This window comes from Tursiops truncatus, chromosome 18, assembly GCF_011762595.2.
Source record: "Tursiops truncatus isolate mTurTru1 chromosome 18, mTurTru1.mat.Y, whole genome shotgun sequence".
Taxonomy (NCBI): domain Eukaryota; kingdom Metazoa; phylum Chordata; class Mammalia; order Artiodactyla; family Delphinidae; genus Tursiops; species Tursiops truncatus.
The window spans coordinates 48,520,885-48,775,181 of record NC_047051.1 but is presented as its reverse complement, the minus strand read 5'-3'; the positions used below and the strand labels follow the sequence as shown (position 1 = coordinate 48,775,181).

The following is a 254,297-nucleotide window of genomic DNA, read 5'->3' as shown; positions in this document are numbered from 1 at the left end:
TCAGGAATTATACAGTTTCATTTCCATCATATTCTTTTGGACAAAGTAGTCGCAGTCCCATCTAGATTCAAGGGATCCCCACATCCTGATGGGAGGTGTATCTAAGAATCTGTAGTCATCTTTAAAACCATAACAACATAAACCTGTGGGTCTATTTATGGACTCTTTTATTCCATCCTATTGGCCTATTTGTCTACCCTTACATCAATAATAATGTTTGATTATAATAATTTAAGGTAAATCATGAAATCAAGTAGTCTAAGTTCTTTATCTTTCAAATTGTTTCGGCTATTCTAAGTCCTTGGCATTTCCATATAAATCAGCTTGTCAGTTTCTATTTTTTAAAAACTGCTTGGATTTCAATTGTCATTGTCTGAATCTATAGAACAATTTGGAAAGAAATGATTTCTTAACAATATTAAATCTTGCGATCCATAAATGGTATATTTCACCATGAATTTAGGTCTTTTATTCCTTTTTGCAATCTTTTTTGGTGTTTTGTATAGAGGTCTTACACTTCTTCCGTTAAATTTATTCCTATGTATTTTATATTTTTTGATGCTATTGACAATAGAATTGACCTTTAATTTCATTTTCCAATTATTTCTTGCTTGTATATAGAGATGCAATTGTCTTTGTATATTGATCTTGAATCCTACAACCTTTCTAAATTCACTTACTAGTTCTAATACATCCAGTACAATTTTGAAAAGAAGTTTTAAGAGTGAACTTCCTTCCCCTGTTCCAAAATTTAAAGATCAAATTTAAAATTTTTGCTAATTATTTCATTCTTGTTTTTCTGCCTCAGTCTCACTCTTGCTTCTTCTGGGAACTCCAGTTACACATAAGTTAGACCGATTAATGTTGCCTCACAGATCTCTGAGACTGTTCCTTCTCTCAGGCTCTTTTCCTGTTATTCAATTTGGATAGTTTACTGATATTTTCTTCTAAAGTGTTCAATCTTCTGTTAAGCTAGTCCAGTGAATTTTTCATTTCCTTTTTTTTTTTTCAGTTCTAATGCTTCTTTTGCTTCTTGTTTTATAATTCCAATTTCTCTACTGAAATTATCCATCTGTTCATCACTAAGTATGACAATATTTTCCTTTAAGTTACTGAATATATTTATAATAGCTGTTCAAGTTCTTTCCTGCTAATTCCAATATCTCTGCCATCTCTGGGTCTGCTTCCAATGATCATTTTTTTTCTACAGGTATAAGGCACACTTTCCTACTTCCTTCTCTAAGGCCAGAGTAGCCCAACATCTGAGATGTGGCCTTTATGGGGTTTCAATTGAACACTTGAAGTTTCAGCAAGACCTCTCTACTTTGGTTGGTCAGAATTCTAATGCTCCCTTGAACTCTGTGATCTCAAAAATCTCAGGTCAGCTCACAGCTCCCTAAGTAACTGCTTGCTGTCAAGCCTTGCCGTGTCTCTCCCTGTACATGCCGATTAGTATTTGGCCAACGATTCGAGGGGACCCCTAGGCAGATTTCTGAAGCTTATTTTCTGACCAGCTGCCTTCTTTCAGATATCCATTCCTACAAATCCAGCCTCAGCAGCCCCAAACTCTGGCTACTCCATTCAGTGAGACTGTCATACTTTGCTAGGGTTTCAAATTCCTGTGCCATGGTCTCAAAGTGCCTTCAGTCAAAAATCTGGGGTAATCATAAGGATCATGTGTTTTCCTTTTCTAGGGATTACAGTCCATTGCTGCCTGTCGTCCATCATCTGAAAACAGCTGTTCCATATATATTTGCCTAGCTTTATAGTTGTTTACGTTGCTAGAGCCAGTCAAGTACCAATTACCATCATGGCTGGAAGGTCAATTGAAATTTTATTATCTAAGATTGCCTGGAAACATCAGTGGCTGGCTGAGATTTTATCCTAGTTACAGGAGTGAAATGTCCACAATGTTTGAGATAATGAGATAAAATTGTTTTCTACTTGCACCCTATAGTGTTCAACTAATTCAATATACCAGTTATGTTACCACTTCAAGTATATATATAAAATAAGAAATAGAGTATGTTTGTGGAGCACTGATACAGCACTTTAATTAGGGAATGGAGGAAATGGCAAGCCATGAAACATCGATTATAAAGGAGCAAATCTGGAATGGTTCAGGGTAGGGGAAGACCCGAGTTTGGACTCAGTCCCAACTCTATTCCTTATTAGCATTATTGAGCAAGTCATTTAACCTAAAGTTAAAAGTCAATGTTCCCTATAGCTGGATTGTAATACTGGCCCCTCCATTTAGTCATGAGTAGCAGATGTGAAAGTGTTTGCAAACTCTCCATAAGTGCTAGTTTTCATTGATAGAAACTTGATTTATGAGCTCTATGAGGTAGAAAAACAAAAGCTGTATCCTACAATGTTGATATAGATTCTATTCCCAAATCTGTCTTCTCTCAGCATATATAATAATACTAGCAGTCTCCCTTTGTTCAGAGCCTACTACATGCCTATAACTGTTTTGGAGATTTTAGCTTATTTATTTTTTCCAATAAACTTGAATGACAGGGATTAACATCTTGATTTTACAAATCAGGGTACTAAGACTAAGCAAAGTTAAGAAACTTGCTCAAGGTCAAATGGAAGTCAAGAAATCAAGCTCAGACTGTTGTGTCTCCAAAGCCTAAGTTTTTGCCATTACACCACTGTGACCATGGACAATCATGATTTCTCTAGGCCTCAGAACTCTCCTCCGTGAAATGAGGATTTTGAGCCACATGGTAAGTATTACTATCCCTTCTCATCTAAACATGCAAAATTGCAACATGATTTTCTAATCTTATTAAACCTGAGGCATAAAGAGGCCTAATCTAATTCTAAGTCCATATACATAGAAATGTTGAATTCTACAAGTATATTTGGTCTGATTTTCATACTCAGATTCTGATCTGCTATCAATAAAGACTGCAACCTGAACAAAGATTTTCTTATCTTATTCTAATCAATCACACAGGATTTGGTGCTCAACTTTTTTCTCCTCTATGCTGGTCATATACACAGTGCATTTCTAGCTGTCTCATCTGTCATTGCTTGTCACAGAGAAGATGTATCCTTGGTAAGTATATTTGAAGAAGAGTCCCCCAATTTATTCTGACATGCCCTCTGTCCACTGTTAATCTGAAAAATATCATTGTGCATTTGTTTGTGCACAGCTCAAGTCATATTGCAGACATATATTATTCTACCCTATGCTCATTAGTACTAAGTATCATTTTATCTCTTTGTTTTTATATCTATACACTTCATGTCAATAATGTTACTAGTTTGCAGAGCTGGCCTGAGAAGGGAGGAAAGGGCAAATATTCATCTCGATGTCTGCTTTGACAAGACTTGAAATGGGTGGGAGGAAGAACACACTTCTACCTCGCATGCAGAAATAAGAGAGGCCAGCCTTTGAGACAACAAGAGGTCATTCCACAAGCATCAGTGGACAGAGGGCACATTTAAACAAGCACATCAAAACACCCATCAAAGAGACATTTACCCCCCCTTGCTGACAATCACCAAAGTCAGTGACAGTTGGTTCTGTTGGATCTGCACTGTTCATGTGAAAGATATTGAAGAAAAAAAAGCATTGAGCAGTAAGGCCAGTGAAATTGAGTTCAGGGAGAGGATGGAGTTGTTTCCAAATATTTCTGCTATATGTAGGGAGATGAAAAAGCACTGTCTCCTCACAGAACACATTCCCATTCTCCTGGCATAATCTGGAGACCCAGTGGGGTCCTAACCAACCAGGTTCTTCTGGTCCAAACAGTCCCCGATATTCTCTACCTTTATTCTCCAAAGATGATGAGAAACTGACCAGCAGTGAGGCACTATCTTGGCTCTCACCTCCAAAGCAGTAATTTCTTTCTTTGAATATCAGCCACACAGGTCACTCATAAATCATCTGGTTGAAATGCAGGCTTTTAAGGTGCTCTGCCTCCTAGAGAAATTCAGTCAATCTCTAGATCCAAGTTGACCTCCTTTTCAATCTCCCTCTTTTTCAATCTCTTGAATTTAAAATTAATGCAGCATCAGTGTTTACTGCATGATTAAAGATTCCAAACCCTGAAATGTAATAGTGTGTAAAATGTTAGCAGGGCAAAAGATCAAGGACGTGTATAAGACAATTTGACACAGGCACAGGCCAAGTCAAAAGGCCACGTCACAAAATACATTGCAACTAGCAAGGGCATGAAAGAACAGCAGGGCCATGCTTTATAAATACATTAGCAGTGTGGGCAAAGTATAGAAGCCTCAATTATTGTGGTGGGAAGGGAAATAGAACAAGAGACAGCAGCAAAATGATGGAGTTATTAAGCATTGTCACCATCATAAGGTATATATCAAATGCCTGGAAAGTATTAGTTTAACTTCAGTTTTGAAAAAAAAAAAAAAAAAAAAAAGACTCCAATGATCAGAAGCCTAGTTTTTACTATACTTGAAAGAAAAAGAAAAGTCATCCTGATTAGAAAGTAATTTATCAACTGCTTACTGGACATTTCTAAATGTCTCAGTCACTGAAACTCTACATACACACACACAAAAAAATCATCACATTTCCATCAAAAATTATTCTTCTCCTGGAATCTGGAACAAAATGGTGGTGCAGGAATATCCTGAGGCTACCTCCTCCCACGGACACACCAAGTTACAACTGCTTACAGAACAGCTATATTTGAGAGTGACTTATAGACTAGCAGAAAGGATTTTCCATAACAAAAGATATAAAGAAGGAGTAACAACAAAAGGGCATCTAGTCTGGACCCCCACCCCCAGCAAGGTGACCCAAAAGTGGGAGGAAAATCACAACTGCAGAGTTCTCCTAAAGGAGCCAGGAATCTGATTCCCACATCGAGCTCCCCAGCCTGGGGGTGCTGCACAGGGAAGACGAGCCCAATGTCTGGCTTTGAAAACCCGAAGGGTTAAAATCCAATTAAAAAATGGGCAGAGGACCTGAATATACATTTTCCAAAGAAGACGTACAGATGACCAACAGACACATGAAAAGATGCTCCAATATCAATAAGCCTCAGGGAAATGCAAATCAAAAACACAATGAGACATCACCTCACACCTTTCAGATGGCCATCATCAAAAGACAACAAAAGTGTTGGTGAGGATGTAAAGAAAGGGGACCCCTTCTTGCACTGTTGGTGGGATAGTAAATTGGTGCAGCCACTATGGAAAACAGTATAAAGTTTCCTCAAAAAATTAAAACTAGAACTATTATACAATCCAGAAATTCCATACCTGGGTAAATACCTGAAGAAAACAAAAATGCTAATTCAAAAAGATATATGAACCCATATGTTCATTGCAGCATTATTTGCAATAGCCAAGATATGGAAGCAGCCTAAGTGTCCAAGGATAGATTAATGGATAAAGAAGATGTGGTAAATATATGCAAAGGAATATTACTCAGTCTTTAAAAAGAATGAAAGCTTGCCAACAACATGGATGGATTTAGAAATTATTATGCTAAGTGAAATAAGTCAGACAGAGAAAGACAATTACAGTATGATTTCACTTATACGTGGAATCTAAAAACCAAAACAAACAAAACAGAAACAGGGTTAGAGATACAGAGAACAAACTGGTGGCTGCCAGAGGAGAAGGGGGTGGGGAAATGAACAAAATAGGTGAAGGGGATTAAGAGGTACAAACTTTCGTTCATGCAATAAATAAGTCATGGAGATGTAATGTACAGGATAGGGGATAGTGTCACCAATATTGTAATAGCAACTGTATGGTGACAGATGGTTTCTAACTTATTGTGGAGATCATTTGGTAATGTATAGAAATATCAAACCACTATGTTGTACACCTGAAACCAACATCGTAGGTCAACTAAATGGCAATAAAAAAACTATGCCTCTTCCAAATATTTGCTGTCACTGCCAATGGCACTACCATTTATTTTCCCAAATCTTCAAGCCTTGAAACTTTTAGGTTATCTTTGACTCACCTCCCTCCCATCTTTAATGCTTATCGTCACCAACTTTGTTTTATTTCCTTCAAAGCATCTCTTTACCTATTCCTTTCCTTTTATCTATTCACTGCTTTCTTTTGATCTTTCAACTCACAATTTAATTCTTCCATTGTCTGTACTTGTGTCTCAGGGTCCACTCATTTTATACACCACATTTATTGTGGCCGTTCTTTTCCAAAAGTACAAAAGTTCCCTCCTTTCTATCTCATCAATTCTTCACCCACCAGCATAGTTCAACACAAGATATGAAATCTTTTTTTTTTTTTTTTTTTTCGCGGTACATGGGCCTCTTACTGCTGTGGCCTCTCCCATTGCGGAGCACAGGCTCCAGACGCGCAGGCTCAGAGGCCATGGCTCATGGGCCCAGCTGCTCCGTGGCACGTGGGATCTTCCCGGACCGGGGCACGAACCCATGTCCCCTGCATCGGCTGGCAGACTCTCAACCACTGCGCCACCAGGGAAGCCCAAGTTATGAAATCTTATGTGACGTGATTTGCAACCTCTCAGAATTTACAATCCTCTTTACCATCAAAGGCCTGCTATTTTTTTCAAGGACCCAAGCAGACACAAATGCTGACTACGAGCTTTGCTTTGACCTAGACTCAGGGAGCCTGTGCTTTAGCTCCTGGTTCTGGCATCTAAGGTCTGGTTATCATTAGGCGCTTGGACACCTTTGAGTTCTGGTATTGAAAGTAATAGGAGAGAACAGGCAGAAAATCCAGTAGCAGCACTGATACTTCAAGGAGAAGTGAGCTTGAGCCATTGGGCATGCTCTTCTTACAGAATAAATAACAGTGGCTTATATAACCAAAAGTCCACGTTCTCAGTGGCTTAACTCAACAAAAGTTCATTTCTCTCTCATGCCACAGTCCAACGTAAGTCAGTGAGGCAGGGTGAAGAGTGGAGGGCGAGAAGCAGTGAATAATAGGGGGACCCAGGCTTCCAGACTCCTTTATTCTTAAAGTACATTTACTTTAAAGTGACTTCTGGGGCTTCCCTTGTGGCTCAGTGGTTAAGAATCTGTCTGCCAATGCAGGGGACATGGGTTTGAGCCCTGGTTCAGGAAGATCCCACACAACGCAGAGCAACTAAGCCCGTGCGCCACAACTACTGAGCCTGTGCTCTAGAGCCCGTGGGCCACAACTACTGAGCCCGCGTGCCACAACTACTGAAGCCCGAGCACCTAGAGCCCGTGCTCCACAACAAGAGACGCCACCACAATGAGAAGCCCGTGCACCACAACGAAGAGTAGCCCCCGCTCGCCACAACTAGAGAAAGCCCGTGCACAGCAACAAAGACACAATGCAGCCAAAAATAAACAAATAAATAAATTTATTTTTTAAAATTTTTTAAAAATAAAGTGACTTCTGAGGATACAGCAGTACAGAAAGAAGAGATGAGGGTCATGCATAGAGCTTTTTATGAGTCAGGCAGGGAAGTGACAGGCTTCACTTTACCCATATTTCATTAGGCAGAACTTGGTCAAATGGCCCCAGAGTCACCGCTAAGGATCTGGGAAATGGAGTTCAGCTATGTGCCTGGGAAAGAGAGGAAAAACATAGATATTGAAGATGTGCAATTTCTACCCATCATCCAAGAGTCCATTCATTAAGGGCTGCCTAGAACCTAGATTTGCTGTCAAATCCATATTAACTTGTTCCCGCTTAAATCAATAATTCCTGTCAGGGACCAATCCTTTGAACCATTTTTATTGATTTTATTTGATCACATGTGTTACATTAGTCCATCTTCTGGATTTTGCCACCCGTTTGGTTTTAACTACTTTAGCTTTAGATCAATACAATGCAATGACCAGCAGGTTCTCATCCTGCCTCACACTGTAGAATACTAGACCCAGACACCGGTGGCTGATTCCCACTTCTCAAAAGGATAACAGTGATCTCAGTTAGTCCAACATTTATACTATAATTACCCACATATAGAGTTTAATAGAACAAACTTCTCAATCCATGAGACCTGGGTTCAAATCCTGCAGGGCTCTGTTACTAACTATGTGACCTCACTGGGGTATTAACCTCCCTAAGCCTCAGTTTCCTTATCTGTAAAATGGAGATAATAACATCTACTTTCAGAGTTGTTGTGAGGACTAACTAAATGAAGTATTTGTTAGACACTTAGCACAAAATTGTCACATTGTGACAATGAGGAGGTCATCTGAACATTGTCAAATTGTTGACGAATTCTTAATAACACCAAGGAAAGAATCAGTAATATTATTTTAGACAGTAGCAAGAGGCTGATGGGGGAGATATATGGAAATTAGGTAACAATCTAGAAAGATTCTGTTACAAATCACATATGTGAATCTACTCTGTTGAGAAGAAAAAAATAATTGCTTTCATGGAGCAAATAAATATATAGCACAATGTTAGGTACTATAGATACCGTGATGGCTCTGTAACATGTCAGTTTGGCTGGGCTGAATTACATTTTCTAGAATTCCATTTCTTGTGTCTTTCTGATTAGACCACAGGAAGATTCCGGGAGACGTAGAGAGCAGAGGGAAGCAGCTGCCTATTTGTAGCTCACACCCATTGTTGCTGATCTGCTGAGATACCCCAGGGGCATAGAGCAGTAGCTGGACTGCCTTTCCCTATCCTCCTGCAGCTTCTTTAACACCTGAGCCAGTGACTCCTGGGCCAGGTGCGTGTGTTTAGCTCCCTGATGAAGTGCCTTGGCTTCTGCAGGATACCCTTGTCAGCAAGGCCAGTGGCAAAAAAAAACAAAAAAAAAAAATGGATAGTTTTATTTAGTCCATCCCCATGGTGTTCCAGGTCATGTTTGTGGGTTCCAGCCAACTCTTGATCTCCCCACTCCACATCCATCTTCCCCTCCTGACCAGATGCAAATACTATATATATATTATATCTATATAATATATATATGTAATTCTGTGCTTAAACCCTGACTGATACAGGTACCATGATTTTTTAAAAGTCAGACAAGTACAGAGCAAGAGGTTATTTTAGATAGGGTAGTCAGGTAAGTCTCTTTGAGAAGGTACCATTTGATCAGAAACCTGAATGAGGTAGCAAATGAGTCCTGAGAATATCTAAAGGGAAATTATTCCAGCAGAGGGAATATCCAGGGCCCAGGGCCTTTGCACTTGCTAACTCTCTCCAGGCCCTGGGAAGAGTTAGATGAAATAGGAAATCTGCACAGGGGTTTGGACTATGTGGTATTGGTAGAAGTGATAAGAAGTGTGTAGATTCGATACATATTTTGAATGTGAAGCTGATGGGAATTGTTGATGAAATGGTTGTGAGTGTGAAGAAAAAGAAAAATCAAGAATGAGTCTTGATGTTTTCCATTGAGGAAACATATGCTAAGCCTAGGAGGCTCTAAAAATAGGGCATTCACTATCCTCAAGGATTAACAGTCTGTGCCTTCTGCACAGAAACCATACTCGGCATCTCCTCCTTCTTCAAACACTCTTCCCAGCTCCTCATCTGAGTAACTGCGAGTCTCCCATCTTCGCTCAGTTGTGTGCTCCACAGGAGCAGGGATTAGCCTTCTTCGTCTTTTTTTTTTTGTCCCAGTCCATCTAGTGCAGTGATTTGTGGAGAATAGGGTTTATTTAAATTTCTTTGTGTTGACTCTTCTTGAAAAAGATTTGAAATATGCAATCAGTCATAAGCTTCCCTAATTCCTTCAAATCACATCACAATGTGGCTTTAAGGCTTCTTTATTACAAAGCCAAGATGTGGATTTGTTTGCATGTGCTGATTTTTTTTTTTTTGGCAAATTTCAGTAATTTCATTATTTCAATAACATACCAGGAATCAAAGATTACAGAAAAGGAAATCCTTTTATTCCTGCCATTTACTTCACAAAAGAATTAGAATGTCCTTTAACAAAGAACATTTATATATTAGACAGATTTTAAGCAACTAAATTCTAATCGAGCCAACCAAAGCCAATTCAATATCTTACACATGCTGGATATTAATTAACACAGTTAATTAAAGCAATTTAAAATCTCTCCTTTCCTGATTCCATTAGCATTGGCTTTTTCAACTAATAAAGAACCTTTCTTAAGTATTATGAATTGCCATGGAAATCACAAACTGCAGGGGCATTTATGAAAGAGAAATAATTTATTCATTCATTACTAAAATTCACTGACCATAAATTTGTCACTGAAATAAAACTGTGGCATTTATGCCCAGATGCACTCATAAATAACTAAATAATTAAACCCATAGCCTCAGAACAAAAGCCACACAATGGGCACAATGAAACTCAAATAAGTATCTCACAGGACAAAAATAGAACAAAAATTATGCTAATCTGCATGTGATCCTGTCAGAGATTTTGCACCAGCAGTTTACAGAAATTCTACTTCACTTTCCATAACTTACTTCCTACTCACTGTCCCTTAAGAGTGATAAAGTATTTGGAGCACCCCAAGGCAGATATTATCCCTGTCAACACTGTATGGGTCGTGGCAATGAGGACTGTGGTCTTCCAGCTCCCAAAGCACATCTCCCAACTTCTCATTTTACCAGCGTGGCCTAAGCCTCCTCCACTGGGCATGAAGCCAGGGGAAAGGAAGAGGGAGAGAGGAGAACCAGCATGTACTGAGCATCTAGTATTCAGTAACAACTGCCCAACGCCTGTTCCAAATACATTCACCTATGTAGCCCCACGATAATTGTCTCCTCCATTTTCAAACAATAAAAGTGATAGTGAAGGTTTAATTAGATTGCCCTGGCCACCCAGGACAAGATGCTTTGTACCCAACTCTTTCTGACTCTGAAGCCTATATTTTGCCACCTGAACTGGGTATAAGGATAGCTCTTCATGTCTGTGATGTGTACCCATGCTCTGAGGCATCCTACACAGTCAGCCCTACTGAGGTCTGCAGCTCTGCATTGGATCCACCCTGGATTGACCAGCCTGCTCCGATGACAGCAGCAACCTTTTGCATCAAGCTATGTTCTCAGCAATTTCTTCTTGTCTTTGGAGAGCAAATCAATGTATTGAAAGCAGCCCAGAGACTTCTGACAAATCAGAAGCATGTTGACTAGAGGATATTACACACACATACTGTGTTCTTTAATGTTGTACAAAAATATGGGGAAAGGGCAACCCAAATCAGTGGAGGAGCCCTTGGATGATGAGTTAGATATGAGAAGAGTGAGTAAATCTCAAAGGAAATAGCAATTTCTGCCCCTTCCTACTCTACTAGTTTTTTACAAAAATAACTGGGCTTGGGTCCACAGAACTTCAATTTCTTATTCTTGCTTTCCCAGTTACTCGCTGAGTTACTTTGCCCAAGACTTTTACCTCACAGAGCCTCTGTTTCCTCTTTTGCAAAATGGCGTCTAGAGTCAACTTTGAACAGTTGCTAGAGGCTCAAAAGAGATTGTGCGTATCTGAAAAGAAGTCAACAGGGTAAATGTAGCCCACGTATATGTTTCATTTGAATAGCAGAGCAGTTTTCTTTAAATGTGACTTTGAACTTGAGGGTAATGCATCTCCCAGTTGGCCACAGTCCCCACCACAACCTACTGTCTTATACCAGGCAGCACCACACATTGACGCTATCTGCCTGGCCCCTGAGGCATTTAAGTTTGCATCTTATATGTTTATATGTCTTCTGTGAACTCTCAGGAATCATATGAATATTGTAAATATTATGTGTTTCTTTGAAGACAAGAAATCATACCTCAATACCTTCATGATGTGATAATATACAACAGAATGCCAGGCAGATATTGAACTCTAAATAGAAGCATCTGCAAATGAAATCATATTGGTGGTGTCTTGATAGAAGTTGTGGCGTTCTTTATAGAGGATCCATCCTCAAAAACTCACTTATACTGCAAAACACTGGTTTCCAGGGCCCAATATACTAATTAGCCTTCCTTTGTCTTTCCAGAGAACACTCGGATTCTTTTCAAGAAAGAATCTTAATGTGTGGCTTAGATTGAAAACCTGTATTTGTATTCTGCAGCAATGGTTCAGGTCGTGGACGTTTTACAGGAAAAGCAAATAAGTACATCAACAGTACGGAAATTGTTTACCCCAGGGCCCATATGCTACCTTGCGCTCATTACAGTACTTAATATTGCCATGATTAGTGTTTCTCCCTTGTGAATTCAAGGAATAAGAGGTATTGTGAATGTATGAAAAGTTATTATGTATTCATCTAAAAAACTTCCAAAGAATCTTTATACTGCACTGAGTATTAGGCATTGCAATGCCCTGGGAGGTTCAGCCAGACCCTGAAGCATGACTGCATGAAGCTAGCTCCCGGGAAGGGAAAATAACAAGAATAGCCATTTCAGCCCCACTGTTCCCAACTTTCTCTTGCTGGCTGGGCGCCTTTATTTCTATCTACTAGTGAAGGAATAAAATATACGTAAGAAAATTGTATGTTCTAGACCTCTTACCACTAATTTACGTAAATGGAAAAAACCCACAAGTTCACATCCGTACTACTTTCTTATCCATAATTGGACAGTTTTCTCCAGTGGCTTAAATAATACCCTTCAGCCAAAGCTTTCAGATTGTTCCTTCGTATTAACTTTATTCCTCTAGGTCCCCTGTGAGCTGGGTTAATAACAGGAGCATTGGAGTCTTTATGTTGCATATAAAAAGGGAGTCAAAATGATTAACCCCAAGTCCCAACCCAGCGCTAGAATCTGGACGCTCTCCCTTAGTTCTTTTTTTCTAGTCCCACACCATATTGTTGAGACACAGGCTAAAATTGCCAAGGATCACAGTCAGCAAGATGGGTACCACCAGATGTGAACGGTGGTCAACACAGACAGAAGTAGGAAAGAATACATTTCAGGCAAAAGTCTTTCAAGACAGTGTATCTGAGGGAGAGTTTAAACCATGCACTGTTCTTGTTTTCACTCGATAAATTAGTGATCCCAAATATGTGGACCGTGGATCACCTAGAGATTTGGAGAGCTAATACAAAGAGGGGTGGAAGAATCTATATTTTCAAGTGTATGTCCTCAAACATTGTCTGTAGATGACATACATTTCTTGCACATATAGCTGCTACTTTTTTTAAATCTTATATAGTTTATATGTGCTGCTCTCATTTATGAAATACCACGTATATGAAAAGCTATTTATTGTGGTCTTGTAATTATGAATCACCACAATTACTATAAGATAAATTTACAAATAATATTGTGCTGAGTGTATCGGGGAAAAAATGAGCTTGGGGCATTTAAGAAGTTGGGGTCCACTATCCTCAATGATATGCTCAAGTCTATCATAAAATGCAATTAGATCCAAGGAACCCAGTTTCTTTTTGAATAATGAACACCTTGAAGCAAACTTTTCACCATTTTTAACCTTTCTACATTTATTATTTCCATTTATACCTTTATGTGCCCAATCTTTAAAAGTTTTGTTTCCCAAGAAATAGCCACCAATTTGGTCTTTGCGTGGAGGACATATGCTTTTTATTAGAATTTTTTAATTAAAAGTCTCTTTCCCCATTCATTATTTAGTTTAGAGACACCTGATTGAGAATTGCAGCTTTGAATTCTTTAATTTATTTTGAGTTTATTTTTATAGTGATCACAGAGTTTCCAACAATGGTTTTTCTGCTTTGGAGTTCCTGATAAACATAATGTGTATCTAATCACCATATTTATTTTTATCACTTTCTGACAATGAAGAACATTCTGTATCACTTAGTTTAGAAACAGGACTATATCCAGTGAGATGGCCCTTTGTTTCGGAACGGGCTCCAAGCCAGATAAGTATGATCGATTCTTCTGCAGAAAGGGTTTTCTTTCCCAGAGTTTATTGAAGTAATCCCCAAGCAAACTTATAGGCATGATGTTGATTTCAGTATAGACTTCCCACTGACCAATCTATTGACTCAAAAACTGCTTCCCTACATTAGAAAACCTGAGAAAAGGGCAACTGTCATTAAGGGAATTGTACTAGTCTTTTTCTATCATTGGGAAGTCTATGAGAGACTAAAAGTTTAGGGAGAGAAGAAATCATAACTCTCTCAACCTAGAAGAAAACAAAACAAAAAAAACCCTGAGGCTGATTGTGGGATTAGCAAAACTCTACCTGCAACAGCCACGTACTAGGCAGAGATGCACAACCGATGCCATTGAGATGGTTTACATAGATCATCATTTTTATTATAATCATTATTATTTTACATATAATGAAACCAAGGCTTAAAATATCACATTTTCATTGGGCTTAATTATAGACTAAAAGTCATATTTCAAATGCATTATATGCGCACACACACACACACACACACACACACACACACGGATGGCATAAATCCTTCTGAATGCCCTATCCACATATCACTTTGCTCAGATAATTGACCTTCGTAACCAGAGAAAGAGTTCTGGATCTCAATCAGGAAATAAGGGAGGCGTCTCAAGAAAAAATAAATAACAATAATGGAATGTTCCCTCCAATAAGTTATTGATCAAACTGATTATCAGAAATTACCTGGGGAATTTCTATTTTATGAATGTAGCCCCGTGGCTAAAAGTTCAACAGGCCTTAAGCAAAACCTGGGATCTGTATATTTTTTACCTCACAAAGTAACTCCAGTAATCAGCCAGGTTTGGGTACCACTTACCTGACCTTCTGTCTCGCGATGCCACGTAAAATTTCATCACCCCCTAGTATTTCCCTGAACACCCACCAGAGTCGCCGATGGTGACAGCCAATCCCAACCTTCTCTGCCGCCTGAAGTCCGGGCAAGAGCTAATTTTACCACTTCCTCCTTGTTTGCCTGCAATCAGAGAAACGGTAAAGCCCATGTTTAGGCTCACCATATCTAATACTTAATTGACACCACCTACCTACATGAGTTGTTTATAATTATCATCTGTTCTGAGGGTCGCTGCCTGGGCCAGTCCAGGTGTTCAATATTTTCAATGTTAACACCAATACTAACAAATGAGTAAGGGACTTGGGGCCATTTTGAGTGATGGGATTGCTATTCTGCAGCAACTGTAACAGATGCAAAGAAACAAAAGAAAGGGTAAGGGAGCCTTTGCTTTCCCCCTCTTGACTGCACCCAAGGCGGTCCCCACGGTGACCCAGCAGCAGTGCTGGAAGCCTAGTGACGATCAGCTGGGAACTCTCTCTCAATTGACAGAGATGTGGCCTCTTGTTGAGTCATTTTAGTTCAAGGTGATACATAGTTCTTGTTGTTTGGTTTGTTTTTGTTTTAGAGACTAGTGTCAAAATAGTAATTTTTGTTCAGCTGAGGTGCCCACTTCTTTCAGAGATCTAGATAAAATCAGCATTCTCACCATGATGCCTGAATCTTGTCAAGCTACTTTGCCTCTTCCCAGGGTTTCTGCAAGAACTCTGGTCTCAAACGTTTCATGAATTTTAGTAGAGTTTACTCAAGATGTTCGGGGTCACAGGGAGAGTCACACTGTGGAATAGAGACTTCCACCAGCTACCCTGTTCCGCTTTCATCATTCTTGCCATCATCGTTCCTGTCCGCCCTCTCACAACTCGGCTCTGAAGGCCAAACGGGACCAAAGTCTGGATATGAGGCAGATAGAGCAGTGGTTAAAGGCGTGACCTTCGGAGTCAGATTGCCTGGATTCAAATCCTGCCCCGGTCAGCACTCTGCCTCTGGACAAGACTACTGACAATGAGAGATGTCATTTGTTAACCAGGAATGATAATGGTGGCTACCTCACTGGGTTTTTCAGTAAATGATACCAGACCACGGCTTAAAGCACAAAACACAGACTTGGGAACATTATAGGTGCTCATAAATATCCCCCAGCGGGCATACTGATGATCCCCTGAGCTACTGAAATGATGCACCCTAATCCCTGCCTCATAAATGAGGATAAGGGATGGAATCCAGCTCAGTATTAATTACTATTAACACTCAGTTAAATCCTGAGAGAAATCAAATTCCAGCGATTTCAAGGAACTTACAGTGCGGTTAGAAATATACTACCAACTCATGAACGGGGAGATCTGAGAAGCAACGTACAAGGTGACAAAATTAACAAAATGGAAACTGAAAGCTAAGCAAAGCCATGTTCAGGGTGGAGTAGTGATACTCAAGGAAAGCATTTGGAAGCAGACATTCTGAAATTGATGTTAAAATGAAAACACACACACACACACACAAAACCCCGACAGCGAGCAAGTAAGAGAGAAGGTATCTGAAATGCTGGGTGGTTTTAGGAAACATACATTGATTTGCATAGTTGGAAGTAGCAGGTCCTAAGCTAAGGTGAGAGAGGAAGGCCAGAAGGAGGACATTGATGGCTGATGCAAGACTGTGTAATGAATCCTTCAGCATTTGCCTCTATAGGATCCCAACAGAGAGCGTACAGAGCCACAAGCTGTCACCTCCTGTTGGGCACCACAAGGAGAGAGGACAGGAGGGGAGCTGGAGAAGGAAGGCCTCCAGGGATCAGGCTGTGTGGGAATGTGGAGTGTGGGCCTCAGAGCTCTGTGGGACCGATGGAAACAGAACAGGTGAATCCATGATGTTCCAGCAATAATGTCATGATTTAACCTTTTCTATACCAGCGATTTCTGTGGTTTTATGAAATCAGAGTCACTCATTCAAAGAGAGAAATATTGAATATTTCCATGACATCACTGTGCCTCTGGATGACTGCAGGGCTGGATGGATCAGGCCACGTGCACACACTCATGCAGCTGTGGAAGGAGGTTAACTGTGGGAATAAAAGCAGGGTCTGGCTGAGGGGAAATCAGACCTACATCTGAATCCTAGCTTTGCCAGTTGCTGGCTGCTTGACCTTGGGCAAGCCACCTAACCTTGCTGAGATTTAGGGTCCTTCTGGGTAAAGCATGAATAATGCCCACCTTGCACAGTTTGTTGTGTGGATTACAGGTAACATGTACAACACAGCACCTTGCACACAGCAAGCACTCAATAAATGCTAGCCATTACTGCAACGTACAATACAGGCAACTAAACCCAAACAACATGGAAGGTGTAACTACAGTTGAGAGTCCTCAAACACCCTATCATAAAATCCGTATATTATTGTACCAATTTTTTTAAACTCCTACAAATTTATTTGTATTATAACTTTTCATTGTATACTCCTGCGTGTGAGAGATATGCAAGAACTTCACGGGTTGTATTTGCCTGCCCCCTCGTGGTAAGATAAGCCCACTTCAGGTATGAGGCAAAATACCTCATTTTATTCTTTACCTAGAAACCAGAGGCTGCAGAGGTAAAGCGACCTCCCCAAGGTCACTAAGTACTAAAAGGCAGAATTGGAATCCAGGTCTCGTCACTCCTCTCCATGTTTTTTTCTATCCACCGCAGGGCTGGAGAGGGCTGAGGGAAGTTTAAGCTGGACGTTTAATGAATACAACATAGTGGTCTCCCTTCGCTTCACCTCTCTTAGTCAATAAGGCTATTTTCCTTTGCTAATGAAGGGGTTTAAGTTGCCAGGCCCTCCGGCCACCTGGCTAACCTTCCATGGAGTCAGGCACGATTGTTGTTAAAAAAAAAAAAAAAAAAGGAAGCCTGCAGTGCTTCAGGTGGGGCTGGACTCCCAGGGGCAGAAGCAGCCAAGTCAAAGCATATTAAGAAAATTCTGGGCTTCCCTGGTGGCGCAGTGGTTGAGAGTCCGCCTGCCGATACAGGGCACACGGGTTCGTGCCCCGGTCCGGGAGGATCCCACATGCTGCGTGAACGCCTGGGCCCGAGAGCCATGGCCGCTGGGCCTGCGCGTCCGGAGCCTGTGCTCCACAACGGGAGAGGCCACAGCAGTGAGAGGCCCGCGTACCGCAAAAAAAAAAAAAAAAAAAATTAAACGCCGCATAGTTCGGGGCCGCCCTCTCACCTTCTGAGATGGCCCACACTCTGTCTGTGAAGTGTGTATCTCTCTCAATAAATCTACTTCTTACCTATCACTTTGCCTCTCGCTGAATAACTTCTGCGCTGAGACGTAAAGAACCTGAGCTTCAGTAAGTCCTGGCACCAGGTATGTGATTTTTACAGAGTGAAGTAAGTCAGAAAGAGAAAAACAAATACCATATGCTAACACATATATATGGAATCTAAAAAAAAAACAAAAAATGGTACTGATGAACCTAGTTGCAGGCAGGAATAAAGAGGCAGACATAGAAAATGGACTTGAGGGCATGGGGTGGGAGGGCGAAGCTGGGGCGAAGTGAGAGTAGCATCGACATATATGCACTACTGAATGTAAAGCAGATAGCTGGTGGGAAGCAGCCGCATAGCACAGGGAGATCTGCTCGGTGCTTTGTGACCACCTAGAGGGGCGGGATAGGGAGGGTGGGAGGGAGGCTCAAGAGGGAGGGGATATGGGGACATGTGTATGCATGTGGCTGATTTGCTTTGTTGTGCAACAGAAACTAACACAGTATTGTGAAGCAATTGTACCCCAATAAAGATCTATTAAAAAAAAAAGAGACAGTGGATTCAAGTCCCAACCTGAGTTGTGCGGTTTCAGTCTTCAATCTACGCCTAGTTTGAGACCAATAACTGGGGGGAAAGAAACTATATTTGAGAACCACATGTCAAAATTTTCAAAAGTCAGAGAATTTTGCACATAATAGAGCTTCAAATAAATGCAGGTTGTTACCATTTTCACATCACACTGGACTATCAGTATAAAATATACAACTTTTTAAGAAATGCTTCTAAGTCATTATGGTTCTGAGGTGAGGGAAGCACTTCACCTCTCTGAGCTCACTTTATTCATCTGAAAACATATTTTACAGGTTAACAATGAGCGTTCATGGCATGATATCTAGATGTTCAATAAATGTTACTTGAATCTAAAATGGAAACAGCTAACCCTCAATTTTCTTCCTGCCATTGTCCACCCCCAAACCATAAAATACACAGAGCAGGAACCAGAAAAGGAACTCAAGTCAGTCCACTCAACAGTTTGGTTAGAAGGTTTGGTTGAGACACAAGATCACGACTCTGGATTTACAGGTGGATAAACAGCCTTCAGTAAGCCTGGCCCCATTAACATGACAAGGAGTCATGGCTATATTTAGAAAAATATCTGCCTTTTCTTGTGACATTTAGGAAAGAGAATTTGCTGATTTTTAGGGCTTCCAAACTGTGTTCTATGAAACAATAAGATTTTGGAGGGTTCCCAGGGCTCTGGAAGGGAGGGGTAGTAATATAGGGCAAAGAGGTGGGCTTCTGTGTCCCCCATCTGTGGTTCAACCTGAAAAGCTGCATTTTATAAGATTTTATTTGGAAGGCAAAGCTTCTGCTTTAAGACAACTTAAAAAATATGACCAGGCTAGACCATGGCCCTCATAAGGCCTGGTGGCAGGTCCCATCCTGATTAGTCGGGCCTTCTGACATGTTCCAGAAGTGGCACCATGAATGCCAATGATTGGTCTAATCAGTGAGGACTGATGAGGCAAAGGGAAGAGCTTGAGGAGAATTCTCCCGGAGAAATCAGTCAAGCAGCTGACATGCGCTATATTACTTTGTGCCAACCAATGACTAACGCCCAAAATTAATTCAGCTGATGCTCATAACAACTGTGACTTTTGGTGCCAAAGATTGCACCCTTAACCTCTGTGCTGTACTGTTTAACCATACAAATAGATCGTGTGAATAACTGAAACTGTAAAGAAAGACCATCAGCTCTAGTGTTGTCAGGAGTGTCACATTGGTAAATGAGGGATCATAGGCCACTACAGGATGGAACATTTAGTCTGAATACATTTCCCTATATTTCCTACTGAGGAAGCCCTAACTGTGAAAAGGCTATCGTGCTGTCCCTACAGCAGGCCACTGCAAGGGAGAAGTTCTCCTGGAAGATTGTTTTAGCCTAAAACTTCACATGCGGGCTTCCCTGGTGGCACAGTGGTTGAGAGTCCGCCTGCCGATGCAGGGGACGCGGGTTCGTGCCCCGATCCGGGAGGATCCCACATGCCGCGGAGCAGCTGGGCCCATGAGCCATGGCCGCTGAGCCTGTGCAAAACTTCACATGAAATCAGCATAATTTATAGATGGGATTTACATATTTTAAAAAATATTTCAAAATTAAAATGACTAGTAACTTATCAGTGAAACTACCAAACCCACCTCCCCTTCACTCTTCACCACCAGACATCCAATAAAGTCACCATCCCAGACTCTGCCGTGTTCATCCCATGGTCTCATGTCACCCCTGTTTGGGGAAATACAACTGCCCAAGATGGGAAATCTGTCTGCCATGGCTTATTGGGTATGTTTTGGAACTCTGTTATATTAAGGTATTCTCCCAAACAAATCCCACACTGCTGGACCTCCTTTCCCTTCAATGAACTAAGGGTAGGGCAGAGATATCTTCGCATTCTAGGAGAGGTGGGTTTTCCATGGAGTTTATGAAGCTTAAGGTTCAGGGCCCTTACTTGTACAGTAATGTGTCAATGTATTCATAAGATTTGTAAAGCTTGCAAAAGAAAAATCGTTCAACCCCAATCAGTTAAGGCCTCTGTCTCCTTTCCAGTCCTAATTTCCCTCTGATACATCTCCCCTCTTGTCAGAGGGCAGTGGTGTGGCCGTGGGCATTTGGGATCTGGCTAAGGGGAGGTAGATCGAAGGGCATGTGATCTGTGTGAGGTGTATCCCTGCGGCTTGCAGTCACTTCTGTGCGTGGTAGTTGCTGTGGTTCACGAAGGGCTTCCAGGAAATGCCCGGCCCTCTCCACGCTGACCCACCCTCCAGTGTCGGGGTGTGAAGACGGGAGGGCAAAAGTCAAACGAGATATGAATGTGGTTCCACAGCAACCAGTTTTTAAAGTATTCATAGTGGAAATGAACAAAACCAGAATTTTCTCTGTGGAAAATTCTTCCAAATCTTAAAGTTCATATTCCAAAGAAATTTTTGAGATTTTTTCAACTCTGAGAATCTTGAAAATTTACATGGCATAACCAAAAAGAACCAAAAAGAAATTTATAAACTGTCAATAATATTCTGCTCAACGATGTTAAAGGAAAGACTAAATTATCTATTATCTCTATAAAAATATATTATACCTCCAGAGTCGTATGAAGAAGTAATCAAAGAGTATGTAGCCAAAACTACAGGAAAAAACTATTTCATAGGTGTGTCGGGCAGTTAATGATGTCTTTACTGGACTTTGATGCTTACACAATTTGTCAACTTTTACAATTTTGTCATTTCTTGGGATTTTTATTCACATATTCACTTTTGTATCTAATTTTATATTCTCTCTTAAAGCGGGTGGCTAATTTTCATAAGCTTCAGACCCCATCAGTCTGCATCTGCCCCGATTGTCTCAGTGCCTTATGACCCAATTTCCTCAGAGCATTTATATGCCCTTTCCTCTGGAATAGTCTTACCCTAGAACGTTGCCTGTTTCACTCCCTCACTTCATTCATGTCTTAGCTGCTCGAGCTGCTATAACAGAATAACATAGGCTGGTGACTTCTAGTCAACAGAAACTTATTGTTCACAGTTCTAGAAGCTGAGAAATCCAAGATCAAGGTGCTAGTAGATTTGGTGTCTGGGGAGGACCCACTTCCTGGTTCTTACATGGCCGTCTTTTCACTGTGTCCTCACATGGTAGAAAAGACAAGGGATCTCTACGGAGTCTCTTTTATAAGGGCATTAATTCCATTCGTGGGGGGCTCCCCTCTCATGACATAATTACCTCCCAAAGGCCCCATCTCCAAATACCATGACGTCGGGCATTAGGATTTAACATAATGAATTTGGGGGAGACAGGAACAATCTATGGTAATTCAGGTGCTTCCTCAGACGTCACCACACTCAGGAATCCTTTCCTGGCCACCCTATCTAAAATAGAATCCCCTTCATTTCCCATCTCTCTCTATCACTTTACACCACTTATTTCACAGCACTTACCACCTGCCACATTTGTGTGTAGGATAATATACCACCTGCCACATTTGTGTGTATGATAATATAAGCGCCACAAGAGGGCTGACATGTGTCTCGTTCACGGCTTTATCTGCATTGTTGATATCAGTGCTGTGGATGAAAAATGTCACCTGCCATATCAATAAACAAAGGATGTTGTGGCCATCAAGCAAGCAGCCACTGCAGTCACCACCAATTGTGCACCCGGAGGGGATTCTGGATGGAGAAAAGCAGGCTACTGGCCCTAGTAGTTAGGGTGCATATCAAAGGGATGATTTCAGTGAGCCCAGACTCTTGCATCTTCCCATCCAGAGAAAAGCACTAAATTCATTAACTTAAGATGTCTGGTTTTCCTTCAATTAACAGTAATCTTGTTTTATTTTTTCTTTTTTTGGTCATGCTGCACGTCTTGCAGGATCTCAGTTCCCTGACCAGGGATTGAACCCAGGCCACCATGGCAGTGAAAGCCCAGAATCCTAACGTCTAGGCCACCAGGGAGCTCACAATCTTCTGATGTTCTGACTACTTGGTTTTTGTGGTAACACTTCTGTAACTCTGGCTCCTCCCTTACCTCTTCAGAGAAATCCCTCAGAGCTATCTGAGAGGCTGCCATCCAGGGTTAAGTCCTCAATTTTGTCCACCAAATAAAACAATTCTCACCTTTTAGGTCATATATTGCTTTTCAGTAAACAATGCCTAGCTCATAGTGGGCAATCAAAACGTATTTGTGGGTTGAATGACTAAAAATTGTGTGTGTGTGTGGATATAAAGACAGAGATATATGCCCAAATCCATTAAAGAGTTCATCTGCCTGATGGGAAATCTTTGGGCTCAATTAACATTGTAAAAATCCAATTCAAAGGAGGAAGAGGAATCCTCATCTTTCTGTGGGCCCCATGCCTTTGCCCAGTTGTGTCAGTTGCTTTTTTTTTTTTTTCCATTTTAACAGGTGATAATCTACCTTCACCCTTCTCAGAGAAGCTCCAGGTGAAAAATCTTAAAACAATAAGAGAATTATTTTAAAAACTGGTAATTTTTAAAGGCAAGACCCAAATGTCTTGGCAGTCACTCGCCTCTCCCACAAAGAGAGTCAGTAATCGTTGCAACGAAATCCCCCAGGCAGATTGTAGGTGGCTCATTAGCTGAGGAAACGTGGAGATGCCTGAGACAGGACAGCTTCTCTAAGCGGGCAGCGCAATCCGGGACAGTCTCCAGGCCGCCGGTTAGTGAGCTGAAGCGTTCCTAAATCTACTCCCGCGCAGAAAAAAAAGCCCTAAAATAGGGTGTAATCATCTGATAGAGAAATAAGGACCTAGATTCTCCACACGGCAACAGCCCGGATTTTCTCCTTATGAAGCAATGATCGTTTAAATTTCCTGTTAATCCTTCAGCCGCTCTCCTGTTGGACTTAGCATTGGGGTGTGCCCAGACTGCTAATACTGGACTGATCGGTGATTTAAAAACTAATCAGAAAGTTATCAAACATGAAGGGAAAAGGAAAAAAACAAAACAAAAAAACCTGGTGGATTTTTTTTCCCCATCTTGTGCCAACACTGCCACCTATTGTTAAAAATACATAAAAGGAACGCTGCAAGCAAATCCTTCCAAAGAAATGGGGAATTAGGAGCATAGTTGCACTCTCAGCTGTTATTTATTGTTGATTTTCTAAAATTGTGTCAACCCTGTATCATCTCAAAGCCGAAATCGAGTTTTTAGAAGATTGATTATTTATTCTTTCTTCCAACATGCAGCGTTTGCCATTCAGCTGAAGAGCTAACGTGCATTATCTGTTTCTATTGGCAAAAGCCACTTTCCTAAGGGCATTACGTGAATTGACTTGGGACTGTTCTTGGCCACAAGAAGCTCATGAGATATAGATTATTAGTAATACTCATATTAACTTTGTTTTACACATAACTGAGGTACGGAGAGGGAAAGTAAGTCACTCAAGGTTACACCTCTGGTAAGCAGGGAGCCACAGACCCTGTGACTCAGTACTGTTGTTTTAACCATCACAGCGTCCTGCCCCACATTCTAAGTGCTAATTGCCATGAAGGTGATACAAAATATTTAGAACACTTGGATCCAACCATCAACAAGTTGGGGGACAAGTAAATACAGCTCTTAATGGAAAAATGCAAAATCAGGATGAGACCGAGCGCTTTATTTGATCACTAAAGGCTTTTCACATGGCGATTTGTGTCTCTGAAAGTTCAAGTTTCTACCCCATGTGTATTATAACCAAACAATAGAGTGAGTCCCACCGCTAATGCTCCAATTCTCCAACAGATGTGTGTTTTAGTGCAATTCCCTTCACCTGGAGTAATTTTAAAAATACATTTAATGTAAAATAGATAGCTAGTGGGAAGCAGCCACATAGCACAGGGAGATCGTGCTTTGTGACCACCTACAGGGGTGGGATAGGGAGGGTGGGAGGGAGATGCAAGAGGGAGGAGATATGGGGATGTATGTGTATGTATAGCTGATTCACTTTGTTATACAGCAGAAACTAACACAGCATTGTAAAGCAGTTACACTCCAATAAAGATGTTTAAAAAAAAAAGATTTAAGATGGGAAAATCCCAAACAGGACAAGACCTAAGTTCCAGTTCTGGTCTGAGATACTTTACTTCTTTTGGTTTTAGTTGCCAGAACTGTAAACATGTTTATTTTATTTTATTTATTTTTAAATAAATTTAGCTAGTTTTGGCTGCGTTGGGTCTTCGTTGCTGCACAAAAATAAAGCCTTTCCTCCCTCAAAATGTTTATTTTTCTAGATATTTTTATGAACACAATATGACTGAATATTCTGATCTTACAAAATATCTTGATTGGTGATACAAAGATTGGAAGAGTTTGTCGTGGACTAATGTACAGGCATCCTTGGTGTGCATGGCTGGCACAAAGGGACAGGTGGAAGGAGTTTGACCTTGGCTGGTTTACTGAGTCACACTAAGCAGCTACTCATTGCTCAATGGCATCTACCATTTAGGCAGACATTTTGTTAAAGATGAGCTTGGGGCTTCCCTGGTGGCGCAGTGGTTGAGAATCTGCCTGCCAGTGCAGGGGACACGCGTTCGAGTCCTAGTCTAGGAGGATCCCACGTGCCGCGGAGCAACTAGGCTCGTGCGCCACAGCTACTGAGCCTGTGCGTCTGGAGCCTGTGCTCCGCAATGAGAGGCCGCGACAGAGTGGCCCCTGCTCACTGCAACTAGAGAAAGCCCTCGCACAGAAACAAAGACCCAACACATAGGGGAAAAAAAAAAAATATATATATATATATATATATATATATATATATATATATTTTTTTTTTTTTTTTTTGGCGGTACTCGGGCCTCTCACTGTTGTGGCCCCTCCCGCTGCGGAGCACAGGCTCCGGACGCGCAGGCTCAGCGGCCATGGCCTACGGGCCCAGCCACAGCAAAAAAAAAAAAAAAAAAGATGAGCTAGTTAATTTCCATCCCACTACTTCCACTCACTGAGTCCTCTGCCTTTTGTGTATAATTAAACAAATTGGTTCAAATTCTGCTAAAAATATATCACTTGAAAATACTGTTAAACATTTTAGTTTCTGATGAGAAATGTGTGTAATATTTAGGGTTTTTTTGCAACAAAACCATATAATAATGGAAACTTTTTACACATTTAATTTTCAAACTGTTCTCTCATAGCATATGTTTCTTTCAAAAGGGGTTATGCATTGTATTTGTTTTTATCACCTTTATTGTACAAGAAGATTATTAAGCTTGTTTTTGTATTTTAAGTATCTACTAGGAAAACTACAGGCAGCCACCTTGGGAAAAGGTCAACAAATTTGAAAACCCCTTTTTTTTTTTTTTTGCAAAGGAAAATCTGCAGAATATCTTCAACCACTGCCAAAGTAATGAAAACAAAGCCATCAAACGTTGTTGCCATCAAGTGTAGCAAAAAAATATTTGCATGGTCATTCCCTATCTCATTACAAAATGTTATTTTATTCTAGTAAAGATCTTGTTCTGTTTTTTTTTTTTTTTTTTAACAAGTCTTTAATTAAAAAGCTCAACAAGGGGCTTCCCTGGTGGTGCAGTGGTTGAGAGTCCGCCTGCCGATGCAGGGGACACGGGTTCGTGCCCCGGTCCGGGAAGATCCCACAAGCCGCGGAGCGGCTGGGCCCGTGAGCCATGGCCGCTGGGCCTGCGCATCCGGAGCCTGTGCTCTGCAACGGAAGAGGCCACAACAGTGAGAGGACCGCGTACAGCAAAAAAAAAAAAAAAAGCTCAACAAAAATATATAATCAAGCATTTTACATAATGCATCCATTCTTAATATCTGCAGGTAAGATAAATAACAGAAGGCAAAAACAGATATACTAATTGTATTGCTTCTCTTTGGCAAGTCACCAATATTATCCCCTGCAGAAACATAGGATATGTGTAAAAAATAAACAAAAAGCAAAAATACCCACTACAGTCATAAAATAATTGTCCCTTAGTAGAAACAACAAAATATTTAGCAATAATGCAGTAGACAGATTTTTCAAATTGACTAAAATTTATTATAATACTTTATTTATACCATAGGGGTGAAAGTAGCCAGCTGCTTTCCAAAATTAAGGCCCACAAGCAGTAGTTAGGAAAAAAAAAAAAAAAGACACCCTTTTTTCCTGGTTGCATCCTGGCTATTTTTCATTTAATAATGTCACATTCAAATTCTACCTCTCAGCTGCCACTCCTAAGGAAAACAAAATCCTTCCCTAGACAAAAGCTGTTTTACTTGAAGGTCAGTTGCCTGACCACCCCCCAACCAAATACACATTTTGTTATGAGGCATTCAGCTTTCTTAAGTCAGTATTTACCATCTAACTCAGTGTCCCAGAATGAAAACATTCCTTCCACTTTACAGCAAAGATACATATTGTGGCTCTACCGAAGCAATGTATACATGTTGGAACTAAAAATTAGAAAAGCAAAAGGGTCCATTCAACACACAGCAGCTTATATCGAAATATATACATGTATGTATATGGTCTCACAGTTACATTTTAGAAAAATATTTACATTTGATATGTTCAGAAATATTTCTCCTAAGGTCTATAAATAATATTTTAAAAGCTCAACTGATGAAAATGCAATACAAGAATGTATCAAATTAAATAAATCTCCTAAACCTTGAAGTCAGTAAAGCTTGAGGTTTGTGTAAAGTGTGTTGTCAGTCCCTAATACTAGGGAAGACAGCATCCTCTAAACACGGTAGGAGAGGAACTCTAAAACTTTGGAAGGAATCGGCAGCCCCTGGACTTCTTGGGTGGGCATCACTCTTCGGATTGATATGCGACATAAATGTTGAAGGCTAGGGACTTGCCTTGGAGTGGCCCCAAAATACACACTTCCATCATGTGTCCCAGCAGCTAAAACACTGCGATCAGTAGAAAAGGCACAGCAAAGACCATTGCTCAAAGGTGTAACTTGTACTGGATAATCCTCATCAATTCTCCAGAACCTCACCATTTTATCAACAGCAAGGCTTGCAACATGCAGTCCATCATGACTAAACGAGACAGATCGTACCCATCGGTCATTTGCTCCTCCAGCAAATATTGGAGTGGGTGGGGAAAACAGGTGCCCAGATTCCATCAGAATGTCTCCAGTGTGGATGACAGTGTGGATCCCCGATATAAACTCGAGTATCGTAAGAGGCCATAGCCAGTAATGCTCCATCAGGAGAAAGGTCACAAGCTACAACATCATGGTGATATCCTTCTAGTTTCCGTATCATGGTATATTTATCCATATTCCAAAGGAAAACTGCCTTACTGGCTCCCACTGAACACAGCATAGAAGAGTCAGGAGAGAATGCACAGCTGTACACCCAGTTCTGATGGCCCCTCAATACTTTCATCATGTTTCCGTCATCTTTCAGGTCCCACACTCTCAGAGTTTTGTCTCTTGAAGCTGACACCAGGATCAAGCTCCCATCTGGAGCAAAAGTTAAATCTCTGACCACTTCAGTATGACCTACCAAGTTAAGGAGGAGTTTTCCTGTATATACATCCCATATTTTGATACACCCATTGTTTAACCCTGTGGCAAGGAGTAGCTGATCTTGTCCAAATCTGAATCGATGCCATTCTATGTTTACACAGCGACTGTTTTTCTGGAACTGAAGATCCAAAAGCAAGACTCCAGACTATATCGCCACAGTCTATAATATGTTCACGAGGCTTATTTTTTTGACCACCATCACTGTTTTGTCCTGACAATCTTAAACTGCTTGAATTGGTGATATTCTTCGTGCCATGCAAGAGAAAGTTCTTAAGGCAAAAGCAACAGTCCAATTTTCACGACCACATTTCTTGTCAAAAGGAGCTGCAGGAGCTAAGAGTTCACCTGTAGTACGTGATCTCACGACCTCTTACTCGTTGACCATCGGGGGAAAGCTGGCCATCTATGGGGCACCGTCTGATTCCGGGGGCGCGATGCGGCGTGACGCGGGCTGGGTCCCTCCCGGTCCGGGACGGAGGGGAGGGGCGGGGTGGTCGCGGCGTTTTCTGCTGACCGCCCCGGGAAAGCTCCGGGAGGCCTAGGACGAAACTACGGAGTCAAACACAGACAATAGATGCTGTTCCCTTCCTCGCGCCTACGGACCAAGACGCTTCCCTCCACACAACCGACTGCAGACGAGACACTGGAGCAAGATCTTGTTTTTAAAGAGTAGAAAAGTGGTTGCCCAGGGCTGTGGGTGGAGGAAATAGGGAGATGTTGGTAAAAGGGTATAAATTTTCAATTATAAGATGAGTAAGGTCTGAGGATCTAATGTATAATATAGTGACTATAGTTGATAACACTGTATTGTATAGTTGAGATTTGCTAAGAGAGTAGAACTTAAATGTTCTCGCCAAATAAAAAGGATAACTGTGTGAGGTGATGGAGGTGTTAATTGACTCCATGGGGGAAATCCTTTCACAATGTACATGTGTATCAAATCAGCCCGTTGTATACTTTAAATATCTGGCAATTTTATGCGTCAATTATACCTCAATAAAGCTGAAAAAAAATCGTTTTTTATAAAATGAACCACATTTGCTAATTTCTGACTACAGTTTGAGACTAAAACTTGCAATAAATGATGCAGTAAAAATAATATAGTAATATTATAGAGACTCTGTAACTATATTCTGGAATCTCTTTTTTATTCCAAAATAGTCATTCCATCAATGGGTAAATGTACCCAGTTTTACCATAAATTGTTTTTAAATTTATTTATTTTTATTTATTTATTTTTGGCTGCATTGTGTCTTCCTTACTGCACGCGGGCTTTCTCTAGTTGCCGCGAGTAGGGACTACTCTTTGTTGCGGTGCACCGGGTCTAGGCACTCGGGCTTCAGTAGCTGTGGCTCGTGGGCTCTAGAGCGCAGGCTCAGTAGTTGTGGCGTACGGGCTTAGTTGCTCCACGGCACGTGGGATCTTCCCAGACCAGGGCTCGAACCCGTGTCCCCTGCATTGGCAGGCGGATTCTTAACCACTGTGCCACCAGGGAAGTCCCTTGTTTTTAATCAAGAAGTAACTTACTGTTGAGTATCAGTCTCCTAAAACATTTTAATGGCTCATAAATAGTTCTTTTTGTATTTCATCATTGAAACAATTTAGCAAATACCATAAGCTGAGATACGATGGAGACACCTGTATTATGGAGCAAACGTCTCACACCGAATTATTTGTTCTCATTCTTGTTTCTTCTCTACTTCGGTGATGTTTTCTGTGCCTCTTCCAGCAATATTTGCTGACAAAGGAATATACTTGTGTCAGTTTCCATGTTATTTCCAGTATTTTATTTCAGCCATTTTAACCTCAGTAAGAAGAGCAAGGGGATTTGCCGTTATATGCATCTGCTATTATGTAAGCTCAAAAGATGCTTGTAAACATTTATTACTGTATGTAGTATGTCAAGGAGAGATTAAATCTTACTTGACTTCAAGCATCACTGGAAAAATTGTAGATGTTCTTCTTCGTGTTCCTCATGTTTCTAAAAATCTTGCTTGCAAAGTGATGACATAAATAAATTGTAATATATCACAACATGCCAAATGAAGAAACCATTGCGGGGTGGGGTGCTCATTCAGTCCTCAGGACATCTACGTACTACACTATGCGTTCTGCACTACACGTGACTAACACAGCCATAACGACAAGCGTGTCTGTGCCAACCCTTCTATGAAATACCAGAAATGCTTAAAATGTTTCTTTTCAAATATAAAAACACATACAAATACATTTTCTAATATGTTCTTCATACAGCACAATGGATCATCTTGCCCATCATTGTAGGGACTGCTCCCAAAGAAATGAGGCAAAACGGGCAACGCAGAGGTCACTGGAACCACCACTATCCCACTGAAAATTAAGCCTACTGAGTCGACAAATGTCATTTTATTACACCTTTTAGTGATGAGCACACATTTATACATATTATTTGAGAAAAAACTTTAACATTTTTAGTCAGAGTCATCCTAATGATCTCTTTTTAAATAGTGGCAAAAGGGGAGAATACTAACTCCTGGTTTTAGTTGGTAAATATCAAAGTGACTGTGGTATGCCAAATAATGTTCCCATCCTAATCCCTGGAAGCTGTATGTTTCCTTATGTGAAAGAGGGACTTTGCAGATTTGATTCAGGATCTAGGGGCAGAGAGGACCTTTGGTTGACAGAGCAGACCTGTTGACCCAAAGAGATGACCTGCCTGAGATGAAGGGATGAGGGCTGAAGCTGAACACTGGGTGACCTGTGCTGCATGGTCCTTCAAGCCATGGATCAGGTGGGAAAGTTGACACCCCAGTGGATGCCATCGTGAAGGGCTAACCAGGTAGAAAGACCAGACAGGATGCTAGGTGCTGCAGTGATCACTGGCATAGCAACGAGGTGCATAGAACAAGGTGCTTCCACAGGTCCACCACGGGGCCATGACTCTGTCACCATGCAAACCAAGCCAAGGTCAGATAACAACTGTGGGGCAGAAGAGGGGTTAGGGAATATCCTGATTTGATTGGACTTAAATCTGAAAAAGCTGGAGAGAAGAAATGGGCAAGATTAGATTTGAGTTTTCTTGCCTTCAGGTGGAATGGGGCTCTAAGTATATATTCATTTTGACTATAAAATTGTTTGTAAATAATTTTAATTATAAAAATGTTAATTTTCATAGCTGAATTCATAGTTATTTTATAGTATGAAAATACCACACTTGTACCGTGTCCCTAATACACCTGGCACACAATGAATACTCAATAAAGACTTGTTAAGGTGAACTCAGGTCATGGGAGAGGCTCTTTCTTGGCTTCTCTCTGCACTTCCATTGGCCTCCTCTTCAGCTGTGAGCTATATTCCTGACCCTAGAACTTAAATGTATTCAGAAAGAAGGCAACATGGATATCCTAAACCTCACTATACATCCGAACTTGAAACTGACACAAAGTCAGTATTTTACGACTAAGGGCTCCCAGGAAGCTAGTCTGATTTGGAGGTAGAAATGGATTTAAGAACACAGAGGACTTGCAAGCTTGACCCAGGAGCTCTCTTGGCCATCTGTGACGGATGTTTTCCTGCTGCCGTAGAACAGGTTGAAAGGGCAAATGAGCTTCTGACAAATGTAAGAAGAACTCTCTATTTAGCCTGAAATGGCAACAGGCAGACCAACGCTTCCCATGCAGGTCTGTGACAATGAATTCATTACAGATCTAATAAAGCACTTTAGCTATCAAAAATACAAAAAAAAAAAAATTTAAGTAACAGCACGTAGCACACAAAAATATGTAAGTTAAAAGCCTGGATGTAACCTAGAAAGCACTGCTCCATCCTTTTCCTGATTCTAATAGGTCTCTCCTAGGGAATTTTCAATAAATCCTATTTTCCCCAATCTAATTTTAACAGCAAGGAGTTTTGATAATCTTTCACAGGATTGTGTTATAAAACTGGTGTTGAAAAATACTCTCCATGACGAGCTTTGAGGATCTTTACAGTGTAAGCATTAAAGAGCTTCACACAGAATCGTCAAACAGAATCATCAAGAGAATTACTGGGTCACCTAAATGTATTAAACGATCTCATGGGATTACAGTACCTAAAACCCACAATCTTAAGTTTCAAATTTAATCATAAGAAGATGAGCATTGAACCCACCACTCCCTTTCATGAATTTTTACAGAAAAAACCTGAAAAAGTATGAGACTATTTTTCACACTTTATATTCATAAAGTAGTCACAAGTATTTACAAATTATCCAGGTTACCAATTTTTCACCTCATCACCACCATGATCTCTTCATGATTGCTTGAACAGAACAAATTTTCTCAAGTACTCTCTCACATGATCCTTGGTGGGTACGACAGAGGAAATATTCTTGTCCTCTCCCCTGTGCTCTCTATGTCGTTCCTTAAGAAACTCGCCAACTTACAAGGTTCTAATTTTGAAAGACAGGATCTCACATCATATTGATACAAGTATGCAATTTTTAAGAGAATTCATAAAGGCTAACTATGGTAAATGTTGTGGTTAACCCCCAACATTTACTCCACCAAACTCCCATCAGTCAGCATCACTAGGCATCACTAGGTGATTCTCACTTAAGGGGGCCCCCTGGTTCAAAACTGGGCAAATAAGCCAAGCCTGGCCTATGAGAAGACAGAAGTTTGGCCAATGGCTTCTGGAAAAGGTCCCTTATACGCTGAAGAGCAATGAGGGCTCAGCATCTCTTCCAGTGAATATGAAAAAAGAAGCATGGAGCCTGTCTGCCATCTTGCAACCGTGGTAATAAGCAGCCTTAGGAGCGGCCAGCGTTGTGATGGCCAAACAGCCTGAGATGAATGATAGGGGCCTTTGATGACACTATTAAACTGCTGGATGAACTGACCTTCTCGACTTTCTCTCAGGTGAGGAAATAAACTTATATCTAAATCAATTTGAGCTTGCAAATGAACCAACTCTAATGGATGTCATTTCTTTCTAGTTAAACCCAAACCCCTATTTCCAGCTACCTTCACCTACTTCTTCTCTATGTATGTCAACCCTGTAGTACTGTGGCATGTCCAAAACAGAACTCATTTCCTTTTTCAACAATATCAGTCTCTACACTACCCAGGCTTGGGGTCCTACAGTTATTCTTTTGCTTCTCTTTAGGTCGTGTCATGTCTTTGAGTCATGATCTCTCATCCATTGACTTATTCCTTTTTGCGGTCTCACCACCCTACGTCAGATCTTCACCACTCCATGGAGACATGATCCCACATAGTGTAACTAGGGATCTCCTCATTCCTCTGCGAAAGAGGCCCAAGTGTGTATGCTTTTGATCGAATACAACGTAAGGGAGGCACCTCTGGGGATTTGATCCCAACTCAGAAATGGTATTTTGTTCCTTCTGCATGCTCTATCTGCTAAGATTATGTCTGCTCTTAAAGATGTAGTTCAAATATCAACTTGGCTGTGAAGTTGCTTCACAACTGAGTAAATGTAAATGGAAATGTCTCATGGATTCTCACACACTGGATTTCTCTCATAGCCCTGGTCTTTACTACCAGGCACTAGAATCCTTTGGGTATGTGCCTTTCCCCTCCATGAGAATAAGGATTGCTTTGTATTCATCAAATATTCCCTCCATGTTTTATAACATTAATCTGAAAATGGCTTTTTTCCTGTCCTGTACACATGGATTTTAAACACATACTAGGGTTTTTAAATGCCATTTTTAACGTCTTTATTGGAGTATAATTGCTTCACAATATTGCATTAGTTTCTGCTGTATAACAAAGTGATTCAGCTATATGTATACATATATCCCCATATCCTCTCCCTTTTGCGTCTCCCTCCCACCCTCCCTATCCCACCCCTCTAGGTGGTCACAGATCACCAAGCTGATCTCCCTGTGTTACGCGGCTGCTTCCCACTAGCTGTCTATTTTACATTTGGTAGTGTATATATGTCCATGCCACTCTCTCACTTCGTCCCAGCTTACCCTTCCCCCTCCCCGTGTCCTCAAGTCCATTCTCTACATCTGTATCTTTATTCCTGTCCTGCTCCTAGGTTCATTAGAACCGCTTTTTTTTTAGATTCCATATATATGTGTTAGCAGACGGTATTTGTTTTTCTCTTTCTGACTTACTTCACTCTGTATGACAGACTCTAGGTCCATCCACCTCACTACAAACAGTTCAAATTCTTTTTATGCCATTTTTACTGGTATAAACTGGGACTTGCATTAGCATACCTTAACAACTCTTCCAGATTGCAAGGACTGATGTTAGAGCAGTAAATAAAATGAGCAAACTCCCAGCCCTGGCATATACACTATTAGAGATGTCTCTCAACTAACAATCAGGCAGTAGTTTTTATTCCAGGCCTATTCCTTGGAACCCAGCTAGTTTCTTTCTTTCTTTCTTTCTTTCTTTTTTTTTTGCTACTTCTCACACCGTGATAGAAATGAAAATTAAGTATTGAATAAAATGCCTAGATTACATTCTTGAATAGAACAAATTTAATTTTCACGCTACTTTCCTTTCTGAATCTAGCACTGCAGAGGCTCTGGGTTTTAATGGCTACAGGGGATAAAAGCATCCTCTTCCCTCCTCTACCAGTCATGCCTACCCATAAAATAAAAACTTTTGATTTCTCAAAAATATTGAAGAAATCATCCCTTCCTTCTACTCCTCTCACTCACTCACTCCTCCCCACTACCTCTTTGGGACAGACTGGATGTTAGAATTAGCCACTCACAAATGGCCTGGCCCTTCAATCCTTTATTGGCCTTGTCTTATGAAGCTGCCTGTCCACAGGCCATGTGCCGTCTTCTCCCCCCATGTCGTTCTCCCACAAACACAGAGGACAGAGAGCTCTTCTCTTGGCTACTCAATTGCTAAGCTCAATTCAAGTAGGAGGAAGCAGGAAGTGTGCCAGCAGAAATGACGGTGATATTTTTTGATCCCTGCCTCTTATAAAGATTCCCAATGGACCCAGCACTCTGATTATTCCTCCCCATACACACACAGATAATTCTCATGTGTAAACAAAACAAATGAAAGGCTAGAGAATACACATGTACCTACGGCCTCTTTAAGTCAAGATTATAAAGGGTAACTTTAAAGAATATTTACGAAATTTTAAAACGTAGAACTTTCTTATGTCTTAATATGGCATCTAGGACTTCCCTGGTGGCACAGTGGTTAAGAATCCGCCTGCCAATGCAGGGGACACGGGTTCGAGCCCTGGTCCAGGATGATCCCATGTGCTGCGGAGCAACTAAGCCCATGCGCCACAGCTACTGAACCTGTGCTCCAGAGCCCGCGAGCCACAACTACTGAGCCGGCGTGCCACAACTACTGAAGCCGGTGCGCCTAGAGCCCGTGCTCCGCAACGAGAAGCCACCATAATGAGAAACACGCACACCACAAAGAAGAGTAGCCCCCGCTCACCATAACTAGAGAAAGCCTGTGCGCAGCGATGAAGACCCAATGCAGCCAAAAATTAATTAATTAAAAAAATATATGGCCCCTAGACGGCAGTTTCTGACTTGGCCTCTCCCTGCTTCCCACAAAGCACACATGGAGACATTGAAAGTGATGAAAAGCCTTAACACTGAGATCTACCACTGGCAATGCTAGACTCCGGGGGTGGGAGGGTACAGAATTTCAATCAACTACCATGAAACTCAACTGTGAATCATAATTTAAGGACCAAAGCTTGTCTGTAGCTTGAAGTAAGGCAGAGCGACCAAGTCCGGGGCCTCAGCCGAGAGACCCAAAGTTTGCGTCTCAGAACACGGCAGAACAGAACCCAGCTGGCTGTCTCTGCCTCTGGAAGCAGCCAGTGCACTCCAACCCCAGTACCTCTGTTTCCAGGACATTCTGAGAGTCCCCCAAAACTACAGGGCAAGTGGTGAAGGGGAAGCAGCACACGTGTCAAGGGAACTCACTCACAGCACACTGGGAAGTGCAGCTCTGATTCCTAACATATCATGGGCGCGGGGCGGGCGGTACGGACAGAACGTGGCCTGGAGATGGCTTTCCAAGCTCTCCCTCAGTTCATCTCACTGGGTAAATAGACAACACATCAGGACATTCAGAGGTTGCTAGGCACTGGAAATTGGGCTGGGTGCTGTGTACGTGAAAGACCGCCCAACTGAACATCTGAGGTGGTCAATCCACGAACACCAAAATGTACATGATCTCCAGTCATCGACTGGGTTCTCATCTTACTGCATCACTGGGTAGCCTTTGACACAGCAGGTCCCTTCCGCCTTGAAATATGCTATTGACTTGATTTCCAGAACACCAGTGTGTGGGTTCTTCTCCTGCCTCTGCATCTCTGATCTCCAATGCTGGAGGACCCCAGGAATTGGTCCTTCTGAGATATTCTTTGCTCTAATTACAGTCAGAATCCAGGTGATATCCTCTTGATTCTCAGCTTAAATTCCATCCATATACTGATGACCCTACACTTACATCCCCAGCCTGGACTTCTGCCTTGAACTCCAGATTTGCACAGCCAGCTGCCCACTCGACACTGTCATTTAGTTTATCTAATACTGTTCAGACCTTACCATGTTTAAAATCCAAACCCTGATCTCCCTGCCCCACCAACCCCAACTGGGCTCCACCTACCACCTTATCCATTTTAGAAAGTGGTGGCTCCATGTTCAGCTCCTTAAGACAACACTTGAGACTTGGACTCTTCCCTTCCTCTTATGCTACATCCAACCCATCCCCAAAATCTGTCACTTCATCTTCGAGATACATATGCACACTGTGTAATCTGTCACCTTCCTCATCACCTCCCCTGCTCCCGCCCTGCTGAAGAGAACATCTTTCACCTGGACAATTTCAATAGATTACGAACTCGCCTCCCTGCTTTTACCTTTACTCTTCTGCAACCTATTGTTTATGTGGTGGTCTGCAGTCATTTTAAAACATAAGTCAGTTCATTTCACTCCTCAGCTCAACCCTCCAATGTCTCTGTCCTGCTCAGCAGACCTGCGTCTTCCTGCCCACACCTCCTTGCTCACATCACTCTCACTTGATCCGTCCTAACCACATGGTCGCTTTCTGAGCACACCATATATTCTCCTGCCTCAGGACACTTGAACTTGCTATTCTCTATATCCGGAATGCATTCCCCTCAGATATCTGTAAGGTCTGCTCCCTCAATCCTTCAGGCTTTGGCTCAAATATCAGAGAGGATGTCTCTACAACCCATATAAAAAGGCACCACGGAACTTTCACTTCCAACACTCATGGAGCCTCCTCGCCCTGCTCATTTGTGCTTCAACACCCTTATCTCCACATGCATGTTACATTTTATTGCGTTTATCACTGTCTCCCCCAACTGGAAATCTAAGCCCAGTAAGAGACAAGACTTTGTATTTCTTCATTGCACTATCTACAGTGCCTAAAACTATGCCTGGCGCATACCGCTTGAATAAAGAATGTTGAATGACTGAATCTTTCCTTGTTCCTAAATGAAGTTACAAATTCTCATGGGCATATACAAAGGTGCTATAACACCGGTGTCTCAGAAGAAAATCTCTGAAAGCTGTCCTAACAACTTGTACTAACAAAATTATTATCACTTAACAAGATAATATGAGAGATGAGGAAAAAAGTCATAAGAATGTACAGAGAAGAAGAAAAACAGTATACAAGGCTTAAGATGAAAAGACACAGGATTTAGATGAAAAGGAGTACTGATCAGTAAAGATGTCGGATGAGAAAACTAAAACTGTGAGGTAAGAAATAAAGCTTGTACTAGAGGTAGGAACAAGCAGAATTAACAAGACAGAAATTGAAGCAGTGGTTTATTTATTGATTTATTCAGCTACTGCATACTGAGGGCTACTATATGTCAGGCAGAGAACAAGGCAACGGAAATTCCTGTGTGGTGCTAGTGGGAGTCTAAGTTGGTAGCATCTTTCTGGAAACCACTGTGGCAATATGCATCGTGACAGCCTTAAGATGCATAACCTCTGAGCCAATAATCTCATGTCTATGAAAATAATATAAAGAAATAGATATGATCATGGAGAGTCCATCACAGACTTTATACTAGAAATATATGCATACATATAGTATATATAACCATGTTATATATATCACAGGGAGCTCAGCTCGGTGCCCTGTGGTGACCTAGATGGGGGGGGGGAGGGGGGAGGGAGGTCCAAGAGGGAGGGTATACAGGTATACATATAGCTGACTCTCTTCACTGTACAGCAGAAACTAACACAACATTGTAAAGCAATTTTACTCCAATAAAAGATCAAAATAATGGGGAAAAAATAAAAGTAACTTATATCACTTTAAAGAGAATAAAATCTATTTGTTTAAAAAAAGTGTTAAATATTAGAAACAATCGAGATGCACGCAGTAGAGGAACTATCAGGTAAGTATTAACAGCACCAAACAATGGAGCATTATGCAACCATTAATAAAAATATATAGAAATGGTTTTAAGAACATGGAAAACTCACAAGCCAATGTTAACTAGGAACACAGGATAAATAACTGTGTACGGATTGAGCTTAAACACAGAGCTCTTGTCTTTGAAGTTTGGAATTGAGAATTATATTCCTCACGCTTTAGGTACTTGATAAATTTTCATCAAAAAACACACATTACTCTAATAATCAGAAATAAAGAATACTAAACAAAAATAAAAACTGGAACTAAATTTTTTATGTTCTCCCACATTACAGCTTCTTATATACTTCTAACCTATCCCAGTACAGTTCTCATATCCTAGAATTAACCACTCCAGTTTCCTTATTATAAAGGATTCAAGCAAGCTTATATTTTTGCTCAAAACATGCTAAAGTCTTGCGTTCTTGCACTCTCGCTCCAGATTTCTAAAACATTATAGATTTTTTTTTATCCTATAGATTTTCTAAACTTATCACTGAGGAAGTAAAAGAATATGTAAAGATTCTATGCACATCATCCAATAATTCACCATTCACTTCACCTCTCACCATAAAAACGTATTGCATTCAAAAACAACTTTCCATCAAAAATAAAGTTTCTTGTTAAAATTTTTCAGGAAAAATGATATCAAGATTGCAGTCATAGTTTCATAGGTATATACACATGTCAAAACCTGTCACTGTACAGTTTAAATATGTGCATTTTATTGTATGTCAATTTATTACTCAGTAAATATGCTAAATAAAACATAGTATCAAGAAAAGCCACACACTGAAACAAAATTAAAAGGCTTGAAAGGTAGACAAACACAGACACACACAGAAGAAAAAGAACCACTCTTTAAATGCATCAGCAAGTTTATTTACAAATGCAGTTGAACAGAAAGGCTCACTAGTTTCTGGAGAAAACTTCTGGCATACAAACCATGATGATTTTCCATGAATGAAAAGAAGCAATTTCTACTGGGAATTGCTTAGTGACAATTCTGGTGAAGAAAATAGAGCTCCCCTAATCAAGCAAATAAAATGTCATATAAGCTAAAAAAAAATTTAATAATATTACATAAATGAAAAGAAGGATACAGAAAGCAAATTTGGGGGTGGATTTTAGTGAAATTTTCCGTATTGTTCTGCATTAATTTAGAATACATTATAATAAACAGAGCAAATGCAATTACATATTTATATTAACTATTTCAAATAATGTTTCCAAAACTTAAAAAAAAAAACAATAAAATAACCCTCCTCAAAACACCATTAGAAAGTCAAACTAGATCATTATCAGCATCAAAAAAATATTTTGAAGTTCTTATTTTTCCCCTGTGCTTTTATAATGCTGAATTCAAAAAGGAAATACTGCACTTTTCCCCACACATAATTACCTTCTTATAAATAAACAACAAAAATACAGGTTCTACCAAGACTATAATGCTCTGATGTAATCTAAAGAGGCCAGAAAAAGTATTATTCTTTTTAAAAAAGAGAGCAAAAGGACATACAACGTGTATTTATAGATCTATACCAGCAGCAACCACCTCTTCTTCTATCTGCAACAGTGCTTTCGTGTGGAGGCTTACATCACATGGCGGTTGGCCGTCCAGCTGATCAGGCAAGAGAGAAGAAAGAAAAGCGCTTAGATTCAGAAACACTCGAATATCGCCACCTGGGATACATAGCAGGAATCGTTCAGAGAATGACCCCATGAGGTAGAAAGAGTTACCCTGTTACTCACTTAGGATAAAGCTGGGCAAATCACACCTCTGGGTTCTACAAGTCTTTCTTTGCAAAAAAAATGGAGTAAAAATTAACTGCTGATATAGAAACAAGTTACACTCAACTCTCTATTATTTGTACTGGAGGAGAGAAAAGGCATGGGCAATTTTTCCATGATGAGTCCAAAAATCAATTATATTTGGCTTTGGAATTTTGACTAAAGAGAGAAAAGCTCACACACATACACACACTCCCTCCCCATTCCATGCCCAGCCTTGACACTCTCCCACCTCAGTGCTGGCATCCAGGAAAGGTCTGGACCAACGGGGTGAGAAGGCTCAAAACACGGTGACAGATAAGAGAGAGTTGACTGGGCTGAAGCCATTTCCAAAGCACTCTTCACATAAAGGCCATATAAATACCTCAGAGCTCAAAAGCATATGGTTTGGCTGATACCACTTGTAACAAACACCCTTTCACAATAAGGAAGAAACACATGTTACCAGCATCAAGGCTCAAAATATAAAAAGGAGGAATGGTTGTCTTTATGTAGCTATAAACGATATGCAATCTACTTACGCTACCCTATGTTTATAACACACTTACAGGCAAAAACAGGCTTAGACACAGAATAGCATGTGAAGTTTTCGAAAAACGCAATTTTTCCAAAAATGACACTGAAACACTATGTCATCAGAATTAATGCTTAAATTATTGTATAATTTGATAGCATATGATTATAGAGTAACAAAGCATACGCTGACTATTCTTTATTACCTTTTTAAACCACAGTTTTTAAAGTTGGTCATATTCTAAATCACATAATCAGACCCCATTAGTAAATAATAGAAATCAGCTAAAATGATGAGAGTTTCTTAGCCAAGAAACTGATGAGAGTCTATACAGAAGATTCATTTTGACTGTTGGTCTTGGTTGGTTTTTATGCTTGAGTCATCAGAAGTTTCTCCAGACTCAGCAGACTGCACAGCACACCGTCCTGACTCCTGGCACGCATCCCTCTCTGGTTCCTTGGTCCCACACCCACCCTTGTGTGGCTGGAATCCTGAGCACTGACCCACTGACCCGCTCACCGGACCCTCTTTGAAGGGGATACTCTGAGATTCCTGAAGCCTGGAGCTCTGGGGCAGGGAGCTTGAAGGGGAGCTGGTGGCAGGTTCAGGGAAATGCATGGGAACCCGTGGTCTCCGTAAAAGACAAGAAATTTTCTCCCTGATTTGCTCTCTTACATTTGAATCTGAGATAGCAGTCGTTGCAATACAGTTGGTTGTTTCGGATTCTGACTTCGGCTCCTGAGGAAGAGCCTCCGAGGTCACGATCACAGGCCACACACTGGGAGACAAACAAAAAAAAGCAAAAACAGGAAACGTCCACACTTAGCTCAAGAAAGCTTGGGGCACTCCCAGAAAAAAAAAAAAAAAAAAAAAAATTTGAGCAAAATGCAGCTTCTAAGCTCTTAGATACATTTCAGCAAAGGAAGAAAAAAAAAAAAAGGCCCAAAGATAATTAGATGAAAAGGAAACCTGCCAGATGAGACATTAAAGAATTCATAAAGCCAATTTTAAGAGCCAAGATATCATTCTAAATATACCAAAAGAACAGAAATGATTCGTTGATTGGTTTAAAGAAATTGCATCTTCCTTTCTCCCAGCGGAATGGAGAGGATAAAGCACCACAGGAAGGAACGGGTGAAGGGCACCAAGACTGGGTGTCTGGCTCTCTGCCCTGGGGTGGGTCACCACAGGCATTCCCCCCAGCACCAATTCGGTGAGGTTCACTCACAGTGCTTTCCCTTCAAGGCCGGGTATTTTGGTTCCATGTGCTCAAACACTAATAATTTTGACTCATTCTGCTATGCCTAGGAACAACCCAAGCCAGAGATAGACAAGCTTAAACAAGCTGAGCTCTAAAGGACTCCAGGATCAACCACCGGAATCTCTCTCTCTGGCCCAACGCAAGTTCAAGAATCAAACAGATGTGTCTCTAAAGACATACTGCAAACTAAGGGAGTCATAGAGCCCTACTTCTTTCTTATGTGCAAGAGCCCCTGAGGTACAAGCAGACTGTGCAACTGTAAAAATACATTATTTTTCCTTTCATACTCTCCCTATTCAAAGCTAGGGTTTGGACACTGTTATAATTCATGTCCCCATGCTGTTAATAACCGTGGCAGCATGTCAGAGAAAGCATTTACGCACGGTAAATTTTACTTATAGAATCTTAGATTGGAAATAGGAAGTGCATAGTGCTTCCGGCTTTAAGTTTTGAAGCCAGGTTCAAGGTTTGAGAACCTAGTAGCAGTAGCAGGCCATTTGTGATTCAAAGTGCAGCACAGACCAACAGAGGCAGCACCTAGCTTGTTAGTGGCAGGTCCACACCCAGCGCTGCAAGAAGCCATGCTCTCTCCAAGCAAAGCAATGCGGGCCTGTAGGCTGTCTGGCTCAGTCTCACCTTAAAACAATGCAAATGATAACAAAGACCCAGGGACTCGATGATCATGGCGGCTCCTTTGCCCAGAATGTTATGACAATAGGAGCACATGCGCTTCCCACTGACCGACCTAGACGTAGAACGAGAATGGAAGGGTGGCTTTCATCCGAGTAGCTCAAAGCTCTTATCTAAAAATCACACTCTGGTATTAACGTGAATCATAGTTTACGAAACTCTTTATTTTATAAACCTGTGGCAGGAAAACGTTCACCAGCCAACCAAAGTATGCCTTGATTATACTGTACCTTGATGGACCTCCACGACGGCTCTGGAACCCTTGACACCTAGTCACATACACGAAGGATTTCCGTGTAATCAGTCCATGCTGCACTTCGCGGTGCTATCACCCTCAGACCGCATCTGTACTCGGCAACAGTCCCCCCTCCTCTAATGCAGCCGACATCATCTTGCCAGGTAAACCCTCCAAGGCACAGCTCTAATCATGCCTCTGCTCATCGAACACCGAAAGGGCAGCCCCGCTTCGGAGAGGTGTTGCAAGTCTATTCAACCTACCGCCTCAACCTTATTTTCTCAACCTCTTTCTCATTCACCCGATATTCTAGGTCAACAGAAGTATCAGTGCTTTCCTGACTGTACCTCTGGTTTACAGGGCTGCCTCTGCGGAGAATGACATGAAAACTGCCTGACAGCTACCATTTAGATAGGTAAGGCAAGTTTCTACTTTGCTTTATTTACAAGGCTTATCTCTTCTCCCAGGCCGAAAGGTGAAGGCTACTTCTTATCTTTGCATCCCACTGGACTGGCACAGCACTTCAGTGACATTGGAAAGGGCATAGCTGTTGAGTGCCTCACGTTAGAGCACCACGTGCTCTAGTTAGAGACCTTTTCAGGGCAGAGAAGTCCACAGCCCCGTCTCCTTTCTGCTTTCCGAGGGCAGGGTTCTCAGTAAGGAAACAGGTACTCTCTCCTCTGGCTTCTCCCCGACTCTGCAGTCCCTATCTTCCCTCCAAATTTACCAAAAATCCTCATCTCTTCTTCTCTTAATTTAAGCTCCCTGATACACATTTTATAAATCCTGGCACAAGCAACATTTTTAGCTAGATAAAAATATCTTCTCCGAATGAAATCCTTTAGTTGATAGCTTAAAAAAAAATCCCAATATTAATCATTGTGTTTCTACTTTTCAGTATTTCAATAGTGATGAAAAGTAGCATAGGCCAGTAGCACTCCCTTCAGGTCTCAACAGAAACACTGCTGTATGTGGCTTTGTGAAGCATCAGTGATCTGTGGAGAAGCTACACAGATATAGCACCCCAACACAGGCTGATAATCTGAGCTTTGACCCATACCAAAAGGCAAGTGCCAAGACCCACCATTATAACTCTCACACAGTTCCCGCAGCATATGACCTGCAGAATTCAGTTGATGTAGTCTGAGTAAGATGTTGGAAAACCAGATAAGAGACAAGCAGTGGTCTTGGAAATCAAAAACCCAAAATGCCATATCTAACTTAAGGATTTTTTAAGCCAGCTTGTTCAAAGTTCCACAGACGATGGGTCTGGGTTATAATGCTTTCCTTTCATACTCAGTTCCTATAAAATGATTTTATATTACAGTCTCATCAAAACAGTCAAACATTTTACAATACTGCTTTTACTCATCAATTTGTCATGCATTCTTGAGCTACTGTATATTTTTATGATTCCAGAGTGAGAACTGTTCAGGTCCGTCTGCATCTAAGACACTGACCACAGGCCCAAGTAAACGAGGCAGTGGCAGTGAAGTCAACATTTTAAAGGCCTCCAATGGCTTCATAAGACATCCATAAATGCCCTTGGGTTGGCATGGAAAGATAGCAAGGAACTGATTTGGGAAAGGAACACTGAAACTGACACACTCAAAAAGGCTTGTTTTTCTTTTTTCATTGGAAATCTTGGACAAGATTTTGGGAAATTTTTAATGAAAAACAACCCCTTGAGACGAAGGGAAGAAGAGGGAAAACCCAAAGGGCCTCACCTGTTGCGTGGCTGGCAGCCGGGCTGCGGAACCGCAGGGGAATGGCTGCGCAGTATGGGGGACGGGGTGGTGGTCTTCCCAGAACCCGCTGAGGGAGGGGGTACGCCGGAGGAGGGGTTCCGCATGTAGGCACGGTTCGAAGTGGACAGCAGCTGAGGTGGGGGGCGACTGAAGTCTTGGACAGAGGAAGTGGCATAGACTCCTGAAGGCTGGTTGAGCCAACGGGACTGTCGCCAAGAACTGGCTCTCGGGGAATCCAGGTTATCTAGAGATTCACCTCTGAAACACGGAAAGGGTTCATCCAAGTTATAGAACACATTCAACTAGAAATCCACTTAACACCATTACAGTCATTAAAATATCCATGTATTTTATAAGCAGGTATGAATCTAACAAGGCCAGTTACATATAAAATTACCTTTAACAGCTAAAGTTCCTTTTCATCAAAGGCATCATGATGTTTCATATTCAATTAACCTTCATTTATTTTTTTTAATTTTTTAAATTTTTATTGGAGTAGAGTTGCTTTACAATGTTGTGTTAGTTTCTACTGTACAGCAATGTGAATCAGCTATACGTATGCATATATCCCCTCTTTTTTGGATTTCCTTCCCATTTTGGTCACTACAGAGCAAGCGTTCCCTGTGCTATACAGTAGGTTCTCATTAGTTATCTATTTTATACACAGTATCAATTGTGTTTATATGTCAGTCTCAGTCTCCCAATTCATTCCACATCCCCTTCCCCTTTGGTATCCATACGTTTGTTCTCTATGTCTGTGTCTCTATTTCTGCTTTGTAAATAAGATCGTTATGTACTTGACATTAATTCTGACCTACAAAGATTGACTCCAAATTATGAGGGTTTTTTCCTACCTGGTCAATTTTGTTGTTATGACTTTTAAAACTTTCTCTCTTATCCCAAGTTTGAAATATGTATTTTTTTCAAATTATAAAAGTATTATATCATCATGATGAGAAAGACCCAAGCAATCCAGCAGGGTATATACACTTTTACTTACAATTTACCTGCCCTAATCCCCAGAGGTAACCACTGTTGACTGTGTATCCTTCTAGACTCTTTCCTCACACATGCAAGTATATATTTACATACATATACAAATTTACATATGTACGGATAACCATGTCTATATACATATGTAATGTGTTCATATGTTTAACATGCTTAAACAAATGGGATTATTCTACAACTCATATTCTTCATAACTTGCTTTATTGCATGTAATATGCATTTTCTTAGAACTATCTTCATGTCAGTTCAGGTGATAGAAGGTACTTTGGTGGCCCCCAGTGGATCATCGTCCTGGTATCCACATCCTTGTGTGGTCCCCTCCCACTGATTCTGGGCTTAGCCATGCGAGATGTTGGTCAATGGGACATTAGCAGACATGAGACAAATGGAGGTTTGATAAGCACTTGCACATCAGGGCTTATACCTCTTGCAAGGTTTCCTCTTTAAATCCAGGTGCCAGGTTATGAGGCAACCCAAGCAGCTATGTGGGGAGGCCTATTTGGAGAACAGCAGCTCCCAACCAATAGCTCCAGCTGAGCTCTCAGTGGAGTATCAGAGGTCAGCAAGTTATAGCCCACTGCCAGCATACGAAAAATGCATGCGCTAAGGGTATTTTATCTTTTCAAACAGTCATTAAAAAAAACAACAAAAAATACATGACGCAGACTTGGGTGGCCTACCAAGCCTAAATTATTTACAATCCGGTCCTGAGTGCAAAACAAATTGCCAACCGCAGCTCTAAATGACTACAGCTGCCAAGTGCCCCAACCAATACATGCAAAGACCTGCCCGGCCAACGCTCAGAATTTTGAGAGTAGTGATTGTTATTTTAACCCACTCACTGTTGAGGTGGCATATTATAGAGTGATGTCTCTTTCACTCTTTAATAGTTGTATAGTATTCTACTTATCAGGGTGCCACTATTTATTTAATGAGCACCAAGTACACTCTTATTTGTACATATTCTGATTATTTCTCTTTTTTGCTACTGCCAATACTATCTTTGCATACTTATCCAAATATACCCAGAAGATAAAGTGTCAGAAACTCAAGTGCTCACGGGGTATACGCAAAAACTTTTGCTTAATAAACACTGAAAACACTGCCCACCCGGTTGGGAACAAGAATTCCTGTTTCCTTATACAATTGTCAATACTAGATTTAATCAATACTAGATTCAATCAATACTAGATTTAAGTTAATTTAATCAATACTAGATTTAATCAACCTTTTAACTCTACAAATCCCACCAGCGAGGCATACCACTGTTGTTTTAGGAGAAGTGTTGATCTGTCATATGCTTACTGACTTTGTTTCTTTTTCTATGAACTATCTGCTCATATCACTTGTCTATGTTTCTATAAAGTTGTCAGGGTTTATTTACTGATTTTCAAGAGTTACTTTTACATTGAGGTAATTAGCCCTTGGTCTGTAATGTGTTGTCAGTAATTTTCCTCGGTTGGTCAGCTGTGGAAATACTAAATAGAAGTAGCTTCAGTATTCACTTACCCAGGATACATCTGTTTAGTTCATCCTCTCATCTCCAATTAATTGATATCTCTGTATTTTCCTTTAAGTTACAAAAATTAGGTGTCCACACTTTGTGAACACTACTTTCATGATTCCAATCTAACCACTGTCTCATTATAAACAGAGGTTTAATTTTTTTTTTTTTTTTGTGGTTCAGCGTCATCCACGGAAGCACTAAGAGCACATCAATTATTTAAGTACCTGAATCACACATCAGAGCTCCACAGGCAGCCTGGCAACCTATTAGCCGTGTGGTTTTGTCCAAGTGCATTGCTTGCTCTAGTCACAGCTTCTTCGTACGGAAAAGCAGAATTACTACCCCTGCCTCAAGACATTCCTTCCAGATTAAGTGAGATGATGTAGACAAAGCACCTGGCACGTGTCTGGCACTAATCAGTGCTCTGTGACAAGTGCCCAATGACATCTGCTCTCCTTCTCTTTCCCCCACTAAATCTTACATAAGAAAAGAAATGATGACATCTCTCCTGTCCAAAGCAGCCAGCACGTCTAGAAATTAAATATCTGCACCTCAGTACAGAAGGAGAAATAATTCCGAAGATGTCTCTCACCTTCTCATAATCCCAGGCAGACAAATAGGCTCTTTATTGACACTGGAACTGCGCTGTCGGATCCAGCTGTTGTCATCATAAAGGGACGTTCTCTTCCTCATTTCTTGAAGGATTTGCTGTCTCTCCAACTCCGCTCCTGATGGGACTTGTTCCTTCTTGGAGCTTTTCTGCGATGAGCTACTGCTCCCAGTTCGGTCTAAATATCTATTGCTTCCTAAATTAAAAACATCAAAAGCTCTGGGATTAGCACATTAAAAAAAGGCATAGTGGATAAATCTTCAAATACAGTGGAGCAAAAAAAAAAAAAAAAGTGACACTGGGCACATATGCTCACATTATCAATTCTCAATGAGACTGCTGCCTCAGAACATAAAGGAACAGTCTCCTGTCCCTAGAAATTCCAATTCCACACCCAGAGGCATTCCAGAGGGCTGCCTAAAAAGGAGACAACCAGCCTTGATTTCAGCAGTATTACATTACAAACTGCTCATCTAGAAAGTTTCTCTTCCACTATTTCCTTCCTTCCTAAATTAAAATCAATCAAGCACCTGCTCACTGAATGCTTGCTGTGACAACTCTGCAAGGGAACAGGGCAGTCTGTTCTTTCCAAAAACGTACACTCCCCCTGCGGAGAGAGCGAAGACAGAAACGCATGCATCTCCAGCTAACATGGCTCGAGTCTTCACGGTATAAGTCACAGAATAAGTCATGACCAAATCATAGGAATGAGAGCATATTCAATGACCGAAATGGCTTTTGTGAAATTGAAAACTAGCCAAGTAATCCAAATGATAAGCAAGGAATGTTATCAGACTTGTATCTCCTGTAAAGGAACTGACAGAACGATAATTTGGATGAGTGACAATTAAGTCAGGTTTTATCCTGAAGGCGTTGTCTCCTTGGATTTGCTGATTAATTCCTGATATGGGTAAAACATCCCTAACTTTGATGTATCCTCCCCATCTCAATTTGGATTAGAAAATTTCATCTAAGGATTTATTTTCTTTTGCTCTCCAGATTCACTGCTATTGTCTTTCTTTCAAAATTCATTCTGCCTTAGTTTATCTTCCAGTAAGCAATGAACAAGGCCACCAAAGGTTTCTTATACACGCCTATGTTTACATTGGTGTATGCACACAGCTTATCAATTTGGTCAGATTTGGAATAAAATGTTTTCTATTTTAAAGATGCCTTACTGGCATAGCCAAGTTTTTCAATAAAATATTTAATAACTCTACCATGTGCTATACAAGAGCTTACAGTTAGTAAAGGGCAGAAAACATACATAGAAGAATAGCCAGATTAATAACACTAGTCACAAATATTAACAAAACTATTTCTGAGAGTCACACTTGTTATTACTAACAGGTCCCGTGTTTACATTCAAGAGAGAATATGATCACTGCAGGTTAAAAATGTTTCATGGCAGATTCAAGTACTTAAACTTTAATTTTAACGGTGCTTAGGGGCAAATTCAGGGGAGAAGAAACTGGAAATCCAAACAGGTGAGAGCAGAGGAACTAGATCAGAAAGCATCTGATAAGTTGGAAAATGAGAGAGAGAACAATTTGGTTATAGTTAAGGGCCCCTAATGGGGAAAACAGCAAAATACGCTGGAAAGTTAAACTAGGACCAGACTATGGAAGGTCCTCTGTGTTAAGGGGAAAGGGGTGATTACAGAACCTATTAGAAACTGTAAATTCTACAAGCTTTAACCAGAGCTGCCATCAGACCATTGGGGCCTGCAGATGTTGTTTTGTTCACAGAGGGCTGTAAATTTTTTTTCATGGCTCACAGGCCCAGCCGCTCCGCGGCATGTGGGATCTTCCCGGACCGGGGCACGAACCCGCGTCCCCTGCATCGGCAGGTAGACTCTCAACGACTGCGCCACCAGGGAAGCCCCATTTTGAATTTTTTGAATCTTGTCATCTAAATGTCCAATCTCAGGTTTATATGCAATTTCGGGTTTATATACAATTTCCCTGGTACTCTGCAGAAAACTTTTCTGTCCCAATTCTTTGGAGGCAAGATGAAATTCACTATACAAAATCGTATCAGCATCACTTTGCAAAATTTCCACAGATTTCCTTAGCTATTTATAATCATTTTAATCTTGCAGTACTCCCTCCATCATAAAATAAAGCCAAATTAAGCACAAGATAATTTTGTTCTTATACACAAATGGGAAGGGGTGCTAAAAATCTGTTGTATTTTAAATACGTAATCTTAATCAACCTGAAATACCTTGACCTTAAAAATACTGATCATAGGGTGTAATAGCATAACTAAGCAATTGCGCGGAAGAATTCTGAAAAAAATTCACATTTACCATTTTTGTTTGTGGGGTAATCATCCAGTTCAGTAGTGGATCTGGATTTATTCCTAAAACACAGAACAGATTACATACATCTCATTAAGAACATCCTTTTCATATTTATGAAGTAAGAACCCCCAAAAGATTACTTTTTAAAGCAGCTGATTTATTTCCCATGTCTGTTGAGAGCCATATGTATTTTCATATGAAGGCATTTTTCATGTTGCACAAACTAGCAGAAAACAAGACATCTCTAAAGAGAAAAGAGCTTGATGCTAGGAACAGAAGCATGTGAAAATCCTCTCCAAGTTGATGTCAGTTAAAGCCTATGATTTTCTGACCAGCTTGAATACTTTGACTCTCTTCTCTTCCAGACATCAATCTTCCCAGGCTGTACAAAGCATCTGTCATCAGATCACCTAACAGCAGACTGTCAGCACTTCCTTCACGCTGCCCGAGGGTCAGGAAGTCATCTTTGGGGGCATTAGGGTCCTACTCTGAAACAGCAACTCACCAAATGTTATCCTAGCATTCCAAAGAGGTACTGGAGCACACTGGCATAGGCAACTTCTGAAAAGGCCTAAACCTTGGGGCCATATACCAATCCATGCTCATCTCTTTCTCACTCTCCTAGGCACAATAACTTCAAATACTAGTAATAATAATGAATAATGATATATTATACAATAATAATATACATTGTCATACATAGGTATATGCAGACGTTTATAATAATCAATACAACATATAATTATGTGTAACACACACTATATCACAACTGTTGGCAACATCCATGAATGGTTTCATTTGTATTAAGGTAGAAGAAAATATTTTTAATGCATGATGTCTAGCTACGCTCCTTAATGCCTCTAGGGCGTGCTTTATCACAACTACCTACGAGCGTTTCATACTTTCCAGGATTCCTTAAGTTTCCTTTCCCTAAAATCTACTTATTTTCTCAAGGTAATGAACCACATACATCAAGCTTATTTCTATATATATAAATAAATCACAGCTTTAAAAAAGAGAGAGACACATTTTAATGATCTAAAGTTACCCAGAAACATTCACTATAAATAAGGTTATCCATCACTAGAATTTTTTGTCTAGCTTAATGTCAGCCCATTAGTACCTTTATGTATGTTGTTTTTCTTTTCCCTATCTACTCTGAGCCCTATTTAGTCATCCTGATTGCCTATAGAGATGAGCCCTTCCTTATTTCTAAGGTGAACTTCCTAAAGGAGAAATTTTAGCTGTGAAAACACAGATTAATGGTCATACACTGGATATATATATAGACAGACTTTTCAGAAGTCCTTAGTGATTTCAAGAGTGCAAAGCATTTTTTAAATTCTTTTAAAATATTAAATTTAATGTTTTAGGAAATATATAACTTTTCAGGTATCTGAAATCCTATCTTCATTCCCTGAAACTGACTAGTAGTTCTAATCAAACTAAGAGGAAGGCTACAATTCTCATTTCAGATGTCCGCATGGAACTTTTGGTAAGCTTATGCCATTGCTTATAACTTCTTTAAAATAAAGCTTCAGGTAGATCGCAAAAATGAACACAAGTCTTATTCTGTGTCCATTACCCTTGCATTGTGGCTCCTCCCACAAAGAGAGAGGGTTTTTCTCCTCTCCGTGAACTCGCGCTGGCCTTGTGACTTTAGATAACAGAATGTGGCAGAAGCAATGGTGCACCAGGTCAGACCTTAGACTGCAAGGTGCCTCGCACGCTTTCTCTCTTTAATTCTCTCTCTTTTCTCTGTCCAGCCACCATGTACAGAAGACTGCACTGGCTTGCTGGATGTTGAAAGACACATGGCTTAGTTGTTCTCACTGTCCCTGCTGACGGCCAGTCAACTCCCCAAAGCAGAACTGCTTAGTAAACTGGTGGTAGATGCACTAGGGACCCAATCAATTAAAAGAACCACCAACTGAGTTTAGTCTAAAATGCTGACCCACGAAATCGTAAGTCAAGTCATTAAGTTTAGGGGCAGTTGGTTACACGGCAAAAGCCAGTTGATACAAACATCAACCAGCAGGATATCTTTGTCTCCCACAAAAGAGCAGGCGCTAAAGCAGTCCTACGAAACATCTAGGCAAGACCTCAAATATTCTTCAGAGGCCAATTACTCCAACCAAATTACAATTAAAGTGCTACACACCTGTCACTAGGAAGCAAACCTGAAGATTCTTCTTCTCTCTTTGGTATGTCATAGGAATCAACCGGCCTAAAAGATGGAAAAAGAGTTCATGCTCAAAGTATTAGACTTTAATGCCTGCCCAGAGTTTAAGAAATGGATATCAAAGTAATGTTATTCCAGCCTCTTTATGAGAATGGTCTCTGAGTTGAAAACTAAACATACAGAAGTATTTCAATCCATCCCTACGGAAAACAGACCTACTACCGCCAACAGACACTTGCAATTCATTCATTCCACAAACATACACTGAGTGCCGGCTATGTTCTGGTACTATTCCAGGGCTGGGCTACCGAAGCCATCAAAACAAACTTACTGGCCTCATAATACATTTTAGTGGGATGGGGCAGGTTAACAGACAAGCAAATAAATGCATCATGTAAAGCAGGCGAGTGCACACTAGAGAGAAAGGGTCGGGGGAAGAGACGTGTTTCTGATGAGGTATGCTGCAAAGTCTGAGAAGGTGACATTGGAGCAGAGACTTAAAGAAAATGAGTAAGCCACACAAACACGTGAGGGAAGTTTTCTCCAGGTACAGGGACTAGAAAATGCAAAAGTCCCGGGGCAGAGTCAGTCGGACATTTTCATGGAAGGAAAAGGAGGCCAGTGTGACTGTAAGCGACCAAGTGAGGGGAAGAGTGGTTGGAAGCCGGGTGGACAAGGCGGCCGAGATGCAATTCATTCAAGCCATCGGGGCCACGGCGAGGACTCTGGGTGATGTTGTAACGTGACAGGGAGCCATGTGGGAACTTTGAGGAGGGAAGTTAGGTGACAGGATCACTGACAGTGAAAAAGGTTCACCTCTGCTTGTGTGGCCCTGCGTGGAGGACGGATAGCAGGGAGCAGGGGGACCAGTTAGCTGTATCCATTCCCCACTTCAGAGGCACCCAAGTCAGATCAACTGAAAAAGCACATGCGCCCTTCGGCCGTGGGGACAGACCTTCTGTACTGGTATATTTGGATAGAAGTTTCCCTCTCTCTCTCCGCCTGGCGCTTCTGCTCGTCTGCCTCTGCCTCTGCCTCTGCCTCTGCCTGGCGCCGCTTCTGCTCCTGGTCTTTCTCTTGCTGCTGCTGCTGCCTCGTTTCCTCCTCTGCTGGGGTTCCTTCGCTGTCAGGTGCCTTGGACTCTTCGCCCCGGGTGGCCACAGCAGGCTCCCGTGTGGTCAGAGAAATGCTGTTTGAGTTTAGGACCATTAGCTCCTACGCGACCAGGGAGAAAAGAAACCCATCTGAATCTGTGCATTTCTGTACTATGCACAGATACGTCTATATTCAGTTTTAAATGATACTTATTGTAGTTGGCCCAGAATTCCACTTGAAATAACGTTAAAAGTTTTATCACTAACAAAAATCACACATGGGTGGTGGAGCTGTAACACAGAAGAGGAAGATGCACTTCGAGCCTAGCGATAGGATTATTTAGTGATACAGTAGAGAAGCTAGGAGAAAGGCTGAAACGTCACAGTGAAATTGACAAACCAGAGCTGGTATGTTCAGAGAACTACACAGTGAATGTGTGACAAAAGCCAGGTGAAACGGGGCAGCTTCCAGCTTACAGCGAATTTCACCAACAAGGTAGAGAAGTTAGAAGAGGGCGTGGGCCAACACTACCTCATTCAAGTACTTGGAATTCTCTCTCTCAGCCTCCTGCTTAGCCCTCTGCCACTCTTCCCTTAGCTTCTCCTGTTCACGTTGATATTTTTCCTACAAGATGAGATGGCATATTAATTAGTTAATAGGTTAATGATGTTAATCTCTCATTTGCGTTTTGCCAGTTCTACCCTCGACCTCCATCTTTAAAGACAGAGATATTGGTTTAACCAATCAGATTTGCACCCCTAAAGTAGATCATAGCTTATACTGAGCTAAAATACAGACTTGGGAAAGGGCAGACATTCAGAATTGAACCCATATCCACTCTTTACTGTGGCTGTAATTCATCGACGCCCCTAGCTAACTGGAAGGGCGCTGAATTACGGCGCAATGGACCAAGCACACAGTTTATGCAGGTGGAGGTCCTGACAAATCTCTACACCTCTCATGCATAGGAAAATCCATAAAACGATGGTGCCATATACTCTAAAAATATACAAAGGGTCTAATAAATAATTTTAAAAGGAGGACTCTGGAAATTTTCAAAATGGAAAAGTATTTCATAAAAAATGTGCTACAGGGGCTTCCCTGGTGGCGCAGTGGTTAAGAATACGCCTGCCAATGCAGGGGACACGGGTTCGAGCTCTGGTCCGGGAAGATCCCACATGCCACGGAGTGACTAAGCCCCTGCGCCACAACTACTGAGCCTGCGCTCTAGAGCCCGCAAGCCACAACTACTGAGCCCACATGCCACAAATACTGAAGCCCGCACGCCTAGACCCCGTGCTCTGCAACAAGAGAAGCCACCGCAACGAGAAGCCCGCACACTGCGACAAAGAAGTGGCCCCCGCTCGCCGCAACTAGAGAAAGCCCGTGCGCAGCAACGAAGACCCATCGCAGCCATAAATAAATTTATTTATTTTTTAAAAATGTGCTACATATCAAAAGATTTGTTAATTATGAGGTTATTGGCTTTTAATTTTTTTTAAGTTGCTTCTTAATGTAGGTTGACACTGAGCAGGAAAAGCTGTTAAAGCAAACTGTGTTCCTGCTGACCCACACTACCCTGCTTTACCTGCAGCAGGCGGTCCTGCTCTTTCTGCCACCTCTCCTGCCGCTTCCGCTCCCCTTCCTGATCCCACGTCCAGCGACTCGGGGCACTGATGGTCGGGACTGGAAGCTGCCGAGTTACAAGAGAAAAGGTGCAAAGCAGAATATGTTACTTCATTAAGTCATCTACTGAAGTACTTTTTTTTTTTTTTTTTTTTTTTTTTTGCGGTACGCGGGCCTCTCACTGTTGTGGCCTCTCCCGCTGCGGAGCACAGGCTCTGGACGCGCAGGCTCAGCAGCCATGGCTCACGGGCCCAGCCGCTCCATGGCATGTGGGATCATCCCGGACCGGGGCACGAACCCGTGTCCCCTGCATCGGCAGGTGAACTCTCAACCACTGCGCCACCAGGGAAGCCCTACCGAAGTACTTTTGCATACATAAATTATTCATATCACCCTTGGCCTACGCTGTACTAAAGGAGGGTGGGCTTTATATATCAAAATAGGTCTCTTACACAATGAACTTATCTACGAAACAGAAACAGAGACTCACAAACATGGAGAACAGACTCGTGGTTGCCAAGGGGGAAAGGGGCAAGGGGCAGGGGAGGGTTGTATTGGGAGTTTGGGATGAGCAGATGAAAACTATTTTATATAGAATGGATAAACAACAAGGTCCCATTGTATAGCACAGGGAACTACTGATATATCCAATATCCTGTTATAAACCATAATGGAAAAAATATGAAAAACAATATGTGTGTGTGTATATATATATATATATATATAAAACTGAATCACTTTGTTGTACACCAGAAACTAACACAACATTGTAAATCAACTATACTTCAATTAAAAAAAAAATAGGTCTCTTTAGCTTGGAAAGATACTCCTGGATAAACTCTCATGCAGCTTAAAATAACGGTAAGCGATGCTACTGTGTGCTAATTCAGTCCCACCCAGGCCTCCTTGTTTATTCCAAAACCAAATGAATACTACTTACATCAGGCACCACAGAATCGGAACTTCCTATATTACAGCACGTGGGCAAGGAAAGAAAAAGAAAACAATATAAATCTTCATTTCTATGAAATAATTCCTTTCAGAAAGTTGTATCACTAACTGTCTCTATGCCAATATACTAAGTGACATCAGTTTTTTCAAACAACAGTACATTTCTCTCTTTAGTTCCGTTTGTTACTCATCTTCCAAATTCAAAGTCAGTAAAAAGAAGAGAAACAGTGGATGCCGAAGTTTCATCTTATCTCTAGGTGCTAGAGCTGAGATACTGGTGTACTTATTTCTAAGGGTTCAGGGTTCTTTTATTAATAAAGTGGATAGTATTCTCATAACTTGGCCTAATAGAAGAAAAATTGAATTTCAAATATTACAACATCTACCAAACCCAATTTTTTTACTTGCTGCTATTCAATTACATTGTGACAGGTGTAAGTCACATTTTTCAGGCCTTACTGCTAAGGAGCTACTTTTCTGAAATAAGCCACCAACAAACATATTCAAGAAACATTTCCCTTTCCACTCCTATTATTTGAAACACAAAATATTCAGACTTCATGTATAACCCTATGGGCAGAACGTTATTCTTTTTATTCTTATGGGGCCTACATAATTGTGTGTGCCTGTATGTAGTACGATGATTATAAACATGTAAGCAAATTTCATAAAAAACACTACCGTGCTGTATTTTTAAATTTTCCTGAAACCTCAGCTGTCAAATAAATTATTCACTTACACAATCAAATTTTTAAGAAAACTGCTTTGAGATTTAAGAAAATATTCTTCCCTAAAATAGTCTGTTGAAGAAAAGTGCGTGAAAATGGAGAAAGAAAAGGAATTGCTTTATTTTAGCCAATTTGAGCTAGGCGTATCACACAGTTTCAATTAAATTACCATAGAATAACAAGAGTTGAACAAAAATTATCAAAAACACAAAGGACACTGACACAAATGGACCCTTGTACATGCAGAGCTGGTAAGCTACTTCTATTTACGGTCAAAAAGAAATCTTAATTCACCAACAAAGACTACGAATAGATTAACACAAAATACACAAATCCAGTAAGTACCATGTTATAAGGCAAGTTTGGAAATATTTTTGATAATCTTAAAAGTAAGAAATAATAACATTTTAGACACCAACAGCACACCCCCTACTGACTGTGCCATTGCATCTCAAATGTTGGATATTACTTTTAAGCTCTTGACCGCAAAGCACAGAGTTCAAACTGCATTCATGAGACAGAGCATTAGACAAACGTGAAAGGGGAGGAAATGCCACATGCACGGCACATTGTAACGCAGCACTGCCCGACTACACCAACAAAGAGAATCTCAAAATGTACTTGTTTACAGATGTGACCAAATTTACAGAGCGGTCCTATTAACACTCCAAAGCCATCATCCCAATAGCAATCAACAACTCTGTTCTTTATTCAGAGCATTTTCCAAAACCCAAAATTTGACTCTAAAAGTTGGCCAATTGTATGTTGGTGTAATCTAATATTATGCAATTTGTAGGAAGCAGTAAGGCATAAATGAAATTCCTCATTTCTTACTGTCACCCAGTGGCAAGTAGTGTGTGTTTAAACAGCATCTCAATGTTTTTAATTAAAAAAAAAACAAAAACTTCAGAGGTATACAAAGGACACACAAAGACCCATTACCACAGAGGTAGACCCATGAACTGTAAGAAAAGCCTGATGACCCTAGGGAAAGAATGGAAATGGGTTATGTTGCTTGGTCATAATGATGGCCAAATAGAAGAGGCTCAGTGCCCAGCACCACAGACTATCAGGAAAAGAGTGGAGAGTGGGAACAATTCCATGAAAGTACATGAATTGTTAGCTTGGCAGTTTACCTTGTTCAAAAAATTGTGATCGCCTTTTTAAGTTTTTCAAAGAAATAGGTTCAGAGGCTAGTTGAAAAATACAAACACAAAAAAAAACACATCAATACCATGTCATTCATTTTACTCTCTCACCACTGGAAAACTAAATGATACTTGATACATCTTTCCATTCTGTAGCAATATTATTTTTAAAATGATAAAACTGATTGCCATAGAAGATAGGGATTATTTCAATGCACAAAGACACACATAGTTTTAGTAGTCTATACTACATTCAAATTAGTAAAAGGAACTAATATTTTGATTAATACATTTTAGCAGGTAGCATCACAGTTTCAAAGTAGCTGAAGTAACATCTTCCGTGCTAGATTACACCCCTTTAGGGAAGTGGAAATTAAAATGTTTTTGCTTAGGTTAATCAATTCAAAATCTTTTCTAGTACAGGAAGAATTGTTTGTAACTAAGATTTTTCATAGTACTAGTAAGTAAAAAAGGAACTAAAAATAATGGGGAGGAGGACAAGAAAATAAATATCCAGAGAACAATTCTAAAAAAAACCCAAATGCTAAAATTAAAATATTCTTCTGACTAGACTATTTTGCCCTAGTTTCCAAGATCTTATAGCCCCTAACTTTACATAAAGCAAATAGAGTTCAATCAGATAAAAAAGAAAATATTCTGACTTCTACAGATCTGTCACAAGATTATGGCAAATGATTATTATACTTCAGTTTATTCATAAAATGTAAATGTAATTATTATTTGACACTAGTTGATATTTACTTATCTAAACAAAACCCTCAAATGACAGGGCCTGTGTATCGCCCCATAGTCACTAACAAGTGCTCTGCTGAGACACAGACAGAACGGGACCCGCACATCTTAGATTAAAATATCATAAAGAGAAAAGCAGTCAAAGAATGCAATATCAAACAATTAAAATATAGTCACATAATTATCAGAAATTAGATACATAAATAATCAATAAAGGAAGGGAAATTTATAAATTTGGTTTGATTTTGACGTAAGGTATTATGAACTGACAAATGCAGATTCAAAACCACCAAACCACTGAGAAAACCCAGATCTGTGCCCGGCAGTCTAGTTTCATGCTAAGAGAAGCTTCATCCTCTTTGGGTTTCTTCCCCTGTCTATGTGGACCAGATCTTTCTTATTTATTTTGTGTGCCTAAGCTATAGCACACAGCATGTGGCAGCTCGATTATTTGTAGATAGACAGCAGAAGGAAGGGAGTGATGACTCCATAATGCAAAATTTCCCTAGATGCTATGTCTGCTTTTTCATTACAGATGGGCACTTCTGCTAACAACTGTTACTGCCACTGGCATTTCCTTATTACTAGCTGCTTCCAGGCTTGTCCCTTTCACAACATAAAAGGGAGAAAGGAAACCTCGTATTTAACTAAGATTCCCTTTGCCAGCACACCATAGCGAGAAGGCTGATGGCCTCGGGAAAACCAGTCTTTCTTATTTGGATTAGACACACAGGCACTCAAAGCTCCTGGACAGGCTGCCAAAGCTTTGTTTGCAGTTCCTGGACTATTCAACACTGGAACTGAATGCCCTTCCACCTGGCTGCAATTGGATCTATGCGCTAACCTCTGAGTTTCAACTTGCAGTAGATCAGTTTTGCTTTCACTCACAGATATTAATTTTTATAGTAGCAGAACTTGAGTGCAATGACTTCTCCTATATTATAAATGTAAGCTATTATGGTAATGTTTACCTTTTGATTCAAAAGTATTGCTTTCATCACGAATTCCATTAATTTCCTTTGATTCAGTATTCTAGAAAGGATAAAAATGCCAGTTAACAACATTCTCTCCAGTTGGACTTCAAGCTTAAATAATGCATTTCTCATTAGTGAAAATATCTTCTAATGACATGAATTTTTCACAGTATTAATATATTCTTTACAGCCTTTCACATATAATAGAAACATAATTTTTTCATTGTTCTTCAATATTTGTGGAAGAATTAATGACCAACTGTAAGCATGAATAGCTTTAAGTTCAATCAGTCATTAATTTTCCAAGAAACATGATGGGCCAAATAATCATTGGTCCATTCGGTTTATATTCATGAGTAAGCAACACAGTCATATAGGATTCTCTAACATTTAAACTTTTCTTATACAAGGTAGCAGGATCTCCTTATTACATGAAAGGGAGCATCTTGGGATAACAGCCATTATATCTAGGGAGTCAATATAAACACATTTATTTGCAAATTTAAATTTAACTATTACTTTGATAATTAGAAATTTTCTACATTATAATTATTTTAAATCAATTAATGTAACTGTGTATCTCTTAACCACATATGTAAATCTACCCATCACATTCATCCACACAAGGACTAAAACTGCTTCATGAGGTTTTAAAACTGCACACAATTACTATATCTATTTTACCAGTAAAGACTAAGGAAAGCATAGAAAAGTTATAGTGTATAATTTTACATAATTAACTACTTCACATTCACAAAGATCTGAGAGAGGGGTATAATGATGAAGGATTGGTAAGAAACACCTGCAGGGACTTTCCTGGTGGTCCAGTGGTTAAGAATCCACCTTCTAGTGCAGGGGATGTGGGTTCGATCCCTGGTCAGGTTACTAAGATCCCACAGGCCACGGGGCAACTGAGCCTGCCCATCACAACTACAGAACCCACGCGCTGCAACAAAGAGCCCACCCGCTGCAACTAAGACCTGACACAGCCATAAATAAATAAATAATAAATAAATAAATAAATGTATGTTTAAAAAAAAAAACCCTACAAAACATCACTATGGGGTCTTTTGATTTTTTTCATTATATAACTATTACTCTAAATTATTAATGAGTAGTGCCTTATGATTTTCAAAAATATATTTTATTCTCATTACTATAAATTACCTTATTCAATTATCTGTTTTTAAAACAGCATCAAAATTGTTCAAAGAAAGCAGATTCTTTCCCCCCACAAACACACTTCCTATAGTTGCTCTGCTCTACCCAAATACTCCCACTTCTCGAAATACTTACAGAATTCTGAAGGCTTTCTGAGAAATCAGCTGTTATTGATAGATTTGAAGATTTGTCTGAGCTGTAAATTCCAGAAGTTGCATCAATCCACTTTGTTTCAGGTGAACCTATAATTTTGGTAGCCATACTGGTGAGATTGAGGGTTTTATGCCGTGTAAATGGCAGGGAAGGCTGGTCTTTGCCCCAGTCTGATTGGTACACGAAGATCAATAAATGAGTACACGTAAATGTTGAAGTTGAAAGAACGAAGTACTGAATGTACATATACAAAATACACACACAGAAGACAAACAAGTCAGATAGTGTGTGAAAGAAATGAAGAGTTTAGGCCTTTTACCAACAGATCACCTTCCAAAAACAGAGGGTTAGAGCATGTTAATAGTGAAAAGACTGGCAAATTTGCTGAATCTTTCTGTAAACCAGGACTGGGTATTATATTTTGATATCATAAGTTGGTAGGTCTGGAAGGCTTAACGCCCTTCCCCATCTAACCTCAACAATTAAGCAACACAATAATGAAATGTACATCGAAAGTTCTTCATGAATGAACAACTGGGATATTGACCTACTGTGCTCTCTCTTATACCAGTTACAGTCATGATGCTGTAGAGGAAGTGAAACCATGGTGTAATTCTTAATATTCAACATCATCATATGACTTCCAAATGCAGATATAATTACAAGAGCCTTCAGCTGATGTGTGCATTCAAAGCCAGTCCAGCATATAAATCAGTCAATAAATAATGCAGAATTCAGTAAATTTGCTAGTGAAAAGCTTTCAGACAGAACATCCAAAGAAGCATCATTCAAGACTTGTCTCGACATAACCACAAAACATCTTTAAGCCAAAAAATAAAAAAGTGAAACGAAGAGAGAAGAAAACGTTATTGAAGCGAGCTGTTATAACCACTTGCCAAAGACCAGTTCCCAATTTAGAAAGCCAAACACGGTGGTATAACCAACTCACCAGACTTTCCATAGCGCCTGATATCCATTACTAGGTTTCCAGTTTCCTGAGCATTAGCCATGGTTTCCTCCCACTCTTTTGTGTCCTTATGTGAAAACTTAGTGTTGTTGATAGCAATAATTTCATCATCTACCTGTAGCTGAGAAAATTCTGCTGGGCTACCTAAATAAAGCAAAATAAATTAAACTACCAATAAAAAATAAAAACATGTCCTACTAGTCACTGCTTATTTAAATTAAGAGAAAAAATGACTTCTTAATCTCACCGAATCACTTCTCATATTCTTTTCAGGTGCAGGTGAGTCACAAAATTTCTTAAAGTTATCAAATATTTGAGTAGCTACAACATTACAAAGCAACCAAAGGCATTTTTTAATCCTATAGAATGTATCTTCCTTAACGTTTAAAGGGAAATGATAAACCCATCTGTTCAATAAAATTTCTTTATTAACCCCCTAGGAAGAAAATTTTAAATTATTTTTAAATTAAAAATGTGAAATATATATTCCGCTTTAGCTGAGCTTCCAAAGCCAGATGCACTCTAGAATGGAGAAAAAAACAGAGCCGCTTAAAATGGCTTAAAATTACTACTTACCGTTATCTAATTAAAGCAGCCTTGAAGTTTCAAAGAAAGAACCAAAGTTCACATGCATTTTTATATAGCTAAAATATGTAAATGAGGAACTCCTCATAAATACAATAGCTTTCGTTTTCATTTTAGGTCTTGTAATATTTTGCTAAGAGTTTCTGGGCTTGATTTGGTGGAGGAGGGGCAGTGCTTTTGTAAAAGTCCCAAAGCATCCTCAGGAGTCCTTGGGCAACAGATACATTAGGACGCTCCGAACATATTGATTATACAGCACCTATGTATCCATCACAAACACAAATGATCAGGGAAAGTTCTTTCTGGCTCTTCAATTTAGCGTTGTTTGTTAGTATTTCCAAATATTAAGCCTAAAGTTTTGATAATTGAAGTCTGTAAAAGTCACAAAATTACGACCCTTCAAAACTAAAATTAACGAGGCAAGATCAAACAATATGTAATTTGTAACTCCAACTATCAGTCTCTGGGAAGAGGATGCGCCTCTTCACTTTACTGCTGCATTTTTCACATGTGTTTTCTCTTCCTCTATCAAATAAACTAATTTCTCTGGGGGCTTTTTGAACAGCACAGGACAACAAAGGAGAAGAAACTTCAGGAGAGCTCAATCTATGATTTACCTGGTTCGACTGATGCTACGAAGATCCTGGAAAAATCCCATTTTACTGTAAATCCAAAGTCAAGGCTGTTCCCAGGCGTCTGGTTTATGCTGATTCTCATATCACTGAACTGATCCTGAAAACAAACATGAAACGGTGGGATCAAGTGTCCCTGGCACCCACGTGGAGGAAAGTCTATCCGTGAAAGAAGGGAGGCTGCACGCAAGGTACACTTGAATTATTTCATGATAAACCGGAAGCTTCATTCTTTTCCCCTTGGGTTTGGTAAAACCTTCACTTACATAAATATCTCTGAGTTTATTATTTTGCTGCTAAAATCAGGGAAATCGTCATATCCATAGATATTTTTCTTCACGTGCATAATATAAATCAGTTGATTTATATTGATAAAGCTTAGGCTTTTGCCCACCATACAGTTGGGTCTAAGTTACAGACCATTTTTTTTTTTTTTTTTTTTTTTTGCGGTACATGGGCCTCTCACTGTCGTGGCCTCTCCCGTTGCGGAGCACAGGCTCCGGACGCGCAGGCTCAGCGGCCATGGCTCACGGGCCCAGCCGCTCCGCGGCATGTGGGATCTTCCCGGACTGGGGCACGAACCCGTGTCCCCTGCATCGGCAGGCGGACTCTCAACCACTGTGCCACCAGGGAAGCCCCAGACCATTTTTTATAACCCAGGAATGAAGCTGAGTGAGATGTGGGGTGTGTGTGTGTGTGTGTGTGTGTGTGTGTGTACACACACACACACACACAATGGAATTCAGCCATGAGAAAAAGGACATCCTGCCATCTGTGACAACATGGATGGACCTTGAGCACATTATGCTAAGTGAGGTAAGTCAGACAGAGGAAGACAAGTACGTATGATATCACTTATACGTGTAGTCTAAAAGCCAAACTCATAAAACAGAGAGTAAAGTGGTGGTTACCAGGGGATGGGTGTGAGGGGACAGGGCAGATGTTGTTTAAGGGTACAAACTTCCAGTGAATAGTAAATGAGCCCTAGAGATCTAATACACAGTACTGTGAGTACAAACAATATCTTATTATAATGAAATTTGCTAAGAGACTAGAACTTCCAACCACTAAAAAGAAAGGATCATTATGTAATGTGAGAGATGTTAATTATCACTACAACAGCAGTCACATAACAATATATAAGTGTATCAAATTAACATGCTGTACCTTTAAAATTTACACATATCTCAAATACATTGCAATAAAATGGCATCTTTGAAAATGCAAAAAAAGATTTAAATCATTTATTTTTAAAATGTCACAATACTTAAACTACCTCCAACATTCAATATATTTAGCCAAATAATTTTGAGGGGTTCATAGACACAAAATTCAGCTACCAGAATCACTCATCTAGGACCGGTACCACCCCCGAATGGGTATCTGAAAGTTTGGCAAGGCATTTTTGCTTGTCCTACTGCTGCATGAAGGTCGAGCAGTAAAGGCAGAGCTGCTACATTTGCTACAAAATGCAGAACTGGGTCATGCCTGAGGAACCACCAGTAAGATGCCAAGAGGGCCCCACTGAGACACCATGAGCTCCAGGCCACAACCTCCTTGAAGTAACAACAGCCCGCAGGCCCCAGAACTTGGACAACAGGCAGACCTCTATTTTCATCTCCATCCCTACAGTCCACAGCCACAAATTCTCAGTTTCACGGACTTTCTTAGGCCATTTTCCAAAACAAATATTTTAAGTTTTACACTCTAGTATACTAGGTCTGTGAAAATTTTAATTAACTTCCATAATTTACATTTTTTGTTTTGGGTAAACAGCAGACATAAAATTCAGCATGTGTTTCCCAGACTAGTGTTTCCAGTTCTTTGATTCATAATTATCAAGAACTTAGACTTAACTGTTTAAAAAGAAAAATTCTTCCTAAAGCCACTTTATTTTCCAGAAAAAGGCCTATAACTCCTCTATTTTAATTTAGCAGTTAAGTCCAGTCCTAGGACCAACAGGGCAATTCATGAGTTTTTCTACCTTTAGAACAAGTTTGAAATCTAAGTGACTATATTCTAAGAAACACTGTGATATTATATAAGAATTAGAAGACAAGGAAGGCATTGAATAAAGGATCAAGAACTTACTGTATTGTATGGAGATGAGTAATTAGTGTTGTAACAATACACACTTGCTCATTTGTTCAACGTACATTTATTGTGCATCTATTCTGCATAAAACACTTGGGAAATAAAGATGAATTAGGCATGGTCCTTGCTCTCAAGAAACGATTACTGACTCTTCAAAGTGGGTATGGAATTTTTTAAGAAAAAAATTGTAGCTAGTAATATAGAAACGTTTTCATCAGACATCATGTAAAGCAGTTGAAATATGGGAACCCAGATGTAGACAGTGAGAACAGTCATTAATGATCAGTCTGATGGATACCAATCTCCAGAGTATATCAAAACTCTGCTATGAATAGAAAAAATTACTGGTTAGTTCTACTCCTTAACCAAAACCACCACACACTTAAATTAGAGATGACTCAATGAAAATAAACAGTCATCTTCACCACTTTTACCCCACTCTACTCCCCCCACCAAATTCTGACCTAAAGCCAATTAGAGTGCAGAATCTATTGCTATATAAGGGCACAGAGACAAATGATGGGTTAGAAATTCCAAGACACTAATTGAGGTTTTTTTATCTTGAAGAATAAGAGACAGGATGGAGTTTTAATAAATAGTTTCAAACTACAATAAAGAATACTTTGTGGGAGAGAGCAAGTGAACAATATTACCCTTTTCCACCAAACACAGGATAAAAGAGAATGAGCTTAAGCTCTAGATGGCAGAGTGTCACAATTGTATTAGACCAGAAGAACTGTCCTCCAAAGGACTGCTCTTACCTTGGAGATAAATCTCTACTTGAACATAATAAAAAGGCAAATAACCACCTCTCTGAAATAGTTAATAGAGGAGGTCAGCCTTACTGTGGCTACAGCCTGGCAGCCTGTTACGTGGGTCCTGGGAGTGCACACAGGCAAAGGAGAGAGAACCATGTGAGCACTTACAGGACTATTTCTGTCAATGGCCAGGTGGCCTCAGGCATGTCACTGAGTCTTCCAGAGAATTTTCTCTCACAATGACATTAATTTTAAAGCTTTCTGTTTTCAAAACCCTATCTTGCAATGCAGACCATCTCCCTCCCACATCACAGAAAGGATTAAAGTAGGTGGTGGCAGTTCAGGGAAAGGGCCCCAGAGGCCCCTCTTGCATGGCCTCCCCACCATGACAGTCTCTCTGGCATCTCTGTGGAATCCTGGGTTCTTGAATTAAATTATCCTTGAGACTTTTTGCAGGTGAATATATCTATAATTATAGTCAAGCATAAACTATTCAACAATGATTAGGATTTCTACTTCCTTATTTTTCTTTGCAAGATATATGCCATGTGAGTATTCTACAAAGGGTCCGTGTTTCAGAAGATGGCACTGTGGGAATTTCCTTTTGAACTGGATGGAACCAGGAATATAAATTATTGGGAGAAATCTAGATTCTTGATGACTGATAAAGAACTATCCCAAGTGGTTACAGTTGCCTATTCTGGGAAAGATAAAATACAGTCACCAACATATCAGCATCTAAAATAAAAATAACTTCCCTTAATTTAGGTACAATTTAAACAGAAATATACACTTAAATCTGAGATTTTAAAATAATGACATGGTGATCTGGCATAGCAATGGTAAGATTTATTTTTATGAGATCTGATGAATTAAGATTCTCGTATCAACACAGATGGGAATCAATAAACAACAGGGTCAATCAGATGGCCATTCTCCTCAAACTTTTTCAATTAGATAAACATGTTCCCTTAAAGAAGGCCTACTTAAGTTGATAAAACCAAATAACACTGAAAGTAGATTCAGGCTATAAAATCACAAATAACAGAGGAAATACATAATCTTTGATTTTTGTTACACGGCTCTTCAGTTTCTTTTTTCAGGGTCTTAGTGGAACGAGAACATAGTGAGTAGCCCTCAACTCATGGTGCAGCTCTGGCACTGGAGCTACTCTCTTTCACCAAAGATGCGTCTATACCTACTTGTTTCCCCTCTCCATTATCCGTTCCAAAGAAGCACGTGGTGTTTCCAGCTCTACCACTTGAGTCAACCCATTCCCCAGCTTAGCTCTTACCTACCAAATCCATTTTCGGCCCTCATGCCATCAGGCACTACAAACTATTCTTGCTTATGGGAAACGGTCTTCCAAGTCACCCATTATTCCATTTTCTCCTGCCTTTTTCCTCTATCCCTCTGGCCACCTCTCAGCTTCATTAGTGTGTTCCTCTTTATTCTATTTTCTCTTTGTTGCTCTTCTTCACCCCTAGTCAGTCTCCCACCTTCCTGACCACATGTTTTCCTGAGTCAACCTCATGCATTGTCATCAACTACTATCTACGCCCAACATACTCAGAATTAAATTCATTATCTTCCCCCCCAAACCTGCTCTTCCACCTCTTGCTTTTCACATGTTGGTTAATCACATCACTGTCTAACCAGATACCCAAGCTAGAAACATCAGGATCTTTCTGGGCCTCTTTCCCCTTCCTTCCCCTAAGTGCTCCCCACACAACCTCTACACAATGGTCTCCCAAGCACCACCACACACATGCACTTAATAAAGTGTCAGCAAGTCCACAAGCCATAAATCCATCTGGAACCATCCCATCCTTCCATTCTCCTTCAGGCTCTCATCTGAACTCAGGTCACGGTTTCCCCTCTAAATTGCTGTGGGTCACCTCCTAACTGGCTCTCTTGCCTCCAGCACTTCTTTCCCCCCATCTTGCTCACATCTGCCAGAACTTTAGTTATAGAAAGTACCAATTATTATATCATACCCCGTTTTAAAATTGCTGGTAGCTCCTTATTGCCTGCTGGGTAGAGTTTGAAGTCTGCACCTCAGAATTAGATTCAGTTCGGGTGAGTTTTGATAAATATCTACCTTTCCTCAAAATAATTTTAAGAATGATTTTCTCTTTATGAACCAGAAGATATTTCAGTCCATATTGGCTCTAAAATTCTAGAGACATGGCCAAGTTAAATTAAGTCAACATTTGGTGTTTTAAGGCAGTTCTCAAATTTAAGCATGTCACGTTTCAAAAAAAAATCGGGGTCGGAGAAGTTGCAAATGTGGCCTAAGCATTTAACTAGCCTAGGGTGTGTTACATAACTTTCAACTCTCAAGTATTTCACTGGTAAAAGTGAGTATAATACCACCTACTTTGCTAGGTTATTGAGAGAATTAAATGAAACATTTTAAAAGGTGCCAAGCCACATGGTTGATGGCCAGTAATTATCTTCTTTTTCCCATGGAAACAATGTTATACATGTAATATATGCTGGTTAGGCAGTTTCCAGATCAACTAAAGAAAATCCTATTTAACTCTCACACATGTAGCTCTAAAGCTAATAGAACTCGGTCAGCATTCAACGTATAATTACAGATCCAGGCACCGTACTAACAGTGAGCACAACAGGCTTGCTTCCTACCCTTAGATAGGGTAGGGGTCTAGTGAAGGTGACAAGCAGGTAAAATGCACAGGAGGTAGATGTGATAAGGTAAACCCTGGGTACTCTTAAAAGAGGTACTCTCGTAGACTTGGGCATTAGGAAGTGTAAAAATCTTCCTTCCTTCCACATGTATCATCCTATTTCTGGGTTCTGATTTAAAAATCTGGGGCAAAGGTCCTGAAATGTGGATTTGGATGAGATTTGGGGGCAGAAGGCTTGGACAAGACAAAAAAAACCAAAACCCTGTATGCAACACCAATTTGGGGGAAAAGCCACATCTGTGAGGCAGCTGGAGCGGGACGGAGGACTCTGGGAGTCCCACTGCCTCCCCTTGTTCGGGTGCCCCAAGAATTGCCCTGGCAGCCCAGTCTGGCAGGGGAGGCTGGAAAAGAAGCAGTACCATAAGAGAAGTCTGTGAGAAAAGGGAAGAGAGAGAAACAGAACTCCAGACTAGCAATGGAGGTGAGAAAGAAACTCCTGGGCAGATTTTAAACGAGGTCATTTAAGCTCTTCCCTCATTAAGTCTTTGCTTCTTTATGCCATGAACTCCCTTCTTATCACAATTCTGTGAGAGGCTCCTAGCCCATCTCTGCCCCCAGATTTCGCCTCCTTCAAATAATTCTATATAGCATCACAGTGCTCACATTCCTAAAACACTCCTTAATCTTAAAGAACCTATAAAGACCTAAATTACCTGCTGAATCAAGTTCATACTTCAGTCTAGTAATCAAGGCCTTGAATGTAATTCAAGTCAATAAATACTTAAGTGCCAACTATGGGTAAAGGCTATGGAGGGTATAAACAATACCGGAGAAGGAGAAACGAACATATGGAAAAGGAAGCATTCAGTGAATGAAACTTGCAAGGGTAGGAAGTTCAGTTCCAACAAGGGGGAGGCGATCTCTTGATCCATGAAGGAACCGAGCCTCCTGTGCTTTGAAGGAACAGGAGAACTTCAAAAAACAGAGATGGGTGAAATGAACATTTTTAAATAGGGCAACAATAAGAATAAAAATATATATGATGTGTTCATGAAAGTATAGGGTATGTTCCAGAAATACCAAGCAGACTCATGTGGCTAGATATCACCTACTTCCGCTCTCTTTCTCACAACACAGGGCAGTGAAGGCAATCTTGAGACAAACTAACTGAGTTCAAATCCTGACTCCACCACTCGCTATGCTGCATGGTCTTGGGCAAGTAACATGACCACTTCATGCCTCCATTTTCATGGCTACAAAACAGCAATAAGAGGGTCACTGTGAGGATTAAATAAAACAATGCCTTGCGAAGCCTGGTCGGCATAGCAGCTACTCAGTAAACATTAGCCGTTTCGGCACTACAAAGGGAGTTTGGGAACAGTCATGAGAGACCTCGGTGTTCCCCTGAGTGCTTTGAACTTCACTGAACAGACCACAGCATGCCACTGGGGGCTTTGAAGCAGAGAAATTACCCAGTCCAGCCCGGCATCATGCAAATTAACCTGGTGCCAGCCTTGTGTAGAATGCACAAAGACGTGACTATTTACTAAGTGTTTGCACGGATGAGGGAAAGGGCTGGAATTAGGGTAGCGGAAGCAGGGATAGAAAAGGGTAACAACATCAAGGGAGATGCTGTAGGAAGAAATGAAAGGACACTGCCAGCACAAGTGTGAGTAAGGAAGAGGACCTGAAGAACACTCTCCTACAAAGCTACCAAGACGTCTACCTGAAACTAATATAATATTGTAAATCAAGTACGCTTCAATTAAAAGAGAAAGACATCGGGCTTCTCTGGTGGCGTAGTGGTTGAGAGTCCGCCTGCCGATGCAGGGGACACGGGTTCGTGCTCCGGTCCGGGAAGATCCCACATGCCGCGGAGTGGCTGGGCCCGTGAGCCATGGCCGCTGAGCCTGCGCTCCGCAACGGGAGAGGCCACAACAGTGAGAGGCCCGCGTACCAAAAAAAAAAAAAAAAAAAAAAAAAAAAAAGAGAAAGACATCTAGATGTTCAGCCAGACACCATGTTTTATTTTTCTGAACTCCTAGAACTAGGTAGTTTGGAGGAGTTTTGCGTATGCCCTGGCCATACTGGTCCTAGGCTGTTTGTGCATTCCCAGCCCTTTTCCCAAGTCAGTCAGCTCCTTCTCAGTGACAAGAGCAGGGTGATGCTACATAAGCTACTTTCCTCAGAGTGCAGACGTGGACACACCAAGCATCTCAGGGATAGGCAAGTCACCATACGATATATACATTTGTTCAAGAATTCCGATTGCTCCACTTATTAAGTCAAGCCTAATTTTGCCCGGTAGCATTCCATTTCAAGTTGGGTGACTAAAGAGCATAAATCCACTAATGATAAAACCTGAAACCACACCATGTTAACTCACATTCCTCTGAACTGCTCTAACCTGGAAGCCACACCCACACCCTCTTTTTCTTAATCCACTGATGCAGCTAGTCAACTGCCACCCTGAAGGAGTTACCACCACTGAGCACACAGTACAATAATCAGGCTGTTTCGTGGGATTTGCTATTTGAAAAGGCGAAGGCAAACAGGCAAGTCCATAAAACAGAAGACACCTTGCTTCTCTCTTTATTATTCATCCATGGTACCTTATGTTCCCCAAGTATAACAGAGGCTACTGTCCTCATCCACTGAGACTTATGATGCTAATTACGTATTCCCAATTCTTTAAAAGTGAAGTTAAAAAAATAATTCACAACCAATGATTTTAGCAACCTGAAGAGACTGGATTTAGATATGTTTGTAAATATACATGGGAAAACTGAAAGAAATATATCTAAATGCTACAGAATATCTCTAAATGATGAGATTACCAAGTCATTTTTATTATGTATGTTTTCCTGCATTTCCAAGTTTTCTCAAGCACAGAGTACTTTATAATCACAACGAAAAAAAGCTTACTTTAAACTTGTAAAGCTTTCCTGTACTAATAAAAACTAATGATACTAAAATATGCTGTATCATATTTTACACAAAGATATTTCATTAATATAACTTGGGCCAAGTTATATACTTGATGTTGTGCCTTGGGGAAAAAATACACTTTAGTAAGGCATCAGAAAATGCTAGACTAAGCCACAGAACCATAAAAGCATCTCCACACTAAGGGGTTCATACAACTATCAAATTGCTTATTGAAGGTTTTTCTCTAAAAGAGAAAAGTTTCTTTCTCTTCTCTAGACAAGCAACAACTCTTTAGCCTATGTGTAAAACATAACTAAAAGAACATTCATTACCTAACAATTCTCTTAAAGTCATCTGTGGGATTTTAAGTAGGAAAAACTACAAATGCCCCCAGTCCTTCTTCATCTGATGGTATACTTTATTTGGACTCCAAATGTTAAAGAACGCAATTGTCATACTGTAACTAAGCCTCAGTATTCCCCTTAAAAGAAAAGGAGTGGTACAAAATTCTAGGCTTCCCAAAGTACAAATTACTATTGAAAGTCACTAGGATTTTTCATATGGTAGAGAAAGAAGTTCCCCTCTCATGTGTACCAGTTTCTCCTTGTGGTCAGTTCACTTCCCTGAGAAGGGGCTTTTATTGCCCATTTTCTATTAGACCTGCATCTAAAAAAACCTCCTGAGTGACTCCTGCACCCAAACCCGGACTACTGAGTGCTAACGGTGCAAGGCAACAGCTGCTGAAACGGGGAGTAGAGAGCAAAGCCAGCCAACTCCAGGGAGACGGGTCCAAAAAGTCTCCATACACCCATATCACAAGGGTCATCTGGATCCATCAACTCAGAGTTGGAAGAGATCTATTTCCGCCAAGATCTGTTACAAATACAATGCAATGTCATTTTCTACATTATCAGCCCAGACTGTAGTGCCTAGAGGCTAGAAACGTGGTTTCCTGATTTAATTACTTATGTTTCTGGGCAGCAGGTGATTGAAAAGCCTTCCCAAACCCACCTGTGATCTTGAGACCTCTGTCTGTTGTGAGCTTCTCCCTTCTCCAAGCTCAGACGTTAAATCAGGGCTAGATGTTGAAGATAACGTGTCTTTCGAAGTGGCAGCCTGGCCCTGGGAAGGAGATGAGAAGGTGGGTGTAGGAGAGAGCAGCCTCATCACACTTTCTCTGGGTGCTGATGCCTCTGTTTCGCTGGATGACCTGGACGCAAGCTGGCTCGTGTCAGGTCTTTGCACAGAGATGCTGACCGAGCTGCTCTGGGTTCTCTTAATGCCTTCTACGTCTCCATTATACTTCCAAGAATCATCCATCTAAATAGGAAACATCATTTTAAACTTCGTATTCTGTTAGATTGCTATTTAAAAAGCATATACATTAAATTAATACTTTAAAGTAATGAAAGTAATATATACCTCCCTCAGCAAAGTAACTACTACTAAAAGCTTGGAGCATGGTTTCACACTAACAGATCCGTACATATGAAGTGGTAGGAGTAGTTATTTTTTACAGAAGTGTTTATTTTATAAACAGACCTCTGAAACTTGCTTTGACCATCTACATCACTCCAGGTCAACAGACAGAAATCTAAACTAGATCAACTGAATACTTCACACTATGGATCTCTACAATTTATTCATTTGATATGCATTCAATGTCATTTAAAGTGTACCAAAAATATTGCACATCTTTTTATAACCAGAATATTTTTATAGCACAGATTCCCAAAAGTAGACTTGCTGGATGAAAGAATATTTTATGTATGTAGTATAAAATATAATTTATATATATATATCTTTAAAAATTGTAGCAATGCACTCCCAAAGTAATGTATAAGAATGTCTCTGTCCCTGCATCCTTGCCAACACTAGACGTTTTGAATGTTTTAAATCTTTGTCAATCTCATGGGTGAAAAGTTGTACAGCTCATTCTTGCTCTAATGAGACTGAACATGCTTCTATGTACTTTATGTTACCAACCATTTAAATTCCCTCTCCCTTGAACCATTTCTATATTCACTTTTCTACTGTTTATCTTTCCTTATCAATTTGCATTTTAAATCTCAGGGATAGTAAACCTATATATAAAATACATTTTACTAATATTTTCTGAGCCTATATAAATTGTCGTTTGGACTACATTAATGGTGTCTACCATATAAATTTAATTTTTATGTTGTCAAATATGCCTGTATTTACTTAATATAATGGTCAGCGGTTTTTCTGGCTAGTGTAGGCAGGCTTCCCTCATCTTGAATTTTTTTAATCAATTTTTTTCTATTTTCAAATTTTAGGATTCCTCATTGGCAGAGGTAAAAGGAATTTGAACACCAATGTGCTCAAGACTGTATTGCTTCCTTTTAAATAATTCAAAATAATACACTCACTTTCAGCCCTGCTTCATTCTCAGGGCAAATGAGTCTATATCCTTTAAAACCCCAATAAAAATATGTATTTTTTGAACCATGAGATACATTTTAATAACTATAATCAAATATATCAAGTTCTAATGAAGTGGGAAATCAGGAAAAATAGAACTTTGTGCATAATCACTTGAAAATATTTAGGTTAAACCACATGAAATTGCTGTTTTGTAGGTCAAAAAGAACTGACTATTGGCAACTTCATACAGTGCAACCTAATACTTTACAAAAGATATATTTGAGAAAATATGACACTAAAAAATAAATGCTCTGCCTTAGAATGTAGATTACTTATTTTTTTAAATGTATCAGCTCGACTTTCATTGAATTTAAAGTTTAATCAGTTCTGCATCGTTGCTATATTTTAAGCATTAAATGTCTATTGAATCTAAATTGGTAAAAATACAATTGCTTTATATACAAGTTATATACATTTTACCCATCAAGTATCTGTAACTCAAACCTCTGCACAAGTTCACCGGTATTTTGCGCTGGCGAACAGACTAAGTGAAGTAGAAACACGTTTACCGTGTAGGATCTCGGGAGTGATGAGATTCCCCTTGACTGAGATCCAAAAGGTCTCGGTGTGACCACAGACGTTAACCTGGCCGCATCAGTTTTCTGGTAACTTCTAGGGAGAGCAGCTGAAACTCGAGTTGACTCCATTTGTCGTGAATGCTGAGAAGACAAAGAGGCTGGGCGTTGTTCTTCCACGGGGCTTTTCGAAGGAAGCTGAATTTCAGCTGTGATAGTAGCCTCCCTTTTTGCAAAAGCTGTAGAATCTTGCTTAGGAATTTCCGTCGGATAAGTGGTTCCCTTCTCTTCTACTCTCTCACTCTGGGAACTTACTTCGGACATAGTCAGCATAGGGGGAAGTTTTTCTTCATTCACTCCATCATCAGAAGAATACAGTTTCCTCCTCGATGTCACTGTAGACATCTGATTTGGGGATTCCCTTAGCAGAAAGAAACGCCAAAACCACAAAGTTAGGCATTTGACACACAGAGGTGGAGAGACAGATGTTATTTTGGTCATTAACATAAAAAAATGGGTGGGAACAAAAAGACTACTGACTTCATATCATAACACAATATTAAGAGAATGCGGGAATAAATACATGCAAATTTTTTAATGTCACACTAAGAAAGATTAAGAGCTTGACTTTTTTTTCTTAAAGAGGTTAAAAAAAGGTCCCTGAAGTATATGCAATTGTAAAGAAACTTTAATAAGAAAACTTTAATAAGGGATTATTCAAAATTTCATCCACAAGTGTATAACGCTTCCAAAATTAACACACTATAACGATAACTAATTGACGACCAATTTGAACCCTCCAAAGATGTGGATTTCTTAACAGGGTTGAGAGTTCTCTTGTACACAATTTATAATAGCTTCGTAAAAACAGAAGACCACAAAAGACTCAGACTTTCATTAAGATCAAGTTAGTCTATAATTTCACACAGCTTGATAGAATTTCCATGGAAAATTATTGCAGATTAAAAGTCACCATTCCTGTCTATAGAGAGGCTGATGAAACAGCCTCACGGCTACCATTTAGTAAGGAGTACCTCTCAAGCCAACTGCATTGCGTTTAAGTGAATGAAACTGTGTTTACCACTGGCTTCTAGGGGACAAAGGAGCTTTGCTTAATTTCACCTGACAGCACATTTCCTTTTTGACATTATCCTTAAAGACTATTTGCCTTCTCCCTGACCTGTAAATATCTCAAGGTTTCACATAGTAACTGCTCCACAGGCAAGTAAAAATTGGACCTTTATCCTGTTATGTTGCAATGAAAAAAAACAAACCCTCACACTGATGTTTATATAGTCTTCCTTTAAAAATACAATTTTAATTGCACCACGAAGACGTGAAAAAGAACTTTGCTATACTTTTACACAATTTAGTTAAGAGTAAGAGCTGGTTTTATCCGACCATTCCATTCCTAAATTTACTTTAAAAGGAGAAAAAGTTGTTTATTTTCTGCATATATAGCCAATCCTGCATGTGAATATACAGTGTAAAATGAAGAAATTAGGTACACCACCCTTAGGTACTCATTTCTTTCATTAATCCAAGTCACTACTTATTACAGCAATGCTCTGCTTTTTCACTGCAGAGCAAAATGCTCGAAGGTTATGCACATTTAATGACAGTTTAATATTGGTGCACATGTACATCCCACTACACTTACACAAAATATCTATTTCTAACTCTGGTATCTCCAACCCTGAGATGCATTCAGCCTCATTACCTGTCCTGCAGCATTTCGTTAAATGTCTTAGATCTTCTCTCAGACTTCTCAAGTGACTGCTTCTCAATCTCTTCCCTCTCTTCTTTTTTCTTCTGCAAATCTGAAGTGTAGCTTTTCCGACGATCTTTCCATTTTGCAAGGTCCTGACAGAAGAAAATCACATCAGCACAGGCACACCTGAATTTCTACACACCCTCTCCAGCAGTGAGAGCGCGCCAGAGGATCCCATTACATCGCTGAAACTATTCACTACAACTTTGATGCCAAGGTGCCCTAATTTTGCTTTTTATAGCCAGCGTTTCTGTACCAAGCCTTTTATCTCATGTATCTGTCTAAAAGCCCTGACCTAATAAGATAGGCCCCATTTTTGTTTTCCCAGGTAGCCTGCCTCACTTGCCCATTTCACAAAGAATGCTAAATGCTTGTAATTAGATGCCAGGTCAGAGAAGATCAGGAACTGTTTCAAATTCATTTCCATCTCACTCCAATAATCTGACTCTTACACAAAATGACATGTTTCACTAGTCAGACTGGAAGAGAAACGCGACTGTAAAATGGCTAAACGTAGAAGCATACATTTAACAAATACTGAGTTCAATCCCTACTTTGAGACAAGGGGGCCACAAACACAGATGAATAAGGTGCACTTCCCCTCAAGGAACTCTCAGTCTAGAGGGAAAGACAGACAGGTAAATAAAGTTCAACAATGAGTGTGATAGGATTGTGTGAGAGAGCAGGGATCCAAAGGAGAAAGTGATCACTTCTATCCCAGGCAGGGGAAGGCGGAGTTTGGAAAGGCTTTAATGGGGAAGCCAGCCTCAAGTATGTGATTTCAAAGCGGGTCAACTCCTCATAAAGACAGGGCAGTAAGGAGGATTACACGGGAACAAGTGGACATCTGCTTTCCATACATCCAGGAACCTAAGTCTCACCTAGCTGGGTGACCCCAGGACAATCAACCTAATTCTCCTTTAAAATTAGTCCTAGCAGCCTAAGCTGGTTCTGACACCCAGGGGTTAAGACAGTTTGGATGGTACCAACTTTTCTATGTCATCAAAACAGAGAAATCCCATGCTTCCTAGTGGCACTGCAGCCCCAACAGAAGCTCATGTAAGCTTCTCAAACTGAGAGGAAACTCATCCCCAGGGCACATATATACCCTTTGGGAGCAGACAGGGCCATTCCTGCTTCTAAAAACAGCCTGAAATCCATATGAACTATTTTCAGAAAGAACAAAAGCAGTGCACATTAGTCCTACAAGGTAACCAGCGTGAATTTTCGTCTGACTTAACCTAAGGGATAAACCCTCCATACCTCTCATTTTCAGCCTCAGTCATCATGCATTTTGGCAAACTGACACTGAATTTCTGTTTCTTGACAATTAAAATGCGTTCCCAAATAAAAGAGGAACTGGAATTTAGAAACATGGCCAAGGCAGAGGTTTCATCTGTATTATGTAATCTTTAACTCCTTGGAAAATTAAGATTTACTATCTCTAGCCCTTTTGTTTATGCTACCACTCAACCCTCTTACCAAAAGGTTGTCCTCAGACTTCTTTGGGTCTGCTCTGTGTAGTTTATCTATCGTATTTCTTTACACTCCTTTGGTGTAAAACAATTAACGCTTTTTAAAAGGGTAGAGTTCCCTTCTGCCGGGGACAAAACTAAAGGTTAAATCTTTATCCAAATGTCATTGCTGTAAAAACACCTAATTTTGATTCACATTAGATAACTGCTTTTTCAACCAAAATATTACTGAGTTATAATTCGTATTTCTCCCCAAACCTCCTCTATTAACTCTAAGAACCCTTTCCTCTCTCCCTGCTGATACCCAGTCTCTGGGCTGGACCCTCTGCTCCCCTGTTCTCCCTAAACCTTGAGCAAAGTGTTTCCTTTCATGAGCATCGGTAACAGTCATACGCCAAGTTCAACCACCAAAGCAAGTAAACAAGTTACCTATACTGCACAGAAGCAGCTTCTCATTTTTGAGAACTCACAGAAAATATTAGAAGACAAACAGCTTCCGTTTTACACAATGGCCTTTAAGATATGTAGCAGTAATAGACCAAAATGGTTAAAACATCACATTTTCTACAGAACTGAAATCTGGAATAGCAAGGAAAATCGTCCCTTGAGTATACTGACTCTCTTTTTAAAGAAGGAAGAGTCAAACAAATACATCCTCCCTGCCTCCCCATCTCCCAATAAAAATAATACTCACATCCTGCCATTTCTGATCTTGTTCTTTTAACTGTGACTTTATTTTCTGCATCTCCTCGTAACGCAGCTGACGCAAGTTCTGAGCATCCTCTGCGCTGACATCACTCATGGACTTGCTCCTACGACAAAAATACCCATGGTAACCAAGGTTCATGTGACCGGATTTAAGGTAAAACTGGAAGGTTGGGCTTATATTTGGAAATTCCATCTAAAATTCTGCAGTACTACCTAGATGCTTTCGTGATAATATCACAGAAATAGCACTACAGAGATAAATGGTGTTTTTCCAAAACGCAGAAACAAGAGCCTAGCACTCAAGTCAAGCGTGAATTCTTTCACAAAATGGCTAAATGAACCCTGAACAAGTCTGAAAAAATAACCCAATGTTCATATTTAGGTAGTCGATGCAGAAAAAGATTACTTTAGGAAAAAAATAATTATTAGTCCCTAGAATCACCTGTCTTTATTTTTCTATCTCCCCCAGAGATAATCTTTTAAGGTTTGGCTGCCTTTTCTGAGCACTTATTAAATAATTTAACGATTACCTGATATTTTCTCCTCAAGTTCAATACCAGGAATAAATGTGCCACTGCTTCTCAAAGATTCTATAACATCCGCCCCACTACTGCACTGGGCTTGGTCTCAAAGACCACAGGTGGTTTCCAATAGCCAGTTACAATATAACCTCTATTATAATCCTCTTTTTTGTTAAGGCAGCTTTCGTTTTGTCCATGTGTGACCCCTGCCGTGAGGACGTACTGCGGGTTAGGTGTCAAAGAGTTCAAGTTAGGGTAGTTTGAGGAGAGTGGGGTGCCGCCCATGAGGCACGTGTGCTGTACACGCACACAGAAGGGTATGGTGAGCTACACCAGAGAAGGGAGACTGAGGGAGGGCTCCAGGAAAGAGAGGTGTCAGATCTGAATACTGAGTAGCAGCTAGGAGGAACGAGAGAAGAAGAGAGAGACACAGAGCTTTCAAACGTGGGGTGCCCAAAATCTTCTTTCCTACCAATCTTTCTAAATTTTTATTTCACTGTAACTGACTCCACTTTTAGTTATTTAAGTAACTCTCCCTCTCCTTCTTGAGCCCCTAAGTTTGCCTTCCCCAAGACTTTGCCATCACCACATTTTTTTAATAACATGCTTGCCCTTAGCCAGCTCAAGAATTCAATTACATTCTCTATGTAAATGACTCCCCCAAATCCACGGCCTAGGCCCAGTCTGAGTCAATTCCAATTGCTCGTTAAATAAACATCTCTGCACGGCCACCGTAAAAGGATAATGGAAATAATACCTAGAAAGGATTTTGTAAATGGTAACTTACTAAACACATGATTATTGTTGATGTAGCCAAACTCAATTTTGTCTCCAAACCTGCTTTTCCTCTTATCAGTGATGCTACCTGCCCCCAATTACCCACATTTGAAACCGAAGAACCATTTTTCACCTTTCTCTCTCCCTTCTCCCTAGTTATCAAGTCCTCTTATTCAGTGTCTTTTTCTTTCCATTTCTATTGCCAACACCCTAGATCAGAGCACAGTCAACTCTTACCTAGACTTTTTTAAAAGCTTCTTAAATTATCACCCAGGCTCCAAATCCAGTAAAGGTCTCTCCTGAACTCTTCCCTCCAACTTAGAAACCCTTCACCAGTATATATGCCTTTTTAAATGCCACTCATTCCTCAGGATCCCTGCAAGACTATAGTCTGGTTGGGTGCATGCAACTTCCTGTTCATTCTCTGCTTAGAAGTCTCATGGGCAACTCAAACTTAACTTGACAGACCAAAAACATGGTCTCACATCTTCCTCATCTCAACAAAAGCCAACTCCATCCTTTCGTATTATGGGCCAAAGATCTTTTTTTGTTTGTTTGTTTTTGTTTTTTTTTGCGGTATGCGGGCCTCTCACCGCTGTGGCCTCTCCCGTTGCGGAGCACAGGCTCCAGACGCGCAGGCACAGCCGCTCCGCGGCATGTGGGATCTTCCCGGACCGGGGCAGGCACCCGTGTCCCCTGCATCGGCAGGCGGACTCTCAACCACTGCGCCACCAGGGAAGCCCTGGGCCAAAGATCTTTAAGTCATGCCAGATTTCTCATTCTCTTATACATAACTGATCCCATCAGGAAATCCTGTCCCTCTACCTTCTAAATATATCTAGGGGCAACCACTCCTCACCACCTCCACCACTGCCATCCTGATCCAGGCCCTCCTATCTCCTGCCCGGATTATTACAATAATCAGTCTCCCTGCTTCCACCACTTTCTGCACAACAGCGTATTCTCAACATAGCAGCCAGAAGGACCTTTTTGAAATTGCACTCAGGTCGTGACAGGACTCCACTCAGCACCCACCAGTTTCTTCTCATCTCACCTGAGTTAAAAGCAGGTTCTTCCAAGACCTTCAATGTCTGACACTACCTGGCCCCTTGCCTACCTCTCTGCTCTTGTCCCCACTGAGCTCCCCTTCACACACACTGTTTCAGCCAACTGGCTTCCCTGCTCAGGCCCAACCTCTTCCCTCCCTGCTCTTAATCTGCCTGGAATGCTCTTCAACCGAATATGCACATGGTTTATCTCTCACTTCCCATCAGCTGCTTAAATGTTACCTCGGGGGTTTCCTCCCCTGACCACCCTACAAGACGAGCTAATGCCCCTCTCCCCTGACTCACATTATCCCTCGTTTTCTCCATAGCATTTATCACCATCTGAATTGTATGGTTATTTACACATCACCTGCCTCGCCCTGTAAGATTATACAGCAGGAATTTTGTCTGACTTGTTTGCTGCTGTATCACCAGCGCCTAAAAAGAGTGCCCAGCCCCGGTAGGTGCTCGTAAATGTCCTAATGACCTAGATAATCTTCTCCCACTTTGATAAAGTCTTCCTGCAAAAAGCGATGCTTTAGTTATACCATTCTTGTGGCACTTAACACTCAGCATTATGTCATATGTAGTGTGCAAGCAGGCATGCATGTTTAGCTTTCCTCCCTCACAAGTTCACATGCTGCCTGGAAGGAAAACACATTAACAGGGCATGCAGGACACACTCATTTAACATCTGTGGTAAGAATGAGGTATGATTTAGCCTATTTAATCATGCAAAATAAACTAGCTATGAAATGTTTCTAATTTTGTAAGAAATTGTGGCTCCTCCCCAAAGTTTTATATAGAAAGCTTTATAGGATTTATTCAAGAATATTAAGGAATTACATACATGAGTACATATATGAAATTATATATTGAGCTGTTAACATCATATATAATTAACTAGGTATGACTATATAAAAATCATCATATGATTTGAGAATATAAACTCAAGTCATAACTGCAAAGAATAAGGCTATATGAACTAATACAATAACAGACTCACTAAAAAGAAAAATTTTTCAGGACGAAGGTACGAGGGGAATGTGGATGCCCAACACATGAGGTTACATAAATTCCAGAACAAAATTGGAAATGTAAATATTTTAAGTAATCTTTTGGTGGGAGGAAGGCTGGACAGTCTCAACTGGCCCAGACCCTTTCAGCCCTCACCCTCCTGCACTATGAAACCTTAACATGTGTCTTTTCAGAAAACATGGTATCACCATGGGCAAAGGCTGCATCACCCTCCGGGGAGCCCAAAGCACAGAGCCTGGCACACAGGAGGTCCCCCCAATATGAACAAAGTAAGTCAAACAACGGCTAGAGTAGACAAGTCCCTGTGGAAGGCAGGAATATGAGCCCCTTGTGTTCCCTGGGATCGATAAAGTTACCTCTAGAAAGCCTGGCACATTCCATACAGGTTGAGCCAGGCACCAGAATGAGACAGGAAGTAAGACCCAGCAGAGGCACCAATTTTCACCCCCACCTAACACCACTTAACTTTTCTCAGCCTCAGTTCCTTGTCTGCTAAGCCAGGAAGGAGTCGTTAGGAGAAATAATGGGTCAGGTTATGTTGATGGCATTTCAATAACCATCTGTTGCTATACACCAACTATTCTTATTAAGGCAAAGATGCTCATTAGAGATCTACTGAAAACTAACTGCCAAAGCAGTTTCAAATTAGAGAGGTCACCCCAGGCCACACTGATAAAATCGAGAACTTTTTGAGTGTAGGAGTCTTTCAGCCAGATCATGAAGAATTCTTTCCTTCCTTATCAGAGTTAACAGCATAATATTAAACTTCTGAGGGCTTACTGTGTGCCAACAACAACCGCCGAGCAGTCTCCATGGATTACCTCATTGTACGAAACCCTAGTCTGATTCTAGCAACTCAGGAGCTGCAGGTCCTTGGGAAAGCTGTGGCATCTGTTTCTCTCTCCACATCTCTAAAATGCACATAACACCTACCTGTCTACCTCTGCAAACTGAGATACTATTTACTAGCAAATAATTCCCTTGCAGTTCATTTACCCTTGTATTTCCTTATTTGCAAAAGCTCCAATTTAAAACTGCATTTGGATTTTTCCAAAAAACTACAGGTCTATTATGTTGTATTTTCAGTTGAATAGAATTTTTTTAAATAGCATGTAGGGTGAAGAGAGAAAGAAGGGGAAGTTTAAGAAAAAGGGAGTAGATTATAAAACAAGATCACTAAAATCTTATTTTCTTTTCCCACAGTGCAGGGACTAGTGTTACGATATTTTTTTAGAACACAATCTCAGGATATTTATAGATGAATATCTAGGAACTAAGGGATCAAAAAGGAACAACATGTAGCAAAATTTCCTAAATATAAAATCACCGATAACCTTATATGGCAAACAGAAATTCCATGATGCTAAGTTTGGGGTCCCCACCTTTCAAGGGAAGATAAGAATATATCTATTTATGCACCTCTAAATATATTTCCATTAGGTGTTGTAGGAATTCTCTGAAGAGTAATTAATGCTAAAACCAGGGTAAGAGGCTTTAGAATTACCATAAATTATAATGATAAGATAACATAAGAGACTTTTCCTTTATAGGTTTAGAGTCTAAATCAGTGTTTCTCTATAGCTGCATTATTGACATTTTGGGGCCCCAAAATTATTTATTGTAGGGGGCAATCTTGTGTACTGTAGGACATTTAGCAGTATCTTTGGCTATAAAAGCACTAAATACCAGTAGCAACGCTCCCCTCAACCCACCCAATGTGACAATCAAAAATGTCGACAAACATTGCTGAATGTCCCTTGGGGGCAAAATCTTCAGAAAGTAACTCACATCAACTTTGTTTTTCCTTCCTTCTTGTTGTCTTACGTGTCTTAGAGTTCTACAGAATTTTTTGGCCAAAACCCCACAAGTAAAATATACGTGTCTTAGTTGTCTTTGATTACAACTTCACCTTGAATCAATGTTCATTTCCTGTTGCTACTGGCAGTAGACTCAATGGCTTAATCATATTACAAAATTATAGCTATATATCATTACAAATTCTTTGTCATTAACAGCTTCTGCCAAGAGGCATCATAACCAAATTTTCAAATGTCACAGGACCATAAGACAAATCATGCAACACAAAAGCACATGTGAGAAAATGACTGCCACATACAAAGCGTCTTACTAAAAATAAAGTGAGAAGTATTAAATGCCAAATAAAAAGCAAGCCAGAAATGAACAATCGAAGCCTGCAAAAGGTGAGGCACATTTCTCTTTAACCTGGTTCTTACCAAAAAGAAAGCATTCATGTTATAGGCAGTTATTTTTCCATCACAGGATGTTGAGCAATAATGATTTTTCCGGGTAAGTGTTCCAAGCTTGACAACACACACGATATCCAGAGGAATACCACCCAGAAATATCACTTGTTTCATGTTTATAATCATTTACAAACATGTTTATAAACATGAGATGAATTCTAGATTGAATGTCTATACTCAATCCAATTTAAATCTTTTTTTGTTTTCACTGCAGATCAATTTAAGAAAAACACTGGTAACTGAGAGAATTTTTTTTAATCCCAAATAATATATTTTAATTGCAAGTGGTCTAAAATGCACTTCAGTTTTCTGAAGATATATCTGTTTACTTTCCATTATTTGACAAGTCATGCATTATTCATCAGTCTGCATTTACAGACAACCTTGCTTTATTTGTGTTACCTTGGCAGTAAACGGCATGGGGAACAGCCTTTAAAACAAATAGTGTACTATGCAAGCAGCAATCTTGAAACGGTCTACAGAAGGCATTTGCTGCTGCTGGCTCTGGCCCAGGAAAACCCTTAGCTTGCTGAGCCTCAGCATTTGGGTTTTTCTCTTCTTTCCTTAACCCAGTCATACAGTGTGTTCCTGAGAGGGAACAGGTAGAGCCATTGGAATAGCTGTACAGGTTTACATTCGCGTGAAGCACTTGTACTCAGTGTATATGTATCCTCGTCAAGAAAAACCACCTGCTTACATCATAAAGCCTTATTTACCAAAGAAAATTCCTCTGAAACTTATCATTCAAAATGTTTGATACTGCAAAGATTTGTTTATCAAGTTAAAACAGCTTTCCCATGATGAACTGAGATTAGCAGATGCTTAAGTGTCATGCTAAAAATTGCCTTGTTCACCTTCCCTGATGGAAACGCTTTAAGCACACATGAGAAACTGGATAGGAGATAATGTGCCTTTGCAAGGCACACTTAAAGCATGCTGGGAGCCTGATTTTTAAAATCAATGGCTGAGAAGTACTTGAAATTAGCTGCCCATCGCTCCTTTACATCTTTGACATCTAGAATGGTTATATTGCTTTAAATAGTAATTTTTAGTACCTTCCAAGATCTCCACATTATCAAAATTATCCAAAGCTATCAAAATCAGAGAACCTGGGACTTCCCTGGTGGCACAGTGGTTAAGAATCCGCCTGCCAAACAGGGTACACGGGTTCGAGCCCCGGTCCGGTAAGATCCCACATGCCGGGAGCAGGTAGACCCGTGCACCACAACTACTGAGCCTGCGCTCCAGAGCCCGCGAGCCACAACTGCTGCAGCCCACGCAACCCTAGAGCCCGTGCTCCGCAACAGGAGAAGCCACAGCAATGAGAGGCCTGCACACCACAATGAGGAGTGGCCCCGCCCCCTCGCCATAGCTGGAGAAGGCCTGTGCGTAGCAGCGAGGACCCAACGCAGCCAAAAATTAATTAATTAATTAATTAATTAATTGAAAATTAGAGAACCTTAGAGATGAAAAGGCTTAGGCAGATTAAAATATTTGACATACTTAAATTTTCTTCTTGATCAAAAAGTATTAGCAGGTAGGTTCACAAAGTTACAGAAAGTTTGATATAAAATATTAAGATGTAGCCAGCTGGTTATTCTGCACTAAGAATGACTAAGACTACATAGTTGGTGTGTACTAAAAGTAAAGAAGTATTTATTTTAACTTAGTTATTCTAGAAAGGGAAAATACTTCCAGAAAATTATTTTTATCATATTTTATGTCTACCAGGTGACTAGAATTAAACAACTGGACAGTCGCCCCTCCGTAACCGAGGGGGATTGGCTCCAGGATCTGCATCCTCAGACACAGAGGACCAATGTAGACAAAAACTGGGTATTAGTTCTAAATATAGTTCTTGCAGCTATATTGGAAACTACCAATATTTTAATTTTTTTGCAGTTTTGGAAGTCTGATTTGCCTTTATAATACAGCCATGTTATAAAATTTTACCCTAATCAGGAATCTTGAAAGTGTTTCCAAATCCTACTAAGGGAAGACTAATGCCACTCACCATCCCAACTAACAAAGCTCCCCTTGAACTGAGAGTACACAGATAATGCCAACTGCATGCATTCCAACCTCAAAGTAAATGCTAATACTCTCTTTCCATCATAGATATTCTAAAACGTAGTTATTTGGGCTTCAACATCCAGAAATGAGAGGTTTGGTCTATGCAGCAATCAGATACCAAAATAAATACACCTAATCTCAGGCACGTGTTTTTGTGGCTTTTCATCAACTCCTTAAGAAAAAAAAAAAAAAAAAAAAAGGGCCTGAATTTTCGATTTCTAATAAACAAACTGTTGCTGTCCTATAGGACTTCATGCACTGGGCACTCAGACAGAAATATTACCATTTGGTTTCAGAATTAAGAAAGATTTCCCATTTTTTAAGTCTCATGCACAGCACAGAGCACCCCCATTTAGTGGCATGCCAGGATAGAAATGCAAGGACGTATTACAAAAAGGACAAAGAAAATGCAGATTTTTTTTTTTACTGTGAACCACAAAACTTACCCGTTCTCACCATAAATCTTTTGAAAGAGTCTAAGAAATCAGAAAACCAAAAATTAAAAGTCATTTTTTTCTAGTTGTGTTAGTTTCTAAATCAGCATCTTTAAGAGTTGAACTAGAGATGGACAAATCTCAAAAGGTTGTTTCTTCAGTCACATTCTTGATCATGTCTCAAAATCTCATTGATCTCATATCTCAAGGAATTCAGATTAAGATAAAGAATTTCCTGATTCCCTCCGAACCAGCAAACCCATTTTTAAAAAAGCTTCCTGTTGCCAGGAACTAATAAGTTAGATTTAGATCTACTAATTTCATTTAACCCAATATTTGTCGATCCCAAAGTTCAACAAACTGAACAGTCATGAAAACAGCAAGTTGCATAACACATAAATGCAGACTCATTATCAAAATGGCCATAATTACATACATGTAAAGTGTAGCAGACAGCAAATAACATTCATGCATTTTAATAATGTTTGCACTGAACTTTAAACCATAAATTTAAAAAGTCACACATCGATAGTCCAAGAAGTCTAGGTCAAAATCAAAATCAAGTTAAATGAAACTTGCAATGCCATATTTTAAGGGAAATTTTTACACAAAAATCATATACTCCGAAATATGAGAAACATGGAAAACCAAACAACCAGACTGTTTCAGAAATGCCTGGACGTGAGAATAAAAGTCTGTAAATACAATTGGAAAACATTTTCGTGAAACGTCAATGTGGCAGAATAGTATCATAGTCATCCTTAAGGCCAAGGGCAACATTTGTGTATACACCTTCTTAAACAGGTCTCAGAGAGGGGATGTTGAGATGTGCAAATATGGAATTGCACTTTTTCCACACAAAGACTAAAGGTTTCTCAAAGCAAAATCAATGTTTTACAGGATGCTTCCAAATGGCTCATGACATGCAGAGCTGGGCAACACGATGCCACTTTCTCACACAAGAAAAGTCACACAAGACCATCCATGACAAGCAAATCCTTGCAGAAACACACTCTGACCTCTCCACCATCAGCCGCTTCCTGTGCCTAAGTCTGCTGGCCTCCCGGATGGACTCCCACTTCTGTAAGTCGGCCTCGCTGCAGGGACCAGGGGTGAACCTGACTGGAGGCACAGTAGTTCCCAGCTTCCAAGATTGGATCTTACGAGCCAACATGTCATCTTTCTTCTGCCTCCAGGAAGGAACTAACACTCTACAGCTATTACTTTTTTCTTTAGGTGGGCATGTCCTTTCAAGTACACAGAGAAATTTTGCTTGAATTTCCGGAGGAAGAGTCCAGGGTTCGGGGAAAGGGACTGGCTGGTATCTATCTGGGGCTCCCGACAGAGGCACCTCTTTCTTCTGTGCTGGAATGCGGCGAACAATCATATCATCTTTTTCTAGGTCTGGAAGTACAAGTTCACCTTCCCTACACTGCAGTATTATATCTTGCTCTACAGGATCGTCTTGCCCAGAAAGCCTTCTTAAGTCTTCGAAAGCCCGAAGGACACATGGGTTTGCATGGAAAGCCCCAGTCTTTCTGACAAAGAAATCATCATTCTCTAAGTCAGGATCCAGGGCTGGCATCTCCAGGTCATCTGGTCTATATCCTGGTGTATAAGAGAGATTCTTTCTGCGTGTTATGAGCCTTGGGCCAGCAGTGGGATCAATTTTGATATGTGTTTCGGAAGACAAGATGTCATCAGAATATGTCTGGAGGGCCTGAAGTAATAAAAACTGACTGAAGCATAGAAAAGAAAAAGGAAGGGAGAATCTTATTAAATTTGGGGAGAAAAGGTAATTAGGTAGCAGACCAACTAGCCAGTCACTGTGGGTGAATTATTTTGGGGGGCCATGGGAGGGACTCTTGCTGGGAAGAAAGACCAGCATTTAATGCCGTAATCCATGACTTTCCTGGATACCATTTAAAGGAATAAGAGCAGAGTGTATCTCTCAGTGGGCACCACTGAGGCCAAGTGATGGGGCCAGAACGGGAAGAGAGTGAAGCTCCCTGATACACACAGTGTTCCCTTCCACCCCTTCCTCATCCCATTGGCCACAACGACCTAAGTCCCCTCCCAGAGAAGCAGCAGTGATCTTCAAGAGCTGAGCAACAAGCACTTTATGCAACAGGCACAGGTTGTCAGCAGATTAAATAAAATGCTCTGAAGCTTTATTAAAGACTCCTATGAATCTTCTCTTTGCATTTTCCCACCAGTCTCGCCTGTCCCAGTGTCTGTCTATAAGTTATTTCCTTTCTCCACAGCTCCACACATCGCACAACTGTAAAATTAGGTCAACTGCCTAAAAAGCCTTTTCAAAACGGTTTTCCCAAGAACTGTCTATGCCACATGTAACTATATACTCTCTTGTACGTGATTGTGCTAAAGAATATTTAATCCTATAGAATTTCAAGCTCACATGCTTGTACAGAAAGCACGATGTCATACGTTATGCTTTTATAACTAAACATTAAGTGCCTAAGTGTTCACGACTCAGCACGTCATGGTCAGAGGTTAAAGTAGCAGCAGAAGCTGGCACAGGCGTCACAGGCCAGACTCCAAGCAGGCGGGCTCATGCAGGCAGGTACACCTGGGCTCATCTGAAGCACCACTAGTTCTCCTGGCTGCATGGGTGTCCCGGGAGTTTCTGGTCCATTTCTTAGCCAGTTCCAGCAAGAGTGAACATCTCTGACAGTTGCTGTCTAGCCTATGATCTGCTTTTTGTATTCTACTAAAAATGGCGGAGCTTCTGTCAGAGCCTGAATCCTCATCGTCAGAGTCTGAATTCCCTCTACCGTGGAGTGACATAGAGAAAGGAAAGAGAAAAGAAGACAAAGAATTGGAGAACGATGCGACTAAAAATAATGTCAAGCTCTGGCTATGGAGAGGACTTTTTACGATCCAGATCCTAAAGTTTAAATTTAGACAGTAGTTTTTTTCAGTTAGCAATTCTACAGATGTTGAAGGGAAATTAACCTCTCTCATGAAAAGTACACATAGAATGTACCCAGCCAGGGTACTGAGCGGACACCAGAATAAAAGAAACATGCACAGAGACAAACCTGAAGCCCTGAAATTCTTTATACCATGGTTTATAAGTTTCCCTTTTTATTCGTTTCCAGTTCACATCTTCTGGGATCCAGCATTTGGGAAGAAACTGATCAAAAGCATTCCCTGGGCTTGGCATGACTGGGCTTAGCTTTCGCACGTAAAGATCATCCCTTACAGTGTTGGGTATGCTTGTCTTTTCTTCTGCCTCTTCCAAATAACAAGAGGAGTCTGAAGTTTCTTGTACTGTTGGCCAGTTCTCCACGTTTGTGCCCCAAGTTCTCCTCTCGTTACTGTTCAAAACATCCAACCAGTTAAGACACCGCGTGAGCAATTTGTGACACAGAACACAAGAGGCATGCTTTCTGTCTCACAAAGTTTACACTGTGAATGCAGCCAATTAGTTCCCATTCTCATCAGTCTCATCATTCCAGCTCCTACAACAAAGTTAAGGCATTATAATAGCATCTCATTTTAATTAGAGAAGAGCTTGATACAGAAGGGCCAAAGACAACTACAAAATGTGTTAAAAGAGAGAGACAAATTGCAAACCATCTGGGGTGTTACTTTACATATTAAAAATCAAGAGCATAATAGACATTCCAATCCAAGAGAAATTTTTCTGACCTCGTCATTCTGTATAGCTCAGTGGCTAATGGGTCAGCAGGAGAAAAGACTGGTGCACAAGACTTAGGAGAGATGCTTTTCGAGATGAAACCCTCGGGCCTCTTTTTCATTTGGAATCTACGGTTGGCTAAGTCATCCAAAACTATATCCGGCAACCTCCGTTCCTCCTCCGAGTCTGATCCACTTTCAGAACCATACACCTCCTTCTGATAGGAATCTGGATTCGAAAAATCATGCTTTGCTCTGCTGATTTGATGGGAAATAAAAGGATTCTTTTTGTGTCCACTGAGCTCAGTCAACACAGAAAAAAAATAATGGAAGAAAGTAACACAGCAGAGCTCACAATGAACAACGTAAGTCATCCAGGAAGCTGAAAGATAACCAGTGAGCTAAAGGCATGCATCTAAAAAAAGAACCGGCAAATCATACGCTGACATTCTAAAACGGAAGAAATCTCTTCAAGATACGGATGACTAAAAATATAGGTAAGTAAAAGAAATACTTCATTAATGAAGTTCTATGTTATCTGTGAAATACATTTTAAGGACCATTCCTTTTTACTAAATTTAAATATCCTGGCAAATTCACAAAGCAGACTGAATTTTAAAATTCAACAATCAGCTCGCATCCCAGTACCTTGGAAATGTTCCATCGGCTTCTATGCAGACTGGGCTTGTCCAGCTTCTTCTGTTATCCTCATTTTTGTCCAGCTTTTTCTTCCTTAAGGGCGCCGGCACATAGGATGGCTGTCTACCCTTGTTGGGTAAAAAGCGATTAAATGGTAAAGCGGACTTTGGTTCAATAGCCGAAATCCTTCGATATGACATATCATCTTTATTATGGTCCTGCATTTTGAATGTAAATTCAGAATCTGTGTCACTTTCACAACCTATTAAAAAAAAAAAGGCACAAGAATTTGCTTTACTCTCCAGATTACTCGTCCAACTGAAACCCACACAGCATGCCTGCTTTTGTCTTTCCCTTGGAAACCCAGTGCTCTACTGCTAACTGCAGGGAATATTTTTAGAAATTTGTCATGAAGTTGTGATAAGACCCATCAGGAGGAACTTGCTTTGCATACTGGAGATGCACGCAGTACATTCTTTCACTGTTGCACATTCTAAGCAGAAAAAGTCCCGGTTTATGGCTGAACCCCTTTTCTTCCCAGTCTTCCTTGCCCTCACGATTTGTCATAAAATTTGTTGATGGAATACATGTGAATAAAATCTAGCAATCAAGTCAAAGGTGGCTAAAACGAGATCTGAATGTAGTTCGAGGGAAACTCAGTCATTGAAAATAAATCATGCAGTCACCCAAAATTTCTGTGAGGCGAGAGACAAGGGAAGACAAAGAAAGAGATGCAAAAAGCACAAAGAAGTTTGATAGATCCTTGTGAGACCCCTATGAGCAAGAATCACACATTACACATGAGGTTGGACCAAATGACTTCTAATGTCCCCCCAAAATATTAAGAGAACACAGAACTCGAGGCTTTTTCTGATGGTGGTCACGGAAATATTGGGAACCTTGTATTTTGATTCAACATCATTTACACACAAATTTGAAAGAATATACTTTGATACACCTCAAGGTCAGACAGATACAAACACTAATCTGTTCTCAAAAAAAAAAAAAGTCAGTTTGTTCTTTTAAATACATGGGAAGAAATGAGGGTACAAAACATCACAATAGATACGATATAGATACGATAGATATAAGCTTCAGCTGCCTCCCATTCTGCCCTTTTCTTCCTGCCTCTGTGTATTTGTTAAGAAACTTTGCAAATGTTGCATGCTTCCCGCCGGAGCTCTCAGAGGCTGGCTGTGCACGGTACCTGAGGACCTGGGAGCTGTGGGCTCTAGGCAGGAGCACACCTGCAGGGTAAACCTGAGCCAAAGGCAGTCTCGTCCCCTCCACCGTGCCTGGCAGGAGTCTACAGTAGTAACAGAGAGGAGGCTACAGGAAGCGGTTGAACACACAGCTAGGAGACCTTGAGACAGGAACAGGGAAAGGAGAGTCATGGAAAGAAAGGAGGAAGTATAGCAGCTATGACCAGAAGGATTAATAGTCAATAATCTCGCGCTTTGTTTTTACTGCCTCCTAAATTAGTACATTTTTTGAAAATCAGAGAGAAATGTCAAGGATTCTTGCTAAAATCTTGTACATGTGAAATTTGTACAAAAGATCCTTCTACTTCGGAATTTTTAAAGCTACTTTTTTTTTTTTTTTTTTAGTCCAGCACAGTATGCTGCAGAGTAGGCAAATATTCTTGATCTGGTAAGAGAGATGGATGAAAAATGCCACCAGCCATATCAGTAAACAAAGGATATTGCGGCCAGCCAGCCAGCAGCCACTGCACCTGTCCCCGACTGTGCACCCTGAGGGGATTCAGGATGGAGAAAAGCAGGCTACTCGCCCCATATAGTTAAGGTGCATGTCAAAGGAATGATTTCAGTGAGCCCAGACTCTTTCATCTTTCCATACATAGGAAAGCTTGAAATTCATTAACTTGAGATGTCTGGCTTTTCTTTAATTAACAGTAATCTTTTGATGTTCTGACTACCTGAGTGAGTTGTTTTTTGTTTGTTTTTTTGTTTGTTTTGTTTTACAAAGACTCCTATTTATCCCAGCTCCACCCTCACCTCTTCAGAGCAGTCCCTCAGAACTATCTGAGACACTGTCTTCTGGGCTTAAGTCCTCAGCAAGTCTGCTGAATAAAACATAATTCTCAACCTTTAGATTGTGTTTTTGCTTTTTTTTTTTTTTTTCAGTCAACAGAGGCTTCATATAAAACTAAGGAATATGACTTTGCAATTCTGTTAACCTAAAAATATTATCTTAACATCAGTATTATATTGATCATCAATTTGGGATTACAACCTGGTAGGTAGCAGAATTTCAACATACTGATCACAAAAATGTTTTATCATCCTGGTGGCCCCCAGGATTTTCTTTTTTTTTTCCCTTAGTTGTAATTACCAAGTCTTCACTTCCACCCTCTTCAAACATGGTCTGCAACTCCTTTCCCAAGATCAGGAAGCAGCGTGACAGTAACCCTCTGCTTTTCCTCACAAGGGCCAGGAACCCAACCCAACAAGCATCTGAGGACAGTGCTTCAAGTCACACCACTGGATCAGTGCATTTGAACTGACTGGAGTCTGTATACTCCCACATGCCTTCAATACGGGTCCCTTTTATTTCTGTTGGTCAGATATGAATTCAAACATCACATGTGTTAGGTTCTTCAGTCAGGACAAAGTAATGTAGTGGGTTGAGAATGTCAACCTCTGCTTTTACAGCTTTAATCACTCAGATGAATTATGAACTCATTCATTTCCTTAAAACTATTATAAGAGTCATCTGGGCTATGAAAACATTAAAGCTAGACAGCAAACAGCCAACAAATACAGCACTAATTGTAAAGGTTAACGCAAATAGCCATTAACTTTTTAAACGCTTAAATGCCACGACTACTCAAAAAGCTAAAGAATTTGGGGTTTTGTTATAATATTTGTGGATTCATTCTATTTTTGAAAAACAAATTCATTGTACATTGCTTTTATGTAAATTTACATTAAAAGAACAACAGCAAATAGGGCTTCCCTGGTGGCGCAGTGGTTGAGAGTCCGCCTGCCGATGCAGGGGACACGGGTTCGTGCCCCGGTCCGGGAAGATCCCACATGCCGTGGAGCAGCTGGGGCCCGTGAGCCATGGCCGCTGAACCTGCGCGTCCGGAGCCTGTGCTCCGCAACGGGAGAGGCCACAACAGTGAGAGGCCCACGTACCGCAAAAAAAAACCCAAAAAACAAAACAAAACAAAACAAAAAAAGAACAACAGCAAATAAAGGTTGAATTCTAGCTAATGATTGCATGCTGAAGCATTTAGGACAAGTGTAATGTTCTCTGAAGTGCCTCAAAAAATAAGATGGATAATTAATGCACAGAGAATGAGAGCTTGGTATGTGATAAAGCAAGCACAGTAAAATGTTACGGTAAAACTAGGTGGCAGGTACATGGGTATTCATGTAAAATTCTTCCAACTTTGCTGATGTTTGAAATTTTTTATAATAAAAACATTAGGCCGCAAAAAAAAAAATTACGAAAAACACTTAAAATAAAGAATAATAATCAAAATAAACAAGCAAAGTAAAACTCTCTAACAATCCGGCAAAAACTCACAACCAGAACTCTCGATTTTTCATGCTGATGGTGGAAGCAACAGAAATAGTTCAAGAAACTTCACTTGTGGTTTCAATCTAGTCAATTTGAATTGCGAGAGGCATACAGTCAGAAATTTCTGACACCACCCAATAGCCAGGGGCAAAAGACTTGCATTTAAATAACAGATTTGACCACAATATTGGGATTTTGAAAGAAAGTTCCTTCCCACAACAGAAACTTTCATTAACACGTTCCTTTCACACTTGTCCTGGGTTTACTCTGACCCTGACAGACGCAAAAGATGTTTTCTAACACAATGCCAGTGTTGTTACTTAATCAAAGTTTAGCATAATATTCTATCATGACAGATATCAATCATTTCTTTTCTTAGGTAGAGATAATTATTAAAATATTTTCCTGTTTTTTCTTAGAAGTTTTTTTTTTTTTTATCTTTTGCAGAAAAGTAAGAAAAGGAAAGAAAGCTTATTCAGGAGCTAGAACAGACTTTTATAGAATCTTATTTACTTTCTGCTTTATGTTTAGATATATCAGTTACTAGGCCTCAGAGGCAGAGATTATTAAACCCGAATCTGGAGAGAAAAGAATTAGGATAGATTATCGCTGATAAAACAGGTCATAGTTAACTGTCTCTTCCCCAAACTCCTCTAAAAACAGAAGATTAAAAGAAGTGAAACTATCACCCCTCTAGTGGCAATATAGTGAGGAAGGAACAAGAGAGACAGACAGAAAGAGAGACAGAGAGAAGGAAGGAAGGGAGGGAGGGAGGGAGGAAGGAAAGAAGGAAAGAAAAGACACCCCCAATTATATTTCCATCTCTACAAAAATATACTTCTTGGCGAAATTTTTGCCTCAATAGTTTCACTCCATTTTTCTACTCTCTCCAATTCCCAATTTTCTCTCAATACACAAAGAAATAAAAATAAACCGTCCAGTCCAAAACGTAACTCACCTTCACGTGCCCCCCTCAACGTGATATCAGAGGAGCAGCTTGTGAATGACCTAGACCCCAAAGAGTCCAAGCTTTCAAATGAATCTTCTCTCTTATAGTTGCCTGGAGGAGCAAGAAATTCTCCACGCTCAGCGCACCAGATATCACCGTAACCACTGTCTCTGCCACTCCTCTTCAGGAAGCTGGACTCTTCGAGTGCCTGAAGAACATTTTTTAAAGACTTGTAAGTTAGCATAAACTTCCAAAAATGTAATCAGTTATCGCTTACTGATTTGCAATAGTTCAAGTTGTGCTGCATTTGATAGGTGAGGCAATGAGACTGCCCCATTAAAAATCAGAAAAAATCTGATAAAAATCAGAATATACATCTGTAAATGTTTTCCCACAACTAATACTTGGCACTCATGTGACTATATGGAGGTATTCAATATTATTTAATAAGGTAATAATAAGGGGGAACGTTTTAATAAAAGAAAAGCTAATAATTAGAGTAACATTCAAAGGCTAAAATCAATTATTATCTACAGTTTTCTGGCAATAAACATGAAAGGAGGCAATGAGAAAAGCCAACCTTAATTTTGATATCCAAAAGGAGAAAAGTTAATAAGATTATATTCAGCCTACCTCCAGGAAATATTAGGGCTCATTTTTATTAAATAAACAAAAAAGCCATAACAAAGTTCTTTAACAGAAAGAAAAGTTTTAAAAGAGAGAGGGGCAAGAATAGCAGGCGTACACTTCACAAATTCATTTATTTTCACTCAAAACCTAGATGTGAACCAAGGAAAGTAGACTTGTTTGTTGAATATAAAACATTTTCCCTGGATCTAAATGAAATACTTGTTTAGCTCATATAACAGCTATATAGAAATATGTAAATGTTATTAACCATAGGTTTGTAAATCACATAGAACTTACTAAAATAAGCATCTTTAACTAACATTCCTCTAGGAAAGTTAATAGCAAAATACAACCGGACTTTTTAAAATTAGCATGTAAGTAGAATTTATAAAGCCTTTAGCATAGTTCTAATACATAGTACTCAATGAATAGCTAGTAACTATTTTTTTTTTTTTTTTAAAGCAGAGGGTTTTCCTTTTTTTTTTTCCTTTAATTTTATTTATTTTTGGATGCTTTGGGTCTTCGTTGCTGTGTGCGGGCTTTCTCTAGTTGAGGTGCACGGGCTTCTTATTGTGGTGGCTTCTCTTGTCGCGGAGCAATGGCTCTAGGCACGCGGGCTTCAGTAGCTGCAGCACGCGGGCTCCAGTAGTTGCAGCACGCGAGCTCAGTAGTTGCGGCACGCAGGCTTAGCTGCTCCACAGCGTGTGGGATCTTCCTGGACCAGGGATCGAACCTGTGTCCCCTGTGTTGACAGGAGGATTCTTAACTACTGCACCACCAGGGAAGCCCCAGGAACTCCTAGGTTCTTTAACAACCAAATGTAATATGTCAACTTTCATTAAATCATTATTCAGAAAAAAAGCTATGAAAGAGAGTTGGGAGACAATTGGGATGTTCTGAATATAGACTGGATATTAACTAATGTGGAATTCATGACTGTTCTTTGGTCTAGTAGACATCACAGGTATATGGAAGAATATTCTTACTGTTAAGAGATGCATGCTGAGTATTTAGGGGTGAGTTGTCTGCAATTTACCTTGAAACGATTAATTAAAACACAGATGGATACATAAATAAAGCCAATATGGGACATGTTTAATGATTAAATCCGACGGAACACAGGTGGGTATTTGTTGTACTATTCTTTCAACTTTTAATTAGGAACATTCTCAAGATATGATAAAAAGCTGAAGAAAGAATGTTTACAATGAATAATTAGCAGCTGTCTCAGGCATACTTTTGGCTAAGACTGGATGTTAATTCGTGGTTGAATTGTTTGACAAATGCTTAAGTGCCAGTAGGGTCTAGTAGACTTATGTGAGATTTCATATATTTTGGACGCCACACACACCCTGGAATTAGAGTTGACATCCTAGCATGAAAATGAAAGTGCCTGCTTTGTACCCTATTTCCAAGCGGGTAGGGAAGCTGGGCTTAGTGCTGGTACCACCAAAATACTTCTTAAAAAATATAGGTTTTAAAATTCTAAGTAAATCTTTAGATTTACCAGGTTTCTTAGACACACACTTGTTGAAGCCTTAGAGTTCAACTCAAGGAGATGATTTTTGGCCTCGTAAGTGTTAAAGATAATGATGATGTGCCACCGTGGTTATAAAAGAACCTAAGTTTGGCCCCGTTGCCTGGTTCCTCCCCCAAACCCCCACCAAGGACTTTACTCTGACAAGTCACCTACAACTTATAGGATGACTAAGGGTCAACAGCTTACTGCAAGTATTTTTTTTAATATATATTTTGGATTGGCCATTAAGCGTTATCTAGTTAAGGGAGAAAAGTCTGATGAACACAATGATTTTGATTTTAACAGAACAGATGCAAAACAGCTCATATATTCACGCACCTCTTATGGCTCTCCACACTCCACAATAATGGAACGGAACCACAACTATAGTTTTACCTATGAAAATTTTTTTTTTTATAAATTTATTTATTTACGGCTGCATTGGGTCTTCTGCGTGGGTCATATGGCTGTGTGGGCTTTCTCTAGCTGTGGCGAGTGGGGGCTCCTCTTTGTTGTGGTGCATGGGCTTCTCATTGCGGTGGCTTCTCTTGTTGCAGAGCATGGGCTCTAAGCACACGGGCTTCAGTAGTTGTGGCATGCGGGCTCAGTAGTTGTGGCCCACAGGCTCTAGAGCACAGGCTCAGTAGTTGTGGCGCACGGGCTTAGTTGCTCTGCAGCATGCAGGATCTTCCCAGACCAGGGCTCGAACCCATGTCCCCTGCACTGACAGGCAGATTCTTAACCACTGCACCACCACGGAAGTCCCTGAAAATTCTTTTTCATCTACTCTGATTTTGATACTGGTGATAGGAAGCAGCCTCGAATAAAGCATTCCCAGCACAAACACTCTACTAGGATGATTCAACCTGAGTCAGACTGCCATAAAAAGAACCAAAGGCTGTAATGAGAACACTAATGCAAGAGCCAAAGTCCTATGTTATTTTTAACTGGATGTTTTCTTAGCTGAAATACCTGTAAGGCAAGGCTTTGCCTTTGCTCAAATCCCTGCCACATTCATCCTTCAGAGCCTTGCCCTCCTCCATTGCACTGACCTACCTGTTCATCTGTCTACATCAGAGGGTTGTGCTGTAAGGAAGGGTCATCAGCCTTGTATGAGTGTTTTCTCAACAACTAGTACAATGCTTGTGCATGGTATTATCTCAACTGTTATCTGAATTAACTGTTTTAAGGAATTTAAATAGGGTATTATCAACTCTTTACAATTAGAAAATAAAAATCCAGAAGGAATACCCTAACCTTCTAGACTATAATCCCATCTCCCTATAATGTATGTGGCTGGGTTCAGGCAAAACTTTTTAGAGATCAGAGTAGTTATAAGGCAAAGTGATCATTTTCATCCTAAAATTTCTATCTTCCAATTATAGTAACTAACATTTATTACACCCTTACAATGTGCCAGAGACTAATGTTAAATGCCTGATTAATCATCATAAAGACCCAGCAAGCAACTAATATTAATTAGATGACCATATATTATTTGATGACATATTTTCTTCTGCACAGCAGATTCTCCTGCATAAATACCCCCACAGTGAAGTTAATTTTCCCATCTGAATATTATGAGTGAAGATTTGGCCAACTCTGGTCAGCGCTGGCACTTGAGATATAATGACTCATGGCAAGACAGTAAGATAAAGAAACGAGTAACTTCCATATATTTTAATAGCCCTGAAGCACCTCTCTATTACAGGTTAAGTTCATAATGAATATAGAAAGAGTTAGGTTATATAAAGTGCCTAAGAAAGAAAGTAAATTAGTATTTTGTTGAGTTACCTAAAATTAAGAAATAAATACATATACCTATATCATATACCCTGGAAACTGCTCTGAAATACTTACTCACTCCTTGTGGTGGCTTACAAAGCCAGCAAATGAGTAACAGTCCTCTCCACCCATCCCAATCAGAGCCGCCATATATCATAGAGGGAGGAGAAGAAGGCAGAGGGCATGTGGAAAAAAGAGACGAAGGGGAAAGGGGAAGATGAGAAGTAGTACTAGTTAGAGTAGTTGTCTCATATAGATAGAGTTTCCTTACCTTAGTCAGAGCTTGCCCTAAAAGATTCTCAAATGCTTTCAAATTAAGATAGGGACCATTATAGTAGGGGTTACTTTGTGCTTTTCTTCCCAGCCAGTACAAAGTTATCAAAACCTTTAAAAAAAAAATTCCATGAAACAACAAGATCAGTCTATTTAGTAACTAATGGCAAGCTCAAATGCAAGTGAGCACTCTAGATAAAAGACAGTATCTATGGTTGAAAAGTAGATTTTCTTTTAAATTATGTAAAGGAGAAGGGTCACTAAAAATGTTAATTCTTCTTAGATTTCCATCTCTGAGCACATTCTCAGAGCAAAAGTCTAGACCCCAACAGGTATTTATACTCTACCGGTACACATGGAGAAGGAAAAAATTTACAGTAAGAAAACATAAATTAAACTTTTAAAGTAATAGTTTTCCAACAATCTTACAGACTGCACACTTAAAATCAAAAATTCTCAGCTTCCCTAATAATGATATTGAGCTCTTATGTTTTTCAATAAAGCTGTCACATTTTTAGAAATTCTTCTAATATGCAGAATATTATAGATATAAGTCTACATTGGGCAATTGCCCAGAGTCCTTAAACATTTAGTGTTTTTCCTTAAAGTCTGATTTTGGTGGTTTCTGACTTGCTCTCCTAAAAATCCTATAGCCTATTCATTTGCCTTTACCACATTACTAACATGTAAGGACCCACTCCCTAGATTTAACCCACCTTCTTATACTATGAGGTCAGAAAATACACGTTTCAACCATATTTAAACACAATTAGAATTTGTTTCTAGCAAAACTTAGAAAAAGGATAGAGAATATATCAGATATTTTTAGATCCCACTACCTTTTCACAGAACATGTAAGTAAAAAACCATTTATAATGTCCCATTAAATATATCTTACATTTTTCACTCTCCTATCAGTCTCTTCTTGCCTGTAAAGAAAAAAGAAAATATCCATTAGTAATATCTATGAACCTTAAATTGTTAATTATTAACTAGAAAAAACTCATTTGTATTCTAAAGTTCTATGAATATTAATACCACCTGAAAGTTCAGAAACCTTAGTCAGTATATTATCCATCAGAAGGATTTTTCCATATTCATTGATTTCATGAAATATAATTGTCAGTTTTCTATAAAAAGCAAGGTTGTCTTTTTTTCATTACTTTATTCATTACAGTCTGTTTGGTTTTTTTTTTTTTTTGCGGTACGCGGGCCTCTCACTGTTGTGGCCTCTCCCGTTGCGGAGCACAGGCTCCGGACGCGCAGGCTCAGCGGCCATGGCTCACGGGCCTAGCCACTCCGTGGCATGTGGGATCTTCCCGGACCAGGGCACGAACCCGTGTCCCCTGCATCAGCAGGCGGACTCTCAACCACTGCGCCACCAGGGAAGCCCCAGTCTGATTTTTTAAATGTGTTATTTGCATTTGTAAGTTTTCATTTTAAACAATGTTTAAACCCAATCAAAAGGGGGAAAAAAATCAATGCGTGCTCACGGCAGAAAATAAATCAGGAAATGGGGGGAAAAAACCTTAAATAGGAAAAAACAAAAGTAATTTTGCCCTGAGTTTTCTTTTCCACTTTGCGTGAGGGATTTTTCACTCAAGTTCCCCAGAGAAAATTGCTCAGAGACCAAACCCTGCAGATGCTGAAAAGTGCAGTTTAAAACATAGCCATGAATCTCTGCCTAAAGAGATTTCACTCTATTATAAGCATCATGGGTTTTCCCCCTACCTGTAAAAGGGCATGACATTTGTGGGGAAAGTTAAAGAGGCAGATGTCACCGCAACGTTGAAGACGAAAAAACATAAGCTAATTAACAAAGCGATGGATGACCCTAAACTATTGGTGCTTTCCATCAGAGACTTAAGCAGGATCATTGCTAATTCAGAGAGATGCAGGAGCCTGAACTAGATGACCTCCAAGGTCGCTTTTCAGTCTAAGAGTCATAAGTAGTACCTTTATAAGAAAATATATATGTATACACACACATCATGTGTGTAAGACATATAAAACACACATATATAACATATATACACAGGGGGACAAAGAAAAGGGGGAGAGAATGAGCACACAAACGGAGACAAACATTTAACTTCATTTTCAAAGAATCCATGAAGACAGCTACAACCATTCCTTCCCATAAGATAAACATGAACTGAAATGAACTTAAGAACAACATTTACCTCTCACCTACCCCCAAAACAGCAATAACAAAAGTAAAATCCACAAACTCTCACCCTACTGTGGAAATGTAAATTGGTACAACTACTTTAATACATTCGGTACCAACTATTCAAGCGGAATATACAGTATACGCATATTCTGTGACCTAGTACTTCCACTCCTCGATATATACCCAACAGAAATGCTTACAGATGCTCACCAAAAGTCACATGAGAACCTTTATAGAAGCACAATTCATAATAGAATAAACTGGAGCTACACCTACGTCTTTAACAGTAGAATGGATAAATTATGGAATATCCACACAATGCAATATTCCATAGCAATGAGAACAAACAACCTGCAGCTATATGGTTCAATCTGACAAACAATGGGAAGTAAAGGAAGCCAAACAGAGCACAGACTGTATTATTCATTCAAGTCGAGAACAAAAACAGGCATAACAAAGATATGATGTTAGGAGTCAGGATACTGTTCACCCTGGTGGGGGAGGATGGAAGTGACTGGAAAAAGGTGAGGGGCTTGTAGGGCGCTGAAAATTTCTTATATTTTGATCTGTAAGCTGGCTATTTAAGTGAGTTCCATCTCTAAAGTCTGTGAATTGTACACTTAAAATACACATATAGAAAAAGATACATACTTCAAAAAAGCAAATAAATTTTACAGCCCAAGTACTTAAATCATAGCTTATCTCTTAAGTAAAAAAGAAAATCATCTTGTAAAAACAAAATCAACATTTTTCAAAGAAGTGGGGGGGAAAAAAATCACTAGAAACTGACAATTAAAAAAAATAAGAGTTATATTGGGAATTCCCTGGTGGTCTAGTGGTTAGGATTCAGCACTTTCACTGCCATGGCCTGGGTTCAATCCCTGGTCAGGGAGCTGAGATCCCGCAAGTCACACAGCATGGGCAAAAAAAAAAAAAAGGTGATAAAATATATAGCCTCTTTTTATATTAATGACCAACAAACACACTTCAGACATTAACCAAAGCACAAAGAACCATCAATACTCAATGAAAAGGATACATTAGGCTGAAAATCACCACACTCTTAACAGTCAATGCAAACCACCCCACTTTTCTCATAAGTGCACTGAGGGCCGAAAGAGGAACAGAGCTCTCTTGAACCCCTGGCCTCCTTTCCACAGCCCTCTCTAAAGGTTTCTAATCCAACACACTCATTTACTTTATATTATGATAAAGCAATAATTGTAAACACCAGGTATGACCTATTTTGGAATAAACACTCACAATAAGCAGTGACCTTGGCACTACGACCTTTCCCTCATTTCACAATCCCTTCTGAATATGAGCATTTATAACATGCTCTTGAACACAGTGACACACATGCCAGCCAAACTGCTGTTCTATCACTGAAATGTAATGCCAGGAATTCAAGTAGTCAATGATTTGCTGGAGTCAATAGAGGTCAACTTCTGACACACAACAAACACATCTCATTGTATGCAAGTCAGTAACCAGGCGGCTCCTTTCCCTGCTGTGGCCACAGGGCACAACCCCAAGGCCTTCCAAATAGAGCAAGCATGAGGGCAGAGGAGAAACTCATGGTATCAGTCTCTCTATGAGCCATCCAAGATATTGCCTAACCCATCAGAACCCAAAATAAGACAGTCTGATCTACAAATAGGCTAATTCCCTTACAACAGATATTTCAACAGCTGACATGGTATAATTCCCTGTTCAAAAGCATGGTCTTTGGGTCAGATGTAGGTCCCACTAGCTATGTTCATTTCGGCAATTTACTTAACTCTTGAAGCTTCCATCTCCTTCTGGAGAAACTGCAAATAATGGCCCTTATTCCAGGACATCAGAAGAAAAGTACACAGGTATTTAGCAGAGTCCCTAGCCTCATGGTAAGTGCTCACCAAGCAGCAGTTATCATTAGACTGTAAGCTATGTGAGGGCAGGGCCCAACTTCTTTACCAAGCTACCCACACAGGCTTCTTAGTGACGCCATGCTGGACCCCAATATTTAACTTGCAACCAGCCTGCCTGACACTCCCCATCTGTCATCCCTGCTTTATTTTTGTATTTATAACCATCAACTGCATGCATTCGTTTATTATCTGTCTCTTCATAATCCAAAAGGAATTTTTGTGATTTTATTTACTGTCATATCCCAAGTGTCTTAAGACAGGGTCTACCACCTGACAAGTACGTTAAAATATTTTATTAAAAATGCCTAGCACATGGGACTTCCCTGGTGGTCCAGTGGTTAAGACTCCATGCTTCCAACGCAGGGGGCGTGGATTCGATCCCTGGTCGGGGAACTAAGATCACATGCCACTCAGCGTGGCCAAAAGCCACAAAAACCAAAACAAAACCTCTGAGTTCCTGGAGTTTTCTAAATTAATTATTTCCATAATTTTTTTAAAAAATGCCTAGCACAGTGCATGGCACACAGATGCTCACCAATACTAATCTGAACACATTTATTTAGCTTACAGAAATGTAAGTCAGCAAAAGAAATCCTGAAATGATAAAAGCTCAGGAGATTCCTATGTGACGTCAAAGGACAGTTAAATTACATTAGCTTACTTAAAACATCCAGTTTTGACTCCAACTGTATTGATACTCATAACTGGGCTTCTTTTTAAAAGGTATTTTCTTTAAAATTGCAATAAAAGGAATTCTTTATAATCATAGATCAATAACCCAGAAAAGGCACAGGTTCAAAAACAAACGGCAGCTTCAAAGTGCTGAGTACAAAGATTAAGTGATGGTCTCTGGGATAAAAAAGCTTCCCAGCAGAGCTCTGAGAGACAAAGGCCAAAGAATCCAAACCTTCCTTGAAACCCAAATTTACCATAAAAAGGGACAGAGATGAAACATTAATAGTTTGAAAAAATGACTATGTTGAATATGTTGCTAGCCTTCTCTGTGTATTACACACTAATTTAAATATTAATATTCAAGAAATAGCAAGTATGACATAGATATCATCTTCCACTCTGTTAATGGAATAGCTCTGGTAATTCTTCACTACCTGACAAAGGACCAGAAAACATGTGCTCATCACAGAGCTCTAAACTTTCTGCCAGAGGCCAGGAAGAAAAGAGCCATAAACCCTCAAGTAAGCCCATCAGTGAACAAGATCCATCAGTAACCACCTTATCCTAACTTCAAGGTATACTTACAGCCAGGAAACTCTAGGTCTGATCCTTTCTTTATTCAAAGCTGTTTTAAAATACTCGTACAAATCCTCCATCAAAGAGCACCATCTCTAAGGAAAGGACCAGGGAAATAAAATCCATGTGGCTGCTCTGGCTCTCATCGGGAGAGCCCATTCTTCCCCGAGGCAGCAGGGTGGCTAGGAGGGCAGGCTCTGGAGTCAGACCTCCTGGGTGTGATTTCCGGCTCCACTTTTGGGAGCTGTGAGAATGTGGCAATGCTTATCTAACTCTTTGCCTCCACAGTCTCACCTGGAAACCACATACCCATTTCACTGGGCTTAAGATAGACATTTGAAAAGTACTGAACCCAAGCAGATCAAGTAAAGGAGACACTTCGAGACTGTCCTCCAATTACCCATCTCAACCACACAGTATGGTGGAAGGGAAGTGGCGAGAGGACAGGCAAGTCTCCCCACACATAGTATTTTCCCCCTAGAAGAGACATTTCTGTGAAGCACAATTCAAGACACTCTTTCATGTTCTTCTTTCCTTTCCCTCTTTCTCTGAAAGGCTTTGAACAAGAAATTGTTTCTAGAATAAGGTCAAACAAAGAGCAAGGCCAACTAGTGTGGTATGACCCTTGTTGGCCAAACATCCATGTTGGCCCCAAGCCAGCCCTCCTCACCCGCCCTTTATCTACCAGGGACTGCCTAGGCCAACACCCTTCAATTTTCCAAAAGCTCAAAATCTGAGAGAAAAAAAATGTGCCTGCATTGCCAAAGTCTATCTCCCTCCTATCTGACAGCAGAGTTTGGGAACAGAGTGTTAAAGGATGAGATTCTAGTTTTATTATAGCTTGGTGCGGCCAGCTGTATTCTAGGGCGTCATCAAAAATATTTCCAAAAACGTTCTGTTTATCCAAAGAGCTAACCCTGGGCCCACATGCATGCACCCACCTCAGCCTCTCATAGCATCTCTCCTGGTGGACAGCAGAGAGCTGGAACCACACCTGACTCACGACTGTACCCCTGGAGTCAACCACAGGCCTGGCTAAGAGCTGCCCAGCTTCCAGTGCTCCTATATAAGTCACCTAAAGCCACTCACAGAGCCAGTCCCGCAGATCAAGGACAAAGAGTTGGAGGAAAATTCCCCCCCAATAAGATAAAGCTTCACAGAGCTTGAAACCGACTCCCAATTCTCCTTTTTTTTTCTTCTTCCATATCTTGATACACCTTTTCCTCAAGGTACCAACTTCTTCACTGACAGCACCGTAAGCTCAATCTTGTCATGTTCTGCCCTAAGAGCAAAATCCCCTAGCACTGAACTCTCCGTGCTCCAAAATCATCCTTCCTCCCTAAATCCCAGCCCACACCCTGCCCAATCCAACCTCGGTTAAGATCAAATACAGTTGTCTTACTGAAGCATCATACAAGGAAGCGTGTGATGAAAAACTCATGCTGGAATTTCTGATAGAGTGGGAATATCTTTGCTCCAGATACCACAGGGGAAGACTCCCTACATCCTAACAGGAGAGATGAGACATGTGGTACCACCTGCCACTACCCCAAGCTTCTCTGGCTACAAGGAATCTGGAGTTCAATAAGAGACTCAAGTATAACTTCCTACCCCACCGGGTCTCCTCCCTGCCATACACACTCACCCCTCTTTCTATCCCTAATCCTACAGCCCTGATCATCCCCTTTTCTTGGTCTCAAATAAGCTTTTACCTTTGTTCCTCAGAACAACTGCAACTCACTGGGTGATTTTGTCCCCAAGCATCCACTTCCTGAGGCTACTTCCAGAGTAGAGCATGGACCCAACCCTTCCAGAGTCAGTTCTAGCCCTGCCCTGCCCTGCCCTGGGTGGTTTCAGCTGACCGGGATGTGCTGCTTGGGAAACGGGGTTGACATTAGAGAAGCTGGGCTCACACAATACTTGGTCCTCCTCCAAGCCACTAAGTAATCCCTGCCCTCCAGTTGTTGCTTATGTAGTCTGGCCACCTGTTCACAACTTTTTAAAAAATGTCAAGAAATGAGGTCCTAGATCATGATTTCATAAGCGGTCACCAGTAGAAAAAAGTGTGTGGACCGTATCTGCTTTCAATCTGTCAGGTATGCATGAGGTTAGGGAGGAGGCATGTGTGTGGTCAGGGGAGACGGTTGAGACCATTCAAAGCAGATGCCCTTCTCATTACAGCTGCGGCATCGTTTTCTATAAGAGACAAGACAGTCTGCCTCCAAATGGGAGGAAAGGATACTGAGTGAAATTTTAAGAAGCACAGTGACATCATAATTTCTGACGCTACTGTCTCTGAGGGAAGGGGCTGTTTTTATTCCAAATGCAGGAAGTGAAGAAGGAATTTAGGAATCTATCAGGTAACGGCTCCTTTTTCTATTAACAGACATTATTCATGGAAGCTCTTCCATTGCATTACATAAAATAGAGCAAACCTTTCTCTAATGACTGGCAAATAGAAGGAGGAAGAAATGTGTGGATAAAAGTTAAAGACGAATTCTTGGAATACTGCACTCAAAAAGTAAGCTGCATTTTAAAAAATGAAGTTGAAATTCTTCCTTTCCTCCCACCTTCATCCCTAAAAATGAAACTGTATTCCATTTGACAATCTGCCAGTAATGTGAGACCATGTGACTCATAGCTTTTAATCTGCCATTGCTACAAAATGCAGCTCTACCTGACTGGAAATTGTAAAAATGGCACTTGAGAAAATAATACCAAATCTGGAGATAATTAGTGAGCAAAAATTGATAAACGATGATTTCTGTACTTACCTATGTGAGACAAAACTCTTGGAAATTCAACAGTTTTTGCCCTAGGAACATAATGCTTATTCCAAACATGACAAATGAGTAACTACCCTCCCGTTAAAAATCATTTCTTATTAAATTTCACACCCCACCCACACAGTACTAAGAATAGCTAAGTTTCACTTAAAGAGAAAGGAAAAAACAAACCCACATGCATTCGAAGACACCGGCACACAGTTCCACTTAAATAATGAACCTGAGGAGCTGCTGCAGGAGCTGAAAAGTGGGTTTTGTTTCTAACTCTCTCAACCACAGACTTTTTGCAAATCTTTTCTACTTTTTGGAGTATGTTGGCTATTACATAAAACTGATTTCACAATTTGAGACTCACACATGTATATCCCCTGTTAGATGGTAACCCAGAAACAGACAATTCCTGAATATAGAATTTAATATCCATGATATATGCTCCGTGTACTAAATGGAGTTATGACCTTCAATTATATAAAATGTGCTGGGGAGAGACTACAGGGGGTGTCAATTACAGGCCTACCCATCATTTTACTTCTGTAGGTAACAATGCCAGGTAGCAGCAGCAATGGGAAGAGTGGGCTTGGTTTTAGACATGGGAAGTTTGAGACACATGACAAAGTAGAAATGTGAAGTGACTGGTAATTAGACATACAAGTAGGATGTTCAAGCTAGAAATCTAGGTTGGAGATATAATCTGGGGAGTTGTCAGCATAGAGATTAAGTGTAAAGTCATGAAGCTACCATGAGACCCCCTTAGAAAATAAGTGTAGATAGAGAAGAGGTCTAGGGATTGAGGGCTGGGAAACCCAACACATAAGGGCTAAGAGGTGGAGGAGAAACCAGTAAGGCAGACACAGAAGGACCAGCCAATGTGATGGGAGTGGCACGCCGGAGGGAAGGAGAGCGAGACGGAGGGACCAGTCAAAAATGTTGTTTAGAGGGGAATGAGGATGAGCGCTGAGGAATTACTGCTGTATTCTTTTCTTTTCTTTTTTCTTTCTTTTTCTTTTGCTGTACGTGGGCCTCTCACTGTTGTGGCCTCTCCCGTTGCGGAGCACAGGCTCCGGACGTACAGGCTCAGCGGCCATGGCTCACAGGCCCAGCCGCTCCGCGGCATGTGGGATCTTCCCAGACCGGGGCACGAACCTGTGTCCCCTGCATCGGCAGGCGGACTCTCAACCACTGCGCCACCAGGGAAGCCCTGTATTCTTTTCTTAACCCTTATAATATCTTACACACATGTAATACACACTCACTCAATTACTAATTACTTCTCCTCAAAGGAGAAAAAGAAAGAAGTATTAACATCAACAAAAATCTCGTCAAAACCACCGATGTTCCTAAACATACAATTTGGGAGAATACTGAGCTAGATGGCTCAGGTGCCCTTCCAGACTTCTGAGTCCACACTTAGCAAAGCCAACAAGAAATTCGACTATAGGTATAAATCTTCTAGTCTTTAGCATCATGATATTGGAATAATAATGTGCCAGGTGAGGAATTTTCCAAGTCAGTATTTGTCAAACTGTGTACCACGAAGCATGAGAAACTGGCGGATTGAATGGGGCTTAAGGTCAAAACTTTTTACAAAGTGTTGCATATTTTCTCCTTAACACATAACAGAAAATTGAAGTTGTGAAAAGCCCTACAACAAGAGATCCATTTTACTTATACTTTGAAAAATTCACTTTCTCATAGTTGTTGGCAGAACAGTTACTAAAATCTTAAGGAATTCTGGTATCAATGAAGTATTTCCCAATTGTGTCCTGTTTAAGTCCACTTTATGCTTAATTGTATCATGTATATTAATAATAATTACCTTTATTAAGCACTTTATATTAATCATTACGTTGACCGTATTGCATTATTATCTCCTTTAATCCACACAACAATCTAATGATTTACAGATTAGGAAATTGGGACTCCAAAGGCTTAAAAACTTCCCCAAGGTCACAAAACTATTAAGACTTGATGTGATCCGTACTTGCCATACACTAAGAGCTATGGACTAAAACCCTGTTTTAGTATTAGTGCAGTCACCCTTTCTACCTTAATACATTTTTAATAATTTACTTCTTTCTTAATCCTGAAAAATAATTGTCTGTAATATCCTTGAGAAGTATAAATGTCTCTCAACATTCTCTCCAAGTGTTGGTTCAAAACCTATCTATGGCAACAATAATTTCCTGCCTAAATCTGTCTCCCAAAGACAATGGCAGAAGTTTCCCCCTACCTTTTCTGGCAAAATTTAGATTTGTACTGTACTATCTTGCACATACAACCCGTTATGGGATTCTGCAGATGGAAAATTGCCAAAACATTTTTTAAAGGACTTCCTTCTAAGTAAATGAAATATATCACAATAATTCTCGTAGTGAGAGAAACGCAAGGCAGAGATTACCTGTTCTTATCACTGCTAAGCCTTTATGAGTATAGTTTCTTTAAGGCAAGTACCCATCGAATATAAATAAAAAGATTATAAATTAAACACAAACAAGATTAACTGGGAAAACATTTTGGTTAGTCTCCTGAAGGTACATTTTCTAATCTAAAAAAAAAAAAAAGAAAGCTAAATCTACTAAAGGTTTGTGAAAATTAAACAAAATATATTTAAAGTGCCTAGCACGTAAATATTTATTTTCTTTCTGATGACCATGAAAGCATAAGGTGTAAATTATTAGTAGTAAGTTAGTATACCATTACACCAATTCCTTAGCTGTAGTTTATATTAAATGTGCTATGTGTGAATAGTACAAAGCTGTATTGACAAAGTAGTGCATACCAAACTATTGATTCACGTTACACATTCAGAAGGGTCCATATTGCTTTTAAGCACATTATTCTCCCTTGCCTATAAGTGACACTTGTTTCAAACTTTTAATTCCACCATGGGAAAAATCAGCACCACGGCCTCCTCAAAAAAATCCCTAGCCCAAGTTTTTCATAAATCATTTTTAGTCCTAAATTTTGCCTGTTCTAGATTAGCCTCTCTTATCTTAGTGTTTGTTAAAAAAACACCAAATTTTTCACAACTATATTTAAGCCAAAGGTTCATAGGGGCAATATATATTTAGAACAGAGTTTCTTGACAATATTACCATTTGAACCTTACAATTCTTCATTGCGGGGGATTACCCTGTGCATTGCAGGATGTTAAACAGACTCCTGGCCTTATTCACTAGACACCTCTCCTCACCCTAGTCAAGACAATCAGAAATGTCTCCAGACGTCACCAAATATCCCCTGGGGCACAAAATTGTCCGATGTTGAGAACCACTGTTTTAGAGGATCTAAGAATTTAATTAATTCCTCTTCATAAAGTATACTCAAGTTTCCATGGGCCTAAAATTAGCTGAAACCAAAACCAGTCTCATGAGTAGTAAATGAAGTCTGAGGAGTTGACTCACTCTCCAAGAATGACCAACTATTAAATTAAAAACATACTATGACTTATCTCCCTTGCAATTTGTACAAAGCTGCCTGTCTTTCATTAGAGAGTTAACACCAGGGATCATTTAAAAATCTCCATTTACATGTACCACCTTCCATAGATGTGCCATTTCCTTCTTAGTCTTCCATATAATGCTTCAAATTTCAGAACCTTATCAAAGTATCACCAATCACTCTGTATAAGTCATTGAGAAAGAATGGACATGCTTCAAAGGAATAACATAATTGGTTTTCAAATTCAGATTAATATAACACCGCCTTCTTCAATTAACTTTCAAGTTCAATACACATTCGATCCCGATGTCCTTCAGAGTAGTTAACCTTTCTTGCAATCAATTTCAATTTTCCCATTTTCTGTGAATACCTTTTTGAAACTTCCAAGACTAATGAATCGAATGAGTTTTTTCTTCTTCTTTCTCCCCTTCACCATATTTAATCTAAACCAAATTCAAATAATACTTCCCAGGCAACTTTTCTCAGATATGCCCTTTATATTCCCACTATCAGCAGTTCAGAATTTAAATCGAATAAGTCTTCGTAAGTGCATGCATCATCTAATCCCCGAGCCTGTTCATCCTTCCACATGCTCTGCACTGGTGAAGGGCCCCAAATTTCAGAGTCAGAAAACTAAGGCCTAAGCCAAACAACATCTCCCTCGAACACTCACTTCCCCACCAAACAAGTCCTATCAATTCTAGTCCCTAAATCTCTCTGCAATTCCTTGCTTCTTTCTCAGATGTATTTCCTGTCTTCGATCTTCCCCCTGGTCCTCCTCCTCCCCAGAGATTCCTGAACAATCGTCCTAAAATGGAATCCTCTCCATGTCTCCTATCTTTTTTTTTTAAATAAATTTATTTATTTTTAATTTTTATTTTGGGCCACGTTGGGTTTTTGCTGCTGCGCGCGGGCTTTCTCTGGCTGCAGTGAGCGGGGGCTACTCTTCGTTGTGGTGCTGGGGCTTCTCATTGCAGTGTCTTCTCTTGTTGTGGAGCATGGGCTCTAGGCGCGCGGGCTTCAGTAGTTGTGGCACACGGGCTCAGTAGTTGTGGTGCACAGGCTTAGTTGCTCCGTGGCATGTGGGGTCTTCCCGACCAGAGCTCGAACCCGTGTCCCCTGCATTGGCAGGTGGATTCTTAACCACTGTGCTACCAGGGAAGCCCCAAGTCTCCTATCTTGACATTCTTACCTCTTACGGTTTATTTCCCTCAAGTAAAGTTCAAAACATAGCATTCACATTCATCATCTGCCCACTCTCGGTCACCTCGTTTCTTGACCTGCCCCAGCATAAACCCAACACTCTTTCTATAAAACAGCTCTAGAACTCTCTCAACAGCCCTGATCTCTCCCACCTCCACATAAGAGACAACAGGAAGTTTTCTCTTCCTAGAAGGCTCTTGACTGTTCTCCCCACTTTTGAACTGTTCATCCTTTCAGATTAAACTCAAATGTCACCAGCCTCTGAAGCCTTCCTATCTTCTAGAGGCCTCTCTCATGGGAGCCCATGGGTGCTCCGCACAGAGTGCTTTTAAAGCATTCCATTAAATTATCTTCCTAGTCTCTCCCACTGGACTGTGAACTCCATGAATTCAGAAACAGAATATTCTTCATCTCTGGCTAAGTACTTAAAATATAGGCACTAAAATATTACCAGAAAGAAGAGATTAATCTTCAGCCTCTTCTAAAAATCTATCCTACCCATCATCTAGAATCATTTTTAAGGGGCCATTTACTCCCTCTCATCCCCACTAAATCATAGGGCTCCCCATGCTTTATCTTGAACTTAATTTTAGTTACATCCCCATTTCCGTCTTTCAGCCATTTCCTGTTGCATCCCACTCTATTCTGACTTTAATCAAACAAGTCTAACACAACAGGACCTGTTTACTCTCACTCCAGAGCTATATATTCCATTCCTTCAGCCTAAAATGCCCAGAATCTGTCACACATTTAACTCTTAAATGTCAATTTCCAGGAAACTCCCATAGGACATTGCCAAGTCCCTGATACACCATCACTTTAGAGTCCCAATCACTCATGCAAATATAGAGCCATACCATTATTCATCCACTTATATCCATTACTGACGTTAATAAAATACATTTTGTGTATTTGTCTCACTACCTCCAAAGGACCTTTGAGGATTATTTTCTTTCCACAAACATTATTCACTTACAGTTGACCTTTGAACAGTGCTGAACATGTAATACCATAGTACGTATTTAGTGAACAAAGTCCACGTGTAAGTGGACCCTCACAAGTTTAAACCTATGTTGTTCAAAGGTCAACTGTACTGAGGGTTTTGCTGAATATCTATACAAGATGAAGTAAAAATATTCTTAGGATAATAATGTCACATACCTTCTCTTTGAGTAGTTCCCATTGATTTATCCCCTAAAACAGAGGTTCTCAAACCACGGTCTCCAGACCATAGTATCCACAGTACCACAGAACTTGTTAGAAATAAAACCCCTCAGACCCTACTTCATACCTCCTGAACCAGCAGCTCTGGGGTTAGGAGTCCAGGAATCTGGGTCTTAGTGAGTCCTCCGGGTGACTCTGATGCATGCAAATGATTGAGAGTCAGTGCCCTAGAAACATACCAAAGTTAAAACTACAGCTTAACCGAAGCTACAGCTTCAACTACTTTAGCTACTTCTCTGAAAAAGGAAGTTAAACTGAAACATAATTCCTCTAGCCTTACCCAACTAGAATTAAAAACAAACAATAAAAAGCACAAAGAAACTCAGAGTTAAGTGAAAAGCCTGGAACTGCTGCCAATGATTTTCAAGTGTTGACTGAAAAACTTCAATGTGTTTCCCTGGGCTTGCGTGGGCTTAAGAGAGCACCATAAAAATGCACTCGATTTGCTGCTGTCGCTGTTCACTAAGCTGTCACTTAGGATGTCTTGGTCCGGGGATCTAAAGGACAGGGAAGATCACTGAGTTCACTGCTTAACACTCCAAAAGCACCAACACTCCATGGGATCCAGAAGAGAACACCCAAACATAGAAACACACCTACCATGTCCACAGAACACAATGTTTCAAGAAGGACAGAAATGATTTCTCCTATAAGTTTTCTGAAAAGCCAACCACTGTCAGCTTTAAAGGAAGGAATGCTATTCAGAAAGTTAAAGTAAGTTAATTTTGTTACAGTCATCTTATAATTTCCTCATAATATCATACATTCCTGTTATATATCTCTGAAAAAGGGTAATTGGTGAGAAACTGTCCTAGACCTATTTTTGTATTACCTAATCTCTAATTTGTTTTCCCCAGTTAAGAAGAAAGTCTGGATTAGGTAACACTGGAATAATGCATCTGGTGAAAGATTAAATGAGCATGAATCTAAGACCACGTTATCAGAAAATCCTACACACAAAATTATAACACCAAAGTAGCTTACATAAAAATAGTTGTGTATATTAGGGTTGTAAGGCACCACTAACAAACACCAACACAGACCAACTTGTTGAAAACAGGTACAAAACATGGATAAAGAAAAGTGGATAGCGGTTGCACAGACCAATTAAATTGCCATTGGTAAATTTCCTTCTTTATATTCTAAAATGTGAAATAATGTGAACATATTCAGGTCTACTGATTAAAGAAGGTGGTTGCCTTTGAAATTTAAGTATAGCCCTTATCTTATTCAAGTTACTAAATCTGAAGTAGAATAATAAACTAAAATGTAGACAAAGTATCAATATTATAGACAGTCACTCACTGAAATAAGAAAAGGTTAAAGCCAGGTGAAATTAAGTGTTATTCTTGTTCAAGTCTTCTGCTGCCCTGGCTAAGCTGGGCATAAGACACGGGGGGAGATAACTACACCCAAACCAGAAGGTGGGACTTAAGTCAGGATACATGTCTTGGCTCACGAGTGGCCTTGGAATAGCATTTTGACCTCTTCTGGGCCACATTTTCCCTCTCATGTGAAAGGAGGACTGCACTGGATGGAGCTGTCTCTTTAGTACCTTCCAGCTCCGATAGTCTGATTCTTACCTCTTATAAAGGAATATTCCCACCACAATTTTTAAGTTGATATGAAAGGCAGCAGAGAGACTCCCTAGAGAGCTTTTCTGGTAAGTTCAAATAAAACAGTGAACACTCACATCAACTGCATGATGTGACTAAGCATTTTGAACTAATATAAATAAATGTTCCCATGTATTACCTTCATTACGATTGTGGTATAAACGTGCTCCAGAGTTGAAGGCTGACAACTTTTGAATACAGTATTTATCTCCTCATAACTATATGCCAATTTTTAAAGGCTTATGAAATTAAAAATGCTTTTGAAATCACAAGTGAGTTAACTGATAGCAGAAAATTAATAAGTTTTCAAAGTCATTCCCTGAAAGCAATTCTCAGACATGATAAAAAACAACCTTTCAAATAATGTAACCCCAAATTTTGTCTTAAACTTTCAATAGAACACAAAAAAGGGATCAAACACCAGACTGTCAAATTATTTACTTAGGAGTGAGGGAGGATGAAGAGAATCGTGAACAGTGTATTTGGGAGGGAAGTGAATACATAGAAGTGTAAAAGTTTACTAAGGTAAGTTCTTCCTGATTGCATCATTCTGTTTTATGAATGAACTAGTAAGACTTGAGACCTTTAGCAAAATGATTTACTACTAACTTCTTGGTGAGATAATGCCCTTCTTACTTTCATAGTTTTCTTTAACACAACTGTTAGTCAAATTAAGAGGACAAATTATCCACTTATAAGTCTTTAAGGAAAGAGTAAAAACAATCATTCCTAATAATAGAAGATTAAAGCAAGAATAAATCGTTAGCGGGCTATTCAATTATTTTTGCTTTCAACTTTTTCATCCTAAGAACACTGTTGGATATTTTCTGTTTATATAAAATAAATCCAATTGCTTATAGTTGTTATCATAGTAATCAAAATATCCAAGGACAGGGCTTCCCTGGTGGCGCAGTGGTTGAGGGTCCGCCTGCCGATGCAGGGGACACGGGTTCGTGCCCCGGTCCGGGAAGATCCCACATGTCGCGGAGCGGCTGGGCCCATGAGCCATGGCCGCTGAGCCTGCGCGTCTGGAGCCTGTGCTCCACAACGGGAGAGGCCACAACAGTGAGAGGCCCGTGTACCGCAAAAAAAAAAAAAAAAAAAAAAATCCAAGGACTATGGAGAGATCATCAGTTATCCCTAGATCTGTAGTCTTACATTTCTTAAGATTTAAGTTGGTAGATACTTCTCCATTTACTCTAAATATCAAAGAACAAAAAAGAAAAAGAAAAACTATCCTCTTCACACATAAGGGTAAGAGTAGAGGTCCTTCCTTTCCTATTATTGTTTGTCGCATAGACTGAGTCTACAGGAATGTCACCTGGGTCACACTTTTCTCTTCTGGCAGAGGGAGTCACTCTTGTCCCTCTGCCACACCTCTCCTTTCTCCATATACACAGCTCTTTCTCCCTCCTCTATCTCCTTTTATGGACAGATCCTTTATTTTCCCTTCTGCCTTATTACCCCAAGGGTAAAATCATATTGCTTAGTTCATTTAAGAAACACACTCTTAACAATCCTTTCTTAAGACTCACCTACTGGCGCAGTGGTTAAGAATCTGCCTGGCAATGCAGGGGACACAGGTTCAAGCCCTGGTCCGGGAAGATCCCACATGCCGCGGAGCAACTAAGCCTGTGCGCCACAACTACTGAGCCTGTGCTCTAGAGCCCGCAAGCTACAACTACTGAGCCCACGTGCCACAACTACTGAGCCCATGTGCCTAGAGCCCATGCTCCGCAACAAAGACAAGCCACTGCAATGAGAAGCCCACACACCGCAATGAAAAGTAGCCCCCGCTTGCCGGCACACAGAAACAAAGACCCAACACAGCCAAAAATAAATAAATAAATAAATTTATTTATTAAAAAAAAAAAAACTCACCTACAATTTTTAACCACAAAGTCATCTCTACTGCATCTTATTAAATGAGATATTACTGGGCATTGGAGACTAAGGTTTTAAACTGAGGAAAACATACAGAATTAAGATTACTATGAGACAGAATAATATTGTACATAGCATGTAATGTCTCATATTTTCTTTATCTATTCATCCATCGATGGACATTTAGGTTGTTTCCATATCTTGACTATTGTGAATAATGCTGCAATGAACATGGGGGTGCAGAGAGCTCCTCAAGATCCTGGCTTCGCTGGAGAGGGTGTGGAGAAAAGGGAACCCTCTTGCACTGCTGGTGGGAATGTGAATTGGTTCAGCCACTATGGAGAACAGTATGGAGGTTCCTTAAAAAACTAAAAATAGAACTACCATATGACCCAGCAATCCCACTACTGGGCATATACCCTGAGAAAACCGAAATTCAAAAAGAGTCATGTACCAAAATGTTCATCGCAGCTCTATTTACAATAGCCCGGAGATGGAAACAACCTAAGTGCCCATCATCGGATGAATGGATAAAGAAGATGTGGCACATATATACAATGGAATATTACTCAGCCATAAAAAGAAACGAAATTGAGCTATTTGTAATGAGGTGGATAGACCTAGAGTCTGTCATACACAGTGAAGTAAGTCAGAAAGAAAAAGACAAATACAGTATGCTAACACATATATATGGAATTTAAGAAAAAAAAAAATGTCATGAAGAACCTAGGGGTAAGGCAGGAATAAAGACGCAGACCTCCTAGAGAACGGACTGAGGTTATGGGGAGGGGGAAGGGTGAGCTGTGACGGGGCAAGAGAGAGTCATGGACATATACACACTAACAAACGTAGTAAGGTAGATAGCTAGTGGGAAGCAGCCGCATGGCACGGGGATATTGGCTCGGTGCTCTGTGACAGCCTGGAGGGGTGGGATAGGGAGGGTGGGAGGGAGGGAGACGCAAGAGGGAAGAGATATGGGAACATATGTATATGTATAACTGATTCACTTTGTTATAAAGCAGAAACTAACACACCATTGTAAAGTAATTATACCCCAATAAAGATGTTAAAAAATAAAAAAAAAAAAAAAAAAAAAAAAAAAAAAAAAAAAAAAAAAAAAAAGATCCTGGCTTCAATTCTTATGGCTATACACCTGGAAGTGGAAATCCTGCCATCTGCAACAACATGTATGAACCTGGAGGACATTATACCAAGTGAAATAAGCTAGTCACAGAAGGACATGGTTCCTCTTAAATGAGATATCTAAAATAGTCAACAGACATAGAGACAGACAATAGAATGGTAGTTGCCAGGGACCAGGGGAAGGGGAAACTGGGAATTGCTTTTCAGTGGGTATGTAGTGTCAGCTATAAAAGATGAATAAGTCTAGAGATCTGCTGATACATTATGCCTATAGTTAACACTGGCTTGTGTACCTAATGATGTGTCAAGAGGATAGATCTCATGTTAAGTGTTCTTACTATAACAAAAAAGAAATTAGTATGAGAAAATTTGTAAATTAACTCATATCTAAGACAGTCAAGAAAGAAAAAAGGCAGCAACTCAGCAGTACTTTCTCTCAGCACCTTGGGTCCATCCCCTCCTCTCGAGCATTTCCTCTAAGTAGACAAGGGCAATAGACAAGGACCGTCCCTAAGTGTTCTTTGCTCCCTCCATAGGGTTCCTGTTCCTACCTGATCGTCAATCACCAAATACGTTATAATTCAATCTAGCTCTAGATATATTAAAAGTTAGGAGTTTAAAAATCTACCATAAAGGTAAAAAAAAATGGAGTAGGAAATAAAAAAAGCTATCATGCAGATCATACACACCATATTTAGAGAACACAGTAGTCTAAAATTTTACGTAAAGTATCAATAGTAGTTAACGGCCAGCGTATAATGGATGTGTGCCACGTGTCAGGCATCCAAGTTCTTCACCTTTACTCATTTAATCCTCACAATGGTCCCTGTGCAGTAGGTACTAGTGTTGTCCTCTATTTCGCAGGTAAAGAAATGAAAGGACAGAGAGGGTAAGGGAAATGAGCAAAGATCGCAGTCAGCACTGGCCGCCTGGGACTAACAACCAGGCATCTGGCTTCCTCTCTTAGTGAGGGAGGAAGGGCTTCCCGGATGAGGCAAGATGGTGCCTGGCCTGTAAGAATGGCTGTCCAGGGGAAGAGGCTGGCCCGACTGGTTGACAAAGCTCACGTAGAAGGGAAATAAAAATGCAAGTAAATAAGCCACACATGATTAGACAGTAGAACTCCATTAAAGTCTCAAGTGTGCTTGGACTTGACCTGTGGGTAAGTGGGAACCACGATGGGCTCATGAGGGGGAATACATGATTCAAGTACACATATGAGACTTGAGACTAACAGACAAAATACGAAATCTTTTATGAAAAGCAGGAGTCAAAATACCATAAGTAGTTAATTATCTGATCAAAGCAAGCTTCCTTGAATTCAAACCATATAAAATCTTAAAACAAAAACTGAACCCTTAATTCATTTGCGAGGGTGAAACCTAAATGCAAAGACACAAGCCCTGCCAGCCAGCAGGCTGCCAGGTGGGAGTCAGGTGCAGAGGAGGGGAAGCCTCGTGTGCAGACGCACCCCAACCTGCAGCCCGACCTTCAGAGGTTAATGGGCCTCCTTTCTGATGCTTCACTTTAAAATACACTAAAGCTTCAAATCAGTGAGCTTGTTTTAGGAGAAGAGTTTACCAAAACTCTTTATGATTCTAATAAAATGTAACATTAATCCCAATAGCTAGTTTTATTAGTACCTTTAAAATCTACTGCATGTAGAATTTTATCTAAAACTATGCTTAAAATATCATATCAAAACGAACCTTCCTGACGTGCTCTCTCCACCCCTGATTTATTTTGTTTCAGAGTCCTATCACCACCTCCCATCATTTTATATTTTTATTCATTATTGTCCTCCCTAGTAGAATTTATGCCTAAGAATGGCAAGGCTTTGTCCTTTTCACCACAAAACTGGATCCCCAATCCCTAGAACAGTGCCATGCACAGAGTAAGAACACAATAAATATTTGTTAAACTCATTCATTTATCCATCCATCTAGTTATTGAATCAAATTCCCTGGTGTTACACCTGCCCTAAAATACTGTTATTTTTCCAACCTTGATGAACAGAAGTGGAAGCAGTTTTGGTTTATCAAATTCCGTCAGGCTGAATGAGATGTTTTGCAGACTCCATAGTTTTGTTTTTCAATGCTGTTGTTTGGGAGTAAGGTTTTCATGGGTGGGAGAAAAAACAAGGAGATAAGTCCATTTTGTTGTACGAATTTGGACACAATGTGGTTGAAATGGTCTATTCTATGGGGAGTTGTACATATTCTTGTCTGGAACAGTTGCTGACAAGAGACGCAGAGTTTAGATTTAAAAGACGTTGACAAGAAAGACAAGGGACAACTTTTCTCAGGTAGTAGGAGAAAATACAAAGCAAGTGAGTGGGATTAGTACGGGCAACACTGGTCCAGATGGTGGCTACCACGCAAACAGGGGTATTTATGATTTAAGGACCCCAAGGCTAGGACACACAGTGATGTTGGATTCGCTGAACTGATCTGAATATCCACCTGAGCCCAGAGGCCAAGCCCACAGTGTTTCCTGTGAGGGCATGACATTCCCACTGCCCTTACTCCGAAAGCATAGTTCCTAGGACAAGAAATCCGGCCTAACACTTCCAGAAGGCGCTACAGAAAAGAGATTTGGGACTCAAATAATAATCCCTTCTTTTTGTTGGCATTTAAAAGAAGGAAAAAAGACCATAATTTCTGATTAAATGCATTAACAACTCCTACATTTCCATTTGGATACTCTACTGTCATGTCCAGTGCAGTGTGGTAAGACCTCATTTCTATCTTGCCCCCAAATTGGCTACCTTTCCCGTTTCTGCTAATAGTTGCACAAGCTCAAAAGCTGGCCCTTCTTGCTCTTTCATTCTAATCAACCCCCATCATGTCTACTTCAAATATCTTCTCCTCTTTTACATTTTTACTGCTTTCAGCAGTTTGCATCCTTATCAAAACACCCATGAACTGCAACCATTTCCCAACACCTGTCCCAGCCTCCAAGCTAGTTCTCAGTCAATCCATATTATATACTACTTCATTACCCCATCTTTCTAAATCTCTGATTTTAACATTGTAACCTTCTGCACCAAGCTTTCGGTAGTAATCCCACTACCTAAGAGATAGCTCAAACTCCCCCAGCCAGGATACTCGAGGTACCACTCAAGCTGGTCCCAACCTACCTGTCATCCTCCTCTAATCTGCCAACCTAGACTAGAAACTCATGCCTTGCATACATACCCTTCTCCACAAATAAGTTCAGGCCTCAAGAGCAGAGATCTTACTTAACTTTACTCATTGCTTTGCATCTAAAGGGCTCTCTAAAATGATTAGAACTTCTCACCTCTGTGCCTCTGGATGTGCCAGTCTTCCTGTAGTAGTCTCCCACCTCACTCAAATCCAACTTATCTTCCAGATCCACACTAAACCCTTACATCTGCCCCAATATCTTAAACCCTCACTCCAGTATGCGATCACTATCATTAATTGCCTAAATACATGTAACTCAGAGCGTGGTGCTCATCAGCACAGCCTGGGAGCTTGCTAGAAATACAGAATCCCAGCCCTGTCCAGACCTAATGAATCAGAATCTGCATTTGAATCAGAGCCCAAGGTGTTTTACGTGCACATTGAAGTTTGAGAAGCACTTGTTTAAAGCACTCTCACTCTCAGTAAAGTCTGGGTAATTTCTCACCCACAGCTTCTAGAAATTACAAATTCTTCTGTATCTCCAAAACTTCCCTCCTATCCAACCAACTTCATGGAGCTCGTGTCTGACAGATACACGTTAACACGTTCAAAATTCCTTTGTTTGACCTTCCTGTCTTTCGTTAGGATACACTTGAAAGCAGAATTATTATAATGGAGAGAAACTGGGTTTGGAGTCCTAATGAGGGTTCCCACTTGTGCTAGGCACATGACCTTGAGTGAGAGGCCAAACCTCTCAGCTTCCATACCTGTATACTCAAGCAGCCACTCTTTCTAACAAAGAGGGTGTAAGATTATACAAGGCATTAAGCAAAGCATTCAAATGTTACTTTCTTTCCACTCTCCTCCACTCCGTCTCTCAAAAGCAGTACTTTTCCTCCTTTTACATATTCAACAGCCTTAAAACAAGTGTTTTCTATTACTGCATCTAACCCATCCCACTAGTTATTTAAAAGGAAATTTTTCCTTCTTTGTATTCTTCTCTTATACGTGTATCTTAGGCTACTGTTAGTTTCAACTATCTTTGGCTTTCTAAAAACATCACATTCACAACATAAAAGTTTAATATTTTTTCCTATGAATGAAAGATTTACATTCAACAACTAGCAAGAAATAACTTCTAATGACTTGGTAGAAGAAGTGATCACTCCACTTGTCATAAGTCTTAGTAAAGGAATTCTTAAAGTGTCTCTGTGCTTGAGTCATTTCTTGGACTTTGCTTTTCTGAGTCACTATCTGATCCCCCAGGAGTTTCATCTTACCGAAATTAGACAGTGTTATTTACTGTTACACTTGGTGCTTTGTACTTACCACCTGTTTCAAACCCTCCAATGGCTACACTGATAGCAGGACTTGCAGTGATGTACTGAAGTAATTCTTCTTCTTTAATTCAATAAGCTAGGTAATATGACTATAATTTATCTTCTTGCTTTTAGTTTGAGCTTTCAGACAGGACTTCAAATTATCAAGCATTAAGGTTCTACATAAGATTTAATACACAATAACCTAAACTGAAATGAAAATATTATATATATATATTTATATTATATGTATATATATAAATAATTTATAAGCATTTATTCCCAGCCAAGGATGTTTGGAGGAGGGAGTCATGGTTTAGTCGTTTTTTTTTAAGATAAGTTAATTTTTAATTTTTTTAAGTTTTTAAGGATAAATTTATTTTTAATTTGTATTTTAAAATTTAATACATTAATAAAAACACAGTATTATATTTCATATTTGTGTTTCAGAACTATTTTGACAACCATGTTTCAATGTAATTGGTTTCTCTTGTGATTCCGTGTATTTTATTTTATTTTATCTTTTATTGGGGTATAGTTCTTTTACAATGTTGTGCTAGTTTCTACTGTACAGTGAAGTGGAGTTCCCTGTGCCATATAGCAGGTTCTCATTAGTTGTCTATTTTATACATAGTAGTGTATATATGTTAATCCCAATCTCCCAATTCATCTCACCCCCCTTTCCTCCCTTGGTGTCCATATGCTTGTTCTCTACATCTGTGTCTCTATTTCTGCCTTGCAAACCGGTTCCTCTGTACCATTTTTCTAGATTCCAAAAATATGCGTTAATATACGATATTTGTTTTTCTCTTTCTGACTTACTTCACTCTGTATGACAGTCTCTAGGTCCATCCACGTCTCTACAAATGACCCAATTTCGTTCCTTTTTATGGCGGAGTAATATGCCATTGTGTATATGTATCACATCTTCTTTATCCATTCCTCTGTCGATGGACACTTAGGTTGCTTCCATGACCTGGCTATTGTACACAGTGTCGCAATGAACATTGGGGTGCGTGTGTCTTTTTGAATTATGGTTTTCTCTGGGTATATGCCCAGTAGTGGGATTGCTGGGTCATATGGTAATTCTATTTTTAGTTTTTTAAGGAACCTCCATACTGTTCTCCATAGTGGCTGTATCAATTTATATTCCCCCCAACAGTGCAAGAGGGTTCCCTTTTCTCCACACGCTCTCCAGCATTTGTTGTTTGTAGATTTTCTGATGATGCCCATTCTAACTGGTGAGAGGTGATACCTCATTGTAGTTTTGACTTGCACTTGTCTAATAATTAGTGATGCTGAGCAGCTTTTCATGTGTTTTTTGGCCATCTGTATGTGTTCTTTGGAGAAACATCTATTTAGGTCTTCTGCCCATTTTTTGATTGGGTTGTTTGTTTTATTGATATTGAGTTGCTTGAGCTGTTTATATATATTGGAGAGTAATCCTTTGTCCATTGATTCATTTGCAAATATTTTCTCCCATTCTGAGGGCTGTCTTTTCGTCTTGTTTATGGTTTCCTTTGCTGTGCAAAAGCTTTTAAGTTTCATTAGTTTCCATTTGTTTATTTTTGTTTTTATTTCCATTACTCTAGGAGGTGGATCAAAAAATATCTTGCTGTGATTTATGCCCAAGGGTGTTCTTCTTATGTTTTCCTCTAAGAGTTTTATAGTGTCGGGTCTTACTTTTAGGCCTTTAATCCATTTTGAGTTTACTTTTGTGTATGGTGTTAGGGAGTGTTCTAATTTCATTCTTTTACATGTAGCTGTCCAGTTTTCCCAGCACCACTTATTGAAGAGACTGTCTTTTCTCCATTGTATATCCTTGCCTCCTTTGTCACAGATTAGTTGACCATAGGTGTGTGGGTTTATCTCTGGGCTTTCTATCCTGTTCCATTGATCTATATTTCTGTTTTTGTGCCAGTACCATACTGTCTTGATTACTGTACCTTTGTAGTATAGTCTGAAGTCAGGCAGTCTGATTCCTCAAGCTCTGTTTTTTTTTTCCTCAAGATTGCTTTGGCTATTCGGGTCTTTTGTGTCTCCAAACAAATTTTAAGATTTTTTGTTCTAGTTCTGTGAAAAATGCCATTGGTACTTTGATAGGGATTGCATTGAATCTGTAGATTGCTTTGGGTAGTAGAGTCATTTTCACAATATTGATTCTTCCAATCCAAGAACATGGTTTATCTCTCCATCTGTTGGTACCATCTTTAATTTCTTTCATAGTGTCTTATAGTTTTCTGCATACAGGTCTTTTGTCTCCCTAGATAAATTTACTCCTAGGTATTTTATTCTTTTTGTTGCAATGGTAAATGGGAGTGTTTCCTTAATTTCTCTTTCAGATTTTTCATCATTAGGATATAGGAATGCAAGAGATTTCTGTGCATTAATTTGTATCCTGCAACTTTACCAAATTCAGTGATTAGCTCTAGTAGTTTTCAGATGGCATCTTTAGGATTCTCTATGTATAGTATCATGTCATCTGCAAACAGTGACAGTTTTACTTCTTTTCCAATTTGTATTCCTTTTAATTCTTTTTCTTCTCTGATTGCCATGGCTAGGACTTCCAAAACTATGTTGAATAATAGTGGCGGGAGTGGACATCCTTGTCTTGTTCCTGATCTTAGAGGAAATGCTTTCATTTCTTCACCACTGAGAATAATGTTGGCTGTGGTTTTGTCCTATATGGGCTTTATTATGTTGAGGTAGGTTCCCTCTATGCCCACTTTCTGGAGAGTTTTTTGGTTTGGTTTTAACAAGTAAAATGAAGCATCAAAAATTGGTAAATTAATAACTTATTTAGAATAATTTCCTGCCAGTTCTGTTTTTAAATATACGTTTCGTGCCAATGCTGTAAAGGTCAAAGTGTGGTAGTATGATCCTGAGCAATTTAGATTAGTAAGGTTTTACAATCCACAGCCTCTAACAGGAATGTTCCATTAGAATGGCAAATACAACTGAACATTCATAACTATCTGTGTAAAGGTCATAAAACCTACAAAGGCCTTTATGTGTGCATATCAATAAAATCCAAATACTCTATTTACTAGACAGGGAGAAAAGACCACACATGTAGCATACTTCTTCTATTCTAAGGTACACATGTGTCTATTTAACATTTCTAAAATAAGGAGATCTAAAAGCACTGATCTTAGATTTAATGGCACATAGTAATATTGTATCTATTTGAAGTTACTTAGCTCACAAACTAGGGGGAAATTTTAATTATAATATAAAGATATTGGCCATGTATCAAATGAGGTAATATCAGTCATACACACAAATCCATCTGGGCTATAGCTGGCCTGGTTAAGCAGCAACTCAGACAATTTCAGTCCCATAGCACTAGAAAGAATATTAGCAAGTTTTTAAAGTCTGTTCAAGTCTGTTTAGACAATACGGTGGAAGCAATCCAAGCTTTGAAGGCTAAGACACCCCCTGAATTTAAATCCTAGCTCTGTTATTTGCCCAAGATAAGCTAAACAAGTTACTCTTCTCTCTGACTCCCTTCATTTCATGCATTGGAAGCAAAATGGCTGGCTGGGCTGTTACTAGGTTAGAAATAACTAATGTAAAACACCTGACAGATAGCTAGCTGTCTGTCAGGTGTCTAAACCTGATGGAGTAGTTATGAAATATTCCGGACACTGTAGTACAGTGATGCCCTCACCTAGTTGATATTCATCAGTCCAAATCCCTCGTTCCCTTAGAGTTGTAAACTGTAAATCACTGCAATGCTCTTTAAGACACAAAAGCAAACATTAAGACTGAAGAATGCTTTTTTCATCTTCCCCATTTATGGTTTTAAGAACGAGGTAGAGAAAGAGTAGGTTTTTTTTCTCTTCTACCCACCCAGGATTCAGGGTCTGTACACAGCACATATTAAATATTCAATGGCTGCGGCTGACAAGCCACAAGATAAAAGGTGTACAGATGAGAGAACTCAGTACCCCTAGGCTAAGCCTCATGTACCTGTCCACCCTCCCTCTTCAGCCCATCAGGACTGTGCTGCTTCTAGATACCCCAGCAGCAGTAATCTCTGGCTCTAGCGGCTCAAAGCTTACATCAATGGATATCAGTCTTTACGGGAATTTTTTACCCTGACTCTTTCTTGTAAGCAGAATGAAAAAGAGAATGAAAAATATGAGAAAGGACATAGAGCTCTATTTCTTAATCTGGGATGGGCATGCTTTAGACACCAATATTTAATCATACTATTCCTATTTCTCCTCCAAGACAGGGACCAAGCCCTTCTGGTGAAATGAATTCTTCACTAAAATAAAAAAGGATCTAGGGACCCTCAGGGTCTGGTGCCTCAGTCTTTGAAGCCTTTTACAAATTTTCACGTATGTTCTTAGTGTGTGTACACGTGTGTGCTCTACTGCACACTTTTGAGATGAATACACATTATACACAAAATAAAGTCTGAGCTCCCCACTTAGTAGAGAATTTTTCTTCTCAATATTAAGTCAAAAGAAGCCTAGTAACATGTCAGCCAAATTGTCTACCCAGACATAGATTCTTTTGAAGATTATTTCCGTTTATCTCAGTAAAAGTGAAAGAAAAAATACAGAACAAAAGCATTTCACAAAGTCTAGCAGCCATCAATGTTATTATAATGTAATGAAATGGTGAAATGTAATAACAGTGATACTTGATATCTAGGGATTTCTCCCAAAGTGCTCAAAATACACAGCACAAACCCTTCTTAAATTTATGGTGGTTAATGCAAACAGAGCTTAATTCAAAGCAGCTGCTTTTTCCAGGCCACCAAGATCCCCCACTTTTTCCTTTTTTAACTTAAGAAAAACTGGCTTACCTGAAGTGTGTTAATTCAAGTATGTTTTTAACCTACTTATTTTTGAATGGAATTTTATTACACTATCATATGCATTTAATGTGGCAAGTATCCTTAATTAATACAGCAGGTGTACACTTTTCCTTAAAATTAAAGGTTTCTCAGTAACACTTTTGGAACATGTTTTCTTAAGTTTACTGTGTATATTTTGGTCAGTAGTACCTGAAGCAATGCTTTTAAGCTCTTAAGAAAAAGTGACCATCACCCTGCCTCTCAGTTCAGTAGGGATACGCAGAAGGTATGTCTCTGAAAAACGGAGAATCAGTCCATCAGCAGCCAATCCCACCTGGGAGGGCTGCTCAGCATGACAAATTATACCAGGGCAATTACCCCTAAAATATAACTACTCCACTAACCTAGACTCTTTAAAATAACCAATAAATGATCAATATACAACTTTTATACCTATTCAACATTTGATAGCGAGTCTCTTCATTTTAAAAGAACCAAGCTATAATGTTATGTCAAAGCATCAACATGAAAGTATACTTCCTAGTTTCTTGATGTGTTTCACCACGTACAACTGGAAGTAAATAAGAACCAAGGCTCATGACCTCACAAACAGTGCCTATTGCTAGTTATGATTGTTCATGTCCAGAGTTAAAACTACAAATATTTTAGAGAATATAATCAAGACCTTTATGCTATCAGTACAGTAGCCTTTTGATGGACAGCACAGATGGGAGATATCCAAAAGGAGCAGCTAAGTTTTCTGTCTGGGGGACAACATAGCTGCAGTGTGCATTTGAATTCTGTAAACATTATGAACACCTATCCGCCCCCCCGCCAAAAAATTCATAAGGCCTACAAAAGCCTTTTAGAGAACAGCATCTGATCTGATCTTGCCTATCCAAAGGATAACCACCTCTCCTCTCCTAATGACCAAAACGATAAGAATTTTCACAGAAGAGGAAAAATGGGATGAAAATATTAAACCAATCACCAAAGTAAAGTTTTGAATTTGGATTTGTGTTGTGGACTGCTTGTGGTTTCATGTCTTTTTTTTTTTTGCTTTTTTAAATATGGAAATAGAAACTTTTTAAGGAAATAAATCCAAATCAAACTACAATATTTCTAACATTTCATAAAATACACAGAAAATTGAGGTCTCAAAAAGTTAATAAAAATTATGCTGGTCCCACATAAACAGGAGGAAGAGTAAATAACTTAGGTATACGTTCTCTGGTTTCCAGCTTTGCTATTCTAATGAAACAGATACACTGTAAAAAGCTGACTAAACATACATGTCAGAAAAACATCTGTTTTAATATCTGCTCCTAATTGAAAGAAGAGATAAGTCTAAAATGGCTAAAATTCTCATAAAAAAACAAAGAGCCTATAGCCAATCATCACAATTTAAGTAGCTGGGGGCCAAATTTTTCCCTCCATGTTCTTCTACAGAGCACACATATCTTCACTTCATAGGGTCAAGAATCTGGATATATGTATATGTACAGCTGATTCACTTTGTTATAAAGCAGAAACTAACACACCATTGTAAAGCAATTATACTCCAATAAAGATGTTAAAAAATAAAATAAATGGTCACAATTGATAATTCAGTACCACTTATTGAGCACTACTATATGTCAAGCACTATACACTTTACATACATGACTTTATGAAAATCCGTACAATATCCTTGCGGAGTAGGGCTATCCCCAAATGGTATTATTTGCTAAGCTCCAGGATATTAGCCATTCCATCTCTCTTGTTCACTGAGCAGTAAAGTGATCACAGGGAGGAAAACTAACCTGTCTAAGGTCATTCAGCCACCAGGTGACTGAATGGGATGGGATTAAACCCATGTCAGGCACCTAAAGTCCCTGCTATTGTTAGGATGATCGTCTATTCATGACAATTGATGCACATCAACTGAAATTCTATTCCATCCTGGGTGAGAAAGAAACCCAGCCTGGGGTATACTAGAAACAATTCAAATGAACTGCTAAGAAATCTTCATGTTTCTGTGCGCTCATATTCTTCAAATAGTTTTTATCATGCCAAAGTCAAAGGCAATTTGTGACTTTTTTCAAATTGGCTTTGGTGTTTAATATTAGGCAAAGGTAAGAGGTACCAAGGCAGATAGCTTGACTTTGGAAGAAACAAGGCTTACTGTAAACTTGTTGGTAAAACTTCTTATTAAAGTAACTTTAATGACTTCCCGTTAAGTTACCTCCACTCTTGATTCCTGCTTTTAAAATTTTCTGTCCCTTGCCCTTGAGCTTCTACAAGATATTCCAACTACCTACGTAACAACTATACTTTTCCACCCAAGCCTTAAGCATACATTTAGATTGGTGATGGTATGAGAACAATTAAAATGTTTCTAAAGCTTCATATAAATATAAGCATGTAACAACATCCCTCAAATGTCAGTTAAAACAATACTAGCATTTATCATTGGACATCAGCATAAGGATTAAAACTTCCACCAAATACTTTGGAAAGTACATGGCCCAACATTCCAATTTTAGTTTTACCCACACAACTGAGAGGAAACACACATTCTTCTTTTAAACTGTATAAGTTTCAGATTGTGTTGCAATATTCTGAAATGATAAGTAAAAGTCTCACCCAGCAAACCAAAAGTTTAGTGACTGCTTTCCCAGATCTGCTTTGCAATTTTGAAAAGATGAGGAAGAAAGATAGGAGCACTTAGCAAAGAAATATTCAGTTCTCATCTTCGAAGCCCGGTTTTAAGATTTCCATTATCTTCATAATTAAAATCTGATTTTCAAATAAGTATTTAACACCTAAGGTGTCAGGAGGAGATTAAATGCATTATCTCTGCCCTCAGATAGCTTCAAGCCTAGGGAAAAATTAGATGTAGGTAAAAACAAGAAATGCTTTGAAAGCCCAGAAGAGAGACCAACGTCACCTTCAATTAGAAGTGTTTCCTGATTAAAAAGCTGAAATGACTGTTCATCTCTATAGTCCCAGAGAGCCCTGTGCATTTAACACAATGTGTTCTAACTTATGAGGACATTTCCTCAATTATAATGTGAACCCCTCTAACGGCAGGACTCCATCTTATTTATGTCTGTATAAGTACCGGCCACAGAGAAGATGCTGAATCAATGCTTGCTGTATGATTGGCAAGTGAATGAAACCAAAATTTCCCCATAGCTGGATTAACTGCCACTTTCTACTCTGTAGCTCCAGAAACAGATGTAAGCACACGCACCTCACATGTACACCCTTCACTCAAACAATCAGTTAAATCAGACCAGAATATAGCATGAAATTCAGGGGAAAACAATGCTTAACATCTCCAGTGACCGGTGAAGCTCTCATTTTCAAAAATGACTGACAGGACTACAGATATTACAGTGCATGTAACTGTAAAAGTTTGATTAATTCAACATAGGCAGCCCTACAGATAATTAGGTGAAAAAAGAATCTCTTCAACAAAAATATCTCTTTGGTTTAACCCTTTGAAGGACCACGTTATAAAACAAATGCTATCTGATAGGCGAAGCAAATTCTACCACCTTCCCATGAACTGATTCATGACAATTGCTAATCAAATGAGCCACCAAGTGAGATTCTTTGGAGCAATGAAGTTAGGATGGGTTACTTTTGTAGATAAAGATCCTGGCCATCAAAGTCTATAACATGAAGTCTCACCCAGCAAACCAAGACAAAATCAGACCCCATGGCTCTTTGGATTTGAGGGAGTGGGGAGCTGAGGAAGGAGACTTGGCATCCAGAAAGTGTCGATCTATCGAAGAAATAAATTAAGAACTAGAAATGGAGCGAAATAAATGCCAGGTAAAACTGTTAGTTATTCTACAGTTTGTCCCTGCAGCTCATATCCCACCACCTTCTCTGCAGTTGAGCAGACTCTTAGAAATTCAAACTTTGCAATTAAAGATCATTTGAAAAATGTGACCATATATTTTTGCTGCTGGCCTTAAACAGGACTTCGGCAACCCAAAAGAATTAATGTCCCCCTTTCAGTAACTACCTAACACCAGAGAATGAATGGGATAGAGATATATGTGATGCAGTAAACTTCCTTTCTCTTTTATTCTGTTCTAATTACTTGGTAGGAAGGGAGGGAACATTTTAAAATAGCAACATGAATTGACAGGTGGAACTCCCCATACTCAAGTTACAGATCCAAGTTTGGATATCATTAAGGTTGCTTTTTTCCTTTTCGTTCTTTTTAAACAGATTAAGACATTGAGAAACTCATTTGAAAGACACATCTGGAAAAAAAAAGTAGTATAATCAGGTTTAAATGAGAGAAAGTTGAAAATTATCCAATTCAAAGTAGGTATATTTTTACTTACATGAATAACAACCTTAAAAAAATACACATACACATTCATATCTCAAGTCAAATTTGGCAGACTGTAAAAGAGAGCCATCTGGGAACTTAATTCCTAAGACATGACTTTACAGTATTGCTGCAAAATCAAGCACCTTTTGAAGCTTTAGAGATCAGCTAAATCCTTAAAATATCATTTTGAGCCTCCGTTATTTTCACAAGGGAAATACGTGAACATTAATTTCGCTTCCAACTACTGTTCCTTTGGTAACTAGTACATGTAAAAATAACAGATTCTTGATTTCTCCACCCTCCATTTGATAAACAGACCTTTTAAAAAAACTCAGTCAATAATATCTCAAGTCACATTTTAGAACTAAAATATTAATATCGTAAATAACAAAAGAGTAAGTGTACACTAAAAAATACTTTTTCTTTGCATGACAAATATTGTGTTCAAAAGCATCGCCATCCTATAATTGTATTATGAACAGAATGCATCTAAGGAAGTGCGAAAAACTGGATTGGAATGGTAAGGGGGTGGAAACAGAAAACATGTTTATAATCTGTTCAAATTCTCAGCTTAGAAATTTCAATATATAATTTGGTTTAGAGCAATGGTTTAAATGCAGGACTTAGTCTGAGTCAAAATGCTAGACACAAAATTAAAACCTTTAATGTTCAACTCTACCTTTCTGTCAACTTCAATCCTCCAATACAGGACGTCTGGGCTGCTCTGTTGAGTTGCTTTCCACAACGAGCCATTGTTCTGTGCCTCTTAATGACCAGATGCCACCAAAGCCCATGACACTTGCTGTAGGAGCTCTGCAGTGTGCTGTGGTTGCTCTCCCACAGGCCTTTTAGAGAAAGTGTGCAGAGATGGCCCTGTGGGAGTCACACCCCCTCTTCTCTGCAGATTGTGTGTGTTTCTAAGCTCAGTATGGATATTTGGTAAATGGTTAATAATACAGTGCAGTTAATCATTGGTGCAGAAGCTAAATTTCATGGCCTCACGAAACATCTCAACTAGGACAGGTTCAATCTCAATCTACCATTCATGGAGGCTAAGTCCCCAGTTTGCTTACTACCCTTTCGGGAAGAAAAGGAGTAAAGATACACCCTGTCCATCAAAGTCAGGAATGTCAAAATTAAAAGTATCAACTGACTTTTGCATATATGTAGTCCCAAAATAAGTGGAATAATTCAAACATATTTGGAAAAGTTCAAACTATTACTTCCTTCAAATAAAATAATTCAGTTAGAAAATTAATATGTATAATTACAGAAATATAAAGAGTACCCTAGCTTGTTTGACTAGCGAAAATTGTTACAAAGTAAATGGTAAATCTCAAACTACTGGAAAATAAGATTTGTACTCAGGGTCTGGATTAGTGAAGTGATTCAACAGCAGTGGGTCTTTATATTAATTGCTTCAGCTCTTGCCACTCATTCTCACCACACACAACTCTCCTAGGCTCTGTGTGTCATCTATGCTTTTAATAACATAGATAGTGGACTGTCATCCACTAACAAAAAAAAATACCTCACATTTGCCAACATGTAGTTCTTTGCTCTCAGTATGTTCTGCAAACGTGTATCTTAGATTACATGTGCAGGAAGACCAACAACAGGTCTATGAACTGTTAATGCAGTATCTTAGGGGTTGAATTTTGATAGAGCATTTAAAATAATAAATAGTTTGCCACACTTCTGCTAATTTTTTTTTTTTTTTCGGTACGCAGGCCTCTCACTGTTGTGGCCTCTCCCATTGGGGAGCACAGGCTCCGGCCACGCAGGCTCCGCGGCCATGGCTCACGGGCCCAGCCGCTCCGCGGCATGTGGGATCTTCCCGGACCGGAGCACGAACCCGTGTCCCCTGCATCGGCAGGCGGACTCTCAACCACTGTGCCACCAGGGAAGACCCCTGAGCTTTTTTGTTTTGTTTTTTTTTTTTTTTACTTTTGCTAATTTTAATGTACATGGATGGGCACGGTAATGTCCAAGTACTCACACCTTACTGCACGCTCCAAATACAATGAGCCTTTCCGTAAAACGAACAAACATACTAACACAGAAATACATGTTATTATATTAGTAAGTAAAAAGTCACACTTCAGCTGAAAATTTATGTCAGTATCCTCCCTTCCACACAATTATCTTGCTGGCAGAGTGGAAATCTAAAAATTTGAAGTCAAGCCCTCTCAACCTCAGCACTACTGATATTTGCGATCAGAAATTCTTTGTTACGGAGGCCACTAAATACCCTTTTGAACTGAAGGGTATTTGGCAGCACCCCTGACCCCCAGGATGGCGGTAGCACCCCATCCCAGCTATAACAACCAAAAGTATCTCCAGACGTTGCCAAATGCCCCCAGTTGAGAACCACCAGCCTAACCAACACCAAGGCTTTTAATCTACAATAAATATAGGACAAGATCTTTGACCTACAGAAGCCTCCACGTTACATAAGAACTGAAACTAAAGAGAAATGCATTACTATTTCGTAAGGAATTATTTGCTTTCCTTCACATTTTCCCTTCCTTCTATAAAAATGCCATCTCAGGGCTTCCCTGTGGCGCAGTCGTTAAGAATCTGCCCGCCAATGCAGGGGACACGGGTTCGAGCCCTGGTCCGGGAAGATCCCACATGCCGCTGAGCAACTTAAGCCCCTACGCCACAACTACTGAGCCTGCGCTCTAGAGCCCGCGAGCCACAACTACTGAAGCCCACGTGCCACAACTACTGAAGCCCGCGTGCCACAACTACTGAAGCCCGCGAGCCACAACTACTGAAGCCCACGTGCCACAACTACTGAAGCCCGCGCTCTACAGCCCGTGCTCCGCAACAAGAGAAACCACCGCAATAAGAAGCCTGCGCACCGTAACGAAGAGTAGCCCCTGCTCGCCGCAACTAGAGAAAGCCTGCGCGCAGCAGTGAAGACCCAATGCAGCCAAAAATAAATAAATAAATAATTTTTTTTAAAAAAAAATGCTATCTCAGGGCAGAGGAGCTCTGGCCAACCATTTAAAGAAGCTGTCTGCCAGCTTTGTCACTCTCCACCCTCCACTTCCTTTGCAGCAGTCCCACGATCGACCCCTGTGCTCTTTGGTCCAACAAGACGGAGCTGTCGGGGCGATGCTCTTAATTAAGAGTGTCGAGGTCCTCATGCAGATGTTCTCACTAGGACTGCTTGGACACCTCTTGCTTTTATGGACTTGTGGTTTCCACTGAAACAAGTTGTTCTGCATACTTCCTACTACGGCTGTAACTACGTGACCTCCCGGTTTCGGTTTGTCACTAACTTAATTTCATTGAAGGCTGAGCCCAGATACTGATTTTTCCTGAACACTTTAGACCCAGTGTCTCATGAAACAGGCTCCAGGCAAGTTTCACTCAGGGCACTCTTGTTATTAGAAGCCAACAAACATGTTTTATTAAGTTCATAGCCTCCCTGAACATCGGCTACAGAGTTTCAAAACAGTATGATTTTAAGGGGAAAAGACATTTCTTCTTAATAGACAGCAACAACTGAAGAAAAACACTTTGAAAGTTAAAAATTTCTTTGCCCATCAGATAGGTCATATGAGAGAATGCTGATTAGGAAAAATAAATTCATCCATAGTTATTTTTCATGGAAATTAAACATGACCTCGAATACTGCAGAAGTAAACATGCCATTTTGGTGATGAAACTTAGCATCTCTCAACAATCTTCCAATTAATCAGAAATGCTAACAGACCCATCCCTGCTATGCACGTATCACTGCTGTGTCGTTTAGAAATGCTTGTTCAACAGAACTAGAAGCATATAGATATGAAATGGCTTGTTCATTTAAAAATATATCATTGCTTTTAAAAGATTAATCCTACCCAGGTTTTTAGGTTATATGGCTAAAGACAATGTTTACTATAAAAAATATTTATAGACAGGGTTATTCTTCTTTAGAAAAAAATCTTGACCATATTTAAGATTTTACAGTCATTTTTTAATGACTTTAAAGCTATTACAACAGAGATATTAACTCTTCAAACTTAGTCTTTGAATTGGTAAAAGCTAATTTTTTCATTTCTATTATTTCTATAGATAGAATAAGGTGTTTATTTTTTTCCAATGGAAAAATGCTAATTATGTTTAAGAGCCATGATAAGGAGGAAGTCATTATTACAAAATTAAATCATTTTCCTGTCACACTGAGCTGGTAACATGAGTTTATTCTGATTCACTGAAAGCAAATTTAGATTTATAAGAGAAAAATCTTACAAGAGTTTAAAACCAGATTTCCTGAAACCATATACTCAAACACAAACAGCATTTTCCATCTAAAACACAACACAGACGCCTGCGCACATGTTTTCACACACACCCCCCCCCCACTTTCACTTTCTCATCCATACTATTAAAAGAGTGAAAAACAGTTCATTTTTAGAAATCAGCCAGTTGACAAAAGTCATTAGCGGTACATGTTGGTCCCAAGCACCGCTGCTTTCCAAATATTAAGTCTCTTTTATCACTGTCCCACTCTCATTTTTATGTTAGCAATCATGTCTTAATTTCAAATAATTTTTACTCTGTAAGCTAAAATATAACCTTCTCCATTTTCTTTATAAATATAATGAGCATCCTCACCATTAGCAACCAAACACTATGATGTTGGACAAGCATTAAAATATAAACCACCATTTTGGCTAATACAGGAATCTAAAATAATAAGATACCATGGTCTCAGTTACAGACAGCTTCACACTCACAATCCCTAAACTATTTCTTAAATGGTCTGTTTTGGAATGCAAACAGAGGAAGACGGAGGGACAATTCTCCTGTAATCAGAGCTCTCAGAAATTATTTACACTTAAGCCACAAGCCCTAAGTTTAAAAAAACATGTAACAAACCAGTGAAACTTACTTGACAGTGACTCGATTTGATAAATCCTGTAGATCCCCAGGATGGAAAAGCTGGGCTTCTTTCAATCCAATCTGTTCACAAGCTTTCAAAAAAACGTTTATATTATCCTGTGAAAAGAAGTGGAAAGTGATTGCTTAGCCGAGCTCTCTCTCAGACAAAGGTTACCAATTTTTATGATATAACTTCCAAGCTTCAAAGTCCAATTACAGCCAGCAAAAAAGGAGGAAGCAAGACCAAGCCACTCATGTACGTAAAAAAAAATAATATTAATACATGTGCACGTATAGCCTTTCAGTTTTCCAGAGCATAAACGGCAGTGCTCTCTCATGCCAGGCATATGCTGTTCCTGTGATCTTTGTGACTGACACGTTAAACATTACCTGTTATAGGACAAGTGCCTGGCCACTGAGCAGTAATCTACACTTGGATGTCAGCTCTGCTCTGCAAACAAACGCCCTCTTCCCAGCTTTGCACGACAAGCCTCACCTCTCCTCTTTAAAAATAACTCCAGCTACTGACATTCACCCACCCAGAAACTGTTGGCAGGGAAGAAAGAAGAGGAGGAACATTCTGTTTCTATGATTACAAATTACAGAACGACTGTGGAATACCACACCTGGAATCTGGGTTTGGTTGCTAACCCGGCTCCTGACAGACAGGGAAACCACACTGTAGGACCCAGGAGAAGCCCAGTGATCATTGGCTGAGCCGCAGAGCTGAGGTGTGGTCATTACTCATGCCCTGCACCTGCCTCAGGAAGGGCCTCCACAACGGGAAAATCTAGGTTGCCCTCCTGTCTAACTTCAAAACCCAAATCCTCCATTCACAAACCAAGGCTCTTCATTCACGTCAACAGCTGCACCAACACTGACAATAGTAGAGACACACCGGGTGAGCAAAATTAGCTGGAGCTTCTATCTTTACTCCACTTCAAAAAAGAAAATCCTTTATGGGCTTGAGCTTGTGCAGATGCCATGCGACTCTTCACCTTCCACGTTGTTAGGTTCTCAGGCAAGAGAATGGCCTCCTCACATGCCAGCACAGGCTGGTCCCCTCACACCTGCTGGCAACGCCACATCTGAGGGGTGAGCCGCTCAGGGCCCCTGAAAGCTCACCTCACTCCCTAACAGGTGGCCGCGAGGGTCCTCTCTGCCACGTGGAGAGAGGCAGTTACCCTTTTCCCATGCTGGGAAGCTCATCTCCACAGGAAGAAAAGGCAGGCTGCGATGGCAACGTGGGAGGGAATGATCGAAAGGGAAATGAAGTAAGGTGAAGAGGCTAAATTCAACAGTTTGGGTTCTTGGTGTGTGAGAGGACTTAGGGAAAGGGGAAGCAAATGTATGGCAGAGAAAAACAATGCTGTTAGGGAGCTCAGGGACATTTAAAGAAAACCTGTTTGTAGCGGTAGGATGTTAGTCTAGTGTACGTACTATCAGTAAAAGGCAGCGCGAACTACCTAGCTGAAAGCTGCCATCCATGATTCATTTTATTCATTTTGAACAGAGGTCAAAGATTAAAGGAACTTAAGTCAAAAGTTGAACAGCTCAATGGAAGGCATTCAGTCTGAGGAGCAGTAGGCTCCTCAGGTGTGGTGCCTTAGAAACAGCCCTTGAATAGCTCTCTCAACTTGAGTGCCAGTGAACTGAAGCAACAAGTTACCTGCCCCATACACCCGACATACAATGGTGGGACAGGTGTAGGGTAACCAATAGACACACTCCAGTTCAATGTGTGCAGAAAGGAAAGGTCACTGATTCTGAAGTCCTGCAAAGCATAGGTTGGCAGGTCCTTCATTAGGATTCAAGGCCAGGGAACACCTCCTTCATGGTTTTCTGCTTCACTCTCCGGACACTTGGCTCCGCCTTAAAAATTATCTTTCCATTTCCTTGGAAAGTAGCTTGTGTTTGCAGATGTGTACCTTTCTCAGTCTGCTTCCTGGCTGAAGAAGTTTGGAGGACTAAAGGTCTTTTTATTTTGTAATCCTCTTTCCCTTTCAGTCTAAGTTTACAAAGTTTCTGCAAATATGATTCCCTCAAAGTTTATGCAAATACAATTCCCTCAAAAATACCATATGTCTTCTGTGAATCTTATTGGACTTCACTCCCTTAGACAAAAGCCACAACCACAAATTCCTTCAAGACAAGCCCTTCTCTTCATGTGCTGAGAAGACTGAGAGACACCACCCTTAAGCTTCTTAGAAGCCCTATTGCTAGACCAGACAGATTTCCAAGGTACCACTTTGTATCTTTCTAAGATCTTAAGCAATTGTACAACCACACCCTCAGCTTCATCGTTAGACCATCTTGTTTTCCTGCAAGTGCTCTGAATTTGATCTCTGCCAAAAACCCATTTCTCAATTCTCTTGATATTTTTCAGAAAAAAATTAATCATTTATTAACATAAAGAGACTGATAATTCCCCAAACCAGCAATTCCTGTGACCCCTTGTGTTTACTATTCTACCTGTCACTTCACCTTTCGCATTTTACTATAATCATCAAGAGGAAGCCAGGAAGCACATTAACACTCCACCAGGAAATCATTTCAGCTAGAGCATCTAGTTAATTAGGTACAATTTATAGGTATAAGGGAGTGACTATCACGTGAGAATCACTGGGACCACTTTAGAAGCTGGCTACAATACTTGTACAACAAAGAACAGAGCCTGAACCAAGATGGCGGAGTAGAAGGACGTGCTCTCACTCCCTCTTGCGAGAACACCAGAATCACAACTAACTGCTGAGCAATCAAGGACAGGAAGACGCTGGAACTCACCAAAAAAGATACCCCACATCCAAAGACAAAGCAGAAGCCACAATGAGATGGTACGAGGGGCACAATCACAATAAAATCAAATCCCATAACTGCCAGGTGGGTGACTCACAAACTGGAGAAGACTTACACCACAGAAGTCCACCCACTGGAGTGAAGGTTCTGAGCCCCACGGCAGGCCTCTGAACCTGGGGGTCCGGCAACGGGAGGAGGAATTCCTAGAGAATCAGACTTTGAAGGCTAGCAGGATTTGATTGCAGGACTCTGACAGGACTTCGGGAAACAGAGACTCCACTCTTGGAGGGCACACACAAAGTAGTGTACACATCGGGACCCAGGGGAAGCAGCAGTGAACCCAGGGGAGACTGAACCAGATCTACCTGCTGGTGTTGGAGGGTCTCCTGCAGAGGCAGGGGGTGGCTGTGGCTCACCGTGGGGAGGGGGACACTGGTGGCAGAAGTTCTGGAAGGTACTCATTGGCCTGAGCCCTCCCAGAGCCTGCCATGGGTCCCACCAAAAAGCCTGCAGGCTCCAGTGCTGGGTCACCTCACGTCAAACAGGGAGGGAACCCAGACCCACCCATCAGCAGTCAAGAGGATTAAAGTTTTACTGAGCTCTGCCCACCAGAGCAACAGCCAGCTCTACCCACCACCAGTCCCTCTAATCAGGAAACTTGCACAAGCCTCTTAGATAGCCTCATCCACCAGAGGGCAGCCAGCAGAAGCAAGAAGAACTACAATCCTGCAGCCTGTGGAACAAAAACCACATTCACAGAAAGATAGACAAGATGCAAAGGCAGAGGGCTATGTACCAGATGAAGGAACAAGAAAAAACCCCAGAAAAACAACTAAATTATAAGTGGAGATAGGCAACCTTCCAGAATAAGAATTCAGAATAATGATAGTGAAGATGATCCAGGACCTTGGAAAAAGAATGAAGGCAAAGATCGAGAAGATGCAAGAAATGTTTAAGAAAGACCTAGAAGAAATAAAGAACAAACAGAGATGAACAATACAATAACTGAAATGAAAACTACACTAGAAGGAATCAATAGCAGAATAACTGAGGCAGAAGAACGGATAAGTGACCTGGAAGACAGAATGGTGGAACTCACTGCTGCTGAACAGAATAAAGAAAAAAGAATGAGAAGAAATGAAGACAGCCTAAGAGACCTCTGGGACAACATTAAACGCAACAACATTTGCATTATAGGGGTCCCAGAAGGAGAAGAGAGAGAGAAAGGACCTGCCAAAATATTTGAAGACATTATAGACATTATATATTTCCTTCCCTAACATGGGAAAGGAAATAGCCACCCAAGTCCAGGAAGCACAGAGAGCCCCATACAGGATAAACCCAAGGAGAAACACGCTGAGACACATAATAATTAAATTGGCAAAAATTAAAGACAAAGAAAAATTATTGAAAGCAGCAAGGGAAAAACGAAAAATAACATACAAGGGAACTCCCATAAGGTTAACAGCTGATTTCTCAGCAGAAGCTCTACAAGCCAGAAGGGAGTGGCATGATATACTTAAAGCGATGAAAGGGAAGAACTTACAGCCAAGATTACTCTACCCGGCAAGGATCTCATTCAGATGCGATGGAGAAATCAAAAGCTTTACAGACAAGCAAAAGCTAAGACAATTCAGCACCACCAAACCAGCTCTACAACATATGCTAAAGGAACTTCTCTAAGTCGGAAACACAAGAGAAAAAAAGGGCCCACAAAAACAAACCCAAAACAATTAAGAAAATGGTCATAGGAACATACATATCAATAATTACCTTAAAAGTGAATGGATTAAATGCTCCAACCAAAAGGTACAGACTGGCTGAATGGATACAAAAACAAGACCCGTATATATGCTGTCTACAAGAGACCCACTTCAGACCTAGGGACACATACAGACTGAAAGTGAGAGGATAGAAAAAGATATTCCATGCAAATGGAAATCAAAAGAAAGCTGCAGTAGCAGTACTCACATCAGATAAAATAGACTTTAAAATAAAGAATGTTACAAGAGACAACGACATTACATAATGATCAAGGATCAATCCAAGAAGAAGATGTAACAATTATAAATATATATGCACCCAACATAGGAGCACCTCAATACATAAGGCAACTGCTAACAGATATAAAAGGGGAAATGGATAGTAACACAATAATAGGAGGGGACTTTAACACCTCACTTACACCAATGGACAGATCATCCAAAATGAAAATAAATAAGGAAAGAGAAGCTTTAAATGACACAATAGACCAGACAGATTTAACTGATATTTATAGAACATTCCATCCAAAAACAGCAGATGACACTTTCTTCTCAAGTGTGCCCAGAACATTCTCCAGGATAGATCACATTTTGGGTCACAAATCAAGCCTCAGTAAATTTAAGAAACTTGAAATCATATCAAGCATCTTTTCTGACCACAATGCTATGAGATTAGAAATCAATGACAGGGAAAAAAATGTAAAAAACAAAAACACATGGAGGCTAAACAATACATTACTAAATAACTAAGAGATCACTGAAGAAATCAAAGAGGAAATCAAAAAATACCTAGAGACAAATGACAATGAAAACACGGCAACCCAAAACCTATGGGATGTAGCAAAAGCAGTTGTAAGAGGGAAGTTTATAACTATAAAAGTCTACCTCAAGAAAGAAGAAAAATCTCAAATAAACGATCTAGATTTACACCTAAAGGAACAAGAGAAAGAAGAACAAACAAAACCCAAAGTTAGCAGAAGGAAAGAAATCATAAAGATCAGAGCAGAAATAAATGAAACAGAAACAAAGAAAACAATAGCAAAGATCAATAAAACTAACAGCTGGTTCTTTGAGAAGATAAACGAAATTGATAAATCATTAGCCAGTCTCATCAAGAGGGAGAGGACTCAAATCAATAAAATTATCAATAAAAATAAAAATGAAAAAGGAGAAGTTACAACAGACACCGCAGAAATACAAAGCATCCTAAGGGACTACTACAAACAACTCTATGCCAATAAAATGGACAACCTGGAAGAAATGGAAATATTCTTAGAAAGGTATAACCTTCCAAAACTGAACCAGGAAGAAATAGAAAGTATGAACAGACCAATCACAAGTAATGAAACTGAAACTGTGATTAAAAATCTTCCAACAGGGCTTCCCTGGTGGCACAGTGGTTGAGAGTCCGCCTGCCGATGCAGGGGACACAGGTTCGTGCCCCGGTTGGGGAGGATCCCGCATGCCGCGGAGCAGCTGGGCCCATGGGCCATGGCCACTGAGCCTGAGCGTCCGGATGCTCCGCGGCGGGAGAGGCAACAGCAGCGAGAGGTCCACGTACCACAAAAAAATAAAAATTAAAAAAAATAAAGAAAATCTTCCAACAAACAAAAGTCCAGGACCAGATGTCTTCACAGGTGAATTCTATCAAACATTTAGAGAAGACCTAACACCCATCCTTCTCAAACTCTTCCAAAAAATTGCAGAGGAAGGAACACTCCCCAACTCATTCTATGAGGCCACCATCACCCTGATACCAAAACCAGACAAAGATACTACAAAAAAGGAAAATTACAGACCAATATCACTGATGAATATAGATGCAAAAATCCTGAATAAAATACTAGCATACAGAATCCAACAACACATTAAAAGGATCATACATCATGATCAAGTGGGATTTAACCCAGGCATGCAAGGATTCTTCAATATATGCAAACCAATCAATGTGATACACCATATTGACAAACTGAAGAAGAAAAACCATATGATCATCTCAATAGATGCAGAAAAAGCTTTTGACAAAATTCAACACCCATTTATGATAAAAACTCTCCAGAAAGTGGGCATAGAGGGAACTTACCTCAACATAATAAAGGCCATATAGGACAAACCCACAGCAAACATCATTTTTAATGGTGAAAAACTGAAAGCATTTCCTCTAAGATCAGGAACAAGACAATGATGTCCATTCCCGCCACTATTATTCAACATAGTTTTGGAAGTCCTAGCCACAGGAATCAGAGAAGAAAAAGAATTAAAAGGAATACAAATTGGAAAAGAAGTAAAACTGTCACTGTTTGCAGATGACATGATACTATACATAGAGAATCCTAAAGATGCCACCTGAAAACTACTAGAGCTAATGAATGAATTTGGTAAAGTTGCAGGATACAAAATTAATTCACAGAAATCTCTAGCATTCTTATAAACTAATGATGAAAAATCTGAAAGAAAAATTAAGGAAACACTCCCATTTACCACTGCAACAAAAAGAATAAAATACCTAGGAGTAAATTTATCTAGGGAGACAAAAGACCTGTATGCAGAAAACTATAAGACACTGATGAAAGAAAGTAAAGATGGTACCAACAGATGGAGAGATAAACCATGTTCTTGGATTGGAAGAATCAATATTGTGAAAATGACTCTACTACCCAAAGCAATCTACAGATTCAATGCAATCCCTATCAAATTACCAATGGCATTTTTTACAGAACTAGAACAAAAAAATGTTAAAATCTGTATGGCGACACAAAAGACCCCAAATAGCCAAAGCAGTCTTGAGGGAAAAAAGTGGAGCTGGAGCAATCAGACTCGCTGACTTCAGACTATATTACAAAGCTACAGTAATCAAGACAATATGGTACTGGCACTAAAACAGAAATATAGATCAATGGAACAGGACAGAAAGCCAAGAGATAAACCCATGCACCTATGGTCAGCTAATCTATGACAAAGGAGGCAAGGATATACAATGGAGAAAAGACAGTCTCTTCAATAAGTGGTGCTGAGAAAACTGGACAGCTACATGTAAAAGAATGAAATTAGAACACTCCCTAACACCATACACAAAAATAAATTCAAAATGGATTAGTGACCTATATGTAAGGTAAGACCGGACACTATAAAACTCTTAGAGTCAAACATAGGAAGAACACTATTTGACATAAATCACAGCAAGATATTTTTTGATCCACCTCCTAGAGTAATGGAAATAAAAACAAAAATAAACAAATGGGACCTAATGAAACCTCAAAGCTTTTGCACAGCAAAGGAAACCATAAACAAGACAAAAAGACAACCCTCAGAATGGGAGAAAATATTTGCTTAACGAATCAATGGACAAAGGATTACTCTCCAAAATATATAAAAAGCTCATGCAGCTCAATATTCAAACAACCCAATCCAAAAATGGGCAGAAGACCTAAATAGACATTTCTCCAAAGAAGACATACAGATGGCCAAGAAGCACATGAAAAGCTGCTCAACATCACTAATTATTAGAGAAATGCAAATCAAAACTACAATGAGGTATCACCTCACACCAGTTAGAATGGGCATCATCAGAAAATCTACAAACAACAAATGCTGGAGAGGGTGCGGAGAAAAGGGAACCCTCTTGCACTGTTGGTGGGAATGTAAATTGATACAGCCACTATGGAGAACAGTATGGAGGTTCCTTAGAAAACTAAAAATAGAATTACCATACGACCCAGCAATCCCACTACTGGGCATATACCCAGAGAAAAGCATAATTCAAAAAGGCACATGCACCCCAATGTTCATTGCAGCACTATTTATAATAGCCAGGTCATGGGAGCAACCTAAATGCCCATTGACAGACGAATGGATAAAGAAGGTGTGGTACATATATACAATGGAATATTAGTCATACAAAGGAACGAAATTGGGTCATTTGTTGAGACGTGGATGGATCTAGAGACTGTCATACAGAGTGAAGTAAATCAGAAAGAGAAAAACAAATATCGTATATTAACGCATATATGTGGAACCTAGAAAAATGGTACAGATGAACTGGTTTGCAGGGCAGAAATTGAGACACAGATATAAAGAAACAAACATATGGACACCAAGGGGGGAAAGCAGCAGGGGGTGGTGGTGGTGGTGTGATGAATTGGGATATCGGGATTGACACGTATGTATACAATGATGTGTTATTGCATTACTCTCAACAAACTATTTTCTCTTACATGCTGAATCATTTTGTTACACAAAGTCTAAATCCTCATTAAAGTGTATACTCCACCTCTCTAGGCTCTCACCTGCCCAAAGCCACTTTTATTCTTACTTAGAGGACCTTTTGTTATTTAAGTATCTTTTTTTTTTCTTTTTTTGCAGTACGTGGGCCTCTCACTCTTGTGGCCTCTCCCGTTGAGGAGCACAGGCTCCGGATGCGCAGGCTCAGCGGCCATGGCTCACGGGCCCAGCCGCTCCGCGGTATGTGGGATCTTCCCGGACCGGGGCACAAACCCCTGTCCCCTACATAGGCAGGCGGACTCTCAACCACTGTGCCACCAGGGAAGCCCCTTTAAGTATCATTAATGATAAAATTTCAAGTGTGATGACTTCCAACATGTAGAGGGAATACTTTGAATCACGAAACCTTAATGCCACAACAGATGGGGAACTGTCTGCTCTTAAGATCAAACCAGTTAGACCCACCTCTGCAGAAATTTCCTGAGTGTACAGGGTCAAGAGCTGTCATACACAAAAATGGGTTCTTTAAATAAAGACAAGACTAATAAAGAGATTTATTACAGAATTCCTGAATAAGATGAAAATCCTAACTAATTCTAAAGAAGAGTGAAGCTGTGCTCAGGCCTGTGACCTGAGGGCCATACCAGCAACATCTTAAACCAAAGCTCCCAGAATGGCGTCACTTGGCAGTGTTTCCCATCAATGAACCAAGCGATCTTCCCATGCTCAGTCTGACCTTTTTTCCCAGTACAGCTCTATGCCTACTTTAAACAAGATTCTTCCATTTTCAAAAGAGCCTGTTATCCAATTCCTCTGAACATGAGGACAGGATGGTGCCGGTCAATTTATCCTAAGGCCAAGAGGCTTGGTGACCTCAACTCCTTTTCTATTAATGACATGGCCCCTATTTCCTCTGCCTCGGGAATTGACAGTGCCAGAAAGTTAGCAGGTACGTGCCAGCAAGCAAGAGGGTGTAAGCACTGCTGGAGGCGGAGAAACTAAGTCCATGCTTTAGAGTGACAGTCTCCTGTCAGCCACATCAGAATGACCAAAGGGGCACGCAGTACTGCCGCTCAGGCGATGCTGATGGGGATCAAACTGGAGAACAGCTGACCTAGCCTCTTGCTACTCAACGTGTGGTCCACACACCATCAGCACTGGCATCACCTGGGAACTGTCAGAAATGCAGAAGCTGCAGCTCCACCCCAGACCTACTGAATCGCAATGCGCATCCTAAGATACTCCTGCAGGTGATTAGAGTCTTTGTAGACAAGTTCTCTGACAAATAACAAAATAAGGACACTCTTTCCAAATATGAACTAAAGCAGTATTTCTCGTTAGCGTAAACACGAAACACCTAGGTATTATAGAGCTCACATTGGACCATGACTAAAAGTGAATTGAATTCCATTCTTATGATACACTAATTGTGGTCATTCAAAATGATTTTAAAGCAACTCCCAAGCAACAATGACAATATATCCAAATTTGCCTTTTAAGTATACCATTTCCATTAAGAAAGCAGCTTAGGGCTTCCCTGGTGGCACAGTGGTTGAGAATCCACCCGCCAATGCAGGGGACACGGGTTCGTGTCCCAGTCCGGGAAGATCCCACATGCCGCGGAGCGGCTAGGCCCGTGAGCCATGGCCGCTGAGCCTGCGCGTCCGGAGCCTGTGCTCCGCAACGGGAGAGGCCACAGCAGTGAGAGGCCCCGCGTACCGCAAAAAAAAAAAAAAAAAAAGAAAAAGAAAGCAGCTTAGTCGCAGTTTTGATCAGCTAGCCCTAGCTCTTTTTGTTTTGGAAAGTTCATCCTGTTTTACGGCTTAGTTAATAAATGTAAGCTGTGAAGTAGCACACCTACAATCTGTGATTCTAATATGTAGGTAAACACACAAGAGATTCGACTTCCATCCTTATTTGTGAAGAAAATAAGCAGCTCGTCTTTAAGTTGTCCTTGGGTGCTTACTTCTCTACAAAGAAAAAGGCTCGGTCACTTGCCGGTAAGAAAGGAATTGAGGACAAGGAGAGCAGTAAAGTTCTGTCACATGTGAAAATAGGACCCAACCAGAAATGCTTAAAAGGAATCGCCAGGTGACACGGAGGGCCTGGGGCTTATACATGATAACTGTGCCGGCAGCTTGGTGGTTTGATTTTGCCCCAGCACTGTCTAATGGGGCAAGAGCAAAGCCAGACCAAGAGAGAGAGACTGAGAGCTAGCAGGTTAGGGCAGCAGCAGGTCAGAGGGATGGAGGGCTGAGTGCTCCCGTAAAAGGCTAGTTATTCTCTACACCTGCTTCCTTCTTCCTGTCCTGCCCCTAGGTTCTTCAGAACCTTTTTTTTTTTTTTTTCCTCTTTCTGACTTACTTCACTCTGTATGACAGACTCTAGGTCCATCCACCTCACTCCAGGACGAAGTGAGAGAGTGGCATGGACATATATACACTATCAAATGTAAAACTGATAGCTAGTGGGAAGCAGCTGCATAGCACAGGGAGCTCAGCTCGGTGCTTTGTGACCACCTAGAGGGGTGGGATAGGGAGGGTGGGAGGGAGACGCAAGGGGGAGGAGATATGGGGATATATGTATACGTATAGCTGATTCACTTAGTGATACAGCAGAAACTAACACAACATTGTAAAGCAATTATACTCCAATAAAGATGTTAAAAACAACAACAACAAAAAAAGGCTAGTTATTGACATGCTTAATCAACTCGGGTTACAATTAACCACACAGGAGCCATAACAGCCTTTGTCAAACTGCAGCATGAAGTCAGGTACGGTCTTACATATTATTTCTATTAAACTTTACATCAGAAAGGAAGTAATTCTAAAACTTACCTACTCTGTTAAAAAAAGAAAAAAAAGGTGCCAACATAGATTCTTAAGAAGTTCTGTCAGAGAACAGATTGGTTGGTTGCCAGAGGTGGGGGGACGGGACAAAATGGGAAGAAAAGAAAACAAAGTTCTGTCCTCAAATTATCCATGTTGTATGTTCCAAAGTGAAACATGTAATTGCTTAGATCAACGTGTCATAATGATGCTAAAATGCATGTCTTATGAATCAATAAAGCATGTTTAATGAAGGAAAACTACACAGTAAAACTTTGGAGATGGTTGGGAATTCGTGTTCCTTCAGTGCCCCCACCCCACCCCCTTCAGAGACTCTTTTACAGGTAATATGTCTGGATCATCAGCCCTTTTGTAAGTCTTTCCAACCCCAGGGACTCCTTGCTTTATGAGGCTGACTCACTTTTAGTCATTTCTATGTCAAAAAAGTCCAAAGGGGCTTCCCTGGTGGTGCAGTGGTTGAGAATCTGCCTGCTAATGCAGGGGACACGGGTTCGAGCCCTGGTCTGGGAGGATCCCACATGCCGCAGAGCAACTAGGCCCGTGCGCCACAACTACTGAGCCTGCGTGTCTGGAGCCTGTGTTCCACAACAAGAGAGGCTGCGATAGTGAGAGGCCCGCGCACCGCGATAAAGAGTGGGCCCCGCTCCCCGCAACTAGAGAGAGCCCTTGCACAGAAATGAAGACCCAACACAGCCAAAAATAAATAAATTAATTTAAAAAAAAAAAAAAGTCCAAAGACTTCTCACTGTAATTATAAAATATTGATCCTATCCCTGCCTACTTAATGCAAAATGAATCTCATCTTTCTCCCACAGGAGAGCCCCTGAGCTTTCCTACTTCGTACACTCCATGTGTTTCCCCCACCTCACAGCTTCTCCTGGTTTCCTCAACATCTCTGGTCGCTCATGTGACATTTTTCCATTCTCTTATTATCCCAACTGGCTCTCCATAGAATAGCTAATTTTCCCAATAATCTCAACTTCCCATGAAAAGAAGCTTACAAAGTCTAACTGTTCCCATTTTACACACGGTGAAAGTGAGGCCTAAGAGGTATGTGACTTGCCTAAGGTCACCCAGTAAGTAGTGAAGCTAGGATTCAAACCAAACAGTTCAACTCAAGTGTGTGCTCTTAACCACTGTATTAATTTCCCATTTCTGCTGTCACAAATTACAGTTTAGTGGCTTAACACAAGATAAGTTTATGATTTTACAGTTCTGGAGGTTAGAAGTTCAAAATCAGTCTCGCTGGGCTAAAATCAAGGCGTCGGCAGGGCTTTATTCCTTCTGGAGGCTCTGGAAGAAAATCGATTTTCTTTTCCTTCCTGAGGCTTCTTTCGCTCCATCTTCAAAACCAGCAGCATCGGGCTGAGTCTCTGTTCCACTACCATCTGTCTGGTTCTCGCTCCCTCTTCCACTTATCAGGACCCTTGTGATTATATTGGGCCCCCCTGGCTAATCCAGGCTCCTCTCCTCCAACCCGAATTCCACCTGCAACCTAAGCCCCCCTTGCCTTGCAACATATCCACAGGTTCAATGGGCTAGAGTGTGAACATCTTTGGGAGATGTTCTGCCTACAGCTACCAAGCCTCCTTAAAAACAGGTTCCTGGGGCTTCCCTGGTGGCGCAGTGGTTGAGAGTCTGCCTGCCGATGCAGGGGACACAGGTTCGTGCCCCGGTCCGGGAAGATCCCACATGCCGCGGAGCGGCTGGGCCCATGAGCCATGGCCGCTGAGCCTGCGCATCGGGAGCCTGTGCTCCGCAACGGGAGAGGCCGCAACAGTGAGAGGCCTGCGTACCGCAAAAAAAAAAAAAAAAAAAAAAAAGACAGGTTCCTGTGTGCTATTGCCTTCTCAGAGTGAAGCATCTGTAACTCAAGACAGGACTCCAAGTGTGGTTAATTATCACAAAAAACCATCACTGTAAAGGTAATTAATAATGGTCATCTTGTAAAATGAGGATAATGGGGTGATTGTGAGGATGGAATGAGGAAATAGATATGTGATTGGCACAGTTTCTAGCATATAGTAAGTAATCAGTAAATGGAGAGAATTTACCCAACTTCTCTTGTTGCAGACCACAGGTACTTTGTATTGTGGCATCTATATTATACCGTCAGCTGAGCTCACATAGAGTGGCGTAGTCACCTCCTATGAATTGACATCACAGTTCATAGGAAGAAGACCTGTTAGTTTTAACAGACCAGGAAGCTAGTCAAATTTAGAATAAATATAAGGTGGATATAAAGAATCTGAATTGAATGTCATGTGATGCTATTAGTGAGGTATCACAGAAAAAGGCATAAAATGCATGATTCCATTTGTAGCCAATATAAAATCACAGAATTCATGTGATTGATTTTTTTTCAGTAGAATACAGTAGAAATATATTCCTGATGAATATCCTTTTGGAGACTGAGGCCCATTCGGATCGTTTTTAGTTTCAGTTTTTGATATCCAGTACATGAGCTATGCGTGATTGCTCCAACATCTATAAACTAGACTAGGTAAATTTCCCATGTTTTCATCCCACCTTTTTTTTTTTTTTAATAAAATTAGGGCAAGTACAAGCCCTAAGGCAAACTGCCAGAAACCTCTCTCCAAGTTTACATGGATTTACATTCAGGTCCTTAAAACTGAGCATTTTTTCTCAATTATTTAAGATTTCGCCTACAGACATTATTCTGGTCCGCTTTTCCATCTCAACTACCAAGGCTACAACAACAGACACATTACAGGAATTAAGACAGATGCCTAAAAGGCCAAGGATGGTCATATGAATAAATCAAATACAAATGAATAAAACGGGCATAATGTCAAAGAGATGGCAAAAGAGAACAAAGAAACCAGAGGCTCCCATCCTGTCTATGGGACACCCCATATAATGGTTGCCTTGGGGGAATACAGGCCTGCTGTTACCAGATTCATTGCAAAGCTAGAGATGAAGATTTTATCTAAAATATGAGGGTATGCAAATGTTGATTTAAATTTTGAAGACAAGCAAAACCTGTGTGAGTCAAGCAAAATCCATTGTGGGCCATTTCATGACCTCTAGTAGGTCTCCTGGACTCTCCATGGGACCAGCCCAGTGATCTGTTGCTTTAGAGCATTTGTTTGTGGTGGACAAGGCTGGCTTCTAGTGATTATTTTCCTTCTTGTTAAATAATCACAAACCATCCCTTTAATCATCTTTTCCATGATGTTGTTAGGGAATAACATCTAAAATCAACATTGACCACTTTTTTGGACATTTGCAAATCTGCCACCTATGCAAATCGCCTCATCCTCCACAGGGTCTCTTGATTCTCCCCTCCCCTCCACCAACCCTCTGCTCCATATGTATTATGTCAATAAACTACTAATACAAAAACCCTGGCTTCTCTATCAACCCATAAGTAAATCCTACACACTTTTTCCATCAAAACATTTGGAAACTCTGACAGCTTCTCACCATTCCCAATATTGCCACCACATTCTCTTGCCTGAACTACTGTATTAGTCAAAAACAGAACCAACAGGATACATATATGAAGGAGATTTATAAAAAGGAATTGACTCATACAATCATGGAGGCTAAGTCCACAGTTATGGAGGCTAAGTCCCACAATCTGCCCATCTATAAGCTGGACACCCAGGAGAGCTGATGGCATAGTTCCAGTTCGTGGGCAGAGCCTGAGAACCAGGAGAGTCAGTGGGATGGTATAACTACAAGTTCAAAAGCTAGCAGCCTTGAAACTCAAGAAGAGCCAATGTTTCAGTTCTGGTCTGTCTGAAGGCAGGAAAAGACCAATGTCCTAGCTCATGCACTGAGGCAGGAGTAGCTTCCTCTTACTCACAGGAGGGTTGAACTTTTTGTTCTAGGCAGGCCTTCAACTGATTAGATGAGGCCCACTCTCAATAGAAAGGGCAATCTGCTTTACTTAGTCTACCAATTCAAATGTTAATCTCATCCAAAACACCCTCACAGACACACCTAGGATAATATAATAATGTCTGACCAAATATCTGGACACCCCATAGCACAGGTTGACACATAAAATGAATCATCACAATTACTGAAGCTGTTCCTTAACTGACTTTCCTGCTTCTCAGTTTCCTTCAGTCCACTCTTCAAACACCAATCTATGATCTCTTTTTAAGTTTTATTGAGACATTAATGCACATACTATACAATTCATCCAAAGGGCACAAATCAATGGGTTTCAGTGTATTCACAAATACGTGCATCCTTTATCACAGACAACCAATAATTTCTAACAACAAATTAAATTACTCTCAAAAGTCCCCAACGGCTTCTCATCCCCAGTGGCTTAGGGTAAAATGCAGTCTACTCACCAAAGCCCACAAAGCCCTATACAACCTTGCTGGCCTACCTCTTTGCCTCACTCAGTTCCAGACGCAGAGTCCTCCTTAATGGTCCGGTTTGATCCTGCCTTGACCCCACCCCTCTTTTCCTTCTCTATGGAAAACTCCCACCCATCCTCATATCTTCCCACTCCCTCCTTTCACTCAGGTCCCTGATCAAACGCCAGCCCCTGAAATAAGATGCTCCTGAGCCCCTTCTCCGTAACACTTCTCATGCATGCACTCAATCATTCTCTACCCATTCACTTTATTTTTTCAGTATAATTAAGGTAATTGGCAAGGTATTATAGATTCTTCACAGTAATCATTGGCACCTGACAGGTTATTATGGACTTACTGCCTATGTTCCATTAGGGAGCAACGTTCTCTGCCTTACTTGTGGTTGTGTCCCAAGTTCTTAGAACAGTACCTGGCACAGAGTAGGTGTTCAGTATTTTTAGGAAAGGAGGGATAGTCATGGGCCTAAACCCCATCAAGCAACCAATGCCCTGACACCAGTCTTACACCTGGGTTCTATTTCATATTAACGTCATCTGCTCTTCCATTTCCAATTTCTACATTAAAAAGATGCCTAAAGAGAGATTGTTCAAAGTGTCTTTGTATCTGAATAAAACTGTCATGTATGACATAATCTTACTCTGAATCAATTTTTTTTTTTTTTTTTTTTTTTTTTGTGGTACGCGGGCCTCTCACTGTTGTGGCCTCTCCCGCCGCGGAGCACAGGCTCCGGACGCGCAGGCTCAGCGGCCATGGCCCACGGGCCCAGCCGCTCCGAGGCATGTGGGATCTTCCCAGACCGGGGCACGAACCCGTGTCCCCTGCATCCGCAGGTGGACTCTCAACCACTGCGCCACCAGGGAAGCCCTCATTAATGTTTTGAAAAAAGTTGCCCTCAAGGCTGAAAGTTGGCACATAAATGTTCATCTTAGATTTAAAAACGAGTAAGTTTTGAAACCATAGGGAAGTGTTCCTAAACTTGTGCCAATGCCATGACTAAGAGATTATGGCTAGAAATAAAACCGGAGTTTCCTGATTTACAGTGCTGCATCATTATAAGGGCATTGTAACCAATTTCAATGTTGACACTAAGTTTCTACTCTTGGTGATGCTTAATTTCAGTTGAGAGTTGGAGAAAAATAGGGTGACAAGAAAACTTGAGGAGATCTCCTAAAAATATATAAATAACTCAGTCATCATTGACTTATTTATATGCCATTTACATGGAGGTATTAAGGCATTTGGATATTTAATATCTAATATTTGTTACCTTGAAGACATCCAATGCACATCAGTCTGTTTCCTCAGACTTGATTACTGGATAACCCCAAACCATTTCAAAGTACAGATGGTGATCCACAGAAATTCCAATAAAAGATACATTAGAAAAAAGCTATTTACATTAAAATACAACCATGGAAAATGTCATTTCAAATGCACAAAGTGATCTTTTTTTATAGTACTGGCTAACTTTTATGCTATGATTTCTTACACCAGTGCAATAGTACACTAAAAATGGTAACATTATAGTACTCTTCTATGTCTTTATTAAGAAGTAAGAAAAAGTGCTCCGTATTTGTGTTATTGGTGTTTTGTTTTCAAAGAAAATAATGAGATTGGCATGCTAGTAAAATAAGAATAGTTTAAATGTTAGTGTTACACAGCTTGTAACAGTGGTTCGCCTTCCCTTTGTAATAAAAACATTTCTTTAATAGAGTTTTAATCATGAGACCAAGATGGAGCAGTTTTAATCAAGTGTATTGATATAGTTTAACCTTCACTGTCTCATTAGGAAATGAAAGAAAAGAAAAAAAACTTTTAACTCAAAACTCCAATATGACCCAACATATATGAAATTATTCCAATACAGTAAGAGGTGAGAAATGGTAATTTATAGAAACATTTAGCCTTTGTTATTTATCAACTGTGAGGAAATAAAGAACATGAAAACTAAGAGTTGAGGCAAGAGTAGGGTTATGGGAGGGGACCTCCATGTTGACCCCCATCCATCTAAAGATGGGGGGCAGGGCAGTCAGAATCAGCTCAGTACGAAAATCCTGCTCTTATTGGCTAAATAATCGAATTGGCAAGTATGAGTGAATCAAAAAGAATTTGCTTGGTGGAAGCCTCTCCCAAATTTACTAGGTGGAAGATCTCCTTCAACAAATCTACGAAGTCAGCAATAAAATTCAAGACCAGAAAATAGGGCTTCCCTGGTGGCGCAGTGGTTGAGAGTCCACCTGCTGATGCAGGGGACACGGGTTCGTGCCCCGGTCTGGGAAGATCCCACATGCCGCGGAGCGGCTGGGCCCGTGAGCCATGGCCGCTGAGCCTGCGCGTCCGGAGCCTGTGCTCCGCAACGGGAGAGGCCGCAACAGTGAGAGGCCCGCGTACCGCAAAAAAAAAAAAAAAAAAAAGACCAGAAAATAGACACTACTGATCTTACCATTAAATGGTTATTTTAAACTAGCTGTACACCATTTTCCCCTCTCTTCTCATGCCGCAGCTTGTTATCAGTGTTTTGCATATATTAACATCCAAATATTTTCACAAATGCATCTTGCTTATTACCAACGAGAGAGATATTCCCTCTGAGACACACATTGGGTTTGACCTAGTACAGAGCAACTCTCAATCACCACTCTTTCAAGCAAGGCATATATTCATACTGGCTGTTCATCCAAGCCACATTCTAATATTCCTTGAGTACTTTCTCTTCAACCATACAAAATTCATTCCTGCCTCTTACCCAGAAAAGTACCACCCTTGAATGAAACTAGTAATTATATTTGTACTTCTTACATTATTTCAACTTGGAAGAGAAAGGAAACAGAAGAAAGTTTTTTTCTCCTGAAAACAGTCTGTCTTGAGGTCTCACATTTTGATTTTACTTGTAGAAAGAACTCGCAAACTCAGCGTTTCACAAACCTCCCCTCTCCCAACCCCTGGGCTTATTTTACTAAAAAAAAATTTTTAATGGGATAAATATAGTCATTGCTTAAGAGTAGTTTTCAGAAAAGTACATGATAAAACCTGTATCAGAATATTTAAATTTTATAGCTGATTCCTCAGGTGAATTTTCTACTACAGCGGAAGGGAACAACTAGATGTTTCAACAGTGACCTTGGCATAGACTAGGTTGCACTACTTTGCTGACACCCAAGTGTATAGGTGAGTGAAGATGAATGAATCAGAAGTAATTTTACACAGGTACAAGAACACTGACCACTAATAACCTTCTGAAAAATGGCAGACCCATAGACTTGCTTTATTTCTTAAAATAACCATTATGAAGGCAGGAGAAAATGACACATCTAACAGCTTAAGCTAGCTGGCACCTTTGCCCATTTCCTACATTCTACAGCATTCCTGAATGAGGAGACAACTTTCCCAGCCTCTGTAGTCAACCTTACACATTCCACTCTTAAAGGAATCTGAAAGAATAACACTTTAGAGCAAAGATGTTCAAATTGAGCCCATATTTTTCATGCAAGTCCGGATATACCAAGGATTTTTCTACTAAGCCCACTGACAGACACAAACATTCAAACAAACAAATGATTCAAACTAAATTTTCTAGGATACCATTGCTTTTCAAAGGGAAATCGCAATTGAAATGCCAAGCATGAGAACAATGAAATCTGTAGTCAGTCAGCAAACTAGTCCATATAAAAGAGTAGGGTTTACTTTCTTGATTCTTTAGCTCAGTGGTTCTCAACCAGGGATGATTTTATGCCATAGGGGTTATTGGCAATGTCAGGAGACATTTTTAGTTGTCACAAGGCGGGGATGGAGGGCACAGTGCTACTTGCATCTATTGAGTAGAGGCCAGGGATGCTCCTCAACGTTCTACAATGCACAGGACAGACTCCCGCAACAAAGAATTATCCAGTCCAAAATGTCAATAGTGCCAAGGTTGAGAAACCTTGCTTTAGAAAATACAAATAGACCATTTAGCTTCAAAGCTAAATACACATGGGAGTGGACATGAAACAGATAAAAGTCATAACTGAAGAAGAGAGTAAAAAAGAGAGGAATGCAAGAGGGGGCTTGGAGCATTACACTCACATAGCTTAACAAACCCTTACACAGAAATTGTGTAATTACTGCTGTATTTGACCTAACTTGGTATCTACCCCCAAACAAACTTCATTCATGAAACAACTTCAACTCACACACCAGAACTGAACAAACTAAAGGAAATGAATACTCCTGACCACAGCCCAGTCAGCCAAGACCACTCTCTCCCTTAAGGAACTCACCTACTAGCTGGCCACTGACCCACGAGATCTGTAGCCTGGAAAGAAAAAGGTAATCTCAGACTCACAGATCTCGAAATCAAACTTATGGTTAGCAAAGGGGAAACCTGGGGGGAAGGGATAAATTAGGAGATTGGGATTATCATATATACCCTACTATATATAAAATAGATAACTAATAGGGACCTACTGTATAGCACAGGGAACTCTACTCAATATTCTGTAACAACCTATATGGGAAAAGAATCTGAAAAGGAGTGGATGTATGTGTACGTATAACTGATGCACTTTGCTGTACAGCTGAAACTAACACAACATTACACAACACTGTAAATCAACTATACTCCAATTTAACAAAAAAAAAAAGAAAATGTAATCTGATCCATTCAGATTCCTCTCTTGGGAAACGCAACTAAGGGATGCCATTTCCTGTTAGAAATGGGACAGAAAAAAGTAGTCATGTTGAACCCAGCTGCCATGTTTATGCCTGAGCACTAGATTAACGAGAGTCCTCTGGAAAATCCTTACAATAAAACACTCTTCACCTCACGTAGCTTGAAAGCATCTTTGCTCTTTGTTACCATTAACTACATGTAAAACTGGTGGATCTGATTAAAGTCTTTGAATGTACCAGTGTGAATTCCTGGTTTCAATATTGTACCAGAGTTATACGAGATGTTACAATGCGGGAAACTGGGGTGAAAGGCACAGAGGAACTCCGTGTACTGCTTTTTTTGCAACTTCCTCTGAATCTACATTTCAAAATAAAAAGTTTTTTAAAAGGCAAGTATTAACTGAAACATTTACCTATCTGTATTAGTTTCCGAGGGCTGCCATGACAAAGTACCACAAACCAAGTGGCTTAAAGCAACAGAGATGTATTGTCTCACAGTTCTGGAGACAAGAAGTCCAACATCAAGGTATGCACAAAGCCATGCTCCCATGAAACCTGTAGAAGAATCCTTCCTTGCCTCTTCCAGTTTCTGGTGGTTTGCTGGCAATCTCTGCTCCTCCTTGGCCTGTGGACGCATCACGCCAATTCTCAGTTGTCACATGGCTTTCTTCCTGTGTGTACCTGCCTTCATAAGGCCATCTTCTTATAAGGATGCCAATCATATTAGATTAGGGTGCCTACCCTACTCCATTATGGCCTCTGTTCCCATACTCCATGTGACAACACTCTTCCCAAATAAGATCACATTCTGAGGTACTGCAGTTTAGGACTTCGGTATATAGGCATACCTCAGAGATACTGTGGGTTGGGTTCCAGACCACCGCCATAAAGCAAGTCACGTGAATTTTTTTTGTCTCCCAGTGCATATAAAAGTTATGTTTATACTAACTGTAGTCTATCAAGTGTGCAGTAGCATTATGTCTAATGAAGCAACACACATACCTTAATTAACAAATACTGTATTGCTAAAACATACTAACCATCATCTGAGCCTTCAGAGAGTCATAGAAGTGACATCAGAGAACACTGGTCATGGATCACCACAACGAATATAATAATAATGAAAAAGTTTGAAATACTGCAAGAATTACCCAAATATGACCCAGAGACATGGGGTGAAAAAATGCTGTTAGAAAAATGGCACTGATAAAACTTGTTCGATGCAGGGTTGCCACAAACCTTCAATTTATAAAAAATGCAGTATCTGCAAAGTGCACTAAAGCGAAGCACAATAAATTGAGGTATGCCTGCATTGTATCATTTTTTTGAGGGGCAGGACACAATTCAACCTATAACACTGAGAATAACTCAAGACATCTGAAAAAACAGAGTACTTTCAATACAATTCATACTTTTCATTGTCACAGAAGTTATTTCGTAAAAGTTATTTTCATATAAAACATATTTATTCTATTAAATTGAATGTTTCTTCCTAGGAAGACTTCAAAAACAAAAGTTCTTTAACTTTATTCCTTAAATAACACCTCTGACTCCTATATTGCTAGAAGTAATTCATACATATATATACATTGCAATACATGCATATATATGAAAGTTTTTTACCCAACCAAGTTTGAGACCAATGAAAATATCATGTCAGTTGCTTAGTCATGACAGAAATAGAACAGATGTAACTTGGTAAGAAGGAAGGAATTAATATTTGAGCCCAACTGCTCTGGAACTTTATATATAGACAGTTGACCCTTGAACAACAAAAGTTTGAACTGCACAGGTCCATTTATACGTAGATATTTTTTCAAGAAATATATTGGAAAATTTTTTGGAGATTTGTGACAATTTGAAAAAACTCACAGATGAACCATGTAGCCTAGAAATATCGAAAAAATTAAGAAAAAGTTAGTATATATCGTGAATGCATAAAATATATGTAGATAACCTTTACACAGGCATAAGGTGAGTGATATTTAATATAAAATTATTTGTTAGTTTTCTTACTGTTTTATAACTTTGCTTTCAAGGAATTACATTACAGTACAATATGCCTCTCTCTCTCTCATGATTGGAGAAACTGCATATCGGACTATCATCACGGGTAAGTGGGTTTTTCAATGTAACAATGTTTCTAATACTGTATTATAAATATGACTGTAATACTGTACGCCACAAAAATCATATAATGGTTCATTTATTAGTGTATAGGCTTGGTAACCATGAAGCAATCATAGTGTTGTTTCTTTGTTAACAATGCATGAATCATTATACCTTTAAATAAATATGAATTTCTTTTTCACATTACCTTTTCAATTTTATGACTAATGTCAGTAATATGTATAACAGCTATAGTGTTTTGTATCATATGAGACAATATTGATGTTGGTATTGACAGACAGATGATTCATCTTGTAAACAGACAATGTAAACTTATGGTTTCAATAAATACAGTACAGTACTGTAAATGTATTTTCTCTTCCTTAGGATTTTCTTAACACTTTCTTTTATCTAACTTACTTTATTATAACAATACAGTATATATTGATAATACATATAACATACAAAATATGGGTTAATCGACTATTTATGTTATCAATAAGGCTTCTGGTCAATAGTAAGCTATTAGCAGTTAAGTTTGGGGGGGGAGTCAGAAGTTACACACAGATTTTCAAGTGCGCAGGAGGTTGGTGCTCCTAACTCTCGCTTTGCTCAAGGGTCCACTGCATTCTATATTTCAAAAGAAAATAGTAATTTTCTGATCTTTCAAAGAGACAACTGTAAAAACTCTTCTTTCCTTCTCTCCTAGACAGGTATTTTCTAATAATAAACACTCTGCCACCAACTTATTCCTGTCAAAATTCTGATGACATCTTCATGCCAGCTGCAAACCCAGAAATTTTAGTACTGCTACCTTTAATCCGTCATGCCTTTAATACCTGCAAACACATGCATGGCCAAACAGAAGGTTCCTGAATGTATTATAAGCAGCTTGACTATTCCAAAGATAAAATATTAACAATATTTTATTTACATTCCAGTTATTAGCTGTCTTAAACTTGAGTGTTTTGTAAAATTAATTTTTTACCTGACTCCCATCATCAGCCTTGATTCTTAGGGAATGCTAACATTTTTTTTTTTTTTGCGGTACACGGGCCTCTCACTGCTGTGGCCTCTCCCGTTGCGGAGCACAGGCTCCGGACGCGCAGGCTCAGCGGCCATGGCTCACAGGCCCAGCCACTCTGCGGCATGTGGGATCTTCCCAGACCGGGGCACAAACCGTGTCCCCGGCATCGGCAGGCGGACTCTCAACCACTACGCCACCAGGGGAGCCCCGGGAATGCTAACATTTTGAAAATTATCCATCATTTGTAATTATAAATTATTTATTTCCAAAGATATGGTCCCACATTATTATTGATCTCTCTAGGGTCTTGATACAGCAGAGAATCTATATAATGATAGTATGGGGCGTTTTTCATACACAAAACTCCGGATTTAAAGCTAGAATGAATCTAGAGAGTCATCCATAGTCATCTTATGGAAAAGGTTACTGAGGCAAAGTAGAAGACAGAGACTTGCCCAACATCACACAGGATGTTGGTAGGAAACCAAAAGAGGTGACAGGTCTTAAGTATGTTGCAAATACACTCCAAAACCTGCATGCTGAGCAAGGGCAATGTATAAGCACGAAGCACCTGAAATGTAACAACTCATCAGCTTTGGCCAGTTTCCATAAACTGTGGTCAACTAGCAACCAATACACGGAGGGCTGAGTTTCGGAAAGACCGTGATCCTAAACAAATGCAATTTGTGGAAGAAATGGGCCAAAAGGGGGGATATAGGCAGTTTGAGGGCACAAGAAGCAAAACAAACAAAAAATTAAATAAATAGAATAAAAGCCTCCAGGCAGAATGGAAACAGAAGGAGGAACTAAAGATATAAGGACAAGATCACAAGAAATACTTTTCTTGAGAAAAAAAGACCCCAAACCTAATATCTATGATAATTCCAGATAAGAGCACGTGTTTATGCCCATCTTTTTACATTTCAGAAACAAGTATAATTTTGAAGATAATTTATTACTTACCAAACCTGCTATTGGTGTGGACAGTCTATTTATCTTCTTAATGACACCAGGTTTAAGCTTATTAATCAAACTGAAAGTAAATAAAGAAACAACGTATGCAGTTACAAGAATGCCAATATTAGTTTAGTGTTCTTTTTAACATCCTCAAAAATCATACATGTCATTCATCCACCCCAATATTTTCTTCAGGTCCAAGAGCACAACAGAAAGCAAACAACTAAGAAAATAAGTCAAGAAACAGAGACCAGCAATGCCAACAACAGTGACACGGGCCTCTTAGAACATACAGACACACTTCTACATTCAAAGACATGTCCTTTAAAAATAGTTCCACATTTGTTAAAGTAAGGTAATATTTGATTCTGTTTCAACAGTTAGTTTAAGAATCTCTTTCATTGTAATATAGTTCTCTTCAACCTAAGAATACTTTTTTCTTAATCATTTTTACTGATTTTTTTTTCTCAAACTGATCCATGTTTTAAAAAGGTAGATTCAAACCATATTTTTTTCTTTGCCATATGTAAAGGGTGCAGTGGAACTCATCCAAATAACAACTATTTCCCATTGGTAACTCATTCAACTCTATGATTGCTTTGTTATCACTGCGGAATGACTGGGTAAAAATTTAAATGCACCGGAACTCCCCAAAATAGGCTAACAGTCACTTCAGAATCTAACACTGAACAAAAGTTTATGTTGCTATTACAGAATCTGCAAGGATATTTGTAAGTCTCTAGATTCTAAAACACTTTTAGAGCCCAGCTTTGACACCTGAAACTTAAGAGTACAATTTTTGGTTCTAAATCTAGATTATGGTGAATTCTATATTTTTGTTGCTGTGCACTGATAATAGTGCCAAGCCATGTAGAAATTTAATATTATAATAATGTTTTTCTAGTAAAGCTAGCCTCATTAATTAATCATTAATCACTGCCAGAAAACTATAATTTGAAACAATGATTTTCCTATTCAGTAATGCTTCCACAAAAAAACAATTCTTTATTCTGTAACAGAGTTCCAAAAGGAAAGCAAATATAGGAGAAAGAATCAAACATTCTTAATTTACTGGTCTCCCCTTCACAATGGGCAACAGAAAAAAAAAAAAAAATCTGACACTTGTGGAATGTCACTCCTTCAACATTCCAGAGATTTATATATACACTTGAGTGTGCTAAAAATAAAGAAGACAAAAGTCTCAACTTAATAAGCTTCAGAATGTTGTTAACAGGATTCAAAATTACCAAACAGTGGCTTATGAAGATTTAGTCTGGTGAACAAAAGCTGTTTTTCTGTTTTCATAGTTTCTTCACACAAAGATCTTTAGATAACATAGATGACAGAACCACCCCTCGACTTTAAGCATTTCCAAGAACTGTTACTCTTTGACTCCTAATTTCTTATTTGTGCACTGAAAATCACGTAGGAAGGAAGGCTTTCTCCCTCATGGTCACAATATTTTTCTTTAATCACTAGCTGAAGAGCTAGCAAAGAATTGAGCAGGTTTATAAGAAATGACATTTCCAATTTAATTGTTCTAGTTGTTCCCTATTAAGCAAGTATTTCTTGAATTCTATTACTGGTGGCTTCTTGCAACGCATAGTACAAATAACTGAAACATTACTTAACAGAAACATAATTCTAACATAGCGTCAACCAAGAAATTCATAGCAGTTGTTGACCACTAGTTTGACAGTGACTTTCCTACGGAACTTGAACCTTAAAATGTAATCTTTCTGTGATATTAAAAGTTAGACATAGGGGTTTCCCTGGTGGCGCAGTGGTTGAGAGTCCGCCTGCCGATGCAGGGGACACGGGTTCGTGCCCCGGTCCGGGAGGATCCCACATGCCGCGGAGCGCCTGGGCCCGTGAGCCTGCGCGTCCGGAGCCTGTGCTCCGCAGCGGGAGGGGCCCGCGTACCGCAAAAAAAAAAAAAAAAGTTAGACACCAATATGAGCTGGGGCATCTTATAAAATGTCAGGGAAATCTGACATCAGTTGTCCTTATTAAAGGAAGTGTGTCATAAATTCCGCCTCCACCCACTTGAGTCACCGGTAACTTTGGCCAGATCATTCAATTTATCTGTTTACTTCGCTTACCATTTTTGTATTACAGCGTTAGTAATAGAGAATTTTTTTTTCTTTTTTTTTTGCGGTACTTGGGCCTTTCACTGTTGTGGCCTCTCCCGCTGCGGAGCACAGCCTCCGGACGCGCAGGCTCAGTGGCCATGGCTCACGAGCCCAGCCGCTCCGCGGCATGTGGGATCTTCCCGGGCCAAGGCACGAACCCGTGTCCCCTGCATCGGCAGGCAGACTCTCAACCACTGCGCCACCAGGGAAGCCCGAGAATTTTTTTTTAATACAGTTTCTGGAATGGATAATAACACAGCCTACTCTCAATTAAGTCAGCCAAAGGAGGCAAGGGATAGAGGTAAAGCAAACAGCACAGATAAATGACATCTCCCAATAGTGAGTTAATGGACTCCTCCCTCATCAGAAAGTTTCAGAGCTATTACTTAGAAGCAACATACACCCAATGGATTGGCATCCATTCCTGAACCTCCTCGTATGTGTACAAACATGGAAATAACCACAAGGAAAAACAACACTCTGGATAACATGCAAACTACCCTCTAAAAAAAGCAGTGTGACTAGAGGAAAATGCTGTTTTATTTTGTCAACTGTTAAAATGGTATCAGTTCTAAGCACTAGAATATGGAGAAAATGCTCATATAGTTTTGGCAAATAGTGACCATCCAATTTGATTATGAATCATGAGTAATTATTTTCAGATACAATTAAAGAAAGACTAGGATGTTTCTTCTGGGGAGAAAAACAGGTTTCATAAAATCTAAAATTCTGTGAAATTTAAGTCTATCTAAAGGAATAGGGCATAGTCTTATGTCAAATAAAATACAAGTGCCACACAAGAGAGATACTACTCTCTTTTACAAATGGAACTTCTTTGCATAATAAGTATTCTTCAATTATACATGTGGAATTCCTAAAGGCAACACTGGCTTCAGGTCACTGGCTCTATTTAAGAACCATATAACATGCTAACTTTCCAGATACCTCTGTACACAAGGAACTAGAGGCAGTCAAGGGACCACTTTGTCTGCCTGCATCCCTTTGCCCCACCCCTCTAATCCTATATAGAATCATACCTCGACTCCCCCAAGCTTTCCCTCATGGCCATGTACTTTGCTAGCATACCAGGGGTGTGCTCCTTTAGTAAGATGAAAACCAGAACAGGAAACACCTAGTCACTTGCTATCTCCCATGGTAGAGCACCCCCGCAAAAAGGACTACAACCCCTCTCCTTCATCTCTTTCCTCCAGTTTTATCTATTTCCTCTTCTTCTCCTCCCCAAAATGTATTGCCCCTCCCTCCAAGGGAGTTGAGTTACATAACAGATGCTAGGAAGTTGTCTCTGTTCAGAAATCTCATCACCAGTGAATGTGACCTGACTTTAAATATAAGTCAGAGGCAACACTCCAAGAAAACTGCACATAGAGCTCAATATGGCGTCTGGCTCAGTTATAAAAGGCTTTAATGAGAACTAGAATGTGATGCTCTGTCTCTTGGTCTCCAGGAACTAGTTCCAAATGCCAAATCTCATTTCCCCTTTATCAGAAAGCTCTTCAGCAGACGTAGAAAATCGAGAGACATCTTTTGACTTCCTATTTCCAAAGATTTTTTCCAAATGTACCACAAAGACTGACATCAAAGAGTATATCAATGCAATGAGAGTGAACTTTTTCACCTATAAGTATTTGGTTAGTCATTCACACATACATATTTTTAATACCTTTCTTTCGGCTGCATTTTCTAAACATATATCCCCACATTAGTCAAACTTTTCCTGTCAGTAAGCTAAATATTTGTTTAAAAGATATACTAAAGATATTACACATTTCCTTACAAATTAAGGAGCAATGCCTTGTTTTATCTGTTACTCGACACAATCATTTGTCTAGGTTTCTTCGAGATGCAGACTCTGCTCAACAAACAGATGTCAAGTAAAGACAGAGCACTGCACTGGGACCAGCCACAGAGCAACCAGCCAGTGAAGGTGCTAAGTGCAAGGATGTTCTCTCATTCCAAACACATCTCCTAGCACTTATCGAAGGATCTGGCATATCAAATATTTTATAAACCCACTAACTTCTAACGCAGAAATTTTTCTGTGAATGATTCAAAATCTCTATCTTCTTTGTAGAAATAAATTTAGAAGAACTTTTTTAGTTTCACTCAAATGCTAGACATGATTTTGTGCTATTCCCCTTTGTCATTTTTTGTTACCAAACAAGTCAATCTTCAGTGTTCTCTCTTGATTGTCAAAAGCTGATCAAGAGAGTAAGCTCTCTAGGGACTTCCCTGGTGGTCCAGTGGGTAATACTCCACGCTTCCAATGCAGGGGGCCCAGGTTCGATGCCTGGTCAGGGAACTAGATCCCGCATGCATGCCGCAACTAAGAAGCCCGCATGCCCAACAAAGATCCCAAGGGCCACAACAAAGACCCGGCGCAGCCTAAATAAATAAATAATAAGTAAATAAATATTTTTTGAAAAAAGAGAGAGTAAGCTCTCTACCAGATATATTAATTTAGAATGGTTATCATAAGTACATGTTTTACTAATATTTTTAATTAATTATCTACAGCTAAATTCATAAGTTGTAATATTTTAAAAATAAAAACCATCTTGAGTAGTGATCACACATCCATGGATAAAGTAATAAGCATATGTAATTTAAAATTTTAAAGTTTAAAAACATTCAAGGGGCTTCCCTGGTGGCGCAGTGGTTGAGAATCTGCCTGCTAATGCAGGAGACACGGGTTCGAGCCCTGGTCTGGGAGGATCCCACATGCCGCGGAGCAACTAGGCCCGTGAGCCACAACTACTGAGCCTGCGCGTCTGGGGCCTGTGCTCCGCAACAAGAGAGGCCGCCATAGTGAGAGGCCCGCGCATGGCGATGAAGAGTGGCCCCCGCTTGCCACAACTAGAGAAAGCCCTCGCACAGAAACGAAGATGCAACACAGCAAAACTAAATTAATTAATTAATAAACTCCTACCCCCAACATCTTCTAAAAAAAAAAAAACACTCAATACAGAATTTTATGATTACTTCAGTATTGATAGTTTTAAAGACTGGTAGTAAAATTCATATAAGTTTGATTTCTAGAATTCCTGTGGCAGTAATTTTGAATACTGCTGAATTAAGGATACAACACAAATAAATGGTTAACAAGACATGCTAAGATGGGAAAGTAAGTGAAGCGGCAACAAGTCAGTACCAATGCATTGATAATCATCATTTCATGATGATAGGACTTTCCGTTTAGCTTCACTGTTATGCCTGAAGCATCCTCCAGTGAGTCCAGCAAAGCTCAAGTGGTCTGACAGCAGAGTCCTCTTATTCTAGGCAACATCAATAATCATGGCACTAATGGATCTTGCTGAGTAACAGGACATTTCCCAATACAACATCGATAGCCATACGTGTTAGCAGGAGGACTCTGGTTTCCTGTCCTAGTTCTGCTCTTTACTACTAAGTAACATCGCAACTTCTGCTCCATCCCTTCATATAAATCAGAGGATTCTCACAGTCGAACTTAGGTTCTTCCCAACTTTTGCCACTGTAAAAATGCTTGGATGCATGTCTATATGTATATCTTTGACCATGCTCCTTATCATTTCTTATATTCTATTTCTAGAAATAAAACCATCAGTGACAAGCTCTTGGTACTTGTCTGGAAAGGAACCTGGCAATATGAACCAATTTACTTTTGCATCAGCTGGTATCATTCCTGTGTCTACCTCATGGTATGATAAAACAGCGACACTGTTTCCCTCTGCCTGTCAGCCCTACTGCGTGATCTCCCTAGTGCTGCAGGCTTTATAAGCACTGCTTGAAAGGGATATAAAAAATTTTACCAATGTTTTATGTATCACATGTTAGATATTTAAGCTCTTTTTAATATTTTCCACTATGAAGAGGCTTTATGCATACCTTTTTCCCATTTTGTAGTCTTTTCTTAGAGTCCAAAACAAAAGAATTATTGGGGAAAGTCTTATAACCTTTATGATAAATAAATATATGTTTATATTAATAAATAAACTAGCATATAATTACTTGGTAGATACTGCCAAATTGCTGTTCAGCACTGTACCAGCTTATACTCAACTGGTCATTTTGAGAATATCATAGACTACTTTGCCATAACACGGCCATCATTTTTTTTAACAGATTTTAAATTATCTACTAGTTCAATTTAAAAATCGTATCTGATTTTAACATAATTATTTCTTACTATTGAAGGTAGAGATTTTACTATTTATTTCCAGTAGTATTTCTTCATTTGTGAAGTATTTGGTCACATCCTTTGCTCATTTGTCTATTGAGATTTTCAAACGTGTACCTTACCAGTTTATTTGAACTCCAGATAATATTTAAGCCAATTCTGCTTAAAATATTTTTCCCAGAATGTTATTTGCCAGAGTTATCTATTTCATAAAACTTCAAGTCTATTTTTTCTGGGTTTTTTCTATTCCTTCAAAGCTTAGAATCTTAAACTGCCTCCAAAATTTTTTTAATTCTTCTGTTTTATTTTCTCAGTTTTTTATTATTTTAATCCAGGCTATATTCTAGTATACGTAAGGTTTGGGTTTGGGTTTTTTTTTACTGAAGCATAATTGACCTACAACACTATGTTAGTTCCAGGTACATAACATAATGATCCAATATTTCTATACATTACAAAATGATCACCATGATAAATCTAGTTACCATCTGTCACCATACAAAGATATTACAATATTATTGACTATACTCCCGTCATTCATTTATTTTATAACTGAAGTTTGTACCTCTCAATCTCTCTCATCTATTTCACTTATTTCCCATCCCCCCGCTCTGGCAACCACCTATTTGCTCTCTATGACTGTGTTTCTGGTTTTTTTGTATGTGTTCACTTGTTTTTGTTTTTAGATTCCATATTTACGTGAATCATGGTATTTGTCTTTCTCTGTCTGACATTTCACTTAGCATAATACCCTCTAATTCCACCTATGTTGTCACAAATGGCAAGATTTCATTCTTTTTATGGCAGAGTCATATTCTACTGCGCGTATATACCACCTCCTCTTCATCCCTTCATCTCTTAATGGGTGCTTAGGTTGCTTCCATATCTTGGCTACTGTAAATAATGATGCAATGAACTTAGGGGTGCACATATCTTTTTGAATTAGTGTTTTCGTTTTCTTGGGGAAAATAACCAGAAGTGGAATTGCTGGATTAAATGGTAATTCTATTCTTAATTTTTAGAGGAAGCTCCATACTGTTCTCCATAGTGGCTGCACCAATTTACATTCCCCCCAACAGTGCACGAGGGTTCCCTTTTCTCCACATCCTCGCCAACGCTTGTTATTTGTTGTCTTTTTGATAATAGTCATTCTGACAGGTGTGAGATAGTATCTCACTGAGATTTTGATTTGCATTTCGCTGATGATTAGTGATGTTAAGCATGTGTCTATTGGCCATCTGCCTGTCTTCTTTGGAAAAATGTCTATTCAGGTCCTTTGTCCATTTTTTTATCAGGCTGTTGTTTTCATTTGTTTGTTTGTTTTGTTTTTTTGCGGTACGCGGGCCTCTCACTGTTGTGGCCTCTCCCGCTGCGGAGTACAGGCTCCAGACGCGCAGGCTCAGCGGCCATGGCTCAAGGGCCCAGCCGCTCCATGGCCTGTGGGATCTTCCTGGACCGGGGCACGAACCCGTGTCCCCTGCATCGGCAGGTGGACTCTCAACCACTGCACCACCAGGGAAGCCCAGTTGTTTGTTTTTTTGATGTTGAGTTGTGGTATATGCTGAGTTTGTAAATTAATTTTCTTAGCCAATTATGTACCCCAATACAAATAATCGAGTGACTCATCTCTTCTCCATTCTCTCATCTGTCCTTTATCACAACTTCCTATGCATAAGAATGTATTTTGGACCTTCCAATTACATTAATATGTACATTTATAAAGCAATCCATAATTTTTTAATTACTGTGCTTTCTCAAGTCTGTCATTTGTTCTAATATTGAGACAGTATCATTCCACAGAAATTTTTAATTTTAGGATTTTTCCTCTTCTCACCTGTTTATTCTTCCCTGTGAATGTTAAAATCCTATTTATTCTAAGAAAAGTCTGACTAGATTTAACATGGGTATTGGCTTAAAATTATAAACAAATTGACAACTATTGGAAATACAGTTTTTCATTCCATTTCTTAAGTCATATAGTTTACCATTACATTTCAACATACAAAATATAAGTCTCACACATTTCTCTCAAGTAAACAGTAAACTGTGTTCTAAACATTTTCACTATTGCCTTTTATCCCTTAGATCTCATCTGACCTTCTGACTGATGATTGTTGGTAAGTAAAAATTCTAGAGATTAAGTCTCTCATATAAGGCAATTACTCTACTTTTAATTGATGTGATATCATTATATATTTGTCCTTTTTGCAATATTCATTTCCCTTTCTTAATACTTCTCGTTGCACCGACTAGAATTCCTATACTTTCACCATTTCCTGGCCAACACGTGGTTTTCCATTACCTACCTGAGAGCCTTCATGACATCAAGAAACTACTTCAAAAATAACTTTTTTCTGATCAACTTTAATATAAATTGTTTATATTACACACATTTAGCACATACATTACTCCTATTTATTTTTAGTAGAACACCATTCTCATTTTTTTTTCCTCAGAGACCCTAGCACTGAAATGTTGTGTGCCCTCCTCTTACTAATTTATATTTAGGATGAGAAAGCCCTGTAGATGGTACCAGCAAGTTCATGAGACAGGACCAAAGCTTTCTACCTTCAAGTCTGAGGCCACAATGTAAAAAAAACCTCTGCAAAATTTGCAATGAGTCTGTATAACATGACTACCATTACAGAAGTGAATTTTTTAATTGATGTTTGCCAAGCTGACCTTCAACTTGAAAAACTACTTTTAAAAAAATGACGGTTTGCTATATGTGGATATAAAATTACAGAAAAAAATGACTGTGAAGGTTAAAAAGACAGCATACAGATGGCAACCATAAAACACTGCCATGAAGAGAAAGCAGTTTTAAAAATTTTAATTATCTTTATGAACTTGAACACGTGCATCTTTGCAAACTACTGGATTATCAAATAATATAGAAACTTCAAAGTCTGTACCACTTTAAGTGAAGAAAAATAGTTCTTATTACTTAAATTTTAAATGGCTATAATATGGGATCAGGGTCAGTTGATAGTGCTGGTGAGCTGTATGAACGCACCTGTCCTCAGGAAATTCAAAACCAGTAAGAGCTCTAAGAAAAAAGACTTCATCCTTACAGAAGGACCTCTGAGCTTTACACGGAGCTCTGCATAGAAGCCCCAAGAATCCACTGATGTCGCTGTCACTCAGTGTGTGAACGTCTCCAACTGTAACAAAGGATAGAGCCCTCTCGCATGAATGAGAAGTGGCAAGGTCTCTATCTTGTCTGATGTCTTAAAACAATCACTCGAGTATCCCACAGTAAATTAACAGGAGTATTTTTTAATAATTTTTTTCTTTTTTTGAATGCACCTTTAACAAAATACTACAGTCGTTTCAGGAAGACAGTATAGTATTCACATAGCAGATATAAATAGAAACAGGTTTTCTCAAACCAGTAGGTGAATGTTTATTTGCTCCACTCTTTCCAAGCTGCAAGCCATGGAAAGGAAGGCCTGGTGCCAGTGTGAGAAGAGTTTCCTCAAAAATGTGAGCTGTGAGTTCAAAAAGGCATAAACGTCTGCATGGCTGACTTGGGACAGAGCAAAGACTTGGCATTATTCCAGGGATGGGAAGTACTGACTGACTAACCAGAGACACACCCAATAAGATTACCTTCAAATACATCTTCTTACTTCATAAAGATAATAAACAATGTTTCCATTTAAATATTTCCAAGATTGCTATCATAAGATGAGTAACTATGAAATTACTAATCACTAGCTGGATATGCTCCAACTAAATATATTTAAAGAGATATAATTCTGCAGAACCACAGAGCAAGAGAGGACTGCAGATACTTACGTAGTGGCAAATCTCTTATATTTTTAAATATATAGTAAGGGAGTCTTCAGGAACCCTAATAAACACTGAAGATAGGAGACAGATGAATGAATACTATTAATAAAATCCATAGAAAATTATAACCAGGAGTTGAAATCACCTTATAGACCCCTGTCAATCCTTTTACTAATTAGAAAAAAAACCCAAATTAGATTTCGTTCACATTTCACTGTTTAATAAAGCCAAGAGAGACTGCATGTCTAAGGTATACAGTAAAATAATTACTACAACAGACTTTAACTGGGGGAGTATTCTTTAGCCCTCAACTGATTGGATCCCACAGGCAATCAAACTAAATGATACTAAAATGATTTACAGCAGATACTACCTTCAGATTAAAAGGCAATAAATGCACATAACTACCCTCATTATTCAGATGTGTATCTTGTCTGAAACCTCAGTGCAGAGTTTACACCCAATTTAAACTATCTGAAATGTCAGTACAGTGCCAGTTGGGAAAAGCTATAATGAGCTCATTTCCTCCAACTCTTGACTTTGATATTCCAGAATGCCAGTTCAAAAAGGATAAACTCCTACTAAAGCATAAAAGACTGCTGAAATTACTAAATAAAATAATAAGAAAACTGTTTAATGGTGATAATGAACTAGGATGCCTAGAGATTTTTAAAAGGCAATAAGCAGACCCAATATTTCACAAGAATTGGTCATTTTTATGGCAGTGAACCAAAGAGAAGTCAGCCTTTTCCTATAGAATATTATAAAATCTGAATTTATTTTTAAGTCATAATTCAGCTAAAACTTGAGATCTCAGATGGGCAAGATATTCTCGAAGACAGACAGCTTACTATATTTACCACTAATTTAAAAGTCAGGGTTTACAATACCAGGCTTCTGAACAGCAGGTTTTGCTTTCCTCTTAGACATAATAACTACTCAGGCATATGTGATCAAACAATGATGCTTAATCATTTTGTAGACCAACCAGCTCGGCTTTTCTTTAGCTATAAATTTACACAGAATATAGTTACCCGGACTTTTTTCCAACACTACATCTATTAGATTAAAATGCCTTCATTAACCAGTGGCTAAAAATAATGCAATTCACCATTAAGAAATTTTTTTAATACAAACATCATGCGGTACTTTGGGATCCCATCATAAACTAAAATTACTGATTACCACAGCTTAATATTTACTGACACTACTTTTGGGAAACATTCATTTAAAGAATACTGGGTGGACTTCCCTGGTGGTGCAGTGGTTAAGAATTCGTCTGCCAATGCAGAGGACATGGGTTCAAGCCCTGGTCCGGGAAGATCCCACATGCTGCGGAGCAACTAAGCCCGTGCGCCACAACTACTGAGCCTGAGCTTTAGAGCCTGTGAACCACAACTACTGAGCCTGCATGCCACAACTACTGAAGCCCATGCGCCTAGAGCCTGTGCTCTGCAACGAGAAGCCCGCGCACCGCAACGAAGAGTAGCCCCCACTCACCCCAACTAGAGAAGGTCTGCGCGCAGCGGACAAAGACCCAACACAGCCAAAGATAAATAAATTTAAAAACTAAAAATAAAGAATACTGGGTACTAAATAGATTGATTAGACTTAGCTGGTAATGCACAAAACCCCAAATTGGTGTTATTTCAATAAGGAAACAATCTAAGAATGAGCTTCTGGAAGTTGTGAATTTAAATGACATTTAAAAAAAACTAATATATCTCTAAACATGCATCTAAATGTTTGCTGTGACCATTAAGGTAGAACTTATAATATTTAATCTAACAGTACTGCCTGTGATCAAAACAGTTTTTTATCAACTCTGAATATCCTCCTGGTAACAATATACTCAGGTTGGATATAGTTTTTGTAAATCACCTCAAGTAATTTAGGCTGCTGCATAAATTGCGTTTTAAATAAAACACTAAGTGTCACTCTCAAGTATGTTTAATGACCTAGTTATGGAGGCTATGTCCCCAAAAGGGGGATCCCTACAACTATTTTGAGTAATAGTTCATCACTGGAACTATATAACCACAAAGTGAGTTCTTAAAAAGATCACCTATTTGGGTTGCATGCTTTCATATGTCTAAAAACAACTCTGTGCTCCACAGGCCCACTGCCTACATAAGCCCACCTAACTCCTATCCTGACTTATGGGACTTAAAACTGACATCAAAGTTATTTGCATCAAAGCTCTAAATAGTCTACACTCATAGCTAAGGTTCTTTTCAGATCACATGTGTCTAACAACCATTTTTCCCCCCATCTTCTGAACACACTAGACTATATAAAACATATAATTTGCAAACCAAGATAATTTCCTATCAGTGACCAATTGAGCTAGCCACGTGACCTACTAATATTAGTTTAAACACTATTTGGCAACAACAACTCTGAACGTGGCATCAGAAAAGGACAAGAAACATCCCTTAAACTTTACTTGTGACCCTTATTCATATGCCTGTCCTACTACATATTGGTAGAATCACATGAAATTGACATTTCTGTAGGTCACACGTAGTTGAATATCAACACTTCATATGATTCGACTTTATAACACTGCTCTAAGACAAAGAAGTGTGAACACCTATCAACAGAACTGATGAGATAAAGACTTATCTTCATGGCCGTCTTCCTAGCAACAACTTGTATTCATACAAAGTTTGATAGTTTATGGAAACCTTAATATACGTATTATAGAACTTTGCACCTTTGTGAATTAGGCAGATCAGATACCCTGATCTCCACTTTACAGATGAGAAAATAAGGCTCAGATGTTAAGTCACTTGCTCAAATGTCCAAAAGTATGAAGCAAGGAACCAAACCTAAGCCCTCTGACTCCGGATCTTTGCTGCAAACAACCTTCCTTTAAAAGGATAATCAAAATCATCTAAGTATGAGCACATACACTCCCAGTGGTTGCTTGTGGACAGATTCCATAAATACTTATGTGATAAGTGTCTAGATTGGAATACTTAAGTGGTTTCAAAAATGTGGGTACATACACAAGTACATTCTTATACTTTATTTGCTCACGTCTGCAACCTGGACCCTCACCCAGGACTGCATTCTTCTGTTCCATAGACTGTCTGCCCCTCACCCCCAAAGGTCACCACCCGGCTAACTGTACTCTGCATCCAGTGGGGAACAAAACATCACACTAAACATACACTGTAGGTCCCACACCATCAATCGTGGCACAAGCCTATCTGACTTAGGATAACCAAAGCCTCAGATGTGATTCTCAGTAATATCATATTAATTGAATGAATGGCTGGCCTGTGACTCAAATTGATTGTGGTAATGTAATGACTCCACTTAAAGGTTCAAAGAAATATTTGCTACAGCCTAAATTTGTTCTACAATCATCACTGTTTACTGATGAAGGAAACAAGCTTTATATTAACTTCTAAACCAGGCAACTCCATACATTAGAATTTCCACAGCAAGTGAGAGCTGGTGCTATGCGATAGGGCTTGCTTCTCAACCACCCACCCCTACTGGCCCATCAATCAATAACAGAATCTTTCTTGTTTACTAATTTAAAATAATATATATTTCACCAATGTTATCTTTAGATACAGAGACCGATAACCCCTTCCTACTGTCTGGTACTGTCAGGGTGTCAATTTGCAGGGATCAAATCTCACTTGTTACCAAGAAGACATATCAGTGACTATGGTGGCCATGTGGGGTGGGGGTGGATGAAGACACCTCATAACAGGCACGCGCACGCGCACACGCACACGCACGCCCCTTTGCTTTTGAATTATTTTTTTAATGCTTTAAATACTTACTCACACAACAGAACGCCATTCTCCAGGGAGGCTCGAAAATCCTTTGTCTCAAAATTCTTCTCTGTCACTGCCTGAAAGACATATTTGGGTATTAGTTTTCTCTAAATCAGGCATTATACACAAGTCAAATCCAGTATCAGATTAATTAACATGCATCTAATATCATACTTGGAGAACGTGCATGTATCACCAAAAGTTGTTCCATACAGGAAATTCTATGCACTGTTCTATGTTATAAAGAGAATGTTAACCATTTTAGTATGAACAAATCTAAACAGAAAAACCCACAACAAGTGGTTTCTATGACGCAGCCATTTTATGAAGGGTAAACAAAAGTTAGAAGCTTAATTTCGAGCATATTTTCTATTTAAAAAAGAAGCCCTGTGGGCAATCTACTCTACTAAGAGTAAATAAAACCAGATTAAGATATAAACTTGAAATACCAACTGTATACGCACATCATTAATTTCAATTTCACCCTTAAATTCCTCAAGTTTCATTACAAAGCTAAATAGCAGAGGGCATGACTCTCCCTAAACATATTCATGAAATGGCCCTGATTTGTGTAAAGAGCTATTTACTGCAATAGGAAGAAAAAGATTAAATCCTGACATTGAGAGAGAAAAGACAGAGAGGGAAGATGGTACACACTCTAAACAGACAATTCCCCACTTAAGGCTTTTACATATGAACAGCCCATCTACCATTACTGCCACCAATGTTCTTAGTGAAACTGCTGAAAAAATGTCTACCAGTTCTGTCTTCCTCTGTCTTCTGACGGTGGAGTGGTTGGGAGGAAAGTGGATTCCATAGGGACAAGAGTAGCAGAGAAAATGGAGGCCATGTAGGGAAAAGGTGCTCCAGGAATACCCTGGGACTGAGTCCCCAGCCAAGGGTGTGGACAGGTGTACCACAACAGCTGGGACAGCAGCCGCCCTAGAGATGGACCCACCACCCAGAAGCAGAGGCCTTGCTCCACCTGCCACTTCAGGGAGAAATCTGATCTCGGAAACCTGATTGGGAAGTCACTAATCTTAAACCCTAGGTGAGCTACAAAGCTCCTGCTGTCCTTACTCACCACTGTGACCTTTACCGTCCACCTAGAGCCCCTGTATGTCTTCTGCATCTTTTCCACAACACCCAACAGTGCCACAGGTACACATAATAATGGGTCACTGACAAAACAATGGCTATTTCTAGAATTAAAGTTGGTTTCTCATAAGCTGGTTCTATAAACAGGGACAGGAACCTGTGTCAGGAGGTGACACACTCAAAAGCAGGAGGAAGTAGCAGATCCTTTCCTACAAAGGTCATTAATCTACAGAAGGGCTATGTTGCTGCATGAATTAAACATCTGCTGAGTGTCTCCGTTACGTGCACTTACTTAGATACTGGGTGTAGATCTAAAAAAAAAAATGCAAGGAGCTCACAGCCACGTAAGTAAAACACAGAGTTTAAGAGTTCAGTAAAACATCCAAATGGAATGGTATATTCCTTCAGGGATAACCTTGAGTGGCCCATGTATTATCCCAGGTAACCTATGCAGCACAAACTCTCTTGAATTTTCCCCAAATAAATCCAAAACAAACTCAAGGTGAGCACTAATCCCAGCTAGTGAAAACACAGTAGCATCTCATTTATCTGGGAACTCCTACCCAAAGCTAAAAAGCACGAAAAAGTCCCAGGAACGGCCAAAGCGGATGTCAAAGCCCATTCTCTCTAGTCATTAGGAAAGCCACTCAGAGCCACCAATACTCAATTACCCACCACTGAAACAATCTAGGGATTACGTTCCCAAATCAAGGTAGATTAGAAGCAGTGAGTTAGAAGGAAGAAGGGCTGTGACCCCACAGACACATGGAGAGCAGTAAAGAGTGACAGTCAACAGCACTGGATGGGCCAGTTGAGAGGCAGTGTAGCAAGTGACGAAATGGAAGGAGAAAGGGCGCAAGTCAGACAAAAATATATTCAAATCCCACTTTCATTATCTAGTAGCTGTGTGACCTTAAGCAAGTTGAATAGCTTCCATGAACCCCAGTCTGCTCATCTGAAACAGGGTAAATATCACCGACTTATTAGCTTATAATGGCCAAGATGCAGTGCAATCAGGTACCTGAGGGTAGCTCACAGAGGTATATGCTTAACCTCAATACACACATCAACCTTCAAGTAACACGCTGACAACACATCACAAGAATTAGCCCTCAAAAGAATACCTCTGGGGGCTTCCCTGGTGGCGCAGTGGTTGAGAATCGACCTGCCAATGCAGGGGACATGGGTTAGAGCCCTGGAGCAACTAAGGGCTGCTTAGTTGCACATGCCACGGAGCAACTAAGCCCAGGCGCCACAACTACTGAGCCTGCGCTCTAGAGCCCATGAGCCACAACTACTGAGCCTGTGTGCCACGACTACTTAAGCCCGTGTGCCTAGAGCCCGTGCTCTGCAACAGAAGCCACCGCAATGAGAAGCTTGCCCACAGCAACGAAGAGTAGCCCCCGCTCGCTGCAACTAGAGAAAGCCCACGCGCAGCAACGAAGACTCAACACAGCCAAAAATAAATATTTTTTTAAGTTAAAAAAAAAGAATACCTCTGCACCATATAGACAAAAAAGCTGAGTTAGATTCAGAATATTAACAAAGTAGAAATAATGGAATAGAGATAGATATTTAGAAAACCCAACTATCCAGAATGGTTCATTTCTCCAAAAAGACTACAGAAAGGCAAAATCATCGTATGTAGCGGATTTCAGACCACCTCCCTCCATATGTCAAAATATGAATGCACTCTTGTACATATACACTTATCAAAATCTAAATAATGATGATATAAGACCAGACTCCATTTATACTGTATTTACAAAGACAGAATGTAAAACTAAACAGATTCTTAAATGAGAGTCTATATTTTGAAGACATGGGAATCTGGCATGCTCTGTACACTATTAAAGATAATATAAAATGACACTACCATTGCTGAAGGCAATTTGTAAAATGTGTCTGACATCTCTCTTTTTTTTTTTTTTTCCGGTACGCGGGCCTCTCACTGTTGTGGCCTCTCCCGTTGCGGAGCACAGGCTCCGGACGCGCAGGCTCAGCGGCCATGGCTCATGGGCCCAGCTGCTCCGTGGCATGTGGGATCTTCCCGGACCGGGGCACGAACCCGCATCGGCAGGCGGACTCTCAATCACTGCGCCACCAGGGAAGCCCGTGTCTGACATCTTAAACACACATTCTCTTGGGCACACTATGTGCAGATCTAGGAATTTATATTAAGTCAACAGGACAAGAACTCAGAGACATCAGTAGAAGAACTGCTTCACAGCATTACACATAATAGCAACAACTTAAAACACCCTGAATGCTCAACAATAAGAAATCAGATAAATTATAATATAACCATAAAACAGAAAACTTCATGAAATTACAATTCATGTCAGAAAAGTAGATTTATCACTTGTAGAGAATACTGAACATATTAATTATAAAGCAATTTGTCAAAAAGTACATGGAGTATGATCCCAATTTGTATAACTCTATGCATTATATAAATATGCATATATAAGTATGCATTATATAAATAAATATAGAATAAATATATTAACAGTAATTATTTCTAAGTGGTAGAATTATAGCTGATTTTAGTATTTTTTTGCTTCTGTATATTCTGTAGTAACCACAGGTGCTTCTTGTGCAATAGATATATAAATTAATAAGAAGTCAGATTCCATCAGATTTAGGTCAATTTCCTGTGTCTCCTACATTTAAAGGATAAAGGAAGAGAAGGACACCAGTTTTCATGTGGGTAATTTTTCTCATCTATGAAATGCACACATCCTCAAGTTTAATAATTCTTATTATTCCCCCTTTCACTAGTAAGAAGGTTGAGGTTCAGAAAGTTTAACTTTCTAGAAAGTTATAGAATCATCCACATGGAACAGATACCAAAAACCTACAGCATTTTACAAGCACTCAGTAAGAGAATGTTTCAAATGCATCAGACACAAAGTGTTTCTAAACTAAAAAAAAAAAATTAAGTTGTCTTCCATCTGTGTTTAGACTTTTTTAATTTAAATTAATGTATTTTACCATGCAATGTGCCTTCAAAAATAATCCTCCACTGTTAAGGGTATTAAAAAGGTAACTCTGTAAATAAAAAATGTTGAATTAACTTTTTTTCAATGTTCCTGAAAAAAAACAGACTTGTGTCTTAACACATAATGACTGTGTGTGTGTATGTGTGTGTGTGTGATAAAATGAAAACTCATCTGTTAATCGTTTCAGCATTTCTCTTGACATTTTCATGAACATTACAAAATGTTCATACTGTATATACTATCAGTTCATACTGTATATACTATATATATATATACACTGTATATACTATCTACCTCAAGCTCAACAAGGAAAACCATCTGATTAATTAAAAATTAAAATTTTTAATTAGCAATTTATATATCCATATAAATATAAACTCATCTAAGACCTCTCCTAAGAAATTAAAACAAAAAAGTTTTCCCAAGAGTTTTAAACTAAAAAGAGAACATAAATTCATAGCAGGGATTTTCAGTCTATAGCAGCTGCCTGGGCCACGTTCCTTAAGAAACACACAGCAACACACAGCACGGCACCTACCATGGCCAGGTGAGGCCAGGGTGGGGCTCTAGAGCCTGTGAATCCCTGCCCCACTATTTCCTACCTATAACCCTGGACAGGATGCTTAACCTCTTTGTTTTCTCAGGGATGCAACAGAGATGTAGTACCTATGTCACAGGGCTGCACAGAGTATTAAATGGGATACTGCATATGAAGCCCTCAGCACTTGCCTGATTCAGAAAAAGCATTCACAAATGTTAGCACAATTAGCTATTACTATCCCTCTGTAGAATGAAAATAAAAGTTTCATCTTAGCAAAGAGAAAGTCCATGTTGCCAGAAGTAACATCTTTTACTTAAAAGGAAGAAACTGAGTTACATTATAAAACTCCACTAGACTACCTTCTATATCCTGGAAACTGTAAAAAAAAAAAAAAAAAAAAAAATTATAGAGATTTAGAAAGGACCTCAAAATAGAGTGAAGGCTGTTTTGTTCAAAAAAATGAAATCATACTTTAAAATGTGAATGCATCCGTATTTGAAGAATTCAGTATGCTAAAAGAAATTCCAGAATTTTGAAAGAAAAATTGTTTGGTAGTTCTAATCTAACAATTACTCATTGTGATTTTCAATAATTTTCAACCTCACTCATTAGCAAGCTATTTGAGGTGTGATACATTTTATGTAATGAGGCTGTGATTCACAGGAACTAAATAGAGACCACGTGTTTCCCACTGAGTTATCAAAAGTCAACACAAACAGGAGTAATCACTATGTCGTCAAACGGCCACACCTTGCCTTCTGTAAAAACTTGTTTTCTTCCCTCTTCCTTGTCCCTTTCCATATTTTCCTAATGCAGTTGAATAAAATCAGTACCACCTGAAATAACCTAAGACGTACATCAGATTTCATCTGGGGTTTGATCCTGGACCCATCTCACTCTACACACTTCTATTAAGTTACTGCTCAGTCCCCTGATTTTCAAAGGGAAAGAAGTATTTGCCATATCTACTTCACAGCCCACAAATGATATTTGAAAATATTTGATATCTTCAAAAAGAAAAGAAAAAAAAAAGACTACACACTGTAGTCGAGGCCACTGCATCTTCCAGCCATGTGTCCCTGCGTGCTGAGCAGCCATCTTGTTGGAAAGAAGCTAAGAAGCAACAGGGCCAAGTGTGAGGCTCTTGGGTGAGATGCTTCCTGTGAAGTTATAATTACTCCCCCTGAGCAAGTTAAGGGCGGAGCAGCGCGCCAAAAGTACACACCGCACAAACACTGCCGTCAAACCCGTCCTACCACCTGTAGCCTCCAAAGAAGCCCTTGATACAAAGCTTTCAAAGGGCACATGTTGTGGAATAAAATACCTACCAACTGAATACACCCTCAATAAGTGCCAAGTTGGCAAATTTCAAAAAAACCCATTTCTTTTGTTATGAAATATATTAACTTAATATATCAATGGGAATTATCTTCATACCCTTTACTGTTTGGTTCACAGCTTTATTTAAATCCTCTCACTGGAGGAGATTTCCCACCAATCTAAGCAACAAGTTTCTCTAAAACTTCACATCTCAGCTCCAATTCTGGCCAAGAAACCACATGACCTAAACCCCAAACATTCTGGGAACTTTTCAAAGACCGCTTTATAGCAGACTGGTATCAGCAAAACACTCACTAATGCAAGTCAGCAGGCCCTCATCTCGTTTAAATTTTTCAGTTCCTTTTAAGCAGCCATTTAAAAGATGTTTAGAATCCCAAAAGCACTCTCCACCATACTTCTGTGTGAATCACAGTGCAAAAACACAGTGCCCATTTGAGCTTGTATTAAAAGAGAGAAAGGGGGCTTCCCTGGTGGCGCAGTGGTTGGGAGTCCGCCTGCTGATGCAGGGGACACAGGTTCATGCCCCAGTCTGGGAAGATCCCACATGCCGCAGAGTGGCTGGGCCCTTGAGCCATGGTCGCTGAGCCTGCGCGTCTGGAGCCTGTGCTCCGCAACAGGAGAAGCCACAACAGTGAGAGGCCCGCGTACCGCAAAAAAAAAAAAAAAAAAAAAGAGGGAAAGGGATGTTTGCTGCCAAAAAACTAGATGATGAGCTTCAACTGGGCTCATAGTTGATTCCAAATTAAGTTACTAATTGACTGATCAGCTACTACATCAGGACATTTAAGATACACACAGGAGATCATCATGCCAATCACTTCAACCAAAGTCATGCCAAAAAAAAAAAAAAACCCCAAGGAATATTTACCCTCAGAAAGCACTGGGGAACACAGGAACCACATCATGAAGCAATTCACAAACAATGGGTCTGCTTTAACATTTTCATTCAGAAACATAACCTAGTATATCCCACCTTCCAACGAGAGAGCCCTTATAGGCCATGGTTTCCACAGAGAGACTCCCCCCCAGGCCGGCACACATCAAGGAGCTGTCGTGTTTTCAGTCTCTAAGAAGCCACCAAAGAATTAAAAACACCCTTCTCTCCTTTCTTCCATCAAACTTCATTTTTTGCAGCATCCCATGATGCCGCAAAACAGGTCCAATTTTTATGATGAATTCCATGAGACGTATACATTATTCAAGATTCAATAACTTTGACAAATCTCATTGGTCACACATACTAAAAACCTATAATGCAAGGACTGTGGCACACAGTCGAAAATATCAGGTAAAAACTAAACATAATTTAAATATAAAAAGTCTACCTTCTAGCTCTTTCCTTGCCCAGAGTAAAATTACTGAAAAGGTTATTCACAATTTTAGAGAAACCAGTTCTTCCAAAAAGGGTGGGGCTCTATCCTTTTAATCTTATTTTTTTTTAATTTTATTGGAGTACAGTTGATTTACAATGTTGTGTTAGTTTCAGGTGTACAGCAAAGTGATTCAGTATACATATATTGAATACATGTATGCATTCTTTTTCAGATATTTTTCCCATATAGGTTATTGCAGAATATTGAGTAGAGTTCCCTGTGCTATATACAGTAGGTCTTTGTTGGTTGTCTATTTTATACATAGTAGTGTGCGTATGTTCATCCCAAGCTCTCCCCCCAACCCACCCCCGACGTATCTCCTTTGGTAACCATAAGTTTGGTTTCAATACCTGGGAGTCTGGGTAGTGGCCTTTTTAAACTAATAAAAATTTGAAGTCAGAGAAGCTGAGATGGAGTCTCAGACTCCTTTGTATAATGAAGTCTCCCAATTTCCCCAGGCCTCAGTCTTCTCGGCTAGAAAAGGGGTTCCAGGATTGACAGCTAACCCTTACTCTGTTTACTTCGTGCACGATCTCCCTTAATCTTCACAGCAACCCTGTGTGGTGGACACTCTTACCCCATCTAGACATGAGGAAACTGAGTAAAACTATGCTTGCTTGAGTTGAGACCTAGGTCAGTCCCTACATAACAGGCAGTGAGCATCCAGTGAGAGTGTCTATGGAAGCGCTGAGTGAACTTGACAATGTAATTAGGAACCTATTCCCAGCCATCCCAGCCTATTCTGCACACTCTCAAGGGCAGAACTGTCTTACCCAACTTCTCATTGGTTGAAATATGGCTTACACATACTTGTCACTTATGTTAAATCTAATTACTCTTCTGATGAATATTTGCACAAGTATTTGAAACAAGAAAGAACAAGACCCCAAAAAAAGCAAAACTGCTAGTTAAATTTCAAGTGTATGGGGGGTAGGGAGGGTGGAGATTGGTTGTGTTTTAGAAGAAGAACCTGCCTCAGTTCCCCAAAATCACTCACCCTAGTCTTGTCACTAGCTCAAGAACAAACACATACAAGAGTCTATGGAAACATATCACTCTAGTGATATACCTTTTTAAAAGGGAATATTCTTAGATGAAAACCTCAGTTGAAAGCATTTCACCACTGATTTGCTACATAAATTTTTTCCAGACCGAAGAATACATTAGAATTCAATTTTCCATTTAAATAATCTTTCTTAATTTTAACTAAGATACTAAGAAAGTATTTGGTTATTCACTCATTCAAAAATCACGAAATGGCAATTGCTATGCACGTACCTGGCACGGTGCTTGGCGCTAGGAATATAAAAAGATGAAGCAATTCTTGGAAATTCCTCTTTAAAAGTCTAATAACCCTGTTTTGAAATATGTGGTCAAAATGGCATTTTAAGCCTAGGCATCTCTCTAAAATGTGGTTAAGCCTCTGAATTACAGCATGTTCTTCGTTAACTTATACTGTATACTCAGCATTGCTTTAAGTGACGTAATTCTCAAGTCACTGGCCTCTCTTAAGACTTGGCATTGTACTACATAATATCCCGGCATATACCAGGACTATTTTTGCCAATGCTAATATCACTTGATAGCAAACCCAAAGCCAACGCACAGTCTTCCAAAATCGTGGTATTAGAATTGCACAGATCACTGAATTCTAAATGGAATCCGAAAGTCTCATAGTGGTCAAAAATCTGAACATTTTCTACCCCACTGCCCATGGTAAGCCCTTGGTCTTAGCGGCTAGTGTAAATTACACCTCCCCACTTCCCCTTCTCTTGGGAAGGCTCCCAAGTCTTCACGCAGCCGGGAAGGGAAGACTAACAGCAAAGTACACAGCTCCCAGTGTGTTCTGGATAATTAAAAGCCAACTGTCTTTATAAACCCTCCAAATTCTTAATCATCATTAGGCCAAATGCCAGCTACACTCAGATATTTGGGGGGCGGGGGGAAAGAATGAATTTAAACATAATTTCTGGTCCAGAAGAAGTGGCCACTTCCTGATACTAACTTTTAGCTTAGAGTCTCCGATTATTTTTGCTGAACCTCAACTATTAATAAGCCACAACTGGAAAGAACTATATAAAACCAAGGGAAGAACGATGTGCTCCAGGGCTGACAATTTACATACCAGGTTTCATCTACATACGAAATCCAAGACAACCTGAACCCTACTGGCAGCTAGTTAAATTCACCAGAAACATCACACACAAAAATGTGCTCGAGCTCTACAGCTATACTTTGTTCTGCGAAGGATCACAAAACTACTTCTAAAGAATAAAGTATAAAGTACATTGTTGTCTATAAATACAAGTTCAGACTCCAAATTTATGCTGCTGCAGACAACAGGTAAAATACTGCAAAGGAAAAAAAGTCCACCAAAAGCCTAGTCTAGCGCATAAATTATTGTTTGCTCCTCGATCAAGGAGTTTTTTTAAACAAATAGCACACAAGGCACATGTAGACGTGAATATCCATTATCAGGATAGTTTAAGTAGAGTTCAAACGCTTAATATAATCATTGGTTCTCAAGAGACATCATTGGTTTGTGCAGAAATGTCACACACACACATTAGCAAGTCTCAACAATTAACCTGCTTACCTCCTGGTGAATTACTATGAGAGTCATCACTGTGGGAAACATTCATCGTGGGAAATAGTGTATCTGTATTACAGGTGACAGTCACTACTTATTTTACATGAACTTCAAATGGATAGTCACACCCCTAGGATATGCTTTACTCTCCAGTGTAAGTTTGGCATTATGGGACGAACTTGAGGCGACCTGTGACACAGGAGCTGCCTAAATGATTCTTGATGGATTCCTACTGCAAGCTAACAATGTCGTCCTTCTGGTACACAGTCGTCAGCCTTCCTTCCATTCAACAGTGAATTTCTAGGAAGCAAAGAGATAATTACACTCCTATTCCTAGGTACATGCCCAAGAGAAATAAAAACACATGTTCACACAAAAACCTGTATATGAGTTTTCATAGCAGTATTACTTGTGTTAGCCAAAAACCTGAAAATACCCATCGATCCATCAACTGATGAATGAATAAACAGAAGATGGTATAACCATACAATGGAATATCATACAGCCATAAAATGGAATGAAGTACTGATACATCTACATCGTGGACAAACCTAGAAAACATGAGGCTAAGTGAAAGAAACCAGGCACAGAGGACTACATATGATGATTCATTTCTGTAACATGCCCGGAGAAGGCAAAACCATAGCAACAGAGAGTAGATTAGTGGTTGCCAGGGACTAAGGGAAGGGAAGAATGGGTGAGTGCTAATGGGTATAGGGTGTCTCCGGGCGTGATGAAAACATTTTGAAATTAGGCTGGGGTGAGGGTTGCACAATCCTGCGAATACACTAAAGCCCAATGAACTGTACGCTTCAAAAGGGTGAACTGTATGGTTTGTGAATTATATCTCAATAAACATGTTCTAAAAAAGCTCAATGAATTGCACACTTAAAAATTTGTGCATTTTATTCAAGTTCAATAAAGAAGACTTTTTAAAAGGCGTTCAATACCATCTCATACCCCATACACAAAGGAAGTTCAATATATGTTAAGCTATTAAAGTAATTTGTTTACTATCTCCTAAACGTCTATCCCCCTAAAAAACTTACTTATAATTTCATAGGAATAGGTCTAAATTTGCAAAGTGAAACTTCCAGCCCACTACCTCACATACAGAAAAGTTTTAATCACGATATTTCCTTTTATATACTTGCATCTATCTTTTTACTTTTAAATGTGTCATCTTTGCATTATCTCTAAACAATTCTACAACCCTAAGTTTTCTCAAGTGCAGTTATGGCCTTTTTTTATAGCTCACTTTACGTATATGGTCTCAAAACAGAAAACACAGGTAAGATGGGACACAGAGGGCCATAGCACCTCCACATTAGCTCCTGTTGTGAACTAATTACCATCCCCACAACAGAATGGTTCAGAAATCAGTTTTCCTCAAACGACTTGTAGGAACAAAGTTTCCCCTAGGTTCTTTCTAGGGCCTTAATAGATCAACAAAGTTTCCAGATTATTTATCTCAAAAGTAGATATTGCTCAGGGCTCCATAACACGTCTAATTATTAGTTTAAAATATCCTTGGCTGGGTAATAATTTTAGTTTTTAGTAATAATGTCAGTAATAATTTAATTTAATAATAATTTTAATTTTGTTTCAAGACTATAAAAACGGAAGGACTGAGAGTAACTTCTTCAGCACCACAGTCGGCCCTCTGTACTGAGTGTTGAGAATGTGGAACCCACAAATACAGAGAGCCGACTGCACTAGGGCATTTTATTTGAGGGACATGAGCATCCCCGGATTTTGGTGTCCCCAAGAGGTCCTGGAACCAATTCCCCCACAGATACAGGTGTCCCCCAAGGGACAACTGTATCCTGGTATAGTGACATGTGAAAAGATTGATATGAATGTTCCATCTTAGGATAACAGAAGGAAGACTCTGCCCATACAAATGGATGAGATTGTTTCCCCCACGCCAAAAAATATATATATATATATATATATATCGCAGACCTTGAGAGCTCAATGTCAGGATGTGTGCCTGACCCCCTCATGCAGTGCTGAGGCCTCCCTCTTCCCCCTCTGCGCCTTCAACTCCTGGCTGCCCGTGACATTCACATCACCGCAGGCACACGTGTACTCGCCTTCGTGGCTCCCCTACTGGCCTAAGTCCTTGAAGGGGCTGTCACAGCCGACAGGTTGACTCCAACCTGAACACGTTTTGTTTGGCCCACGCACAATGTTGGGCAAGAGGGAGCAAAGATCTGGGTTACCAGCTTCTCTTTAAAAAAAGAAATGGTCTGCCAACGCTGGGCATGCATTACCTGAAAAGCCACAACTGGCTGCCCTGAGGTAGTGATGGGCGGCCCTGGGGAGAACACACTCTGCAGAGAGCCACAGACCCTACCCTCCCATCTGCTACACCCACCCTTCCTCGCCCCAGCTCACCACCTGGCTGGCCCCGCAGGCATGTCAGTTTGAAAATCCACAGGGATTTTCATTGCATTCTGAAGGCCCAGCATAAATCCTGCCCTGTAGGAAGGACTCTCACTCGTTGACTCAGAATTTAGCGTGTAAAAGAATCACTTGTGACGCCTGTAAAACAATACAGGTCCCAGGCCTTTCTCTAAGCGAGCCTGAGACAGACACCTGAAGTTTAACGTTTCCAGAAGTACCCTTACGGAGTTTTGCTAAGAATGGTCTCCGATAAACACTGTTTTAGTGTTAGGTATCTAGAGCTCCGTGAGTCTTGATTTCCTTATAAGAAAAAGAATTTGGAGTAAATCATCACTACAGCTCACAACTCTAAATGCTTTCTTTGGTTCTTTATTGGAAATCGAAGGAAACCGAACAGGAAATCAGTTCCTGCTCTCTGCTACCACCTACTGGCAAGTTCCTGGTACTGCAGAGGTATAAGCTGCCGTTTAATACCTCAGTTAAGGAATTACTGTTTCCTAGTTTTCACGGCTAGATCCAAGTACATTTTTTTAAAAATTCAACAAAATAGCTTAATAACATATCACCAAGCAACATTTGATGAAAACAAAAAAGAGAAATATCTTACAGTTTGATTTGTCAATTATACCTCAATACGGCTGAAAAAAATTAATATAAACACCACTAATCTGTCTCCTTTATTCATTCTATAAGAGCTTTTGATGTGTTTCTACCAAATTGATTTTGAAACACACAATAGATTTTGAGACTTCTGTAGAAAAATTTGCCCGTTAAGATATACAGTCTGTTTAAATGGTAGGTAGACCTGGGACCCAACTACATGGAACAACTTTCTACCATAATAAAATTCTCCAATGTGGAATGATCTGCATTTTTGCAGAAAGTAAACTCCTGTTATAAAAAATATTCGAACATATGGGTGAGATTTCTAAGATTCCTCTCAGGACTGTGGATGATTTCTCTCTCATCCAGTAAAGCATCAGGGAAGCTCACAGATCTGGGTTCTATGAGGCTTAGGTTTGTACGTGGATTCTGCTCTCCGAGCCTAGAACTATGCTTTAAAAAGGAGATAATATGGGCAGGCAACCAAGCACAACAAACTGAAGATGCCTCTGAATGTTCAGGCAAAACCGAGAGGGATCCCTGGCAGAGGGCAGCTGGGTGTGACAGAATGTGTGCAAGGCAGGAGGGTATGGGTTAGTCCGGAAAACTTCTCCAGGGTAATTACTTCACCCTCTTCCAAACTGTGAAGCTTAACCTGCCAACCACGCCCTCCAAATTCTTCAGTTCACCTGCTCAGTGGCCTTCCTCCACCTTCTAAACTCTGTTCATTCAATTACAAACGCCAAGCAGGTAGCCCTGAACTTGCAACCCTTGTCCTTCCCCTGAAGCGCCCCTCCAGCCTCATATTCACACCTCCCTGCTGAGCATCTCCTCTTGAGCACCCAGACATCACCACAGAGCCCACATGTAAGACAGGCCTCACCCTCTCACCCAGGACTGAACCGCCACACCCCACTTCTCTACTGAAGTCATGATACCAACACCCTCCCAGCTGCCCAGACTCAAAACACGAGCATGAACCTTCCTGTCCCTCCAAATCCACGTCATTCTCTCCACCCCAGTTCTCGGCTTCTCCTCTGGCAGATGTAACATTTCAACAACCTACTGATCACCTTGCCTTAATCTCCCTTTTCTACTCTGTACTTCAAAGGCTACCTATCATTCCTTAAAAATCAAAAACCACTGCTCAAAATCTTCCAAAGGTCCATTTGCCCTTAGGGTAAGGCTTCCCTCCCTCCCTCCAGGTCTTTCACCCCTGGATTCTCACACGTGATTCCTTGATTCTGTGTAAACACAAGCAATCAGTATCCTCCAGGGCCTTCACCCCTCCATCTCAACATCTCAAAGTGTACCCTCCACTGTTTTCCCCAAACACCACTGCCCCCAAAAGAGTCCTTCTCCCTCTACATCTTCTGTGAGACGGATTTTCTGAGCCACTAGTTCAGTAGACACCCCGTTCTGCCTTATGTCACCATCAAGTGGCCATGTCTGCTCTTCTGTCCAACACTGAAACTTTCTGGAGCTCAGGAACCTCCGTCAAGGTTACACATCTTCTCCTGCCCTCCCCCACTGCGTAACATACACAACAACAAACATCTGTAAGAAAAAAAATATCTTAATTCACTTCTCCTAAAGGCCAAAAGGAGAAAAAGAGAAACTGCTGTGTGAGATATACAGAGAAGGTTTAATTCAGATTCAGAGACTAAAAGAACACAGCTCAGGAAAAAGAAAAGGCAGCAGTGGAAAGTGGGAGGGGATGGGAGAGCAAACCAGCCTCCCTACCTCTCAGGCCGTGATCCAGGAACAAGAGTCCTGGATCAGACAGATGGTACCTACACTGGGGAAAAACACCTGAGAGGTTCTGGCAGCACATGAAAGCCCTAACTAATGTCTTGGGGGAAAAGGAAAAGCCGAAAACCAGCGTGAACTAATATTTTCCTCCCCTAACAGAGAATAATGACAGACGTCCTACATCCTGGAACAGAGAATGAAGTCAGAAGACAGAAAAGCCGGAGGAGAAGGAAAACAGATTGGGTATCGGGCAGGGACGGGGACCCTGAGTGCCGCATGAAATAATGATCGCCGCACCTAAAGCAGAGCCAGATGGCAGCCACAGACAATGGAGACCCATGCAGGCCACATGAAATTTTGATGAATTCCTTAATGGCCACACCACGAAAGCCATATTCCAGAAAGAGGCTAATAATAGAACAAACGTCAGTGCAGAACAAAAAGACTTAAAACCGCCTGCATTCGTTATTCAACTACATTTGGACAGTTTACAAAATGTGGTTGTTTAATAAGTGCTTTCACTGGTGACGATGATCACCGTTTATGCCATGAATGCTGTTATTTTTTGAACCCTAAGCTGATGCTCCAGGCCACTGTGGTAACTGCATTACAACAAAAGGCTGGGTCACACACCTACACACACACTTGACCCAAAATGATCACGAGAGTCGTGGACTGGGGAGAACCATACACTTCCACGCCACTTCCCCACATCTCAATGTGAGAAATCAAGCCAAGTTACAGCTTCTATAACAACATACTCTTAATCCTCAAAATGAGCAGACTAATTTACACAAGCGTATATGCACAGTGCCTTACGAACTCTAGCCTGTCTACACAAGGCAAGATGCTTCTGAATTGCATCCAGTCAAAGTCGAAAGTCGAAATAAGACTGAAGGTGAGTGAAGTAAGTCAGAAAAAGAAAGACAAATACCGTATGCTAACACATATATATGGAATTTAAGGAAAAAAAATGTCAAGAAGAACCTAGGGGTAAGACAGGAATAAAGACACAGACCTACTAGAGAACGGACTTGAGGATATGGGGAGGGGGAAGGGTAAGCTGTGACAAAGCGAGAGAGGCATGGACATATATACACTACCAAACGTAAAGTAGATAGCTAGTGGGAAGCAGCCGCATAGCACAGGGAGATCAGCTAGGTGCTTTGTGACTGCCTGGAGGGGTGGGATAGGGAGGGTGGGGGGGAGGGAGACGCAAGAGGGAAGAGATATGGGAATATATGTATTTGTATAACTGATTCACTTTGTTATAAAGCCGAAACTAACACACCATTGTAAAGCAATTATACTCCAATAAAGATGTTAAAAAAAAATAAAATAAAAAAAGACTGAAGGTGACTGGTCTTATCTGCCTTCTACAAAAGTCTTGATGGAATGAGTTAAATCTTCCTGGAGTTAGACCTCCAGGAAGACGCTGTGGGAAAAGGCAGAGCCATCTGATAACTGGTATGAAGTGATGCTTCAGGTTGAAAGAGCTAAAACTGGACTGGATAACCCAGAAGGAACGTGAATAGCTGTACACATGCGTGAAGGATCCGGAGATAACTAGAAAAGAGCTGAGGGAACTGCAGCCCTCCTGCAGGTCCTGGGTAAATAACCTCTTAATTAAGAGACACTGAGTAGGAATGTGAATTGGTTCAGCCACTATGGAGAACAGTATGGAGGTTCCTTAAAAAACTACAAATAGAACTACCATATGACCCAGCAATCCCACTACAGGGCATATACCCTGAGAAAACCAAAATTCAAAAAGAGTCATGTACCAAAATGTTCATTGCAGCTCTATTTACAATAGCCCGGAGATGGAAACAACCTAAGTGCCCATCATCGGATGAATGGATAAAGAAGATGTGGCACATATATACAATGGAATATTACTCAGCCATAAAAAGAAACGAAATTGAGCTATTTGTAATGAGGTGGATAGACCTAGAGTCTGTCATACAGAGTGAAGTAAGTCAGAAAGACAAAGACAAATACCATATGCTAACACATATATATGGAATTTAAGAAAAAAAAGTCATGAAGAACATAGGGGTAAAGCAGGAATAAAGACGCAGACCTCCTAGAGAACGGACTTGAGGTTATGGGGAGGGGGAAGGGTGAGCTGAGACAGGGCGAGAGAGAGTCATGGGCATATACACACTAACAAATGTAGTAAGGTAGATAGCTAGTGGGAAGCAGCCGCATGGCACAGGGATATTGGCTCGGTGCTTTGTGACAGCCTGGAGGGGTGGGATAAGGAGGGTGGGAGGGAGGGAGACGCAAGAGGGAAGACATATGGGAACATACGTTTATGTATGACTGATTCACTTTGTTATAAAGCAGAAACTAACACACCATTGTAAAGCAATTATACCCCAATAAAGATGTTAAAAAAAAATTAAAAAAAAAAAAAAAAGAGACACTGAGTAGACCAAGGATTCTGAAACTAGCTGGGATCTGTTGGGACCCGCTCCACACAAGTAGGGTCGGGGCAACCTGGAGTTCGTGCAGATCAAGACTACCTGACCAGGCCGTCAGCAGTTGCGTTTTCCCAGGTAGATGCGAGAGGACAAGAGAGCCAGTTTGAAGACAATCTCAAGAAAGTGGCTTAGTGTCAGACCGTGCAGACTACACTAAGCAGGGAGGGAAGTAGAGACAGGCAGCTGGTAAGAAGAAAGAAAGTAAAGGGGCTTTGACTAAGCATGTTTAGTTGAAGCTGCTGAGTAAGCTGTAGAGTAAGATGCTGCGATTTTTTTTTTTTTTTTCAGTACGTGGGCCTCTCACTGTTGTGGCCTCTCCCATTGCAGAGCACAGGCTCCGGACGCGCAGGCTCAGCGGCCATGGCTCATGGGCCCAGCCGCTCCGTGGCATGTGGGATCTTCCCGGACCAGGGCACGAACCCGTGTCCCCTGCACTGGCAGGCGGACTCTCAACCACTGCGCCACCAGGGAAGCCCAGATGCTGGGATTTAATAATGCAGAAGTGCAGCCCTTCCAGGAAATAACTAAATCCAGGATTAGGGCGTCAAAGAAAGTGGCTGGAGTAGGAAAGGATATCGTAGATTGGGAAGTGAGAGAACCTGATGCACCCTTCCGGTCTACACTGTGTTACCCAGGGTGATGGGAGGTCAGAGCAGGAGGGATGCATGAGTCAGGTGCTCAAGTCTTCACTGAATAAAAAGGAGCAAGTGAGAGGTCAGAGGTCAGCAAGCAGCGAGGAAGAAGGATATTGGACAGTCTAACCAACTGATCTAAGACATAGATATTGCTGTGTGAACATTTCAGGCTAACTCTCTGGAAGTGGCCACTTCTTCCAGCCCTGAGGTGGGCGAGAGATGGCAAACTCCACTGGAGAAGGCAACAGGAAAAAAGGAGGACTGGCCTTCTCTTAAGGCAAAGAGGTAAAGAGAAGGTTTAGGGGAGGGGTAAATGTTGGAGTGTTCACCATAAAATTGTTCCAGGGGACAGAGTGGAAAGCTCTGGGAGGAAGCAGGTCACTGGACCAAGAAGCCAAGCGTTGAGCACCATGACCGAAGCTCTTCCATCTTGGTGGGACAAAGGCTGACTGACAGTAAGGATACAAGAGGTTAGGCGGCTACAGGGAAGACCTCGGTGTGATTTAAACATTTCCGTATTACATTTAACAGTCAGTAACCTGCGACTCTAAGTCAAGCCAAGACCACACAGATCCTGCATTTTTTTCTTATGATAAACCATCCTGCGTTTTGAAACTACACTGAAAAAACATTGTCTACTCAACACACACCCAGGAGACTGACGGGATGAATAATACTTCAAACATTAAGCCACTTGTCTATAAACAGAGAGATATTTTGGCTATATTCACATTACCTGAAGCAAAACTAATTTTTTTAAAGCTTTTTAAAAACATTCTTCTCGGTCACAGTTTGGTTTAGGAAAACCTTTCAGTTTTGCTTAGACTATACACTCCAAAGGCACTTATCAAAACTTTTCATTTACTAAAATCAAATCTCCAGTTTTTAACTGTAAATTAAATATTTACAAATACAACACATAGACGATCCCTTACGTATTTTCTGAGAACTTCATTGAAGCATTACCAGAAAAAGTAGCTATAATTATTATTCAGCCATTGGAAATAACTCTTCATCACTGAACAAAGAACGTTCAAAGTACATCAGAGTATATTCAACAAAATCAATGTACTTTATGAATTTGCTTGGTACTATGTTAAAGCAACATGGGAGACAAAATAATTTATTAACCTAATTTATTGGAAACCACATCTTAAACCAGGGGTGGGCAAACTAGGGCCTATGGGCCAAACCCAGGCCCGCCAACTGTTTCTATAAATAAAACTTTATTGGAACCCAAACTCCAATCGATTGCAATGAGATCTCTCACTACAATGGGCAGAGACAGTTGAGTAGTCCTAACAAAGATCCATTGCCCATAAAGCCTAACACAAAATTAAATATGGGCTTGGGCTCCTGGTGACAGTTCCAGAGGATCTGTCAGGAGGCCCAGCACGGGCAGATTAGGCCAGAGAAGACCCCAGCCAGGTCCATATTTTCCTTGGAAGGGGCAGCTCAGCACCTTCCCAAGCTCTTTGGTGGGAAAGGGGTTTTCTGTCCCACCAAAGTGAGGGGGTAAGGATGCTTCCCATTGAGAAAATGGACTATGTTTATAATCAGTGAATCCTGGAAAACACTTACAGTGCATGAAAATGTCAACAGGCTAGAAATCCTACCTGGGACCTGGCCGTTGAGTGTTATGCCCAGGAGGGGATTCTTCCCACATTGGGATTATAGTGAGGCTCTGCCCCAGAACCTGCAGGCTTCCAGGTGTGCAGCCAGCAGGAGAAGGTGTACCTTTCTAAGAGCTACTCTCTTAAAGACTTGAACTTCAGAAAAAGACAGGGCGTGGGCTGCTTCCTCCTGGCCTACGTGATGTTGCACTGAACTCTGCCGATGAAGCCTGAAGCCACAGGAAGAGAAAGGTCAGATAATGAGAAAAACAAATCTCAGATTTCTCTTAGATAGACAGAAAACTGAAACAGAGCCACATGTAAGTGCACACAAAGTGTGCCTTTCTGGAATTCCCTTAAATATGTGGAATAAATTTCAAGAATTGCATAAAAAGCATTCCAAACATGAAACCCTGACCTCAAGCCTGGGAAGCGGAAGCGGGGTGGAAAGAAACTCTCCAGAAAAGATAAATCGAAGAATGAAGGGGCACCTTGTCAGAAACAATCTTTAAATAAAGCCCAGTGGAAGGAACGTATTCAGTATTTTGGAGTCAGGGATAGGTTTGAAAAAAGAAAAAGAAATGATAAGTCAGGCCTTCAAGAGCATAGACCAGGCTGTGGACAACTGCAAAATGGAGAAAGCTGAGAACTCAGCAACCAAATGGCCACAGGAGAGCTTATTGTAAACCTATCAGAGCCGCTGAAAGCCCCAACTCTGTAAAAGCCAAAAAAGATACTGCAAATTCACAGGTTGCTTGAGAAAAGAATAAACTTGTATGGGGGTCTGAAGCAAAGAATAGATCGGAAACTCAAACAATATGAGACATATGTCACTTGGCCAGTATCCTTCACTACATGTGTGAGGTGCACATGCTCAATTTACTGAAAAGATTTCCATGCTTGTGTTAAATGTGTCAGGAAATTGACAGAAGTAGAAAAAATAAGCATAAATTTTGAGAGCTTACAATAATGAAATGAAGCTTTCTGTTATCTGTATAAGAAATTAGAATGTTTAACACTTATATATCCCTAGAGTGTAAAATCCATTTTAGTTTTCATCTATTTGTTATAGCATAGTCAATGAGCTTCCTATATTCGAATTCAGTTTAATGATACTTATTCTGAAATTTTAAGATTGCTATTTGTTTATAACGGATTAGTTATAACTGGATGAGTCTCAATTGATATTGTCTTTGTAAATGACTTTAATTACTTTAATGTTATAAAAGTAACGATTAAATTTTTATTGGGAAGGTGCAGTTAATTCTTCACAGTCGCATGGTAAAAGCAATTAATTTTTATGTTCCTTCAAATAAAATATTTCAGTAAAAAAAGAAAAATATAATAAGTGCTATATAGAGATATATACTGAAAGCTGTGGAATAACTCTGCTTGGGGAGAAAGAAAAACATGGAGAGACCAAAAAATGACATATTGCTGGAGTTATCCAAGGTGGATGGGATGAGCATAAAATCAGTACAAAGTTGACTTCACTCCAGGGTCTGCCCCCCTTTCACACAGTCCTCAGTGGTACTTTGAAAATGCAGACTTCAGAAAATAGTTGTTGAATGCATGCTGCCCTCTGGTGGCCCAGAAGTGCTATCCCCTACCACAGCTTTCTCCCAAATTACTCGTACTGTGTTCTGGAGCTTTCCCAAGTCCTTTTCCTTCAAACAGTTATGCATCCTTTATTCCAGTGACTTAAGACTTCAATGTCACATGACAGCCGAATATTTCTGACCAAACAAATCCTAATACAGTCACGGTTTAGCCCTTCCATATAACCGGTAGTCACTTTATAGAAACACATTCTGGAAAGAGTCACTAATAACAAGTCCAGAACAGGGCGAACAGCCTTCATGCAGGCAGACCCTGTAGAGGGTCTCTCATTCCCCATGGGATGACCAATTGCACGTGTAATCCGCTTTCTCCTAATGTTCCGCCAGTTCTTTCACTGTAAGGATTTATTTTCGGGTGTTGTTTCCACAAACCTTGCCTAGAGACACTTCTGCACACATTCCATTAGTCTGTCATAGCTAAGCCCCCTCTCACAAAGCCAGTGTCAACATATTTTACCCCTTGTAAAAAAAAAGGGGGGGGGAGGGGGTAAAAAAAAAAAAAGGTAAGAGGGAAATCTTGGATGCCGGGGCCTCCTTTCGCAGTAAATTGATACAACTGAAGTAGCCACTTTCTCCCTCTTCATCACCCCTTATTTCATATACATAATTACGGCTGATAAAAAATGGAGGCCAAGGGCTTCCCTGGTGCGCAGTGGTTGAGAGTCTGCCTGCCGATGCAGGGGACACGGATTCGTGCCCCGGTCCAGGAAGATCCCACATGCCACGGAGCGGCTGGGCCCATGAGCCATGGCCGCTGAGCCTGCGCGTCCGGAGCCTGTGCTCTGCAACGGGAGAGGCCACAACAGTGAGAGGCTCGCGTACCGCAAAAAAAAAAAAAAAAAAATGGAGGCCACTCCAGTGGGCCGGCCCACATCACAAACCTAAACCTAAGTCAGCCTACACTCACGGAAAACTGCCAAGGACACCTAACATACACGGACCCCAATCCTCCAGCTCGGCTCACCTCACGCTAGAAAACGCTAGACCTGTTAGCCTTCCCAGGATACTCCTGGCCTCCTGGTCAATCATGCAATGTCCATGTTGCTGCCTCAAAGGCTCTGTCAACTCGCTTTTGCCCAAATCCCTCAGAAACAGTACTCCCTCCATCCATGAATTATCTTCCCTTGAATAAAGGACCGTCAAACTTGCTACTAAATTGTATCATTTTTTTGTCATTTGTCACAACCCGTAGATACTTCCTCTGTATGCAGGCTTCCTCCAACTTCTCTTACTGTTGAATGTCCGTGTCTGTCAGCCACCACTGCAGAGGCCTCACAGAGCTCTGCACTCAAAGGTCGGCCGGAAAGCATGGCTTTCATTTCAACATGTTCTTCGTGAGCTGTTTCGGTGCAAACCCTGAGCAGCTGAGTTCTGAGTTAGTTTCCATAGGACAAATCCAAGTAAATGTTCCACAGGCTCTGCTGCTTCCTCTCCTCCACAGAGCCTGCAGGCCACCCAGAACAGGCAGAAGATTAAAATGCACTGCCAGGCTTTCTTCTTTTAATTGGTCTCTTTCTTTGGCGTGCTTTTGGAAGACAATAGTGTGGGATGAGGCTTTAGTTTCCTTCAACTTTACACAAGCATGAGTCAACTCTAGCCAGAAGGGGGAAAGAACATAAATCTGTGGTGTGGCAGCCTAGTTCCCGGCGGCCAGCGGGGTTCACAGAAACTGCAAACGCAGGTTACTCCAAGTTCAAGTCTGCATTTACAGGATGTTTAGTAAATCTATGCAAAATGAAATGGAGGCAAATTCCGTGGAAAATCTAAACCAAAGGATACTCAAAGGCAAAACCTTTTTTCATAATCTAACAAGCTCTGGGAAAATTACCTGTGGGATAACGAACTGGAAAGTTACAGAAAACATGCTTAAATTTTCCAATATCACTGCTTTTACGCAATAACTTACAAATAGCTGAAGATGGGTGGAATTTACCAGAATTAATCCGATAAATCACAATGTCATAGATGATCAAACCTTGAAGGGGCCTCTAAGATTACTCAATAGCTGTCAACCAAAGCTCTCTGTAAACTGTACATCACAATACGTAAGAGGAAAAAACTAAGGCTCTTCGCTGAAACGGACAAAGAAGAGTAAAATGGTTAGTGAAGAATGGACAGTGCATAGTAACAAGCACAAGCTTTGGGTCAGACACCTGCTGCCCCATTCAGGCTCTGACACTCTCTAGCTAAGTTACAGAATTGCTAAGCCTCTACTTTTTTCTCTTACTGAACCAAATTTTCGTAAGAAGTTTGGCCAACTCCTATGCCCTTCCCATAAGACTTTCTGCCTTGGATGACAAAAATTGTAAAAAGAAAAAAATGACTATGAACTGTCAAAGTGACAAATTTGGATACACAGGAAATACTCTTTCCCACTACGCCATACTGCCAGTGGATATATTTGATATGTTTGTGGGCTTAAAAGTACTAGAGAAGAATGGCACAGCTGAATAGGAATCTGTGAAGAAAAACAGAAATATATGATTGCATTAAATAAGGATGACAATAATTAGTGCTGGGACACAAATTCTACTCTTTGAAAGACACTGAAAAAAAAAATCAAACCACTGGGAGAATTTCTGCAAAACACAATGATAAACGACTTGTATCCAGAATACAGAACTCCAGAAAACAAATAACCCAATTTAAAAGATGGGCAAATAATCTGAACAAACACTTCATCAAAGAAGGTATACGAATGGCAACTAAGCACACAAAAAATGCTCAATATCACCTGCGTAATAAAGAGAAAGACTCAATGTGGAAAAGTCTGTCCATTTCTGACAAAGTTAAACAGACACTTACAAGAAGACCCATCGATCCCATGCCTCAGCATTTACTCAAGTGAAATAAAAAGCCTGTCATGAATGTTCACAGTGGCTTCATAATTGCCCAAAACTAAAAGCAACCCAAATATACTTCAAACGGGAATTGATAAACTGAGGTGCATCTGTTCCAGGAATACCACTCAGCGATGAAAAGGAGTGAAGTACTGATACAAATGAGTCTCAACTGCATTACGCTAAGTGAAAGAAGGCTACAAATAGTATGATTCCATTTATATGATATTCTCAAAATGACAAAACCACAAGGACCTTCAAGGACAGAAAACAGATCAGCGGTTGCCAGGGACAGGGGGTAAAAAAGGAAGGATCTTCTACGAAAGGTACACAAGGAAATTTGGGGGAGGGGGGCGGGGGGATGAAACTGCTGTAACTTGATCGAGGTGGCAGTCACACAACTGTCTGCGTTTTGTCAGATCTCAATTCACTACCAAGGGTGAATTTCACTGTAAATTATACCTCAATTTTAAAAAAAGGTATGAGACACGTGATGTGAAACAGCTGTCAGAAATGTTGCCATTCTCTGAGCTGATATGAAATGAGGTTTAAGATAGTGATACTTAAACTTGAGTCAGTGGGTCCAGGCTGGGAGCTGGGAATCTGTAGCTTTAAAAAGCATTCTAGGGTTTCCCTGGTGGCGCAGTGGTTAGGAATCTGCCTGCCAACGTAGGGGACACGCGTTCGAGCCCTGGTCTGGGAAGATCCCACATGCCGCGGAGCAGCTAGGCCCGTGAGGCACAACTACCGAGCCTGCGCGTGTAGAGCCTGTGCTCCGCAACAAGTGAAGCCACTGCAATGAGAAGCCTGCGCACCGCGATGAAGAGTGGCCCCTGCAACTGGAGAAAGCCCGCGCACAGAAACGAAGACCCGACACAGCCAAGAATAACTAAATAAATTTATAAAAAAAAAAAAAAGCATTCTAGATTATTTTGATGCAGGTGGTCCAAAGACTACACTTTAAAGTTGTTACACAGCATGATCATGGCAAAAGCTGATACAAATACCCTCTCATCATTTCTTCATCTGAGGGAGTGAGCAGAAAAAACATGATCAAATGCCAGATTATGTATAAGGTCTTTTCCAAACTTTCATCTAAGAGAGCTGTGGATTTCAGATAATCATCTGTTTAGTGTCCTGAACAGTTTTACCAAGCTGGAAAGACAAGAAAGTAGTTAAATTCATAGATGAACACAGAATAATATGGCAACAAAGGTTAATCTTAGAATATCTAAACCACTGTTGTCTAAGGCAAATTTCAAACAAAAAGATAATTCTCCGTTTTCCAACACTCACCCACTCCATTTATAAACTAAGGTAGATCGCTCCTTTTTAAAGAAATAGTATACTGAATTCCCATGTGTAAGCCAATAGGCGTAGAGCTGGTCTAATAAAAAAAGGGGTGTGGGGGGCAGAAGATTCTGAGCATCACTGAAGAGCCATATACACTAGTCTATAAATCTCATCCCCACCCCATCTTCCAAAGGTCACCATGGAAACTCTGCCCTGCGGAGCCCCATTAGAAAATATTCCTTAAAAACTAAGGTTGCAGGGATAAATGCACAGCCTATCGGGTTGGCCAGAAAGTTCGCTCAGGCTTTCAAGAAATCTAGCTGACTTCTACTATAAGGGTTTCAGTAAAGTCAGTAAATTTGGCTGAATTATGTAATAAACTTAACACTTACAGTTATTCTGTATGTTTGTCTGGTTTCTTCACTAATATATCCCAAATACCTACAAAGTCACTAGCCCATAGTAGGTACTCCTATTTATTGAATAAGTATCTCAATATAAAGCAGCTTATAAACTTCAATACAAAACATATCCCCAGTGAGTCAAACTCTGATTGCAGATACTGGTAAAATTGAATGACAACTGTTAATTCTCCCAGAAAAGAACTGCAATTTTAAAGAACCATTAAGTAAATTAATCTCTAATTAGTCAAAAGTATTAGTGTAGATTTTTGTAGAGAGGACTTGCCGAGGTCTATATCTCCCACCAGTGTCCAGGCCATTCCTCCAAATATGCAGGTTTTATTAGTGTTTAATGTAGGTAGGATTATAGCTATGTCACTTCTGAATTAAACAAAATCATGGAAAACAATCCAGGAAAAAAAAATACTTGGGCTCATTCTATACCATAAACAAAGCCTTAAAAACCTCTCTAAAAAAGAAAGACAGGTTGCTCTTATCTTGGGCACAAAATAAAAGCTGAGCTACCAGAATTTGATCCAAAAGTAAAACTTCATAGCTTTCGTATTAAAAGCTTCAATTGTAGACTGAAAGTAATAGGTTCAATTTACAATTTTAAACACTTCATAGGTTAAAAGACCTTGAAAAAGGCCTTAGGTGTAATCATCAAAGAATTGCCACCTTATTACAGAAGAGTATTACCCCTGAATAGTTGTTTCTGTTTTAAAAACAACGAAGGGGGCGGGGTTGTCTTCCACTTACGTACCTAACACCCCTCTTATTGGCTAAAAGCTTTAATAATGCAATGTCTTCTCATCTTTGTTAGCTAGTGAAACAAGGTTTAAGTTTCACATTCAGTTGGTAGCTGCTGTGGAATGCATTAAATAAGGAATGTTTTATCCAGAGGAGAACAAACCTAATCTTCAGGTGTGGATTGATACAAAGAGAGGGACATTCACGGAATTCAAGAGAATCAACACCTCACAAATTCTTGCTCCCCCGTCCTGGTGTTACATTACCTGCTACACTGCCTCAGGTTCACGGCCCCCCTGCAGTCAAAGACACTGAGAAGGTATCCATATTAATGTAAAGAAACCAGCTTCCAGCGCTTGGCTTCTCTGTGTACAACTTAGATGCAGCAGGGTAAACTCTGAAAAATCTGTTTCTGTTAACTATAATTCCGTTAGCAATCACAGAGATCAGTGAGTAGCCACAGTCACTGTTTCATCAAGTCAGTCAAATATTCAGTCTGGAGAAAGTCACATAATTAATATGCTGTTCTTGACAGCGTAATTTTATTCATCCATTCCATTAACATTTACGGATGGTCTACTCTGCTCCACAGAGAATGCTAAGGATGCTTTAAACAAGAAGGTGGCTACATTTTATATTTGCAATCTTCTAAAAATATATGTAGTTTTAGGGGAAACTTTCTAAAATTTCCCCTGTATTTTAATTATTACTTTGCTTCTTCGAAGAGGCACCGTGTAAATGACATCTGTGTGTGTGTGTGTGTGTGTGTTTCACAAGGAGGAGACATTTACGAAGAGGGAGACAATTGATAAAATGTTCTCCCTGGTGGCACAGGGGTTAAGAATCTGCCTGCCAATGCAGGGGACATGGGTTCAATCCCTGGTCCGGGAAGATCCCACATGCTGCGGAGCAACTAAGCCCACGTGCCACAACTACTGAACCTGTGCTCTAGAGCCCGCGAGCCACAACTACCGAGCCTGCGTGCCACAACTACTGAAGCCTGCACGCCTAGAGCCCATGCTCCACAACAAAGATGAGCCACCGCAATGAGAAACCCATGCACCGCAACGAAGAGTAGCCCCCGCTCGCTGCAACTAAAGACCGCGTACAGCAACAAAGACCCAACACAGCCAAAAATAAATTTTTTTAAAAAATGTTCTTCAATTTTCTGTTACAAGCATCATGTCTCATTGACCACCTTCTTCAGCTAAGTGAATAACTCATTCTTTGTTTAAAGAATAGCATTCCAGCAATGAGTGGTTGGGTAACATTTAGATACAGAGCTCCCTCTGAGAAGGCTCACCCACCACCTCCAGAGCTTGCCTCTAGCGACAAAGATGTCTCCGGATTTGTCTCGTTGGTTCAGACTTCCATCAACACCATAGAGGAGAGAATGTATTCCAAAAAAGTGTGTTTAAGTTTATTTTTGGAACTGAAACAAATGCTAAGATTGGGGGGGGGGGGGGGAGGATGTATCAACCTTAAAAAAAAATAAAGCTCAATTTCCTAAATAAGTCTGTTTAAACATTGTTTCATGAAAACATTTGTTTTACAACTGTGGAACCTAACTTAAATCTGGTTTAGAAAAGATTTTAACTGAAAGGAAATACAGGGTACAAATATGTTTGAACATTCTTCTGTTATAATCTAACCTGAAAATAAAATTATAAACAGCAGGGATGGGGAGTTGAAATTGACTCTGAAACCATATATTCGCCACAACTATTTGCTGTTGCTGGCAGATTCGATCCAGTAATTTCAATAAATTATTACTTGTATTTCCTTTATAATTCAATCTCTAGTTTTTAAATATTGGATACTATTTATTTCATTACTCTAATCAGGATATTGTCTGTAAGCTGAAACCAAATAGATCACATCCTTTGAGCAGATTTTCTCTACCTTTCAAAAACCAGGCTACAACCGAGTGAGAAAAACAACACATTTGATTTGAGATGCCTTCGTATTTCATCGTAGTTTTGTGAATACCCCAATTCTTGTGTCCAATTTGGGGAAGGCCAATATATTATGAATAAAAGCTAAGAAGTCGGTCCTTCTGTTTAGTTGCATTCTTCCATTGTATTTCACCCTCTGCTTTTTTTTTTTTTTCTGTACGCGGGCCTCTCACTGTTGTGAGAGCCTCTCCCGTTGCGGAGCACAAGCTCCGGACGCGCAGGCTCAGCGGCCATGGCTTACGGGCCCAGCCGCTCCGCGGCATGTGGGATCTTCCTGGACCAGGGCACGAACCCATGTCCCCTGCATCGGCAGGCGGACTCTCAACCACTGCGCCACCAGGGAAGCCCTCACCCTCTGCTTTGAGTTTGCCAACATACACATACACAGAAGCACTCTGACTTCTGCTGCCAGAGATTGGAATTTTTTCCACAAGTGTTTTATTTCAGTTACTTTTTTCTGTAAAGTTCTTAGTATCCATCCTCAAAGTGTAATCCACGATCATTTCCCTGATGGCCTACAAATGCTGGCCATCTGTACCTTCTACCCTCACCTAGGCAGGAAAAGAGGGAAAGGATAAAACCAAAGGGTTATGCTATCAGCCTGTCCCTCTTTGTCACCCAGGCAATAGCTCTCCTGGAAGCTCCACCCTATAGTCACCTGTGACACATGGACACTCTCAGCACAAGGGTGTCTAAGAAGACAAATCTTTTCATCTGGATTTACTAACATTCTCATAAATGTCACTGTTCAAAGGGTGACGAGAGAAGAATGGATATCAGATAGACAACTTGTAATGTCTGCCATAGGTAGATCACATTAAAAAAAAAAAAAGAGGTGAATTCACCTGGGTAGCCATCTGAGGGAAAAAGAAAGTTAGATCCATAGCTCATGCCTTAGAGTAAGCTAATTCCTGACAGATCAATGATTTTAAAGTATAAAAGATGAATCTACAAAATAACCTAAAGAAACTAGGAGATTTTGGTACTCTAGGAATGAGAAAGGTCCCTATGATACAAAACCCAGAAACCACAAAAGAAAAGATTAATAAACTCAACTACGTACTAAGATAGTTTCTTCATAGGAAAACAGTCAAAACACAAACCAACGTGCACACACACACACACACACACACACACACACACACAATAACTCTTGCAGCTCACATCCTAGACAGAGCCAATTTCCTTAATAAATAAAGAGCTCTTACAAAAAGGAGAAAGCAATATAGTTAACAGAAAAGAAACAAATTACCCTTAAACATATTAAGATGGTCAATCTCATAAATAAGATTAATACAAAATCAAAACTACAAGATACCATCTTCATCTTTCTGACAAAGAATAAGAATAGGGGTTAACAGACCCTCTCCTACGTGGCTGGTGGGAGTGTAAACTGGCAGACCCTCTAGAGAGGAAAACAACAATTCAGCTGCTGGGACTCATCCTACAGTTATAACCGCACACACGCAAAATGACGTACGCCCGATGTCATTCGCAAAAGCGTTGCGTATAATTATAAAAATCAGGAAAAAATTAAGTATCTGTCAAAAGGGGACAGGTTAAATAAATTCTAGTTCATCCAGTCAATAAAATACAGTAATTACAAATATTAGATTTTGCAACTGTCAAAAAAATTTTAAAGCCCTTTATGTGCCAATATATAAGGGCAGTCGAGCTATCCTGTTAAGTACCAAAATCATGGAACGGAATAGTGTGTATACTACGTTTCCATTTGTACTTTTAGAAATTAAGCAGTGAACAGAATATGCAGATTATCCAAAGCATTCAGGCTTCTCAGAAGCCCTGTGAATACTTTTTCCACTTTCTGTGCGCACTTGCCCTGCACTTTCTCACCAAGCAGTGACAACTCAAGGTGATACACAGCTTTCACAGAGGTGAGGAGGGCAGTGCGTTGGCTCTGGAGCTGGAACTTCTAAACTGATTTGATATATTTTATTCTTTGTCTAAGAGTCTAAGAAAGGTAGGGTCCAAAATGTCTTTACCACAAATTTATCCAACTATAGATTCATTTCTTAACAAGTTTCTAGTATAAGAATTGAATGTTGAGAAACTTCCCTGGCGGTCCAGTGGTTAAGACTCCACACTTCCAAGGCAGGGGGCACAGGTTCGATCCCTGGTTGGGGAACTAAGGTCCCACATGCCCTGCAGCGCAGCCAAAAACTAAATAAATAAATAAATAAATTTTAAAAAAAAAAGAATTGAATGTTGCTGGAGAATTAGCTCTCATCTAATCTTTGATCAATTATTTTCACCATTATCTGATATTAGAAGTACAGTGACACTGCACGGCTTCATTAGGGCTGGAAGTAACAAGAATTGGTGTTAAGGTAGCTGGCTCGGGTGAGGAGGGGACACAGGCAGGCTGGAAAGTGTTCTACTTCTCAGCAACAGAAAATACAACAAGCAATAGGTATGAGCCACAATAGGTATTCTGCAGATTTCCTTTAATTGAAGGATATCAGGATGAGTTCAGAAAGCTACAAAATCTCAGTTTCCCTAGTTCAGCCTACTTTTCTGATTCCCACAGTAGTTCAGCCTAGTGTCTTCCCATCTAATCGCACTTCTCTCTTAAGAAAAGAAGTCCAAAGGTGGGGGGAAAGGAGCATGGGCGGGGGGGGGGATATATTCCATACTTCCCTACTTCTCCTGGACAACGTTTTGAAAGCCTTTCCCTATTCTAAGGGCTTACGACAGGGAAACCTTCATACATAGCAACCTGGAATCCCCCCAGAGACCTGAGAGCATCCATGGAGAGCTGTAAGGGAAACCATGCACCAGAGATGTTCTCTACACCCTTGGCACTGGGACCACTGTTTCCACCGGATCATGGCCCTATCCCATATCCTGAAACTGACGCCACTGACATTAAGCCTTTACTATATGCAGAGTAAAATAAAATGTGCTATAGGGGAAGAACACCAAACTAAAGAGAAAAATAAACAGTCATCATCATGGCGCTCGTAACATCTTTGGGATCAAAAGCTATGAGTGCGGGCATGCCGGCCCACACAAGCAGTCTCCAGAGTTTGACAGCAGAGCAGCTTTCACAAACTAAAAATCTCAGGACATAAGCACAAAGGGGATAGTGTGGCAAGGGCCCTGCGACACTTGAGGCCAGGCAGGGCATTGCTAGGCTTTTCTTAATCTTACTCCCCTCTATCAGGCAATCTCTCCTCCGCTTACCATCCACACTTCCTGCAGGAGAATTTTATACTCCCTGCCCTTAGCTCTGCATCTTCATCTCCGATTCACTTCTCAGTGAAGTCTAATTTGTCTTCCACCTGCACCCTGAAATCGCTCTCAGCCACTAGTGAGCTCCAAATTTGTAGATTAAATAGACACTCTCCAGTCATTTTTCTGAACTTTAATTTGACACTGTTTATTTTTTAATTTATTTTTTATTGGAGTATAGTTGATTTACAATATTGTGTTGATTTCTGCTGTACAGCAAAGTGATTCAGTTACACACATATATACATTCTTATTTATATTCTTTTCCATTATGGTTTATCCCAGGACATTAAACATAATTCCCTTGCCATACAGTAGGACTTTGTTTTTTATCCATTCTATATGTAATAGCTTGCATCTATTAACCCCAAACTCCCAATCCATCTGTTCCCCACCCCCCTCTCCCCTGGCAATCACAAGTCTGTTCTCTGACTGTGAGTCTGTTTCTGTTTCATAGATAGGTTCATTTGTGTCATATTTTAGATTCCACATATAAGTGATATGTGGTATTTGTCTATCTCTTTCTGACTTATTTCACTTAGTATGATAATCTCTAGTTCCATCCATGTTGCTGTAAATGGCAACATTTGGTTCTTTTTTATGACTGAGTAATATTCCATTGTATATATGTACCACATCTTCTTTATCCATTCATCTGTCAATGGACATTTAGGTTGTTTCCATGTCTTGGCTATTGTGAATAGTGTTGCTATGAACATAGGGGTTCATGTATATTTTTGAATTATAGTTTTGTCTGGATATATGCCCAGGAGTGGGATTGCTGGATCATATGGTAATTCTATTTTTAGTTTTCTGAGGAACCTCCATTCTGTTTTCCATAGTGTCTGCACCAACTTACATTCCCACCAACAGTGTAGAAGGGTTCCCTTTTCGCCACACCCTCTCCAGCATTTATTATTTGTTAACTTTTTAATGATAGCCATTCTAACTAGCGTGAGATGGTACCTCACTGTAGTTTTGATTTGCATTTCTCTACCAATTAGCGATGTTGAGCATCTTTTCGTGTGCTTTTTGGTCACCTGTATGTCTTTGTTACAAAAATGTCTAGGTCTTCTGCCCATTTTTTGATTGGGTTGTTTTGATACTGTTTATTCCAACATTTAACTATTTGTAGGTCACAAACCTTCCTGGAAATCTGATGAATGGTATGAACCCTTTCTCCAGAAAAATCCTACACATACACACGCTGCAGAGAGTTCAGAAACCCCCTGAAACTTAATCCTGAACCAACCGGGTCAAGAGATCCCAGGTTAAGAACTGCTGATCACGAGCTTGGTTTCTTTAACAACTTTCCCTTACAAATTACAGTTGACTTTTTGATCAATTAGGGGATTAGGGGTGCCCTCCAGGCAGTTGAAAATCCGAGTATAACTTTACAGTTGACCCTCTGTATACACAGTTCCACGAATTCAACAAATGGCTGGCGGATCATGTAGTACTGTAGTGCACAATCGATGACAAAAAAAATCCATGTATAAGTGGACCCGTGCAATCAAAACTCATGTTGTTCAAGGGTCCACTGTACTCCACTTCCACTTTGAATCTCCTTCCTGGGTTCCTCATCCTATTCCTACCTCTTAAACAAGGAGTTATGAATTCAGGTCAGTCCTCTGGTTCAAAACATTCCTCCTTGCTCATCCACTCTCATGACCTCGGTCATCACTGGCATGTTTAGAAGTCCTACATCTGTACCTCCAGCCCAAATCACACCCCTAAGTGTCACACTTCCATAACTACCACTTGGTGGATAACTCTACTTTGGTTAACATCATACTCAGCACGACCAGAATCAAATCCATCCTGCTCCTCTCACCTCCCACTTAACTAGACTGTCTTTCTATAATCTCTCTTTCTCGGTAAATAATACCAATACAATACCATAATTCCACCTCTGGGACGGCCAAATAACTCCTATCAGGCCAACTCTCACACAGATAAGAACTATAAACCTAGGACTAATACATTAAAAAAAAAAGAGAAAATTTCTGAAGGCCCTGGAGGAAGAAATGAAAACAAGCAATGCCTGGAGGTGAGTTGACATGTGAAAGAATGAACGAACTACGCTAGATGAGGACAGGCCCCAGTCTGTACCATGCAAGTGGCTAAAATTCTGGTAGAAATCTCACAGTCTCACTGGGCTTCAGAACTAGAGGACGGAGCCCAGGAAAACCACAGTCACCAGAAGATGAGAGGGAAATTCCAGGCCAGAGAGAGTTAGAGAAAGGAAGCATAAAAACTCCTCCCAAGGGCTTCCCTGGTGGCGCAGTGCTTGAGAGTCCGCCTGCCGATGCAGGGGACACGGGTTCGTGCCCCGGTCCGGGAAGATCCCACATGCCGCGGAGCGGCTGGGCCCGTGAGCTATGACCACTGAGCCTGCGCGTCCGGAACCTGTGCTCCGCAACGGGAGAGGCCACAGCAGTGAGAGGCCCGCGTACCACAAAAAAACAAAACAAAACAAAACAAACTCCTCCCAGATCTCTGAAGGCCCCCAAACCACAGATGTGCAGGCAGATTCCAAGCACCAGACTAAGGGAAAAAGAGCTGAACTGAGACTTAAGCTGCCACCACCACAGGTAAAACAGAATTTACAGTTTGAATCCAGGCAAATGACGTACCTGCTTTAACCAAAAACAAAACCAAAAAAATAAATAAAAATACCACTTCTTGGCAAAATGTAACAGAATTGTGAGTTCCCACAACTCATCATTTATAACGTCCAGGATACTGTCCAAATAAGTTGACATAAAAGAACCAGGAAACAGGATCTCATTCCCAAGGGAAAAGTCTATCAAGGGAGATCCTAAGATGTTTCAGATGTTCTAATTAGCAAGCATTTTAGGTACAATACTCGAGTATAGAGAGGAAAAATGCTAATAATGAAAGACAATCTCAGCAGAGAAACATAAACTATAAAACTGAATAACAGTAGCAACAAAAAACAAATTAAAATTCAAGAAATGAAAAATAAAATTTCTGAAATAAAAACTTCACTGGACGAGATTAACAGCAGAAGGAAGATGATAAAGAGTCAGCGAAACCTTTGAAGATACTGAAGATATGCTGAAGATAGATCAATGCAAATTACTCAATCTGAAGAAAAGAAAGATAGAGGGTTGAAAAAAGTGAATCTTAGGGACATGAGGGACACTGTTAAAATGTCCAACATAATAGCATAACAACTGTCATTGATGTCCCAGAAAAAAAGAATGGCAGGAAAACATAATCTGATAAAATAATGGCCAAACTTTCCTCAAAAATTGGAAAACATATTTGGTGATTCAAGAAGATACGCAGGGGCTTCCCTGGTGACGCAGTGGTTGAGAGTCCGTCTGCCGATGCAGGGGACAAGCGTTCGTGCCCCGGTCCGGGAGGATCCCACATGCCGCGGAGCGGCTGGGCCCGTGAGCCATGGCCGCTAGGCCTGCGCGTCCGGAGCCTGTGCTCCACAACGGGAGAGGCCACAGCAGTGAGAGGCCCGCGTACCGCAAAAAAAAAAAAAAAAAAAGATAAGCAAATACCAAGCAGGATAAATTCAAAGAAAATAATTCCTTGACATGTCAGAATCAAACTGCTAAAAACTAAGTATAACCAGAAAATCCTGAAAGCAAGTTGAGAAAAGTGACACTTTGCTTACAGGAGTACAATGATTTGAATTCCAGCTTACTTCTAATCAGAGGCAACAGAAGCCAGAAAACAGAGGAACATACCTATAAAATGCTGGGGAGAAGAAAAACAAACAAACCTGTCCACTCAGTTTATCATACCACTGGTTGCCAGCATCCCACATCAAAAACCTGGGAGTGAGCTGAACTTCTTCCTCACAGCCAAACCCTCCCAGAGCCACTGATTCTACCCCCTTTTTGGTCTCCCCATTTGCACCACCATGTCTATCCCACCAAAAGTAGCTCAAACCCTCACATCTCTCCGGAATGACAGCAATAGCTGTGGAACAGTCTCTCTGCCTCAGGCTGGCCCCTAGGCACTTTGTGTTTCTATCAGCACCCCTGCTCTCTAAGAACATTGAACACGTCACACTCTTGCAAAAGTTACCTGATGACTCCCTACCACACTCAAGATAAAATCCAAACTCTTAAAAGGGCATTCTCTGATTTTTGGATCCCTTTACACTCTTAAAAATTACTGAAGGCCCCAAAGAACGTTTGTTTATGTGGGCTTATCTATCAATATTTACTGTTTTAGAAATTTAAAGTGAGAAAATTTTTTAAAGCACAAGAATCCACAAGCACACATCCTGTTAAACAAGAGAACAATGATATCATCATACACACGGCAGCATCTAGAAAATTCTTAGCATATTCTTGAGAGAATTAGGGTGAAAGGGGCAAATGAAATCTTAGTATTGTTTTATAAATAAAAGGATCTCACAGGGGTCTCAACCCACACCTTGAAAACTGCTACCTTAGATGGTTCCCTCTGGAGTCCAGCTGCCCCTGGAAGCTCCAGCTACCCCAACCTTCAGGGAATTCCCTGAGCACGCCACTCTCTCTCATGTGCTGCACACCCTGTTCCCTCTCCTTAGAAGAAAAGCCTTTCAGTTTCACGTATTCCAGCTAACACCTACCCATGGCCACAACTCTGATTAAGTATTGCCTCTTTGGAAAGCATTTCCTAATCTTTCCCCTACAGTCTGATTCTGGTGTGCTCTATCCTCCCCCACAGCTCCCTCTGCCTATCTGCCTGATGACATTTATCAGACAACTAAACCAAGAAATATAATGTAGGCTACTCATTTCTGTATCCCCAGAATAAGGCCCAGAATTTCACTCATGCATTGAATACACACACAGACACACACACACACACACACACTCCTTAATAGATACTAATCTAATGAAGAAGTAAATTCAATCATTCTCCCAGTTAGAAATATCAACACATGGGTTGACAACCTGCCCTACTAGGATATAAGCAAGTTATTCATCCTACTTCCCAACGTCAAAATTATTAGGAGGTTCTCCTTTATAGTAGAATCTCAATTACCTAAGTATTTCAGACCTCTCAACATTCAAATAAAGTAAAGAAAAGGAATTTGGGGACAGATGTGATGGGTGACAGGAATCATTTCTGATGGTGGAGAAATAACACTCAAAATACCCAGTAACCATGTTGGGTGACCAGGAAAAAATTCTAAGATGACAGGTGAAGAGCTAAGATGGTCTAGCTCTCATAGAGAAATGAAAAAGCACTCTGATTGGCTATGTTTTTCAGATTAAGTTTACAAAGTAAACAATGAGAAATACTGAAGAAGGAAGAAAATGGGAGGGACCAGCAGCAGAGTGACAAGTCAGGTCACAAAGGGCTAATCGTACCAGGCCCCTTTATACAAGGGACTTGAGCGTGTGTGGATTTGGGTATGGGGGCCTGCGGTGCTGGAACCAATCTGTATCACACTCTTGCTTGTCAAGGAGGGCAGACGCAGAGGGGAACAGTCCCCAGACCTGGTAAGTTAAACAGCCTACACGTGAGTCCTCTCTTACCAGCCTAGGACTACTTACTGGATGTGAATGGATGTGAATACAGGGAGAGAATGAAAGGACCAGTGTGCTGCCTTTCCATCCCTGCAGAACGCTGGAATGGCCTTAGGAACACAGTAAGGTCCCAGGGCAGCAGCAACTCTACACCATTCTAAGTGATCAAGAATATTAAATGCCTCATCCTAGAGCTAATGGAGCAGTAATGAAAACACTTTAGGAAGATTTCCACTTTTTAAAGTTTCAAAATCCTGACACAAAGAATTAAGAAATGGGAAAACTTCATTTTCAAAAAAAGATTACAATTACAAAATTAAACAGTCACCATAATATCCGTCTGCCAAATAGAAGCCAGTTTATTGTCAATTTTTAAAAGGCATTTCGGTGTAAGTTGTAAGCATGATTTATATCAATACAAATAACCCCCCAAGACATTACCAAATTAAAAGCAAAAGCTTGCTTTGACTCCAACTGATATCAGAAACACACTATAATATTCTTACACCAAAAATTATTGGGAAAAAATCCTAATACTTTATGATATATCATCTAACTATCCTCTCACAATTTTCTTTTCATAACGCAGAAAATAGGATCTTAAATAGAAAATATACATTTAATTGAGTAACTACCAAAGCTTGTAAAAATCTCTACTTTATTAACAATATTAGCCTTCAACAATGAATAGTTACAAAACATATAAAATGTAGGCCAAGTAGATACAAATTGCCCCTTGAATTAGAAATCTATCAAGTTAATTACTCCACTCAGACTAAAATTTTATTAACTTACAAAATAAGAATCCAAAAGTAAATCTGATCTTTTCTCATATAAAGTTTATAAAATAAATGACTACTTCTAAACATGCAGAATATATTTTAAAAAAACAATTATTATACTACAGAAAAAAGGAAACTATCAGAACATATTTCTTTCTGAACTCTAATTGCTTCTAAAATTTACCTCAATCAAAAAATTGAAAGTTTTCTGAAAGCGGTAAATTTCTAAAGAAATTACTAAAAAATCTAATAGGTTATTCCACCGAAGGATAAGAGCATGAAAGAAAATTTTAAACTACTATGAAGCATTTAGTATAATTCACAGTAGCCATTTTATTTCCTCAAAAGTAAAAAATACTAAAACAATTTTATTCCATACACATATCTGACCCTCTGCCGTTGTGCTAATTTAAACTCAGCAAGAGAAAGTTCATTTTTACCAGCTTTAGGGCCCCAGAGAATACTCATGTAAATAAGACTTACCATGTTGGCTACAGAAATACTACCTTACTATGATTTTGTACTATGAATGCAGAATGTGTAAAAAAGGGCGATGATGAGATCAAGAAAGACATAATCCATGTAACATATTTCTGAATGTTTGGATATATATAAAAGTGTACTTAAAGGACTAGAAAACATTTCTTTGTTATGTCCACGGTGAGCAAGAAGCCCAGCTTGAGAAGAGGTCACATTCCTGTGTTCTCTTAGCCAACTGGAATAGTAAAGTTTAAATTGAAGCAACATTTTAGATTTAAAAGCAATATTTAAGAATATTTATCGGGGCTACCCTGGTGACGCAGTGGTTGAGAATCTGCCTGCTAATGCAGGGGACACGGGTTCGAGTGCTGGTCTGGGAGGATCCCACATGCCGCAGAGCAACTAGGCCCGTGAGCCACAACTACTGAGCCTGCGCGTCTGAAGCCTGTGCTCCGCAACAAGAGAGACCGCGATAGTGAGAGGCCCCTGCACCGCGATGAAGAGCGGCCCCGGCTCTCCACAACTAGAGAAAGCCCTCGCACAGAAACGAAGGCCCAACACAGCAAAAATTAATTAATTAATTAATAAACTCCTACCCCCAACATCAAAAAAAAAAAGAATATTTATCGACAGACTTCCTACATTCACCTTTGTCTATCCCCAAATCCCATTTACCAAATATAAAAACCGAGAAAAAAATCAGAGTCACCACTGCAGAGCAAAGAGAAAATATCACAGAAAAAAAGCACTGATAAAAGCATCTTGACATAGGGAAGAAAATCAAGGGAATTTCTAGAAAGAAGACTAGATTTTTAAAAATGTGTAGGAAATAGTCAAACCTAAAGAACAGATGTATATTTTCAAAGGAGATAAACCACATTTTATCTATCAGTTGTATATAATTCAGTAAGAATTAAATCATCAATTACTTTCAGATTTTTAAAATAACTAAACACAAAAGCAGTACATAAATGCTTTTTCTAATTGAAAACAAAATTTTTCAGCTATCAATTTCAACCATGAAACATAAATTTTTTTTCCCAAAAAACTATGAGCAGAAACACATATATCTATTGTTGCCTTCCAAAGATATTTAGAAATATCCTTTCAAGGACTAGGAGTTATCTAAATTAAAATCAACCCTGTCATTGGATTCCACATGTACCTTGCAGTTGGTAAAAAGAAAATCAAACTTTTCATTTGGTAAATGTTAAGTTCTAGATGGAATACATGAAGACAAAGATATTAATTACTAATATTAATTATTCCCTAGTCATTATATTACTTGACTTATTTTATATAAAAAATCATATTCACGTAAATGTTTCTAATTTTATGAGAAGCAATACAGAAGTGTTTTGTATCTTAAACATCGGACATAAAAACCAGAAATGGCCCCCAAACTAAAATATACCAGTATTCACCATCAGTACTGATTCATCACAAGATTTTGAAACTTAAAAAGGTTTTATTTAAGCATTTAGAAGTCCTATTTTGATTCTTAAAGACAAAATAAGCAATAACTAAAGTTGTAGTACAATGAATTTTATGTTACTTTTTTGCATTACACCCCAGGAAGAAGAATTTTTGTTGTTGTTTTTACCTTTCAACAGAATGCAATGTCTTTATCCTGTGTTCCTCAGCATAACAATTTGTAAATGATTAGCTTAAAGACAATTAAAGGTAAATCTAAACCCATTTTACTTTACAGTTAGCATTTGACCCCAACCATGCTAAAACTGGTAGGACTAGCCCTACTAAAACATTAACCCAGGGAGGTAAATAAAAACATCAGCACTTTATTTTAGTAACTTCAGTATCATTATGTATACTGTTTTAAATTCATATTTCTTAAACTGATAGCTTAAAACATATTACAACTTCAAAATCTTAATTCAAAATTTTATTTAAAATTATATGGATTAAAGAAGCATGTGATATGAAAAGGAATAAAAATTATGCCAGAGGGCTTTCCTGGTGGCGCAGTGGTTGAGAGTCCGCCTGCCGATGCAGGGGACACAGGTTCGTGCCCCGGTCTGGGAAGATCCCACATGCCGCGGAGCGGCTGGGCCCGTGAGCCATGGCTGCTGAGCCTTGCGCGTCCGGAGCCTGTGCTCCGCAACGGGAGAGGCCACAACAGTGAGAGGCCCACGTATTGCAAAAAAAAAAAAATTATGCCTGAACTTTTAAAAAAAGTATGACTAAATATTTTACAAATCTAAATTTAAAATACAGATATCTCAGAGAAAATCCTTAGATATAGAAGTCTTATACTTAGCAATTAAAACAGATTTATTACCTTTGCTATGATCAGGTAAATTATATACACAGTCATGAAGGACATCTCAAAAGCTCACTAGCAATCATCAATATTCTTGTCCCCTACATAACAAGTCATCTCAGTTACCATCAGCCTTAAAAGCAAATGAGGGGCTTCCCTGGTGGCGCAGTGGTTGAGAGTCCGCCTGCCAATGCAGGGGACACGGGTTCATGCCCCGGTCCGGGAAGATCCCACATGCCGCGGAGCGGCTGGGCCCGTGAGCCATGGCCGCTGAGCCTGCGCGTCCAGAGCCTGTGCTCCGCAACGAGAGAGGCCACAGCAGTGAGAGGCCCGCGTACCACAAAAAAAAAAAAAAAAAAGCAAATGAGAAACTCAGTGTGTTGGTCCCTTCAAAGACATTATTTAGCTTAAGGATGCTACAAGTGCTCCTTTAAACTCTCAGCATTAATCAAAGTCAGGAAACGTCCAAAAGGAAAAAAAGGTTGGTGGGATAATTAAAGGGAATTAATAAGAGGTCCCCTCCTCTGTGAACAGGGTCAGGGCTTGGATTTATTCCCCAAGGCCAGCTGCTTTCCTCATGGGGATGTATTGATCTTCTTTTTCCTAGGCACATACCAGGAAATCAACAATACTCAGTGAGTTAAAATTGAATATTTAAAAACTTTCCTTCTACTTTTAATTAACTAGAATAATCCACAGGAAAATATTCTCAATCCACAAATGATATTAGGATTAAAATCAGAGGCCCTCAGTTCCACCATTTGGAAGCTGTGTATTAAGTTCTTAAGTGTGCTTCAGTTTTCTCACCTGTAAAATGGGAACTTCATCTGCCACTCTTCCCTAGCATCAATATGAGAGATGAGAACCTGGGACACTGAAATCAACATCTTTGCTCACACAGTCCTCCTTCAGGGGTTAATCATTACCTCCTCGGGGTAACTGTAAAAAACTGTCTAATACTTCAAGTATGTAAAGATAAATGACAAAGCCAAAAAGCAGCTGAAAATTATAGTCCTTGTGAAATGATCAGTTTCTAAAAATTCCATGAGTACCACAGAGAGGAACTCTGGGAACATTAAGAAATTTAGTTTAACACATGATTAAGGGTGAGTTAAGGTCAGGCTTGAGTAGCCATTCAGTTAAACGCATTACTTGTCACGTAAAAAAAGAATTTGAAAACCCAAAGAAGAAAATTTAAATTGGCAGGTAAATGAGAATCTAAGGTTATAAATTCCATATACAAAACATTTGTAATTTACAATTTCTAGTAGTAAAGCACACCCATTAAAAAAAAAAAGATTGTTCAGCTGTAAAGGTAACCCTATGTAGTGACAACAATTTTATAGGGTAGGTGGGATGCTTAAGAATCTTTAATAAAGCACAGGATTTTATGGGATGTAAATTATAGCTCAATAAAGTTGCTAAAATATAAATAAAATAAAAATAAAGCATAGAAGGAGACAAGGCACAGACGCACTCTGAACGTGACAGTGCTGGCACAGGGGCATCTTTCATGCCTCCTGGACTCCCCAGCAAGCGGACAAAGGGAAACTAGAAACAGGAGGCAGGGGTTGGAAGTCAGTCCTGGTTCAGAGTCACTGTTTATCCCTTTGTGTGCTCCCAGTGTCTTAGTTACCTCTTCTGGAATTTGGCCCTTTTCGTTACTTCTGGTGTCCATGTCTTCTGCATTCCTTAAAAACTCCAGTTGAAATAGCTTTGTACTTGTGTCATTTCATCCTCCAAACCCCATGAAGCAGGTTTGACCACCGTTTTGCAATAAGAAAACTAAAGCACAGAGAAGTTCAGTCACTTTCTCATGGTCTCACTTAGCAGTTTACAAAGCACATGTAAAATTCATGTACATGAATTTTATTCTTGGCCATCCAATGTCAAGAAGCTACCTTTTCTGTCTAAAACTAGTATGTGACAATATTTAATTTAATAACACCTCAGCCTTTTTTTGGCACATACTATATATATATATATGTATATATACACACACACGCAGTATTATGGGAAACACAAAGATGAAAAAAACAGGGCCTCAGCCCTTCAAGTGTTCCCACATTAGGATGGGAGAGGAAGCCAAGCAAAAATCACTATTTTAAAAGAGATGTCTATCTCAAGACATGGAAGCAACTTATATGTCTATCAACAGATGAATGGATAAAGAAGATGTGAGAGAGAGAGAGATATATATATATATATACACACACACACACACGATGGAATATTACTCAGCCATTGGACCTAGAGATTATCATACTAAGTGAAGTTAAGCCAGAGAAAGCCAAATATCAAATGAAATAAGTTACACGTGGAATCTTAAAAAAATACAAATGAACTTATGTAGAAAACAGACTCACAGACATAAAAAACAAACTTATGGTTACCAAAGGGGAAAGGGGTGGGGGGGAGGGATAAAGTAGGAGTTTGGGATTAACATATACACACTACTGTATGTAAAATAGATAACCTACAAGGACCTACTATATAGCACAGGGAACTCTACTTAATTTTTTGTAATAACCTATAAGGGAAAAGAATCTGAAAAAGAATATATATATTATATAGGAATATATAATATATATGTATAACTTACTCATTTTGCTATACTTCAATTTAAAAAAACGCTAAAAGATATGGCTATCTACACTAGAGGTAAAAATAAAGTAGGAGAATAACATGTAGGAGGAAGAATTACTGCTGGAGAGAATAATCAAAACTTCTTAGAATAAGGGATTTGAAGTAAACAGTGAGAAGACTAAACGTCAAAATACAAGTTTGCAAAACTATCTGTGGCCTTGCATTATTAACTAACTGCGCTCCTGGAGACCCCATACTCCCTTACTGACATTCTAAATTCCATTGACAAAGTACCTGTTATCAGCCAACCCTGCTCCGCACCTGAAAATCCTGACGAGGCAAAAGGCATCTCTTCTACTACTCAGGAGGGAGACTCAAATAAAATTTCGAAAACTCCAGGGAATGGGTTTCTAAGGAATCATGACAAACGAATGGAATAATATTTAGGAAACAAAGGTACTTTCTCCTCATGGCACAGCATGTGGTTAACTCGACAACCTCGGGAGACCGAGGTGCCCCTCTCCCACTGGCAAGCAGACAGCTCTGAAGCAAAGCAAAAGTAGTAAAGACAAGACCCTGAGACTAGAAAAGGGGTAAGACAGCAATCACTCGGTCTCCCAGGGCACGAACTGAAGGCACCGTGCCCCATGAGCTGGGAATTTAAGAAGTTGGAAAAAGCAAGAAAGCCAAGAAACAAGAAGTAAGATTGATATTAAAGAGAAGGGCAGAAACAATGAAATAGGAATCCCATCCCCTGCATGCATACCAAAATTAGAAGTAAATAAAATCAAAATTCGTTCTTGAAAACGATCAATAAGGTACACATACCTCTGGATAGTGTGGTGGGATTTAAAATTTTCTTTTTAGAAAGGATAAACTACAATGAGCAAAAAACAGACTAAAATGGAGCAATAAACAAAACTTTAATACAACGTCAGCTCGTTTATTTTTTTAATCTCTCCCACCAAAATGTAAGTAAGCCCCACGAGGCTAGGGACTTATACCTACTTCTTTGTTGCTGTGTCCCATTAATTATATCACGTGGAACACAGTAAGTGTTCGATAAACATTTTTTCAGTAAATACATAAAGTTTTTTATAAGAATATTACAAACTATTAACTGCAATTTGAAAATCTAAAGAGAATGGATATATTCCTGGATTCTCCTGGAACCTTATGAAATGCCAAAATAAAATGCAAGGGCTTCCCTGGTGGCGCAGTGGTTGAGAGTCCGCCTGCCGATGCAGGGGACGCGGGTTCGTGCCCCGGTCCGGGAAGATCCCACATGCGGCGGAGCGGCTAGGCCCGTGAGCCATGGCTGCTGAGCCTGCGCGTCTGGGGCCTGTGCTCCACAACGGGAGAGGCCACAACAGTGAAAGGCCTGCATACCACAAAAAAAAAAAAAAAAAAAAAAAAAAAATGCAAGAAGAAATGAATTTTTAATCAGTCCCTCCCTAAAATGGGCCCATTCTTAAATGGTCCAAAATAGGACAGAAAAATGTACTAAAGGAACAAAATATAATGACCATGAAAAATTTAAGACAAAACTGAAGCTCACTAACGTTTATTTTTAAATGGCACTTAGTAATCAAGGTTACTTGTGGGTGACAAAAACTTTAGTAATAATTTCTATCCCCAATGATGAGCTCCTATGAATTGGATATTAATTTTACTTTTTTTTTAAATATAAAATTTAAATACCAATACTAATACCAATACTATTTGAAATCAGCACAGGACGAGTTTGTTTTTCTCACAAAAGGTGACAGAAGAGTAATTTGAAACAATCGTATCAAATCTCCCTCAAGAAGGGAAGGGAAAGAAGGGTCCTAAAGTCTAACCTTCTTCACAGGGCAGCCCTTAGAAAGGCTGCCAGTGTGCCAGACCTGAACTAAGCTTTTTCATAGCCAACAGAATTGATGTAACCTTTCCAAGAGCCACACATTTTACATCCAAATGAAAATTGTTGTCTAGGATTTCTCTCCACTGACTACAAACGTTCTAAAGTCTACTAACCACAGGCTAAACATGGCATCTCTGAAACCATAACTATGACAACCAGTTAGTATACAAAATCTGCCTGCATTTACTCCAAAGTCATAATTTAAGAGAAAATGTTACAGTCCAGATTTTGAAATGCAAAAACATCTTTATGCACTAAAACACTCTGAAGTTAAACTTTTAAACATACTGCAAAGGTGAATAACCACTCTGAATTGCTGAATAGATGGTCAAAAACATGATAAATATTAATAATGTATCTATAGAAAGCCTAAGAGATTTTTTTTTTTTTTTTTTTTTTTTGGCCGTACACGGGCCTCTCACTGTTGTGGCCTCTCCCGTTGCGGAGCACAGGCTCCGGATGCACAGGTTCAGCGGCCATGGCTCATGGGCCCAGGCGCTCTGCGGCATGTGGGATCTTCCCGGACCGGGGCACGAACCCGTGTCCCCTGCATCGGCAGGCGGACTCTCAACCACTGCGCCACCAGGGAAGCTCAAGAGATTTTTAAATACAGTGGAGGTGGTAGCATATTAAATATGTACAGCCTTTTTCCCTCTCCTAACTTCAAATCTAAGCCATACATTTCCCCTGGACCCACAGCTCCAGGCAAGATACCGGGCCCCCAACAAGTAAACAAGGAGTTGTTGCAGGACTGTCTCCCCTTCAGCATGAGAGAATTGGGGGACCAAAAGTGGAAGACCCCAGGGTAAACCTCTGACCAGAGTGGCTCCCAGGGAGAAGTGACCCACAGACAGACCTGAATCCTTAAGGGAACACGGTCAATTTCCACAGGCCCCGGGATGAGAGCAGACAGGGATGTATCCAGACAAGGGTAGAAGAGCATAAAAACACATAAGAGCACAGGAGTTTCTTGCTGGTGTCTCAAGATAGACAGACCAAGGACCCATCAACAGATTCATTGCCCACCACGTGGATAGAAACCACCAAGCCTCCATCATACAAGGAAGCCCAGAAGCTGGACCTGAACTGCAATGAGGAGACAAGGCAAAATAACTACATATCTACGGGGGCCCAGCAGCCAAAGGAAGAATAAACAAGAAAAATCTTCCCAACTCCTAATGAAACAGAGCTACCGCCAGGCTCAGATGACAACCTGAGCAAAAAACGAGCACTTCAGGAAATTCAAGTCAACACCAAAAAATAATAACCATCCTTTTTGTAACCTAAAAAATGTATAATCCATAAGCTAAAAAAATTAGCGGGTGAATTGAAACGTCAGCACTCCCAAGAGCAGAGGCCTCAAAGAAATGTCTGCCACAGAGCAAAATTACAAACAGAGATCATGAGTAGACTTCTGGGAGAGCTGTTGGAGACCTAAATACCAACAAAAGGAGGTGACTAAAGATGGGAGCGATAATTAAACAAATGGAATAAAATTTCACTGAGTTGAATAAAATCTGATATTTTCGGATCAAAATATTACACGAAAAAATATAACAAGCTTCCAGATAAGAACTAGTTACAAAAACTTCTCCCCGACCACATTAGAAATGAGAGGCCTGTGGAACATCTCTACAGACTTCAGAAGTATGAAGCCTGCAATCTAAAACTCTAGCCAGACAAGAATCATTCATCCATGAGGTAACAGAAAGACATTTCCAGATATGCAAAGCTTCAGAAACGTTTTTACCCAAAATAGGACCTAAGGAAAATATTTGAGAAATAAGTATATCTAAGCATGTATCAGAGGTCTTGAGATGAAAAAAGAAGAAACAACGGTAGACCAAGATCCTGAGTAATGAGACTGGAATATATAATAATGTTCAACGAGGACACTTAAGATCAAAATCCTACAAGGAAAATTCTCAGTCCAGACCTAAAATTGGGCTACACAAAAAGAAAGAGATGGGAATGGGTGAAATCTATGCTGGTTAGTTTGTTTGCTCTCACCTCCACCCCAATCTATTCTCTAGCTCCCCCCCACCCCGATCTGATTACACCCCCCTCCTGTCCCCCCTGAGGACTGCATCATCTTGGTTATTTAGCCAACTGGCCTCTGACTGGATTTGTCCAACGAGAAGTGTCAGATGTAGGTGACAAAGAATAACAGAACGATCAGGGTATTATTTTCCCCTGTTCCTTTCCACTGCCTCTCAAGAAACTTCACAACTAAAACTCAAACCTGCCTGTCCTCCTCAATGGCCCCAGATTTGTTTCTTATTGGTTCCTTTACCTCTTTGTACACATTTGTAAGACCTTGCCTTCTTTGAATCATGTGAGTTGTGGTCTGTTTCCTGCTTAGGATCCTGATATACATTCCAAATTTCTTCTTTGGGGAAAGGGTAGAGGATAGTGTATTAATGATAAAAATGAGAAAGGGGTATTTTTCATATGAAAAAAAAAAAAAACCCCAGGATCCTGTGTTGTCTTATGATTCTATTACATTCGCCATAGAGAGACCCACCATGGTTGCAAAGAAAAGAAAAAGTACAAAATGAATTTAAATTATTTATTTGCTAACTTTAAGATCACTGTGCATTATGTGATTAGTAAAATCTAATCTAAGTTTATGTTTTGTAGAGTATTTTATAAACATCTCTAATAATCCTCAGGTCAAGTTGTGAATTATTTATTGACTAATGATGCCAGAATTACAGGTGTAAATTCACTAGAGTAACAGAAAACTATTTATTGGGCTCTGTCATCAGAGACTTGGAGTACACTCCCTTTAACCACAAAATACCAGCACCATTACACACTGTTTCCAGTGGTACTGATAGCTTTCCTTCTCTGCCCCAGCATTTCTTTCCTCCAGAGGTTACACGTCTAAGTCACCAAGTCACAGGTCTCATTCAGTAAGGATTTATAGTACCAGTATTATGTGCAAAGCACTAAATTTATTCAACATTTTTTTCTTTCAAGAAAATTCTACTGAGCCATCCTTAAGGGTCCAGGTACTGTACTTGGGCCCTAGGTGGTTTGGCAACTCCTCTCAAGAAGCTTGCAGCATAGTGTACAGCATGGTGACTACACTTAACAATACTGTTTTGTATATTTGAAAGTTGCTAAGACAGTAGATCTCAAAGTTCTCCTCACAAGAAAAAATATCTGTACCTATGTGAGGTGATGGATGTTAACTAAACTTACTGTGTTGATCATTTCATAAAATATACTTAAATCATTGTGTTGTACTCTTTAAAGTAATACAAAGTTATATGTTAATTATATCTCAATAAAACTAGGAACAGGGCTTCCCTGGTGGCGCAATGGTTGGGAGTCCGCCTGCCGATGCAGGAGACACGGGTTCGTGCCCCGGTCCGGGAGGATCCCACCCACGGAGTGGCTGGGCCCATGAGCCATAGCCGCTGGGCCTTCGCGTCCGGAGCCTGTGCTCAGCGATGGGAGAGGCCACAACAGTGAGAGGCCAGCGTACAGAAAAAAAAAAAAAAAACTGGGAACAAATAAAATAAATATTAAATCTTTGGTAAAAAAAGAGGAAGAAGCTTGTAGCAAAGACAAACAACTAATTATAACAAGTGAAGTGCCGTTCTCATTTAGGGAAACATTCACAGAAGGGGTGTCACTGGAAGCAACTGTGATGTCGCAGACAGGACAGCAGGACTGAAGCCAGGATTGGAGGTATGGCTTGCTCTTCCTTGGGCAGGTTACTCAGGCTCTCTGATCTTCTGTCCTCTTCTTTGTAGGATGTAGTTATTTGAAGTGACTAGAACCTAGATACTCATGTCAACTTCCTTTTTTTCCCTTGAAGGGCCAAGTTTCCTCAGAGGTGAGTGAAAGAGTGTGCATAAAAGCCAGGCTGTGAAAGGCGCAGATGGGGTCAAGATTCTGTCTCTGAACTGAACTAACTGCTACAAAGATGAAGTTTATGACCTATTACTAGCACAGGTATTAGAAAACATAGCAGAAACTGCAACTCATCTGTGGCTTTAGTTTCTTTCTTATGCTCATTTTCTGCTTGTCCTGCATTCACTATCCCTTTATTTGTGATTTAAATTTTGCCTCATTACAGTGTATGTATTTATACAAGCCCCTCAATTTAATTTTACAATAAGATAGGATTCTTTAAAAATTTATATAAGGTGGCATTTATTTTACTAGTATGAAATTCACCTAGGCAATAATTATAACCGTCATTCAACCCACGTTTTTCTACTCTTTTATTCTATTGTAGACACACACACACACACACACACACACACACACACACACACACACACACACACACACACACACACACACACACACACTGGACTTCTGCTTGAACACAATGAACTGGCTACACATTTCTCTCCATTGCCTCCCAAAACCTCACCAAAATGACAGCACAGAAATTTAAGGCATTAATCCACAAAGACAAAGGGAATTCAAAAAGAGACAACAGTAGAAGAAAACTGTGAAAAAACATTTGGACGTGGAAAGTAGATGGAGGAGTGGTACCCAACCAAACAGAATGGAGGAAATTCCAACTTCAGGACATGCAAAGGCATAGTGCAGAACCAAAGCAGGCAAGTTCCTCCAGAAAAGAATCAGAGTCTAGAGGCAATGGGTCCTCTGGGTAGGGAGGGTAGTGAGGAACATGGCCCCACATACAGAAACTGACAGAAAACCTAAAGAGCAGTTAGACAATGATCATCAGAGGTTTAAGAGAAACTTCCAATTTAAAAGAGACCAAAGCCAAAAGGGAAAAAACAGAAAAGGAGCTTGGAAGACACAGACAATGCAGGGAGTAAAGGGGAAAAAAAGATTATAATATCTTCAAAGAGCTAAGACACTAGATTGCAATCATAATAAAGCAAAATGCTACAAAAAAAGGAACAATCAGAAAATAAGTATGGCAGAGATTTCATTGTCAACCTCTTCCTCCTTAGTAATGAAACCGCCGTATTGTTGGGAGCAGTTACGTGTCCAGCTACATTTTTCAGACTATTTTGCAGAAAAGGTTGACTGATGAAAAGTTAAGTAGAAACATCTAGGTGGGCTTCCAAGAAAATTCTCCTTTATGACACCAGCGGAACTTCCTATGGGTCTTCAACTTGACCTCCTTAAGGCACATCATAAGCTTGTACCCCCAAATGGCCCACCCAAATGTAATTTCTCCCCAAAATGCTTCAGTTGTGCAAAGGATTTGAACATCACATTGGCCATTACAAGCACAGAGACGGTGGCTGTACCTAAACTGATAATGAAACCTTAATTTTAAATGACTTGGTAATAATCAAAGAGCCAGAAACTCATCTGGAGTTTATCAAGCCAAGAAGATTCATTTCCTTACACAAAAAGGATTACTGCACATTGCAGTGTGCTGTCAACCACATTCTTTTCCCAGAAGTGAGGCCAAATTTCAAAAGGATCAGCTATTTGGCAAGTGATACCTTTCGGGGCTTACAAGCATTTTCCAAGTCTAAATATGTTTGCAAATTGGCTTAAAAACAAGCAGTTGTATAATGTTATCCTTTGAATAAAACACCTAAAAATGCATTTCCTTTCTTCATGGAAACGGTAAAAGCTTCTCTTTTCTAAAATAGCCCATTAGGCTCATTTTTAGGATGACATCAAAAAGTGTCTTTATTGGAAGGATCTTACAATTGCCTCTTCCAAACTGAATGCAGCAGAAAAGCGAAATTAATGAGATGATTCAAAGACACACACAAAACATGAAAAGTAACTTAAAGGATAAAAAAGACGCATGAAGAACAAAGAATAACTGAAATAACAGTAATGCATAGAGACTTGAAAAAAACAATTTATGTGGAAAGAATCTTAATGCACATAATCTACATACCCTTCTCTCTGATCTGAAACTAGTAGCTGAACGGAAAGCAGCAGTGAGGACTGAATATATGGCAGTGTTTTCAACAGTGCAATAAATATGGAATTCTCTTCCTTCAACTTAAAAGGTCTCAGGCAGGTCGACTAGCCTTAGATTTATACTGTAGGTCCATTGACAGAAAAGAATCAATAGCAAAGATGTGCTAAAATGAACTTGAGGGTCCCTAGAGAGATGATGATGACAGAAGTATCATCAAGAAAGAGAATTCAGGGAATTCTCTGTGGTCCAGTGGTTGGGACTCTGTACTTTCACTGCCAAACCCACCAGGGTTCGATCCCTAGGTGGGGAACTGGGATCCCGCAGGCTGTGCAGCACAGCCAAAGAAAAAAAGTAAAAACAAACCAAAAAAAGAAACAGAATTCATTACTCATAGGGCATTTGTTCATTCTAACTTCAAGTCCTTATAAATGAAAGGATTTTTTATCACAGCTTAAGAACAATACAGAAGAACTTAATAAAGACCCATAATTGAAAACCAGAGGTTAGAATACACAGCAAGTTATCTAAGTGCATTTTGAGATTCACACACACGCAGGCGCACATGCGCTCACGTACACACACATCCATAAAAATTAGCCATTCCAGGGAAAACCAAAAAAGTCATCAATTAATCATCTGTTTTCTGACTGTATACAGATGCAAGTAGAATACTACTACTAACATGGACACTTTGTTGAGTAACCTACACGTCTCCCAAATTTCTTTTCTTTTTAAACCTTATCACCACCTTGCAACCCTCACTTTACAGCGAGAATTTAGGCCTAGGGATGCTACGTGTCTTGTCCATGTCACACCTTTTACTCTGGGACCTGCCATGTACGAGCTATGCCTATGAAGTACTACCTCAAACCCTGCCACTCTCGCCACTATACCACGCTAAACACAGAAAAGAAACAGACCCAACAGGCCAAAAATGTACACCTTCATGGCAACGATGTGCATCGATATTTAAAAGTTTTAAACGTTTTATTTCTTTTATTATCATCTGTTTTCTGGTTAATATGACCTTAAGCTTCTTAGAGTCACTAAATCAAAACTATTTATATTTATTCTATGGATAAAGAAGATGTGGCACATATATACAATGGAATATTACTCATCCATAAAAAGAAACGAAATAGAGTTATTTGCAGTGAGGTGAATGGACCTAGAGACTGTCATACAGAGTGAAGTAAGTCAGAAAGAGAGAAACAAATACCGTATGCTAACACATATTTATGGAATCTAAAAATTAAAAAAAAAAAGGTTCTCATGAACCTAGGGGCAGGACAGGAATAAAAGACACAGATGTAGAGAATGGACTTGAGGACACAGGGAGCGGGAAAGGTAAGCTGGGACGAAGTGAGAGAGTGGCATGGATATATATACACTACCAAATGTAAAATATCTACCAAATATCTACCAAAATAACTACCAAATATCTATTTTACATTTACTACCAAATGTAAAACAGATAGCTAGTGGGAAGCAGCCGCATTGCACAGGGAGATCAGCTCAGTGCTTTGTGACCACCTAGAGGGGTGGGATAGGGAGTGTGGGAGGGAGACACAAGAGGGAGGGGGTATGGGGATATATGTATACGTATAGCTGATTCACTTTGCTATACAGCAACAACTAACACACCATTGTAAAGCAATTATACTCTGATAAAGATGTTAAAAAAAAAGATATACTTATTCTAAATACCGTAAACAAAGTAACTTTACCAAGTGATTATCAGCTAAAAACCCTGAGGACAAAAGAGACATTTTCCCTGCTAAGGAAACAGGAAATAAATTCAGGAGATTAAAATGATCTTCAGCACGTGAAGGGCACAGATGTCAAAAGGACAGTATGCTTCAACTTTAGTACTTCATGTAGAGACCACAATGATGCCTTCGGACCTGTTGTCCTAGAGTGTACTTCTCGTAAGTATGAACGGTTTGAACATTTAGTATATGTAAGCTGGGGGTAAGGAGTGGATTTGGTAACACAAGTAAAGAGAATCTAGATTTCTTGAATAGCTCTCCTTACCTCTTCTCTCAGGGCACTCGCACGCCTATACTGAGACTTCCCAGCAGGATTTCCTGAGGCTTCATTTGGCTCTCACACTAACAAGCCAAAGCTCTATTTTCAACAAGTGAGAGACGTCTCTTGCCAAATTCAATGGCCTTTTTCCATCTTCTTTTCCCTTGATCACTTCTTTTAGTCCTGAACACTGCTGACCATCCTCTTCCTTTCTACCTTTCACGGAACCAACACTTCCCTTAGGGTCCCTAACACCCTCCTGGTTTTCTGCCTTGCATTTGGACCACAACCTCTCTTTGCTCTTCCTTTCCTCTTAACAAAAGACACTGACTCCCAAGGCAAGCACCTTGATCTTCTAGGTGATATGGTCTTTCCCCTCCACCGTCCCATTCTGTCCCATGGGTTCCAACATCACCTGACATGACATTCACAGGAAAAAAAAAATTAACTTCTTTATCCACAATTTGGGCTTGAAATTCTCACTACCTTCAAATAAGCACCTTCCACGCTAAGTAGACTATGAGCTTCTCTGTCCTGCCAACAGAACAATCCAAGAGGCCCTTGCTCATGCCAGTGACACCGCTACCCAACTCAACTGCCCTGCACACTGTGTTCCATCGTCTTTCTGGTCCAGCTCCAGAAGGACCTTCTCTAAGAGCCTCCAAAGGCTTCTCCCATCTCCCCAGAGATATGCTCTCCAACACTTATCCCCATGCTGCCCTGGGACTGTCTCTTCCCTGCCAGGACGAGCCCCAGGAAGAACCACCAAAGCCAGTGCCCAAGCCTCCCCTTCCTCAATACACACACACGCACACACACATGCTGTCTCTAGGCCCGTCTCATCCCAACGGCAGGAAGTTATTCAACAGTATCTACTTACATCTTAGTGTGAATTTACATCACATTTATATTAAGTCTAAGCACTTTCTTATGCTTTTTAATTGTGAAATAAGAAAAAAAGAGAGACAGAGGCAGACATACGGAACAGTACAACACAGCATGTATGTGCCAAAAAGCAGGTACAGTCATAAAAGAGGAAGAGAAACAGAGGAAGGTGAATGAAATGGTTGAGAGCTTGAGTTCTTCTGATAGAAAAATATAACTTCAAACACTTGTTCTAACAGTATCAGCAGTGCTGGGAAAGAAACTCTACTTCTCTGAGCCGCTCTTTTCTCATCTGTAAAGAAATTATATTTAACAGATGGTAACTAGACTTGTGCTGCTGATCACTTTGCAGTGTATACAGATGTCGAATTATAATGCTGTCCACCTGAAACTTACAGAATAAAACATTCTATTTATGAAAAGAGAGCTATCACTTAATCCATATGACAGCTCGGAGGAATAATTTTTTAACTTTTTTTTTTTCTTGCGGTACGCAGGCCTCTCACTGTTCTGGCCTCTCCCGTTGCAGAGCACAGGCTCCGGACACGCAGGCTCGGCGGCCATGGCTCACGGGCCCAGCCACTCCGCGACATGTGGGATCCTCCCGGACCAAGGCACGAACCCGCGTGCCTCAACCACTGCACCACCAGGGAAGCCCAGGAATAATTTTTTTAAATCACATTAAGAGAAAGTCGCTTGCATAAAAACAGACAAAAAGTTTCAGCTTCCCTTTTTCCCTCATTTCTGAATGACGCTCTTTTGGAAACCTGCGCTTCTCGGCTTTATGTGCCATCTCAGAATGACTCCTGAAAAAAGTGGTATAAAGTGCAACACTGGGAAAGCGTGAAGTAGACTCGGATGTCTGAGATGGGACAGAGGAAGTGTTTCTGCTCTCAAATTTTTAATTATTTTCTTTTGTTTTTGAACAAGGTAAAGCTATTTTCTTCTGCTCTGTCTCCAGTTAGCTCCTGGGGATGGTCCATGCTCAAGTTGGAGGACACCAGTCAGGGAGTTGTAAGATCTTTTTCATGACTAAAACCCAGAGTTTCATGACGATGCACTGTCCTCAGTGCAGGATATTCAGCTAAGGAGGCTCATCTTCAAATTTTCTAGGATGTTTCTTACCTTACGATACTTGCTTACCTTTGGGCATCTTTACAATTGGTTGAGCAAAGTCAATTTTACATGGTTGAAACTTGTTTCTTAAAAACATGCTTTGAACTTGCTCAATCCAGAACGGAACTTGAACAAGAAAAACAAAACCAACAAAACCCTAATATAACAAAACCAACTTGTCTTACTGAGGGAAGCACAGCCTGAAAGTCAGTCATATCAGAGTGAGAAAGACATCAACTGTAAAGAATTAAAAGACATTTGTTCATTCATCCATTTATTTATCCATTTATTGAGTGCCTACTAAATACCTGGCACTATTCAAGGCTTGAAAACAAATCAAAACACTCATATGCTTGTGGGAGTAACAGCCAAAGCAAAAAATATATCATACAACAGCAAGTGATGATAAGTGCTATGAAATATAAGAGTATGGGGTCACAAGGCTGATTATTTTATAGAAAGGGAGACAGGGGGCTTCCCTGGTGGCGCAGTGGTTGAGAGTCCGCCTGCCGATGCAGGGGACACGGGTTCGTGCCCCGGCCCGGGAAGATCCCACATGCCGCGGAGCGGCTGGGCCCGTGAGCCATGGCCGCTGAGCCTGCACGTCCCGAGCCGGTGCTCCGCAACAGGAGAGGCCGCAACAGTGAGAGGCCTGCGTACCGCAAAAAAAAATAAAAATAAAGAAAGGGAGACAGGGAGGAGGAGGTATCATTTAAGCTGAGATCTGAATAGGTGAAGGAAATGCTTTCATGCAGAAGGAACAGCAATGCAAATGTCCTAAAATAAAAACCTTCTTTGCACATGTAAGGAATAGCAGGAAGCCAGGATGACTGGAGCATGGCAAGCAAGATGGAGAGTGGGAGCAGAGAGGAGACAGGCAAACAGGGAATAGGTCATGTGGGGACCTGGAGACCATGGGTTAAAAACTCAGATTTTATTCTCAATGTAATGGTAGCCGTTGTGGAGGGAAGAGAGGGCAAGAGTTGAATGTACAATCTCTGGTTCACTTTTTTAAAGAGGAACCTGGCTGTTACATTGGAAGCAGGGAGGTGATGATGGACGTAGTAAGAGGTGGTCAGATTCTGGGTGTATCTGGAGATATAGCCACTTGGATTTCTTGACAGACTGGACGTGGGGTGTGATAAAAATAGGAGGCAACGGTGACTTCGAAGTTGGGAACCTGAGCAAGTGGGTGAACGGTGGTGCCATTTACTAAAATGGGAAACATTGAGGGGATGAGTAGGTGGGTGGGAGGGAGGGAGAGGAACTAAGAATTTTGTTTTGAACAAAGTGTGATGTGCCTATTTGACCTACAATTGGAAATCTTGAGACTGTGTGTGTGTGTATACACATACGTATATGAGGGGGGTGTCAGACACAATGTCAGGGTCAGGAATATAAACGTGGAAGCTATCAGCACACAGAAGGTGTACAAAGCTATGGATCTGATAACACCCGCAAGGGAGAGGTTGTAGACAAAGAAGAGACAACATGGAAAGATGAATGAACCCCAGGGCACTTAACATCTACCCAAATAATTAGGATTCAGCAAAGGAAAATCAGAAATATCAAGTTAAATGGGAGAAAAACCCAGAGGGCAATTGAAGGAAATGTTTCAAGAAGGAAGGTGTGGCCAACTATGTCTGACACTACTGATAGATGGACGATATTTTTTCAGGCAATAGGGTAAAATTCCAAATTGATTAGACACCACTCAAGAAGTAAAGGTAAAATGCTTGTTTATCTTCTCCTTCCTCAGGTAGAATGAGAGACCTCAAACTCTAATGAGAAAGTTTGTAACAAGGTTGGTAACAACCACCCTTCCTTTGAATATTATGAAATGGTGATATAATAAATCAGGTATTTCCTTCCTAGCTCAGACACCTAAGTCAAATTTAAATCTAGTCAAGAATGCAAAATCTTTGATCATGATCTTGGCTTCAGTCCTTACAAGTCTAAAACACTAACTAGAAAGTATCCTCATCAAAAATACGAAATATATTTCGAAGCACTATATAGTAACAGACTGTACAATTTTGGTATACCATGTACTACTTAAAATCAGGTAGTATAAGAGAAAAAATTGGGAATTTTATAAATTGTTTAGAGAAGAAACTAGTTAGATGTAATTTATCTCCTACTCTAGTACAAAGTATAACTCAGTGTCATCATATAACCATGTTTCCGTTTTGTAACACTTTCAAGGGTTTATGGAGCACTTAGATACACCAGAACATACAAATCTAAAGTCTGCAGTTGCTCAAGAGTATCTGTTAGCAACGCTGTAGCTTACATAATATTCGATCATGAGCTTTCCAGGCACTAACATCACAAGACAGAACCTGTTGTGTGTGGAGGACTTGTCATAAACAGAAAGCAGCTAATCTTACAGCTTTAGGCGGAATGAAGACTGACAGCCCATTCTCTTCCTGATTTATAAATCCTTCGCCACGATTTACCGACCGGTGCACCTCTTGAACAACAGCATATACTGGTTAAGAGTCAGATTGCTTGGGTTCAAATCCCCAACCACCACTTACTAGTTCTAGTGTTTCCTTGAGCAAATTATTTTACCTCTCACCCTTCTTTTTCCTCATCTGGAAACACACACACACACACACACACATATTTGGGTAATAATAGTCTTTCATTATAAGAGCATGTGGGTATGATGCTCTAGCCACATGTCTTCCACATAGTTAAAAAAAATAACTACTAGTTGCTTTAATTGTCAGTTACTTACCTACTCTTGGAAAGCCTTCACTAGGCGGTAACCCACCATTCAAGTCAGTCCATTCTGGTGTAGGACAGCTCTTTATTTATAGAAGGGTCTTTAAAATACTTGAGTCAAAAGTCTCACTGTGCTCAATCAGTTATTACCAGTTCTACCCTCTAAGCCCACAGAAGACTTTTCTATTCTCTCTCCTTAAGACAATCCCCCAGGTACTTAAAGACAGATGTGATGTCTAGGGCTGCGCACTATCACCTAAACACACGTAAGCACCAAACTGAGCATCCTGTACCCGGGAATTAGAACCAGGCTTTGAGAAGCCTAGCAGGGAGGATTTTACAGTCTTTGAAAAGGCTGTTTATGGGGCCGTATGGCGATTCATCTGTAAGTGGCAGAGTGAGTGTGCTAAACCTGTTTTCAAAGCTGTGCATATATGAGAGGTATCATCCTTGTTAAGAGCTCTGAGTACATCAAAAGTGTTTTTAAAGAAACATACCCGACAATTACCTTTGGAAAGAGTAAACACGGGTACAACACATAGTTTATCATTTCCTCGGGCTCAGATACATTTTTGACAGTTAACAGATTTAAGGAGATCTACAGACATCAATTAAATCAGCCAACCTTTTGACTGGACACAAAACTTTCATTTGTTCAACAAGAACCTGAGAACTGTCTGTCAGGGACTGTAGAGCACAGGAACAATATGGACAATTCAATCTGCAGATAATAGATGTAATAGCTGAAAGAGTTCACCGACAATCGATTTCTCCGAACTAAAAGAATCAGGTAAATGTGCTGATGTTGCTTGGTTTTTCTTAACTAACGTTGTCAAAACTAGTGCTTTTCTAAAACTCAAATGCTATTATGTTGAGAAGTAATTTTGAAAGGAAGCAGGAGATAAAAGGAGCCAGTTAGTGCTTCCCTGGTGGCACAGTGGTTGAGAGTCCGCCTGCCGATGCAAGGGACACGGGTTCGTGCCCCGGTCCGGGAAGATCCCACATGCCACGGAGCGGCTGGGCCTGTGAGCCATGGCCGCTGAGCCTGCGCGTCCGGAGCCTGTGCTCCGCAACGGGAGAGGCTGCAACAGTGAGAGGCCCGCGTACCGCAAAAAAAAGGAGACCAGTTAGCCTCAGTAGAAATCCCTGACCACCCAAAGCCCTCTGGACATCCAGAGACAGAGCGCCCTGGAGCACCGCAGAGAAGGCCAAGAGCCCAACAGGTTAAACGAATCGCACACTTCCTTCCACACACCGGGGAGATTCTTCCTCTCTCAGCCTCGGAGAAGCTTCAAGAATGCCTCAAAACAGCCAACTGTTCCATTCTTTATCTCATAATTGTGTTCAGAACTCAACGGGCCTATCTCCAAACAACCCAAAAGCAAAGTGAGACAACTCAGGGGACGCTTCCTCAATGGCCCTACCCTGGCCTATGAAGTTAGAGACTTACATCACCAGGCCAGGGGCCCTCTGAGCCTTTTGCGACCTCATTTAGAGGAGGTAGAACCCTCCCTGTTTCAGCTTCACTGGAGAAAACCCAATGAGTCATCGGTTAGACAAATGTTTAACATCATTAGTGACCTAAGAAAAAGTAGAATGCACATCTTTCATCTATTTATTTAGAGGGAAAATGCAAATGACAATTTCTAATTCTGGCCAGAATAATGAGAGGCTGGGGCCCCCAGCCTCTGCTCATGGCTGCAAATTAGCACAAAGCTTTCACAGAGTGACTTGATGATGTGCATCAAGAACCAAAACATCGGGCTTCCCTGGTGGCGCAGTGGTTGAGAGTCCGCCTGCCCATGCAGGGGACACGGGTTCGTGCCCCGGTCTGGGAAGATCCCACATGCCGCGGAGCGGCTGGGCCCGTGAGCCATGGCCGCTGAGCCTGCGCGTCCGGAGCCTGTGCTCCGCAACGGGAGAGGCCACAGCAGTGAGAAGCCCGCGTACCGCAAAAAAAAAAAAAAAAAAGAACCAAAAAATCATTCATTTCCTTTGGCCCAGGGATTTCATTTCTCTAGCCAGTTCAAGAACACTCTGTTTTATTAAAGGTACAAGTTCCTAGTATTTTCCCCCACTTTAAGAAGAGGTCCACTTCTAGCTTTCAGTGTACCAGTACACTGGAAGGATCCAGAATGACTGACACTGCTAGAATCCTCCCACTTCCTCAGGAAATACCTTGTCATATCTGTTTACCCTTCCTGGAATCAAGCTATTCTAACAGCATCTCTGCCCTGGTTCCTCTCTGTGTGAATCAGTTCCTTCCCAAGAGAATTCTGTGAACGCCCTCATCTCTCGCCGCCCCTCCTGTCCTAGGATCCTTTCTTATTTGCTAAATAAAGAGGATGTTTAAGAAATAGGAAGATGCTGCATAAAGAAAAAAGAAACAAACTGACATCAAGACACCCCTTGGCTGCTCACAACTGCCCTGAGAAATCTATGATGCTAGAAATCTGAAGAGTGGAGAGGTAAAGACTGATGTGCCCTTCTGGAAGGAAACGTTCTTGAGTGGTAAAAATATTCAATAAGTTGATTGGGGTGCTGGGTACACGGGCCTATACATTTGACAAAAAGGTATATCCTGCAACTCTACACTGAAAACCTATGCATTTCACTGCATGCAAAGGTTACTTGAACAAAAATAAACTACTCTGGGGCTTCCCTGGTGGCGCAGTGGTTAAGAATCTGCCTGCCAGTGCAGGGGACACGAGTTCGAGCCCTGTTCTGGGAAGATCCCACATGCCGCGGAGCAACGAAGGCCAAGCACCACAACTACTGAGCCTGCACTCCAGAGCCCACGAGCCACAACTACTGAGCCCATGTACCACAGCTACTGAAGCCCGCGTGCCTAGAGCCCGTGCTCCGCAACAAGAGAAGCCACCGCAATGAGAAGCCTGCGCACCACAACAAAGAGTAGCCCCTGCTCGCCACAACTAGAGAAAGCCCACACGCAGCAACGAGGACCCAACGCAGCCAAAAATAAATAAATTTTTTTAAATATAAAAAATAATAAATAAAAATAAATAAATAAACTACTCCAAGCAACTCCTGAAAGTTGTGCTGTATGCAACCTCAACATCTCTCAACAAATTACAAAGTCACAATGCTCTAGCTCAGGGGGCAAAGGTGTTAGCCCCACTCCAGCCTCGACTCAAGTGCTGCCTCCTCTGTGAGCTCAGGCTGCCTCCCAGATGCCATCACTATACACGGGGCAAAATTCCATCAGAGCAATTATCTGATGGCACTGCAGGGTCTGTTTGCATGTCTGCTCCTCACGGGGTGCACTCTGTCTGGAGGTCCTAGAAAGATACTAAAGAATTGGCAGTTGAATCAGCAAGCCCAGCAAGTGCCTGGTACAGAGTAGGCACTTCATAGGCATTTTCTGGATAACAGAACGACTGAATGTAAGTCCCCATGAGGGGAACCAGTAACTAAAAGACAGGAGTAGAGTGACATCACTCAGGAACAGGGTTGGGGCAGAAGAGGAAATACTGCGTAAATAGGTAAGTACACACTGGCACCCAGATGAACGTGTATCTTGTAGCTGGTCCCAACCAACTGCCAAAGCAACAAGCTCAGCTTTGGACTCTGATGCACATTTCCACTGGGAGAAGGAAAGAGTCCTGGTCCTTAGGTTTCATTAAAGCTCCAGCCTTAGGATTGTACATTCACTCAACAAGTGTTTACCTGGCACTGTGCCAAATCCTCAAGCAAAAGACAAGCTATTGTTCCTGCCCTCAGTTAGCGCCTAGTCTAATACAGAAGAATGTTTGTAATTATACCACAGAGAGCAAAAAAGAAAAATCCATACAAGCAATAGTGATAAGGAAGGAATGGGTGGGGTGGAGGCTTGGTGGCCGAGAAAAGGCTTCACGTAAAGCTTGACTGTAGAGCCCAAGCATGGAAGAATGCAGAGGAGCAACACATATTAGGTAAACAAGGAATAGCAGGCATTCCACACACAACAGCCTGGAGGTGAGAAAACAGCACCCTGTGTGGGGCGGGGAAACACAAGCAAGGATTAGGGAGCACTAATTCCTTTACAGTCAGCATCTCATTCAACTGGCGAAGCACCACTGGAGGCTCAAGGAAGAACACTGACTGAGGCCTACAGCATTTAAGAAGCTGAGCCAGGACTTGAACAATGATTTGATTCCAAAACGGTGCTTTGGGGTTTTTTTCAGCTTTATTGAGATTTAATTGGCACACAGCTTGGTATGAGTTAAAGGTGTACCACCTAACAATTTGACATATATTGTGAGATGTTTACCACAGTAAGCTCCGTCAACATCCGTCTCCTCATATAGTTACAAAAAACTTTTTTCCTTGTAATGAGAACTTTTAAGATTTACTCTCTTAGTAACTTTCAAATATACTGTACAGCAGTGTTAATTGCAGTCATCATGAATTGGATGAAGGTGGTCAAAAGGTACAAACTTCTAGTTATAAAGATAAATAAGTTCTGGGGATAGCTGTATAAATCTGTGCTTTTAATGTCTATGCTATCTGGCAACTATGCAAATAGTAATGGAGAAAATGAGCAAAAAATAAAGATAGATATACAGACGGAGACCAGATTGTAAAGGGCTGTGAATGCTACACTTCACAGCTTAATGTAAATGCGGACTTTTAAAATCTTTTCATGGCTCCTCAGAAAACAAAAAACAAAATCAGGTTTATATTCTGAAAAACTAATTTTAATTGCAACAGCTAGTGTAAGAATTGCTTTCTAACATTTAAAATTTTAAACAAAGTTTTACCATCAGAGTCTTTTCAAGCTTAATATCTGTTAATTGAAATTATATATAATTACCAGAAATGCTTCTATGAATTCAGTAACATTTTCAAATGCATTGGTATCTTGTCTGTTTACGTCGCTCTACATCCATTTGAAAAGCAACAATACAAATCATAAGACCCTCATTTAGTCTATTGACAACACCGGTATGCACTGAGGATTCAAGTGCACCCAGCAAACCTTTTCACGCCAGACCACAGGTTGGAAACCACCAGTAGAAGGGATGCAGTTTACAGAGAAAGAGGGAAACCACTTAGGGGAATTTTGTAAATATCAATGGGGGACCCACAGAGTGCGATTCTTTAAAAATTTAGCACTAAACGCAAACAAAAGTGATGACCAGCACACAACTCCCAAAGGACAAAAATGGGGCAGGTGGAGAAACAGACCAGTTGGAAGTAACTGGGGAAGGATTCATATTCTGGTGCCAGGCATGGCAATGAGCTCAAGTTGGCATCCCTTTGGTCCTTCTACAGGGTGACAGTGATACTGAAAACTTCGAACACAGAGATAACAGGACGGGCAGGTGAGCAGGAAGGTGTTGAATTAAGTTAGCCTGATCCGCTCCAGTCATAAAAATTACTACTGTGTTTAAACCTCAACCTAGATAGGAACATTAAGTCACAGACTGGAATGGGTGACCAACCAATGCAATGAGCAATATACTCAGTTTTCAATTTCATTGGTATCTTGTCTGTTTATCACAGGTTTTTAAATGCTCCATCAACAGAGGGACAGAGGCAACTATTAGGTACAGAAAATTAAAAGGTGCTGAAGAAAAGGACTAAAATTAGAGGGTCCAGGCTGCATTTTCTACCAGTTCCTCTCCCACTCCATGACCTTGCTAGAATCAAGCTTCCCCTCTGCCTCTGCCTTCAAACCATTACATTATTTGGCTTTCAACCCGTGTTTAATCATAAACTAGCTCAATACATTATTAATATTCCAAACCACATTTCCAACCAGATAATAATCCAATATCATGATGTTGAATTACCTTAAAAGGTTATGTTCCTACATTTGTTTTGATTTCAAATATGAAACTAACCAGAAGTATATGTACACTTTTAAATATCGAAGAACACTTTGAAATAAACAAAAAGAGTCATGAAATGACAATAATTGGCAGAATAACAAGCACTAGCCCTCACCTTACCCTTTCTCCTCCTCCCAGAACAAAACAAATTTAAGACTTGAACTTTGGTTGTGGGAATAATACATTAGTTATTTAAAATCGCTGACAGAGAATGGAAATGGCAAAGACATACGGCCATGGACTCTGGTCATCTTTCAAAGATGTACAAGGTTATCGGGGTTTTCTGACCTTGGGTTGGTCAAAGCTGCAGCTGAGAATAAAGGTAGCAGATTATATTATATGCATATTACATACAATACATATAATATGTATATTATAGTATGTAATATATTAATGTATTTATTTGTGTTATATGTATATATATATAAATACATATATATGAATGATATAATTCACATAATACATATATGTTTATATATGTGTACTGTATATATATAAAAATATATATATGAATGAACCACTTATGCTTCAATGTATGTAGGAGAAAATATGATAGAAATGGAAAAATGGAGCAAAACTATTAGTAAGCAGAAGAAAGATTTACACTATAATCTTCCTTGCTTTCCAAAGTAGTTTATAAATACACTTTGGACTCAATATTTTATCCTCAAATTAGGGGTTCTCAGGGTTAAGTGGTTGTGGAATGAGACACTCATTCACTCTGCTTCTTTTGGCAAGAGCGATATTTTAAAATATGTGCTCTGGTTATAAAGGTAAAGCTAAGGAGACAGATAAATTTGGACACTAACTGGAGAAATAACATAAACCTAACAGTGAACACAATGCTGTCACTTCAATGTCCCAAGTATACCAACAGTATATGTGAATATGTAAATTATTCACATATCTTCAATGAACGTACTGCCTCGCTCCCTGTGGCACTAGGGGAAAAAAGTCACTTGATTTTAATTTCATGAGAGTTAACCATATCAAAATTATATGGCAAAGCCTTTAGAAAGATTTGGCTTTCTGCTAATGATGAACAAAGCACTCTACAGAGTTGCCAAATCATTGCTGACAAACACTTTTAGGTGGAGTGGGATGGTGGTGGGAAGAAGAGCACATTTACCGTGCACACGGGGTATCTTTTATCACAACACACCTCCCCAGAGTTTATTAGATACAAATTTCTCACAGAAGTCTCCAATTATAAGCAAGCTATCACACACAAAACAATGTTTAGATTTCAAATATCCGTATACTGAAAAAGGAAAGGATGTGAAATCATCCATATTCACAGATTCCCTGAAGCAAATACAGAACTTGCAGATACAAACTCCACACAGGAGCCCTGTATGGCCAAAAAAGTATCCCCATATTTCTTCCCTTCTCCCTCTCTCCATCTCAACATTCAGACACAGAAGGGCAAGTTTGATTTCTAAAATTATGCAGTGTACATACTGCTAATGGAAAATTACCTTTGGAAGCCTTGACTTTTCAAGGTTTATGAATGGGGGAAGTTATTTCCCTTAACTACATTGCTGGAATTTTTCCACTCTCATTTCAATTCAGAATACAGTGTTTATTCTTCTCCCAACCTCCCCACGCGCTCCCCTCACCCCGTTCTAAGTCACCTTCAAACCAGCTCAAGTTTCAGTACAAAAAGACGGCAAAGCTAATTTCTTAGCCGCCCCCCATCTCCATCTCCCGCCACTGTCTAGTGGGTAATGATACATTCACTTTCCTTTAGCGTGAAAAACATAACATTTAAAGTTTATCTTTTTTTTCCCCACATACATAATTTACTTCTTTAAGGAGAAATGAATTGTTTTAAAGTACTGTTTGCTTTGGGATTCTTGAATATTTTGTTTTTCCATGGAATAACCTTTAATCCTAATTTGAATTTTTAAATACGCTGAGTAGACCAGCACGTGGCATCAATAACCCTTAAATGACTGCAAGGCTGGTAAAGGCAATACTTTTGGTTCCTGATTCACATCTGCTCCGAAGACTTCTTTAGCATCATTATAAAAGTCATCTTTTTCATCCAATAATAAAACGGCTAGAAGTCCTGGTGTTAACTTTCTACAGACAAACGTAACCCTAATGCGTTGATCAAGGAACTTCCAAGAGACCATCTCCTTTTTAACGGCAAAGAGGGGAATGGAAGATCTCCTCCCTGAGGCACAGCTGGGAAACTAACAACCCTTGAGTAAGTGATTTCAGGATATCTTAGTCTTATCAATGCCGACTTTGGAAAACGTACGCGACTTGATTCACACACCCTGGGCTCCAGAAGCTGCCTCGGAGAAAGCATCGCTCCAGGTGCGCCACAGGTGTCTAACCTCCTCCATCTGCCCTCCCACACAACACACAATACGCTGCCCAAGCAAGTATGTTTCAGGCATTTCCACTTCTAGCCACCCCAAAGAAACGCTCCCGAGGACCCTGGGCCGTCTCTGCCCAGCAGGTACATCCCAGGCGTCCTGGCGCGGACGTGGGCTGCTCCACAGAGATGCGCGGTCCCCAAACCCGCGGGGCCAAGCTCTCGACTCTGTCCTGGCAGAGGAGATCCGGGGAAGCCAGCGAGACCGTCGGCGGGGAGGGCAGCGCTAAGCTTCGCTGGACGTTAAATCATAGGAGGCGCAGAACTTGCAAAGTCCCCCAAACTGCTGAGCGAACCAGCCTGAGGCGCTGCGCAAGCTAAGGTCCGGGAGGCGGCTGAAAGCAGAGTGGCGGGAGCGGCCGCAAGGCCGCCAACTCTTGCGGAAAGAAGAGGAGTAAAGGCACTCACCTCCACCCATCTCTGGGCCTCGGCGAACGCTAGGGCGCAGTCGGCCTCCGCCTCCTCCATCACTTCCAGAACTAGGGGGAGAGGGGGAGAGAGAGACATAGTGGGTGCGCGGAAAGGCGGGAGTGCCGCGCGCGTCCGGCCCGCTGCTCCGGCCTCTCTCCGGCTGCAAGACGCCCGGACTCTCTGACCCTTTGTTGCACCCTGCAGTTCGGTAAAGTTTCGAACCCACGAGAACTTGAAGCCGGGGCTTTCTCTAAACTCCTGAAAACGCCTCGGAGACCCAGGCAGAGCGCGGGAGGCGGAGAGGGCTACCAGAGGCGGCGCGCAGCACCAAGCCAGAGGACTGTTTGGACTTCAAAAGTGGCTGCGCGGCCGCCGCCCTCCCGGAATGCCCCGCCCCCGCGCACCCCCACCGCCCACCCCCGGCCGGCCAGCCGCCGCTTCCGTCCTCCCCACCCTACCCCCCGCCGCGCCCGGGGGCTCCCGGCCGCAGCGGCCTTTGTGGTCGGACAGTCTGGCCCAGGGGATGCCACAGTCCGCCAGGAGGCCGTGGCCCGGGCCACGCACCCGCTCCCGCGCCACCCGCCGGACCGCAGCCCCGCCCGGAGGAGATGCGCCCCCGCGCCCGCATCCTGTCCGCATCCTTCCCGCCTCCGGCCGCCTGGCCGCCTTCCCTCTGCCGGGGCCCCAGGAAGAGGCGCCCCCAGGGCTCGCGGCCGCCCGGCCCGCCTGACATACCAGGAATAACTGCTCACAACTGCACCTTTCCCAGCCAAGAAACGTCCCCCGCAGTGGAGCGCGGCCCAGCCCGCCGCCCTCACCTGCGGCCCAACTTCGCAGCGCGCCGCTCCCTCTCCGGCGGAGTCCGCTGCGCGCCCGCCCCGCCGCCAGGTGAGGACGTCCGCACTCCCGGGTCTCCGCCCCCTGCCGCGGCCAGAGCTCTCCTGGCGGCAGGTGAGGGTAGTGGCCTTGGCATGTGCGGCCCATTTCCCCCAGCCTGGGCCAGCCCCTCTCCGCTTCGCTTCCAGGTGGGTGAGGTGGAAGATACCTGCCACTCAGGCCCCATCCCTCCGCGAAGGGTCGGAGAGGAGGGGAACCCAGCATTCTCCCGCCCTCACCCTGAGCGTCACACCCGCCACCCTGCGTGGTCTGGGAACACTTAGGGAGCAGTAAGGTGACGGGTTACTCACCATCCGCAGGGGGCCTGGGTAGGTGCGCAGGACTGGAGGGTAGGAGGCTCAAGGGTTGCCTTACGCGGGTTCTTTTCCCACAGAAATCAGATCTCCGGAAAGGAACCTGCTCGTCTGTCTAGGCTCCCTGGAATCTCGCTTCATGCTCCTGAAGCCCTATCCGGGCCCACACGTTGATGTTGTCACTGTTGGAAAAAGATAAAGATCGATTCTTACTCCGGTAAAGGAAGCCATACCTTTTTTTTTTTTTTTTTTTTTTCCTGGTTGATCCTCTTTATGATGCAAAACGACGTCAAAGAGCAGAGAGACTAGTATAATGGATAGCTAAAACCTAGTTTTGCCTTATTTACCTCGTCACATTTTCTGCTGAAAATATACATATTTCCTACTTAAAGATAAATATTTCAGGGCCTCCCTGGTGGCGCAGTGTTTGGGAGTCCGCCTGCCAATGCAGGGGACCCAGGTTCGAGTCCTGGTCCGGGAAGATCCCACATGCCGTGGAGCAACTAAGCCCCCATGCCGCAAGTACTGAAGCCCGCGCGCCTAGAGCCCGTGCTCCACAACAAGAGAAGCCACCGCAATGAGAAGCCTGTGCACCGTAACCAAAAGTAGCCCCCGCTCGCCACAACTAGAGAAAGCCCGCGCGCGGCAAAGAAGACCCAACGCAAACAAAAATAAATAAATAAAATAAAATTTTTTTAAAAAGATAGATATTTCCTCTCTAAGTATTATAATATACATCTCGTTCTTTAAAGAACTCTTTTCTACATAACCATATTACCATTTTCACACCTAACTAAAGCTAACCTTAATTACTTAGTATTAATATATGCCCAGTCCAGATTCAAATTCCTCCAATGGATTCCAAAATGTCTTTTACAGCTGACTTAGACCAGAATTCAAACAATAACCACACATTGCGTTCGGTTACCTCTTTTTTTTTTAGCCTAGAATAGCCTCCTCCTTCTCTCCCACTCTACCCCCTCCCCCTTTTTCGAATGACATTATCTTCTTAAAAAGAAACCAGGCAGACTTCTAGATTTGTCTTATGGCTTCTTTGTGGTGTGTTCAACATATTTCTCTTCCCTCACTATTTCCTGTTACCTAGAAGTTAGATCTAAAGGCTGGATTAAACTAATTTACACTTCTGAATAAAGATTTCACCAGCATCCTTCCCGATTGGGGTGACTTCTAGAGGAATTTGTTATGTTTATTTTCATCCAACCCTTTTTTCACTGGCATTGTCTGTAATCAGTGGGTCTGTTTAGAAGAGCTCACAGTTGTTCCTGCTAAAGTGGGAAACGGTCAACTGGATCATCTCTTCGCCTCCTGACGACACCATGATCAGGACAAACCCAAAATGAGGATGAAAGGATAAACGAAACTAGGAAGAAATTTCTTTCCAGCTATTTAAGACCTGTTCTATTAAATATTTAGTGAGCACATTATATGTGTGATGTGCTGGGTATCATAAGTGTTACAAAAATTTAAAAATTTTAGATAGTTAATCCTATGGACTTCCAACCCAGTAGAAAGACAGACATTCTGCAAGCTTCATGAGAGTTACTGTTACTACAGTTGTTTTATATATATATATACTATACCATTTAAAGCTACTGCTGTGTCACTTGACTTACAGCTTTGGGGGCAGCAGCCCAGGATGGCAAGAAGTGCACAGGCTTTGGAACCTGTATGACTAAGGTTACCAAGTTACCAAATTCTGTGAGCTTCAATTTCCTCACCTGAAAAATGTGGTGATAATAACTACTTCAAAGGGTTCTTGTGAGAATTAAATGTGATGGTGTATGTAAAAGCCAAGGGCATTGCTTGGCATGGAGCAGGCACTCAATAAATGATGGTTATTTCCCGTTCGTCTCTCTCTAACAGTAGTGTGTCAAATATGGATTCTTCCTAATAAGTGGGAATTTCATTTATTTGCTCAAATACTCACAGGGAAAGAGCTGTAGGGTACTGCAGATTCTGTTTCAAGTCAGCTCACGCACCAGCCGTTTCTGTCACTTCAGTGTTGCAGATTTACAACTCACGAGACCGAAATCCGGTTCTTTGTGTCTTACCATCAGTCATTAGAGTGTTTTATCCTTTTGGAAAGATTTATACAGCTCTATAGAGAAAGGTAACCTGCCTTAGGAGTTAAAAATGAAATTCACAATAACAAAACATCACAGATATTATTTATTTTCCAAAAGAATTTGAGGTGCCTTTCAATATTTAAAAACATAAAACAGTACAATTGTCATGTTCTTATATATTAGTGACGAACTGAACTGTTGGTAGGAGAAAGTGACCCATCTTTCTGGGAGGTAATTTGGCAATAAATATTAAAGGTTTTTAAAATGCCCACGTTCTACTGCAGCAGTCCTACTTCTGGGAATTTATCCTAAGGATATGAGTGAAAATATATGCACACAATGAGCATCTGCAGTGGACACAGAGATGCACTGGCCAAGCCTCCCTTTGGAAGTCTACCTCAGCCACAGAGGGCAGCCTCACCTGAGGTCATGCCCTGCCAGAGCAGCCCTTGTCTGGTGACTGAGTGACTTGAGGTTATAAAAGCCCAGTCATTTCCACCCAATTCAGGACAGCCCTGATGGGCCCTTCTGTAGCTATGAGGTCTGTTGAAGCAGTCAACCTCTGTCATAGTTCAACGTCTCCCTTGCCCATTGCTGTTCCTTCCCTCTTCACTTCCCTGGAATCAATCCCTAATAAATAGCTTATGTTTCAAGTGGCATTTCTGTCAGTTTCTGGAAGACTCAACCTGTGATGGCATTACACATGATTTGCTAGAAATGAGAATCTCGAAGCAATCTAAACAATAGAAATGTGGAGTAAATTATGGTTCTTCCATAGAGTGAGATATTGTGCAGTCAATAAAAATGTAAAAGGATGTTCAATGACACAGAGAGATGTTTAAAAATATATTACGAAGTGGGGAAAAAAACATCTATAAAGCACCCCAATTTGGTGATTGCATTTTTTTTTATTGGGTGTAGTTGTTTTACAATGTTGTGTTACTTTCTACTGTACAGCAAAGTGAAGTAGAGTTCCCTGTGCTCTACAGCAGGTTCTCATTTGTTATCTATTTTATATATATTTGTGTGTATATGTCAATCCCAATCTCCCAATTCATCCCGCTGATTGTATTTTTAAAATGCATAATTTTCCACATAGAACAAATTGGAAAAAACTTCACTCCCTCCCAAAAAATGGGAGTTCCCTGGTGGCCTAGTGGTTAGGATTGCGGGCTTTGACTGATGTTGCCAGGGTTCAGTCCCCGGTCAGGGAACTGAGATCTCGCAAGCCACGCAGCACAGCCAAAACAAAACAAAACAAAACAAAACGAAACTCCATCCAAAGTTTAGCACTGGTTGGATGGACATTTCATACTTCTCTCTCTTCTACAATTTTTTGGTAAGAGACATGTATACTACTTTTATAAATGAAAACATTTGTATGACACAAAGATACGTCCAAAATTGACTTTCTGTCTCATCCCACAAACTTCCCCTTGCCTTCCCTGACTTGTAAATGGTACCACACCTGAAATTTGGGGGTCATGCTGGACTTCGCGTCTCTTACCTCCACGTCCACTCCATCCCCAGTCCTGTCCTTTCTTTCTCCTCAATATCACTCCAATTGGCCCCTCTTACTCATCCTCATTTCCAGTTTAGTTCAGGCCCTCATTAGCTCTCAGCCAGATTTCAGAAATTGTATGACCTTTCTAAAGTTAAATCTTATCATTCTACCCAATTAGCTTCTCCTTCAAGGACTCCCAGTTGCCAGCTTAAGGGCCATCTGATCGTTGCCAGCACATTGACATCCTTCAGGACTTGCTGCTGCCCTCTTCTCTAACCATGTGTCTTGACCCATATTTTTCCCTTTGTGAGAAACGTGCTTCTCTCCCTTTCTTTGCCTGGCTTTCTCCTACGTATTCTTCCAGGCTCAATTCAGGCCTCTTCCTTCTCAGAATCCTTCAAAATATCTTTGCAGATCATCCTGGGCTACATTAGGTACCCCTTCTTTTTTTAAAAAAATTAATTAATTTATTTATTGGTTGTGTTGAGTCTTCCTTGCTGTGCGTGGGCTTTCCCTAGTTGCAGCAAGCAGGGTCTACTCTTCATTGCGGTGCGTGGGCTTCTCATTGCGGTGGCTTCTCTTGTTGTGGAGCACAGGCTCTAGGCATGTGGGCTTCAGTAGTTGTGGCATGTGGGCTCCGTAGCTGTGGCTCATGGACTCTAGGGCACAGGCTCAGTAGTTGTGGTGCATGGGCTTAGTTGCTCTGTGGCATATGGGATCTTCCCGGATCAGGGCTCGAACCCATGTCCCCTGCATTGGCAGGCGTATTCTTAACCACTGCTCCACCAGGGAAGCCCAGGTACCTTTTCTTTATGTAATCATAGCCCCTTCAATCACGAGGTATTATACTGTCTGTCTTCCTCATAGAACTATGAGCAACTTAGGAGTGCCTAACTCTGCCTGACACGTATCTGGTGTTCAACCATTGATTACTGACTGGTGTGGGTATGGGTATAAAATATATAACTTTTAATGCACAGAAGTAATAAAACATTAATAGGAGCAGAGTAGAAAATACCAATGATTACTGAAGGTAATATAAGAATTTCTTTACAGTAGGATTTCTCAACAGGTATACTACTGACAATCTGGGCTGGAGAATTCTTTGTCATAAGGGATTGTCTTGTGCATTGTAGGATATTTAGCAGCATCCCTGGCCTCCACCCACTAGATGCTAGTAGCACCCTTGTAGCTGTGACAATCAAAAATGTCTCCTGGGGGCCAAATCACCACCAACTGAGAACCACTGCTCTACAGGGAGAGACTGGCTTCATCGATTAGTGCTTTGGTTCAGTAGAGGTGCCCAAGTTTTTTTAAACAAGTGTGTGGGGTAGAGTAGAGAGGAGTTAGGTGAATTGTGGGAAAGGAGTTACTCTGTGTTATGAAAGAGGAAGGGGCAGGGAAGCACTGGGCTGGATGATGCCTGGGGCAAAGATGATAAGAATGAAGGGACTTTGTGGCTGGAAAGAATTGCAAGAAGAGACAGGTACAGTGGAAACACTTCTAATAAAATAACTGAGTTTTATACTCTGGTTGAATATGGCTCATAAAAATGTCAACCCTCATGGATTCAGATAGCCAACATCCACATGGCTGGTATATTTCTCATGCTTATAAAACATATTTATTAACAGGAAGAATCACTCCTAGAAGGTAGATGAAAAAATATAATGACATTGTCTCTGTTTGCAGATGATAGGATCTTGTATAGAGAAAATTCTAAAGAATCCACCAAAAAGCTTATAACTAATAAAAGAATTCAGTAAAGTTGTGGATACAAAATCAACATACAAAAATTATTTGCATTTCTATACACTGACAACAAACTACCTGAAAAAGAAAGAAAAGAATCCTATTTTAAAACAATAAAATACTTAGAAATAGATTTAACCAAGGAGGTTAAAGATCTGTATACTGAAAATTACAAGAGACTGATGAAAGAAATTAAAGAAGACACAAATTCAAAATGAAAAGATATCTAGTGTTCATGGATTAGAAGAATTAATATTGTTAAAATGTCCACGTTACCCAAAGTCATCTATGGATTCAGTGCAATCCCTATTAAAATCCCAATGGCATTTTCCACAGCGATAGAAAAAACAATCAACAAATGTATACAGAATCACAAAAGACCCCACATAGTCAAAGCAATCTTGAGGAAGAAGAGCAAAACTGGAGGCATCACACTTTCTGATTTCAAATTATATTACAAAGCTATAGTTATCTAAATAGTATGATACTAGCATGAATACAGACACATAGACCAATGAAAGAGAATCAAGAGCCCAGAAGTAAACTCACAAATATATAGTCAACTAATATTTGACATGGGAGCCAAGAATACATATTAGGAAAGTATAGTCTCTTCAGTAAATGGTGTTGGGAAAACCAGATATTCACATGCTAAAGAATGATATTGGACCCTTAATTTATACCGTTGACAGAAACTAACAGGAAATAAATTAATTGTAATACTTGAAACCATAAAACTCCTAGAAAAAAAATAGGGAAAAAGCTGCTTGACACTGGTCTTGACAATGATTTTTGGATGACACCGGAAGTACAGGCAACAAAAGCAAAAATAAGCCAGGGGGACTACATCAAACTAAAAAGCTTCTGCACAGCAAAGGAAACAATCAACCAAATGAAAAGGTAATCTACAGAATGAAGATGGAAAAAGTATTTGCGAACCATCTATTTGATAAGAGGTTAATATTTGAAATATATAAGGAATTCATACAACTCAACAGCACACACAAAAATCTGATTTAAAAAATAGACATTTTTCTAAAGAAGACATACAAATGGCCAACAGGCACATGAAAAGATGCTCAGTGTCACTAATCATCAGGGAAATGCATATCAAAATCACAATGAGATATCATCCTACACCTGGTAGAATGGCTATCATCAGACAAGAGGTAAGTGTTGGCAAGAATGCTGGGAAAAGGGAACCCTGAGCACTGTTGGTGGGAATGTAAATTGATACAGCTAATACGGAAAATAGTATGGCGATTCCTCAAAAAATTAAAAATTGAACTATCATGTAATCCAGTAATTCCATTTCTGAATGTATATTTGAAGGAAATGAAGTCAGTATCTTGAAGAGGTATCTGCAACCCCATATCCATTGCAGCAACGTTCACAATAGCCAAGCCATGGAAATAACCAAAGTGTCTATCAATGGATAAATGGATAAAGAAAATATACACATATGTTATACATATATATATATATATATAAAATCTTAAAATACCAAACTCATAGAAATAGAGACTAGAATGGTGATTGCCAGGGGCAGGGACTGGTGGAAATGGAAAGATGGTCAAAGGATACAAACTTCCAGATTTAAGATGAATAAGTTCTGGGGATATAATGTACAACATGGTAACTATAGTTAACAATATTATATACTTGAAAGTTACCAAGAGTATAACTTAAGTGTTATAACCCCCAAAAAAGAAGAAATGGTAATTATGTAAGGTGATGGAAGTGTTAACTAACCTTATTGTGGTAATCATTCCGCAATTACACGTGCATCGAATCATCATGTTGTACACCTTCAGCTTACACAATGTTATATGTCAATATATGTTATATGTCTCAATAAAACTGGAAAAAAATAAAAGTTCTCGTAAACAGAAAAAATAAATAAATATATAATGATAAAATCCTAATTATCCCATCTTTGCCCACAAAAATACATCCTTCAGTGTTGGTAATTAAAGGATTACGGATGTTGTCAGTACTTACATAATGATATTCAGAAAGGTAGGTTTAACCCTAGATTTGGAAATGGAAGCCAGGGAGCAAAAAGTAGCCACAATGTTACAGACAATATTTAAGAAATGAAGGTAAGAGGGAGGAATGTAGATGTGCAGGAAGCAGAAAGGGAAAATATTCTAGGTGAATCCTGTACTATATCACTCCCCCAAAAGGCAGACAAATACTGAGGAAGTTTTCAGTACAGCCTTAAGATGATGATAATGAGTGCTTTGCCCAGTGGATAAAGGCAGGGGTCCTAAACATGTCTTCTGAATCTGCTAGAGGAGATGGGATAGTCTAGATAGAAGCCCTTGGTTCTTATTGACCTTTCCCCTGTGTGCACAGACAGCTCATTAAGAGACCAGTAGAGATGGTAACTTTCAAAACATGGGACCAACCCCATAATTTGAAGAGTAGTTGGTTATTTTCTTCCTACTGTAAAGATCTGAAGGCTTTGGGGTTTTTTGTTTTGTTTCATTTTTTCAGCATGTACAAGAGTTTCCTATCGTTGAACTCAAATGATTTAACAGAGAATCTAAGACTTTGGTTTTTGTTGGGGTTTTTTTGTTGTTAAGGTCCTGCATTCTAGCCAGATTTGCAAAACCACACTATAATTCTCTAAGTGATAGCAGTAAGATCAAAAGGACTTACCCTAAAATTATCTTTAAAATAAACTATTGGGGCTTCTGGGTAAGAAGAAAGAGAGAATGTCTGTTTACTAAACTTCTCTTCCTGCAACCTAGTGAAATGAGTAAAATGAACTCTGTATTTTCCCTAAAAGGATATATTTAGTAATAATAATCAAAGATAAGAATAGTCAAGCCCTGTTTTCTCTAAAACATTTTCTTTCTTAGTGTTTTTATGTTTTGGCACAGAAGTTCTACCTGACCTCTCATTAAGTTTACTTGAAAAGACCAACACCATTACTGTCTGTTCAACTTGTTCTGCTAAAAAAAACAACAGGAAGAAAAATTAAGCACAGCATTTACTGTGTTATTAACTTAGAATTGTAATAGCCATTTTTATTTATATTTTGAAGTATAAAAGATTTCATTTTATTTTTGCAGAGAGGAAACACCCATATATTATAAGAAACTTCTAAAAATTCAAACTACATTTTTAAAAATAACCCCTTCATTCTTCCTATTCTGTGAATAGTGGGTGGATATCGAAAAAATATTAGCTTCAAAAAGGAAAGGTTACCAAAACTACAAAATGGACTGGCCTGGGGAATAAGAGACCTAAGTTGTGCTCCTAGATTTAGCCCTAGTAGTTGTCTGGGCATCAGTAGTGAGATCAGAGTGATCTCTAGCACATCTCATGCTCACCATCATGCAGAGTGAAGAGACCTTACAAAACAGCTATGAAATGAACCCCTTGGGACTTCCTTGGTGGTCCAGTGGGTAAGACTCTGCGTTCCCAATGCAGGGAGCCCGGGGTTCATTCCTGGTCGGGGAACTAGATCTCACATGCATGTTGCAACTAAGAGTCCACATGCCACAACTAAGAAGTCTGCATGTGCAATGAAGATCCCAAGTGCTGCAACTAAGACCCAGCACAGCCTAAATAAATAAATAAATATTCTACCTTTAAAAAAAGAAAAAGAAAGAACTGAAGCCTTTGTCTATTCAGAGTTCCAGCACAGCCATGAAATAGTCTACACAGAGGAGAGTCAGGTGTTCCCTCAAGGATTGGAAGTAACCACAGAACAGGCCAGCTTTGGTCCCACCTCCTTCAGAAGGTTCTTTATGAAACAAAGCAAAGCGATTTCCTTGAATGTATGGGTCAGTTGGTTTATTTATTTATTTTAAACAACAGCAGTTTTTAAAAATTTATTTATTTATTTATTTTTGGTTGCATTGGGTCTTCATTGCTGCACGCGAGCTTTCTCTAATTGCGGTGAGCAGGGGCCACTCTTCATTGCGGTGTGTGGGCTTCTCATTGTGGTGGCTTCTCTTGTTGTGGAGCACAGGCTCTAGGCACGTGGGCTTCAGTAGTTGTGGCACGTGGGCTCAGTAGTTGTGGCTCGCGGGCTCTAGAGCACAGGCTCAGTAGTTGTGGCGCACAGGCTTAGTTGCTCTGCGGCGTGTGGGATCTTCCCGGACTAGGGCTTGAACCTGTGTCCCCTGCATTGGCAGGCGGATGCTTAACCACTGCGTCACCAGGGAAGTCCCCTTGTGTGCATTCTTGTGTCTAAGGATGTCTAATGAGTCCTAGAGAGAAACCAATTCCTGTAGGTAGTGAGTGGAATATTCTTAAAGTAGGATGGAAGTTGGCCCTGTGAAATATTTATGAAAGGTGTTTTCTCCAACAAACAAGTACAGGGTGGACTCTGATGTAGGGCAGAATAGCTAGGAAGCTGGATATACCTGCAAAAGGTTTAACTCTTTTGCCTTAGATTCGAGATATAGTTATATTCAAAGTATAGATTTAAGGTAGTGGTGGACATTGTTATATTCTAATTCTCTCCTGCAGTATGGAGACCTTTGGTAAAGTTGGATACACAGCTTTATGTTAGTGGTGCTTTGAAGGGTACGGTAATCCTACATGAGGCAAAGTGCTACCCGGGAAAGATCAGTGTCTGTCATAGTTGAAAGACTGAAACAGAAATTGACAATTCAGCAGAAGCATATAATTGAACCAGAGAAGGCTGGAGATACATGTGCTCTTAAAAATCCTTGGAGATATTTGGGGAAGCTAGAATAGTCATTCAAGGTATTCTATTTGAAAATTAAAGGAGATGTAACTCCAAAAGATCAAAGATTTAGGAATACCCAAGAGACACCTGGGTATCATATGCATTTATGAACTGACTTTATTCTCCTAGTGGTGGCATAGGCCAGAAGAATGTTATTTACCCATCATTTCACTTTCTAAAATCTTAGTAATAATTATACCATGGCCAAATTTTCAATAATTTTTATCTTCCTATAACATATTTAAAAATAAATCTAAATTAAGGGACCTTGATGTGTCTATTTCTGCTTTCAATTTCATCATTTTTTGCTTTTCATATTTTGAAGTCTATTTTTTGGTGCAAGCATTTAGGATTGCTATGTCTTCTGGATGGATAGACTCTTTTGTTATTATGTAACGTTCCTCTCTGTTTCTGTTTTTTATGTTTTGTATTATCCTGGTGTCTACTTTACTGTTAATAATAAAGCCACTCTTAACTTCCTTCTAAAAAAAGACAAAAAACAAACCTAAATTGATAAGCTTCAATAGCCTAGGTTTTCACCATTTTGAAAGAAAAATTTTATTTGACAACACCTACAATAAATTACCAATTTAATTATTCAAAATATGCTTTGACTTTTCTGGTTCTGGCTTAGAAATTAGAGAAAATTTTTACCTTAATAAGAATAGTCCTTCCAGAATTTCTTTTAATCTCCAAATTTATATCTGCATAAAAATTCATGACTAGGAGAGCTAAACCATTAACATGGGGGAAAATGAAAATTAACTAATCAGCATATATTTATTGAGCAACAACAAACATTTGCTGAGTCTCCAAGGCACTATACTAGCTAGCAGAGATACCAAGATACACAAGTGCTTGTCCCAAAAAAGTCAAACACAAATATGTACCCGATAAAATACTAAGAATATTTTTACTTTAATTCAAATTTTAGAGACACTTAAAATTATTTTTGCTCTTCTAGTGGCTTGTAGAAATTTCATATCATTTGCAAAATAAGTGCAATGTAAAATTAACCTTTCATTTTGTTATACAACAAAAAAATTTTTACAGTAATATTTCATGCCAGAAAAATTCTTTGCCAAGGAAGTGCTCAGTTCTTTAAGCCATTATGGCCAGAGAAAAGTTTATTGGATGTTAAATCAAAAGCAGGAGTTATTAATTTTCAGACCTTCTTTTAATTGGTATCCTGATATAATCAGCCAATACAGTAGAGAAAAGAAACTCTTCATGTGCATAACTAAATGTTACAGAATCAGACATCAGTATACTCCATGTTTATTGCTGTATCTGTTGAATAGATCTAATGTCAGGTTAGGATAGTTGTTGTAAATCAGCATGGCACCCACCATAAGCATCCATTTCTAGTCAGGTCCTTTTTTTTTTTTTTTTTTCCGGTACGCGGGCCTCTCACTGCTGTGGCCTCTCCCGCCGCGGAGCACAGGCTCTGGACGCGCAGGCTCAGCGGCCATGGCTCACGGGCCCAGCCGCTCCGCGGCACGTGGG

At 40.2% G+C, this 254,297-nt stretch overlaps 1 protein-coding gene and 2 pseudogenes across 15 annotated transcripts; 1 reads left to right on the top strand and 2 right to left on the bottom strand.

The window, feature by feature from the left end:
* Positions 1-26,384: 26,384 nt before the first annotated feature.
* On the bottom strand, positions 26,385-33,661 carry LOC117308843 (WD repeat and SOCS box-containing protein 1 pseudogene; annotated as a pseudogene).
* Positions 33,662-39,140: 5,479 nt separating this feature from the next.
* LMO7 (LIM domain 7) lies at positions 39,141-241,868 on the bottom strand. 15 transcript variants are annotated; one of them, XM_073795314.1, is made up of 33 exons: positions 241,770-241,786; positions 241,545-241,615; positions 175,179-175,249; positions 161,278-161,347; positions 136,546-136,652; positions 100,311-100,341; positions 99,411-99,524; positions 95,215-95,413; positions 90,720-90,972; positions 90,084-90,329; positions 89,471-89,749; positions 87,428-88,147; positions 86,421-86,450; positions 78,242-78,359; positions 76,022-76,164; positions 74,296-74,722; positions 72,350-72,658; positions 62,893-63,007; positions 61,673-61,834; positions 60,706-60,893; positions 59,407-59,467; positions 57,671-57,727; positions 55,796-55,821; positions 54,818-54,922; positions 53,761-53,853; positions 53,090-53,349; positions 52,114-52,179; positions 49,959-50,011; positions 47,630-47,843; positions 44,499-44,777; positions 42,483-42,591; positions 41,261-41,363; positions 39,141-39,901 (listed from the first exon to the last, which is right to left on the bottom strand). In XM_073795314.1, exons 2-33 carry the CDS (start codon positions 241,602-241,604, stop codon positions 39,879-39,881), a joined length of 5,091 nt encoding a protein of 1,696 aa, XP_073651415.1. In that variant the 5' UTR covers positions 241,605-241,615; positions 241,770-241,786; the 3' UTR covers positions 39,141-39,878. The 15 variants fall into 15 exon arrangements, with proteins under 15 accessions (XP_073651415.1, XP_073651413.1, XP_073651416.1 ...); XM_073795312.1 differs by having other exon boundaries at positions 241,545-241,868; XM_073795315.1 differs by lacking the exon at positions 241,770-241,786 and having other exon boundaries at positions 60,706-60,812.
* Positions 194,876-195,437, top strand: LOC141277095 (protein FAM204A pseudogene; annotated as a pseudogene).
* Positions 241,869-254,297: the final 12,429 nt, after the last annotated feature.

Bases quoted from the DNA above. Each gene is read 5' to 3' on its own strand.
- LMO7 (XM_073795312.1), bottom strand. From the start codon at position 241,643: ATGTCTCTCTCTCCCCCTCTCCCCCTAGTTCTGGAAGTGATGGAGGAG. The intron at 76,165-78,241 runs GTGAGTATTATT...TTCTTCTGTCAG, and splicing joins AAGATCAGAAATGGCAGGAT to GACCTTGCAAAATGGAAAGA. The intron at 55,822-57,670 runs GTAAACTGCCAA...GCTGTAATATAG, and splicing joins ATCACAATTTTTTGAACAAG to GAAGTTCCGATTCTGTGGTG.